This window comes from Hemiscyllium ocellatum, chromosome 11, assembly GCF_020745735.1.
Source record: "Hemiscyllium ocellatum isolate sHemOce1 chromosome 11, sHemOce1.pat.X.cur, whole genome shotgun sequence".
Classification (NCBI taxonomy): domain Eukaryota; kingdom Metazoa; phylum Chordata; class Chondrichthyes; order Orectolobiformes; family Hemiscylliidae; genus Hemiscyllium; species Hemiscyllium ocellatum.
Window position 1 is genome coordinate 39,925,969 of NC_083411.1, and position 288,358 is coordinate 40,214,326.

At 43.0% G+C, this 288,358-nt stretch overlaps 1 protein-coding gene across 2 annotated transcripts; it reads right to left on the minus strand.

Annotated features, from left to right (window-relative positions):
* Positions 1-104,220: 104,220 nt before the first annotated feature.
* LOC132820423 (nitric oxide synthase 1-like) lies at positions 104,221-212,883 on the minus strand. Of its 2 annotated transcripts, none has more exons than XM_060832542.1 (26): positions 212,619-212,883; positions 193,782-193,884; positions 171,505-171,653; positions 171,112-171,274; positions 169,083-169,174; positions 168,827-168,968; positions 167,679-167,818; positions 165,812-165,986; positions 162,829-162,930; positions 162,117-162,311; positions 160,325-160,410; positions 159,715-159,859; positions 157,349-157,453; positions 156,650-156,708; positions 155,475-155,585; positions 147,513-147,687; positions 135,269-135,398; positions 122,267-122,345; positions 118,695-118,888; positions 115,572-115,741; positions 115,115-115,325; positions 114,922-115,009; positions 114,453-114,574; positions 113,604-113,755; positions 111,516-111,710; positions 104,221-105,348 (listed from the first exon to the last, which is right to left on the minus strand). In XM_060832542.1, exons 1-26 carry the CDS (start codon positions 212,714-212,716, stop codon positions 105,241-105,243), a joined length of 3,489 nt encoding a protein of 1,162 aa, XP_060688525.1. In that variant the 5' UTR covers positions 212,717-212,883; the 3' UTR covers positions 104,221-105,240. The 2 variants fall into 2 exon arrangements, with proteins under 2 accessions (XP_060688525.1, XP_060688526.1); XM_060832543.1 differs by having other exon boundaries at positions 113,604-113,752; positions 212,619-212,882.
* Between the last annotated feature and the right edge of the window lie 75,475 nt (positions 212,884-288,358).

The following is a 288,358-nucleotide window of genomic DNA, read 5'->3' on the forward strand; positions in this document are numbered from 1 at the left end:
TAGACTAGTGAGCCTTATTTCTGTTGTAGGAATGCTTTTGGAAAGGATTATAAGAGATAAGATTTATTATCATCGCATGCAACAATTTGATTTCAGATAGTCAACATGGATTCGTCAAGGACAAGTCGTGTTTCACATACCTCACTGAGATTTTTGAAAAGGTGACCAAGCATGTGGATGAGTAGGACAGTTGACGTGGCATACGTGGACTTAGATAAGGCCTTTGATAAGGTTCCAAATGCTAAGCTGTTGGAGAAAATGCAGATGCATGGGATTGAGGGTGATTTAGCAGTTTGGATTAGAAACTGGCTTTCTGAAAGAAGGCAGCGAATGGTGGTTGATGGAAAATATTCAGCCTGGAGTCCGGTTACTAGTGGTGTGCCAAAAGGATCCACTTTGGAATTTTTATAAATGACTTAGACGCATGATAGGTGGATGGATTAGTAAATTTGCAGACAACACTAAAGTAGGTGGAGTAGTGGACAGTTTGGAAGAATGTTACAGGTTGCAGGGGACTTGGATAAACTGCAGAATTGGACTGAGAGGTGGCAAATGGAGGTCAATGCAGGGACGTATAACAGGAAGGCAAGAACAAGAAAAAGATTCTTGGTAGTGTGGATGTGCAGAGGAATTAGATTAGACTTAATGTGGGAAAAAAGGCCCTTTGGCCCAACAAGTCCACACCGACCCGCCAAAGCGCAACCCACCCATACCCCTACATTTACCCCTTACCTAACACTACGGGCAATTTAGCATGGCCAATTCACCTGACCCGCACATCTTTGGACTGTGGGAGGAAACCGGAGCACCCGGAGGAAACCCACGCAGACACGGGGAGAACGTGCAAGCTCCACACACTGTCGCCTGAGTCGGGAATTGAACCCGGGTCTCAGGTGCTCTGAGGCAGCAGTGCTAACCACTGTGCCACCGTGTCGCCCACAAATCTATGCACATGGATCTTGGAGTCCATGTGCATAGATCTCTGAAAATTGCCACCCAGGTTGATAGTGCTGTTAAGAAGGCATACGGTGTGTTAGGTTTCATTTGTAGAGGGATTGAGTTCTGGAACTGTAACTATACAAAACGCTAGTGCGGCCATACTTGGAATATTGTGTACAGTTCTGGTCGCCATATTTTGGAAAGGATGTGGAAGCATTGGAAAAGGTACAAAGGAGATTTACCAGGATGTTGCCTGGTCTGGAGCGAAGGTCTTATGAAGAAAAGCTGTGAGAGACTTGGGTCTGTTCTCATTGGAAAGAAGGCGGCTAAGAGGGGATTTGATAGAGACATACAAGATGATCAGAGGATTAGATAGGGTAGATGATGAAAGTCTTTTTCCGAGGATGATGACGTCAGATTGTACGAGAGGGCATAACTAAAAATTGAGGGGTGACAGATGTCAGAGGTAGGTTCTTTACTCAGAGAGTGGGAAAGGCGTGGAATGCCCTACCTGCTAATGTAGTGAACCTAGCCACATTAGGGAGATTTAAACAATCCTTAGATAAGCACATGGATGATGATGGGATAGTGTAGGGGGATGAGCTGAGAATAGTTCACAGGTTGACACAACATTGAGGGCCAAAGAGCAACATATATTGCTCTATGTTGTATGTTCTATGTAAATAATGAAGAGGATTGATGAAGGCTTTGACAAGCTCCCTCATGGTAGACTGGTTAGCAAGATTAGGTCACATGGAATACAGGGAGATCTTGCTATTTGGATACACAACTGGTTTGAAAGTTGAAAACTGATGGTGTTGGTGGTGGAGGTTTGCTTTTCAGGCTGAAGCCCTGTGACCAGTGGGGTACCACAGGATTGGTGCTGGGTTCACTGCTTTTTGTCATTTATATAAATTATATGGATGTGAAAATATGAGGTACAGTTAGTAAGTTTGCAGATGAAGCCAAAATTGGAGGTGTAGTGGACAGCGATGAAGGCTACCTCAGAGTTCAAGTTTGTGAGAAGATTTGTAGCTCGGGTGCTCGTTGTTGTGGTTCTGTTCGCCGAGCTGGGAATTTGGGTTGCAGATGTTTTGTCCCCTGTCTAGGTGACATCCTCAGTGCTTGGGAGCCTCCAGTGAAGTACTTCTGTGTTGTTTCCTCCAGCATTTATAAACCACTATAAATGCTGGAGGAAACAACACAGAAGTGTTTCACAGGAGGCTCCCAAGCACTGAGGATGTCACCTAGACAGGGGACAAAATGTCTGCAATACAAATTCCCAGCTCAGCGAACGTTACCTCAGGGTATAACGGGATCTTAATCAGATAGGCCAATGGGCTGAGGAGTGACAGATGAAGTTTAATTTTGGTGCTGCATTTTAGAAATGAAAATCAGGACTGGATTTATCCATTTAATGGTAAGGTCCTGGGGAGTGTCTAATGAGACCTTGGAGTGCGGGTTCATAGTTCCTTGAAAGTGGAGTTGCAGATAGATTGGATAGTGAAGTAAGCGTCTGGTATATTTTCCTTTCTCAGACAGAGCATTGAATATAGGAGTTGGAAATCATATTGCAGCTGTGCAGGACATTGGTTAAGCCTCTTTTGGATTATTGTGTGCAATCCTCTTCGAAGCATGCTGTGAAACTAGAAAGGGTTAGAAAATACACAGGAACTAATGTTCTCTGCATTATGCACAAAATCTGCTCTTCTCTGTAATACAGACAGGTACTGCTACTCTCTAATACACAGGAACATCTGTTCAGTTTCATATACTCAGAAATTACTGTTTAGCACAGCATACACAGGGACTGCTCTTCACTGCAATAGAGACATTAAATGCTATTCTGCATAATCTAATATTGCAGATCAGGCCATGACCCAATGGTGCTATTGTTGGACTGTTAATCTAGAGACCCAGGTAATGTGCTGGGGACTCAGATTCAAATCCTGCCATGGAAGATGGTGGATTTTGAATTTTAGCAAAATCTGCAAGTATGAGAGTAATCATGGCCATGAATTCATTGCTGATTGTTGGGGAAAAAAATCAACTTGTTCACAAATGACTTTTCGGGGAGGAATTGCCATCTTTACCTGCTCTGGTCTTCATGTTTCTCCAGAACTACAGCAATGTGGTGGAATCTTAACTGCTCTTTGCACCATTAGGGATGGGCAATAAACACTGGGCTAGACAACAACACCCTCATCCCACAAATGAATTAAAAAAGATAACATTTAACAAACTGGAACAGAAATGATGGGCCAAAACTGCCTCCTTCTGCACTGAAACATGGCATTGATTACTACCTGAGGTCCTGAGGGATGTAAATTGTGGAATTTATATGGAATAATTTTGTTCAAGAAGTGTGGTGTTGGAAAAGCACAGCCAGACAGGCAGCACCTGAGGAGGAGGAGAGTTGATGTTTCCATTATAAGCTCTTCCTCAAGGCCATCTGTGCTTTTCCAGCACAACACTTTTTACCCTGATCTCCACCATCTGCAGTCCTCACTTTCTCCCTGAATAATTTTGTTGTAGACCAAGAAACTGGTTGTTTTTTTTCTGTGTCTCTGAACTTAACAGTACTTCTGTAATAGTGGTGATTTCTTAAAAGGACAGGTTTCAAAGCTGGGTTGTAGAATGGATGGGTTTTGTGCATTAATGAATTCCTATTAAAGCTAAGCTGTTATGTTTCAAAGTCAAACAAATTTGAACTTTTGGAAAGAGATTCACTTAACTCACCAAATTTCTCACGTTTCTGTTTAAGCTGAATTTGTAAGGCAACAAAGGTGATCAAACTTATCCCAAACTGTAATCCCAGCATTTCAAGCAAACTGTCAGTAATGTTGCTTACATATAAGTGGAAACCTGTTTTGAAAACATTGTAAAAGGAGTTAAAACTTTTTATATGAAATGGGAAGCTGATGCTGATTGGCTAGCTCATTATTACCATGGAGATGCAGCAAAAACAGTTAGCTGTCAATCTTAATTCTCAGACCAGATAGGTAGACTCTGATTGGTCAGGGTGTCACCATGGGGATACAGCAGAGTTTGGTTCACTCCATGATGCCTTTCTTATCAAAGAAATACAATACCTGTAAAAATTCCTTTTGCCGACATGAACCAGGGTCCTGTGTAATTATATTTGTTGCTTCTAACTCATGCACAAATGCATTCAGCTGTTGATCTTAAATTGGTATTCAGTTTAACTCTGTGCATAGTTCAGATTATTTAATCAATGATTTCCAAAGCAGAATCACTTCTCATGAGGTTTACAAGCATGGGCTGATTGAGCACAGGCAGCTTGCTGCCAGCAGAGAATAGTCAAATGGACATGTTTTCTGACATGGTCCGCCAGTTGTCAGGATGTAGGGCCTACATATCTGGCATCCCAACAGCACCAAAGACACATGTAATGTTATTCATTTGTGAATCACCTGTTGGCCTTGTGTGTGAAGGCGGTAATCTGCCTAATGATGCATTTGATAGAATTTGTTCTTACGGCTCAGTGCATCCACCAAATATGGTTTATCCCAAACAGACAAAATTGCTGTCCTTTTTCCATCCTATCACATCTGTGACAGAGTCTACACAGCCTGAATTGGCTGGATGCTTTGTGAAACTATTGTAATCCTGTCTAAATGTGTTTTCCATATGCACAGTGAAGGATTCCTTCACATTCATGAAGACCATGCAAGAGCTACATTCTGATAATGAAAGCATGCCCATGTGCTCTTTGAACATTGCCAGCTTATTTATCACTATACATACAAATAAGCCATTGAAATCTAGACATTCCACTTGTGTCTGATTCAGCGTTCACCAAACATCATCTTTTTTTCCCTTTCTGGTGGCACAGTGGCTGAGTGGTTACCACTGCTGCCTCACAGCGCCAGGGACCTGGGTTTAATTTCAGCCTTGGGTCACTGTCTGTGTGAGTGTGTCTCCCCATGGCTGCATGGGTTTTCTCCTACAATCAAAAGATGTGCAGGTTGGGTAATTTGGCCATGTTAAATTGCCCGTAGAGTTTAGGGATGTGCAGGTTGCATCTGCGATAAATGTAGAATAATAGGAGAAATTGGTCTGGGTGGCTTCCTGTCTGGAGGGTTAGTGTGGAATTGTTGGGCTGAAGGGTCTGCTTCCACATTGTCAGGATTCTATGAAACACATGAATTTTGTACCTTGTGTAGTTGACTTCCGTTCCAATAGCAATGTGTATGACCAACTAAATGGTGTTACCATAGGATATTCTCAAGGGCAAACCCTTCTTAACATCTTTATTGGTAACCATGCAAAATACATCATTGATGGCATGAATCCTAACCTCTATCCACTTGCATATCTTCAACATGTTATATGTTTGCGATATTTCAATCTGCATTAAAGAGTTTCTTTATATAGCTCAATGATCGCCATCTGATGCTAAAACTTTACCACTGAAATGGAGTACCCTTTCCTTGATACATTCATTGAGAAATCCGCCAAATTGTTTTTAACGCCGATTACTGAAAGCCTACATTCACTAATCAGCATACATGTTAGGATTCCTACAGTCCTCCAAGAGCAACTTGTGGGGCCCTTCATGAATATGGTCCTCACCATCTTCTCACTGTGTGGACTTGATACTGAGATAGGGCCTATCAAAACTAGTTCTGGTGATCAGATTCCAGTATGAAATCATCACTCATTGTACATCATAAAAACTCATGAAAGGGCCTGTATCCACCACTTTACCCCTGTGCAGTACCTTACCTTGTTAATTATCTTGGAAGGGAAATGTCATAGAATCATAGAGTCATCGAGTCCTACAGCATAAAGACAGCACCTTCGGCCCATACTGGGCCAGGACAACTAGAAATAACCATCCACGCTAACCTAATTTCCTTTACTTGGCCCATATCCTTCTAAACCTTTGCTCTCTCTGTATTTGTCCAAATGCCTTTTAAATGTTGTTAATGTACCCACCTCAAACATTTCTACTGGTCACTTATTCCAAATACGTACCACCCTCTGTGTGAAAACACTTCCCGTCAGGTTCCCTTTTATTCTTTCCCCTCTAACTTTCAACTGATACCCTCTACTCCTCGATTCGCCATCCCTGGGAAAAAGACTTATTCATTCACCCGATTCATGCCTTTCATGTTGTTACGCACTTCTATAAGATCCCCCTCAGTCTCCTGCACTCTAAAGAAAACAGGCCTCGTTTGTCCAATGTCTCCCCATAATTCCGTCCCCTGAGTCCTGGCAACATCCTTGTAAATTTCTTCTGTACTCTTTCCAGTTTAATACCATCTTTCTATAGCAAGGTGATCAAGACTGAACACAATACTCCAAGTATAGCCTCATCAATGTCCGGTACAGGTGCAAAATAACTTTCCAACTTCTATACTCGATGTCCTGACTAATGAAGGCCAGTGTACCAAAAGCCTTCTTCATTGCCATCTCGAACTGTGTCTCTAATTTCAAAGAATCGTGCACCTGAACGCCCTGATCCTTCTGTTCCATTGCAATCCTTAATGCCCTACTATCAGCCAAGGCCCCGCAATTTCTTCTCTAGACTCTTGCAGGAAGGTGTCACAAACATTTGAGTAACAGGTGAATGTAGCCATCACACACCAACATCAATGAGTGGTTAAAAAGAATGCTGCCTACCCACCTCTGGCTACGACTAATGGGAGGTGTGAATAAGGTATTAATTGAGCATTAATCTTCCAAGGATCTCAATTTATGGTGGGCAGCAAGAGTGTCCACAGACCGCCCACATTGAAATTCATCTCATGGAGGTGGGAAGGTGTCAGGGACTTCACCTGTTAATCTCCTGAATGATGAATGCTTAGTATCCTACAGCCTCTATACCTCTGTCCACAAATCCAAACAAATCCAATGACAAATCAAAGGAATTATCTTTATTCAGAGAGTGGTCAGGATTTTACTTCATTGAGGGCACTGAGGTCACTGTGATAGGGGAGGTAAAGGGCAACCACTGGTTGCAAGAGAGGGGATGGAGATTGATACATATCTGATGTGATATGTCATTCTTACCTTTGTACATTGTTAATGTTGCTGTTTGAAACTAGTCACTGATATGACAGATTGTTTGCTGGGATGCACTTACTCCTTTGCCTGCTTTGTTCTCTCCTCTACTATTTGGCATCCTTTAAGTAATACGGAAATTCAGGAATGGTAAAAAGAAAAATTTATGTTGAACAAAAGTTTGGTCACCTAAAAATCGTAATGTTCTCAGTTATTTTACTGCAGTATTATCGAAACCTAAAAGTACAGAGGAGGACACTTAGCTTTTCATGCTTTGAAACAGCAGACATGCTGCATTCTACATCTCTAATTTAAACCTGTAAGTTTCTTATCCTCAATGAGCTCTCTGACGGTCTTCAATTTATTTCTGGAACCAGGTTCCATCACTGTTTCCAGTCAAATAATCATAGATCCTGACTACTCTCAGAATAAGAAAACAATCCTCATCTGTCCTCTTAGTGACATACCAATGACGTTGAATCTCTGGTTATCCACTTCTGAGATTCCTCACATTGAGAATAACTTCCATTGTGTAGAATGGCACTATCTCCGTGTTAAATAGAACAGACTTTGAACAGACGTAACAATTAAAGACTGGGCATCCACGAGGCTTTGTGGGGCCATCAACAGCAGCAGAATTGTACTCCAGCACAATCTGTAACCTCATGGTCAGGCATATCCCCCACTCAATCATTTCACTCATGAAGTTGCCAATAAGATAAATCTTGTGGGACTGTAGGAATCTTAACATGTACACTCACCAGTGAATAGGAGTTAAGAAATAATTTGGCCGATTTCTCAAAGATTATATCAAGGAGAGTGTACTTAATTTCAGTGGTACATTTCAGCATAAGATGGAGATCATAGAGCTATACAAAGAAATTCTTTAATGCAGATTCAAATATTGCAAACATATCAACAACATGTTGGAAATATGCAAGGGATAGAAGCTAATTATCATGTCATCAAAGATGTGTTATTCATGATTACCAACAAAGACTACAACCTAGTGATGTGTGATTTTTAACTTTGCACACCTCACACATCCAAATCATATTCGGAAGAGTTTGACCTCCAGATTATCGCATAGTAATACCATCTATTTGGGCATACATGTTGCCACTGGAACTGAACTCAACTACACAAAGTGCTCAGTTCATGATTTTGATGAACTTAGACACAGGTTTATTTGATTTGTATACTGATATAAATAAACTGACAATGTTGTAACAGCACATGGGTATGCTGTCGCTGTCATGTGGAAAACACATTTAGACTTGATTGCAACAGTTTCACAAAGCATTCAGCCAATTCAGGCTGTGCAGACTCTGTCACAGATATGATAGGATGGAAAAAAGACATCAATTTTGTGTGTCTAGGATAAACCAAAGTTGGTGGGTGCAGTGAACCATGAGAACAAATTCTATCATCTGCATCATTAGGCAGGCAACCACCTTTACACAAGTCTAACAAGTGATTCACAAATGAATAACATGACACGAGTTTTGGTGCTGGCAGTATGACCTGTAGGTCTTGACGACTGGCGGACCATGTCAGAAAACATGTCCATTTGACCATTCTCTGCTGGCAGCAAGCAGCCTGTGCTCAACCAGCCGTGCATGTAAGCGTCATGAGAAGTGATTCTGCTTTGGAAATCATTGATTAAGTAACCTGAGCTATGGTAAGAGTTAAACTGGAAACCAATTTAAGATCAACAGCTGAGATGACAGCGTGATGCATTTGTGCATGAGTTAGAAGCAACAAATCTAATTACGCAGGACCCTGGTTCATGTAGGCAAAAGGAATTTTTACAGACATTGCACTTCTTTGATAAGAAAGGCATCATGGAGTAAAAAGTGAGGTCTGCAGATGCTGGAAATCAGAGCTGAAAATGTGTTGCTGGTTAAAGCACAGCAGGTTAGGCAGCATCCAAGGAACAGGAAATTCGACGTTTCGGCTTCCTGATGAAGGGCTCTGGCCCGAAACATCGAATTTCCTGTTCCTTGGATGCTTCCTAACCTGCTGTGCTTTAACCAGCAACACATTTTCAGCATCATGGAGTAAACCAAACTCTGCTGCATCCCCATGGTGACACTCTGACCAATCAGTCCACCTGTCTGTCCTGAGAATTAAGATTGACAGCTAACTGTTTTTGCTGCATCTCCATGGTAATGATGAGCTAGCCAATCAGCATTAGCGGCCCATTCTGTGTAAAAAGCTTCAACTCCTTTTGCTATGTTTTCAACAATATGGAATGGCTTTTTACCTGTGTGTGAGCAATATTGCTGACACAGTTTTATGAAAATGCTGGGATTACAGTTTGGGAAATGGTTGATCTCCTTTGTGCATCAGAATTTCATCTTAAATAGAGGGGCTAGAAATTTGGTGAGTTGGGTGAATCTCTTTCTAATAATTTAAATTTGTTTGACTTTAAGACATAACAGTTCAGATTTAACAGACTTTCATTGGTGCACAAAGGCCATCTACTCTACAGCCCAGTTTTGGAAGCTGTCCTTTTAAGAAATCACCACAATTACAGAAATATTGTTAAGGTAGTTATTAAGTTCAAATACACAGAGAAAACAATCAGTTTCTTATTCAACAACAAAATTATTCCTTAAATTCCACAATTTACACTACACAGGACCTCAAGTAGTAATTATCGTAGTGTTACAATGCAGAAGGGGGCACTTTGGCCCACCGTTTCTGTTCCAGCTTGCTAAACTATACCTTTTCTTTATTCATTTGCGGGATGAAGGCATTGCTGGCTAGGCCAGTGTTTATTGCCCATCCCTAATGGCCCAAAGAGCAATTAAGTGTCCACCACATTGCTGTGGGTTTGGAGAAACATGGAGACCAGACCAAGTAAAGATGCCAGTTTCCTTCCCTGAAAGACATTAGCGAACAAGTTGTGTTTTTCCAACAATCGACAATGGCCATCATTTGCAAATTTTGCTGGAATTAAAATTCCACCGTCTGCTAACGCAGGATTTTAAATTGCGTCTAGAGTGTGGTGTTGAAAAAGTACAGCAGGTCAGGCAATATCCGAGGAGGAGGAGAATCAATGTTTCAGGCAAAAGCCCTTCATCAGGAATGAGCATGTGAGCCAAAAGGGTGGTGAGATAAAATTGGAATAAAACTGAGATAAAATTTGAAAATCAGTCTCCGACACATTACCTGGGTCTCTGGATTAACAATCCAGCAATAACACCACTTGGCGATTACCTGGCTTGCAATATTAGATTGTACAGAATAACATTTATTGTCTATATTGCAGTGGCAGCAGTCCCTATGCATGTTACAGAGAACAACAATGACTGTGTATGCTATTTTATGCAGCAATGAAACAAACTGAAACAAAACAGAAGCCCTTGCATGTGTCACAGAGAATAGCAGTCCTTGCCTGTTTTGTAGAGAATAACAGTTCTTGGCCATATTGCAAGCAACATTAATTTCCGTGTATTTCCAGAGAACAACTGTTCCTCTGTATAATTACAGAGTAAGCTGTCACTGTGTCTATTTCAGAGAGCAGCAGTAAATTTTCTACTGAACATCTGACTCTGCGTATATGAAACAGAATTGCAGTTCCTGTGTGTATTACAGGGAACTGCAGTTTCTGTGTTTCTTACAGAGAACAGCTGTCCTGGTGTAAACTGTAGAGAACAGCTGTCCTAGGAATGAGTAGAGAATAGTAATTCCTGACAATAAAACAGAGAACAGCAGTGTTTAACTGCTTCACTTAGATCTCAGTCCCTATCTATATGATAGAGAAGAGCAGTTCCTATCTATATTGTAGTGAATAGAAGTACCCGTGTATACCAAAGAGAATAGTAATCCCTGTGATTAGTATATTGAAGAGCAGTCTCTGCATATGTGAACCCTGTGTATATTACAAAGAATGGCAGTCCCAGTATATACTAAAAGGAACAGCCGTTCCCGTGTACATTGCAGACAACAGCAGTTCCTGTGTATATATTACAAGCAAAAGCAGCCCCCTGTGCACATTGAGGAGACCAGCAGTCCATGTGAATGTTACTGAATACAGAAGTCTCCTTTAAATGGGAGTGAACATCACCCTAAACCTATGAATTCTAGTTGTGGACTCCCCCACCCCAGGAAAAAGACCTTGTCTATTTATCCTGTCCATGACTTGGAGGTGCCAGTATTGGACTGGCGTGGACAAAGTTAAAAATCACACACCAGGTTTATTTGGAAGCACTAGCTTTTGAGGAGCTGCCTCAAATTTATAAGGTAGTCAACCTTATAAATCTCTGAAAGGTCACCCCTCAGCCTCAGACGTTCCGGAGAAAACAACCCCAACCTATTCAGTCTCTCTCTCTCGCTCAAATCCTCCAACCCTGGGAACATCCTTGTAAATCTTTTCTGAACCCTTTCAAGTTTCACAACATCCTACCAATAGGAAGGAGATCAGAATTGCACGCAATATTCCAAAAGTGGCCTAACCAATGAACTGTACAGCCGCAACATGACCTCCCAACTCCTATATTCAGTGCTCTGACCAATAAAGGAAAGTATGCTAAACACCTTCACTATCCTATCTACTTGCGATTCTACTTTCCAGGAGCTATGAACCCGCACTTCAAGGTCACTGTTCAGCAACACTCGCTAGGACCTTACCATTAAGTGTATAAGTCCTGATCTGATTTGCTTTTCCAAAATGCAGCACTTTGCATTTATCCAAATGAAAATCCATCTGCAACTCCTCAGCCCATCTCATCAAGACCAAATTGTACTCTGAGATAACTCCTTCACTGTCCAATGCACTTCCAATTTTGGTATCATCTGCAAACTTACTAACACTTCCTGTTGTGTTCACATCCAAATCATTTATATAAACGACAAATTTTTGCAAAGATCAAGAATTTGTCATTGGGTGGAACCCAGGAGATGGCTGAGATACTAAATTTATTTCAGTATATTTACTGTGGAGAAAGCAATGGAGTCCAGAGAATGCAAGAAATAAACTTGCATGTTTTAAAGATACTTCACATTGCAGAAGAAAAAGTTCAGGAGGTCATGGAGGATATACAGACTGATAAAGCTCCAGGACCTGATCTAATGCATCCCAGAATCTTGTGGGGTGTAAGGTAGGAAATTGAGGTCCCTTGCAGAAAGATTTGCATCATCTGTAACTATGGGTGAGGTGCCTGATGACTGGAGGGTGGTAATGTTGTACATTTCGAGTCATTGAGTCATAGAGATGTATAACACGGAAACAGACCCTTCGCTCCAACCTCTCCATACTGACCAGATAGCACAACCCAATCTAATCCCACCTGCCAGCATCCGGCCCATATCCCTTCAAACCCTTCCTATTCAGATACCCATCCAGATGCCTTTTAAACATGACAATTGGACTAGCCTCCAGCACATCATCTGGCAGCTCATTCCATTTATGTACCACCCTCTATGAAAAAGTTGCCCCTTCGGTCTCTTTTGTATATTTCTGCTCTCACCCTAAACCTATGCTCTCTAGTTCTGGACTCCCCCACTCCAGAGAAAAGACTTTGTCTATTTGTCCTACTCACGCCCCTCATAATTTTGTAAACATTTATAAAGTCACCCCTCAGCCTCTGATGCTCCATGGAAAACAGCTCCAGCCTGTTTAGCCTCTCCTTGTAGCTCAAATCCTCCAACCCTGGCAACATCCTGATAAATCTTTTCTGAACCCTTTAAAGTTGTACGACATCTTTTTGATAAGAAAGAGACCAGAATTACACGCAATATTCCAACAGTGGCCTAACCAATGTCCTGTGTAGCCACAACATAACCCCCAACTCCTGTACTAAATACTCTGACCAATAAAGGAAAGCATACCAAAAGCCGCCTTCACTATCCTATCTACCTGCGACTCCACTTTGAAGGAGCTATGAGCCTGCACTCCAAGCTCTTAGTTCAGCAACACTCTCAAGGACCTTACCATTAAGTGTATAAGTCCTGCTGAGATTTGCTTTCCCAAAATGCAGCACCTCACATTTATCTGAATTAAACTCCATCTGCCACTTCTTGGCCCATTAGCCCACCTAATCAAGATCCCGTTGTAATCTGAGCTAACCCTCTTCGCTGTCTACTACACTTCCAATTTTGGTGTCATCTGCAAACCTACCAACTATACCTCGTATGGTCACATCCAAATCATTTACATAAATGATGAAAAATAGTGGACCTATCACAAATCCTTGTGGCACTCCACGGGTTACAGGCCTCCACAATTCTTTAAAGTTTGCATCATATCCAGACAGGCTGGTCAAAAAAGGATGGTCAAAACTGCTCAATCCTTTGAGTATAGGAGTTGGGCTGTTATCTGGAGGTTGTACAGAACACTGATGAGGCATCTTCTGGAATACTGTATCCAGTTCTGAGGACCCAGTTATAAGAAGGATACTATCAAGCTGGAGGGAATTCAGAAGAGATTTTTGGGAATATTTCTGGGTATGGAAATTTTGAGTTATAAACAAAAGACTGGATCGGCTGAGACCCTTTTCACTGGAGTTTAGGAGTTTGAGAGATGATATGATAGAAGTTTATAAATAAGGAGAGATGTGGATAGAGTTAATGGTAATCTTCTCTTCCCCAAAATGGGGAACTTCAAGATGAGGGGGCACATTTTTCACGTTAGAGGATAAAGACTTAAAAAAAGACATAAGAGGTAACTTTTTTACACAGAAGGTGGTTCACATCTGGAAAGAATTTCCTGAGGAAGTGGTCGATGTGGGTATAATACAACACTTCAAAGACATTTGGACAGATGCATGAATAGGAAAGGTTTGAAGGGTTATGGGCCAGCAGCAGCCTGGTGGGAATACTTTAGTTTGGGATTATGTTTGGCATGGACTGGTTAGACTGAAGTGTCTGTTTCCATTAAATTGGGTTAGCCTGTTGGGTTTTCGAATAGATTAAGTTATTTTATATTCTGTTTTTTTTTTGTTTTTGTTTCATTCAGTAATTTATAAATAAATAAATTGTTTTGTTTAAAACTGTGGTTTGACCAACTGCATCTTTCCTGGAATATCTGCATTATTCCTGCTGAAAAAAAATGATCAAAGTTAGGGTCTGGACTACATTCCTGAAAAGTTTTGAGGGGGTGTGGCTTGGTCCATAACACATTTGGGATAAAATAATTAGTCTGGGTTCCATGCTTACACATTCCCAGCTTTCTCTCCCTCATTTCTCCTTCAATCCCCATCTCTCCCATTCCTCATGTCTTCCTCAAAATCCCTAAAGTGTGGAAACAGGCCCTTCAGCCCAACAAGTCCACACCGACCTTCCTAAGAATAACTCACCCAGACCTATTCCCCATTACTCTACATTTATCCTTGACTAATGCACCTCCCTGAACACTATGGGCCACTCAACATGGCCAATTCACCTGCCCTGAACATCTTTGGATTGTGGGAGGAAACCGGAGCACCTGGAGGAAACCCACGCAGACATTGGGAAAATGTGCAATCTCCACACAGACAGTAGCCTGAGGCTGGAATCGGATCCAGGTCCATGGTGCTGTGTGGCAGCAGTGCTAACCACTAAGCCACCTTGCTGCTCCTGTCCATATACCCCAGTAGGTTCCCTTCCTAGAACTGTCTGCATCCTCACTGTTTCTGATTATTCGTTCCAATCTCTCCCTTCCTTGCTTACCTCTCTCCACACCATTCCCTCCCTGCCCTGTGCAATCTCTCTCTCTCTCTCTCTCTCTGTCTGTCTCTCTCTCTCTGTCTGTCTCTCTCTCTCTCTCTCTCTCTCTCTCTCTCTCTCTCTCTCTCTCTCTCTCTCTCTCTCTCTCTCTCTCTCTCTGTCTGTCTCTCTCTCTCTCTCTCTCACACTGTCTCTCTCTCTCACTGTCTCTGTGTCTCTCTCTCTCTCTCTCACTGTCCCTCCCCTTCCTTCCAGCTCCTTCTCTGGCTGTCTGTTTCTCCTTGGGATTTCTCTCCACCTCTGTTTCTGTCAGTTGCCCTGGACTTGTTCTCTCTCTCCCATCCTGTGTATGTCCTTTACTCTGCCTCTCCCTGTGAGTTCTCTCTTCCCCAGTCTGTCCATCTGCCTGTGCACTCTCCCCAGATATTCCTATTCTGTCTGTCTTGTTCTCTTCCTGGTTTTTGTACACACTTTCTGTCCCGGTATTTTTTTACTCTTGTCTCTATCATTGATCTTGGTTTCTCCCCTGGTTTCTCTCTTTCTCTGTGTCTGTCTTTCTGTCTCTGCCTTTTCCTAGTTTTCTCCCTCAGTGGTTCTCTCACTAACTGTCTCTCACCTGTCCTTTCTCTCCCCCTTTGTTTTCTCTGTCTTACCCCTTCACTATGTGTCTTCCTGGGAGTTTCCTTCTGTCTCTGTCTGTCTGTCCTTCTTTCACTCTCTGGGATCTTTCTCAAACCTTTGTTGTCTCAGCCTGAGTGTTTCTGTCTCTCTCTCTCTCCCTGGTTTCACACCCTGCCTCATTGAGCAGTTTTCTCTCTCCATATCTCTGGCCTTCTGTTTCTCATCCTGGATTTTTCTGTGTCTTTGGCTCTCTCTCTTGTCCCCCACTCCCCCCTCCCCCACCCCAGGTTTCTCTCTCTTCCTCTGTCTCTGTGTTTGGGGCTGGGACTCAGCAAGCGAGGGCGCATTGTTCATGATGGAGACACAGAGGGATCTTATTTTATCCAATGACAGGGAGTCAAGGAAGAACAAAAGAAGGGAATGGTTTGGAGGGATGGGCACATTGGCCAGGATTTGGGGAGAGGTGCAAAATTTGGGAGTGGGAGCACATGAAATACAATAAATAACCACATTCAAAACATTGCTACAAGTAAAACTAGCCTGAGAGGCCCAAAGGAGTATAGTAACAAACTTTGGAATGCAAATGAACAGGATTCATTGACCGATCTCAAGGGCCTAGAGATTACAGTGTCTCTTAAACACCATGAAATCATGAGAACGTGAGGCTAGACACAGGAATGCTCATCATTGATTAGGTTTTTTTACTGGATTGGGTGTATGGATTAGGAAGGAAAAGCTGCAACCATATTGTATGTGATCATTATGATACAGCAGTACATAAAAAACTGCTTTTTACTGTACAAGTTAGAATGTGTCATTGAACTATCTTGTGATCTGAGCCAAAGTTGAAGTGAATAATTGAATTTGTATGTCGAGGCCAGATGATCCTTTGGCACTCTCCCTGCTTTAACCGGTTTCTGCATGAATAAACTTCCACCTGCCTGAGTTCTGCCAACCTCCTGGGCTATCATACCCTGTCAGGGAAAACGCTCCCAAAATACCTTGGGATTGATGTCATCTATAATATATACAGTGACTGCTGTTGTCTAAAGTATACACAGGGTTTGCTAATCTCTGTATTATACATAACGATTGCTGGGGAATCGAAATATTTGGGAAGAGGGGCAAAAATAGTCAGGGACAGTAGTGAAGGGAAAGTGAAATCAGAGAGGGACATAAGCTTGGGGACTGAAAAGCAGGGAGGGGGAGTTGCACGATTGATACAGCTGTAAAACCTGGGGAGGGATGAAAAATGAGAGCAACACAATGAGAGCAATTACGTTCCACCCCCACCTCCCAAATTCCCCAAAGCACTGGGCACCACAATTGAGTAGCAAATCTGCAGATGGGGCAAATTGTGATGGTGATACAATTTAGATGGGATGGGAAATTGAGTATTATATATTCTAGAGAACAGCAGCCCCTAAATATATTGTAGTGAACAGCAGTCCTTGTGTGTATCGTAACCACTAGCAATCCCTTTATGTATTCTAGGTGACAGTAGTCCTTTTGTATACTGGAGTGAACAGTGGTCCATGTGAATATGAAACACAGTAGCACTGCCATGGGAGCATTATAGAGAACAGCAGTTCCTGTCTATATTATAGGGAACAGCACTACCGGTCTATATTATAGAAAACAGCAGTCCTCATTAATGTTTCAGGGAACAGCAATTCATCTCTGTATTATAGAGATGAGCAGTCTCTGTGAATCTTCAATGGAACAGCCACACCTGTGTATTTTGTAGAGAATGGCAGATCCCGTGTATGTTATAGAGGCCAGCAATCGTTATGTATAATACAGAGATCAGCAAACCCTGTGTATACTTTAGACAACAGCAGTCACTGTATATATTATAGATGACATCAGTCCCAAGGTATTTTGGGAGCGTTTTCCCTGACAGGGTATGATAGCCCAGGAGGTTGGCAGAACTCAGGCAGGTGGAAGTTTATTCATGCAGAAACCGGTTAAAGCAGGGAGAGTGCCAAAGGATCATCTGGCCTCGACATACAAATTCAATTATTCACTTCAACTTTGGCTCAGATCACAAGATAGTTCAATGACACATTCTAACTTGTACAGTAAAAAGCAGTTTTTTATGTACTGCTGTATCATAATGATCACATACAATATGGTTGCAGCTTTTCCTTCCTAATCCATACACCCAATCCCGTAAAAAAACCTAATCAATGATGAGCATTCCTGTGTCTAGCCTCACGTTCTCATGATTTCATGGTGATTAAGAGACACTGTAATCTCTAGGCCTTGAGATCGGTCAATGAATCCTGTTCATTTGCATTCCAAAGTTTGTTACTATACTCCTTTGGGCCTCTCAGGCTAGTTTTACTTGTAGCAATGTTTTGAATGTGGTTATTTATTGTATTTCATGTGCTCCCACTCCCAAATTCAGTTATTCCTCTAATATTGCCCACTGTTCTAATTATCTGTGCAAAAATACAAACGACAGTTAGTTTCAAATAGTTGCTATAAGTTTTGTATATATTGATTTTTGTTAGACTGTTAGTTATAAAGTGTAAGTTTAAATATAAAGTTAAACATCACACAACACCAGGTTATATTCCAACAGGTTTAATTGGTAGCACAGTGGCTTTCGGAGCGACGCTCCTTCATCAGGTGGTTGAGGAGCGTCGCTCTGAAAGCTAGCGTGTTTCCAATTAAACCTGTTGGACTATAGCCTGATGTTGTATGATTTTTAACTTTGTACACCCCAGTCCAACACCGGCATCTCCAAATCTTAGTACGTTGTGATTAATAGGCTATAAGCAATCTATTTTGTTCAGGGCATATCATGGTATTTCCTGAAGCTAATTATGCTTTTTTCTTTAATACTTCTATTATGCATTGGTTACATGTGTATATTTCTATGCTAAAAAACTATCTTTATGATTCCCAAGGGAATTTCTGACTAGAATCTCTAGCAGATTAATTCATTTCAAAGAAACAACTACAAAATAACTTTAACTGTCGTTCTGGTAACGACTTAAGGAGGCAACTGGGCGTATCCCGTGCCTGGTATCCATTCATTGACTGGGGCAATTACTTTTCCATTAATGAGGGTTAAGATTAGTTGCTTGTCTATTTTAGAGACATGCCCTTATCAATTTTGTCTGGAATGGGGTACTCATGGCCTCAGTGTGACTTTGCTCAAAGATGTTGTCATTTCTTTATTTAATGGCTGGAACAGGTTGTTAGTCTTATTTATCTCCTGTCTTGTGTTTTAATTCTAAGGGAGGCTGCTTCTTTCTGTTTGTTAACCATTTTGTGTGAGCAGATTTGGGCCATTTGGTTATAAGCAATATACAGTGCATCCATACAGGTATATTATGGACTACAGCAGCTCCTGTGTATAATGCAATGGACAATAGACAATAGGTGCAGGAGTACGCCATTCTGCCCTTCGAGCCAGCACCACCATTTATTATGATCATGGCTGATCATCCTCAATCAGTATCCTGTTCCTGCCTTATCCCCTAACCCTTGATTCCACTATCCTTAAGAGCTCTATCCAACTCTTTCTTGAAAGTATCCAGAGACTTGACCTCCACAGCCTGCTGGGGCAGAGCATTCCATACACCCACCACTTTCTGGATGAAGAAGTTTCTCCTTAACTCTGTTCTAAGTGGCCTAACCCTTATTTTTAAACTCTGGTTTGGGATTCACCCATCAGCAGAGACATGCTTCCTACCTCCAGAGTGTCCAATCCTTTAATACTCTTATACATCTCAAGCAGATCCCCTCTCAGACTTCTAAACTCAAGCGTGTACAAACCCAGTCGCTCCAATCTTTCAGCGTAAGATAGTCCCGCCATTCCGGGAATTGACCTTGTGAACCTACGCTGCACTCCCTTAATAGTCAGAATGTCTTTCCTCAAATTTGGAGACCAAAACTGCACACAATATTCCAGGTGTGGTCTCACCAGGGCCCTGTGCAACTGCAGAAGGACCTCCTTTGCTTCTATCCTCAATTCCTCTTGTTATGAAGGCCAGCATGCTATTAGCTTTCTTTACTGCCTGCTGTACCTGCATGCTTGCTTTCATTGACTGATGTACAAGAACACCTAGATCTCGTTGTATTGCCCCTTTACCTAACTTGACTCCATTTAGGTAGTAATCTGCCTTCCAGTTCTTGCCACCAAAGTGGATAACCACACATTTATCCACATTACAGAGAACAACAGTCCCTGTCTAAGTAGTAGCGATCAGCAATCCAGGTGTATATTATAGAGAATAGCAGTCCTGGTACACAGAACATAGAACAGCACAAGGAACAAGTGCTTTTGGCCCACAATGTTGAGCCAAACATGAACGGAGAAAGTGAGGACTGCAGATGCTGGAGATCAGAGTTGAAAATGTGTTGCTGGAAAAGCGCAGCAGGTCAGGCAGCATCCAAGGAGCAGGAGAGTCGACGTTTCGGGCATGAGCCCTTCTTCAAACATGAACGCCTTCCCTTGGTCCATATCCGTCTATTCCTTGCATTTTCATATGCTCCGTTAAAAGTCTGTTGCATACCCTTATCATATCTTCTTCAACCATCATCCCTGGTAGTGCATTCCAGACTCCTACTAGACTTCCACCATTGGCTGTGTGAAAATTGTCCCTTCGCATCTCCTTTGAACTTTCCTGCTCTCACTTTGAATGCATGCCTTCTAGTATTAGACAGTTCAAACCTGTGAAAAAGACCTGACCGTAAACTCTTTCTATACATATAGTAGTTTTATTGATCCCTATCAAGTCTCCTGTCAACCTCGACTGCTCAAGACAAAACATGTAGAACTTTTCTAGTCTCTCCTTATAGCTTGTACACTCTAATCCAGACAGCATCCTGGTATACCTCTTCTACACCTAAAGTTATGTAACCTATGTTATAGAGAAAAGCAGTTCTTGTGTATATTGTAGAGTACAGCAGTCTCTGTGTATATGAGAGAGAACAGACATTTCTGCCCATATTGTAGAGAACAGTAGCTACAGTATATATTATAACGAACAGAAGCCCCTGTCTTTATTGTAGTGACCACTAGTCTCTGCCTTTATTGTAGAGAACTGCAGTGCCGGCGTATATTATAGAGCACAGAAGTCCCTGCATATATTATGCAGAGCTACAGTACCTTTGTGTATAATGGAGAATTGCAGTACCTGTATATATTATAGAGGACAGCAGTCCCTGTGTACATTATAGAGAATAGGAATCCTTGTGTTTGTTAAGTAGAATAGCACTCCTATGAGTAATGTCAGAAACAGCAGCCCCTTTCCATATGAAAGAGAATATGTATATCATAGAGAACAGCTGTCCATGTGCATATTGTAGAGAACAGCAGAACTCTGCATATCGTACAAAACAGCAATCCCTATGTAGGTTACATAGACCAGCAACCCCTGTGTACATCATAGAGAACAGCAATCATAGAGACTACTCGTCCCTGTACATTTTTTTAGAGAATAGATACCCCATGTATATTATAGGGAACAGAAGTACCTGTGTACATTGCAGAGACAGCAGTGCCTGGGTGTATTGTGGAGAATAGTCATCTAAGTACATTATAGAGAATAACAGTCCTGTTATTCGAGAAACCAGGAGGGTGCATGTGTGTCTTGTAGAGATCAGCGGTCCCTGTGTATATCAAAGGGAAAATCATTCCCTGCGTATATCACAGAGAACAGCCATCCCTGTGCACTTTATCGAGAATGGACATTCCTGTGTATATTGCAGTGACCAGCAGTCACAGTGTATGTTACAGAGAACAGCAGTCTTGGTGTATATTAGAGAGAACATTCTTTATTATAGATAACGGCATTCCCTGTTATTATTGTAGAGAACAGATGCCCCTGTCTTTATTATAGAGAAAAGCAGTCCCTGTGAAGATCTGGACTTCTGGGGGTTGGGAAGTGGGGGAGTGGCGTGGTGGGAAGGGTCTCTCTGTTCCGCGTTCAGTCAATAAACACGGGCAATTCAGTCTGGTTCTGTAAAATTTCACACTTTATTTATTACGGCTGGACACAGGTTGTCCAGCAACACAGAAGTTAAACACTGCTGTGTCCCCAGGAGAAACTGTGCACATGGTTATAGACAAACACATTTTTATACATTTTTTGAACAATTAATTAACAGAATGGTTTTATTGACAGCAACTCAATCCAATGATATTTCCTGGGAACCAACTTCGTTTTCCAAAACTTAAGCCATTCTTATCTCATGAACCGAGTTTTTGCACGTGCCTTTGAAGGTCAGTTAGGATGGCTAGTAATGTCTTATTTAGTCTAGTTATTTCTGTGCTGTAAAGAAAACATTGCTAATCTTTGTTAAGGCACACTATGGTTAGTTGAGGAATGCAGTTATTAGCAGTATTAAAATTTGCAGCCTAGAAGCCATTTTATCATGTTACTTGCATTAAGAAGCCATCTTATTGCTGCCTATGTGAGTAACAGTATGCATTAAATGGTTGTTCCTGACAAAAACTAGTTACTTCAGCCTGTATTCAGATTTCAGATCTTCATCTTCCCCCTTTGGTCATTCCATGCCACACCATAGAATGGGAGGGCATAGATTAGATTAGTCCAATCGAATGGACGCTAGAGAATGCCATACTTCCTCATCTGAGGAGGAAGAAGTGGGGTAGGCAATCACACCTCCTCATTTTCATTCAAATGGAGAAGCAGCATTTTCTGGGGGAACTGATACTGCCAACACAAGTTATTAGCTTAGCAATAGTACATTTAACAGTAGTAATGTCAGCAAAGAGACAAACTAAAATAATACCAATATGCCTGGCCAGATTTGTCAACCAGTTGTACCATGAGCCAAAACCCCAATCTCCCCATGCTGTGCCTTACATCATTTGACTGACAAAGGTGCGGATATTATCTACATGCCTGGTAAATATCCCCCCAGACATGGTCAACGATGCTTTCCACCGCATCTCCTCTGCCCTTGAGCCATGCCCTTCCAATCCCCATCTGGGCAGAACCCCACTGGTCCTCACCTACCACCCTACCAACCTCCATATACATCGTATCATCCGTCGTCATTTCCGCCACCTCCAAACGGACCCCATCACCAGGGACATATTTCCCTCCCCTCCCCTCCCCTCCCCTATCAGCTTTCCAAAAAGACCACTCCCTCCGTGACTCCCTCGTCAGGTCCACACACCCCACCAACCCAGCCTCCACTCCCGGCACCCTCCCCTGCAACCGCAAGAAATGCAAAACTTGCGCCCACACCTCCCCCCTTACTTTCCTCCAAGGCCTCAAGGGATCCTTCCATATCCACCACAAATTCACCTGCACCTCCACACACAGCAATTACTGCATCCACTGCACCTGATGTGGTCTCCTCTATATTGGGGAGACAGGCCGCGTACTTGCGGAAAGTTTCAGAGAACACCTCTGGGACACTTGGACCAACCAACCCAACCACCCAGTGGCTCAACACTTCAACTCCCCCTCTCACTCCACCAAGGACATGCAGGTCCTTGGACTCCTCCATCGCCAGACCATAGCAACAAAACAGCTGGAGGGAGAGTGCCTCATCTTCCGCCTAGGAACCCTCCAACCACAAGGGATGAACTCAGATTTCTCCAGTTTCCTCATTTCCCCTCCTCCCACCTTGTCTCAGTCCCAACCCTCGAACTCAGCACCACCTTCCTAACCTGCAATCTTCTTCCTTACCTCTCCAACCCCACCCCCACTCCGGCCTATCACCCTCACCTTATCACCCTCACCTTAACCTCCTTCCACCTAACGCATTTCCAACGCTCCTCTCCCAAGTCCCTCCTCCCTACCTTTTAAGCTTAGCCTGCTTGGCACACTTTCCTCATTCCTCAAGAAGGGCTCATGCCCGAAACATCGATTCTCCTGCTCCTTGGATGCTGCCTGACCTGCTGCCCTTTTCCAGCAACATAATTTCAGAAATATTCTTGATGAGGTCAATAACCCCATCATGCATTTGTCTTTAACTATGATACAAACCCCACCCTCTTTGCCGAGTAGGTAGTGGAGGGTGTACTGGTTTTGTTGTGAAAATAGGTATAATTCTGAGAGCATGTCCTTAACTCCTGCTGAGGCTGTGACCATCATGTTACCTAAGACAGTGAGACCACAAATGAGATAATTTGAGTTTTGATGTCTAATAATACTTGTAGACCATCCAAAGGAAAAAGTACTAAGAAACGCGTACCCCCCAGACTGAGCTTTAGTGGTTCCCAAAGCCTTAGCCTCCCTCCAATGTGCACAGAATTCGGGTGTGACTGAACATTTGACAGGGAACCCCCAATCCCAATCCCAGGTAGTTGGCCAGAGAACAATAGTCACAAAATGTGTCCTTACAACTATAATGCGGGGAGTACTTATTTCATTAAGGACAAGGAGGTTGGTTGCTTTGCCTTGGCTGAAAAAATCGTAGCCAGGTTTAGTATAGATAATGGAGGGGGCTTCCCAATAAGAAATCTTTGTGACTTCCCTGAACACATGGGTAGTCCATGGCTACAGAGTATGGTTGTCCTAAGGGTGAAAGCTGTTCAAGAGAAAGACGTGGGTCGTTTGGTAAGAGATAGGGTTATTCTCCCAGGTTGGTTCCTTCCATCCCACAATTGGGAAGATAGAGGTCTGTGAGGGGTCTCATAGTGCTGGTGGATGCCATTACGCATTCCACAAAGGGCCTGAATACCAGTAATAATAGAGACACTCTCCTCCTCTTGGCATACACATGAGATGTGAGGTCTTACTGGGGAGCATTGGTGATAGTCTTAGTCTTAGTCACATTCATGTAAGTACAACCCCCATTCCTTACCATTGTAACAATTTGGATAGGCTATCCCGGACTTATTAGAGGAAGTCCATAAACAACTAACAGGTGGGGATAGTCAAAAGAAACATTGTCCTGTAAATGCCTTAGAAACATTCCATACTCCTTCGTTGGGATTTGGGAGGGGGAACGGGCTCAAAGAGTCTTTTGCTGATGTGAGGATGTAACAGACCATTTCATCCTGGCTGAATATTTTGTGACTTTGACGAAACAAATTGTTAGTTAAAGATAACACTTCCCCCTTTTCTCTTTGGCAGTGTGCAGATTTAGACCCCTTTGAATAGGGACAAGGCTTACCAGGGCCGCCCGTAACACAACTGAAATCAAACAGGCACACAACACCTTGACAAGGTAAAGACCACGGAGACTTGCTCTGTAAATGAACTGTCTGATCTTCTTGATGCAATTGACCATTGCAACAGTAGCTCTTGGTAATGTTTCATGCATCAGAGGAATCAGTGTCTTGGCACATAAGGACACCATTTTGGCATAAATGGTACACAGTCTCTGATTTCTCAAGATCACATAGGTAAACAGTCCCTTCTTGAGCACCAATGCTGGCAATGACGAGCCCATATAGCAGCGTAAATTCGATCTTCATCATCATCCCCCTCGCAAGGGGCTCATCTGATGACTTTGCAATGATGGAGGTGCCAGGCAACCTTCTCAGCAGTAGGGGTGGTGAGGAGAACCTGGAAGGACCCTCACATCGAGATCGGAGGCTATGGCTTGTCCATTGTAATAGAGTATAAACCACCCCTTCCTTGCCCAAAATGCACATAATCAACTAAAATAGGCAGCAACAAAGAATGAACACAAACTTATCCAGCACTGGTCACCCACATTTTGGTTTGAGTATCTAGGGAGTACTCTATTTAAGATCATAGTTTGTGCTCTTCAGTAGGGGGCATCCGCTATGATTTCTGAACCTTACTCAGGTCTGGTATACCTACCCCCATATTGTCTCTATCCGGATTTGCTGGGACCAGATGTTTGGGGTGTAAGGCTGCCTGCTTGGCAGCTGCATCCACCTGCCCATTACTTTGGAAACTGTAGCAGTTGCCTCAGCATAAGCTGAACATCTTGATAACTGCCAGATTGATTGGACAAAACAGCATTACTATAACACCAACCCATGGGGAAAAAAAATCCTTTATGTTCCCACAAGGCTCCAAATTCATTGGCGCAACGAACAGTCAATGTATATTAACAGGATTTCCTTTTGCTAGGACACAGCATGTGAATTCCCCACGTTAGCTCCAAGCTAACATTAAAGCCACATCACTCCCCAATGGCCACATTTCCACAGTTAAAACAAGGGCCAGCCATTTATCCCTGGGGGATTTTGCTGTTTTGTTCCCAGTCTCAAAGGTGTAATACTGCGACCTTCCAGTCCCCATTTTCAGGGTGCCCTCGGGAAAAGGTTGCTCAGCCGTTGCTGGGTGGGCATCTGAGGTAGGTTACATCCCCAGTGGGTATCTTGGTGCCAATAAACCCTGTCAGGACTGCCATACTGCATTTGGGATCGCAAGGGCACTGGGTATAATCGGTTTTACCTGTAACTTCCCTCGTGGTTCAGTCCAGTTCTGGTCATCCCAATAGAAAACTACCGCTCACCGTATTTGTGACTGGAAATTCCTGAACTAGTTCATACTGTTTGTCTGGATAATGTCAGTGACACCAGGTGGACTGGTGATTGAGGTCCATCTGGTCCCAGCAAATCCGGATAGAGACAATATGCGGACAGGTATACCAGACCTGGGTAAGGTACAGAAATCATAGCGGATGCCCCCTGCTGAAGAACACAAAAGGTAATTGAGCTGCTTGATTATTTTTTAATTGTATACCACTTCCATCAGATGGAAGTTGCATATTTCAGTCATGTAACACAAGCAATTCGTACCCAGGCTACTCCCAGAATCTTGCTGCATTTACATTAGCATCACCCTGGGACATATTGAGCTAATTGGGCCAATTTGTTCTTGTGGTCAGGGGCATGCTTTCATTAACATTAGAACATAGAACATTACAGTGCAGTACAGGCCCTTCGGCCCTTGATGTTGCGCCGCCCTGTTATACTAATCTGAAGCCCATCGAACCTACACTATTCCATGTACGTCCATATGCCTGTCCAATGACAACTTAAATGCACTTAAACTTGGTGAATCTACTACCGTTGCAGGCAAAGCAACCCTTACCACTCTCTGAGTAAAGAAACTACCTCTGACATCTGTCTTATACCTATCTCCCCTCACCTTAAAGTTGTGTCCCCTCACCTTAAAGTATGTTTGCCGTCCCCATACTTGGAAAAAGGCTCTCCCTGTCCACCCTATCTAACCCTCTGATTATCTTGTATGTCTCTATTAAGTCACCTCTCAACTTTCTTCTGTCTAACGAGACCAGTCTCAAGGCCCTCAGCCTTTCCCTATAAGACATTCCTTCCACACCAAGCAACATCCTAGTAAATCTCCTCTGCACCCTTTCTAAAGCTTCTACATCCTTCTTATAATGCGGTGACCAGAACTGTATACAATACTCCAAGTGTGGCCTTACCAGAGCTTTGTACAGCTGCAGCACAACCTCCTGGTTCCGCAACTCGATCCCTCTATAAATAAAGGCCAAAACACTGTGTATGCCTTCTGAACAACCCTGTAAATCTGGGTGGCAACTTGCAGGGATCTGTGTACATGGACACAGAGATCTCTCTGCTCATCTGCACTCCCAAGAATCTTACCATTAGCCCAGGACTTTGCATTCCAATTACTCCGTCCAAAGTGTATCACCTCACACTTGTCCACATTAAACTCCATTTGCCACCTCTCAGTCCAGCTCTGCATCCTATCTATGTCTCTCTGCAACCTACTACATCCTTCGTCACTATCCACAACTCCACTGACCTCAGTGTTGTCCACAAATTTACTAACCCACCCTTCTAAGCCCTCATCCAAGTCATTTATAAAAATGACGAACAGCAGTGGACCCAACACCAACCCTTGCGGTATGCCACTAGTAACTGGATACCAAGATGAACATGTTATCCAAACTGCTATGTCTCCCACAATCCCATTCCTCTGCATTTTGTATAATAGCCTACTGTGGGGAACCTTATCGAACGCCTTATTGAAATCCATATACACCACATCAACCGGTTTATTCTCATCTACCTGTTTGGTCACTTTGTCAAAAAACTCAATAAGATTCGTTAGACATGACCTACCCTTCAGAAAACTGTGCTGACTGTCCCTGATCAGATTATTCTTTCCTAGATGGTTATAAATCCTCTCTCTTATAACCTTTTCCAACACTTTACCAACAAATGAATTATCAGGGTTGTCCCTACTACCCTTTTTGAACAAGGGAACCACATTGCTATCCTCCAGTCCTCAGGCACTATTCGTGTAGACAATGATGACTTGAGGATCAATGGCAAAGGCTCGGCAATCTCTTCCCCTGCTTCCCACAGGATCCTAGGATAGACCCCATCTGGCCCAGGGGGCTTGTCTATTTTCACACTCTGCAATATTTCTAATATCTCTTCCTTATGAACCTCAATCTCTTCTAGTCTAGATGCAAGTATCTCTGTATCTTCCTTGCCAACATTTTCATCTTCTATAGTGAACACTGTTGAAAAATATTTATTTAGTGCTTCCCCTATGTCCTCTGACTCCACAAACAACTTCCCACTATTAGCCTTGATCGGCCCTAATTTAACTCTCATCATTCTTTTATTCCTGACATACCTATGGAAAGCCTTAGGGTTAACTCTGATCCTATCCACCAACAACTTCTCATGTCTCCTCCTGGCTCTTCTGAGCTCTCTTTTTATGTCTTTCCTGACTTCCTTGTAACCCTCAAGCATCCTAACTGAGTTTTCACATTTTGTCCTAAATTACTCTAATTCCCAGGATGGGCCTTGGTTTAGGATGGCGCAGGCCTCTCACCCCATGATATCGGCTATGAAGACTGGATGTTTCATTTTCAAAAGTAGGAAAGGTTTGTAATGGGGAGGATGTTGCTGAGGACAACCACAAGATGTTAGGGGCACAGTGGGTATCCACAAATAAAATCCCCATCCTTCAATGGGGTAAGTATGCAAGATATAGACTCGGATTATGAATAAGTTCTTTTTTTACAGTGTTGTTGCGATAACCCTGTTTGTGTGTTCCTCAGTCTTAGTGACCTTACACTGCTTCTCATGTTCCTTTTATTTTTTTCCATATACCCATTCACAGTCAGCTCTGAACATCTCCCAGCTTTTGGGGGTTCCATCTGCTTTACACATCTCTATGCCCCAATCACATGCCTTCAACTGGCCAGTAAGGTATCTTTCCATTCTTTAGTTAGCAACAAATTACTGCAGCTCTGCTTCTAATTAACCATGAGGCAATAAGACAAGTCACTGACAATGTGTAAAGGAATAAAACCAAGCGATCTTGCCAATTAGTTCTGATTTTGTGATTCAGGGCTAATACAATTCATTATTAAAAATAATAAATAAAATGATCACTATCTGTAATTCAGAGATGGAAACTGAACAAGTGACTAAGACATTTTAAAACTCATCAATATAAACTGGAAATTCATTTGTTCAGTATTCAATATTTAAAATGTAAAATGTATACAGTTTCCAGCTCTGAAATTCATTATAATTACCTGGTTCTAGTCCCTTAATTTAAATCCAATATTTGGTTCCTTAAGTGTTCCTGACCAGTCATTGCTCATTTACCAGTTCTCGGCCTAAAAAGGTCTTGTCACATGATAATAAAAAACGTCCAATACACAAATAATGGCTGAATCCAAAGATACAGATATTAACCATAGGATATTAATTTTATTGCATGATTTATCACAATCTAATGTTGAACTGAAGCTTCAATTGTCAATAAGGGAGGGGAATTGGTATAAAATAAAGCTACAACTGGCACACCATAATCACCAATGAAACACAGCAGTCTTAAAATTAACTGTAAACAAACGAGTCTGAAACAAAAATTAAATCTGCTAGTATCATTTTCTGAAAACAATGTTGATGGTTTGGACTATTTCGAATGTATCTTTATACTTACAGTTTTACAAATTTTAACTAAATTAAATAAGGTTCGTTCAATTCCTGCACTCAATGAGCAAATGTTAAAGTCTGCGGTGATTTTCCTCAATGCTAGGCTTAGTTTACAACTAAAATTGAGCAGAGACCTGCTCTCATTCTGGAACAGAATGATTCTGCACCTAAGGCCCAGATTTAGTGCTACTGCTTTACTTCCCTTAGTCAATTCTTTCATTAGTACAACATATAGGGGTGAGAGGGGTGAAAATGATCTTTGGCAGCAGCATGAAATTGTGGGGAATTTGAGAGCAAGTTTATACTGATATCAAATGGTACAGAATCAAAGGAGAAGACTTTTTTTAATAAAGATTATAATGCTGTCTTCCTCCATATTAGAATGATTTGAAATTCCATAAGATTGGCTTTCATGTAAACATGAAAGTGATTAGTTAGAAACTGACAGTAGGGCAGTAAGATCTGTAAGATCTGTAAGAAGAACAGGGGTTAATATTTCATAATCATTGAAGGATCCTTAACCTTAAAAGAAATCATGTTAAATTCCCAAAATGCAAATCACATCCAAAACAGTCCTGGATCTCGAGCTCCAGGCAACAAAACACAACATTCAATCACGAACAAGCAAATCTGAATCCAAACTAAATCTGAAAAGGTTAAGTTTTCTGCAATCTGCAGGGAATCAGTGCTGTCTCTCTCTCTCTCTCTCTTTCTCTGTCTGTCTGTCTGTCTGTCTCTTTCTCTCTCTCTCTGTCTCTCTCTTGCACGCACAAGTTCCAGAAGTCAAACTTAGAGTTTTACCCTTATAAATCTTGGCTGTGACACATAGCTGCTTAACCAATTGTGTGAGAATGGTATCATTGACCAGCTTCCTTTTCTTTAACACGATAAAAGCAGCAACCACCCTCTATATTTCATAAAGAAAGAACAAACAACAAAACAAACAGAACAAAGCTATAGCAGACAAACAAGACAAAGCAGCAAAGCAAGTAAAGTCAAGCTGAACAGATATATCAGAGAAGATAACCTCGACCTAAAACTTTCACTAATCAAGAACCTGACAACAAACAACAAGACTAATGATTTCTGCAAAACATTCTAAACATTCTAAAATCCTGAAAGTTTCATTTTAATATTTTGCAATTCTTTGTTTCATCTTTCACAGAACAATTTAGGAATCAATTTAGATAGCGCTAATCTGACAGAATCAAAGTCCCTGATTCTGTTCCTAGGTCCCCAACTTTCTGGAGTCTCCGACTCCTTGAGGTCCCTGACCCATTCTTTTTTAAAGTGAAGTTTTATCAGGACCATTCCTTCTTGGGCTGGGCTGAGATGATAAGCAGCAAGGGGTCAAGTCAACCACACTTGAATGAGAGGAAAAGCAAACAGATATAAATACTCATGTCTGGCTGTCCAATTCCTCTAAACTCAATAGTGGAAGTCTCAAGACTTTTACACTGCTGCCCACAATCAACCTATGCCAAGTCTGGGGGCAGCACGGTGGATCAGTGGTTAGCACTGCTGCCTCACACCAGAGATCCGGGTTCAATTCCAGCCTCTGGTGACTGTGTGAAGTTTGCACATTCTCCCCATGTCTGAATGGGTTTTCTCCAGGTGTTCCAGTTTCCTCCCACAGTCCAAAGATGTGCAGGTCAGGTGAATTGCCCGTAGTACTGTCTTATTTAGTCTAGTTATTTCTATGCTGGAAAGGAAGCAATGTCTGCCAATCTTTGTTGAGGTACACTATGATTAGTTCAGGAATGTGGCTTTTAGCAGTGTTGAAAGCCATTTTATACAGCTTTTAAGCAGAATTGTCAATTTTCAGCCTAGAAACCATTTTGTCATGTTACTTGCATTCTGAAGCCGTCTTACTGCTGCCTATGTGAGTAACAGCATGCATTAATGGTTGTTCCTGACAAAAACTAATTACTTCAGCCTATATTCAGATTTCAGATCCTCACCTGTGCATATTGCAGAGAACAACAATTCCAGTGTGTATTATCTAGGACAGACATTCCTCTGTATACGAGGGAGAACAACAGTCCTTGTGTCTCTTAAAGAGGATAGCAGTCCCTGTACATATTATGGAGAATAACAATCCCTGTATGTCTTATTGAGTACAGCAGACCCTATGTATATTACAGAAAACTGCATTCCCTCTCTTTATGAGAGAGTGCAGCAGGTTCTGTCTCTATGGCTGAGAACAGCAGTCCCTTGCAGAAAACCACAGTCCTTGTATGTATTGAAGAGAACAGCATTCTCTGTGTATCCTGTAGAGAACAGCAATCTGTGTGTATAGTATAAAAGAAAAGCAGACCCTGTTATATTACAAAATACAACAGACCCTGTCTACATTATAGAGAGCAGAATTCCCTCTCTTTATTGGAGAGAGCGGAAGTCCCTGTCTTTATGGTAAAATAATAGCAGTCCTGTGTATCATGCAGATGACAGTAGTCCTCGTGAGCCTGGAGGACTCAATATTGAGTTCTTCAATTCCAAATAACCTCCCTTCCCATCACCCTACTCCCTCTCTGACCCCTTCCCCTCCCTTCCTCTCCTCTGTGCCATCAACTGGATTCATTCCTCTCATTGACCAACCAGGTCAAACCCACTACCTTTCTTCACCTATTTCCACATCACCATACTATCCCTGCCACCTCCTTTATTTCCAACTCCTCCGACACCACCCCTAGTCCTGAAGAAGGGTTAAACCCAAAACATTGACTTCTCCACCTCCTGATGCTGCCTAACATGCTTGTTCTTCTGTTCTTTTCGAGAACCGCAGTCTGTGTATATTATAGATGACAACAGTCTTCATGTACATTCTGGAAAACAGCAATCCCTGTATATTTTATTAAGTACAGCAGACACTGTATATATTATAGAGAACAGTGTTCCCTCTCTTTATTAGCAAGAACAGCAATCCCTGTCTTCATGTTAGAGAACAGCAGTTCCTGTGTATTATTGTGGACAACAGTCCTTATGTATGTTATGGAGAACAGCAATCCTTGCATTGAGCACAGAAGATGTTGTGTATATCGTAGGGGGCTGCATTCCCTCTTTTTATTAGAGAGAACAGCAGTCCCTGTGAATCTTGATTTGAGCCAAAGTCCTTGTGTGTATTAAAGGGAACAGTAATCTCAGTGTGTTTTGTAGAGGGCAGCAGTCTCTGTGTGTATTATAGAGAACAGTAGTTCCTGTGTATATTTTAAGAGAACAGCTGACCTTGTATATATTATTAAATACAGCAGACTCTGTCTACATAATGGAGAGCAGTGTTCCTTTTCTTTATTGGGGAGAACAGAAGTCTTTATGATAGAGAACAGCAGTCCCTGTGTATATTGTAAAGAACAACAGTCCCTATGTATATTGTAGAGAACAACAGTCCCTGTATATAATGTAGAGAACTGTAGTCGCTGTGTATATTGTAGAGAACTGTAGTCCCTGTACATATTGTGGAGAATATAAGTGCCTGTAGGTATTATAAAGAAAATCAGTCCGGGTGTACTTTATGGAGAATAGGAGTCCCTGTATATATTCTGTAGAATAGCATTCCTATGTATTATATCAAGAACAGCAGACTCTGTCAATATGAAAGAGAATGACAGCCCCTCTGTATATCATAGAGAATATCACAGTGTGGAAACAGGCCCTTCGGCCCAACAAGTCCCCACCGAAGCGCAACCCATCCGCACTCTCCTATATTTACCCCTTCATCTAACACTACGGACAATTTAGCCTGGCCAATTCACCTTACCTGCATATTTTTGGACTGTGGGAGGAAACCGGAGGAAACCCACGCAAACACGGGGAGAATGTGCAAACTCCACGCAGTCAGTCGCCTGAGGCGGATATTGAACCCGGGTCTCTGGCGCTGTGAGGCAGCAGTGCTAACCACTGTGCCACCGTGCCGCCATATATTAGAGAAAACAGCAGCTATGTGTATACTTCAGGAAATACCACACCTTGTATTGACAGATAACAGCAGCCCCTGTATATTATAGAGAACAAGCTTACCTCTATTTATTATAGGAAATAACATCCCCTGTTTATATTTTAGCGAACAGCATTCCCTGAATATATTATAGAGAATAGCACTCCTGCATATACCACAGAGAACAGCAGCCTCTGTCAAAGGAATGGAAATCCCTTTGAAAATTATGAGCATCCAGAACAGGTTTTTGGAGCATTACTAGAAATGGACATTTGGATGTGCCGAGCTGCTTCTCTCACTGAGATGCGCACTTGGTAGCATCTGCAACAAATTTTAAGAAGTTTCCTGGAAATGGAGATTTCGTATTGCCAAGTTGCTTCTCTCAATGATTTATGTATTTTAATAGCATTCAGAAAAGACTTTCAGAACTTTTCCAGAAGTTGAGATTTTGATCAGCCAAAGTGCTTATTTCACTAAGAAGCATTTTGGAAGCATTTACAAGGCATTTTAAAAACATGCCAGCATTTTGCAGAAGTTTGCTAGGAGTGATGTTTTTGGAATTTACACCACCTGATCTCACCCACATATACACTTTAGAGACATCTGCAACAGATTTCAAGATGTTTGTTGAAAATGGAAATTTTGGTGTTACAACTTGCTTATCTCACTGAGAATTAGCATCAGATATTAAAAATTTCGGTAGAAATGGAGATTTTGATCTTTGAAGCTGTTTTTCTCAATGAGATATATATTTTGTAGGATCATTTTAAGAACATGTTAGTATTTTGCAGATGTTTGCTTAAAATTATGATTTTGGTGGTTAAACACGCTGATCTCATCCACATATGTACTTTAGAGACTTTTGCAACAGATTTTAAGATATTTGCTGGAAATACAGATTTTGGTTTTCCAAGTTCCTTGTCTCAGTGTGTTATGCAGTTTAGTAACAGCTAGAAGAGATTTTTAAAGTCTGATAGAATTGGAGATTCCAAAGTGTAAAGTTGCTTATCTCAATGAGATATGCAATTTTGTAGCATCGATAACACATTTTAAGAACATGCCAACATTTTGCAGAAATGATGGTTTTGAGTTTGGACCTGCTGATCTCACCCAGATATTACTCTGGAGACATCTGCAGTGGACTCTAAAATGTTTTTTGGAAATGGGGATTTTGGCAAAATGCTCGTCTCAGTGAGTTATGCACTTTGGCAGCATTTACATCAGAATTTAATCCATTTGACGGAAATGCAGATATTAGTGTGCCAGGGTACTTGTCTCAGTCAGTTATGCAGTTTAGGCTAGGTGACATTTTAAGAAATTAGATGGATTTAGTCATTCTGTCGTACAAGGTTGTTGATCTCAATGAGATATGCACATTACCAACATCTACAACAAATTTTAAACAATTTATTACAAATGGAGATTTTGATTTTCCAAGTTAATTATCTCAATGAGATATACACTTTCGCAGCATTTCCAACCCATTTTAAAAACATGCTAGCATTTTGCAGAAGTTTGTTTGAAATAATGGTGTTTAAATCTATTAATCGCTCCCAGAGACATCTGTAAAAGATTTTAAGATTTATTTTACTAAAAATGGAGATTTAGGCATTGCAAGTTGCTTATCTCACTAGGATATGCACTTTAATTGCATCTACATCAGATTTTAAGATGTTTGATGGAACTGCAGATTTTAGTGTGTCAAGTTGATTGTCTCAGTGAGTTACGTAATTTAGTAGCATAGATAAGATTTGAAGTTTGATCGAATTGGAGATTCTGATGTTGTTTATCTCATTGAGATATGCACTTTACTCGCATCTACAGCACATTTTAAGAACATGCCAGCATTTTGCAGAGGCTTGTGGGAATTTTTTTTTGTGTTCAAACCTCCTGGCCGCACCTAGATATGTAATTTAGTGCCATCTGCAATAGATTTTCTGGAAACAGAGATGTTGGAGTTCCAAATTACTTATCTCAATGAGATATGCACATTAATAGCATCTACAACACATTCTAAGGACATTCCAGCATTTTGCGGAAGTTTGCTGGAAATTATGCTTACGGTGTTTAAACCTGCTGATTTCACCCAGATATGCTCATTAGAGAATCATAAAATCCTTGCAGTGTGGAAACAGGTCATTTGGCAAGTCCACACTGACCTTCTGAAACATAACCCACCCAGACCCATTCCCTACCCCATTACTCTATAGTTACCCCTGATTAATGCACCTAACCTACACATCACTGAACACTATCGGCAATTTAGTATGAGCAATTCACCTCACCTGCACATCTTTGAACAGTGGGAGGGAACTGGAGCATTCAGAGGAAACCCTCACAGACACAGGGAGAATGTGTAAACTTCACGTAGATAGTCGCCTGAAGCTGGAATCAAGCCCAGGTTCCTGGCGTTTTGAGGCAACAGTGCTAACCACTAAGCCACTGTGTCGCCAGATTTTAAGATGTTTGGTGGAACTGGAGATTTTGGTCTTTCAGGTTGCTTATCTCACTGAGATTTACACTTCAGTAACATCTACATCACAATTTTTAAAAAATAGCGACAAATGGAGATTTTTATTTTCCAAGTTGATTATCTCAATGAGATATGCACTTTAGTAACATCTTCAACAGATTTTAAGAACGTGCCAACATTTTACAAAAGTTTGTTTGAAATAATGATTTTGGTGTTTAAACCTATTGATCCTACCTAGATACGTACTCAGAGACATCTGCAACGGATTTTAAGATGTTTGCTCGAAATGATGAGTTTGGTGTTGCAAGCTGCTTGTCTCACTGAAATGGTGTCTTCAGACACCATTTCCCGCGTGTGACACATCTTCCTCATATGATACCATTTTCTTCCTTTGTCAAATAACCGAGAAAGTAACTAAATACTGGAGTGCTATATTATTTAATGAGTTTAGTTAATTGATGTATTTGAGTGAAGGGATAGCTAAGTGCATTCTTCATCTGCTGTCTGAACTTAGTCTGGGTTACAGCATAAATCCTAGTGTTGGTACAACAACTCAGCTGCTGAAGCATGAAGCCCAATTCCAGGATAAACGGATCCATCCATATAGATACATCCCCAGATCAAACATCCATCTCCATATAGAATAGCTCATTAACATTAACCATAGACAGATGAAATTTGCTGAGATAACAAACAGTAAAATGATGGATTTTCTGCGACTCTCCATCTCTTTATCTCTGGAGCTCTCCCCACTGCTATGAACCCAAAGTCTTCTGTGGGTTCTGCTAGCCACTAAAATGTGTCTAATTGTTAAAGCATTCAGCAGGAGAATCAGGACAAAAGGGATTCCTGGTGTTATAATGTAGTGGAGGAATTCAATTGTGATCCAGACTGGAGAGTACAGGACATCCATTGTGTACTCACACAGGGAGGTTAAGTATATCAACCGATATTGACCCCTTAACATAAAATACCAGGTAATATCCTTTAGACAACTTAGCATAGTCACCATTGTCAAAATTACAATTGCCATTTTCTCACTGCAATATTTCCTTTTCAGCTTCTGGCAACAAATTGCTACAAATCGATCAAGAGTAAAAGTGACAGTGAACCAGACAGAAAGGTCAATAGCCGCATAAAGCAAGATAGCATGAATATTACACAAACGGATCGAATATAGGAAGTAGAACTGTTCTTCATTTTCAATTGGTATGTGTCTCAATATCAGATGATGACTAGGAGATCAGCCATTGCCATGGCCACCAGGTAGCAAGTGACACTTTTGGAAAGACCACATCTTTCATGAATCAGGATGACAATTGTCATGATATTAACTGTGAAGCAGAGAAATAAATCATAAAAGTAAATATAAGGATGAAAGCAAACTTCTCAGTTTGTATAATGACTTGATTAGAGTTTCAAAGGCCTTATTTCACTCATTGATGTGTTTAAATGACTCCATTTGAAAGAACAAATTAGAAAGTCAGAATTGGCGTATAGACAATTACAGAAAACAAAAGATGAATTTTAAGAAATTACCAATTTATTTAAAAAACAGAAGAAAAGGATGGGGTGAACTTCGTTTCTTCAAGAAGGTGTCCATAAAGCTGTGTCACAGGGCAGAATGGTAGGTCAGCAGTTTGCACTGCTGCTTCACAGTGCCAGGGATGCAGGTTCAATCCCAACTTTGGATATGTGTGGGCTTTGCATGCTTTCCCTGTGACTGTATGGGTTTTCTCCAGGGGCTCCAGTTTCCTCCCCTAGTTAAGAGTTTCAGTCTAGGTGGATTTGCCATAGTAAATTACCTTGTAGTGTAAAGCCATGTGCAGTCTAGATGGGTAAATGCATAGTTATGGGGATAGGATCGGGGCTAGGTCTGTTGGGATGCTCTTTGGAGAGGTGATGCAAGGCTCAATGGGTTTCACTGATCTTATGATTCCTTCAACATGACTTGATCCTCAAACCATAATGAGGACAGTGCTGTCAGTGTTTACTAAGATCAAAGATTCATTGAATTTCGATGTTTCTAGAATTTTGCAGGGACAAGCATGTTCAGATCCATCTTCTCCTAATATGATCTTCACCAATTAAATCCATTAGATAGTTCATATTCTTCAACAGACACATACATCACAAACAGAAGATTTCCAACCTTTTTATCTGGAGGGAAATTAGATCCTAGATCTTTGATGTTGAATAAAAAGGAGCTACTCATCCCAATGAAATTGTCTATTGCAAAAGAATAGGACATTCTGTCCCTTGACTTTGTTATATTGGAACAAATAAACTCATTATGCCCAGTGAATCTGTCACAAAGATTATTCGACTGCTCGGGAATGTTGAAAAAGAACATTAGGAGGCCATTCAACTCCTCAAGATTTTTATTCGGAAGAATAAGAGGTTTTAAATGTCTTTGGAATGACATACAACAACTGGAGGAGGCCATGCATTTCCCAGCAGCTGTTACACCTGAGCAGGAGAATATCTTTTAGACTTTCAAGCCAGTTACTCAGTAAAATGAGAAAGGAATTCAGTTTCTCAAGAATTCCTATTGAGGTAGTGGATGGGCTTTCCACATGGCCCTTGTGAGACAGGAACTGGATGAGGCTGTTTAAGCACTCGATACATACATAGAAGCAAGAGACTATACATGTTCCTGATAAGCTGAAAGCCTTTGTGCTCCTCATATCCACTGCACTGGAACAGGAGAGAGCTTTAGTCTATAGAACCTGTACACAGTAACACATAGCACCTGAAGCTGCGAAACAGGAACAGGGTATGCCATTCAAACACAGGACAGGGTATACATGAAAAGGCGATATCAATTCCATCCACCTAGTCTATTTCCCTTACAGACTGTAACATGATTTCAGGAGTGTGTGGTTTACATTGTCTAACCTGTTAACACTGCAAAGAAGATAATATTCCATCCACTAAATTTCTCACAAATGAACAAGGGAAAGCCTCTCGTTGCACAGCTCGGGGGAATTAATTAGGCCGTCAAGTCTGTTGCACATGAATAAATGCAGGCAAATATTAAGATTGCACCTAAAGTATTGCAGACAGCATTGGTTCATTTACTTGAGGAGTGGCATAGCTGCATTGGAGGCAGTTCAGATGAGGTTCACTGGACTGGTTCCAGAAACGAGGATTTTGTCTTCTGAAGAGAGATTGAGCAAGTGAGGCCCATGATCTCTGGAATTTAGAAGAATGGGAGGAGATTTAATTGAAGTATGCAATATGTTAAAGAGGATTGATAAAGTAAACATAGAAAGGATATTTCCTTATGTGGGGCTATCTAGAGTGAGAGGTGTTTGTTTCAAAATATAGGAGAGGAGATTTAAAACAGAGATAAGGAGAAATTAATTCTCAATGTTGTGAATCTAAGGAGTTTACCATCTCAGATTGTGGTAGATGCCAGGACACTGAATATATTTAAGGAGGAGAAAGATATAGCAGGCAGGAAGGTGGAGTTGAGGCTGAGATAAGATCAGCCAAGATTGTATCAAATGACAACAGGCCCGAGGAGCTGAATGGCCCACTCCTGCCCCAAGTTCTCAAATTCTTGTTCAGTGCATCCAGCCTGTCATACTGGCAGAACAGAAGGACATTCAGGCCCTCATGATTTTGTATCAGGAAGATTTGGTTGCTAAAGCTCTCCATGCTGAGCAAGAGGAGAAAGAGATGATTGTTCAGCCCATTAAAGTTTTATCATAACTGGAGGAGATCATTCAGTTACTCCGATCATTTTTTCACAGGAATGAGTAGTGGTTTTACAGGCCTCCAGGCATTCGAACAAAAAGCTATGGAGTTTTGTAATAAACTATTCAGAAGATCATTGTGTTGTATTTTTAATTGTCTTTGAGCATGTGATGTTGATCAGGTGCCATCTTGAATCTTTTTAGTCCTTGGTCTTTTTGGGAACAGAGCTCCAAGATTGTGAGCATGTGACAGTGAAGGATAAGTGATGTAGTTTCATGTGAGGATCGTTAATGTTTTAAAGGGGGACTTGTAAGTAGACACATTCCCATCTGTCACCTTGCTTTTTATCAGTTATAACAATAACCCACTTATGAACTCCTCCTGACATATGCTACTCCATTTGTGATCATGTTGTAGATATACGTCCATTACAGTCCTCACATCTTGACCAGATTTGGGTCACCGGATCCTCTGGTCTGAGTGCCTGCAGGAAAAAAAAAGAAACACCCACTGCTCCTCCACTAACTTTCCAATGATGCAACATTCTGTCCCACATGAAACATGCACGACATACCAAGAAGTGAAAACAATGGGATTTGTGCCATTTTATTGTCTCTACTTCACAGAATCCAGCATAATGGTCAGGGAGAGATGCAGATGGAAATGCGTAATTTTAATGCAAATGGAATAAAATTCGAAGGCAAAACATTGAAATGAATTTGGGAAATGAATATTTTAATTGAGCTGATTGAAGGAGTGATGCAAATCAAATCGCAAGAATGAGGATACTAAAATTTAGTTTTTAACCGCTATAAGAGTTCATGTAGACCAGCAAACACAGGAAGGTGGGTGAACAAGTTTTGATATAGGTTCTTATGTAAACAGCAGAGTTTTCTTTGACCTATGGTTTTTGAAAGTTTCCAATTTTGAGGGTTACCAGAATAGTATTGCATTAGTTCTTGGTCAATGTAGCTGAGAAGATCATGAAGGACAGAATTACGATAAATCAGACACTTATAGCTTAGCCAGATATGATTACTGCTGTGCCATAGGGTTTAGTATTGGGATCTCAGTTATTACAATTTCTCTAAATGATGAGCACAAAGTGAACATAAGGATGTTGGTTAAATTTGCTGTTGACAAAATTCATACATAAGCAGTTTGTCAACACGATGTAAAGAGTTGAATTGGGTGTAAATTCAGTCAGCCAGCAAAATGTTGACAGATTGAAGATAGTTTTGAAAAATGTGATCTGCAATTTTGACAGGGAGATTGAAAACACAGTATTGGTTTTATTTTTGGAGAAACTAATAAGTTGGTGTTACAGAAGAATCTGGGTGCCTGGTGCATTGATTGTACAAAAGATAAATAGAAATGAGTGTTAGGTTCACTTAGATATTTTAGTTTGAGAAAAGTTAGGATGCAGGTGGAACAAGCAATTTGGGAAGAAAACGGAAGGTTGTGATTTATTGCAAGAACAATGGTTTGATAAAGTAGAAACTTTTATTTACAGTTGTAAAGAGAATTGGTGAGACCACTTTTGAAGTGCTGTGTACAGTTTAGATGGTTTAATGGAAGAACAGATACAACTGCATGAGAAGGTTCACTGGACTAATTGCTAGAAAGGAGGGTTTATGGGGAAATCTTGAGTATTTTGGACCAATGTCAATTGGAATTTTAAATAATGAAAAGTAAATTTATTGAAAAACACAGACTCCTGAATGAAATAACAGTGTTGATGCTGAATGGATGTATTACCTGAAACAAGAAAACTAGGGTAAATAATTTAGAATGCGCAGACTCCCTATTAAGACAGAGATGAGGAAACTTTCTTGCTCTGAGGGTCCCAGGTCTATTGACTTATCTTCCTCATGAGCAGTGGAGTCAAGTTAATTGATTATTTGTAAAACAATCTGGATAGTTTTATGATTAACAAAATAATCAAAGATTATAGTGATCACAATACAGTGATGTCAGCCATCATTTGATTTTTGCAAATGGTGGTGCAGATTCTGGGGAATGCCTACTAATGGAGGAATATTTTGTATTTTGATATGAAAGGCATATTTAGGGTTATTCAGCAGTTGGGCAGAGGCAGACATGGCCAGTGATAATGGATGTGGCATCTAATAAGATTAGGGGTGGAGGTGATATTTACTTGAAATTCAAGATTGGGTCAAAGGGAGTGATCAGGTTCTGAATTAGTCTGTTTCAGCCGTAGATGTTGGCAAGAGAAAGGTGTGGACTCAATGGATAAGGAAGGGATTTCATGACCAGAACTCCAGACAATGGCTTGTAGTTTCCCAAAATACCAGGATAGCATGGTCTACAGAATTGAAAACTGTGGAGAAACTTACCAGGGACTCCAACAATGGCTAGCATTGGGTAATAATCCGCTTGAATAATCCAAAGTAGGCACTGGATCCAATTAACGAATGACAGCCATTCATAATTTGTAGAAATCATGTAAAGGCCAGAAGATAAACTCCTGCCCATTGTTTTAATATTCCAATATATTTTCCAATTCAGATTCATTATTGGAACATTAAAATCTACTGCTTTCAGGTTCTAATCTCTCCTCTCCCTCTCTCTGGACCCACTGATCCTTGATAATGCCAGAGATGATGCCAGCGCTGATCCTATGGGATGGCACATTGAAGGGATGTCTGTTATTAACAGAAGAAGGAAATCTTTCAGTGACATAATTAGGATCCTCGAAGACTGACATTAATCACTGTCACTGAACAAACATGCTTAGTGGAAGTGGGTGGCACGGTGGTTAGCACTGCTGCCTCATAGCGCCAGAGACCTGGGTTCAATTCCCACCTCAGGCGGCTGACTGTGTGGAGTTTGCATATTCTCCCTGTGTCTGCGTGGGTGTGCTCCGGTTTCCTCCAACAGTCTAAAGATGTGCAGGTCAGGTGAATTGGCCATGCTAAATTGCTTGTAGTGCTAGGGGTATGGGTGGGTTGAGGGTCGGTGTGGACTTGTTGGGCCGAAGGGCTTGTTTCCACACTGTAGATAATCTAATCTTAACTTCTTTCAATCCAATGTGTTTTATACCATAATAAAATCGATCATTTACTTGATTTGGATTGGAGGCAATAGCAGTATAGGGAACAGAGGGAAGGAATAACGGAAATAGCAGAGAGCCTTAACAGAATTATTCAGTCTTCATTGGATGTGATAATGCTGCCAAATAACTGGATATTTGTAAATGTTCGTGGAAATAGTGGGTGAATGAGAGGCCTCAGCCTAATGGCCACAAATCCAGACACCCAGGTAATGTTCTGAGGACCTGGGATCGAAGCTGGCTGCAGCAGTTGGTGGAGCTTGAATTCAACAAATTTTTTGGGCGGCACGGTGGCTCAGCAGTTAGCACTGCTTCCTCACAGCACCAGGGTCCCAGGTTCAATTCCAGGCTCGGGCAACTGTCTGTGGGGAGTTTGCACATTCTCCCCATGTCTGCGATGGGTTTCCTCCGGATGCTCCAGTTTTCTCCCACAGTCCAAAGATGTGCAATTCAGGTGAACTGGTCATTCTAAATTGCCCGTAGTGTTAGGTGCATTAGTCAGAGGGAAATAGGTCTGGGTGGGTTACTCTTCGGAGGGTCTGTGTGGACTGGTTGGGCCGAAGGGCCTGTTTCCACACTGTAGGGAATCTAATCTAATCTAAATCTTAGAACTACAAAACTGCCCATAATTTCAGTGGAAAATTTGGAGGGTTTATAAGCAGTAACTGAGAAATGTAAATTAAAAGTCTAGTCTAACAGACTTTCTACACTAGTGTAGGGTGGGGTCAGGTGTCATGTAATGGACTTAAAACTGAAACCGTCACATTAACATTGCAGTGATATTGTGGGTTACCTTTACTTCAGCTGCTTATTAAAAAATCTCACAGTCAGTCAAGTCCTGAAGCAATAATTCAAACTTTATTGCATGTAGCAACTAAAATAAGACTCAAGTAAGCATGTTAAGCCTAACAATTCAACTTGGCTGTTACCTGATTAATGGTAGAACTTTGCCATGATTCTGCGGGCGGCACGGTGGCACAGTGGTTAGTACTGCTGCCTCACAGCGCCAGGGACCTGGGTTCAATTCCCACCTCAGGCGACTAACTGTGTGGAGTTTGCACGTTCTCCCCGTGTCTGCGTGGGTTTCCTTTGGGTGCTCCGGTTTCCTCCCACAGTCCAAAGATGTGCGGGTCAGGTGAATTGGCCATGCTAAATTGCACCTAGTGTTAGGTAAGGGGTATATGTAGGGGTATGGGTGGGTTGCGCTTCGGCGGGTCGGTGTGGACTTGTTGGGCCGAAGGTCCTGTTTCCACACTGTAAGTAATCTAATCTAAAGATTCCACCATCAGTGTCTGTCTCTGGGATTTGATTCATATGCAAAGTTTATATGTTATACTACATTATATTCTTTAATATTATTCTTATACAGATTTTCATCCTTCAGTTCTATGAGGGGATATTGATTTTTGGAGTCCTTTCAAACAAAATATTGATTATTCTCCTGGGGTCCTTGATACTGCAACTTGCTTCCCTATCAGAAGTAACTTCTTTGTTTCTTGTTACATTTGGCATTGGCTGTCCGTTTGAAGACACAGCTTTCTTGCAGTTAGCTCCTTAATTTTTTCAGAAGGTCAATCAGTTCTCCTTATGGCATAAAGCAGCCAGTTATCAAGCAGATAGCCAAAACAGTCTTGTTCATGTAGTTTCAACTTCTTCTTTTCCCAGATGTGGCTAATTGCTTTCAATTCCTGTAAAACTTTGTCCTTGTCCTTTAATTCCAGACATAGTTATTGCTGCTTCTTTTGAGTATAACAATTTATCTTTGTTGATTCTTTCAACATATGAGCAATTATTAAGGTTATGAAGTTTATAATATCACAGTGACATTGTGGTTGTGATTTTGGATAAAAGCAGGAAGTAAAAAGAAGTATTGAAAATAATTGATCAAATTGGAGGGTTCTTACTTCCAAATTGGTATTAGAAAATCAAGACATGTTAATGCATAATTAATTGAGAAAACTAATTAGGAGAGCCAATATAAACAAAAACTATAAACTAAAAGCAATTTGAAACAGGGTGCTGAAAAAGTGTGATGTTATATGCCTGTGCTTTATACTGGAAACACAAATATAAAATGCTGTTAAAATAATTTGTTTCAATAATTGGTATATGGATAGATTGTAAAACTATGAAAGTATAATAAAACATTTTAAATGATTGCTTGCATCTCAGCTGAGGTATTATGTTCCCATTTTTCAGAGATGCTTCTCTATGGAATCCTCTTCTCCATTCTTTCAGCACAATCACTGTTTTGTTTGTAATATTATTTCTAGTGTCTCAGTCTTATTTTTTAATTAATCATCTACTACTTGCAATTCCACAAATTAATTCCTTGAGTGGTCTTAGTTTACTGTCAGCATCTCGCCCTGGAGTTAAAATATCTGATATGACAGCCAACAGTAAAGCCCATTCTTTCAAAGATCAACAACTGCTCAAAGGATCCACAGAACACAGTTACTTTCAAACAGAGAATCAAATCTACTTTGGTCTATAAGTTACTTCTCTGTCATCTTTTTGTCAATCTCCATTTATGTCTCATCATGCTGTCTGATACGCCTGTTGGTCATTCATGCCAGTTAATACATCTTCCTTTCTTTCTTTTTATGTACTTTTCCAGATTCAAGCCATTGTTCAATTTCTCTCTCGTAATCTGTTTACTTGCTGCTTTGTTATTTTTTCTCTCAGTCCTTCTCTCTATGCGTCTGCTCCTCAAGGCATTTTTTCCTTCCCCTTGCTATCCTCTCAAAATTCATAAAACATGATTATTGCCCTTCCCTTGCCTCTCATTTTCTCTTTCTCTATCTGTCTTTTCTTCTATGTACTTTTATCTCTTCTTGCATGTATCTTCCCTCTCATCCCTTTCTACCATTTTCCCATTTCCATATAGTTATTATCCTTGTTTATTAGATTGCCTCTGCCCCCTTGGTCTCTCTCCTATTCCTTATTTTTCATATTTAGCTCTCTGTCCCATCATATAGTTCTATCTGTCATCTTAATCTTTTCATCTCTTGCTATACTTTAAATATTATTTGTACTGTCTCCATTTTCCCATGTGTATATTTGTGTGTATGTGGTGTGTTTGTGTTTTACAGTATGCATCTCACTCTTTGGGCTGGCTGAATACATGATTCATGCAGTCAAAGAACAAAGAAAATTGTTCTTGACAGAGGTTTATAAGATGATCAGGGGAATAGATAGAGCAGACAGTCAGAGACTTTTTCCCCGGGTACAACAGAGTGTTACAAGGGGACATAAATTTAAGGTGAAGGGTGGAAGGTATGGGGGGATGTCAGGGGTAGGTTCTTTACCCAGAGAGTGGTGGGGGCATGGAATGCGCTGCCTGTGGGAGTGGCAGAGTCAGAATCATTGGTGACTTTTAAGTGGCAATTGGATAGGTATATGGATCGGTGCTTAAGCTAGGACAAATGTTCGGCACAACATCGTGGGCTGAAGGGCCTATTCTGTGCTGTATTGTTCTATGTTCTATATTCTATGTAAAATTACATCACAGGTAGAGGCCTTTCGGCCCGCCATGCCCACGCTGATCCAGATCTTCCATCTAAACCTACGACCTATTTTCTGAGGGTCTGGATCTCTTTGCTCCCTGCTTATTCATGTCTCTGTCTATAGATGACTATATCGTTCCTGCTGAAAATGTGTTGCTGGAAAAGCGCAGCAGGTCAGGTAGCATCCAAGAAACAGGAAATTTGACGTTTCGGGCATATGCCCTTCTCCAGGAAGGCCCAAAACATCGAATTTCCTGTTCCTTGGATGCTGCCTTAACTGCTGTGCTTTTCCAGCAATACATTTTCAGCTCTGATCTCCAGCATCTGCAGTCCTCACTTTCTCCTCCTATATCGTTCCTGCCCCTACCACCTCTGCTGGCAACACATTCCAGGCACCCACCATCCTCTGCATAAAGAACATTCCACACATATCTCCCTTGAACTTCTTCCCTCTCACTTTCAACTCATCACCCCTAGTAATTGAGTCCTCCACTCTAGGGGAAAAAGCTTCTTGCTATCCACCTTGTCTACATCTTTCATGATTTTTTCGACTTCAATCAGGTCCCCCTCAACCTCTAATGAAGATAATCCTAATCTACTCAACCTCTCTTCTTAGCTAGTGCCCTCCATACTGGGCAACATCCTAGTGAACCTGTTCTGCACCCTCTTCAAAGCATCTACATCCTTTTGGTATTTTGGGAATATGGTGACCAGAACTGTACGCTGTCTTTCATATGTGGCCGAATCAAAGTCTTATACAACTGTATTCAATACCCTATCCAAAGAAAGGAAGCATGCCATATCAATTATGCAAGTGTCTTTTCCTGTTGCTTTCTCCAATGTTGTCACTTCTCATTTGTCTATCCCTCTGTCTGAATCACTCTCTTTCCATACCTCTTCTCATTCTTGTTCTCTTATCCTCCTGCTCCAATCCTTCTAACGTTCTCTTTCTTCTTTACTATCACTCTCTGTATGCATTCCTTTCTGTATTAACTAGGTAAAAAATCTTCGAGTAAAAAATGAGGTCTGCAGATGCTGGAGATCACAGCTGCAAATGTGTTGCTGGTCAAAGCACAGCAGGTTAGGCAGCATCTCAGGAATAGAGAATTCGACGTTTCGAGCATAAGCCCTTCATCAGGAATCTATAAATCTATTCCTGATGAAGGGCTTATGCTCGAAACGTCGAATTCTCTATTCCTGAGATGCTGCCTAACCTGCTGTGCTTTGACCAGCAACACATTTGCAGCTGTATTAACTAGGTAAAAATAAGGACTGCAGATGCTGGAAACCAGAGTCTAGATTAGAGTGGTGCTGAAAAAGCACAGCAGGTCAGGTAGCATCCGAGGAGCAGGAAAATGGACGTTTCGGTCAAAAGCCCTTCATCAGGAATAGATTTATAGATTCCTGATGAAGGGCTTTTGCCCAAAATGTCGATTTACCTGCTCCTTGGATGCTGCCTGACCTGCTGTGTTTTTCTGGCACCACTCTAATCTAGACTCTACCTTCCTGTATCGCGTTCACTGCTGCCTTACTCCCTGCACTTTCTTTCTTCCTTGGTATTTAAATGAAACATATATATAAATAATATTTTAAATTTGGATTCCAAAATCAACGTCAATCAGTTTTGAAAATTGTTTTTCAAGTTGACAGTCTGTGATTACAGATTTGAGTGCCTGCGAGAATCGCTGGCCTGTTAATAGATAAGTGTTTATAAAAGGCAATCAACATATTAACAGTAAATATAATTAGGCAATAATTTCAGTTTGACTTTACAATAGAGACTTCAGTATTTTAGGTGAGAAGAACCCAAAGTTCACTCCAGAAGATTCTCCCAGTGTCACCCAGCAGGAGAATCATATTGGTTTGGGGAATCAGCCATGCAAGTTGAAGTGCTTTAACTTGGAGCTTCCAGGCCAGGAGAAATTAGATAGCCTTCTTCAAAATATTCAAACTGCAAACAATTAGGTAATCAGAATTGTAAAATTGTTTTGTGTTACTAAAAGCTCGTAGAACTACCTGATAGCACCAAGTGTTCTGAACATGATACATGTGGTCATGTATAACATATGGTCCAGCTACTGGGTCGTCTAGGGTAGCTGGTTGCCTGGAGATAAAAAGCAGATTCAAATTAGGCCAATCAGTTTAAATTATATTCTCTCCAAAAAAAAACCAAACCTCAATCAAGCTTGAATTTATATTTAATATTGACAATATTAAAAGCCAATGACACAATCCAATGCTTTGGGGGTATAAAACCGGGGAAAATTGAAAAGTTGGAAGAGAACTGCCAATAGACCAATAGATGTAGGCTGCTAGTCTCTGGGAGGTGCATGTCTAGATAAAGGGTTTGCACAGAGAAAAACATCAACACCAACCTGGAGAGCAAATCTACTGAGGAGGATATAAAGAGAAGAATTCAACCACTGGCTGGTTGTGAAATTGCAATTTTTCAGTAACTCTTAATCGGACTAGTATTATGGTAGAGAAGGTAAAAGATAGGTTAGAGTAAGGAGTTGTAAATAGTTGTTAGTTAATTATTCTCTGTTATATTTTAAGAAATAAATGTTATTTTTTACTTTAAATAGTTCCACAGATTACTGCATGAGATAAGTCTTTGCTGTGTTTCTGGTTTAAATTAAGCAGTAAGGTTCATAGCTTGGGGGCTCATCCAGGATTTGAATGGTTTTGGGGGCTTTTGTCTGCAATTTGAACAGTCTGAGTCTTGGGTTTGGGTTTTAACTAGTTTAGAAAGATTTGAACAGATTTGAGGATACAAAAAAAATCCCAGCAGATTTAAACACTTGCAGGTTAGTGTCCTAGATATTTAAATAAAATGTAGGGTGGCAATGTGTTTAATTTTGGTGACTTGTAGTTGATTAAATTAAACGTAAAATTGGCTCTTAAAATTGCTAAAGAGGTTCTGGAATTTGAAGATGATTCTCAAATTTGTCAAGAAAGTTTAGAAGAAAAAAAAAGGCCATACTTTTAGAATTAGCAAATAATTTAGATTTGGGTTTTATCAAGGATAAAAGTAAACAGAAATTGTAAGAGAGTTACTCAAGCACTTAGGTGTATTAGAGAAGTAGACAAGTGCAGTCGAGGTAGAAAAATTTAAATTACAATTGAGGAAAATGGAGTTAGAAGATAAACAAAGAGAGAGAAAAGAGAGAGAGAAGGTTCTTGGCTGATCAAAGAGAGAGGAGAAAGAGCGAGAACATAGAACATATAGAAAAATACAGCGCAGTACAGGCCCTTCAGCCCTCAATGTTGCGCCGATCCAAGCCCACCTAACCTACACTAGCCCACTTTCTTCCATATGCCTATCCAATGCCCGTTTAAATGCTCATAAAGAGGGAGAGTCCACCACTATTACTGCCAGGGCATTCCATGAACTCACGACTCGCTGAGTAAAGAATCTACCCCTAACGTCTGTCCTATATCTACCACCCCTTAATTTAAAGCTATGCCCCCTCGTAATATCTGACTCCATACGTGGAAAAAGGTTCTCATGGCCAACCTATCTAAACCCCTAATCATCTTGTACACCTCTATCAAGTCACCCCTAAACCTTCTTTTCTCCAATGAAAACAGCCCCAAGTGCCTCAGCCTTTCCTCATACGATCTTCCTACCATACAAGGCAACATCCTGGTAAATCTCTTCTGCACCCGATCCAGTGCCTCCACATCCTTCCTATAGTATGGCGACCATACTCCAGATACAGCTGCACCAGAGTCTTATACAACTGCAACGTGACCTCAGGACTCCGGAACTCAATTCCTCTACCAATAACAGCCAGTACACCATATGCCTTCTTCACAGCACTATTTACCTGGGTGGCAACTTTCAGAGATCTGTGTACATGGACACCAAGATCCCTCTGCTCATCCACACTACCAAGTATCTGACCATTAGCCCAGTACTCCATCATCTTGTTACTCTTACCAAAGTGAATCACTTCACACTTAGCGACATTGAACTCCATTTGCCACCTTTCTGCCCAGCTCTGCAGCTAATCTATATCCCGCTGTAACCTGCCACATCCTTCCTCACTGTCAACAACTCCACCGACTTTTGTATCATCCGCAAACTTGCTCACCCAACCTTCTAGCCCCTCCTCCAGGTCATTTATAAAATTGACAAACAGCAATGGTTCCAAAAAAAAACCTTGCGGAACACCGCTGGTAACTGCACTTCAACCTTTACCATCAACCATTACCCTCTGTCTTCTTCCAGCCAGCCAATTCCTAATCCAAACCTCCAACTCCCCCTCAATGCCATACTTCCGTATTTTTTGCAGTACCCAACCATGGGGAACCTTATCAAACGCCTTACTAAAATCCATATACACCACATCAACCGCTTTACCCTCGTCCACCTCCTTAGTCACCTTCTCAAAGAATTCAGTAAGGTTTGTGAGGCACGACCGGCCCTTCTCAAAACCATGCTGACTATCCTTGATCACATTATTCCTATCCAGATGTTCATAAATCCTATCCCTTACAATTCTCTCTAAGACTTTGCCCACAACAGAGGTAAGACTCACCGGCCTATAGTTACTAGGGTTATCCCTACTCCCCTTCTTGAACAAGGGAACCAGATTTGCTATCCTTCAGTCTTCTGGCACTATTCCCGTAGACAACGAGGACATAAAAATCAAGGCCAATGGCTCTGCAATCTCCTCCCTTGCTTCCCAGAGAATCCTAGGATAAATGCCATCAGGCCCAGCGAACTTATCTACATTCACCCTTTCCAGAATTTCCAACACCTCTTCCCTACATATCTCAAAGCCATCCATTCTAATTAATTGTGACTCAATATTCACATCAGCAACAATGTCCTGTTCCTGAGTGAATACTGATGGAAAGTATTCATTCAGTGTCTCCCCAATTTCTTCAGCCTCCACACGCAACTTTCCACTACTATCCTTGACGGGACCTATTTCTACCCTAGACATACCTATAGAAAGCCTTTAAGGTTTTCCCTAATCCTACCAACCAAGGACTTTTCATGTCCCCTCCTTGCTGCTCTTAGCTCTCTCTTTAGATCCTTCCTGGCTACCTTATAACTCTCAATCACCCCAATTGAACCTTCACGCCTCATCTTTACATAGGCCGCCCTCTTCTCTTTAACAAGGGATTCCAATTCCTTATTAAACCACGACTCCTTCACACGACCCTTTCCTCCCTGCCTGACAGGTACATACTTATCAAGGACACTCAGTAGTTGTTCCTTGAACAAGCTCCACATATCGATTGCACCCTTCCCTACTTTTCCAAGCCACGCATCCTAAGTCATGCCTCACCGCATCGTAATTTCCCTGCTCCCAGCTATAACTCTTGCCCTGTAGTGCACACTTATCCCTCTCCATCAATAGAATAAAAGTCACCAAATTGTGGTCACTGTCACCAAAGTGCTCACCTACCTGCAATTCTAACACCTGGCCTGGTTCGTTACCCAGAACCAAATCCAGTATGGCCTCACCTCTTGTTGGCCTGTCTACATATTGTGTCAGGAAACCCTCCTGCACACATTGGACAAACACTGACCCATCTAACGTACTCGAGCTATAGCTTTCCCAGTCAATATCTGGAAAATTAAAGTCCCCCATAACAACCATCCTATTACTTTCACACTTCTGAATCATCCTCGCAATCCTTTCTTCTATGTCTCTAGGACTATTAGGAAGCCTGTAGAAAACTCCTATCAGGGTGACCTCACCTTTCCTATTTCTAAGCTCAGCCCAAACTACCTCAGATGGCGAGTCTTCATCCATCGTCCTTTCCATTGCTGTAATACTAAAGAGAAGAGAGAGAGAAAGAGAGAGAAGGTTCTTAGCTGAGCAAAAAGAGAGAGAATTTGAACTTAAGAAGTTGCAACTGAGTCATTAAATTCAAGTTAGCAAGATGGAGATTAAAAGAGAAGTTGTGAAATATACAAATATGTCAAAACTCTGCCACATTCTGATGAGAAGATGTTGAAGACTTCTTTATTTCATTTGAAAAATGGGCAGATGGGGTGGTCTGAGGATTTATGGGTAATGCTAGTTCAGACTAAACTGGTAGGCAGAGCAAGTGAGGTATTTGCCGTGCTGTCAGATGAGGTGTCAAGAGATTATGAAGAGGTTAAGCAGACTATTTTAAGAGCTTACGAATTGGTACCAGAAGCATGTCGACATTAGTTCAGAAACAAAGAAGGAGCCAGGTCAGACTTATGTTGAGTTCGAAAGAATTAAACATAGCCATTTTGATCGATGCTTTAAAAATGGATAGGACATTTGAGGCTCTGATCCTGTTGGAGGAGTTTAAAACCTCACTTCCAAAGATGGAAAGAATTCACATAGTGGAACAGAAAGTTCAGGGCGTGAGAAAGGCAGCAGAATCAGCAATTGAGTACATGTTGGTGCATCAGACAAACGTCTGGCCAGAATTTCATCCTGTGAGGGATAGCAGTTGGGAGAAGGGGAGATCCTACACTATTAAACCAAGGATAGAGAGCACTGGTAAAAGTTTACTATAAGTTACAGAAGCCCAAGAGAGTGGACAGGAGGTGAAAGGCCTCAGGGGTTTTCATTGTAATGGAGTGGGACACAGAAAATTACAGTGCCGGTGGTTTCAAAAAGGCAGTCGGAAAGGGTGTTTTCACTGCCAGAAGGTGGGACACGTAAAGGCACAGTGCTGGTCATTAAAGTAAGGCACTGTGAAAAAGATGTGGTAAAAAAAGCTAAGCCAGTGGCATTAGTGAAAGTAGTAAAGAAACCCCAAGAAGAGCTGGGGAGCTGCAGGAGAGTGCATAGCCTAGGCAGGGGCTGGGTATGGAGTTAGTACCTGATCTCTACAAAGAATTCACCTCTGTGGGTAAGGTTTACTCAGAAAGAAGAGGGGGAGAAGGACAAGAAGTTATAATTTTGAGAGATACAGGAACTAACCAGTCACTTACAGTAAGAGATGAGTGAAAATGTATTCCTTTTGATCTGTTACCTGAGGGAGTGGTAAGTTGTTGGATAGATCGAAAAAATGGAGCGTTACCCTAAGATCAGGTTGGAATGCCCACTTAAGACTAAGGAAGTTACAGTGGGAGTGATTGACAGAGTGTCAGTTCCACGAATTCATTTTGTTCTTGGGAACGATTTGGCATCCAAGGTGAGAATGACACCCCTTGTTCTGGAGAAGCCCAAGGAAGACCAAGAAACTGAGGAGTTAAAACAGAAATATCCTGGTATTTTCCCAGACTGTGTGGTAACCAGATACCTTGTTTGACATAATGCTGCTGGAAAAACCTGAACAGGCAGAGGGTCAGACAGAAGTGTTTAGCCCTGAAAGACTAAGAGACTTGCAACAGCAAGACAAGATGATAAAAGATTTAGATATGGCTGCGTACTCTGAAAAAGAGGTAGAGAATATTCCGGATGGTTATTAACTGAAAGATAAAATCCTCAGATGGAAATGGAGACCACGGCATGTTAGTGCAGAGGAGAAATGGGCTGAAGTACACCAGGCCGTGTTGCTGGTAGCATATAGACAAATGGTGTTACAGGTAGCACATGAATTGCCTGTAGGTTGTCACCTCGGGGTACGAAAGACTCAGGCTAAGGTACGAAAATATTTTCGTTGGCCAGGAATGCACAAGGACATGGTTAACGTTTGCTGACATGTCATATATGCCAAATGCTAGGCAAGCCACAGGCAGTAATAAAGCCAGCACCTCATGCCGGTTATAATTGATCAAGAACTAAAAGTGGGAATGTCAAGGCAAAAAAGGTGATAGAGGAGTTAATAACTTTCTTCAAACAGTATGTGCTACCCAAAGAGATTCAGTTGGACTGAGTGTCAAATTTTATGGCTAGGCTGTTTAAGGAAATGATAGATAGCTTCGGTATACAGCACTTTAAATCCAGTGTGTACCATCCTGAATCCCAAGCAGTTTCAGAGAGGTGGCATCAGACCTTGAAGACCATGTTGAGAGCATACTCTCAGGATTACCCGAATAATTATGATAAATGTATCGTATTCATATTATTTGCCATTAGAGATGCCCCAAAAGAATCTATCCAATTCACTCCCTTTGAGTTAATATTTAGTCATGAAGTGAGAGGCCCTTTGAAATTAATTTTTAAAAAATTGACAGGACCAAAGTCGGAGATCTCACACCTAGATTATGTAACAGAGGTGAGGGAGAGATTAAATAGATTAGGTGAGTTAGCTAAACAGCACCTAAAGAGGGCAGAGTACAGATGAAACATGTAACAGATAAAAGCTCTGAGACTTGAATGTTTTCCCAAGTACTGTCAGTACTGTTACCAGTGATAGGAAATCCCTTCAAACCCAGGTTTAGTGGTCCCTATCAAATTGAGAAAAAGTTGAGTCATGTGAACTATCTAATAAAAATGCCAGAGAGAAAAAAAAGGTATTGCGTATGTCACGTGAACATGTTGAAACAGCATTATACTGGAGAGGAAGAATTGGAGAAACAGGTGTTAGTTACTACCTCACGCAGTGAGGAATCAAATCCAGATGATGTGGATTTTGATGTGCCTCAAAATATATTAAAAAATGAAGAAGTCCTTGAGGAGTGGGATAGGTTAGTAAGCTATTTGTCTCAAGAGCATAGAATGCAATTGGAAGATTTGTCACTGCAGTACAAGGATATATGTAAGAATCAGATGGGAGGACTAATGTTATTGTACATGAAATGGATATAGGGAATATTGCTCCAATAAAACAACACCCCTATCAGCTTAATCCTTTCAAAGCCAGACAGGTCCAAAAGGAGATGGAGGCCAGGCATGATGAGGACATCATCGAACCCAAGAGTTCATTGATCATCTTAATTCCCAAACTGGATTGGACTCAATGATTCTGCATGGATTATCGGAAGGTCAACGTCATTACTAAATCAGACTCATATCCAATTCTTAGATCGAAGGAATATATTGAGAAAGTCAGGCAAGCCAGTTACATTACCAAGTTGGACTTAATGCTTGGTTACTGGCAGGTATCTTTATCAGAGTCAGTGAAAGACATTTCTGCATTTGTAACCTCAGATGGGCTATATCAGTTTAAAGTGATACTCTTTGGAATGAAGATTGCACCCGCCACATTCCAAAGACTCATGAATAGAGTTGTGGCTGGGTTAACAAACTGTTTGGATGATGTACTGATCTTTAGTACGTCCTGGAAAAGTCACGTGATACAGTTTGCAGAGCTCTTTGAGCGATTACGAGAAGCCAAACTGGTCATAAACTTAAAATGGAATTTGTGAAAGCAGAAGTGACATTCTTGGGACATAACATTGGTCATGGAAGGTTGACCCCATGGAATGCAAAGACAAAGGCCATCTAGGAATTTCCACGACCGACCTCCCAGGATAAAGTTACACAGGGATGTAATTGGCTTAGTGGCAGGATACAGAAGGTGGTGGGCAATGACGGTTTTGTGTAACTGAAGCCAGGTGTCCAATGGTGTACCTCCAAGATCAGTCATAAAATCATAGAATCTCTACAGTCTGTTTGTAACTGAGACCTCTCACTGTACCTTTTTGACCTCACTACTGCCACTCCTTAATCCCACATCAATTTGCCATTATTCTGTCTCTCCTGCCCCTCTCAGTGATGCTGACTGCTTGTCTTAACACTTATACCTCACTTGCTCCTCTCAGTGATGCTAACTGCCTGTCTCAATAGTTTCACCTCTTTGTTTTCAAGACAATGGATACATGATCACTGTTACATTAGCTTCTTAACTCCAGTCTTTTAAACTCAAGTTTCATATTTTTCATCACCATATTGAAACAAGTGTGCCCACAACATTAGCCTGAGACACTGACTTCACTTGCCACTCCTTGAAGATTGAAAACATTCTCAAGATTTGGTCAGTGTGAACAGTGACAATCGGCAGCTGCCAAAGATGAGCAACTGTTGTCTCAGTGGTTAACACTGCTGCCTCACAAATCCAGGGACCCAGGTTTGATTCCAGCCTCGGACAACTGTCTGTATGGAGTTTGCATATTCTCCCAGTGTCTGTGTGGGTCTCCTCTGGGGGCTCTGGTTTCCTCCCATAATCCAAAGATGTGCAGATTAGGTGAATTGGCCATGCTAAATTGCTCATAGTGTTCAAGAATGTGTACGTTAGGTTCATTAGTCAGGGGTAAATGTCAAACATAGCGTAGGGGAATGGGTCTGTGTGGGCTACTATTCATAAGGTCAGTGTGAACTTGGGCCAAATGGCCTGTTTCCACACTGTAAGTATTCTATGCTTCTAACTATTAGAATTACAAAAACCCATAATCCTGACAGGATTAAAAAAGATTCTGCACTGTTGGTTTTTGTTATTTAATGAACAACTTGGTATATCACGATCAATAACTCTGCAGGGTTAACAAGCAAACATCAAAAGCATTACATCACAATATCATGTCAATGTCACATCAAGGACACAGAGGTATACATGTATTTGTGCAATGGTGAGAGATCATAACTAGAGACAAAATAAACCCTGCAGATTCTAGAATCTGAGGTAGACAAACAGGAGGCTGGAAGAACATAGCAAGCCTGGCAGCATCAGGAGGTGGAGAAGTCTACTTTTCAGGTGTAACCTTTCTTTAGGACTCGGGGTGGGTGTAAGGGGAGCTGCATATAAAGGAGGGGATGGGGGGAGGGCTTGGGTGGGGAGAAGAGCTCGGTGGTGAGGTAGTGATAGGTGAAAGCTAAGTGTTGAGGTTAAGCATAACAACCGCATCCATTGAAAAAGAGTACCAACAGAACTTTGCGCAGAGAATGGAGAAGGTTACATCGTTATGACTGATCACTTTGATAAGTTTCTCTGGTAAACGTCTTCTCAACAGAGCATGTGCTACTATCGCTGACACACCAGGTACTAATTTATTGTGCATTCTGGGATGGATAATGTCTGACATTGGACCGCAATTCACTGGAAAACTGTTTCAATACATGTGAATGACATGGAGCATTATCCTCACCCAAATGTAGCATATAGTACATATTCTGGATCAGTGGTGCTGGAAGAGCACAGCAGTTCAGGCAGCATCCAAAGTGCAGCGAAATCGACGTTTCGGGCAAAAGCCCTTCATCAGGAATAAAAAAGCATCGACGTTTCGGGCAAAAGCCCTTCATCAGGAATTATGCTCTTCCAGCACCACTGATCCAGAATCTGGTTTCCAGCATCTGCAGACATTGTTTTTACCCTATAGTACAAATTGTCAAATCAACAATTTTTCAGTGTTCAATATCAAAACAGAATGCTCATAACATAAAAAAAATCTGTGGATGCTGGAAATATGTTATCAGGCAAGTCCACATTTGACATGTGGGAATTATTTAAAGATGTGCTCGGCAGGGTTTAGGACTGGCCTGCTCCAGTAAGGAGGAAGGACAGGAATGGCAAGCTAAGGAGCCCTTGGATAACAGGAGAGGTTGTGAATTTACTCAAAAGGGAAAAAGAAGGATTCATAAGGTTTAGGAAACTAAAGTGGGACAGGGTCATGAGGAATATAAAGTAAGTCAGAAAGAACTCAAGCAGGCAATTAGGAGAGCAAGAAGGAACATGAAATGACCTGAGCAAGTAGGGTTAAAGAGAATCGGAAGGCATTCTATAAATAGATTTAAAAAACAAGAGGATAAGTTGGGGGAAGGTAGGACCACTGAAGGACACAGGAGGGAACCTGTGCTTGGAGGCAGAGGATGTGGGGGAAATCGTAAATGAATACTTTGCATCAGTATTCATACCGGAGAAGGATATGGAGAATAGTGAAATTTGTGTGGAGCATGTGAATATGCTACAGCATTTTGAGATCAAGAAAGAAGTTGTGTAAGTTCTCTTGAATAGCATTAAGGTGGATAAGTCCCCAGGGCCTGATTGTCTCTATCCCAGGTTATTGGGGAGAGACATGATGGGAGATTGGTGGGGCCTTGACCATGATCTTTATATCATCATTAACTAATGGAGAAGTCCTGGAGGACTTGTGAGTTGCTATTGTGAAATAAGGATAATCCAGGAAAGTTTAGACCAGTGGTCTCACATAGGTGGTTGGGAAGCTATTGGAGAAAATTCTTAGCGAAAGGTTTTGTGCACATTTGGAAAAGCTAGACCTGAATAGGAACAATCAGCATGGCTTTGTGCAGATCATGTCTTACTAACTTGATTCAATTCTTTGAGGATGTGATGAAGGTGATTGCTGAGGGGAGAGCAGTGGTACTTATTTACATGGATTTTAGTAAGACTTTCGACAAGGTCCATCATGGTAGACTTATTCAGAAGATTGAGATGCATGGGATCCACGGTGACTTGGCTGCATGGATTGAGAATTAGCTTACCCCTCGAAGGCAAAAAGTAGTGGTGGAAGGGTGTTTTTCAGGCTGGAGGTCCTTGACTAGTGGTGTTCAGCAGCGATCCTTGCTGGGAACGCTGCTATTTGTGACATATATGAATGATTTGAATGAAAATGTAGCTGGGTGAGTTTGTAAGTTTGCAGATGATAAAAAGACTGGTGGAGTTGCAGAAGGTTGTCAAAGGATTTAGTGGGATATAGATCAGCTGCAGATATGGGATAAGAAATGGTAGATGGAGTTTCAGACAGATAAATGTGAGGTGATGCACTTTGGGTGATCAAGTATTAAGGCAAAGTATACAGTTAATGGTAGATTCTGAACTGCATTGATGCACAAAAGGATCTTCTTGTTCAAGTTCATAGTTCCCTGAAAATGGCCACACAAGTAGGTAGCATGGTAAAGAAGTGCTTGCCTTTATTGGTTGGGGAACTGAGTAAAAGAGTCAGGATATCATATTGCATGTTCATAAGACTTTGATTCAGCCACACTTGCAGCTTTATTCGCCACATTACAAGAAGGATTTGGAGACTGGAGAGGGTGCGGAAGAGGTTTGCATGGATGCCAACTGGGTTAGACGATATAAGCTATAAGGAAAGGCAAGAAAAACTTGAGTTTTTCTTCTCTGAAGTGGCAGAGACTGAAGACAAACTTGATAAAATGAGATATATAGATAATATTGACGATCAGCATCTTTTTCCCAAAGTTGAAATGCCTAATACCAGGAGGCATGCATTTAAGATTAGAGGGGGAAAGTTCAAAGGAGATGTGATGAGCATTCATTTTTACACAGAGGGTTGGAGAGGACTTGAACACACTGCCAAGGGTGGTGATGGAGACAGATACGATAGGGGTGTTTAAGAGACTTCTGGATAAGCACATGAATATTCAAGGAATGGAGGTGTTGTGGGAAAAAATCACCAGCCTCAGAGTCAGAGTCTGGTTCAATGACAGAGTTTACTGTACAAGGAAATACCGGAGCTCTGGGGGGAAAAAGACACCAACAGCACAGTGGTCAACTGCGAGTCTTCTCTCAACCTGGAGCACATGTCAAGACACTTTTATACATTTTGTGATATAATAGGTCAGTGATGAGGTTATTGTCTCTGTAATGTAGTTTGTTTGTTGTAAACATTGCAAATCATTAATAGTTTTGGTGCAACCGTTGTCAGTTCCAGTGTGGCCTTTGTTAATTTCAGCGTGGTTGTTGTCAGTTTCAATGTCTACGCGGAAGTCCATTCTTCCTGAGAAGAATGATTACTGCAGCCCTGGCTATTAGCACTTTGGATTGAGTCTATATCAAGCAGTTAGCATTTCAATCAAAGGTTTTGGCTGGACCCAGACAGTTTGGGGGGCAATGTACACTACCCCATCTCCTTAAGCTAATCAACAAGGTTATGAGTGCATTGTGCTGGCGACCTGGTGGCCCCAGGCAATATCTGTGTTTGCTCTGCTGTCTATCTTCATGTTGGGTCCGGCGACCATCTTGTGTTTCAAGTGGCTAACTTACGGCTCAGCAGCCATCTCGTGTGTCCGTGTGTCTGGTGTCACAGTGCCCTGTGCCATCTCCCACTTCAGAGGGGACACTGACCAGGGCAGCTAGATGGATTAGTTTAATTTGGCATTGTGTTTGGTTCCTGTGCTATGTTCCATGAAGCAAAAACAGAAATTATTGGAGAAACTCAGCGGCATGTGTGGGAGAAAACAGAGCCAATATTTTGGCTCCAGTGATCCAGTGGTCTGAGGAAACAGTAGACAGGCACTCAAGTTGTCAAATAAGCAACAAGTCAAACAATACTGAACAAAACATACATCTCCAGACATGTATGTGATCACCAGATCAGGATAAGTTATCAAAGTGTGACTTTGAACTTTGAAGCTTGAAAGCTAAGTCTTATAAACACTGACCTGTTTCCATTGTGGTTAAGCTAATAATTATCCAGGAAAAGCTAAACTGTTAAATACCTAGTCTAACTCCTGACTATCTATTAAACTGACCCTTTAACATGCGTCACACCCTGCCAATGACACCTGTCTCATACACCAAACACTCCCCTACCATGGAAATAATACCTTCACTCTCTTTATGGACCCCAAGACAATTACTCTTCACTTATAGGAATATAAGAACAGGAGTAGGCCATTCAGCCCTCAAACCTGTTCCGTCATTCAGTGAGATCATGGTTAATCTGTGACCTAAATCTGTATGCATCTCATTAGCCAATAACCCTTAATATCTATTTTTATGAAGTTAAAGGCGTGTACCGTAACTCTAAGAGAGTGAATGCACTGAGACCTGTCATATGACTAGCTAGCAGTCTCAAAGTGTACTGAAAAATTGAAAATATGTAACATTTGGCTGTGAAATAGATACCTGAGTTGGTTGCCACATTGATTATGTTCAAATTGTGGTCAATCAGTTGAAGTTATGCAAGAGTGTGGTGCTGGAAAAGCACAGGCGATCAGGTAGCATCCGAGAAGCAGGAGAATCGACATTCTGGGTGTAAGTCCTTCATCAGGACTATTGTAAAGGTCAGGAGTTTGTGATCATTATCCCCAAACCCCATTGGGAGTTCTGACACCTGGCCTGGTTCATTGCCAAGCACCAAATCCAATATGGCTTCCCCTCTAGTCGACCTATCTATATATTGAGTCAGGAATCCTTCTTGGATGCACCTGATAAAAACAGCTCCATTCAAGCTACTTGAACTAAGGAGGTTCTAATCAATATTAGGGAAGTTAAAGTCACTCATGACAACAACCCTGTTACTTCTGCACCTTTCCAAAATCTGCCTCCCAATCTGTTCCTCCATGTCTCTGTTGCTCTGAGAGGGTCTGTAGAAAACTCCCAATAAAGTGACTGCTCCTTTCCTGTTTCTGCCTTCCACCCATAGTGACTGTAGACAAACCCTCCTTGATGACCTCCCTTTCTGTAGCTGTGATATTATCCCTGATTAGCAATGCCATTCCCTACCTCTTTTACCTCTCCCTCTATTCCTTTTGAAACATCTAAGCCCTGGAACATTCAACAACCATTCCTGCCCCTGTGATATCCAAATCTCCATAATAGCCACAACATCATAGTTCCAAGTACTGATCCATACTCGAAGTTCATCACCCTTGTTCGTGATAATTCTTGGTTAAAATAGACACACCTCAACCCATCACACTGACTGTAACTTTGCCTTGTCACCTGTGAACCCCCCTCACCAACTCTCTGCATGCTGTATCTGGCTGTTCACTACTTACTCCATCATCTGATCCATAGCTCAGGTTCACAACTCCCTGCCAATCCTGTTATAACCCTCCCAAAAGGTTCTAGCAAACCTCCCACCCAGGATATTGGTGCTGCTCCAATTCAGGAGCAAACCGTCCTTCTTGTACAGGTCCCACCTTCCCCAGAAGGTATTCCAATGATCCACATATGTGAAGCCCTTCCTCCTCCTCCAGCCCTGCAGCTACGTGTTCAGCTGCACTTGAGGTAACATACCATCCAGAAGTCTCATTTGCGACAGCAGCATTTCTGGTCTGCACCTCTCACCATTGAATCTCCTATCACTTTTGCTCTCCTCTTCTTCCCCCTTTCCTTCTGAGCCACTTGGCCAAGTTGCTCTAACTTACTCCTTGCCCTAATCTTTCCACTATTTACCTGCTCCTCTTGCCACCTTGCACACTGGCACTCTATTTAACTTTCACCCTACCCGTGACACCTCACTTCCCAGCACCCTACCTCTATTCTCCTGGGACACTACTATCTCATCAACCTAACCTTGCAATGACCTATGTACTTAACACTTCATACCTCAATCAATGTATGAGATGATGGAGCTTTAAATTTCGGTGATGATGGAGCTTTAAATTTCAGAAAAAGGCAACTGATTACTTTGAAACGAGGTATTGTTTGTCTTCACCAGATTGTTCTATGTTATGAGACATCTGCCCAAATGAAAGTAGTCTGCATGTTACTGAAGGAGGCCAGATTGGAATCCCTTGTCAGGAGTGACTTGGCTGCAATAGACTGGGTGAATTTGTTAAGATGCCTGACGATGGATCGGACATTGGTTAATGTTTAAGGAATGAATGCATGATTGCAGCAGTAATGCATTCCCTTCAGACATAGATTCATAGAGGCCTAGAGCACAGAAAAAGGGCTTCAGCCCATTGGGTTTGTGCTGAACAAAAGCAAGCTCTTAATTACACTAATCTCATTTCGTCCATTGCCATGTGTGCCTTTGAAAAAATGCAACAGGAAATGGCACAGCGGGGCAGCACAGTAGCCCAGTGGCTAGTCAGGACCCGGGTTCAAATCCATGCTGTGTGGAGTTTGCACATTCTCTCTGTGTCTGCGTGGGTTTGCTCCGGTGGCTCTGGTTTCCTTCCATAGTCTGCAAAGATGTGCAGGATAGGTGAATTGGCCATGCTAAATTGGCTATAGTATCCAGGGATGTATAGGTTAGGTGCGTTAGTCTGGGGGTAAATGTAGAGTATTGGGTTTGGTGGGATACTCTTTGGAGGGTCAGTGTGGCCTTGTTGGGCTGAAGGCCTTGTTTCCACACTGTAGGGATTCTATTCCATAGAAACATCCACAGCTAACAAACTAAAACAAAGATGCTATTAGAGCCAAATCTAGAGTTGCAAGGCTAGGAGCAGTTTAGAATTCATCAAAGGAGGACAAAGCCCAAGGTAGCTCAATGATTAACCCTGCTGCTTCACAGTACCAGAGACCTGGGTTTGATTCCAGCCGCAGGTGACTGCCTGTGAGGAGTTTGTATGTTCTCCCTGTGTCTGCATGGGTTTCCTTTGGGTGCTCTGGTTTCCTCCCACAGTCCAAAGATGTGCAGGTTAGGTGGATTAGCCATGGGGTAATGGGTATAGGGGTGGGTCTTGGTGGGATGCTCTTCAGAGGGATGGTGCCAATGGGCTGAATACCTCTACTTGCATTGTTAGGATTCTATGGAGACACTGATCCAGCAAGAAAAAAAAGGAGCATAGAAGTGGCACTAAGAGTTTCTATACTCTGAAATAACTAATCTCAAATGGGACAATTGATGATGGAGAACAAGGAAATGGCTGAGCAACTAAGCAACGAATTTTGTGCTGTCTGCAGAATAACTTCCCAGAAGTGTGCAGAAAGCAAGCCTATTTGGTAAGGAAACTTTTAAGCAAAATCAGTAAAAAAAAAAATCGACTGGAGAAATTAAAACAGAAAGAACTGCTGAACTGTAAATCAGAAACAACAACAGGAATAGCTCAGCAGGTCTGGCAGCATCTGTGAAGAGAAATCAGAGTTAATAATTCAGATTGAATTCTGAGGAAGGGTCACCGGACCCAAAATGTTAACTCTAATTTCTCTTCACAGATGCTGCCAGAGCAATTTCTGTTTTTGCTGGAGAAATAAATCAGGCTAAAAGTTGATAAATCCCCAGGACTTGATAATCGTCATCCTAGAGTAAGAAAGGACCTGAACATGAAGATAGTAGGTGTGTTGGTTGTCACCTTCCAAAATTCTATACATTCTGGAACTCAGAAGTTCTTTGGTGACTGTAACCCCACAATTTAAACAAGGAGGGAAGGGTTAATCAGGAACTAGAGACCAGTTAACTTAGTATCAGTAGCAGGGAAATCACTGAAGTCTTATGAAAAGATATGATAACAGTAAACTAAGTCAATACGAATGGGATTATAAAGTCAGCATGCATTTATGAAATGGAAACCATTTTTGACAAAGTTATGAGTTTTGAGGGATAGATGTGAGAGAACAATGGATGTGGTGTATTAAGATTTTCAAAGAACATTTGATTGGGTCCCACAAAAGAGGTTATCAAGGCTGATAGGATTGAGAATTGGCTTGCATACAGAAAACAGAAAACTGTGTCATTTTTAGAGTGGAAGATGGTGACAAGTGCTTGGATTAGTGCTTGGCTCTTGCTATTTACAACATATATCAATAATATATTCTAGGGCGGCATAGTGGCTGAGTGGTTCGCACTGCTGCCTCACAGCACCTCCAGCCTTGGGTGACTGCCTGTGTGGAGTTTGCACATTCTCCCAGTGTCTGCGTGGGTTTGCTCCGGTTTCCTCCCACAATCCAAAATGAGCAGTTCAGGTGAATTGGCCATGCTAAATTGCCCATAGTGCATTAGTCAGAGTGAAATGGGTTTGGGTGAGTTACTTTTCTGAGGGTCGTTGTGGACTTGTTGGGCCGAAGGGCCTGTTTCCACACTGTAGGGAATCTAGTCTAATCTAACTTGGATGGGAAAACAAACATAATACATCCAACATTCTTGGGACATGCTGTCAATTTAAAAAGGTTATTTTGTCATTTTTTTTTAAGAGCGGCTGGTGATGGAAAATGACTTGAGTAAATAATTTACTAAGCCTTTAGGATTTTGTTTAAAAGTTATAAACAATGGGAGGAGAGTGGCCGACTCTCACAGAGCAGGCTTTCTAGATTTTTTTAGCTGTTGCAATCAGAAGCTGTTTGGGGTACCAGAATACCTGGAGCTTCAGCGATTGATTTTTAGCTGCTACTTTCTCTGAAATCTCCCTTGATGTTGTTTCCTCCTGAATTGAATAACTACAAGTACAAATCTGTGTCTGAATTTACCTTTTTGCCAAGGGATGTATTTTGGAACAATTAGTTTGTATGAGGTACTGTATCTATTATTTGGTTAAGTTTTCCAATAATTATGTTATTCGAAATTCCTCTTTGTTTTGTTTGTATTTTAACTATACTGTTTAAATAATTTATGTTCTGCTTAACATCTGGAATGTGCACCCTTACATTGATCTATAAAATAATAAAATGTTAGGTTACCTTCTTAAAATATTGGAAGTTCTGGTCCGGTCCATAACATCATTCATGACATAAAACTAAGCAGGAACAAGAATGGTGAGGAGGATGTAAAGAAATTCCAGAGTAATTTAGATAAATTAAGGAATTGGGAAAATACAGACTGGTATAACATGGATATCTGGAGTTATCCACTTTGGTAGGAAAAAGTGAATGGCAGAATGTTATTTAAAGAGTGAAAGACTAGCGAGTTTTGAGAAGATTTGTAGCTCAGGTTGAGCTTCTGGATGTAGGTTAGCTCGCTGAGCTGGAAGCTTCATTTCCAGATGTTTTGTCACCATACTAGGTAACATCTTCAGTGGACCTCCGGGCGAAACACTGTTGGTAATTCTACTAAGTATATTAGTCTTTGGTGTAGCTCCTTGGCCTTAGCAAGTTTTGAGAAGATTTATAGCTCAGGTTGAGGTTCTGGACGTAGGTTAGCTTGCTGAGCTGGAAGCCAGGAACCCCCCTCAGACCCGTAATCTCACAACCTGGAACACCAATTTACAGATTGACCAAAGAGCCACACCAAATACTAAAACACTGAGTAGAAGACTCGTGCCACTCCATCCACTCTGCCCAAGAATTCCTGAAGACCAAAGACACTAAGATAGAAAAGGGTGAAATAATCGTCTCCTTTGATGTAACAGCCCTGTTTACATCAATCAACATTAACCTGGCCAAGGAAACACTGACTACACTATTTTAGAAGACCCATATACCAAACACCACTAACTTCATCAGCAAGGACAGTATCATCAAGCTAGTGGACCTATGCTTTACCACACACTTCGCCTTCAACAACAAAATCTACAGACAAACCAATGGAACATCCTGTGATCTCCGATATCAAGGTTCTTAGCAGTGACACAGAGGCTCAAACAAACATGGGCGGCACGGTGGCACAGTGGTTAGCATTGCTGTCTCACAGCGCCTGAGACCCGGGTTCAATTCCCGACTCAGGCGACTGACTGTGTGGAGTTTGCACGTTCTCCCCGTGTTGTGTGGGTTCCCTCCGGGTGCTCCGGTTTCCTCCCACAGTCCAAAGATGTGCGGGTCAGGTGAATTGGCCATGCTAAATTGCCCGTAGTGTTAGGTAAAGGGGTAAAATGTTGCGCTTCGGCGGGTCGGTGTGGACTTGTTGGGTCGAAGGGCCTGTTTCCACACTGTAAGTGGTCTATCAATCTATCTAATCTATCTAAACAGCTCTGCCAACCATCAACCCAAACTTTGGGTCCACAACATGGATGACACCTTTTTCATCACTAAACGAAACAAATTAGAGGGAAACTTCAAGATGACCAATAATACTCTCACTGGCATAAAATTCACTAAAGAGGAGGAAAACAACAACAAACTGCCATTCCTAGATGTCACAGTAGAGCAAATAGCCAATGGGGAACTTCAAACCTGCGTCTACAGAAAAACAACACATACAGACCAAATATTGAACTACAGAAGCAATCATCCCAACACCCACAAACGAAGCTGCATCAGAACATTATTTCAATGAGCCAACACACACTGCAGCACAGAGGAACTATGCAGAGCCGATATAGTATATTCAAAAAGAATAGGTACCCAATTAACACAGTCTGCAGATTTCTCAGCAACAAATTCAAACAAGCAGACAAAACATGTCCAGAAACCTTAGCCACTCTCCCCTACATCAAAGACATCTTGGAAATGACTGCCAGACTACTCAGACTTCTTGGCATCATGGTAGCCCACAAACCCACCAACACACTTAAACAGCAGCTAATGAACGTGAAAGGCCCTATACGGACAACAAGTCAAAACTAATGTCATTTACAAAATACTGTGCAAGGACTGTAACAAACACTACATTGGACAAACAGGCAGAAAACTAGCCACCAGAATACATGAACATGAACATCTAGCTACAAAACGACATGACCCTCTCTCACTAGTATCCTTACCTACAGAGGAGGAAGGACACCACTTCAACTGGGACAACACATCCATCCTAGGGAAAGCCAAACAGAGACACACGTGAGAATTCCTAGAAGCATGACATTCCAACCGGAACTCTATCAACAAACACATCAAGTTAGACCCCATCTACCATTCCCTGAGAAAAAGAACAATAAATGACATCATCACTGGAAATGATGTCAGCACAAGCCCAAACATAAATAGAAAGCAGGAATTATCAACAGTGATTTGCCTGGAGGCCCACTGAAGATGTTACCTAGTAGGATGATGAAATGTCAGGAAATGAAGCTTCCAGCTCAGCGAGCAAACCTACATCCAGTGTTAATGTATAAAGGGAGCTGGGTGTCCTTGAATACCGGTCACTGAAAGCAAACACACTGCTGCAGCAGGCAGTTAGGAAGGTAAACAGTATGTTGGCCTTCATTACAAAAGGTTTTGAGGACAGGAGCAGGGAGATCTCATTGCAGCTGTACAGGGCATTGGTGAATCTACACAAGGCGAATTCGTAACAACTTGGTTTCCTTTCTTAAGATATATTTGCTTTCATAGAAAGTGTGGTGAAGATATACCAGATTGATTTCTTGGTTGGCAGGTTAGGCATATAAAGAAATAACGGATTGAATGGGCACATACTGACTGGAGTTTAGAAGAATGAGAAGGTACCTGGTTAAGATGTACAAAACTGGAAAGACGATACTTAGGAATGCCTTTGTGCCCAGTCAGGAGAGGATGAGGCTTGTCGCTTCAGAATATGCAGGAGCCACATCAGATTGAGATGAAAGAACTGCCTTCACTCTATGATGCTGAATGTCTGGAGTCTCAATCACAGAAGCCTATGGAGGCCATATTACTAAATCTATATAATAAAGGAATAGATTGTCTTCTGGAATTCAATGGTGTCAAGAGCTATGGAGAGAGAATATGATTAAGTCATTGAGATAAAGAACCAGATTGAATGGGTTCAATGGGCTGAATAGCCTACTCCTGCACCTGTTTCTTTTCTTTTTATAGATATTTTTATTGAAAATTTAACATTTTTACAAGTTTAAAAATAAAAAAACTCAAGTATAAACATTGATATACAATTAAATCTTAAATAATAATAACCAAAATTTATCAAACAGAAAAAAAAATACTGAGAGGAAAAAAAACAAAACTCAACCAACAATGTTGCTATGGAAAAGCACTACAACATTCATTGACAAGCAGAACTCAAGCTCATTTCATGCTGGCTCATTTCAGAGCCAGTCATGCTGGTGTTTTGCCCTGAGTTCCAAGCTTGTTTAATCACATCAAGCAAATATTGCTTGTGGCTTGTTTTAACCCTCACTCTATCAACTGCACTGAAGTGTTAATGCTCATAGGCTTCTTTGAAGCCCTCATAGCTTTCACTGGTATAAAGCCAGTGATCCTCCCAGTTTTTCAGCTTCCTAGGGATTTCTTCTAAGTCTTGATCCCAACACTTATCTGCCTATTAATTCAAAAATCTTCTCATGAGTTCTGGCGGACAGAACTGCTCCTGCACAGAATTTGTACGGTTCGTCTGCATTCCCCAGAGCACAGCTACCTGCAGCTCCAGTTGTAGTTATCAACAGACAATTGTTGAGGAAGTATAAGAGAGTGTTCTCATACAGAGATAGAGATTTGTGCCAAGAACTAGGAATAATTTCAGATCCTTTAGTAGTGAGCAGATGGTGGGAGAGGTCACTCTGAACAAGGTAGCTAATTTTAAATAAGTCCTTTTAATTACTTACCTGAAGAAATTACAGGAAACTGCTAAGTAATAGATTCACTTTACAAGCCGTGGGTGTAACATAAACATATATGGGAAAATCAATCAGCCTGAAAAACACTCCAATGTATCAATTGCTTGATCGATTATTTGGTCTATATTTGTATCCGCCATGTAGCCCCAAGAACGGTTGCAGCACGAAACACTTTCAAACAAATGCATTTATAACAGCCATGATTAGTGTCCAAGCGCTCTTCCGAAATTCAGTCTGAGCTGCACATTGGTCCCATGACCAATAGCACCCTCTCCTGTCAAAATTAATGAAGAGCAGTGGGTCAATCCATCACTTTCATTTGAAGAACTCTTCACACTCCAAGAACAATTAAGACACCGGCTAAAAGTGTCATCAGACAAGTCAGTTTGTATAGGATCCCAGTAAGGACAGAGAGACAAAGGTACTCTAACTTGACCTCCTGTGGAAAAAGATTTGTGAAAAATGCAATGAAAGAGATTTTGACATTCATGAAAGGATGATTTGCTGACTGAAAAGCAGGAGAAATACTCTGCGTGATGTCTTGCCCACAACAAGATCCAATACGGGATTTCACTGAAGGAATTTGGCCCCCACAAATGGTCGGAGATGGGGTTCCAATGTGATTGTGATTGGAGAGCAGTCACTTCTACTGTTTTAAATGGGGGCCTTTCATTGAAACCGGGTAAAAGTTGAAGGTGAACTACTGATCATGACACATTCTGAATGTCCTGTTGTGTGGAGACCTCAACTCTTTTGTCAAATATCCCAACTGGTCCCAAGTATGTTTCCACCCTAGATTTTTCCAAAGAATCTCGAGTATCATTGTTAGAAAAGAGAATCTGTATAAATTTGTTTTCACATTTGATTATCACTTGTATTGTTTGTCACAATGATTCTATAATTCCACTCCAATATTCCCCAAACAAATACCAGTTCCACTTGAAGAGACTTTGTTTACCTAAGCGCATTTTGCAATAGGTTGATGTCATTCTCTTCACACTGAAACTATACCTGAACACTTATTGGTATTGTATGAATTATTTTCCTAAGTCAAGCAGGTGTGTAGGTTGACCTATAAAAAGCTCAGTTGTACTAAAAACAGGTAAACTATCTCAGGTTGCCAATGCATTGAAAGGAACAAGCCCAGATTCTGAAGGTATCTCACAGTCCCTCGAATGAATACTGCAGCAAAGTATTCATTAATGACCTCCCGTACCTCCTCCGACTCCAGGCGCAAGTTTCCTCCACTATCCTTGATCAGTCCTACCCTCACTCTGGTCATCTTCTTGTTCCTCACATAAGTGTAGAATACCTTAGGGTCTTCCTTAACCCTACCCACTACAGTATTTTCATGCCCCCTTCTAGTTCTTCTAAGTCCTACCTTCAGTTCCTTCCTGGCTACATTGGAATGCCCTAAAGCCCTATCTAATCCTTGCCTCCTCAACCTTCAGTAAGCTTCCTTCTTACTCTTGACTAGAAGTTCCACATCTCTTGTCACCCAACCTTCCTTCACCCTACCATCCCTTCCTTGCCTCAGGAGACAAACCTATCCAGCACTATCAGCAAGTGCTCCCGCTCCAGATTTCTGTTGTGCATTTCCTTGAGAACATTTGATTCCAGTTTAGGCACCTTGGTTCCTTCCTAATAGCATTGTAATTCCCCATCCCCCAATTAAATACTTTCCCATACTGTCTGCTCCTATCCCTCTCCATGATGATTGTAAAGGTCAGGGAGTTGTGACAATCACCGAAGTGCTGACCCATGAGGAGATCTGACAGCTGACTTGGTTTGAACAAAGAACAAAAACTTTACAGTCCAGGAACAGGCCTTGTGAACCTCCAAGCCTGTGCCAATCCAAATCCACTGTCTAAACCTATCACCCAATTCGTAAGCATCTGTATCCCTCTGCTCTGCACCTACTCCTGCATCTGTCCAGACCCGATTTAAAGGAATATACTGTGCCTGCCTCTACTACCTCTGTTGGCAATGCGTTCCAGGCACTTACCACCCTCTGTGTAAAGTATTTGCCACATGTATCCCCTTTAAACTTTTTATTTCTCACCTTGAAAGCGTAACCTCTTGTTATTAAATTCTTCACCCTGGGAAAAAGCTTACCCTGTCCATACCCTTCATGATTTTGTAGACCTCAATCAGGTGCCCCCTCAATCTCCTTTTTTCTAATGAAAACAATCCTAAAGTACTCAACCTCTCTTCATAGCTAGCACCTTCCTTACCAGGCAACATCCTCGTAGGTCTTCTCTGCACCCTCTTCAAAGTGTCCACATCCTTTTGGTAACGTGGCGACCAGAACTGTACACAGTATTCTAAATGCGGCCGAACCAACGTCTTGTATAATTTTAACCCCGTCCAATGAAGGCAAGACCATATGCTTCTTGACCACTCTATCCACCTGTGCTGCAACCTTCAGGGTACAATGGGCCTGAACCCTCCATATCCTTTAGTGGACCAACCCTTTGTCTAGTTACCCTCTTGCTCCTTATATATGAATAAAAGGCCTTGGGATTCTCCTTAATTCTGCTCAATAAAGTTATTTCATGATCCTTTTAGCCTGCATGATTCCTCGTTTAAGATTGGTCCTACTCTCCTGATATTCCTCCAAGGCCTATTCTGTTCTTAGCTGCCTGGATCTTATGCACGCTTCCCTTTTCCTCTTGGCTAGTTGCACAATTTCTTCTGTCATCCATGGCTCACGAATTTTGCCTTTCCTATCTCTTGTTTTCAAAGGGACATGCCTATTCTGCACTATCTTCAAATTACCTTTGAAAGCCTCCCACATATCAAATGTGGATTTCCCTTCAAATAGCTCCCCCCAATCCACATTTCCCAGCTCTTGCAGAATTGTGATGTAATTAGCCTTGGTCCAGTTTAGTACTGTTCCCTGAGGACGACTCATCTTTGTACCCTAGCATTTTAAAACTTACAGAATTGTGGTCACTGTTCCCAAAGAAATTCCCCACTGCAACTTCTACCACCTGGCCTGGCTCATTCCCCAACACCAGGTCCAATATGGCCCCTTCAATAGTTGGACTATTCACATACTGCTCTGGAAAACTTTCCTGGATGCTCCTTACAAATTCTGGCCCATTCAGACCTCTGACATGTATTTGAGTCAGTGTTGTGAAAGTTAAAATCACCCTCTACAATTTTCCATAATCTCTTTACCTATTTGTTCTTCTACCTCACACCCTTATTTCTACCCATAATGCCTCACTGTTCAAGCACCCCCTCCCCACTTCATCGTGCCCTCCTTTAGCACAGACATGATATCGTCCCTGACCAGCAATGCAACTCCTTCCTCACTTTTACTTCCCTCCCTTTCCTGTCTGAAGCATCTATATCCTGGAACATTTAGTTGCCAATCACATCCTTCCTTCAACCGAGTCTCTGTGATTGCAATAATGTCATACTCCTAGGCACCAATCCAAACCCTAAGTTCATCTGCCTTTTCCATTAAATTCCTTACATTAAAGTATATGCACTTCAGGCCACTAGTTCTACTCTTCCCCATGGTAATGCTAACTTCATTAGTCTTCAGGTTCCCAGTCCCCTGCCACATTAAGTTAAACCCTCCCCATCAGTCGTAGCAAAAAATTCTCCAAGGACATTAGTTCCAGTCTGGTTCAGGTGGAGACCATCCAATTTGTAATAATCTCATCTTCCACAGAACCAGTCCCAATGTCCCACAAATCTGAACCTCTCCTTCCTACACCATCCCTCAAGCCACATGTTCATCCTGCCTATTTTTTCATTTCTACCCTGGCTAGCACGTGGCACTGGTAGCAATCCTGAGATCACTACCTTTGAGATCCTCCTCTTTAACTTCTCTCTTGCTCTGAATTCTGCTTTCAGGACCTCATCTCGTTTTTTACTTATATCATTGACGCGTATATGCACCATCAACAACTGGCTGTTCGCCCTTCCCCTTTCAGAATGCTCTGCAGCCTACTAATGACATCCCTGACCTGAGCACCTGGGAGGCAACATACCATCTTGTTTTCGGCCACAAAACCACCTATCTACTCCCCTTACAATAGAATACCCGTTGACTATGGCCCTACGAGTCTTTTTCCAGTCGTTCTGAACAGCAGAGCCAACCACTGTGCCATGATCCTGTAAAACCACTTCAAAAACTTTAAAAGTCCAGGGAGGAATAAAGATATTACTATCAATTGTGCATGTAATTCTGAACAATTTAGCTAACGCATAATCTGCATTTGAGTATTATTCACTGGCCACATTTTGGGCAGTGTATAATTTATGTACACTTCAGATTTTCAATGTTTCATTTTATATTCACTACAAACACCACTGAACTTTGTTAATAAAGATGAAAAATAATTTGTTTCATCACAGAGTCACAGGGCTTATCAGTGATAGGCAACATGGTTTTGTGCAGGGAAGATCGTGCCTTACCAACTTAATGGAGTTCTTTGAGAAAGTGACCAAATTGATAGATGAAAGAAGGGCTGTTGATCTCATATACAGGGACTTTAGTAAGACGTTTGAAAAGGTTCCCCATGATAGACTAACGGAGAAAGTGAAGTCAGGGTGTTCTAGCTAGGTGGACAAAGAACTGGCTGAGCAACAGGAGACAAAGTAGTAGTAGTTGAAGGGAGTTCCTCAAAATGGAAAAAGGTGACCAGTGGTGGATCCACTGTTGTTTGTGATATATAAAAATGATCTGGAAGAGGGCACTGATCAGCAAGTTTGTAGGTAACACGAAGATTGGTGGAGTAGTAGAAAGCATAGGAGACGGTCAAATAATAGAGGAGAATATAGATAGACTGGAGAGTTGGGTGGAGAAATGGTAGATGGAGTTTAATCCAAGCAAATGTGAGGTGATGCATTTTGGGAAGTATAATTCTAGAGCAAATTAAACAGTAAATAGAAGAGCCTTGGGAAAATTTGATGAGCAGAGAGATCAGGGAGTTCAGGCCCATTGTACCCTGAAGGTGGATGCACAGATGGATAGAGTGGTCAAGAAGGCAAATAGTATGCTTGCCTTCGTTGGACGGGGTATTGAGTATAAAAGCTAGCAGGTTCTGTTAAAATTGTACATGATATTGGTTTGGCCGTATTTGGAATACTGTGTACAATTCTGGTCACCGCATTACCAAAAGGATGTGGACACTTTGGAGAGGATGCAAAGAAGATTTATGAGAATGTTGCCTGGTATGGAAGATGCTAGCTATGAAGAGAGGTTGAGTAGGTTAAGTTTGTTTTCATTAGAAGAAAGGAGATTGAGGGGTCACCTGATTGAGGTCTACAAAATCATGAAGGCTACGGACAGGGTAGATCGAGGTAAGCTTTTTCCCAGGGTGAAGGATTCAGTAACGAGAGGCCACGCTTTCAAGGTGAGAGGTGAAAAGTTTAAAGGGGATACACACGGCAAGTACTTTACACAGAGGATGGTAGGTGCCTGGAATGCATTGCCAACAGAGGTATTAGAGGCAGGCACGGTAGATTCATTTAAGATGGATCTGGACAGATGCAGGAGTGGGTGGGGAGCAGAGGGATTCAGATGCTTAGGAATTGGGTGACCGGTTTTGACAATGGATTTGGATTGTCTCAGACTTGGAGGGCCGAAGGGCTGTTCCTGGGCTGTAAATTTTCTTTGTTCTTTGTTCTACTGGATCAAGTTGTCATTGGAGTTATTTTGCAACAATGTTCGCATTACAACAAAATGTTCAACCTTACTGACTCATTTATTGGCTTATCCCAGAACCCTGATAAGTTTTTTTTAATTCACAGAACAAACAACTTGGAACAGCACAGCACAGGAACAGACCCTTCAGCCCACGATGTTGTGCTGAGCCTGATGCCTAATTAAACCAGTCCCTTCTGCCTGTTTGTGTCTATCTCTCTATGCTTTGCATACTCATCTACTAATTTAAAAGCCCCTTAAATGCCCATATTTTATCTACCTCCACCACCACCCAGACAACTACTACTGTGTAAAAAAACTGGCCCCTCAATCTTCTTTGAACTTTGTCACCTCACCTTAAATGCATACTATCTTGTATTAAACATTTCAACTCTGAGAAAAAGATTCTGTCAACCCTATCTATACATCTCAATTCTATCATGTCTTTCCTCAGCCTCTGCTGCTCCAGAGAAAACAATCCTAGTTTTTTTTAGCCTCTCCTTGTAGTTCATACCCTCTAATCCAAGCAGCATCCTGGTAAACCTCTTCTGCATCCTTTCCAATGCCTCACATCCTTCCTGTAATGCAGAGACCAGAATTGAATGTAATGCTCTTAGGTTTGGCCCAAGTAAAGTCTTATGAAGCCACAACATAACATCCTGACTCTCAAACTGAAAATGGCTTGACCACTCAGATATGATTATATTATAGACTACCCCCCATTGGCCACTGAGACATTGAAGAATGAATATGTAAGCAGATTATGGACAGGTGCAATAAAAATAGAAGTGTCATAGTGGATGGCTTTAACTTAGCAAATATTGGCTTGAACTCTTTTAGAGCAATAGGGTTAGATGGGGCGGAATTTGTTAAGTGCATCCAAGAGAGTTTCTGGAAACAGTCTGTGGATAGTTCAACTAAAGGAGGACCTTGTGTTGGCTCATGAGCCCAGGCAGGTAACTGACCTTTCAGTGGAAGAGCATTTTAGAAAGAGTAATCGCAATTCCTTAAATTTTAAGATAGCTATGAACAAGGACCTTGTGGGAAGGTACTAAATTGGGGATGCCAAATTACATCAGCATTAGGCAGGAGTTAGGGAATGTTAATTGGGAGGAGCTGTTATTGGGCAATCCCACATTTGACTTATTGGAACTATTTTAAAGACCTGCTGGGGAGAGTTCAGAACCAGCATGTTCCAGTAAGGAGGTGGGATAAGGTTGGCAAGATATGGGACCCTTGGATAATGAGGGAGGTTGTGAGTTTACTCAAAAAGAGAAAAGAAGCATATGTAAGGTTTAGGAAGCTAAAATCAGACCCATGAGGAATACAAGGAAGGCAGTAAAGTACTCCAGGACAGAGTTAGGAGAGTAAGAAGTGGCCATGAAACAACCTTGAAAGCAGTTTTAAAGAGAATCACAAGGCATTCTATACATATATTAAAAACGTGGATAACTTGGGAGAAGGTTGGACCAGAGTTTAAAAATGTGTTGCTGGAAAAGTGCAGCAGGTCAGGCAGTATCAAAGGAACAGGAGAATCAGTTCCTGAAGAAGGGCTTATGCCCAAAACGTTAATTCTCCTGTTCCTTTGATAATGCCTGACCTGCTGCGCTTTTCCAGCAACACATTTTTAAGCTCTGATCTCCAGCATCTGCAGTCCTCACTTTCTCCTAGAAGGTAGGACCATTCAAGGATAAAGGCAGGAAATTGTACTTGGAGGCAGAGAATGGGGGTGAGATCTTAAATGAGTACTTTGCAGCAGCATTCATCCAAGAAAAGGATCTGGAGGACAGTGAGATTTGTGTGGAGCACGCTAGTATGCTAGGGAACTTTGAGATCAAGAAAAGTGGTATTGAATCTCCTGAAGAGCATTAAGGTAGATACGTATCCAGGGCCTACTGTTATGTACCCCAGGTTATTGAGAGGGGCAAGAGAGGAGATTGCTGGGGCATTGGCCAAGATCACTAGCCACTGGATACGTTGCAGAGGAGTGGTGCATAGCTACTGTTGTTCTGCAGTTCAAAAAGAGAAATAAGGATAATTCAGGAAACTGTAGACCAGTAGTTTCACATAGATGGTTAGGACATTATTGCAGAGAATTATTAGGGGTACGATTTATGCATATGTGGAAAAGCTAGTCCTGTCCAGTCAGCATGGTTTTTGCAGGGCAGGTAATATCTTACCAATTTGATTCAATTTTTTAAGGAGGTGACAAAGGTGATTGCTGAGGGGAGAGCAGTGGTAGTTATTTACATGGATTTTAGTAAGGCTTTTGACGAGGTCCCTCTGGAAGACTCATCCAGAAGATTAAAATGCAATGGATCCACAGTGACTTGGCCATGTAGGTTCATAATTGGCTTGCCCACAGAAGACAGAGGGTAGTAGTGGGAGGATGATTTTCAAGCTGGAGGTACTTGTTCTGCAGGGATCTGTACTGGGCCTTGTATTATTGTGATATGTATAAATGACTTAGATGAAAATGTGGATGGGTAACTTAGTAAGTTTACAGATGATATAAATATTGGAAAGTCAATGTTTCGGGCCAAATGCTCGATTAGATTAGATTCCCTACAGTGCAGAAACAGACCCTTAAGCCCAACAAGTCCACACCGACCTTCTGAATAGTAACCCACCCAGACCCACTTCCCTTTGATGAATGCACCGAACACTGTGAACAATTTAGATTAGATTAGATTACTTAAGATTACTTACAGTGTGGAAACAGGCCCTTCAGCCCAACAAGTCCACACCGACCCGCTGAAGCGCAACCCACCCATACCCCTACATTTACCCCTTACCTAACACTACGGACAAATTTAGCATGGCCAATTCACCTGACCGGCACATCTTTGGACTGTGGGAGGAAACCAGAGCACCCGGAGGAAACCCACGCAGAAAATGTGCAAACTCCATGCAGACAGTCACCCGAAGCTGTAATCAAACCCGGGTCCCTAGCACTGCGAGGCAACAGTGCTAACTACTGAGCCACCGTGCCACCCCACGGTTATAGATAGTGTAGAAGATTGTCAAAGGATACAGCAGGATATAGACCAGCTGCAAATACTGGGGGAAAAATGGCAGATGGGGTTTAGTTCGGGTAAGTGTGGGGTACTGCATTTTGGGAGATCAAATGCTAAGGAGAAGTATACCGTTAATGGCAGGATTCTGATCAGCATTGATGTACAGAAGGATATTGGCGGTCAAGTCTAGTTCCTTGAAAGTCACCACGCAAGTGGATATGGTGATAAAGGAGTCATATGACATGCTTGTTTTTATTGGTCGTGGAATTGAGTATAGTGTCAGGATGTCACGTTGCATGTTCATAAGGCTTTAATTACGCCACACTTGGAGTATCGCATTTAATTTTGATCACCACATTACAGAAAGGATGTGGAGGCTTCAGAGAGAGTGCAGAGCTACCAGGATTAGAAGTTATAACTATAACGAGAAAAACTCAAATAGATTAGATTACTTACAGTGTGGAAACAGGCCCTTCGGCCCAACAAGTCCACACCGACCCGCCGAAGTGCAACCCACCCATACCCCTAACCTAACATTACGGGCAATTTAGCATGGCCAATTCACCTGACCTGCACATCTTTGGACTGTGGGAGGAAACCGGAGCACCAGGAGGAAACCCACGCAGACACGGGGAGAACGTGCAAACTCCACACAGTCAGTCGCCACACAGTCACTCCACACAGTGAGGCAGGAATTGAACCCGGATCTCTGGTGCTGTGAGGCAGCAGTGCTAACCGCTGTGCCACCGTGCCATCCACAAATAGTTTTCTCTCGAGTGGTGGAGGCTCAGGGGAAAACTTAGAGGTCTGTAAAAATATGAAATATATTATTGATGGTCAGAATTATTTTCCCAGAGTTGAAATGTCTAATACTGGGGGACATGAACTTAAGGTGAGAGGGGGGAAAGTTCAAAGAAAATGTGAAGGGCAAGTTTTTTTTTGCACAGAATGGTAGGAGTCTGCAATGCACAGCCAGGGGTGATGGTGAAGGTGGATATGATAAGGGCATTTAAGGGACTTTTAGATAAGCACATGAACATGCAAGGAATGAAGGGATATGGACCAGGGCAGACAGAAGGGATTAGTTTAATCTGGTATCATGTTCAGCACAACATCATGGACTGAAGGGCCCATTTCTGTACAGTACAGTACAGTTCTATGTTCTTTGTTCTATGTTGTGAAGTGCTGGAGAAACTCAACAGTTCTGGTAGTGACTGTGGAAAGAGAAACAAAGTTAACATTTCAAGTAACACTTCAGTCTTTTTGATGTAACAATCCCTGTCCCCCAACTGTTACACCACTTCCACCTGCTCTACATGACCTACCTCATTCCTAAGAACCAGATCTGAAAATGCCTTCTTTCTCATTGACTGGGCATAGAAAATACAACCAAATGCAATCCAGATGACCCCAGTTGCCCCTTACAATAGCACTAATGCAATGCTCTCCTTGCTCAATATTACTACCCCTCTTTCTTTCCTTGTTTTTCAATCTTTGCTGAAAACCTTATATCCAGGAATATTTAACACTCAGTCCTTCCTTGAGCCAGGTAACTGTACCTGCATCTTCCACTTCCTCTGGCAGTTCATTCCACATACAGACCACAACAGCAGCAGTTGTTTGTGCATAAGACGCAGATAAGAACATTTCACACTGCATTTAATAAGTGAATCTCTCTTGAATGTTCTAATCAGTCTGTTACAATATTAATAGCAGGTTTTAGTTAATATCCTTCAAATAATCATAGATTAGATTACTTACAGTGTGGAAACAAGCCGTTCAGCCCAACATGTCCACACCGACCTGCCGAAGCGCAACCCACCCATACCCCTACATTTACCTCTTACCTAACACTACGGGCAATTTAGCATGGCCAATTCACCTGACCCACATATCTTTGGACTGTGGGAGGAAACCGGAGCACCCGGAGGAAACCCACACAGACACGGGGAGAACGTGCAAACTCCACACAGTCAGTCGCCTGAGGTGGGAATTGAACCGTGTCTCTGGCGCTGTGAGGCAGCGGTGCTAACCACTGTGCTGCCCATAATATACATTCTGTGGTAGTTATAGTTTCACCTATATACAAAAAAAAACTGAAAGCTTTGGGAGAAATATTCAAATAAAATTGAAAATAAACTGGTCTCATACTGTAAAAGCTGCCGCATATGATTCTAGGGGGAAATGAATCAAACAACTGCTAGCTCAGTTCTGTTACCTTGTGTCTACAGAGCTACTATTGTTCTTCTTGTGAAGACTACTTTAATCAAATATTTTCCCAAGCTGTCTATCAGCCATGTTCTGCTGCATTAGCCATGGCCAGTGGTCAGTCATTTTGTGCTGCTCAATCATGGGCAGCTGAACAATATGATATTCACAGGTAATTTACTACCTCTGTCACCTCATCAAATAACTGAAAGGTACAGAAACTAGCTGACATTGGAATGTGGATTGAATGAACGCATTGTAAGAACCCAATGATAAAGCTGGGTAAATATGCTAAGAAAGAAGCTGCTCACAACATGTTAGCTAAAGAATCTAACATTAGGTGAAACCACATATCTTTTTTGGAACTGATATTATAACAGTTTGTAAAAATCTTTTGCATTCCTGTATTGGGATTAATGAGGAATTTAAAAAGTCTTTAACTGATTGGCAAATATCCAATTAATTGGCAGTTTAACGTGGTGCATCGAGCAAATACATGGGAAGGAATGTATTTGAATACTGTGTCCATTGTGAAAAGACCCAAGAAGGGAGATAAGAGAATCTGGGAAACATTATGAGATCATGAAATACCAGGGGGTTGACCACAAATCTCTGCATCATTTGATTAGCTTAATGGGAAATGCATATTTTGTGTGTTTTTCTTTATTTGGTGAAGACCTGTTTGGAATTTGAGAGAGTTTCATCAGACTGGTGTAATTTGAACATATTCTTAATGCTGGAAGTGAACTCCTGGGTGTTTAGTGAATCATTTGGTCATTCCACCCCAAACATTTGGGGCTACAAGCAGGGTACAGGAAGCAGGACCATTGATGAATGAGGAGTCGAGTTACCTGAATAAATTGTAGTCGTTATGATCTCCTTGTTTGGCTTGCTCAACTGCCCATTCCCCAAACCTAAATTGGGTTTACTCAGTGTCAAAGATTGGGGAGACCAGGATAATAAGTGATGATCTGTCACAATAACCTGGAGTAGCAGCGGCTCAAGCCCTCCAGGGCAGTCTGTAGGTGGGGACCTCTGGATTAATTGTCGCAATAAGACTTGGGTGAAAAAGTCTGACCGGAACAAGATTAATCAAAGGGTGATTAACCTGATGTTGTTGTATTTTGACTCTGACATACAATTACTATCCAGAGTTCTGGCTGGCAAGTGACCTCTGGTATGGGCTGAGTAACTGATGAGCACCATGACCTCTGATTTGACTACTCATATGTTATGAAAAACTTGAGGACTGCAGATGCTGGACATTCAGAGTGGAAAACTGTGGTGCTGGAAAAAAACCACAGCAGGTCAGGCAGCATCTGAGGAGCAGGGAAATTGACGTTTCAGGCATAAGCCCTTCATCAGGAATGTGGAATGGGAAGTGGGCTGATGTGCGTAGGTACAGTGATTCGCCTGGTGATGTGTGTGTGATGGTTTGGTTTAGCACAACAGGCAAGGATCAGATCATGGGGTATAGTGTTTAGTGAGTTTTTTTTGAGTTGTGGATCCTGGAATCTTGCCCACTCGCTGCCCTGCTAACCCTGTAATAATGACCATGACAGCAGAGAAAGAATTAGACTGGAGCCTGAGGGATCTCTCACCCATTTTTTGACAGACAGAAATAAGAAGTTAATTGATCTAATCATGGAAGAAAATTGGAATCCCGCAGACATGCAAAGAGAGTAGTGGATAAAGAAAGAAAAGTATGGAAGAGAAGGCCTTAATATTAGCTCTCCGAACTCCGATCAAATGCAAGTGAAATTCTTCGGGCAGCAGGTATTTGTCACAGCTGAGATTTATGGAAGTAAACTCCTTGTTTAGTTTTGGAATGTGAAGCTGAAGTCTATTGACAAGTCTTAGAGAGGGATTGAGAGAGACAGACAGAGAGAGACCAGCTTTTCTGTTTAACCAAGGTAAAAACTTTTTCCTATCAGGATGCAAATGTGAGTGACTGTAGACCCTCAGCTAAGTGTTCACCCTTAGAGGTCTGGTTTGGATGCATCTTCTTTTGTTGGTTGTTAAGTGTTGTAATCTCTGTGCTTTGTTTCCCAGGCCTTGAGATTTGGGAACACTTTAAGTTTAGCTTGTATTTTGGGAATGTATGGAACATGCATGGGTAATGCAATGTCCTTTTAAGGAACACTTTGTGACTGTAAAGTGTTACGAAGTCAAAAGCATACATCCTTATTTTAAAATAGAAAGTGGTATTCTGAATTTTAAAGTAAAGTGCAGACTCAGCTGCCCGAATGAGACTTTTCTAAAATACATACAGAGAGCAACATGGTAGAGAAGCCAAAGGAAAACCATGGAACTGAGGAGTTAAAAGTTGCAGTCAGTCTGACGGATTGAAGTGTGTTTATTTTAATGCAAGAAGTGTCAGGAATAAGATTGATAAACGTGGAGCATGGATCAGTATTGGAACTATGATGCTGTGGCCATTGTAGAGACTTGGATATCACAGGGGCAGGAATGGTTGTTGGATGATCCAGAGTTTGGATGTTTCAAGAGGAATAGAGAAGAAAGTAAAAGAGGTGGGGGAGTGACTTTGCTAATCAGGAATAGTATAACAGCTGCAGAAAGGAAAGTCGTTGGGGTCGGTTTGTCTATAGAGTCAGTATGAGTGAAAGGCAGAAATAGAAAAGGAGCAGTCACTTTATTGGGAGTTTTCTATGGACCACCCCCAATAGCAATAAAGGAGGAGCAGATTGGAGGCAGATTTCAAAAAGATTCAGAGGTAACAGGGCTGTTGTCATGAGTGACTTCAACTTCTCTAATATTGATTGGAACTTCCTTACTGTAGTAAGTTGTATGGAGCAGACCTTGTCAGGTGTGTCCAGGAAGGATTCCTGACTAGAGGGGAATCCATATTGGATTTGGTGCTTGGCAACGAACCAGGTCAAGTGTCAGATCTCTGAGTGGGTGAACATTTAGGTGATAGTGATCAACAACTCCCTAACCTTTACTATAATCGTGTACAGGGATAAGAACAGATAGTATGGGAAAGTATTTAATTGGTGGAGAGGGAATTACAATGCAACTAGGCAGGAACTGTGGAGCATAAGTCGGGATCAGATACTCTCAGAGAAATACAAAACAGAAATGCAGAGGTTGTTTAGGGAGCACTTGCTGCAAATGCTAGATAGGTTTGTCCCATCTAGGAAGGAATGAAAGGGCGAAGGAACCTTGGATGACATGAGATGTGGAATATCTAGTCAAGAAGAAGAAGGAAGCTTACTTAAGGTTGAGGAAGCAAGGATCAGACAGGGCTCTAGAGGGTTACAAGGTAACCAGGAAGGAACTGAAGATTGGACTAAGAAGAGCTAGAAGGGGACATGGAAAACCTTTAGCAGATAGGATTAAGGAAAACACCAAGGTGTTCTACATTTCTGTTATGAGCAAGAGGATGGCCAGAGTGAGGGTAGGGCCAATCAGAGATAGTGGACAGAAGTTGTGCCCAGAGTCAGAGGAGGTAAGGGGGTTCTTAATGAATACTTTGTTTCAATATTCATTCATGAGAGGGACTTTATCGTTTGTGAGGACAGCATGAAACAGGCTGATATGCTTAAATAGTTTGATGTTTAGAAGATGGATGTGCTGGAAATTTTTAAAACCTTGAGGATTGGTAGGTCCCCTGAGACAGACTGGATATACCTGAGGTTACTACAGGAAGCAAGGGAAGAGATTGCTGCACCTTTGGCGATGATCTTTGCATCCTCACTGTCCACTGGAGTAGAACCAGGTGATTGGAGGGTGGAAAGTGTGATTCCCTTTTTCAAGAAAGGGAATGGGGATAACTCTGGGAATTATAGACCAGTCAGTCTTATGTTGGTGATGGACAAAGTATTGGAGAGGATTCTGAGAGATAGGATTTATGATTATTTGAAAAAGCGTAGCTTGATTTGAGATAGTCAGCATGGCTTGTGAGGGGCATGTCAAGCCTCAAAAGCCTTACAGAATTCTTTGAGAATGTAACAAACATATTGATTATGGTAGAGCAGTGGATGTGGTGTCCATGGATTTTAGCAAGGCATTTGATATGGTAGGCTCATTCAGGAATTAAAGAGGCATGAGATACAGGGATATTTGGCTGTATGGACTGACCCATAGAAAACAGAGGATGGTATTAGATGGAAAGTTCAGCCTGGAGCTCGGTGACCAGCGGTGTTCCACAGGGATCTGTTCTGGGACCTTAGATTAGACTTACAGTGTGGAAACAGGCCCTTCGGCCCAACAAGTCCACACCGACCCGCCGAAGCGAAACCCACCCATACCCCTACATTACCCCTTACCTAACACTACGGGCAATTTAGCATGGCCAATTCACCTGACCCGCACATCTTTGGACTGTGGGAGGAAACCGGAGCACCCGGAGGAAACCCACGCAGACACGGGGAGAACGTGCAAACTCCACACAGTCAGTCGCCTGAGTCGGGAATTGAACCCGGGTCTTCAGGCGCTGTGAGGCAGCAGTGCTAACCACTGTGCCACCGTGCCAACCTCTGCTTTGTGTGATTTTTATAAATGACTTTGATGAGGGATAGATGTGTGGATTAGTAGGTTTGCCGATGACACGAAGGTTGGTGGAATTGTGGATAGTGTGGAGGGCTGTGTAGGTTGCACTGGGGTATTGACAGGATGCAGAGCTGGGCAGATAAGTGGCAGATGGAGTTGAAACTGGAAAGGTGTGAAGTGATTTATTTTGGAAGGTTGAATTTGAATGCAGATTACAAGGCTAAAAGCAGGAGTCTTGGCAGTGTGGAGGAACCTTGCTTCCTGTAGTAACCTTGGGTATATCCTATCTGCCCAGGAGACTTACCAATTCCCATGTTTTACAAAATTTCCAGCACATCCTCCTTCTAAATATCAAATTGTTTGAGCATATCAGCCTGTTTCACGCTGTGTTCACAAATGACAAGGTCCCTCTCACTAGTGAATACTGAAACAAAGTATTCATTAAGAACCCCCTTTTCTACCTCTGACTCTAGGCACAATTCCACACCCATATATCCCTCAAAGTTGCCATCCAAGTTGATAGGGTTGTCAGGAAGGTGTATGGTGTTTTGGCTTTCATTATTAGGAGGATTGAGCCGCAAGGTTACATTGCTGCTGTGTAAAGCCCTGGTTCAACCACAGTTGGATTATTATGTTCAGTTCTGGTCCCCTCATTATAGGAAGGAAGCTCTAGAGAGGGTACAGAGGAGATTTACCAGGATGCTGCCTGGATTGGAGGTGTGTCTTGTAAAGAAAAGTGGATGGAGCTAACGCTTTTCTCATTGGAGCAATAGAGGTGTACAAGATGATGACAGGCATAAATCAAATGCATAGCCAGAGACTTTTCTTTTTCTTTATTCATTCATGGGATGATGGCATCACAGACTGGGCCAACATTAATTGCCCAACCCTACATGCCCAGAGTGTAGTTATGAGTCAACCACATTGCTGTGGGTCTGGAATCACATGTAGGCCAGAATAGGTAAAGATGATATTAGTGAATTAGATAGGCTTTTCACAACAATTGACAATGCATTCATGGTCATCATTAAACTCTTAATTCCAACTTTTGTTGAATTCAAATTCCACCATCTGCCATGGCAGGATTACAAACCCAGGTCCCCAGAACATGATCTGGGTCTCTGGATTAACAGTCCAGTGATAATGCCACTAAGCCAGCGCCTCCCCCTTCCCAGGGTGGAAATGGCTATCATGAGTGGGCACAATTGTAAGGTGATTGGAGGAAGGTTTAGGGGCGATGTCAGAGGTATGTTCTTTACACAGAGAGTAGTGGGTGCGTGAAATGCATTGGCCACCAAGTGATAATGGAGTCAGGTTCATCAGGGAAGTGGAAGTGACTTTTGGATAGGCACATGGATGATATTAAAGTGTAGAATATGTAGGTTAGTTTGATCTTAGAGTTGGATAAAAGGTTGACACAGCATCGAGGGCAAAGGAGGTTTTGCTGGGCTATGTTGTTCTGTGTTCTGTATTCAATGTTTCATGTTCTGTGTTCTAATGGAGACAGAGAACTGGAGAAACAGGTTGCTGCCCCAAAGTGTGAAGAAAGAGTTCCAGATAGTGTGGATTTTGAAATACCTCAAAATACATTAAATAATGAGGAAGTCCTTGAGGAATGGGTTAGGACAGCAAGCTACATGTCTCTGGAGTAAAGAACTGAGTTGAAAAGGTTATTGCTACAGTAGGAAGACATATGATAAGGAGAACTAATATTATTATTATGCATGAGGTGGAAATAGGGAATACTGTTCTGATAAAACAAAGACTTAATCCTTTCAAAGCCACACAGGTCTCGAAGGAAGTGGATGTGATGCTCAACAAAGACATAGTCAAACTGAGTCAGAGGGCGTGGAATTTGCCAGTCATGTTAGTTCCCAAACCTGACGGGATTCAACAGTTTTGTGTGAACTATCGGAAGGTCAATGCTGTAAATACAGGTAGCACAGTGGCTCAGTGGTTAGCACTGCTGCCTCACAGTCCAGTGGCCTGGGTTCAATTCCTTCCTTGGGTGACTGTCTACGTGGAGTTTGCACTTTCTCCCTGTGTCTGTGTGGGTTTCCTCCCACAATCCGAAGACTTGCAGATCGGGTGAATAGGTCATATTAAATTGCCCATAGTTTTAGGTGCATTAGTCAGGGGTAAATATCGGTTAGGGGAATGGGTCTGAGTGGGCTACTCTTCAGAAGGTCAATGTGGACTTGTTGGGTCAAAAGGCTTGATTCCATACTGTAACGAATCTAAGTGAACTCCTATCCAATACCAAGGTTTGAGGACTTATAGAGAAAGTTGGACAAGTCATTTCCGTCACGCAGTTGGACTTACTGCATGAAAGTTTGAGAGGAGAAAGCAGGAGACAACAACGTCACTTCACTTGGAGGTCGCCACTGATGATGTTACCTAGCCAGGTAATGAAACGTCTGGATATCAAACCTACAGCTCAGCGAGGAAACCGATACCCTAAACCTCAACCTGACCTACAAACCTTGCAAAAACCTATGGGTGCAATATGCGACAACTTGCCCGAAGATGGGACAGCTATGCCATCCAAGAGAGTTCCACCTGCGAACAACTGTACTTCCTGCATGAATGTTTGAGAATAGAAAGCAGGAGACAACAGCTTCGCTTCACTTGGAGGTCGCCACTGATGATGTTACCTAGCCAGGTAATGAAACGTCTGGATATCAAACCTACAGCTCAGCGAGCAAAACTACACCCTAAACCTCAACCGAGCTGCAAACCTTGCAAAAATTGGACTTACTGCGTTACTATCAGCAGGTACCTTTATCAGAGAAAGTGAAAGAGGTTTCTGCATTTTTAACCCCAAATGGGCTATATCAATTCAAAGTGATGCCCTTTGGAATGAAGAATGCACCAACTGCATTCCAAAGACACATGAACGGATTTGTGGCCAGATTAACAAATTGTGCAGTTTATTTGGATGATGTAGTGTCCTTTAGCGAGTTATGGGAAGATCACATGGTACAGTTGGCCAAGCTCTTTGAACAATTACAGAAGGAAAACTGGTAATAAACTTAAAGAGAACTGAATTTGCGAAGGCAGAGGTGATATTCTTGGGGCATAATATCACACATGGAAGAATGGACCCAAGGAACGTGAAGACAAACACCTTCAAGGAATTTCCTTGACCATCCTTGAAGAAAGGGGTGCTTTGATTTTTGGAACTAATCCGAATCTTCCGTAAGTTTGTTCCAAACTTCAACAGCATGGTGGCATCACTAACAAACTTAGTAGAAAAGAACACAAAATTTCGGTGGACAGAACAATGAAAGGATCCATTTGAGAATTTAAAAGCATATCAACCACCACACCAGTTTTATCTACACCAATTTTTTTTTTTGAAACTCTTCAAAGTTGCAATTGAGGTGAGCAATGTAGGAGTTGGAGCTGCATTGATGCAGGGAGATGATGATGGAATTGAATAGCCAATTGGCTACTTATTGAAAAAGCTCAATATCCACCAGAGAAAATAATCTACTATCGAAAAAGAGTAATTGACTTTGGTACTGGCCTTACAACATGTTAATGTTTATATGACGAACAATGTGGAGAAAGTGAGGACTGCAGATGCTCGAGATCAAGGCTGAAAAATGTGTTGCTGGAAAAGCGCAGCAGGTCAGGCAGCATCAAAGGAGCAGGAGAATCGACGTTTCGGGGAAAAGCCCTTCTTCATTCTCCTGCTCCTTTGATGCTGCCTGACCTGCTGCGCTTCTCCAGCAACACATTTTTCAGCGATGAACAATGTGTCAGAGACAGTTGTGTATACAGACCACAACTCTCTTACATTTTTGGAGCGATTTAAAGGCAAAACTATGATACTATTTCATTGGAGTCTTATGTAACAGGGTTTTAATTTAGAAAATGTATGTATTGCTAGTTGTAAGAATGTGATAGCAGATGCATATTGCAAATTTAAAAGAAACAAATTTAGGTAAGATTGGACCATATCGATTCCAATGTTATATATGTGTGCAGAATTAACATAAAAGGTATTACTTAGATTAATAACATACGTATTTCATAGTAATGCCATTAACCATTTTTAAAAATGAATCCATCTTTTCACAATGATGGTTCTTTTTTTTTAGGTGTTACGAAGTCAAAAGTACATATGTTCACTTTAAAATAGAAAATGTTTCCTGAATTTTGAAGTAAACTTAAAATACAGGCTCAGCTGCCCAAAAGGAAAGTCTGGGAGATGAGCTGTTCCAAATTAAATATATGGAGCAAATGGCTGTTAAATGGATACTTGAGTTTTGGTTGTTGTTTTGACAACAAGTCGAATTTAACCAATCAGTTTAAATTATGCCCAGAATACTAAAATCCAAGCAAGTTTGAATTTATTGTTTTGACACCCAGAAACCAATCATAGTCTATGAATTTAATGTATCATGGAGGTATAAAATGCGGGTAATTTGAAAATTGGTCAGAGAGCAACTGCAATTGATCAGCCAAACAATTCCTGTACAGCCAGAGAGCTAACTGCCCATCTAACATCTTACTGTCAAAGAAATTAGAACTTACTCTCGATAAAAGGTGCCTTTTCATGTAAAACATTTTTTTAGATTAGATTAGATTCCCTATATTGTGGATACAGGCCCTTCGGTCCAACAAGTCGTAACCCAGCCAGACTCATTTCCCTCTGACTAATGTATCTAACACTATGGGCAATTTAGCATGGCCTGCACATCTTTTGGACTGTGGGAGGAAACCAGAGCACCTGGAGGAAACCCACGCAGACTCGGAAGAATGTGAAAACTCCACACAGACATGCTTGCAGTTAAAAAAGAAAGAAGATAACCCAGGGAGATAAATAGCCAAAAGATTAAAGACAATGGAGAAGACAGAGACTGTATGGTTTTGAGATTAAGTTTGTGTAATGCTTAATAAGCATGCTATTGGAACAGTATAACTTTTATAGCGTTGGGGTCAGATTGTAAGTAGTTAAGAAAAGGGGGGTTTGGATTTATTAATAGTTGTTGTTTAGTGTTCACTATTAGAGTTAAGAAAATAAATTGTTATTTTTCTTTAAATATAGGAATTTAGGAGTTGCCTGTTACTTATTTTTAAGAGATTATGAGATGAGGCGGGTTTTTCTGGGTGTTTGGTTTAATTAACTGAGGGGTTCGACCTCCATGTTGTACAAAAAGAAAAAATCATCATGAAATTTTGATTTAAAAATTCATTCATAAAACTTGGTAAAAAGTTACCTCTTAGAATTGGCTACAGTTAATTAAAACTAATTGAAGAAAGAAAAATAAAGCTAACAGATATAACTTTTTTGCTCTTTCCACAAATTAATGAACCATTTGTGTTTGGATTGAAGAAAGAGGTCTGGGTAAATTTTAATTTTAGGAACTTTATGTTTAAATTATCAAGTTTAGAATTTCACTTTTTGGCCAGCGTGAACTACCAAATACGTTTTTAATACGTGAGTGAATTCTTAATTCCAGATGACAAGATTTGCTCATCGTAAGAGAAAGTGGAACTTTACAAATCCTCTTTAATAAAATTACCTGATGAAATGTTCTAAAACCTGAGAAAACTGGTATTGAACAATTTTACAAAAGAAGCCATGTTGACTATCCCTGATCAGTCCTTGCCTTTCCAAATACATGTATATCCTGTCCCTCAGGATTCCCTCCAACAACTTGCCCACTACTGATGTCAGGCTCACTGGCCTATCGTTCCCTGGCTTGTCCTTACCACACTTCTTAAACAGTGGCACCACGTTAGCCAACCACCAGTCTTCTGGCACCTCACCTGTGACCAATGGTACAAATATCTCAGCAAGAGGCCCAGCAATCACTTCTCTAGCTTCCCACAGAGTTCTAGGGTACAAAGAGGTAGGCTTTTCCTTAAATAATTATAACACATTTATTTCTGTACAAAAGGATGAGAGGCTGTTTACGTAATTATACCCAGGGGTTTTCACCCTTCCCATTTAAACCAGCAGTAAACCACTACTAATAAACACATTTTACTTGAAGTGGAATGCATGGATGCTGTTTTGTTTTTCAGAGAATTAAAAATACTGAAAGCTTTCACCAATACCTGTGAACTTCTGAACCCATCTGCAGACTTTCACCCTCACAACACAATGATGGATGAGGCATCCTCAACCCATCAAGCCATTCATTAACAACGCATCTTAGCATTAGAGAGCTGTTGTGAAAATATTAAATGTATTGGAGTATCCGGAATTTCAAAGCCATTAAGCCTGATTACACTTGAGCATATCATGATGAAATAATATATTAAGACCCACATGGTTGTCATTGAAAGAGAATAGTTGTCTGAAAATTTAAAATGATTCCAGAAAATAATAAAGTGCATGCCCACAGTCTTAGTGGTACCAATCCATTAAAAGATTGTTAGTGACTGGAAGAGAGTAAACGGAATGTTGAATTTGGATAAATTTATATAGAGATATACCAAATATCAAGAATGAGTTATCAAATGACTTTTTAAAAAAAAGGGTAATCTTAAAGAAAGAATGGACAAAATATGTTTTTGTTCCCTGACTCAAACAGAAGGATGACTTCTGTTTTAAGATAAATAAGAATATATTCAATGCACTACAAATCTCTCTAGAGCTCCAGAATTAGATATGATGGTAGTAGTTAAATTACTAAGGTGGATGGACAAAGTAATTAAGAATGGTGACTGGTGGCAGAAGACAAAAAAAATTAGAATAATGAGTTGAAATAGCATTTGAGGTTAAAATGCATTTTAGTCAAAAAGATGTTGAAAATTAGAGCATGAAATTGATAGCTTTCTCTTGGTGATGTTTGTGACCTTATTTTCTCTTTAAAGAGGACTGAACTTGATAATTGAGCCAGTACCTGAGGCATCAGGACCATATGTGGAGAGATAAATAAAATAGCATAGATCTTTTGATAAGGTCATCTGGAGTTCTTGTGACGTTCTTAGGATTGTTACCTCAGTGATAACAAACATGAAGGAATGCATAATAAATAAATTCACTGAAGAACGGGTCTCAGACATGTACACCTACTTTATGCAAGCATTAATGTGGCCTAGAAGAGCAGAAAAACAGAATTTTAAAACAATGAAATTGATAGAACATAGAAAAACAGCGCAGTACAGGCCCTTCAGCCCTCGATGTTCTGCCGAACGAAGCCTATCTAACCTACACTAGCCCAATAACCTCCATATGCTTATCCAATGTCCGCTTGAATGACCATAAAGAGGGAGAGTCCACCACTGATACTGGCAGGGCATTCCATGAACTCACAACCCGCTGAGTAAAGAATCTACCCCTAACATCTGTCCTATACCAACCCCCCCTTAATTTAAAGCTGTGTCCCCTAGTAACAGCTGACTCCATACGCGGAAAAAGGTTCTCACTGTCAACCCTATCTAAACCCCTAATCATCTTGTACACCTCTATCAAATCTCCCCTAAACCTTCTTTTCTCCAATGAGAACAGCCCCAAGTGCCTCAGCCTTTCCTCGTACGATCTTCCTACATGCCAGGCAACATCCTGGTAAACCTCCTCTGCACTCGTTCCAAAGCCTCCACATCCTTCCTATAGTATGGCGACCAAAACTGCACACAATACTCCAGATAAGGCCGCACCAGAGTCTTATACAACTGCAACATGACCTCAGGACTCCGGAACTCAATTCCTCTACCAATAAAGCCCAGTACGCCATATGCCTTCTTCACAGCACTATTTAACTGGGTGGCAACTTTCAGAGATCTGTGTACATGGACACCAAGATCCCTCTGCTCATCCACACTACCATTAGCCCAGTAATCCATCTTCTTGTTACTCCTACCAAAGTGAATGACTTCACACTTAGCTACATTGAACTCCATTTGCCACCTTTCTGCCCAGCTCTGCAGCTTATCTATATCCTGCTGTAACCTGCCACATCCTTCTTCGCTGTCCACCACTCCACCGACTTTCATATCATCCGCAAACTTGCTCACCCAGCCTTGAAGCCCCTCCTCCAGGTCAATTATAAAAATGACAAACAGCAATGGTCCCAAAACAGATCCTTGTGGAACACCGCTAGTAACTGCACTCCAAGATGAACCTTTACCATCAACTACTACCCTCTGTCTCCTTCCAGCCAGCCAATTCCTAATCCAAACCTCTAATGCACCCTCAATGCCATACCTCCGTAATTTTTGCAGTAGCCTACCATGGGGTACCTTATCGAACGCTTTGCTAAAATCCATATACACCACATCTACTGCTTTACCCTCGTCCACTTCCTTGGTCACCTTCTCAAAGAACTCAATAAGGTTTGTGAGGCATGACCTGCCCTTCACAAAACCATGCTGACTATCCTTGATCACATTATTCCTATCCAGATGTTCATAAATCCTATCTCTTACAATTCTATCTAAGACTTTGCCCACAACAGAAGTGAGACTCACTGGCCTATAGTTACAAGGGCTATCCCTATTCCCCTTCTTGAACAAGGGGACCACATTCGCTATCCTCCAGTCTTCTGGCACTATTCCTGTAGACAACGACGACATAAAAATCAAGGCAAATGGCTCCGTTATCTCCTCCCTAGCTTCCCAGAGGATCCTAGGATAAATGCCATCAGACCCAGGGGACTTATCTATTTTCATCCTTTCCAGTATTCCCCGGACCTCTTCCCTACATACCTCAAAGCCATCCATTCTAATCACTTGTGACTCAATATTCACATCAGCAACAATGTCCTGTTCCTGAGTGAATACTGACGAAAAGTATTGATTTAGTGTCTCTCCAATCTCCTCCGCCTCCACGCACAACTTCCCACTACTATCCTTGACTGGACAGATACCTACCCTAGTCATCCTTTTATTCCTGACATACCTATAGAAAGCCTTAGGGTTTTCCCTAATCCTACCAACCAAGGACTTCTCATGTCCCCTTCTCGCTACTCTTAGCTCTCTCTTTAGATCCTTCCTGGCTACCTTATAACTCTCAATCGCCCCAACTGAACCTTCACGCCTCATAGGCCGCCCTCTTCCCTTTTACAAGGGATTCCAATTCCTTATTAAACCACGGCTCCCTCACAAGACCCTTTCCTCCCTGCCTGACTGGTACATACTTATCAAGGACACCCAATAGCTGCTCCTTGAACAAGCTCCACATATCGATTGCACCCTTCCCTTGAAGCCTACTTTTCCAATCCACACATCCTAAGTCATGCCTCACCTCATCATAATTTCCCTGCCCCCAGCTATAACTCTTGCCCTGCAGTGCACACTTATCCCTCTCCATCACTAGAGTAAAAGTCACCGAGTTGTGGTCACTGTCCCCGAAGTGCTCACCTACCTCCAAGTCTAACACCTGGCCTGGTTCATTACCTAGAACCAAATCCAGTATGGTCTCACCTCTTGTTGGCCTGTCTACATATTGTGTCAGGAAACCCTCCTGCACACATTGGACAAACACCGACCCATCTAACGAACTCGAGCTATAGCTTTCCCGGTTAGGCAGCATCTCAGGAATAGAGAATTCGACGTTTCGAGCATAAGCCCTTCATCAGGAATATATGAAGGGCTTATGCTCGAAACGTCGAATTCTCTATTCCTGAGATGCTGCCTAACCTGCTGTGCTTTGACCAGCAACACATTTGCAGCTGTGATCTCCAGCATCTGCAGACCTCATTTTTTACTATAGCTTTCCCAGTCAATATCTGGGAAGTTAAAGTCTCCCATAACAACCACCCTACTACTTTCACTCTTCTCCTGAATCATCCTTGCAATACTTTCCTCTACGTCTCTCGGACTATTAGGAGGCCTGTAGAAAACTCCTAACAGGGTGACCTCACCTTTCCTATTTCTAACCTCAGCCCAAACTACCTCAGATGGCAAGTCTTCCTCCCTCGTCCTTTCCACCGCTGTAATACTATCCTTGACAAGCAATGCCACACCTCCCCCTCTTTTACCCCCACCTCTGACCCTACTAAAACTTTAAACCCTGGAACCTGCAATAGCCATTTCTGTCCCTGTTCTACCCACGTCTCTGTAATGGCCACAACATCGAACTCCCAGGTACCAACCCACGCTGCAAGTTCACCTACCTTATTTCTTATACTTCTGGCATTGAAGTATACACATTTCAAGCCACCTTCCTGTTTACCAGCACCCTCCTTTGAGATCAATGCCTTGCTCCTAACCTCCCTACACTCAAGGTCCTGTACCCTAAAGCTACAGTCCAGTTCCCATGCCCCTGCAGAGTTAGTTTAAACCCTCCCAAAGAGCACTAGCAAACCTCCCCCCAAGGATGCTGGTGCCCCTCAGGTTCAGGTGGAGACCATCCTGTTTATAGAGGTCCCACCTTCCCCAGAAAGAACCCCAGTTGTCCAGAAACCGGAATCCTTCCCTCCTGCACCATCCCTGTAGACACGCATTTAACTGCTCTCTCTCCCTATTCCTCGACTCTCTATCACGTGGCACGGGTAACAAACCAGAGACAACAACTCTGTTCGTTCTAGCTCTGAGCTTCCAACCTAGCTCCCTGAAAGCCTGCCTAACATCCTCACCCCTCTTCCTACCTATGTCGTTGGTGCCAACCTGGACCACGACCTGGGGCTGCTCCCCCTCCCCCTTAAGGACCCGGAAAACACGATCGGAGACATCACGCACCCTTGCACCTGGGAGGCAACATACCAAATGTGAGTCTCTGTCGCCCCCGCAAAACCGCCTTTCTGTGCCCCTCACTATTGAGTCCCCAATAACTGTCGCTCTACCTTTTTCCTCCCTTCCCTTCTGAGCAACGGGGACAGGCTCCGTGCCAGAGGCCTGAACCTCGTTGCTTACCCCTGGTAAGTCGTCCCCTCCACAAGTATCCAAAATGGTATACTTGTTATTGAGGGGAACGACCGCAGGGGGTCCCTGCACTGGCTGCTTCCTCCCAGTCCCCCTCACTGTCACCCATCTGTCTATAACTTTCGGAGTAACTACTTCCCTAAAGCTCTGATCTATGACCACCTCTGCCTCCCGAATGATCCGTAGTTCATCCAACTCCAGCTCCAGTTCCCTAACACGGTCTTGGAGGAGCTGGAGATGGGTGCACTTCCCGCAAGTGTAATCAGCAGGGCCGCTAATGGCTTCCCTCACCTCAAACATCTTGCAAGAGGAACATTGCACTGCCTTCGCTGCCATCCCTCTAAAAGGTAAACTTTAAAAAGAAAACTGGATCTAAAGAAACAAGCAAAATGCAGCACTTACCTGCTTACCACAATGGGTCTTATTATTAGGTTAGAGGAGGAGGGCGGGTGGGAGGCTCTACCCCTGCAGTGCCTCAGGTTCCTCGCCTGCGTGCTTTTAGATTAGATTAGATTACTTACAGTGTGGAAACAGGCCCTTCGGCCCAACAAGTCCACACCAACCTGCCAAAGCGCAACCCACCCATACCCCTACATTTACCCCTTACCTAACACTACGGGCAATTTAGCATGGCAAATTCACCTGACCCGCACATCTTTGGACTGTGGGAGGAAACCGGAGCACCCGGAGGAAACCCACGCAGACACGGGGAGAACGTGCAAACTCCACACAGTCAGTCGCCTGAGTCAGGAATTGAACCCGGGTCTCAGGCGCTGTGAGGCAGCAGTGCTAACCACTGTGCCACCGTGCAGCCCATATGTGCCACCTTGCCGCCCATAAGAGAAAAAAAACCTTCCCAGGTAAGCTAGCGCGACACCAGCTTCCGGGTCCGCTAGGCACTTTAAAAAAAACTTTAAATTTTAACCGTTAAAAAAAACAATAACTGGACTATACTGCGACTTTAAAAAAAACACCACCAGACAGCCGTTACCTGCTCCGCCGAGAGAGTGAGGATATTAGTGAAAGGCTTGTAAAAAGAATTACAATCAAAATAAAAAAGCATTTATGTCAAAATGTTACAGAAAGGAGGGAATGTGGACTCTGGGAGGAATGATAGTGAATTAGAGAGGAAGGGCCTAAAATTATGACACTTGGATACCTCAAAGAAGAAGGCGGGATTTGGGGGGGGGGGGGGAGGAGTTTTGCTGCAGGTAAAGCCTAATTGTAATTTGTTAGAGTTGCATTGTTTGAAACAACATAGTTTGCAGCTCTGAGGGGGTAATTGCATATGGAGGTGGTTACCACTCAATAATACAATCAATCATTCATTAAATTGGCAAATAAAGAACAATATTAGATTAGATTCCCTACAGTGTGGAAACAGGCCCTTCAGCCCAAAAGTCGTAACCCAGCCAGACTCATTTCCCTCTGACTAATGCACCTCACACTATAGGCAATTTAGCAAGGCCAATCCACCTGTCCTGCACATCTTTGGATGTGGGAGGAAACCCATGAAGACACGGGGAGAATGTGCGAAGCTCCACACAGTCGCCCAAGGCTAGAATCAAACCCGGGTCCCTGGCGCTGTGAGGCTGTAGTGCTAACCACTGAATCACCATGCCGCTTGAAGATGCATTTTCAAAACCAATACAAACCAAAAGGGCTGAGGAAATTTTGAGTCCATATGTGATGCTATTTTACTGTTATTGAATGAGGTGATCTGTGGATAGAGAACTGAAGGTTAAAACAAACAAAGTTCAGAGGTTACTGAATTTGAAAAATGTGAATTTTAGAATAAGTTATGCAAATGGATTAAACTGAAAAAAGCAAATATAGAAAATTTGAACAGCTCATTACACTCAAAGAATCAAGGGAAGAATGACAGAGGAAAAGAAATTATGAGACAAGGGTGAGAAAGAGATTATATCCCGTGGTGCCCGGATTTCACTGATGTGATGTGTCACAGGGGCAAACCCATCACCTTGATGGGATAGTTTGGAGACAAAAATTAAATTAAGATTAAGATGGCCACAGAACCTAATGGGCGGGGTGGGGTGCTACTCACGACCTATAAACATATGCAGGAAGTTAAAGTAGAACAACCGTCAGACCTGATGATGAGGGAACGGAATGAGCACGAGTGTGTGAGAGTGTGATGAGACTACTGAGGAACCATTTGAAGGAGACAGAGTGGCTTAGAGTCCATCTCCAGTGTTATTTATAAGGAATATTAGAGGGTAGCACATAAATTTCATGAGGGTGGTAGTTGTAGAGAGATACTTAATAGCAGGAGAGCAGATTCCTGGGAAACATTCAGCTCAAATAGCAGAATTATTGTGGTTCTGCTCGCCGAGCTGGAAGTTTTTGCTGCAAACGTTTCGTTCCCTGGCTAGGGAACATCATCAGTGCTGTTGGTGCCTCGTGTGAAGCGCTGCTTTGATGTTTCTTCCGGTATTTATATTGGTTTGTTCTTGCCGCTTCCGGGTGTCAGTTTCAGCTGCAGTGATTTGTATGTGGGGTCCAGGTCGATGTGTCTGTTGATGGAGTTTGGGGATGAATGCCATGCTTCTAGGAATTCTCTGTCTGGCTTGTCCTATGATAGTGGTGTTTTCCCAGTCAAATTCATGTTGCTGGTTGTCTGAGTGTATGGCTACTAGAGATAGCTGGTCGTGTCGTTTTGTGGCTAGCTGATGTTCATGGATGCGGATTGTTAGCCGTCTTCCTGTTTGTCCTATATAGTGTTTTGTGCAGTCCTTGCATGGTATTTTGTAAACTACATTAGTTTGGCTCATGCTGGGTATTGGGTCCTTTGTTCTAGTGAGTTGTTGTCTGAGCGTGGATGTTGGCTTGTGTGCTGTTATGAGTCCCAAGGGTCGCAGTAGTCTGGCTGTCAGTTCTGAGACGCTCCTGACGTATGGTAGAGTGGCTAGTCCTTTTGGTTGTGGCATGTCCTCGTTCCATCTCTTAGGCATCTGGTGATAAAGTTGCGTGGGTATCCGTTTTTGGAAACAGCAAGAACATCCATCAACAGACACATCGACCTGGACCCCACATACAAATCACTGCAGCTGAAACTGACACCCGGAAGCGGCAAGAACAAACCAATATAAATACCGGAAGAAACATCAAAGCAGCACTTCACACGAGGCTCCAACAGCACTGATGATGTTCCCTAGCCAGGGAACGAAACGTTTGCAGCAAAAACTTCCAGCTCGGCGAGCAGAACCACAACAACAGATACCCGAGCTACAAATCTTCAATCAGATTTTAGCAGAATTATGTAAAACCAAGCTGTCACTGATAAAGAAAGTATCTGATTAAATTGGAACTTCACTAACTGGGAACTTTTAAAAAGTAAATAGTGGATGTGGGTCAAAAAGGGGAAGGTAAAGACCTACAGGTGGATATTTGACAACTTGACCGAAGGGACAAATTAGGAAGTGGGAAGGCTCGCCAACAAGGTTTAGTGCCAGTATTACCATATGTTCTCTCCCTGCTTTGACCATACCACATGGTCTTCCTTCTCCTGCAACCAAAAGAGAATTAAAATGCCCAGTCATAAAAGAGGGAAGGGCTTATACCTGAAACACTGATTCTCCTGCTCCTCAGATGCTGCCTGACCTGCTGTACTCTTCCAGCACCACACTCTCAACTCTGATCTCCAGCATCTGCAGTCCCCACTTTCTCCTAATATGTGTTAAGATAATCAATCACTTGATTGACAGAGAGCAAAAGGATTACACATGCAGATTCTGAATGGTGGGCCAGGTAAGACATAACCTTGTCCAGATCCTAATCAGGAGAGGTACCTGATTAGATTGGTGGTACGTAGCAGGTGCAATTAATCCAATCTAAGAGGATACTAGACCACTGTGAGTTCTAACAAGCATTTATAAATGTGGATTTAATAGTATGAAAGAGCACATTTAGAAATCACCCATGCCCCACCTCTGACACATCACTCAATTAGGATAAAAAGGGAACAGTATTATGTGTGAACCATAGGGATATCATAAATTACATTGCCTCATTACAAACACTGGTTATCTGTCAAGCTCAAATGAGGCACCTCAAACAATGAGAACTGGAAATGCTACCCACTCTACAATGAACTCATAAATTATTAGGAAATAGAATCCCCTATTCCACATTTAAGTGAACAGCTCAGGGAAATTTGGCAGAGGATGGTCAAACTTCACCAGCAGTCATGAAAGAAACCAAATAATCATGAAGAGAATATAGACATTGGAGTGTCAGTGTCAATTACAAATTGAGACCAACCACTCACAAAATATGAAATTTGGAATCAAGGAATAGGTGGCAAGAAAATAGAAGTATATAAAAGTCAGATTCAACTATTAGAGACAGATGGAATTATGATTCCAACACATTTTTGGGTATGTAAAAATTCAGAGAACATGGTATTGGGTATAGATGTGCTTATTGAATAACAATAGACACTAAAGGGAAGTGAATAATATGGACAACTAATGGGGCAAAAGCAAAACTTAGGAAGCAATCATAGTCTAGTTAGGAATATTGCAGTGATAGGGAAAATTACCAACTATGAATGGCTAATTTCAGTCAATTTGTTCCACAATCAGAAAGATGTGAACTAAGGATAAACAGGATTGCAGGTTAATAGATACGAAACTCATCCATGTAGTGGGTCCATGTCACATACCACACAACAGTATCCCATCAAACCTGAAGTTGCAAAGGTCGTTAAGAAATCATAGCAGTGCTTGTGCTTCATGTGGTCTCAAGCACCACTGTACTCACCACTAATTTACCGAGCTGGCCAGTTAAGAACTGAAAATGTGTTGCTGGAAAAGTGCAGCAGGTCAGGCAGTATCCAAGGAGCAGGAGAAGGGCTCATGCTGGAAATGTCGATTCTCCTGCTCCTTGGATGCTGCCTGACCTGCTGCGCTTTTCCAGCAACACATTTTCAGCTCTGATCCCCAGCATCTGCAGTCCTCACTTTCTCCTGGCCAGTTAAGAAGTCAGATGGATCATCGCGGTTGGCAATTGATTATACTGAATTATACAAAGTAATCCCAAAGGAATATGGGACAATAAATGGGAATATGGGCGGCACGGTGGCACAATGGGCAGCACGGTGGCACAGTGGTTAGCACTGCTGCCTCACAACGCCAGAGACCCGGGTTCAATTCCCGACTCAGGCGACTGACTGTGTGGAGTTTGCACATTCTCCCCGTGTCTGCGTGGGTTTCCTCCGGTTTCCTCCCACAGTCCAAAGATGTGCAGGTCAGGTGAATTTGCCATGCTAAATTGCCCGTAGTGTCATGTAAAGGGGTGAATGTAGGGGAATGGGTGGGTTGCGCTTTGGCGGGTCGGTGTGGACTTGTTGGGCTGAAGGGCCTGTTTCCACACTGTAAGTAATCTAATCTAATCTAATCTAAACTGACAGCAGAGTTCAGTTTAAGAACCTTTTGTTGGCAGCCCTTACTGACAGGTGGGATTATTAGGGCTGCCCATGTTGAGCAGCACAAAATGGCCAAGGACTGCTCACAGATAATACAGAACATAGCTGATAGTAGTTAGAGACCTTGGGAAAATATTTGATAAGTGTAGTCTTCACAAGAAGAACATTAGTAGGTCTGTGGACCAAACGTAACATCCAAAGATATGCAGGTCAGGTGAATTGGCTATGCTAAGTTGCTCATAATGCTAATTGCATTAGTCGGGCGTAAATGTAGGGTAGGGGAATGAGTCTGGGTGGGCTACTCTTTGGAGGATCGATATGGATTTGTTGGGCCGAAGGGCCTGTTTCCATACTGTAGGAAATCTAATCTAATCTAATCTAAACAGAGACAGAATATGCAACTGCAGTTGTTTGTGCATAAGAATTGATAAGAAAATTTCACACTGCATTTAATTAGTGAATCTCTCTTGAAGCATTTAATCAACCTGTTACAATATTAATAGTAGATTTTAGTTAATATCCTTCTAATAATCATAGATATAGATTCTGAAACTATTATAGGTTCACTCATACACAAAGAAAAAATCACTAAAAGCATTAGGGAAAAAAGGTTCAAATAAAATTATGAAAGCAAACCATTGTCAGACAGTAAAAGCAGCTCCAATATCATTATAGACAGAAAAAGGTACAGAAACTAGCTGGTACTGGAACATGGGGTGAGTGAGCACATTATAAGACTCCAAGGAAAAAGGGGTGACTAGGAAATACAGTAAGAAAGAAACTACTCACAACCTATTAGCTAGATTTTTAAACTTAAGTATAACCACACAACACTGTTGGAACTGATATTATAACAATTAGTAAAAATCAATATTCTATTGCATTTCCTGTAATGAGACGAATGAGGAATTTAAACAGTCTTAAAGTGATAGGCAAGTATCCAATTAATTGACAGTTAACATGATGCAGCTGGTAAATGCTTGGGAAGAAATGTACTTGAATACAGTGTCCATTGTGAAAAGTCCAACAAAGGAGATAAGAGAGTCGTGGAAACATCATGAGATCAATGTGGATTGGGGGTTGACCACAAACCTGTGCATCTCTAGCCGTGCAGTCATATGATTAGCTTAATTGAAATTGTGCTTAATTAATTAACAATATGATTGGTTTGTAAATGTTAAAGGGGTGGGATGAAACAAATTAGGTTAGATTAGTAGGAAATCTAATCTAATTGTATAAAAATGTATGTTTCGCTAGTCTTGGTAAAGACCTCTCTGGATTTTCAGAGGGTTTCTTCCCACCGGTGTAATTTCAGTAAACTCTGATGCTGGAATTGAATTCCTGGGTGTCAGAGTGAATTATTGGTTCATTTCACCCCAACAATGTGTTTGAACTTTCAGAAAGCATTTGATACAGTGCCCACATAGTAGGTTGCTGAGCAAATTAGAAATGTTTAGGACTGATGATACCTTCACAGCATGGATTAAAAGTTGGCTAAAGGATAGGAAACAAAGGATAGTTATAGATGGACATTTTTCAGATTGTAGAGGAATTGGAAGTGATGTTCCACAGGGATTGATGTTGGGACCCTTGCTCTAAATTTGCAGAAGATGCAAAGCAAGGATTGCATTGAGGGTGATGCTGAGTGACTTCAGAAAGACTTTCACAATTTGACCAAATGAGCAGATACCTGGCAGACAAATTTCAAAGCACAAAAATGTGAGGTAATATGTCTTGGTAGAAGAAACACAGAGAAACAATGTGGCTCAATGCTATAACGTTGAGAGAGTTCAGCAGGACCTCAGTGGTCACATACATGATTCTCTGAAGGTGGCTAGGCTAGTTAGAATGGATTTCTAAATAGAGGCATAGAGTATAAAAGCAAGGGAGTGATGCTATACCTCTACAAATCATTGGTCAGACCACATTTGGAGCATTGTGTTCTGTTCTGGGTACCTTATCTCAGAAGGATGCGAAAGCCCTGGAAAAGTTCAAAGCAGATTTAATAAAATGATATCAAGAAGGATTTTTGATACAAGACATGATTAGAGAATTTGGGCTTATTTTACTTGGAATAAAGATTAAGAGGTTTCATTAGTGAGTTGTTCAAAATTATGAACAATTGACAGAAGCAAAAAGATACTTAGTTTTCACTAAGCGGTATATCAGCAACCAAGGGGGTCACAATTACAATGTCATCAGCAAGCTAAGGGGCAGCACAGTGGCTCAATGGTTAATACTGTTGCCTCACAGACCCAGGTTCGATTCCAGCCTTGGGCGACTGTCTATGTGGAGTTCTCTCCATGTCTGCGTGGGTTTCCTTCAGGTGCTCCGGTTTCCTCCCACAATCCAAGGATGAGCAGGTCAGGTGAATTGGCCATGCTAAATTGGCCCATAGTGTTAGGTGCATTAGTCAGTGGGAAATGGGTCTAGGTGGGTTACTCTTCGGAGGGTCAGTGTGGACTGGTTGGGCCAAAGGGCCTGTTTCCACACTGTAGGAAGTTTAATCATTACTAGATTGAGATGTGGAGAAACTACTATTCTCAAAAAATTGTTAGGATTTGGAATGCACTTCCTGGGAAAGTGATGGAGGTGGATTCCACAGGAGATTTCAAGAGATATGGATACATATTTGTAAATGTTGAGTTTAGACTGCTACAGAGATAGGCTGAAGAAAAGAACTGGCTGTATAGCTCTTTTGGGAACTGAGGGAGACATGATGGATCAAATGGCTTCCTTCTGTACTGTAAAATTCTATGATTTTGTAATTCTACATGAGTTGTTTGCTGTTATCAGTTGTGGCATAGATTATATGAGTAGAAGGGTCATGTTGGAGCTGTACAGAACTTTGAATTGGCCACATCTAGAGTACTGTGTACAGTCCTCTTCACCGTAAGATGGACATGATTGCATTGTAGGGGATGCAAAGTAGATTCATCAGGGTGTTGCCTGGGATGAAGCATTTCAGCTTTGAAGAGAAGCTGGATAAGCTTAGAGCAGAGAAAGCTGAGAGGGAACCTTAAAGAAGCATATAAGATGATGAGGGTGAAATGAAAGCAGCTGCTCTCATTGGTTGAAAGGTCAATACCAGGGGACGTAATGCTGAAGTGAAAGACCTTGTCCACACCCAGTCCTACACCAGCACCAGCACATTATGATTGAGGAGGTGATGTTTCAAGTTCAGATTCCAGACAATACAATAAGGACAAAATATCATCAGAATGGACAATGATAGAGGTAAAAATGAGGTGGCAATTAATAGGCAGGAAGATTAGGAAATGCTGGTAGATCACATTGCATTTCCTGAAGGAAAAGACAATAGGGCTGGAGATAGTAGAACGGCTAGCATAGATATAGGGGAGATGCCAGAGAATTAGAGAGTGGCAAGGACAGTGTGAATTGCTACAGGATGAACTGTTTTAAGATTTGAGGTGCATAAGGTTTTAGATATAATGCTCAGGGATAAAAGCACAGGCACTTGAGTGGCTTGAGTTAATTGTTTAATTAAGGAGAGGCAGCATGGATCTGTCAAAAGCTCATCATGGTTAACTAATTGAGTTGCATTTTTTAATGAGGTACCAGGGGAGGTTGATGAAGGGAATATGGTGGATGCTGTCTGAATCCATTTTCAAAAGTGATTGATGTAGAATTGCTTAAACAGCCAGTTAAGAACACTGATGCCAATTGAATAGACGTGAGTGTCAATTTGGATTAAAGACAAGCTGAAAGACAGAAAACTGAATTGTGGAGAGAGGCTGTTTCTCCCACTGGGGGATGGAAGGCAGTCTGGTTTCCTAGGTTTTGGTTATTTCTTCCATAGGCATAAATAGTCTGGATCTGGGGATATAAAGTAAGATCTCAAAACTTGCCAGTGATCTTGAGCTTCATTAATAAGAGATATTGACACAAAAGCAGGGAAGGGATACTGAACATTTACAGAGATTTTAGGCCAACATGGTGGCTCAGCACTGAACACCACTGTTTCACAGCTGCTGGGACCTGGGTCCAATTCCAACCTGGGATGACAGCCTGTGTGGAGTTTGCACGTTCTCCCCATGTGTGCAAGGGTTTCCACTGATGTTCCGAGTTCCTGCCGCAGTCCAAAGATGTGCAGGTTTGGTAAATTGGACATGCTAAATTGCCCATAGTGTTCAGGAATGTGTAGGATAGGTAGATTAGCCATGGGGAATGCAGGGTTATAGGCATAAGATTTGCGAGGGATGTTCTTCGGAGAGTTGGTGTGGATTTTTGGGGATGAATAGCCTGTTTCCAGACTGTAGGAATTCTATGATCAGGTTCAGCCACAACTTGAACATTGGGTCCAGTTCTGGTCTTCGAGTAAAAAGTGAGGTCTGCAGATGCTGGAGATCAGCTGGATGCTGCCTGACCTGCTGTGCTTTAACCAGCAACACATTTTCAGCTCCAGTTCTGGTCTTGACACCTTAGGAAGGATGTGACATTGAGGGGGTGCAGAGGAGATATCCCAGATTGTTGCCAGGATGAAGGATTTTAATGACCAGGCTTGTTTGGAAAAGCTGGGGTTGTTTTTTTGTGGAGTGAAGGAGATTGAGGGGAGATTTGATTGAGATAGAAAAGCTCAGGACAGGGAAAAGCTACTTGCATTAGCTCTTGGTACAAGAAATAGTCTTTTAATGTAAACGATCAAAGGTGAGCAGGAGGCAGCAGAGAGTTGGGAGAGGCTGAGAGGAAGAGTTGCCCATCAAAACTGCACTGATACACAATTTATGACATCACACATTCTTTGTATTACAGTCAGGAACTAACATTTCTCATGTACAACAAACATGAAGCAGGCCAACTATACATTCTGCCGATTTATTCCCATTCATCAGAGCCAAGCATTTACTTCGTTTCCTGCCAATAATTCAAAGATGTTGATCGGATTTTTGTAGCGACCTCTCGGGTTCTCAGTGTTAGACCAAATATATCCTCATGGTAACGATTCTCATCCTACAGGGAAGAAACAAATCAGCAGATCAGGAACACATTGTGTGGGGAGAGTGACAGAAAGAAGAATACAAATCAAGCATTCTTTGAATAAGTAGGAGAAAGAACAAACTGCAGTGTGAAACAGGAAGCATATAGACCGCACAATAAATTCAGCAGATCTTTCAAAACTTTAAGGTCACTGTCCCACAGCTGTATTAATGCTCTCCCCTTTCAGTGTCTCTACTCAACCATTTAACCCTGTTCACACCCCCATGGAAACTCTCCCTTATCACCGACAATACCCACTCATTTAATGCTCCTGTCCAGCCCCGCTCCAGATCTGCGTACATTCTCCCCTATCACTGACTCCATCACCCATTGCCTCTTGAGAAAAAGATCAATTTAAATACTGATGGATCACAAAACAAAATTCAGTAATGTAATGGAATATTTCTCACTCTCTGGTGGAGGAGAACAAGGACTTGACTGAATGTTGTCTCTGCTCCCTCTCACAGAGAATGTGAATCAGCCTCTGGGTAAACTGCAGTTAATTGTTGTTCAAAATACATCTTCCTCATCTTCCTGCAAAGCCGAAGTGAGTCCTCTTTCTATGCAATCATGAGAGCAGACCTTATTTGAACCATTCTCAGGGACAAATAAGTTTCATATCAAAATGCTAACATTAATCCCCCAAACAGTCAGAAAGTGTTTGATTGAAAGATACATAGGCAAATTTCAGAGAAGTGTAAATATAATTAGGCATTAGTAGTAGTGGATTTCAGCTTCACAATTACTAACTGTACAGAAAACTTGTGAAAGGCTTTGAAGGGGTGGAATTCTTACAATGTGTCCAGGAGATTAGACTAGACTTACAGTGTGGAAACAGGCCCTTCGGCCCAACAAGTCCACACCGACCCGCCGAAGCGAAACCCACCCATACCCCTACATTACCACTACGGGCAATTTAGCATGGCCAATTCACCTGACCCGCACATTTTTGGAGTGTGGGAGGAAACCGGAGCACCCGGAGGAAACCCACGCAGACACGGGGAGAACGTGCAAACTCCACACAGTCAGTCGCCTGAGTCGGGAATTGAACCCGGGTCTCAGGCGCTGTGAGGCAGCAGTGCTAACCACTGTGCCACCGTGCCGCCCGTATACAAGTAAGAGATCTTTTTAAGCCAGCACTTAAAATATTAAAAAAGAGATAAACTGATAACAACTTTTACAGAACAAAACTGGGCAAGTGGTAGATGTGTCAACGGGGGAGCATTTCAGTGATAGTGATGATTGTTACAACATGGGGTAAACCCTTCTGCAGATTTAAATCAGACACACAGAAAAGCTCACCTCGACTCATAATGTGTAAAAGTATAAGTGACAAAGAGTTACCAAATTCCACTATTTAAAGAAAAAAATTAACAACTTTTCAGGGCAGCATGGTGTCTCAGTGGTTAGCACTGCTGCCTCACAGCACCAGGGACCCAGGTTTGATTCCAGCCTCAGGTGACTGTGTGGAGTTTGCACATTCTCCCCATGTCTGTATGGGTTTTCTCTGGGTGCTCTGGTTTCTTCCCAAAATCTAAAAATGTGCAGGTCAGGTTAAATGACCATGCTGAATTGCCCATACAGTTAGATGTAATTGTCAAGGGTAAATACAGGTTGGGGAAAGGGTCTGGGTGAGTTACTCTTTGGAGGGCCGGTGTGTATTTGTTAGGCCAAAAAGCTTCCATACTGTAGGGAATCTAATCTTTAACTCCAAGTAGAAAAAAAATTAAACAACTACCTACACTGTAAACTTCCTTTGCCTGATCAATTTATCTACCACCCACTCTACAACAATATTTCAAAACCAGCCAGCTGTCGCTTTTCGCTTGGTATCTTCCTACATATTTTCCAGGGTCTTTTCTTCAGTCTTCTGCTTCACAGATTTCATACAAAAAGTACCTTTCAGAGAGCAATTCTGCAGGCACAGTCATTGGTGCTCTTTGCAGCTCTAGCTTACTGTTCAAAAAACCCATTTTTATACCCCAAAACATTGGATCATCTCATTGGTTTGATGGCATCAAAACAGAAACATTTAAAGTCGATTGGATTTTGTGATCTTGGGGTATAATTTAAACTGATTGGCTGAATTTGAATTTGTTGTGTAACATAGTAATGCAGCTCCAGCTATTTGTTTCACAAGCAAATGTTACATTTGTAAATCTTTCAGCACACTCTGTTCCCTTCTAGGTCTATGCCAGTTTCTACTCTTTCTTAAAGGTACAGTTCACACCTACAACTGCATAAAACTATAGTTCAATAAGATATAAAGTATCATGAAAAGAGGACAAGGATGGACCACAAGTAAATATTTTAAATTCAGGCTGATTTTAGCATGAGCAATCAGGATATGGTCAAAATAGACTGGGAGCAGCTAATTGTGGGAAATTCTCTGTCACATGGGCCATTCAAAAGAGTAGTAAGTGAGACAGCAGGACCATCATGGTCCTGTAAAGATAGAGGATTGAACCAACCAATCATGAGAACCCTGGATGCCAATGGATGCACATGATTGGAAAAGTAAACAAATGAAAGTATATGGTAGATGGCAAACACTCAAAAGAGCAGAGACTCTTCAGGTGTATAGGGTAGTATTTAAGAAAGTTTGTCATTTTTATAAATGACCTGGAGGAGGGGCTAGAAGGTTGGGTGAGCAAGTTTGCGGATGATATGAAAGTCGGTGGAGTTGTTGACAGTGAGGAAGGATGTGTCGGGTTACAGCGGGATATAGATAAGCTGCAGAGCTGGGCAGAAAGGTGGCAAATGGAGTTCAATGTTGCTAAGTGTGAAGTGATTCACTTTGGTAAGAGTAACAAGAAGATGGAGTACTGGGCTAATGGTCGGATACTTGGTAGTGTGGATGAGCAGAGGGATCTTGGTGTCCATGTACACAGATCTCTGAAAGTTGCCACCCAGGTAAATAGTGCTGTGAAGAAGGCATATGGCGTACTGGCTTTTATTGGTAGAGGAAATGAGTTCCGGAGTCCTGAGGTCACGTTGCAGTTGTATAAAGACTCTGGTGCGGCTGCATCTGGAGTATTGTGTGCAGTTTTGGTCGCCATACTATAGGAAGAATGTGGAGGCACTGGAACGGGTGCAGGGGAGGTTTACCAGGATGTTGCCTTGTATGGTAGGAAGATCATATGAGGAAAGGCTGAGGTACTTGGGGCTGTTTTCATTGGAGAAAAGAAGGTTTAGGGGTGACTTGATAGAGGTGTACAAGATGATTAGGGGTTTAGATAGGGTTGACCATGAGAACCTTTTTCCACGTATGGAGTCAGATATTACGAGGGGGCATAGCTATAAATTAAGGGGTGGTAGGTATAGGACTGATGTTAGGGGTAGATTCTTTACTCAGCGAGTCGTGAGTTCATGGAATGCCCTGCCAGTAACAGTGGTGGACTCTCCCTCTTTATGGGCATTTAAACGGGCATTGGATAGGCAAATGGAGGATAGTCGGCTAGTGTAGTTTAGGTGGGCTTGGATCGGCGCCACATCGAGGGCCGAAGGGCCTGTACTGCGCTGTATTTTTCTATGTTCTATGTTCTAAAGAAATCAGGACAGTGAAGACAGGACATGAAAAATCACCGTTGGGTAAACTAATGGGAAAACTAAAGGGGTGGCACGGTGGCCCGGTGGTTAGCACTGCTGTCTCACAGTGCCAGAGACCTGGGTTCAATTCCCATCGCAGGCAACTGTCTGTGTGGAGTTTGCACATTCTCCCCATGTCTGCGTGGGTTTCCTCTGTGTGCTCTGGTTTCCTCCCACAGTCCAAAGATATGCAGGTTAGGTGAATTGGCCATGCTAAATTGCCCCTCGTGTTAGGTGAAGGGGTCAATGTTGGGAAATGGGTCTGGGTGGGTTGCTCTTTGGAGGGTCGGTGTGGACTTGTTGGGCTGAAGGGCCTGTTTCCACACTGTAAGTAATCTAATGTTCAAATCTGGGGCAAAAGGATAACGAGGGAACGAATGGGGCCCATTCAGGATCTAGGCATCAAACTGTAAATTTGGAAGTCATAAGTAAGGTTTTAAAAGTCTATATTCACTACTGAGTATTAGAGAAGGGTTTAATATTGGATAAATGAGATGTATCCCAGGCTTTTGGGGGTTGCAGGGACAGATATCACAGGGGCTTGACATTAACTTTCAATCCTCTCTGGACACAGGAGAGGTGCCCAAAGGGTTGGAGGACTGTTAATGTGCTACCTTGGTTGACAGGAAGCAAAGTGTAACCCCAGAAAGATGTTGGTCTGGGAGGTAACTTGCAGTCATGTTTTGATTGGATCAGTGTGAAGTGCATCAGCCTTTGGGAATAAGGATGACTTGGTTGCAGGCAGCAACTTTTTAAAGATCACAGAGAAATTGAAAATTGGAGATATTGGTGAGAAAGTTCTGGGCCTTCGGCTGACAGGACGAGGAGCTGGCAGATGTAATTCAATGCAGAGAAATATGTGAAATTTGATTTGGGAAATCTAACCTGGAAAGGTAGAATCCTCTAAATGGAATGTGTTCGAACAGTGTCAATGAGCAGAACCACCCTGATGTCCATTGACACCAAACCTGAGAGATAGCAGAGTGAGCCGGGAAGATACTTCAATGGAATATGGGTCATTTTCTTTTACAAACAGGCTACAGAAACAGGGAGAACATGTTTGAACTTTATCAATGATGAGTGAGGTCTTGGCTGGCATATTTGCGGACAATTCTTGACATGACAATTCTCAAAAGACATCAAGGTGCTCAAAAGGATCCAGAGGAGTTTTCCCAGGAGGTTGAGGGATAGCAATTATTAATTTTTGAGGGAAGGCTATTAATTTAGGAAGCCCCTTTTGACACAGAAAAAGTTAAGAGGTCACTGACTGGAGATCATCAGAATAGTGAGACGTTTGATGGAGAGTGAGAGAGAGAAACACTTCCCAGTGGTGTGAGTGAGAAAGGTCATTAAATTCAAAGTCACCAATCATGAGGCAGTAGGAGGACTTTGATTTTTAACTTGGAAAACTCAGAATCAGTAGTAGACTCACCAACTTTAAGGCAGTTAAATGGTGATTGGATAAACATATGGATGATATTGGAGTAGTGAAGGTTAGATGGGCTTCAGATTGGTTTCACAGATCGGTGCAACATCGAGGGCCAAAGGGCCTGTGCTGTGCTGTAATGTCTATGTTCTGTGAAAACTGTCAGGATCTGGTACTCCCTCTGGGTCTGGCTGATTCTATTAATCATCTTAAAAAGAATCTGGAGGAAGTTAAAAGTCACACAACAGATATAGTCCAACAGGCTTATATGAAAGTGCACGCTTTTGGTGCGCTGCTCCTTCGTCAGGTAGCTAGTGGCGCAGGATCATAACCCTGATGAAGAAGGCTCACTCTAAAAGCTTGTACTTCCAAATAAAGCTGTTAGACTATAATCTGGTATTGTGTGACTTTTGTTCACCCCAGTCCAACAGTAGAACTTTCACATCATGGCTATCGTCAACACCATGAACTGCCGGCTCAAAATGGAGAGGATCTCCAAGAAGATCACTTATAAGTACACAGACATTAAGTTACTGCAGAAATATAAGAAAGCAGGAAAGATGCCAAATGGACTATGGATCACAAACAAATTCGGTGTCTTAGGATCCTCCCCCACTAGCTACCTGTTGAAGGAGCAGCGCTCCAAATGCTTATGCTTCCAAATGAGCCTGTTGGACAATAACCTGGTGTTGTGTGATTTTTAACTTTGTCTATTCCAGCCCAACGCCAGCACATTCACATCAGAATTTGGAAAGAAATTGAGGCATGAAAGATTTCATGGTATAATATTGGCAGCGATGTGGGATTTAACACACCTGCTGCTTAAATGGGCCAGCACAGACACGAGGGGTGCGATGACATCTTTCACTGCAGTATGTTACTATAATTCTCTGATTAATTTACTTTCTGAAAGAGATTCACAGATCTCCCTTTTTAAGGCATTAACTCAAAGGATCAAATTTGATTCTGATTCACACTCAATATTTGGTGATGCAAAATTTCCTCTGGAAAGTGCCAACTTGATACTGCTCATCTGTTTACAATCCAAGTCCAAGCCCAAGACTGTTTCTCGTCATTGTCTGGAGCATCCTAATATTGGCGCATGGTCATTGTAAAGCTCTCTTACCTTCAGCTTTGTAAGATAGCTTGCTGCATCATTCAGACTCATCATCCCCACTGTTGCTATTATTTCTTGGACAGTTTTTGAAACATCTTGAGCCATTGTAACATCACCACAAACGTACAGGTGTCCCTTCGAAGAGCTCAAAATTTGGAAGAGCTTGTTAGGCAGCTGATTTCGAATGATATCCTGTACATACTCCTAGAGGATGACAAATCAATAAGATATCATAAAACTATCTAAAAGCATGACAAATCAAAAATCAGAAATTCAATAGGATAGTTTGGACATCAAGGAAAAATTCAAAGGACATCAAACGGCATCAACACATTCACATTCTCCCAACACATACGTTACTCTCCCCACACACCCTCTCCGTACATAAACACCTTCCCCCAATATGTACACCCTCCATAGCCACGTACACTGTGATAATGCTGCTCCTTTAACAAGGTACTTTGTTTTTTTTCTCAGAGGGTTCGTAACCACAGACTCTGGAGGTCTAGGTCGGAAGGGTTAATTAAAAGGTTTGCAAATTAAAAACAAAACATTTTACAATGAAGATGGTGTGACCAGTTCTCCCAGTTCTGTTTTTCTCTCATCTGGTTTGGTTTTAGCATTTTGGCTGTTCACTGAAAGCAGTCAGCCAGTTTTGAAGCTGCTATGCCAGGAAACAGCTACATGGAAGAAGATGTTCCATGCTAAATCTCTTTGCCATCTTTCTCTCTCTCTCGTAAGACCCTGCGTTTGATTTTCCCTTTTCATTTTGTTCTGTAGGGCCTGTCGTTCCTTTTCCCTTTCTCCACTTTTAATCATAATTCAAACAGTTTCATTTTTTTTAACCCTCGTCTTGTATTTTGTCTCTAACTCAAGCTGCTTCATTTTCAATTGAACCTTAGCCATCTCTAATGATTCTAATGGCATTATTTCCTGACGGAAGGAGGCAGCTCCAACTCCACATTGTCTGCTAATTCCAGCAGCATTGCCTTAATTGCCTTTTGCAAAACCCACAGAGTCACTTCTTCCAGCCGCAGAAAGCTCTTGAAAAAGCCAAAGCTATCCCAAGCACTGTTTAAATCAATCGACAGCAAGACCCAAAACAAAAGACGCTAACACCTACCACTCGCAGCCTTTGAGTCCAACAACCCTAATCCCAATTTGGAACTATCGAACAAATCCGCAAGGAGTCCCCAATCTGTTCTGGACCATGCCAGACCCCTTCAAAACATTTCAAGAAAGTAGCTTTGCCATTTGTTTTAAGCAGGTATATAGTGGATAATCCAGGAGTGATGCAGCCAGCACAACCACTTAGTTGTCTTTATCACATTCTTGCTATCATACTGTCTCTCTATCAACAGGCACTCTCTCTTGCTCGCTCTCACTCTATCACAGTCACATATCCTCCAGTCAGCCACTTTCTCTCTCCATCACAGACACCCTTTCTACTATGCTCTCTCTATCACACTTTATCACAGAAACATTCTCTATCAGACGCATTTCCTCTCTATCATAGACAAACTCTCTCTGTTATAGACTTAGTCTCTATCTCAGACACTGTCTATCACAAACATACTATCACAGCCACTTCCCTATCATCCAGTATTTTTCTCGCTCTATCGCAGATTCTCTCTCTGACACTCTGGCACACTCTCTTTATCATGGACACAGTCTCACTCTACCACAGACAAACTCTATACAGGTGCACTCTCTCTGTCAGCGACATACACTCTCTATCCACTCTCTGTAATAGACACACTATTTCTCACTACATGCTTTCTCTAACACAGATACACTCTCTCTATTACAGACACTCTTTTTCTCTACCATACTCTTTCAAAGAGTCACATGCACTCTCTCCATCAGCCAGTTATCTTTTATCCAATCACTTTCTATCACAGACTCTCTATCAAATTCTCTCTATCAGACAGACTTTCCCTCTATCACAGCCACTCTCTCTTTATCACAGACTGTCTCTCGATTGCAGACAAAATCTCTCTCTCACAGACTTTCTATTAGCAGAGACACACAATCTCTAATTTCAGAGTCTCTCCATGTTTTGTAGAACACTGCCTCTCGATCTTGCTCTTTATTCACCTTTTTCCTGTCTGGATCCCGTGAATATGCAGTATAAATTTCTTTGAAAACTCCTTTGTTCTTCGCCTCCATCATTTCCTCTTTATAAAGATGATCCATTTGCGAGTAACGACACCCGAAGATCAGGCTCATCTCACATTGTTTCAAACCTGCTTCAGAGAGAGGATAGGTCAGAGTAACAGTGAGAGACGGCTGACAGGGGGCATGGCAGAGACAGTGTGTTCGAGTATCAGAGAGAAGGAAAGAATGTGGAGGAATCTGGGAGGGAGAGAGGAGAGAAAGGAAGAATGTGTGGGAGCAAGAGAAAAAGAGGTTATGGAAAGTACTTGATAGGTATGTATTTGTCAGGCAGGGAGGAAGTGGTTGAGCGAGGGAACTGTGGTTTCCTAAAGAGGAAGAAGGAGGCTTGTGTATAGGTGAGACGTGAAGACACAGGGTACTTGAGAGTTAAAAGTTAACCAGGAAAGACCTAACGAGAGACCTAAGAAGAGCAAGGAGAGGACATGAGAAGTCATTGGCAGATAGGATCAAGGTAAACCCTAAAGCTTTTTATAGATGTGTCAGGAATAAAAGAATTACTCGAGTAAGATTAGGGCCAGTCAAGGACAGTACTGGGAAGTTGTGCATGAGTCTGGGGAGATCGGAGAGGTTTCATAGGGCTGAGGGGTAATATTGTATGTGTGTGTGCGCGCGCGCACCCGTGTGTGTCCGTGTGTGTGTAAATGAGGAGAAAATGAAGGAATGTTCAGAGATTGAAGGATAGTCAAGAGATAGGCTGACAAGGAGGCGAGAAAGGGAGTCTGACAGGATCAAGACTTGAAATAGAATGTTGAGACCAGCAGCACCAACCTTGGTTTTCAATCTCATACAATCTCTGTTGCCAGAAGCTTCTGTAAGGGGCAATTCCAGTGCCAGGGCCAACAAGCAAACACGGGGTAGAGGGATCAGATGGGAGGTGGAATAGTGGAGCCCTGGAAACAAGATAAAGCTCAGTGTAACTGCAGCTGCTCCCAGTGACGTTCTCTCCCTCTCAGAATTGTAGGTTAGGGTTTGTGGAACACAATCTTAGTAATCTCACCCCGCCCGACAAGTAAACTAGGCAGACACTGATTATTTCAAGAAATGTGACAATTACTCTGTTCCGACTGCAAAGATTCAGAGATGAGAGTTACAGTTGCTCCCCGTCGCCCACTCACTGAAAACTGGACAGTGCACTGTCTGCTGCTTATTATCATATCCCCTCCAGGTTTCAGTGTCTGGGCAGAGAGACGGACAGAAGGATTCACTGCAAAGAATCTCACGTTGTTCAAACTCCTACCTTCTGATGAAACAGGGAACACTGTCACCAATTTCAATGCAATTTAACCATGAGGAACACACTCCATGTCGCTCTGGACCTTGGTATTCTGAAAAAGTTCCAACAAAGTACAAATCAATACACGGGGAGCTGTAAACCGGAAAAAGTCAGACCCCCGGGAGTGTAATTGGTTAAGTCAACAAAGATTATGTACTTTTAATGTGATACTTGACAACAGCGACAGTGAGATGGATTTGGGATGGATGGGTATCCGGTGATGAGCTGATGGAGTAATACCGAGGTTGCAGCAATGGGAGTTGGGTTAAAAGCAGAGATGCAGGAGCTTGGACAGAAGGGAACTCATCGAGGACATCAGCAATCGTTGGAACATTCTCCCATTTCCACTCTTCATATTTACGAGTCCCCTGGAACAGAAACAGATTAAAGACAGGCAGGAAGGAGTACCATAAAGTAACCAATTAATGTAATCCGTCCCAACTAGGAGTGACCTCCCCTCTCCTCACTAACTCCTCTGGACTGAGAGTAACTTCTCACTCACTCCCTTCTGAAAGAGAGTGTCCCCTCCCCTCAATTTCTACCGCCTCCGAGCGACCCCTCACTCACTTCCTCCTGACTGCAGGTTGCCCCTTCACACTTCCATGCCTTTTTACCTGACCCAAATCTTCGAGTTGCTCCTTCTCTCTTGGATCTGTTGCGAGTTGTGCGAGGTACTGTAACAGTTCAGGACTGGCTGGGCTAGTGATGTCCAGGAAGTATGTGAGAGCCTGGGCTACTGTGCAGTTTGGGAGACGCATATCTGACACCCATTTACGTTGGACTCCTATATACAAACAGAAGCTCTTTACTATACAGCACTGTGTGATGTGAATAGACCAACAACAACAAACTGCTGTTATGTCGCGACATTTACACAATGGGCCAACCCAAAGTGCTTCACTGAAGCTGAGAAACAATACTTGACAGAATCACAGATTTTTTCCATTGCAGGAGGCCACTTAGTGCCTGCACCGAGTCTCTGAGCTTGTTAACTTTGTGTCAACCTGCTACATTTTCCTCATAATCCCACATGTTGTTTCAATTTAAATAACCATTCAACAGCTTCTGAATACCTCAGTTGGACCTGACTCCCAAGCACTGTGTTCCAGATCCCAACTATCTGTTGTGTGAAAAAGGCTTACCATCCTTGCATTTGTTTTTTTTAAAATATAAAACTGTTCATATCTGTGCTGTGTGGTTCGCAAGTTGTTTACAAGTGGAAACTGTTTCACCCTTTTATATAATCCAGCACATGCATGAGTTTGAGTGTTTTGATCAGATAACCTCTCAGCTTTCTCCTTCCCAAGAAAAACAATCCCAGCAGCTCAATCCCCACATTCTCCCTGTGTCTGCGTGGGTTTCCTTCGGCTGCTCCGGTTTCCTCCCACAATCCAAAGGTGTGCAGGTCAGGTGAATTGCCCATAGTGTTAGTGCATTAAGTAGGGGAATAGGTCTGGGTCTTCAGAGTGTGGACTTGTTGGGCCGAAGGGCCTGTTGCCATACTGTAGGGAATCTAATCTAAGGAATCTCATCTAAAAACTGAATTGTCTCATTCCTGGAACCATTCTCTTTTGCAGCCTCTCCAATGCATTCACATCTTTCTATCATGTAATGCCCACAGCCATACACAAAACTTCAGCTGAGGATGATTTCCTATATAAATTCAGCATATCCTCACTGGTACTTTATGCTTCCATTAACAATGCCTAGAATGCTTTTTTCGTATGCTTTATTGAAAGCCCTTTCTACCTTTCCTGCCACATTTAGTGAGTTATGTGCATAAAAAGCCTTTGCTCCTAAAACACCATAAAACAGTATCCTTTAATTTATACTATCTTTCCACATTCTTTATACCAAAATGACCTTACACACCACTGCATTGAACTTTCCAGTCCAGTGTGGTCATGTAGCCAATAAACGAAATGGCTACAAGACTGAGCTCCAATCAAGCATGCTGAGAACTTTGGTTAAGCTAATTTAAATTCTGACCTAGGTTAAAACTGCAGCTAGGACATGTTGTGATCTGTCCTGACAGGTTTGTCCTGCAGTTTCCTAAGTTGACTAAACAAGTGAGGTGCAATGCTGGTCTGCTAGACATATTGGCACAATTATTACCTTATATGGAACATGGTATGTGACTGTTTAAACTTGGGAGTTGTTTGCCAGTCAACTCCATTGGCTGGGATCAAACATTGTGATCAGGTTTGGTCAATTCATTGGCTGAGTGCCAGAGAATTTCTGGAACGTATGCACACTTTGGGATATAAGTTATCAGCACAAAGGATATTGCAGGAGCCAAATCTCAAGTAACACCAAATCAGTGATCAACTAACCAGAGCTATGATCTCTGCTAGTGCCCATAGCCCAAATCAGGGGTCCACAATACAGTCAGGATGACTGTGAAGACGGTAGAGGAAGGATTGCTGATTGACCAGACATTCCTGAAGGTATTTGTGGAGAAAGGATGTGAAGGTCTCATCTTTGTCCTGTCTGAAGCACCATTGTTCATTCTCCCTGCACTGAGAAACTGGGTTGTCAGAATCCATATGTACAACTCACACGTCCTGCCAGCAGATGTCCTGACCTTCCTAGAAAGGTATGTACAGCTTGAAGGAGGCAGTACCAATGCAGTGGGCCCCTTCAGAATCTGGGCAAGTGGCAGGTCACAGTGACCCAGAAGCTGAATGCCAGTGGGAACATCCTCAACCACCCCCCCCCTCCCATCTTTGTGATTGGAGGGAGCCGAGGCTACCTGACATACGTGGGACAGCTGAGAATATGCTGAACTTGTAGGAGGTCAGGACACATGGCAACAAGCTGCAAAGTGACTCCCTGGAAGAATTGCAATCAAGAGGGGCACCTGACTAAGGACTGCATGGAAAGCAAGATCTTCAACCTCTGTGGGGAAGCAGTCCACCTATAAAAGACCAATCCAAGATTGGGGAGGACATGGACACATGCGCTCAGATGGCCGGATGTGAGCCACGAATCCTTAAAGGACAGTAATGTGTCACCTTCCTGCAAGAAAACGGAAAAAAGAGAGCATCCAGAAGGAGGGACAGGCTGGAGGAGAGGATGAAAAGGTAGCCAGCATGGAGGTACAATAACCAACTCGACCTCCACCTTAACAGGTGGAGTCAATGGAGGAGGAAGAGATGAAGGAGACAAGTAAGTGGGTACTGGTGAGAACCAGAACAGGAAAACACATTGGGCCCCACAGGCCAACACCAACATGGAAAAAGGCATGATGGACACACCAGCAGCATGATGGACACAAAGACAACGCATGGAAGGAAGGCCACCAACAAAATATAAGATCACACAACACTAGGTTATAGTTCAACGGATTTATTTGGAGACACTAGATTTCGAAGCGCTGCTTCTTCATCAGGTAGTTGTGAAGCAGGACCATAAGACACAGAATTTATAGGAAAAGGTTACAGTGTCATGCAGGTGAAATGATAAACCTAGTTTAAGTCTTTCGTCTTTTAGAATGGGTTTGCTTTTTTTGGTTCTTTAATATTTAAATCCCAGAACTTCTTTTAAATCACAGTCTCAAAATAACTCTAGGTAAATCCATGTAGTATTCTATAAATCCCACTTTAGAAACAGAACCAGTCTGACTCAAGATTGGGACAGAGACAGGCTTTAATCTCACACCTTTAATGCATTGTCTGAGCTGAGATGTCACCTTTTATTAGAAAACCTGAAACTGACACCAAGGTCTGTCCTCTCACCATTTTTCGTTCGTGTCTCAAGTAATTTCTCAACACTGATGGTGTCATTAAGCGCTGGCAATTCAACCAGATGAGCCATCACTCTCTGCACCAGCTCCTCCTGATTGGCTGGGTGAACACCCACATGATCGCCAGGAATGTACTTCAGCTTGTCTGAGTCCCCAGTATGAAGACAAACCAAGATGGTCGATCGGCTGTTGGGAAAATGCACACATTTCAAAACAATAAGGTGCATACAGAACTAAAGTATCTGACAGTAGAGAAGGAGGCCATTTAACCAATTGTGTAAGAACTTCAGGATCAGATGTCCCTCAGTCTGACTTCATGGGAAGTAGGATTCCCATTCAGTCATCATTGAAATGTCTGACCTGGGCACTTCATTAATCGAGAGATTATCACAGACATTTAGTAAGGCACTGATTAAAGACACACACACACCAACAGAAGGACTCCCAGGAGGACCAATTCCAACACCACACAGCCCAGATGGCGTCCTTCTTCAAGGACCGCAGATTCCCCCCAGATGTGATCGACGATGCCCTCCACCGCATCTCCTCCACTTCCCGCTCCTCCGCCCTTGAGCCCCGCTCCTCCAACCGCCACCAAGACAGAACCCCACTGGTTCTCACCTACCACCCCACCAACCTCCGTATACAACGTACCATCCGCCGTCATTCCTGCCAACTCCAAACGGACCCCACCACCAGGGATATATTTCCCTCCCATTCCCTATCAGCGTTCCGCAAAGACCACTCCCTTCGTGACTCCCTCGTCAGGTCCACACCCCCCACCAACCCAACCTCCACTCCCGGCACCTTCCCCTGCAACCGCAGGAAATGTAAAACTTGCACCCACACCTCCTCCCTCACTTCCCTCCAAGGCCCCAAGGGATCCTTCCATATCCGCCACAAGTTCACCTGTACCTCCACACACTTCATCTATTGCATCCGCTGCACCCGATGTGGCCTCCTCTATATTGGGGTGACGGGCCGCTTACTTGCGGAACGCTTCAGAGAACACCTCTGGGACGCCCGGACCAACCAACCCAACCACCCCGTGGCTCAACACTTTAACTCTCCCTCCCACTCCACCGAGGACATGCAGGTCCTTGGACTCCTCCACCGGCAGAACATAACTACACGACGGCTGGAGGAGGAGCGCCTCATCTTCCGCCTGGGAACCCTCCAACCACAAGGAATGAACTCAGATTTCTCCAGTTTCCTCATTTCCCCTCCCCCCACCTTGTCTCAGTCGGTTCCCTCAACTCAGCACCGCCCTCCTAACCTGCAATCCTCTTCCTGACCACTCCGCCCCCACCCCACTCCGGCCTATCACCCTCACCTTGACCTCCTTCCACCTATCACATCTCCATCGCCCCTTCCCCAAGTCCCTCCTCCCTACCTTTTATCTTAGCCTGCTTGGCACACTCTCCTCATTCCTGATGAAGGGCTTATGCCCGAAACGTCGAATTTCCTATTCCTTGGATGCTGCCTAACCTGCTGTGCTTTAACCAGCAACACATTTTCAGCTGCTCCAGCATCTGCAGACCTCATTTTTTACCAGAGGGATATTAAGCCATGAATAGACACTATAAAGGTAGGCAGATTATCTGAATGGTGGCAGTTCAGGAAAAGGTGAGGCACAACAAGACCTAGGTGTCATGGTGAAACAGTCACTGAAAGTTGGCATGCGGGTACAGTCGGCAGTGAAGAAAGCTAATAGCATGCTGGCTTTCATAAGGAGGCCTTTGAGTATAAGAGTAAGGATGTCTTGCTCTAGTTATACAGGGTCTTGGTGAGGCCACACCTTGAGCATTGTGAGCTTTGGTCTCCTGGTCTGAAGAAGGAGATTCATGCTATTGAGGGAGTCCAGAGAATGTTCACCAGACTTGTTCCTGGGATGGTAGGACTGACAAATCATGAAAGATTGGATTGACTGGGCTTGTACTTGCTTGAATTTAGAAGAACAAGGGGTGATCTCACAAAATTCTGATGGAACTGGACAGGCTAAATGCAGAAAGAATGTTTCTGATGTTGGGGAAGTCCAGAACTAGGATTCACAGTCTAAGAATAAGGAGTATGCCATTCAGGACTGAGATAAGGGAGAATTTCTTCAGCCAGAGTTGTAGACCTGTGGAATTCTCTTCCACAGAAAGTTGTTGGGGCCAGTTCATTCGATATATTCAAGACAGAATTGGATATGGCCCTTAGAGCTAAAGGGATCAAAGAGTATGGAGAGAAAGCGAGAATGAAATACTGAAATTGCATGATTAATCATTGTATTGACTAGTGGTGCAGAAGCAAAGGGCCAACTGACCAACTCCTGCATCTTCATCTTTTCTTAAGGACAGGGACACAGATAGGGGAAGTGGTGCACTGTTACAGTCAGCAATAAAAGCATGTTGCCCTCTCAGCGTGGCAATACTGCCGGTGTATTGCACTGTCAGAGGGACAGGACTGAGGGAGTGCTGCATTGTCAGAGGGCCAGTACTGAGGGTGTGACACACTATAGGAGGGTCAATACTGAGGAACTGCCAAGTCAAATCAATGGGATGGTATTTGAGAAGAATAAGCAGAAAGGAACTTGAAATGGCCATGTCTCCACCGTAGACTGTTCATTGGAGAATGAGTAATTAGTGTCGAGTTGGAGGTGGACTGGATGACAAGGGCTGCTGTTGTCTTTAAAAGGGAGAAGCCAATGAGTGGACTGGTGGCAGTTTGTAGGATTGTGGAGGATTTGCATTGGGTCAACATCTAGAGATTGTGTTTATTTCCAAATGAACATCTCACTCAGGAGCCCATTTAGCCCCTCGAGCCTATTCCACCAATCACTATGATAATGGCTGGTCTGATTATCAGTTCAAATCTACACTCTCACTTTTTACCCCTAATAGCTTTTCACCCCTTGCTTAACAAGAATCAGTCTGCCTCTGCCTTCAAATATTCACTTGCGTGAGAGAGAGCAGAGCCTGGTGAGGAAAATATTGGATACTCTCCAAAAAGCCCCCTCAGGAATTCAGGTGAAACCCCTTCCCCAGAGTGTTGACGAGAAGATGGTACTCATTCCCACAGTTAAAGTGGAAGCTGGAAAACCACAAGACAGACAGGAACATGAGGCTGTGTGGAAAGATGGGAGGAACTCAAATGGAAGATTAACAGCAATACGTGCAGAGTCACATTGAATCAACTGCCACCAGTCGACTCATTGGCTTCACCCTTTTAAAGAAAAGAGCAGCCCTTGTCATCCAGTCCACCTCCAACTCAACCTGAACCACCCTCAACTAAGGGATGCCCAGACTTGCCTCCCCAATCTCACTGGGCAGCTACCTGATTCTAAGTAATTCCAGGTCCCATCCCTTAAACAGTCCTCTTCCTTTTGAATAGGCTCTCGCTGTCCATGGTGTGTCCTTATAATTTTGCTGCTGCTCCATTCTGCTTGAATACAGTTGCACCAGCCTTAGGTCTGGTATCAAATATCAGGACAATGATCCCTAAAATTCCCAGAAGGTTTGATATCACTGCTTCTTAAATTGCTCACTACAGATATGAAAAATGTTCAAAGACACAACTCACCCGGAGTCCTTGTGTTGCAGATTCTGTCTGGACAAAACTCGACTCTGAACAACTTTCCGCCTATGCAAGTGAGACAGAGCTGTTCAAAACCAAAAACACAGAAACATCAGCAGATTCTACAGAACACAGTGAGTGAGGAGCATTTCAGGCAGTGAGAACAAGATGAGGAGAGAAAAACAGAACCAGTTTCTGAGAGAGAGCAAGAAAAAGAAACAAACAGCTCTGAGATACTGAGAGAGAGAGACAGAGAGACAGAGATAGAGAGAAAAGAGAGAGACCAAAAGAGAAAATAAAATGGACAATGTCAAAGAGAGATAAACAGAAAGAGTGAGTGAATAAAAGGAGAGTCAGGGAGAATAACAAAAAAGAGATAGAGACTGACAGAGGAAAAGTGAGAGACAGAAAAAGGAACAGAGAGAGAGGGAGAGAGAACAAAACAGACACAGACCTATGGAGAGAAATGCAGACAGACAGAGAGACACACAGAGACACCTTCAGTCCTGTTCTGTTATGAAATTCAAACTTTGAAAATTATAGGATATTTGGAAGGTACAGGAAGCTATGAAAAGTTGGAAGGATGACTGTTAATAATGACGTTAGTACAACAGAGAAGCTAAGAAACCATGACGTGGAAATGGTTTGGGTAGAGATGAGAAATGTAAAGTTTAAAAAATCACTTGAGGAAGTGGTGTACAGGTTCCCCTATTACAACAAATGGCAAAGTGGAGCATAAAGAAAGAAATAATGGGAGTTGTCAGAAGAACATTATGATAATCCTGGGATATGTTAAAAGTCAAATGTGTGAAGGTAGCCTTGAGTAGGAATTCTTGGTATATTTACAGGACAGTTTCTATGAAGAGCATGTTCCTGAGCTGACCAGAGAGCAGACCATATTGGACCTAGCATTGTGCAATGAGATAAGATTAATTTATGATCTCATAACGAAGGTGATCTTAGGTAGTAGTGACCATAATATAATTGAATTTTACGTTCCGTTTGAGGGAAAGAGGAATGTTCTGAGACTAATTTGTTTCCATTTAAATAAAGGCAATTATAAAGACAGAAAAGCAGACCTGGCTAAAACTAACTGGCAATTTACATTAAGGCATGTGTTGCTGTAGAGGTATAGTGGCAGATATTTAAGGGGATACTTCAGAATACACAAAATAGATACATTCCAAAGAGTATGAAGTACAACTCAATAGAACATCCCAACTCCTAGGTCTGATCAATGAAGGCAAAGTTGCAACATTCCTTCTTAACCACCTTGTCTATGTTGATACAAATTTACAAGAATTATGTACCTGAATCCCTAGGTCGCTCTGCTCTATGACCCTATCCAAGGCCCTACATTTACTTGTAAACGTCCTGCCCTTGTTTGTTTTACCAAAACATAATATCTCACAGTTATCCAAATTAAAGCCCATCTTCAGCCCATTGACCCAATTGATCAAAATCTCTTTATCATCTTCTATAATGTTAAAGAAAGTATTAAACCTAAATAAAAAAAAACACATAATTGCACAAAGACAAGTGGCTGGTCAAAACATTGGACAGAATATAATAACAGCAAAGATTGACTTAAAAATTAATAAAGATGGAAATGTTAGAAGTAAGAGAGAAAGCTAGCCAGAAATATAAAAACAGATATTAACAGGTGAAATAGCTTTACAAGGGCCAGGATCCATTCACCAAGTCACATTTTATTTGCACACGGAGAGTCCATGACATTGATCCAGCTTCCTCAGAGCCAAGTCTCAAAACAAACAGAACCTTTGACTCTCCTGTTTATAGCTGTGATCAAGGAGCCTTCACTGAACCAGAATAACAGCTCCAATCAGGGAACACGTATTCTATGAGGTCCATCTGGACCTCGTTACATTCACGACAAGAGAATCTCTAGATATTTAAGAAAAAGAGTTAAAAAGTAAACCTTATCCGGTTAGACTGGACAATAATGGAAAATAAAGAAATGGCAGATAAAGTGAACAGATATTTTGCATCAGTCTTCACTATAGAGGATACATGTCACATCCTAGATGTGGTGATAAAGTAAATACATATCACCAATGCTTAATAAAAATATTAAAGAAAAAGTAATTAGACCTAGATGTGAAAGTTAATTAACTTCAGGAAATACCATCATGTGTCCTGAACAAAATAAGACCATTGGACCATAAGAAATAGGAGTGAAAGTAAGGCTATTCAGCCCATCGAGTCCACTCCGCCATTCAATCATGACTGATGGGCATTTCAACACCATTTACCCGCACTCTCCCCGTATCCCTTAATTCCTTGCGAGATTAAGAATTTATCAATCTCTGCCTTGAAGACATTTAGCGTCCCGGCCTGCACTGTGCTCCGTGGCAGTGAATTCCACAGGCCCACCACTCTCTGGCTGAAGAAATGTCTCCTCATTTCCGTTCTAATTTGACCCCCTCTAATTCTAAGGCTGTGTCCACAGGTCCTAGTCTCCCTGCCTAATGGAAACAATTACCTTTTCTAAGCCATGTATTATCATGTAAGTTTCTATGAGATCTCCCATCAACTTTCTCAACTCTAATGAATACAATCTCAGGATCCTCATTCGTTCATCGTGTATTAGGCCTACCATTCCAGGAATCATCCATGTGAATCTCCACTGGAGATGCTCAGTGCCAGTAGGTCCTTCCTGAGGTCCAAAACTGGACACAGTATTCTATATGGAGCCTAACTAGAACTTTATTAAGTCTCAGTAGCATATCGCTGCTTTTATATTCCAACCATCTTGAGATACCCCACATCGAGCAACGTCACCACGTCTAACTCCGCCCCTACTTCGATCTCTGTCCCCGCCCCTGACCCCGCCCCCAGCCCCAGCTCCAGTCCCACACCAGGTCCTAGCTCCCAGCCTTGCCGGATTTTCACCATCCCTCCAGATCTCCCCCTCTCTGAGGATGAAAGATCAGTCCTCAGCAGGGGCCTCACCTTCATTCCCCTATGCCCTCGGATTAATGAGTTCAACACGCGCCGAGATATTGAACAATTCTTCCGCCGCCTTCGCCTCCGTGCCTACTTTCACAACCAAGACTCCCGCCCACCCTCTGACGACCCCTTCTCCCACCTCCAACACACCCCATCCACCTGGACACCCTGTGCTGGCCTCTTACCCGCCCTCGACCTCTTTATAGCCAACTGCCGCCGTGACATTAACCGACTCAACCTGTCCACCCCTCTCACCCACTCCAACCTCTCACCCTTAGAACGTGCAGTCCTCCACTCCCTCCGCTCCAATCCCAACCTCACCATCAAACCCGCAGACAAGGGAGGCGCGGTGGTAGTTTGGCGCACTGACCTTTATACCACTGAGGCCAAACGCCAGCTCGCGGACGCCTCCTCTTATCGCCCCCTTGACCACGACCCCACCTCCCACCACCAAACCATCATCTCCCAGACCATCCAGGACCTCATCACCTCAGGGGATCTCCCATCCACCGCCTCCAACCTCATAGTCCCACAACCCCGCACCGCCCGTTTCTACCTCCTGCCCAAAATCCACAAACCTGCCTGCCCCGGCCGACCCATTGTCTCAGCCTGCTCCTGCCCCACCGAACTCATCTCCCAATACCTCGACACGGTCCTGTCCCCTTTAGTCCAAGAACTCCCCACCTACGTTCGGGACACCACCCACGCCCTCCACCTCCTCCAGGATTTTCGCTTCCCCGGTCCCCAACGCCTTATTTTCACTATGGACATCCAGTCCCTGTACACCTCCATCCCCCATCACGAAGGACTCAAAGCCCTCCGCTTCTTCCTTTCCCGCCGCACCAACCAGTACCCTTCCACTGACCCCTCCTTCGACTGACTGAACTGGTCCTCACCCTGATAACTTCTCTTTTCAATCCTCCCACTTCCTCCAAACTAAAGGAGTTGCCATGGGCACCCGCATGGACCCCAGCTATGCCTGCCTCTTCGTAGGATATGTGGAACAGTCCATCTTCCGCAACTACACTGGCACCACCCCCCACCTTTTCCTCCGCTACATCGATGACTGTATCGGCGCTGCCTCGTGCTCCCACGAGGAAGTTGAACAGTTCATCAACTTTACCAACACCTTCCATCCCGACCTTAAATTCACCTGGACTGTCTCAGACTCCTCCCTCCCCTTCCTAGACCTTTCCATCTCTATCTCGGGCGACCGACTCAACACAGACATCTACTATAAACCGACTGACTCCCACAGCTACCTGGACTACACCTCCTCCCACCCTGCCCCCTGCAAAAACTCCATCCCATATTCCCAATTCCTTCGTCTCCGCTGCATCTGCTCCCAGGAGGACCAGTTCCAACACCGCACAGCCCAGATGGCCTCCTTCTTCAAGGACCGCAGATTCCCCCAGACGTGATCGACGATGCCCTCCACCGCATCTCCTCCACTTCCCGCTCCTCCACCCTTGAGCCCCGCTCCTCCAACCGCCACCAAGACAGAACCCCACTGGTTCTCACCTACCACCCCACCAACCTCCGCATACAACATTTCATCCGCCGTCATTTCCGCCACCTCCAAACGGACCCCACCACCATGGATATATTTCCCTCCCCTCCCCTATCAGCGTTCCGCAAGGACCACTCCCTTCGTGACTCCCTCGTCAGATCCACACCCCCCACCATCCCAACCTCCACCCCCGGCACTTTCCCCTGCGACCGCAGGAAATGTAAAACTTGCGCCCACACCTCCACACTCACTTCCCTCCAAGGCCCCAAGGGATCCTTCCATATCCGCCACAAGTTCACCTGTACCTCCACACACATCATCTATTGCATCCGCTGCACCCGATGTGGCCTCCTCTATATTGGGGAGACAGGCCGCTTACTTGCGGAACGCTTCAGAGAACACCTCTGGGCCGCCCGGACCAACCAACCCAACCACCCCGTGGCTCAACACTTTAACTCTCCCTCCCACTCCACCGAGGACATGCAGGTCCTTGGACTCCTCCACCGGCAGAACATAACAACACGACGGCTGGAGGAGGAGCGCCTCATCTTCCGCCTGGGAACCCTCCAACCACAAGGAATGAATTCAGATTTCTCCAGTTTCCTCATTTCCCCTCCCCCCAGCTTGTCTCAGTCGGTTCCCTCAACTCAGCACCGCCCTCCTAACCTGCAATCTCCTTCCTGACCTCTCTGCTCCCACCCCACTCCGGCCTATCACCCTCACCTTGACCTCCTTCCACCTATCCCACCTCCATCGCCCCTCCCCCAAGTCCCTCCTCCCTACCTTTTATCTTAGCCTGCTTGGCTACTCTCTCTCATTCCTGATGAAGGGCTTATGCTCGAAACGTCGAATTCCCTATTCCTGAGATGCTGCCTGGCCTGCTGTGCTTTGACCAGCAACACATTTTCATCTTGAGATAAATGCAACATTACATTTGCTTTCTTAACCACAGCTTCAACCTGCAAGTCAACCTTGATAGAATCCTGTACGAGCACTCCCAGTTCACTTTGTACTTTGGCTTTATGAATTTTCTCACCGTTTATAAAATCGTCCATGCCTGTGTTCTTTTCTCCAAAGTGCAAGACCTTGCATTTGCCCACATTGAATTTCATCCGCCATTTAAATAGATTGCTTACAACCCATTAATCACAAAGTACAAAGAGTAGGAAATATTGTATTTAACCTTACACCTTATAACTAACTTCCTAACAAGATTCAATATTACAAATCTTAAAGCAGCTCATTAAACCTAACTGTCTTTTGTATTTTTGAACACATAATTAGAACAGTGGGAAATACAAGGGGAATAATTGAATTGGATAAGGATAGCACATGAAATACAATAAATAATAGAATTCAAGCTTGCTCTACAGATAAAGCCAGCCTGAGAGGCCTGAAGGAATATAGCAATTAACGTTGGCATCCGAATGAACAGGATGCATAGAAGGATCCCAAGGATCGTGCTTGTTCAACACCATGAGATCATGAGAACTTACGACCGGACATAGAAATGCCCATCTTTAATTAGGTTTATTACTGGGTTGGACATATGGATTAGGAGGGAGGGGTTGTAACCACATTGCATGTGATAATTACAGAAATGTATAGAAATATTGCTTTTTTATTGTACATGTTAGAGGGTGTCCTTGATTTATTTTCTGATCTGAGCCAAAGCTTAAGCGAATAACTGAGTTTGTATGTTGAAGTCAGATTCAGGGATGCTCCCTTGATACTCTCCCTGCTTTAACCGGTTTCTGCATGAATAAACTTCCACCTGCCTGAGTGTTGCCTGCCTCCTGAGTTTTCATACCCTGTCAAGGGAAAACGCTGCTACAGGGCAAAAGAGAAACGAGGGAGAAAATATTCTTTCAGGAATCGCTAGAGTTGGGGAAGGTATCAGAGTACTGGAATATCACTAAATTGACACCCCTGTATAAAAATGGAGTAAGGCAAAAGATGGATAATTCCAGGCCGATTAGCTGAACCTCAATTGTGGGTAAGATTTTTGAGTCTATTGTAAAGGATGAGATTTCTGAATACTTGGAATATTATGGTAAAATAGGGCAAAGTCAGCATGGTTTCATCAAGGGGAGGTCACACCTGATAAATCTGCTTTTATTTTAAATTTTATTTCTTTGAGGAAATGATGAGCAGGTTAGACCAAGAGCCAATGAATGTTATCAAACTGAACTTGAAGAAGGCCTTTGACAATGTGCTGCACAGGAGGTTGTTGAGCAAGATATGAGCCCATGGTGTTAGAGGCAATGTGCTAGCATGGAATGAAGTTTGGCTGTCTGACAGAAAGCAGAGAGTGGGACAAAAGGATCTTTCTCAGTATGGCAACAGATGGCAAGTGATTTTCTGCAAGGCTCATTGCTGGGACCACAACTTTTCACGTTATACATTAATGATCTAGATGAAGAAACTGAGGGCATTCTGGGTAAGTTTGCAGACAATACAAAGATAAGTAGAGGGACAGGTAGCATTAAGGAGGTGAGGAGAAATCATAGAATCCCCAGAGTGTGAAAACAGGCCAATTGGCCCAACAAATTCACAATGACTCTCCGAAGAGCAACCCATCCAGACCCATTCCCCTACACTATTACCCTGACTATTGCATCTGACCTTGAGAGTGTGGTGCTGGAAACGCATAGCAGGTCAGGCAGCATCCGAGGGGCTGGAGAGTCGGGCATAAGTCCTTCATCAGGAATGAGGTTTGTGGGCTGGGGGCGGGGGGGAGGGAGGGGAAGTAGCTGGGAATGTCATAGGTAGATGAAGGTAGGGGGAGAAAGGTGATTGGTCAGAGAGGAGGTTGGAAAGGATAGGTGGGAAGGAAGATGGATAGGTCAAGAGGGCGGTGCCAAGTTGGAGGCTTGAGAGAATTCAGAGCGCATTCAGAGGAGATTCACAAGGATGGTCCCAGAAATGAAAAGTTTAACATATGAGGAACATTTGAGGACTCTAGGTTTAAAGCCAATGGAGTTTAGAAGGATATGGGAGAGATCTAATTGAAACTTATCGAATACTTTCATGGCCTGGACGGAGTGGATGTTGGGAAGATGTTTCCATTGATAAGAGAGACTCAGACCTGAGGGCACAGAGAACTGAGAAAAGGAGAAACTTCTTCAGTCAAAGAGTAGTGAATCTATGGAATTCACTGCCACAGTAGGCTATGGAAGACAGGTCATTAAGAATATTTAAGATAGGTTTTTGATTGTCAAGGGATCAAAGGTTACCAGGAGAATGGGGTTGAGAAACCTATCAGCCATGATTGAACAGCGGAGCAGACTCAGTAGGCTGATTGGCCTAATTTGTGGTCCTGTGTCTCTTGGTCTTAAAATAGGGCCCCATAAAGATCAACAAGACTGTCTACATGTGGAACCACAGGAGTTAGGTGAGATACTAAACAAATATTGCCCATTAGTATTTACTGTGGAGGACATGGAAACTGGAGAATTGGGGAAATAAATAGTGATGTCTTGGAAAGAGTCCATGTTACAGAAGAGGAGGTGCTGGATGTTTTAAAATTCATAAAGGACCGGATCAGGTGTATCCCAGAACAGAATGGGAATCTAGGGAAGAGATTGCCGGGCCACTTGCTGAGAGACTGTATCCCCGACAACCAAGAGTGAGGTGCTGGAAGACTGGAAGTTGGCAATTGCTGTGCCATTATTTAAGAAATGTTGTAAGGAAAAGCCATTAAACCATTTAAAGGCTAACTGACGTCAGTGGAGGGTAACTTGTTGGAGGGGATTCTGAGAGACAGGATTTACATGTTTTTGGTAAAGGAAGTACTGGAAGTATATTATAGGCCCCCAAAAAATCAGTGGGAAATAGACAAGCAAATGTGAAGACACAGAGGTGTATAAGAGTAATAATTGGGTCATTGTAGTAGGGGATTTCAATTTTCCCAACATAAATTGGGATAGTCTAGAAGGGTCAGATTTCTTGAAATATCTATGGGATTTTTTTTTTGGATCAAAGAGATGGCGCATTGCTGAATCTGGTTCTGGGGAAAAGATGCTGCATAAGTAGTCAAAGTGACAGTGGGGGAATATGTAGGTGATAATGACCACAACACAGTACGGTTCAAATTTCTTGTGGACAAGGAAAAAGATGGCCTGCAAAAGGTGGCTTTAGAGTGAAGGGAAGGTATATTTTATTCAAATAAAGTAGGATCTGGCCTCGGTAGACTGGGAACAGCTCCTTGTGTGTAAGTCCACAGCAGAGCAATGGGATAGCATTCAAAATGGAGCTGGGAAGGGTCCAGGTCCAACATGTACCCTTTATGGGGAAAAGTAGGAGCAATTAGTTGAAAGAACCTGAGATGTCCAGCACAATTCGGGATTGGATGAAGAAGGAGAGAAAGGCTTTTAGCAAATCCAAAGGGAACAATTCAGCTACGACCTTGAGGAATGCAGGAAGTGAATATAGAACATAGAATATTACAGCACACTCCTCGGTGTTGCACCAACCTGTGAAATTAATCTGATGCCCACCTAATCTACACTGTTCCAGTAATATCTATATGTATATCCAATGCCCATTTAAATGCCCTTAACGTCGGCAAATCTACTACTGTTGCAGGCAGGACGTTCCAAACCCCTACTATTCTGAGTAAAGAAATCACTCCTCATATCTGTCCTAAATCTATCAGCCCTCAATTTAAAGCGATGTCCCCTCATGTTAGCTTTCACCATCCAAAGAAAAAGGCTCTCACTGTCCACCCTATCTAACCATCTGATTATTTTATATGTCTCGATTAAGTCACCTCTCAACCTTCTTCTCTCTAACAAAAACAGCCTCAGTTTCCTCAGCCTTTCCTCATAAAACCTTCCTTCCATACCAGGAAACATCTTGGTAAATCTCCTATGAACCCTTTCCAAAGCTTCCACATCCTTCCCGTAATGCGGTGACCAGAACTGTACACAATACTCCGGATGCGGCCTACCAGTGTCTTGTAGAGTTGAAGCATGACATTGTGACACTGAAACTCGATCCCCCTACCAATAAACACCAAAATGCCATATGCCTTTTTAACAACTGTATCAACTTGGGTGATAAATTTCAGGGATTTATGTATCTGGACACCGAGGTCTCTCAATTCACCCACACTGCCAAGAATTTTACCATTAGCCCAGTACTCTACGTTCCTATTACTTCTTCTGAAGTGAACTATCTCACTTCTCAGCCCAGATCTGCATTTTATCTATGTCCCTCTGCAACCCCCAACATTCTTTGGCACTATCCACAATTGCTGATGAAGGACTTTTGCCCAAAATGTTGATTTTCCTGTTCCTCGGATGCTGCTGACCTGCTGTGCTTTTCCAGCACCACTCTAAACTTGACACTATCTACAACTCTGCCTACCTTAGTATCATCTACAAGTTTACTAACCCATCCTTCTATTCCCACCTCCAGAACATTTATAAAAATGACAAACAGCAGTGGCACCAAAACAGATCCTTGTGGTACACCACTAGTAACTGAGCTCCACGACGAACACTTCCCATTCCCACCACACTCTGTCTTCTTTCAGTTAGCCAATTTCTGATCCAAACCACTATATCACCTTCAGTCCCAAAACTCAGTATTTTGTGCAACAGCCTACTGTGGGGAACCTTATCAAATTCCTTTACTGAAGTCCAGATGCACCACATCAACTGCTTTATCTTCATCCACCTGTTTTGTCACCTTCTCGAGAAACATTTCACAAAACCGTGTTGACTATCCCTAATCAAATTATTCCTTTCCGGATGATTATAAATCTTATCTCTTCTTACCTTTTCCAACACTTTACCCAGAACCGAAATAAGGCTCACTTGTCTATAATTCAACAGGTTTAATTGGAAGCACACTAGCTTTCGGAGCGACGCTTCTTCAGATGAAGGAGTGTCGCTCTGAAAGCTAGTGTGCTTTCAATTAAACCTGTTGGACTATAACCTGGTGTTGTGTGATTTTTAACTTTGTACACCCCAGTCCAACACCGGCATCTCCAAATCATTGTCTATGATTACCAGGGCTGCCCCAATTCCCCTCCTTAAACAGGGGAACAACAGTTGCTATCCTCCAGTCTTTTGACTCTATTCCTGTTGACAATGACGACATAAAGATAAAAGCTCCCCCTTGGCTTCCCAGAGAATCCGAGGATAAATCCCATCTGGCCCTGGGGTCTTATCTATTTTCAGATCTTCCAAAATTGCTAAAACCTCCTCTTTGTCAACTGCAATCCCATCTCATCTAGTAGTTTGATCTCAGTATTCCCACTAACATTCCCTTTTTCGAATGTGAATACTGACATTAAGTATTCATTAGGTGCTTCCCTTATGTCCTCAGATTCCACGCACTACTTCCCACAAATGTCTTTGATTGGCCCTAATCTCACTCTCATCAATCTTTTATTCCTGAAAAACCTATAGAAGGCCTTAGGGTTTTCCTTGATCCTATCCACCAACAATTTCTCATGTCCCCTCTTGGCGCTTCTTAACCCTCTCTTTACATCTTTTCTAGCTAACTCTCAGGCCCCCTAGCTGAGCCTTCACACCTCATCCTCCCGGAAGTCTTCTTCTTTCTCTTGGCAAGAGCTTCAATTTTTTTTAGTAAACCATGGTTCCCTCTTTCAACAACTACCTTCTTGCCTGATAGGTACATAGTTATCAAGAATCCACAGTAGTTGTTCCTTGAATAAGATCCACATTTCAAGTCTGTCTATCCTCTGCAGTTTCCTATCCCATCCTCTGCATCCTAAATCTTGCCTAATCACATCATAATTGCCTTTTCCCCATTTATACCTTTTTCCCTGCAGTACATACCTATCCCTGTCCATTGCTATTGTAAGCATAACCGAATTATGGTCACTATCACCAAAGTGCTCACCTACCACCAAATCTAACACCTGGCGAGGTTCATTCACCTGTACCAAATCCAATATGGCATCTCTACATACTGTGGTCTGTCTACATACTGTGTCAGAAAACCCTCCTGCACACATTGAACAAAGCTGACCCATCTCAACTGCTTGAATTATGGCATTCCCAGTCAATATTGGGGAAGTTAAAGTCTCCCATAAGAACTACCCTGTTACTCTCGCTCCTATTGAGATTCATCTTTGCTATCCTTTCCCCTACATCCCTGGAACAATTCGGAGGCCTATCAAAAACTCCCTGTTTCTAATCTCAGCCTGAATTATCTCAGTGGATGAGTCATCACTTATTATCTCAGCTGTTGTAATAAAACCCTTAATTAACAATGCCACCCCCCACCCCTTTACCATCTTCCCTTTCTTACTGAAATATCTAAATCCCGGAATCTGCAATAACCATTCCTGTTCCTCCTCTAGCCATGTCTCTAATGCAAGAAGGAATTTAAGAAAGCAATTTGAAGAAAACCTTCCAAACCCACTACCACTTCCATCTTGAAGGACAAAGGCAACAGATACATGAGAATACCACCACTGCCAAGTTCCCCTCCAAGCCACTCAGCATCCAGACTTGGAAATATATCACCGTTCCTTCACTGTCACTCAGTCAAACTCCTAGAATTCACTCCTTAAAGGCATTGTGGGTCAACCCACAGCAAATGAACTGCAGCAGTTCAAGAAGGAATGACACCACCACCTTCTCACAAGCAACTATGAATGGGTAACAAATACTGGCCAGCCAGCAATACCCACATCCCACAAAATGAATAATTAAGAAAAAAACGGGCATGAGAAAGGACTTGCAAACAGGATTAGGGAAAATTTCAAGATATTTTAGAAAAACATTTCAGGTAAAAGGTTAACCAGGGAAAGAGTAGGGACCAAGGGGTCCAAGCTGCGTGTGAGGTTGCAGGACATTGGAAGAGTATTAAATAAATACCTCTCTCGACTCATCATTCTGGAAATGGGGAACATAGATACGGAATTTGGGAACAGGGATTGTGAGGGACATGCACAGTTTGACATAGGAAATGGAGAAATATAGGAAATGGAGAAATAGTGGAGGCTCTATTGGGCTTAAAAACGGACAAATTCCCAGGCCCACATGCAAATACACCTGCAGTGCAAGGTGACTCAGGAAACTGCAGGAACTCTGATACAAATTTTAAATGCCTCTCTGTCCACAGGGGTGCTGTCAGAGGACTGAAGGATGACTAATGTGGTTCCATTTTTCAAGAAGGATGGTAGAAAAGAACCAGGACTTTACAGACGACTGAATCTCATGTCAGTTTAAGGAAATTATTGAAGAAAATTCTGGAGGACAGAATTAACATCCATTTGGATAGGTTCGGATTAATTAGGAATAGTCAGCATGGCTTTGTCAGACCTAACTGATAAAAGAGCAGCGCTCTGAAAGCTAGTGCTTCCAAATAAACCTGTCGGACTATAACCCGGTGTTGTATGATTTTTAACTTTGTGCACTTGATGCTGGAATACACAGTCCCTTGTTAGACACACTGCCAGTGCTGGGTTTTGTATATATCATACATGTACACACATGCACACTCACAGTGACAGTCTGTTCTCCATTTTCAGCTCACAGTTTTACCTGGTTCCAGTTCTAACATCTCAGCCACGACGGACAGTCTATAATTGTTTGGTTTCCAGATGGAGTCATTGTGGGAATCATCATCGTCATTGCCAGTTTCATCATCAATACAGAAAACCTCACAAGCAGCCTGTGAAAATAGCAATACAATGTGAGGAACATGTGGTGAGAGTTAAATCATGAAACTGATTTAAACCAGTGAGCAATAGGAGATTAACTGGTGAGGAGAAGAGAGGTAGAAAACAGCAAGATAGGTTGAGAGATAGAGAGAGAGTGGAAGAAGACATTGAGATATAAAAATCGGGACATAGTGAGTAATTGGAAGTGAGAGATAGAGACTCTTGGAAACAGTATGGTAGAGAGATTGGGAGACAGGGAAGTGGAGAAAACGGGAGACAATGGGTTAGAGAGACTGGTACAGGATGATAGAGAACAGAGGAATATTGAAACAGGGGAGAGATATGGAAAAATAGGAAGATAGAGAGACTGGGAGAAAGAGGGATAGGTAGACTGGGAGATAGGGAGATATAGAAACAAGAACAGAAATTGCTGGGAAAACTCAGCAGGTCTGGCAAGATCCATGGAGAGAAATCAGAGTTAACATTCCAGATCCAGTGACCCTTCTTCAGTACTGATATAGCAACTGGGAGATAAAGAGATAGAGACTGTGAGAATGGTGGCACAGGGAACACTAAAATAGGCAGTTTCATGGAGCATGAGGAAGATTATCAGAAATGGCAGCAAGACCTTGATCAACTGGGGTAGTGAGCCAAGAAATGGCAAATGGAGTTGAATATAAGTAAGTGTATTATCTTGCATTTTGGGAAGTCAAATCAAGGTTCAAGGTTTGTACGAAGATTTGTAGCTCGGGTGCTCGTTGTTGTGGTTGTGTTCGCCGAGCTGGAAGTTTTTGTTGCAAACGTTTCGTCCCCTGGCTAGGCGACATCATCAGTGCTCTGGAGCCTCCTGCGAAGCGCTTCTTTGATGTTTCTTCCGGTATTTATAGTGGTCTGTCCTTGTCGCTTCCGGGTGTCAGTTTCAGCTGTCCGCTGTAGTGGTTGGTATATTAGGTCCAGGTCGATGTGTTTGTTGATGGAGTTTGTGGATGAATGCCATGCCTCTAGGAATTCCCTGGCTGTTCTCTGTCTGGCTTGCTCTATGATAGTAGTGTTTTCCCAGTCGAATTCATGTTGCTCGTTGTCTGCGTGTGTGGCTACTAGGGATAGCTGGTCGTGTCGTTTCGTGGCTAGTTGATGTTCATGTATGCGGATTGTTAGCTGTCTTCCTGTTTGTCCTATATAGTGTTTTGCGCAGTCCTTGCATGGTATTTTGTAAACTACATTAGTTTTGCTCATGTTGGGTATCGGGTCTTTTGTTCTAGTGAGTTGTTGTCTGAGCGTGGCTGTTGGTTTGTGTGCCGTTATGAGTCCTAAGGGTCGCAGTAGTCTGACTGTCAGTTCTGAAACGCTCCTGATGTATGGTAGTGTGGCTAGTCCTTTTGGTTGTGGCATGTCCTCGTTCCGTGGTCTGTCTCTTAGGCATCTGTTGATAAAGTTGCGCGGGTATCTGTTTTTGGCGAATACCTTGTATAGGTGTTCCTCTTCCTCTTTTTGCAGTTCTGATGTACTGCAGTGTGTTGTGGCTCTTTTGAATAGTGTCCTGATGCAGCTTCGTTTGTGTGTGTTGGGGTGGTTACTTTCATAGTTTAGGACTTGGTCTGTGTGTGTTGTTTTCCTGTGTACCTTTGTGGTGAATTCTCCGTTTGGTGTTCTCTGTACTATCACGTCTAGGAATGGGAGTTGGCTATCCTTTTCTTCTTCTCTCGTGAATCGGATTCCTGTGAGTGTGGCGTTGATGATCCAGTGTGTTTTTTCTATTTCCGTGTTTTTGATGATTACGAACGTGTCATCGACACATCTGACCCAGAGTTTGGGTTGAATTTGTGGTAGGGCTGTTTGTTCTAACCTTTGCATAACTGCCTCTGCTATGAGTCCCGAGATTGGTGATCCCATGGGTGTTCCGTTGATTTGTTCGTATATCTGATTGTTGAATGTAAAGTGTGTAGTGAGACCCAATATACCAACCACTACAGCGGACAGCTGAAACTGACACCCAGAAGCGGCAAGGACAGATCACTATAAATACCGGAAGAAACATCAAAGAAGTGCTTCGCAGGAGGCTCCAGACCACTGATGATGTCGCCTAGCCAGGGGATGAAACGTTTGCAACAAAAACTTCCAGCTCGGCGAACAGAACCACATCAAATCAAGGTGGAAGTTTCGTGGTTAGGGGTAGGGCTTTAAGGAATGTAGTGGAACAGAGGGACCTTGGAGTTCAGGTGCATGGTTCCCTGAAAATGAAGTGACAAGTTGACAGGGCAGTGAAGAAGGCTTTTGGCACATTGGCCTTTATCAATTAGGGCATTGAGTACAGAAGTTGGGAGGTTATGATGCAGTTGTACAGGACGTTGGTGAGGCTGCACATGGAATATTGTGATCAGTTTTAGTCTCCTTGCTATAGAAAGGATGCTATTAAACTGGAAAAGTGCAGAAGAAATCTACAAGAATGTTGCTAGGGCTCAATGATCTAAGTTATAGGGAGAGAGTGGACAAGCCATGACTTCTTTCTGTGGACCATAGGAAACTTATCAGGGGTCTTATTGAAGTACATAAGATCTTGAGAGGCATAGGTAGGGTGAATGCACACAGTCTTTTTTCCAGGGTTGGGGAATTGAAGACTAGTGTGCTTCAGGGAAGATTAAAAGGGAACCCAATGGGCAACTTTTTTTTACACAGAAGGTGGCATGCATATGGAATGAGCTGCTAGTGGAAGAGGTTGAGGCAGGTACATTAAAAATATTTAAAAGGCATTTGTACAAGTACTATGGATAGGAGAGGATTAAAGGGTATGGGTCAAATGCAGGGAAATGGGATTAGCGTGGATGGACAATTTGGTTGACATGGACCAGTTTGGACCGAAGGGCCTGTCTCTATACAATAAGACACAATGACTCTATATAATGAGGTGTAATTAGAGACAAAGACAACGCAAGGGGGTGGGGGGTGGGGCGTGAAGAGTTACAGGGAGACAAACATGGAAACTTTGAGGAAGACCAATATTCTTGAAGAAATTATATTTATTCGGTATCTTACTGTGAGTAGGAGGGAGGCAAGGATCAGCTGAATTTCAATGTTTCAAAGAAATTTGAAGATTGCTAGAATTAGGGTTCCGTGATTGAAGACGAGAGGCAAAAACTGTGCAGAGAGAAGGAACAAGGCAGAAACAAAGGTGGAGAGAGACAGAGAGAGAGAGAGAGAGAGAGAGAGAGAAACTGAAAACTAAGGTCTTAAACGAAGTGCTCATGAGGTCATTGATGCACTGGATTTGATTTTGTTTTTTTCCAAAACTACTTGGTGTTGGGTATGGTCCCATTAAATTGGAAAATAACAAAAGTAAATCCTTTAATCAAAAAGGGAGGGAGATGGAAAGGAACAAACTACAGGCCAGTTAACTGAGTATGTGACATGATAATGGTAGAAGTTATTATTAACAAAGTTATAACAAGATTCAAAGCAGTTAGGCACAGTCAATATATTTTGTGAAATAAAAATCATGTTGAATTACGTTCTTTGAGGATAAAGGGGAACTAGTAAATAGATTTTCAGAAGGCATTTGTTAAGATGCTACATGCTGAAAAAGATTCATTGAATAGATAATATGCTGAATAGAAGATTGGCTGGCTAACAGGAAGAAGAGTGTAGATATAAATGAGTCTTTTTTCAGGTTAGCAAAGATGGATGAGTGGTAGTCCACGTGGGATTAGTGCTGAGCTCTCTAATAGTTATAATATGTATAAATAACTTGGAAGAAGCGGTTCCACTGGAGTTTAGAAGAATAAGAGGTGACTTGATTGAAACAGGGTGGATGTGAAGAAGATACAATTGTAATAAAATTGCATTGTATTGTGCCCATCCATACTCAAAACGGTTTTAAAAATTAGTAAGGCATACAGAATAAATGACAATGAGTGTGATATATCAAAGGACACTGTCACAATCTATTGTACATCTGTCCTTAGCAAGAGGTCTCAACATATATATACACTTAAAGGTATGGTATATAAAAGACAAATACCTTCATTTTAAGTTTTGTAGATGTGATAACATGATTCTGTCAACAATAAAATGTAGTAAAGATAAGAGAAAAGTTGTGGAGAAGGTCACAGAAAAGGACCAGGTTTGGACAACTACGGGGGACATGTTAACACAATGGTGAGCACTGCTCACAGTGCCAGAGACTAAAGTTTGATTCCAGCCTTGGGTGACTGTGTAGAGTTTGTACTGTGTAGTCGCATGGGTTTCCATTGGGTGCTCTGGGGAGTCCTACAGTTCCAAAATGTGCAGGTTATGTGGATTTGCCACGCTAAATTATCCATAGTGTCTCAGGATATGCAGGCTAGGTTGATTAGCTATGGTAATTTGTGGGGTTACGGAATTAGGATGGGGGCTGAGTTGGCATGGGAAGCTCTTCAGAAGGTTGTTGTAGACTTGATGGGTTGAATGGCTTCTGCATTGTATGGATTTCATTAACTAAAAGCATTATGTAGGAGCTGTTGTACACCAAGTTAATCAACATTGAACATATCTGCAGCAAGTATTTACAGCTTGAGCAGCTTTGGATCTGACTTGAGGGGATTTAAAATATGGTCTCTGATAACGGACAGCAAGGTGTGACTGAAGGTGAAACAGGTATGGTTACACAAGGACAGTTCTCAAGAAGCTTTTGTCCTTGCAATTGTCCAAGAAATACACAGTTTTTACATACTGTACAGATGAGAATGGAGACCGAAGAGACGAGAAACAAACTGACCATGACATTTTGACAGAAGGACCCATTCAGAAGGAGGGAGGAAATAAGAATTTAGGTATAATTTAAGGGCAAGATACTGTACTCTGCAGCCACAAGTCCTTAAGGCTATATTCTTGATTAGAGTGGTGCTGGTAAAGCACCACTCTAATCCAGAATCTGGTTTCCAGCATCTGCAGTCCTTGTTTTTACCTGAAGGCTATGTTGCCTAACTGGTTCCAGGGTTAAGAACATCTCCTCGGTGCTGGAGAAGAAATTGGTGATACTAATGATATTAATGAGACTGGAAAGGAGGTTCTGCTGAAGAAGAGTTGGGAGCTAAATTGTAAAGAAGAATCTACAAGGTAATAACCTGTAAGCTGAGCTACAGGCAAACTGGAATCGGTAAATAAGGTCAAGGAGTTAAGTGTGTGGCTTAAAGATTGGTGTGGGAGTAATGGCCATTGATACCATTCTGGAGTATTTGGAGATGCCGGTGTTAGACTGGGGTGTACAAAGTTTAAAATCACACAACACCAGGTTATAGTCCAACAGGTTTAATTGGCAGCTAGCTTTCTGAGCGCTGCTCCTTCATCAGCACACCAAAAGCTAGTGCTTCCAATTAAACCTATTGGATTATAACCTGGTGTGTGATTTTTAATGCTGGAGTATAGATAGCTGATCTCATTAGATTGGCTTCACTTGAACTGCACTGGGCCCAGTATCCTAGTGAACTGAATAACTAGGGCTGTACAGATGACTGAATTAATGGTGCTGTGTGGGATTGAATATGCACATAATAATTATGAAGACAGCAACAGAAAGCCCTTGTAACAATGGGGCATGTGAAATGAACCACAGTCCATAAAACTTTGAGAACAACCAAACTGTCAATTATCATTTATGTTGGTGTTTGGGCTGTAGAATGTTAAGAATTCATTGCTGATGGTTAGAGGATATAGTCCATATCAGTTAGTTTTTGGTAGGAATCTAAATGTTCCATCAGTAAGAAGTGATCAGCCTCTAATTTGGAAAGGGGTTGCAATTAGTTTTGCTTCGTTGAAACATTTGAAGGCACAGCATGCAGATAGAAAAATAAATCATTAAAGCCAAAGTCTCAGAAAGAATTTGTTGAGCCTTTAAATATAAGGTAAGGCCATGTGGACACCAGTTTTAATCTGGCAAATATTGTTTAGTGTAAGACATAGGCTTTAGAGAATAGAGAGACCTGGGGGCTATTGGCAAAGATCAAACAATAATAATTTTACGTCATGGGAAGCAGACTGTTTCCAGATTTAGATTCTGAAGGAGTTTTACAAAATAATAGAGAAGCTAGGTGCGTCTCATAAGCAAATGTTGCACAGCTAGAAGGATCAAACTAGTTGATAGTTTATCTAGTAATGGATAGATAAATTCTGATGCTCAATATGAATCCATTGATTCCAAAGGACATATACTAAAAGGAGGCATAAAGTCAAATATATATATGAAAGGAGCTGGTCAATGGAGAGGTGCAACTTTTATAAGCTGAAGGGATGGGGAAGCTTTAGTAGCCATAAACAAACCAGCAGACAACTTAATAAAAATACTAAATAACAAGAACTACAAAGCTGGAGAGAATGTGGAAAATGCACAAGTGATAACCAGCTCTATCACATAGGTGGATGTGCATGAAAGCTTTTATCTCATCAGGTTCTTTTGAAAACCTCAAATGGACATTCCTTCACCACACTCGCAGATAGTTTATTCCAGACCCTAAACATTTGCTTTGTGTTTCTCCTTGTCCCTCCATTTATTCTTTCCGAAATTCCTTTACATCTGTGCCCACAGGTTCTTGAACTCCCGCTAATAGGAACAGTTTATCTCTATCTACTCCGTCCAGACCCCACATGATTTTCAATATCTTGATCAAATCTGTCTCAACCTTTGCTTCTCCACTGAAAACAGTCCCAGCTTTTTTAATCAATTGACATAACAGAAGTTCTTCATAAGCGAATGGTTTTCATGAATCTTTTTCGCACCCTCTCTGAAGCCTTTGTGTCCTTCTGTGGTATTGTGGGGAACATTTAGCATTGCATGATGGGAAGAAAATTGGCCAACTCTTGATCACTTAGTTATAAAGGACTGTGGCAAAAGGTTAGAGACAGTAAACATGACACAGGCTGAAAGCATACAAAATCTCTAGCCTTGTAACGTCTCCTTTTATATTTCGAAATGCCTAAACAAAACGTCCGGACTCAGAAACAAAGTTATAGAATTACATGAATGCTTTGGAAAACCAATAAGGAAAAGTTCAGTGCTATGGATCATTAACATTCCAAGATAATCTGTCACTTCTCAGCATATTCTAAAGTATTTAAATGTTATCCTTTCCTTTGTAAAGCATGAAAAATCACTTACCTGCCCTCTCTCCATAATCCTTAATTCCTTTACTGTTCAAAACATTATCCAGCTTAGCTTTAAAAACATTTACTGAGGAAGTCTTAACCATTTCATTTGGCAGGGAACTCCACAGATTCACAACCCTCTGGGCGAAGAAGTTCCTTCTAATTCAGTCCGAAATCTGGTCCCCCCAATTTTGAGGCTATGCCCTCTTATCCTAGTTTGACCCGCTGGTGCAAATATCTTCTCTACTTCTTTCTTTTGTTCCCTATCTATTCTCTTCATCATTTTATATGTTTCTATAAGATTCCCACCCCCTCACTCCCAATCTTCTAAATTACAATGAATATAATCCTCATAAGCCAACCCCGTCAACTTGGGAATCAAACTAGTCAACCTCCTCTGCACCCCTCTTCGTGCAAGTACAAACTTTCCCAAGTAAGAAGACCAAAACTGCAAGCAGGACCCTATAAAGCTGTAACATAACTTCTCTGCTTTTAACCTCAGTCCTTTTAGTATTGAAGAACAAAATTCGATTTGCCTTCTTAATTATCTATTACGCTTGCAGGGCCAACCTTTTGTGAATTATGCACAAGGACACTCCTAGATCCCTCTGTGTAGCAGCATGCTGCAATTTCTTACTATTCAAATTGTAATCCTTTTTACTGTTATTCCTACCAAAATGGATGAGTTCACATTTAATAACATTGTACTCCATCTGTCGGACCCTTGTACACTCACTCAAACTATGTCCCTTTACAAAGTTTTACCGCCCTCTGTACACTTTTGGTATAAAAGGTACAATTTCAACATTTAAAAGGCATCTGGACGGGCACATGAATAGGACCATAATTATTCACAACTTGGAGCTGGAGACCATGTGTAGTGTGTCAAGGTTTGCAGATGACACTAAGTTGAGTGTAGAGCAAAGTGTACAGAGATCTATAAAACTTTGTAGCCTCCTGGCAAACTCACTATTTGGTCCTGATATAGCAAATATCATTGACAATTTTAGGTTCATGACAGTAGATGGTCCAAACCCTAGAATTAAACATTGAGTCTTAGAATTGTACATCACAGAAACAGACCCTTTGGTCCATGCTGAATAGATATCCTAAATTAATCTAGTCCCATATGCCAGCATTTAGCCTGTATCCCTCTAAACGTTTCCTATTCATATACCCATCCAGAAGTCTTTTAAATATTGGTGTTGGGCAGATTATGGAAAATTGTCAGTGCAACAAGGTGGTGGTGATGGAAGATTTAGATTTTCCCAACAGTGACTGGGATTCACTTAGAGGTTTAGATGGAGCAAAATTTATAAGGAGCATCCAGGAGAGTTTTATACAGCAGTATGTAAATAGTCCAACTCAGCAAGGGGCCATACTGGACCTGGAGTTGGGGAATGAGCCCAGCTAGGTGGTTGAAGTTTCAATAGGGGATTACTTTAGAAATAGTGATCACAATTTTGTAAGTTTTAGAATACTCATGGGCAAAGATGAGAATAGTCCTAAAAGAAGAGTGCTAAATTGGTGGAACTATAGCAAAATTCGGCAAGAGCTGGGGAATGTTTGAGGGATAGAAATGGCAAGATAAGGGAATCATAGATGATATGTGAAAGTGTGAGACTAGCTAAGAGGAAAAAGGAAGCATACATAAGGAAAACAGACAAAGCTTTGAAAGAATGTCAGGAAAGTAGAACCAATCTGAAAAGAAGAATTAATAGGATGAAAAGGGGTCATAAAATTTTTTTCAGCAAACAGGATTAAGGAAAATCCCAAAGCCCTTTATTTGTATATAAGGAGCAAGAGGGCAATGAGAGAAAGGGTTGGCCCACTCAAGGTCAAAGACAGAAAGTCATATGTGGAGTCAGAGAAAATGGGTGAGATTCTTAATGAATATTTTGCATCAGTATTCACTGAGGAGAGGAACATGACAGATGTTGAGATTAGTGATAGATGTTTGATTACTCTCAGTCAAGTTGGCATAAGGGGAGAAGGTAGGTATTCTAAAAGACATTAAGGTGGACAAGTCCCTCGTCCTGTTAGGATCTATTCCAGGTTACTGAGCGAAGCGAGAGAGATATCTTTGCAACATCTTTGAACAGGTGAGGTTCCCAGAGGACTAGAGAATTGCTAATGTTGTCCCGTGTTTAAGAAGGGTAGCAAGGATAATCCAAGTAATTATAGACTGGCGAGCCTAATGTCAATGGTACAGAAGTTGCTGGAGAAGATACTGAGGGATAGGATGTATTCCCATTTGGAAGGAAATAGGCCTACCAGCGATAAGCAACATGGTTTTGAGCAGGGAATAGAATTTTTTCAGAAAGTGACAAATTTGATTGGTGAGGGAATGGCTGAAGATGGCATATACATGGACTTCAGTAGGCATTTGATAAGGTTCTCCATGATAGACTGATGGTGAAAGTGAAGTTGCATGGGGTCCAGGGTGTACTAGCTAGATGGATAGAGAACTGGCTGAGCAACATGAGACAGGGAGTAGACGTGTAAGGGAGTTTCTCAAAATGGAGAACTGTGACCAGTGGTGTTCCACAGGGATCCGTGCTGGGACTACTGTTGCTTGTGATATACATAAATGGTCTGAAGGAAGGTGTAGGTGGACTGATTACCAAGTCAGCAGATGACACTAAGATTGATTTGGAGATGCCGGTGTTGGACTGGGGTGTACAAAGTTAAAAATCACAAGAAGGAGCGTCACTCCGAAAGCTTCCAATTAAACCTGTTGGAGTATAACCTGGTTTTGTGTGATTTTTAACTTTGGACACTAAGATTGGCGGAGTAGCAGATAGTAAAGGACACTGTCAAAGAATGCAGCAGAATATAGATAGATCGGAAAGTTGGTTGGAGAAATGGAAGATGGAGTTCAATTCAGGCAAATGTGGGGTAATGTAATTTGGAAGATCCAATTCAAGAATGAACTATGTAGTAAATGGAAAAGCCCTGGGAAAAATTGATGTACAGAGAGATCTGGGTGTTCAGGTCCATTGTCCCCTGAAGATGGCAATGTAAGTCAACAGAGTGGTCAAGAAAGCATTCAGCATGCATTCCTTCATCAGACGGGGTATTGAGTATAAGAGTTGGCAGGTCATGATACAGCTGTATCGGACATGGTTTGGCCACATTTGAAATATTGCATAAAGTTCAGGTTGCCACATTACCAGAAGAATGTTGACGCTTTGGAGAGAGTACAAAGGAGGTTCACCAGGTGTTGCCTGGTACAGAGGGCACTAGCTATGAAGAGAGTTTGAGTAGGTTAGGATTATTTTCATTAGAAATATGGAGGTTGAGGGGGGACTTGATTGAGGTCTACAAAATCATGAAAAGGGATAGACAGGGTGGATAGCAAGAAGCTTTTTCCCCAAAGTGGGGGACTCAATTACGAGGAGTCATGAGTTCATGATGAGAGGGGAAAGGTTTAAGGGAGATATGCATGGAAAGGTCTTTTTGTGGATGCCTGGAACATGTTGCCAGCGGAGGTGGTAGAGGCGGGCACAATAGCATCATTTAAGATGCATCTAGACAGATACATGAATAGACAGGAAGCAGAGGGATACAGATCATTAGAAAATAGGCAACAGGTATAGACAGAGGATCTGGTTTGCCATAGGCTCGGTGGGCCGAAGGGCCTGTTCCTGTGCCGTAATTTTATTTGTTCTTTGTTCTAATCAATCTCATCTTCCAGGATCTTTCCTTCCGGTAGACTTGTCAATGAAATTCAACCTCCCCACAACTCCCCACCCTGATCCTAATCCCACCAAACTGCTGATCATCAATTTCTGTTCGTGTCCTCTGTATTAACTTTTTTTTATTCATTTGAGGGATGTGGGCATTACTGACATTTATTGCCCATCCCTAGTTGCCCTTGAGAGGGTGGTGGTGAGCTGCCTTTTGAACTGCTGCAGTCCATCTGGAAGATGGAGTTGTTTGGAAGATAATTCTATGATTTTGTACGAACAACAGTGAAGATTGGTGATAACTTTCCAAGTCAGGATGGTCATGGTGCTCCCACGTACCTGCTGCCCCTCTAGCTGGAAATAGTCACGGGTTCGCAAGGTGTTATCTGAGGATCTTTCATGCATTTGGTGAAGTGGAAACTGCTGTTACTGAATGTTAATGGTGGAGTGAGCGGGTACTTGTGGATATGGCGCCAATCAAGCAGGCCACTTTGTCCTGGATGATGTCAAGCTTCTTGAGTGTTGTTGAAGCTGTGCTCATCCAGGCAACTGGAGAATTCCCTATCACATTACTGACTTGTGCTTTGTGGACAAGATAATGGACAAGCTTTGGGGAATTAGGTGATGTGTTTCTTACAGTCATATTCCAAGACTCTAACCTGCTAGGGAATCCAATTGAGTTTCTGGTCAATGGTAACTCTAAGGATGTGGATAATCCCAAGAATAAGTACATACAATAAACAGCTGTCTCCTTTTAAGTGTCGACCCTCTCTCCTTTAGGTAAAAAATGAGGTCTGCAGATGCTGGAGATCACAGCTGAGAATGTGTTGCTGGTTAAAGCACAGCAGGTTAGGCAGCATCCAAGGAATAGGAAATTCGACGTTTCGGGCATAAGCCCTTCATCAGGAATTCCTGATGAAGGGCTTATGCCCGAAACGTCGAATTTCCTATTCCTTGGATGCTGCCTAACCTGCTGTGCTTTAACCAGCAACACATTCTCAGCTATCCACCTTTTCATTCTGACAATTACTGACCCATTTCCGAACACTCTGTCCTCTCCAATGTGAAGACATGGTAATTGTCCAAATACCTTCCCACTTTTCCAAAAATTCCATGTTAGTTCTTCCCCAAACCATTCTGACAATGGTGGGAAGTTGTTTCCCCTCTCCATGGCACTTGCCAGTCTGCTACATTTCAGCCAATGGATAGTGAAATATCAGGGAACCATGTTTCAAGATAGGTAGAAAAGAAATGTGACCAACAGACAGGATAGATTGCCCGAGAGATGGGAATGAGAGAGGCTGTCAGTTCATTCTATAAAACCTTAAAAACATTCTTGGACCAGAGCCGGAATAGATCGTCCTGTCCACACAGCTCATCTCCTTCCGCCATGGTCAAGATTCTTTGGGCTCCCAGCTCCTCCAGTTTGGTGTCGATGGCACGCGCAAAAGCACAGAAATGTGGGTACACTCGTGAACCCAGGCCAAAAACTGCAAACCTACAGGAATAAAACAAATCAGATTATAACTCTCTGTCCTGGCTGTCGCTGTATCTGCAGCTTAAGCATCGAGAGAGAGAAGGGCAGAGGAGAGGGGTTGAAGGAATAGGAAAGCAAAAGGGAGGAGAGGATGAGGAGCAGGAGAAGATGAGGGAGGAGGGGAGGATCAACCTCAGGGCTTTGTGACCTTTGGGTTAAAACACCAGCAGTCATGTCTCTCTGATGAGAGAGCAGCAGTGGGGATTGCAAAATATTCAACACCATTTGTGACTTCTCAGATACTGATGCAATCTATATCCAAAATTAGCAGATCTGGTCAACATTCTCCAGGGCAAAAAGGGATCGGTGATAATTGTCAACTTAGAAAAATGCGCACACTCCACGAATGAATAAAATAAACTTCCAGGCTTGCTTGATAAATGGCAAGTAATATAAAGTCATGCTGGCCATTCCTTTACTGTAGCTGAGTAAAAATCATGGAACCCCCTGTCCAGTATTGTGGTGGATGTTCCTATACCACTGCAGCAATTCAAAAAGGCAGTTCACCACATCTCTTTTAATGGCAACCAGGCAATAAATGCTCACCTGGTCAGTGATATACATGTCCCATAAATAAATATGTTTTTTAAAAATCATACAAAGATGGATGAATTGAGAGCAGAAATAGAAATCAATGGTTTTAATAGGGTATCCTTTACAGAATCATGGCTGCAATGTAACTGTGATGATACTGTCACATTACAAAGGTTATTTTGTCCTTGGGTTTTTTGAAGAGAAATTGTAAAGGCAGAGGTGTTGAAGAATCTAGTTTAACCATGGCTAGTTGTGGCTAGTCCTCCCAGTTTAGGTTTTTTTTCTAGTTTGTTTTTAGCTGTACCAGTCACAAGATGTAAGAGTCCAGGAGAGTTGCAAGTTTCAGTGAAAAATTTCTCTGACTTTCTCTGAAATCTCCCTCTGGATGTTGTTCCCTCCTGCCTATAAGAATTTGTGTTTGAATTTATTTTTTTTTGCCAAGGGGTGTGTTTATGGGATGTTACTGTATTCGAACAGTTAATTAGTACTAGATACTGTATCAGGTCAGTTAAGTTTTTAATAAAGTTATTCCAAATTTCACTTTCTTTTGTTCATGTTTTAACTGTTTTCTTTAAATGAATTGTGTGTTGCTTCAAGATGAGTGGTTTGGCCAGTTGTATCACACCTGGAACACCCACTTCAAATCTGCCTATAAAATAAGGAAAAGTTAGGGTCTAGGCTACCTGCTTAGAACATTTTGAGGGGATCTGGCCTGGTACATAACAGTAACCAAGGTTGGACACGAGATAGTCAAGGACGGTTGACATTTTGGAAGGATGAAGGTAACCATGGAGGTAGAATAGCTCTGCTAATAAAGGATGAGATCAGCACAGTGCTGAGAAATCATCTTTGTTCAGAAGGTCAAGATGTAGAATCAGTTTTGTGGAGATCAGATGTAGCAATGAAAGCAGTGACTGATTGGGAGTACTGTGTAGGTCTCCTCACAGCGTGACAGAACATAATTTTAAAAATTACGAAAAAAGAACAAAGAAAATTACAGCACAGGAACAGCCAGCCAAGGCTGGGCCAATCCAAACCTCTAGCTAAACCTATTGCTTATCTTCTAAGGGTCTGTATCCATTTGCTCCCTGCCCATTCATGTATCTGTCTAGATACATCTTAAATGACGCTATCGTGCCCGCCTCTACCATCTCCGCTGACAACGCATTCCAGGCATGCACCACCGTTTGCATAAAGAATTTTCCATGTGCATCTTCCCGAAACTTTTCCCCTCTCACTTTGAACTCACGACCCCAAGGAGTTGAGTCCTCCACTCAAAAGCTTCTTGCTATCCACCCTGTCTATACCTCTCATGATTTTGTAGATCACAGTCAGATACCCCCTCAACCTCTCTCTTTCTAATGAAAATAATCCAAATCTACTCAAACTGTCTTCATAGCTAGCATCCTCCATACCAGGAAACATCCTGGTGAACCCTCTCCAAAACATCAACATTCTTTTGGTAATGTGGCAAACAGAATTGTACAATGTATAACAAATGTGGCCTAACAAACTGTAACACGACCTGTCAACTCTTGTACTCAATTCGCCTTCTGATGAAAGAATGCTTGCCGTATGCCTTTTTAACAACTCTATTGACTTGTGTTGCCACCTTCAGGGGACAATGGACCTGAACACCCAGATCTCTCTGTAAATCAATTTCCCCCAGAACTTTTCCATTTACTGCAGAGTTTGCTCTTGAATTGGATCTTTCACAATGCGTCACCTCACATTTGCCAAGATTGAACTCCATCTGCCATTTCTACACCCAACTCCCCAATCTATCTATATTCTGCTGCATTCTCTGACAGTCCCTTCACTATCTACTACTCCACCAATCTTAGTGTCATCTGCTAACTTGCTAATCAGACCATCTATACTTTCCTCAAGATCATTTATGTATATCACAAACAACATTGGTCCTAGCACGGACCCCTGTGGAAAGCCAGTGATCACAGTTCTCCATTTTGAGAAACTCCTTTCCACAACAAATCTCTGTCTCCTGTTGCCCAGCTGGTTCTTTATCCATTCAGTTAGTACATCCAGGACCCCATGCAACCACCACCTTACCATGGGAAACCTTAACAAATGCCTTACTGAAGTTCATGAATGTGACATCTACAGCCCTTCCCTCATCAATCAACTTTGTCACTTCCTCAAAGAATTCTATTAAGTTGATAAGACATGACCTTCCCTGCGCAAAACCATGATGCCTATCACTGTAAGCCCATTTTCTTCCAAATGGGAAAAGATCCTATCCCTCAGTATCTTCTCCAGCAGCCTCCCTACCACTGTCATCAGGCTTACTGGTCTATAATTACCTGGATTATTTCTGCTACCCTTCTTAAGCAAAGGGGCCACATTAGCAATTCTCCAATGCTCCAGGACTTCACCCATGTTCAACGATGCTGTACAGATATCTGTTAAGGCCCCAGCTATTTCCTCTCTCACTTCCCTCAGTATTCTAGGATAGATCCCATCCAGACCTGGGGACTTGTCTATCTTAAGTCTTGTTCAAATACCCAACACTTCCTCCCTTCTTATGCTGACTTGACCTAGAGTAATCAAACCTCTATCCCTATAGGCATTTGGAATAAAGAAAAAAAACACAAAATAATGTGTGATTTTAATCTTCACATAGATTTGACAAGCCAAATTGGCAGTGTAGCCTGCAGGATAAGCTGATGGAGTATTTTGGGAAAAATGTATTGGAATAGTATATTCTGGAAGCAATCAAGGAACAGGTTATTTCAACCTCGTAATGTGTAGAAAGACATGATTAAGTAATGATCTCATATTAAAGGATCCTTAAGACAAGAGCAATTATAACGTGAAAGAGTTCAGTTTGAGAATGAGAAACATGAGCCTGAAATGATTGTCTTAAATTTAAATTAAGGTAGATATAAGAGTATGAAGAAATGATTGGGTGAAGGGAAAAGGGAAAAAATAGGTTATAAAGTTAAGATAATAGAGAAGCACTGACAGACATTTATAGGAATAGCATAACTCAGAGATATATTTAATGATGAGGAATGTCATGAAACTGAAGGAGTGTACTGTACCTTTAAGAGACAGTGAATAATGTTTTGCACTGAAAGCTTCCAAGCACCTATCATATGACTAATTAGCAGTCTCAGACTGTACTGGAAAATTGAAAATATCTAACATTTGGTTGTGAATAGATGTCTGAGTAGGTTGCTGTTTTGACAACTGTTTGAATTTAACCAACCAGACTAAATTATGCCTCAGGATACTAAAACCCAATCGAGTTTGAATTTATTGTTCTGCCAACCTCGAAAGAATGAGATGACCTGATGTTTGTTGTATAAAAAAGGCAGGTATTTTGAAAGCCATTGAGAGGGGCAGAGAGAGAGAGAGAGAAAGAGAGAGAGAGAGAGAGAGAGACAGACTGACAGACAGGGAAAGAGAGAGAGATTAAGATTAAGACACTCTCTCTCAAAGGTACCTTTTCGTATGAAACATCATTACAGTAAAAAGAAAGAAGATGACCCAGGGAGATTTTCAACTGAAGGAAGAAAGACACTGATGACGACAGCCGCTGTATGGTTTTGAAATTGATTTGATGTACTTTTAATAAGTGTTCTATTGGAACAGTACATTATTATAGAATTGGAGGCAGGTAATAAGCATTTAAGAGAAAGAGGGTTTAGAGTTGTAAATAGTTTGTTGTTTAATATTCACATTTAGAGGTGAAGAATAAATTGATATTATTTTCTTTAAATAGTGGAATCTGGGCGTTCTCTGTCACTCATACTTTAACAGATTACGAGGTGAGGTGAGCTTTTCTGAGGAGGAGAAAGTGAGGACTGCAGATGCTGGAGATCAGGATCGAGAATGTGGTGCTGTAAAAGTACAGCAGGTCAGGCAGCATCTGAGGAGCAGGAGAATCGACGTTTTGGGAACACTGATAGGGGAGGGGGGGAAATATATCCTTGGTGGTGGGGTCTGTTTGGAGGTGGCGGAAATGACGAAGGATGATACAATGTATCTGGAGGTTGGTGGGGTGGTAGGTGAGAACCAGTGGGGTTCTGTCCTGGTGGCAATTGGAGAGGCTGGGTTCAAGGGCGGAGGACCAGGAAGTGGAGGAGATGTGGTGGAAAGCATCGTCAACCATGTCTGAAGGGAAATTGCGGTCTTTAAAAGAAGGAGGCCATCTGGGTTGTTCGGTATTGGAATTGGTCCTCCTGGGAGCAGATACGGCTGAGGTGAAGGAATTGGGAATATGGGATGGTGTTTTTACAGGGGGCAGGGTGGGAGGAGGTGTAATCTAGGTAATCTAAAGTGGATGAACTGTTCAACCTCGTCGTGGGAACACAAGGTAGCACTGAGACAGTCATCGATGTAGTGGAGGAAAAGGTGGGGGTGGTGCCACTGAAGCTGCGGAAGATGTTCTGTTCCACATATCTGATGAAGAGGCAGGCATAGCTGGGACCCATGCGGGTGACCATGGCTACTTCTTTGGTTTGGAGGAAGTGGGAGGATTGGAAAGAGAAGTTGTTCAGAGTGAGGACTAGTTCAATCAGTCAAAGGGGGGTGTCAGTGGAAAGGTACTAGTTGGGTTGGCGGGAAAGGAAGAAGCAGAGGGCTTTGAGGTCTTCGTGATGGGGTATGGAGGTGTATAGGGACTGGATGTCCATGGTGAAGATAAGGCGTTGGGGGCTAAGGAAGCTAAAATCATGGAGGAGGTGGAGGGTGTGGGTGGTGTCCCGAACATAGATGGAGAGTTCTTGGACTAAGGGGGACAGGACTGTGTCGAGGTATGCAGAGATGAGTTCGGTGGGGCAGGAGCAGGCTGAGACAATTGGTCGGTCGGGGCAGTCAGGTTTGTGGATTTTGGGCAGGAGGTAGAAACGGGCGGTGCAGGGTTGTGGGACTATGAAGTTGGAGGCGGTGGATGGGAGATCCCCTGAGGTGATGAGGTTATGGATGGTCTGGGAGATGATGGTTTGGTGATGGGAGGTGGGGTCATGGTAAAGGGGGCAGTAGAAGGAGGTGCCCGCGAGCTGGCGTTTAGTCTCAGCAATGTAAAGATTGGTGCACCAAACTACCACCACGCCTCAAAGCCACATTTGAGATAAGAGCATGAGTTTGTTGATACTTCATTTGGTGCCTTAAGCCTACACTGCTATACTAAAATCATGACTGAGTATTGGGTGTCCACTCCTTGTGCTTTGTAAGTCAACAACAATGCTTGGCCACATGTCCTGCATCTAACAATCCTGGAACCTTATATGAGCTCAAGATGGGATGTCCACTGCCATTTAACAGGACGTCCGGCCTCTGAGGCTACTGGGCAATCAAAGGATCACTGATCACTTGTTCAGTCAGTTCCTATGGGAGCTGTGGCCATTCCTGGATTTGCAAGCATCCAACCACCCACCCAAAACCATGTAAATTCATCATAAACCCTAACCTCACTCAAACCTACATCTTTTCTACCCAAATGCCAAAACCAGCCCTGTACTATAACCAAATAACCATTCCAACTTTTCTCCATACAAATCCTCTGCCTCCTCATTCACCTCAATCTACACCCCCACTCAATTCCCCAAACCAAACCAAACCAAATTACTCACACATCCTAAACCCAACCAAAATCTCCACTGTCTTCAACCAAACTCATCTCTATCTTCCCCTCTTCTCCAGTGTCATGCTGAGACATTCCCACCTCCTGGACAAGTGTCTATTGTCTCAGCTTCCTTGGAGTTTAAAGGTCACGGGTTCAATTGGTGATGTAGACATAGGTTAAAATCTTACTCAAATTATAAGGGGCATAGATAGGGTAAACAGGAATAAACCTTTACCCCCGATGGAGGGAGCAATGACAAGGGGGCATGGATTTAAGCTAAGATGCAAAAGGTCCATGGAAATGTAAGGAAAAATCTTTTCTCTCAGAAGTAGTGGGAATCTGGAGCTCTGCTGTAAATGTAGAAGAGTCAGAAATCCTCATAGCTTAACAAGTATATAGATGTGCAATTGTAATGACAAGGCTATAGGCCAATTGCTGAAACATAGGATTAGACTAGTTCGCTGTTTTTGATTGGCAAGGCCTTTGTCTGTGTTCTGTGACTCAATGCAACAATGTCAGAGAAGTTTGTGCTCTCCAAACACTGATATCTGGTGGGATATCTGGTTAGGCGGTCTCTATCTTTGTTGGTTATTGGAAGAACAGGAAATTCTCTTTGAGTGGTTCTCTAATCCAACGTTATAATCATATTCAAATATTCAAAAAAGAATGCATTTACTGTACATAATCTGGCTTCAATCCTGCCAACTGTACATTTAAATTTAATTAGGAACCTCTGGAAAATGCAATGTATCCCCAGCAGCTAAAATAATTTGGGTTCTTTTCTCTGGGTGTCTTAGATTCCTTTTGTGTGACTGTCAGCCACACAATTTCACAAAGGAAGACATTCCCTCATGCTTTGAGGAAGACTAAATGTCTCAAAGTGACTTACAGCCAATTTGGGACATTTTCAGGTGTAGTCACTACTGTATTTATAGAATCCCAAGAGTGTGGAAACAGGCAATTTGGCCCAACACACCAATAGCATCCCACTCAAACCCATCTCCCTGCATTTCCTCTGGCTAACCCTTCTAGCCTGCACATTCCTGAACACTGTGGACAATTTAGCATGGCCAATCCACCCAACCTGCACATCTTTGGACTGTGGGAGGAAACTGAAGCACCAGCACCCAATGGAAACCCACACAAACATGGGGAGAGTGTGCAAACTCCACACAGGCAGAGTAGAATTAAATCTGGATCCCTGGCACTGTGAGGCAGCAGTACTAACCACTGGGCCACTGGCAATCATTATGCACACAGCAACATTTCACGAATAGCAATGAGATAATGATCTATTTCTTGGGATATCGATGGAGAGATGACCACTGACCTGGAAATAGGGTGGTTAGTGATGACTATCACCCCTCTGATATTTGAAAAGATGGTCCTGGCTGTTTTTACAACAATCCAAGAAGGCAGACTGGACCTATGTTTACATCTTATCCAAGAGATGGCACCTCCAACACTACAGTACGCTCTCAACACTTCACTGGGGCATCAACCTCAATGTATGTCTTTGAGCCTCAGAGTTGGACTTGAACTGAGAAGCTTGTGACTTTGAAATGAGTTACAACAGGCTAAGCCACAGCTAAATTACATCAGATAGGATTTATAAACTCCTTACCGTACACTGGCTAATGGTCCTGTGCTCTCCAAACTGTTGTCTTCAGTAACTGCCCCAATGTATGCTTCAAAATCATCTTCAGATAAACTGTTAAACCGAGCTTTGTAACTCCTGAAAGAGAGAAAATAAATACTCAAAAACAGGTGGAAGAATGGCATTACACAGCAAATATGATACAGGCACATTTAGATACAGGCACACATACAGACACACTCCATCTCTCTCTCTCTCATACACACTCTACACACCTCCCATACGCATAGTCTCCACCTCTGTCTCTCAGATACATTCTCCATCTCTCTCAGACAAACATATTCTCAAACATACAAACAGAAATGCAGATATACAATTTCTCTATTATAGAAAATTCCTATCCTTTCTTTCAAACCCATCCTAGTTTTGCTCTGCCTCATTTTGTAATTTTATGTCGCCACTGATTCTATAGAACATGGAGGCTCCCATTGCCCTGGTCCCTGGGACCGAGCTGCAGAATTTCCTCTCAGATGCACATTCCCTCATGGAGACACTGTTTCACCCTTATCAATTTGCTGCAATTCAAACAGCTCATGCTGCTCCTATTAACAGCTGCCTCAGCAAAAATAAGGAGAAGCAAGAACTTGGAACACATTCCCAATATCATAAAGTAAGAGGTTTCCTAGTGTCTGAGAGAGAGGGGTTTCCCAATGTCTGAGAATAACAGCGTTCCCTGTATTGGGAGAGAGGGAGTTCCCAGTGTCCGGGATTTCCAGTGAAGATTTCTCAGTATTCAGAAGTGTAGGGGTTCCCACGAAGGGTCCAGACAAGGACAACTGAACATGTCAGTGCAGATTCCCATTTGGTCAGGAAATGAAATCTCAGGATCTTTTATGCAGAATTAGTCTCCCAGCCTCTGGGCCATAAGGTCCTACCTGCCCTGGAGTGGTGAAGCATGTGAATTAAAACTAATTCGGAAGATGCATGGACCACGTAGTTGGACATAAACCACAGACAATCTCTACACTGGAGTAGGTGGGATGTAGAAAGGCCCTCATTCTATTTCTCAGTCTCAGCTGGCCAGCACTGCTTGGGAGGCCAGTCTGTTGACATTTGATGTTTCTATGATCCAATGTTGTGTGTATTCTGGAACAATGCAGTCAGATCATCAGCACAGCTCCATGTGAAATCCAGTTACTCACCTTGCCTGCTCCAAACTGGAATTTGGATTTACCATCTCCATTAAATGGTCAGCAAAATGCTGCAAATGTGAGAGGACAGTTAGTGCACAGACAGACAGGGGAGAAGCATTAGAAATATTGCCTGACATCTGTCCCACATCTGGAATGTGGGAGACAGGACCAGTTCCAGCAGGTGACTGCTCCATGCCCAGGTTATCAAATTAAACTGTCCCATGATGTGCTCGATCCTAGACCATCAGTGACACTGTCCCAGTGGCATGCTCCATGTTGAACTATCAGTGACACTGTCCCAGTGTGTGGTTGATCCTGGACAATACTGATACTGTCTCAGTGTACGGTTAATCCTGGAATATAACTGATACTGTACCAGTGTGTGTTTAATCCTGGACTATTACTGACACTGTCTCAGTGTGTGCTTGATCCCAGACTATCACTGACACTGTCCAGTGTGTACTTCATGTTGGACCATCATTGACACTGTCCTAGTATGTTTTCCATGTTGGATTGTCAATGGCACTGTCCCAGTGTATGTTCCATATTGGACTATCAGTGATTTGTCCCAGTGTGTGCTCCATTCCAGACTATCAGTAACACAGTTCCAGTGTGTGCTCGATCTGGATTATCAGAGACTGTGTCCAAATGTGTGTTCCATCTTGGACTGTGAATGACAGTGTGCCAGCGGTGACTGATGGGTTGTACCTGGCCATTCTCAGGCGGGTCTCCATTTCCAAAAGTGCTGGTAACAGTGAGAACTAAGGTTTCGTGTTGAAGATTAATGATGTCATACTCGTCCATACACATAATCTGGCGGAGAAGACATGAAATGGAGAGAGAAAGAAGTAGAGTGAGAGGGAGATTAATCGAGAGAGAGCTACTGATGGAGATGGTGGTATGCAATTACAACCCCTCCATGTGCTATTTACACAACCATCCCGTAGTCAGCCAGCTCTTCGTCCTTTCATTCAATCTTCAATCCCTTTATTCCAGAACTGTGCCCATCCATCTGTAAATCTCTTAATTTTAACCTCTTCCATTCTAGCTCTCTATTCCTCCCTCTTTATTCTTCTTATCAACATTAATCCCTTCTTTGTTTGATCCTGCGACCATCTACTTCTAGCTTTCTGTCTTTCCAATTAATCTATTGCTTGTTGTTTGATCTGTACATTCAGCCCTCACTCTGCTTATTTATCCATATTCTTTCTGTTCCTGAATGTTTCCACCATTTCCATTTCTTCTTCCTTCTTTCTAGAATTTAATTCTTCCATTCAAGAACATAAAAATTTGGAGTGGAACCATTTGGCCCTTCAAAACTGTTCTACCACTCACCAAGGCTGTGACTAATCTATCTATGCTCAAAATTACACTTGCAAGGCATGTCCTAATACTCCTCGATTCCCCTCCCTAAAAAGAACCTTTTTACCCCCACCTTAAAAATATTTACTGATTCCCACCTTTTAAGTTAAAATTCCAAAGTTGCACAATATTTTGAGAGAAAAAATTCTCAACTCTGCTGAAAGGGTGACCCTTAATTTTTAATAGTGCCTCCTAATTCTGACTCACTCCTCAAAATTAAGTATTGTGGATGTCTCTACACAAAATGAAGTCCAGCAGTTCAAGACAAGGCTGATCACCAATAATTTCCAGGGCAGTTAAGGTTGAGCGATAAATCTTGACCGAGCCAGTGAAGTCCACAGGCTTTGAATGAATAAAAACAGACATTTCAATCTCCATCTTCTCAAGATCAATTAGGATTTGGTAAATTTCAATCAAATTATTCATCATTCTTCCTGTTCCAGTGGAAACAAGCCCGTTTGTCCAATCTCCTCCTTTAATAATTGAGATATTCACAGCTGGACTCATTCCAGGCATCAATCTAGTAAACCTCCTCTGAACCATCTACCTTGTTCTTTAGTAAGGAATTCAAAACTACAGTAGTCTCATGAAAGCTCTGTAAAACTGAGGCACAATATCCTCAGTTTCCCCTTGAATGAAGGGTAGCATTCCACTGGCCCACCTCACCATTTGCTACACCTGTACACTATCTTTTTCGAGCTATGCACTGGAACACCTAGACCCTCTGCATCCAAGAACTATGCAATCAATCTCCAACTAAGTAATATTGTACTTTCTTAAAACTTCCTGCAAAAGTGAACACTTTCACTTTTCCCATATTATAATCCATCTTCCAGTTTTTACCCACTGTCTTAACCCATCCATTTCCATATGCAACTTACCTTAACAACTTAACTTCCTACCTTTCTTTGGGTTATCTGACAATTTAGCCACCACGCTTTCATTCCCCTCATCTAGGCCAATGATTGTAAAAGGTTGAGGCCCAGTTCACTCATGTTATCTGCCAGCCAGGCAATTTTCTGCCTATGTTAATCTGTTACATCTATACCATGAGCTCCTACGTTGTGCCGTAATCTTTCCTGTTGAACCTTGTCCAATGCTTTCTAGAAATCCATGTATCATGCATTTGTAGAAATTTTTCTAAATGTAGAACGGTACATTTCTTAAATGATAGATTGCAACAGCTTCCACATCAAAGATGTCAAGTTAACTCACCCATAGTTTCCCGTTTTCTGACTCACCCTCGTGGTAAGAGGGCTCTGTTTGCTATTTATTCATTAACAAGTGTACCGTTCTACATTTAGAAAAACCCAAAGTAATTGAGAAGAGTCAACAGGATTATGTGAAAGGCAACGCCTTTCACCAATGTATTGGAGCTTGTTGAAAACATGTGCTGTAGGTAAAGGATTTCCAGAAGGTTCAATAGAAAAGATTATTGCGCAAAGTAGGAGCTCGTTGTGAAGGTGTAACAGATTAACATGGGCAGAAAATTGCCTGCTTGGCAGATAATATATGCATGAATTGGCATTTATCTGATTGGGAGGATCTGTATTGAGGCCTCAACCTTTTACAATCAATGGCCTAGATGAGGGGAATGAAAGCATGGTGGCTATGTACTCAATGTATGCAATGAACACTTATGGTAATCTTCATTAAGATAACTGATGCCATTAAAACCTTAGGCCCCTGTGTAATTAATCATAGACACTCACCTTTGGGTCAAAGGCTTTCTTAAAGATTTCACACAACTTCCTGGCGAAAGTCTCTGATTTGCCGGTTTCTGTGGCATAGAGAATTGTCACTTTTATCCGTTTGGCCATGACTTGGGACATCAACTTGGTGGAAAATGTCACCGCCCTGTCAGACAGCATAGGAGAGTGCTAATCACAACAACCCACCAGAGAGCATCCTTCAAAATCATACCCCCGTTCCCCCACCCCCACCCCACATACAGCACACACCATCCAGTAATAAATGTTTGATGTAGGTCCTTGCACTCATGATATGACTGAGCATGGATTTTATCTATTGGTCAAACCAGAAGAGTTATTGAGTAAACAATCTGATGTTTAATGCATTCACCAATTATATACTCCCTGAATCTGAGATGGACATTGCTACATAGACTGTTTGGAGCAGGCTAGCCCCAGAAATCCTACAAACTCTTTCTTTATCCTGACAAAGTCCTTGTTACTTTATTACAGTGGGTGCTGGTTACTGCATTTGATTGTTAATCCTTTCCACTTCTTTATTCCATTTCAGACTCATATATACAGCAGCCACATCCCTCTGGCAAGCCTCACTGTTATCCTTGCATCTTACGTTGCAAGTTCCTTGAATCCAATCGGGCGTTTTTTCAAAAGGAATCCATCACTTTCTTTCCATACATAGGTTTTCCAGGGATCTGTCTGCAAGATTAAAAATAAATGTCAGCTTTGTTTTCTTTTCCCACAAGGAGAATTTTTACAATTACTGGAAAATGATATTTGACGTTGCCAGAGCAATTATCATTGATGATACCTGTGACAGTGCCAGGCTGAATGCCAACAGCCAATGAGGGTGCATGAGGAAAGACACAGGAAAGGACTGTGCCAGTGTCGAGGCAGGTCCTCAGTTCAGGGTCCCTGTGGATTCATTGCTGAGGCCAGTATAGGTAGTATGGTTAATACCGAAGTCAGTGCTGTTGTTGGTGCCAAATTCAGAAGTAAATTCTGCACATTAGTCCTATTCTGACCAACCAGTGCTGTGACCTGTGTCCCCCAACCCTCAGTCTGGGCCCCCCGATTCTCAATTGATACCCTAAACCTTGACTTGTGTTCCCTGTTCCTTGATACATTCCATGTAATCCTTGATTCCTGCTTCTGGACCCTCGATATGTGGCCCCTTACTCACAATATGTGTCCTTTGATCCTTGTACCATTTACACACTCCCCATCCAATATTCAGCCAGACACTTGATCTTTGCTCCCTGACCCTTGTATGCTCCCTGACCTTTGATTTGTTGTCCTGAACCTCAACATGTGCCCACTGACCCTCAAACAATGAACTCTGACCCTTGATTTGTCATACCTGATCTGAGCTTCAACACTTAACACCTAACCCTCATTCCAATTGTGATCCTTGATCCTTAATCTGTGACTCTTGAGTCTCATATCTGCAACTCACTCTCGATCTGTGACTGCAGACCTTTGTTATATAAACTCAACCCTTGATTCATGGCCTCACTCTTTTGATCTTTGCCACCCACCCAATTTCCAACCTATGGTGCCAATCTGCCTCATCTGCGCACCCTGACCCTCAACTCCATTAATAAATGCATAGGACAGGTGCTTTCCAAACAGGGTATTCCAGAGACCAAATTTTGTCTGAAGGTCTTCCTGAGAGTGTTCTGGGGAAGTTCTGGGTCATTTGAAGTTAGCACCAAAATTCCCAATTTTTCAAGCTTTATTACTCAAATGTTTTTGACAAACCATCAATCAATCATGGCTCACTGTGAATCCCTTTCTATTTAATTATATATTGTTTTGGAGGGGAAGAGGGAGTGGGATTCCAAATTAGTTGCAAAATGTTACAGAATTCCTTAACCATGAGTGTGGGTGATTTTGGGAAGACGCAATACGCTTTCCGAATGGGTGTTGAGGAGATGGGAAAAGGTGAATCTGTGGATTTGGGGAAGAAGGGAGAGGGTTCAGTAAGTATGATGGGACAATGTGGATCAAGTGGGAGATATGATGGGGAGTGCAAGATATGGGGTGAAGGAAGGGCAGACATGGAAAATGATGGCATACAATCCACAAAGGTGGACATTGGAAATCTAGAAGTGAGCAGAAGTTGGCTAAACTGGACTGAGAAATGTAAACAAGAGCATAAGTAAATAGAATTGGGGCCATGAGGAAGCTAAAGATTTGATCAGAACATTTGCAGATGGCAAGAGAGTTGGAAACGTGAGGAGGATATGAGGATTGGGATCTGGGATATGATGAGTGAATGGGGCTAGAGGGGGTGATGGGAATGAAGATGGGTAATTAAGTTTGAAGGGTAGCTGGAAGAGTGACTTGGAAGAGTTGGGAATTGAGAGAAAGGTGAGAAGTGAAACAGTGTCAGCAGACATTACCTGATAGCGGAATGCTGGAGAGAGATTGTAATTAAGGAATTCCTGGTGAAAGGCTGGAGTTAGACTTCCAGATATTGGAGGAACAATCCAAACCCAGTCTGTGGGGCAGCCACCACGAAGCCGATGTTCATTCTCCAGATGCTTCATGAAGGACTCAGTGATGGTATGATGATCGACTATTGTCACTTTCATTAGCTGCAAAAACAACAGACTCCAATGGGAGCTAGGAAGTTGAGGCCTAAATGTTAAACCCCCTCTTAGGAGCAGTTGCCCACTGGCAGTAGGCACAGTGCATTGACCATTCAGCCAACACAAGCCTGGGCCACCCAGAGTTATAGTGTTGGTGAATGGGAGGGCAAGGATACACCACACAAGAAGCGAGTAAATGTGAAAAGGGACTCTAGGACAGTGGGGGAGTCACTAGAAGCAGTTACAAACAGGACACCAGAGGTAGGGGAGGGTGCAGAAGGTTCATCTGCTGAAATCCTTTTCTGTAGTCTGACATTTCCTGACTCCCATCCTGTCTCTATGAGGGATGTTGTCTCGCTACAACAGGGCCTCTGAGCAGTGAAAGATCAGTGGCTGATCCACTGACCCACCTTGATTAGAATAAGGAAGACATCATGTTCTCTACTGCCCCTGGTAGGCAGAGCAAGGGTGGAACAGGGTATGGTTGAAAGTCACTCTTGTCGCCACCTATTCCTGTCTCTACCTGAAAACTATGGAGAACAGCAACAGTCAGCTCCACAGCAGTTTTGTCCTTCCACAGGGATGTAATCTTCGAACTCTCCAATCCCATCCTCTCAGCAACTTCCTGGAAAAAGAGATATATGTGACAGATCAAGATGGGATTGAACAAAAGACATCTTCCTATCTACATAGTGAGGTCCAGTAAAGACTGTTGCTGTTCTTTCCCATCATTACATCATCTCCCTTTGTAATGTAGACCCCAATTTTTTAGTCTGTGGAATTCAGGTTATCATTCTACCATGAGGTACTCTTTGAAGCTCCCGTAGGATCTTATATGTGTGAATAATGTTGTTTCTCATTCTTCTAGACTCCAATGTGTACAAGCCCAACATATTCAACCTTTTCTCGTAAGATAACATCATCATCCCAGAAATCAGCCTCATAAACCATTTCAGACCTACCTGCAATCTAAGCATGTCCCTTCGTAAGCAAATAGATCAAAACTATGCACAGCATTCCAGATAAAGTCCCATCACACCCTGCACAGTTATAACAGGACATCTGTACTTTTATACCCAAAGTCTCTTGCAATAAAGGTCAACATTTTTTTTGCAGAAGGGACAGGGAAAGACAATGGAATCTGAATGCTGAATTTGAAAGAGTGACTAAGGGAGGTACCATGCTTCAATCATTGAAAAAGCAGTACACATTGAGGAAGTGATTAGTTAACCCAATGGCATTCTTGAGCTTCATTCATAGAGATACAAAAGCAGGGAAGTTATTCTGAACCATTACAAAACTTTGCTTCAGTCACAACTCAAGCATTGTATTCAGTTTTGATCCCAACATTTTAAAAAAGATGCGGGGGACTTTGACAGGGGGCAGAGGAGATTTACCAGGGAAGAGGGATTTTAAAGACAAGTCTCGTTGGAGAAGCTGATGTTGTTCTCTGTGGAGCAAAGAAGATTGAGGGCAGATTTGATTGAGGTGGATAAGATAAAGACAAGTTTGCAGATGACAGACAAGGAAAGATTGTTTCTGTTGTCTGATTGTACAATGACGACGGGCGTTAATTTAATAAATATCAATCTCCGAACAGGAGCAGTAGCACCCAGTTTGTCTTCCAAACTGGTTAAGAACATAGAACATTGATCTGTCAGCACAGGAACTGCTGTGCCAAACATGGCACCAAATCCCTTTTACCTGTCCTTGGTCCATATCCCTCCATGCCATGCATATTCATGTGCTTATCCAAAAATCCCTTAAATACCCCTATCATATCTGCCTCCACCACCATCCCCAACAACATATTCCATACTCCTACCACTCTCTGTATAAAATACTTGGTCCTCACATCTCCTTTGAACTTTTCTCATCTTCACTTAAATGCACGCCCCCAGTATGAGACATTTCAACTCTGGGAAAAAAGATTTTTACCGTCAATCTTATCTATGCATCTCATAATTTTAAAAACTTCAACCAAGTCTCCCCTCAGTCTCTGCCACCGCAGAGAAAACAATCTGAGTTTTTCTAGCCTCTCCATACATCTTCTGCCCTGTAATCTATGCAGCATCCTGGTAAACCTCTTCTGCACCCTTTCCAAAGCCTCCACATCCTTCCTGTTATGTGGTGACCAGAATTAAACACCATACTCTAAGTGTGGCCTAATCTAAGTCTTATAATACCTTGTTCAGTGTAAGTGTAGGCTACTTTTCCCTTCCACAGAACAGCCACTTCCAGGTGGGGACTGGTTCTTTGAGTCAAATGAAGTAATTTTTAAAATCAACTTCTTCAGCCACTTTCCCACGGCCGTGACTCAGACAAAAGCTCCCTACAACAATGCCACAAGAGCCTAAACTTGTTTGGATGATTATGCCCTAACCTTAGACTGATTCACATTTTATTCACAACCACAGCATGCACATAAATATATGATTTACTAGTTTAGCACAGGGGTGACCAATTTAAGGCTCTGAGCAAGGAGAATGTGAAGGGTGACTTATTTTAGACAAATATTTGCTATCTGCTGCCTTTGAGGAACTGGAGACAGTGATTCTAAAAAGTAACTGCATAGATAGTTGAAAACTCACTGAGGCTGTCAACAACAACAAGGGGGTGAGACTGACTGGATCACTCCAGGGGGAGACAGTGTGACCTCTTTCTGTGCCACAATTGACTCCTTTGATTGGATGTACAAGGACACCCATATCCCTCTGTCCTGGAGGATTTTAAACTCTCTCACCCTTTCAATCCCAATCTGTTTTCCTATTCTTCCTGCCAAAGTTACATTCCGACATTTTTCTACATTGTACCCCAGCCTCCAAAGCCATTAGCAACATACCTTTGTAGACTTTATTTCAGCAGCAGGTTTATCGCCAATAAATTCACTGTCATCACCAGTGCTTTCATGTTGTGTTTGTTTGGGTGACAACAGATTTTTCGTGAGTTCAGTTGCAGTGTGAGAGTGAGAGGACCACAGAATGATGCACTTTTCTCAGTTACTTGTATCACTGTGCAAACAAACAGCCGAATTCACTCACTCCAAACATGATTTAGGGAGCAGTGGTGTTGCCCTTGTATAAGACAAATTTTCACAGTGAGTAGTTAGGATGTGGAACGTACTCGCTCGAAATGTGGTGGAAGCAAGTTCAAGGGCACTTTTTTGGATGATAATAGTGTGCTTAGATATGGGGAAAAGGCAGGAGGTAGGCCCTGGATAATAGAGCCAGTCATTGCTTGAGGGACTGAATGGCCTCCTTCTGTACCTTAATAATTCTATGATTGCATGTTCCAATGAGTATGTGATTGGGCAATGGGTGATTGGGCAATGGGGGATTGGGAAAGTAGGTGATCAGATGGATGATAGTTTTTAATTCTCACAAACTTAAAGTTTTCTACTGGCTATGAAGCACTTTAACTAAATCTTGGGCTGAAATTATAGTTGAGCTTAGAAGATTATAATGCCTGACCTCTGCCTCCCTGATACAGAAAGGTAGAACCTTTACCTGGAGTAGATTGTATCGTGTTGAATCACAGTAATTCCTCACGCCAATCTCACTGCCTGTGTACCAACCATTAAAGGGTGCGGCTGGGAACTCCAGGCCTCCAATCTCAAGCAGCATGTTAGCAACAGCCGGGAGAGCGTACCATTTCAGATTTAGCTCCGAAAACCATTCATAACTGCAGGCAGGAGAGACAAAGCCAAGTATTGAATCAACAGTCAACAGAACCCAAATACAATTACTCTGGACATATTTGAAGCCTTGATACGTAGGACTGTATCAGACTTACAGATCAATCAGACTAACGTGAAGTTCACCAAGACTATGCCTGACCTATTCCTAACTGAGGTTTGTACAGGCATAGCTGCCAGGTGTAAAATGCATGTGTATTTACCTGTATATCGTTCAGGCATCACGTTCACCTCCACTGGGTTTCTGATCTGAGTTACATCTGAGTTACAACCTACATCTTATCTACTGCAGGTCTCATAGCTACCCTTGGCTTAAAATTCAATGCCAGTGTTAGGCTGAGGGCTCCATCAGCTTTCAAGTCTGAAACAGATCTTCATTCAGCCCCAAACAACACAGCATTGTTCATATCAATGTGGGTTACTCAGGCCCATCTAGGACTCACTTAGAGTCATAGAGATGTACAGCATGGAAACAGACCCTTCGCCCAACTCGTCCATGCCGACATGATATCCTAACCTAATCTAGCCCCATTTGCCAGCACTTTGTCCATATCCTCTAAACTCTTTATATTCATATACCCACCCAGATGCATTTTAAATGCCGTAAATGTACAAACTTTACTCTGGCAGCTGATTCCATATATGCACCACCCTCTCACCCTTAAACCTATGCCCTCTGGGTCTGGACTCCTTTACCTGCTTCACAATTTTATAAACCTCGATAAAGTCACCCTTCAGCCTCCGATGCTCCAGGGAAAGCAGCCACAGTGTATTCAGCCTCTCCCTACAGCTCAGATCCTCCAGCCCTGGCAACATCCTTGTAAATCTTTTCCAAACCCTTTCAAGTTTCACAACATCCTTCCTTTAGGAGGGAGACCAGAATTGCATGCAATATTCCAACAGTGGCCTAACTAATGTCCTGTACAGATGCAACCTGACCTCCCAACTCCTACACTCAATGCTCTCGCCAATAAAGGAAAGCCTTCTTCACTGTCCTATCTACCTGTGCCTCCACTTTCAAGGAGCTATGAACCTGCACTCCAAGGTGTCTTTGCTCAGCAATACTAGCTAGGACCTTACCATTAAGTGTATAAGTCCTGCTAAGATTTGCTTTCCCAAAATGCAGCATCTCGCATTTATCTAAATTAAACTCTATCTGCCAGTCCTCAGCTCATTGGCCCATCTGATCAAGATACTGTTGTAATTTGAGGTAACCTTCTTCGCTGTCCACTACACCTCCAATTTTGGTGTCAGTGCAAACTTACAATGTTCACAACCAAATCATTCATGTAAATGATGAAAAATAGTGCACCTAGCACTGATCCTTGTGGCACTCCACTGGTCACAGATCTCCAGTCTGGAAAGCAACCTCTATCTTCTACCTTCGAGCCAGTTCTGTATCCAAGTGGCTAATTCTTGCTGTAGTCCATGAGCTCTAGAATCTTGCTAACCAGTCTCCCATGGGGAACCTTGTTGAATACCTTACTGAAGTCCAGATAGATCACATTCATGCCCTTCCCTCATCAATCCTCTTACTTACTTCTTCAAAAAACTCAATAAAGTCCCCTGCTCCCGATGCTCTGCTCCAAACAGCATTTGGACAGGTACTCAGGGAGGGCCCTACAGTTAGTCTTTTGAGTGGGCAGAGTAAAGGCAAACGGACTGCAGTCTTAACTTACTGTGGGTGTTGTATGGGAACTTCCAGGATCAGTTCTGGAGGGATTTCGAAGAGCTGAGGAGTTTCACCATTTGCCTGTAAGACTAAGGGCAGCACTGTGAACCGGCTCCTCTTAGGCTTCCAGCCGAGCTGCAGACAAAGCTGGAGATAGAATGGACAAGACAGCAAAATGAGACAAAGAGCAGAGATAATGACACATGGTCAGGAGAAACAGCAAAGCTGTAGCTGCTTTCTCTCAGAGATCAGCAAACCCCCAAATCTTTCTGACCATCACGCCTTAGCCTCAGTTCCCAAGCACTGCTACAACCATGAGCTCATTTCACCCAATTCCCATTCTGTTCAAACTGTCACAGCCCAGTCATAATTCGCAAATGAAACAGTTACAACATTTAAAAGATGTTTGGACAGGCAAACTGAGCAAAATGCAGCTCAGTCAAATTAGTTTAGTTTGAGAAACGTGGTCGGCATGGATAGGTTGGAACAAAGGGTCTGTTTCCATGCCGTATGACTCTGTGTACTCATTGGTGCAAAACTTAATCAAAGACAGTTTACATAGTTTTGGTTGAATATAGGTAATGACCCAAAGGTGAATTTAACTCAGGACCAACTGGAGGTGTATTTCCCATTGTATTTTGAACTGCTCTGCAGCTTGGAAACCAGACTAGGAATGCAGCAGAGAATGATTGGAAAAACAGTGGCTTTTATGGTTAGAGGAACAGATAGGCATTTGCGTGGCCACTGATATGAATCCAAGATGACAGCCTCCTAGATGTTAGGGTAAAGAGTGTTACTGAATAGCTTCAAAGGGATTTGAGGTCAGGAGGGTGTATCAAGACTTTGTCAAGGGAATTGAACAAACACCCAAACAGACAATATTTGCAAGTTGCAGAGTAAAGCTGAGGGGATAAGGCAAAGTGACTTGTTATACACAGCACCAGTACGAAGAAGATGGGTTAAATGGCCTGCATTGATGCTGCAACCATTCTGTGACACTGTGCCCCAGGTCTACACCCAGCTTCTCAGCAGATGTTCTGGACTCTGAATTCAAACAGGAGACAAGAAAAGCCCACCATTTCGAATTTGTTGGAAAGCGTGTGTTTGATTTTTGGGAAGAGGCACCACAAGAAGTGACATATTGTACATCATTACCTCAGTGAACTCAACACTGGCACCATCTCCCATGATTGTACCATCTTCCTGAGTGAACCCTGCATACCGAATGTATTGACTGTTCCATATTCGAAAGTCCCTGTTTCCATCTGAACGCTGAGGGAAGATTGTGATGGCAGATCTACAACAGAGAGTTCAATATAGCAGGTTCAACTAACAGCAATTGGAGAATAGAAGATGTTATGTTTTCTACTTCATTTTGGCTCTGGATATGAAGTGGAGAAGGTCACATTACCTGATATTTCCTTTATTAGTGGAATATTTGATGTGATTGCAGATGTAGGTGAACATCTCTTCCACTGTATTGCAATCCCGAGCATCAAACAACTGTCAGCAAAGAATAAAAACTGAAATCAGCATGAAAGTGAACAATAGATTGCAATAAGCAGCAGGGGGAGGGGGAGTCAGATAGAATGTGAAGGAGACATAGAGAAAGACAGAGAGGCAGAGATAAGCTATAGATCATTGAAAAGAAAAGATGAGTCAGATCTATGCATAGCTCCCTGTATCACAGAGATACAGATATTTTGCAAAGTCATGCCTGACCATGATTGAAGCCCAGGATGGATAATGGAGACTGCCATGCTGGTGTCCCCTGACTGACAGGTGCCCTATGGGCTTCACCAATCCAATTAGATATTCAAACAAGATACAGGTTGCTTGGTATGAATGCTGCTGCCACGTGATACAAGTGGTAGGTTGACAAAACACAGTGATGTCTAAGTGGTATATGCCCTTGACTGAGTATTGTCATACAACTGCATTTCCTGACTATGCAAATTGTCACTGCAGGGCAAGGGATGCATGTTGTTGCCAATTTGGTAGGTGAATACCTACTGGGAGCACAATGGATCAGCCCTGGAATGGAGCTTAGTGGACTCTGTGACTGGGTACTTGTCCCTTTGCAGTAACTACATTGTTGGTTGCCAATGAATCCAGTTAGAGAAGTCTCGGTCTATAGGGTACACTGCCAGTGCAATGATGAGATGGTGGCAATGGCACCCAAAATTCAGGGTGCTCATATCCATATTGTAATGACATGTATGGCTTCTGCTTGTGGATAATAACCTGCTGTGCATATTGAACATGGGAGAGATGGTGGATATTCGGAGCAAACATTAAGATGACTCATCGAGCACTTACTCTGGTTTCTCTGTCAGTTTTTCCTGAAGACAAGTTGGTTCAGTGAGTTTGGTAAAATCATAGGCAGAGTTCATGAGGTGAGTGGGGCCATTAACTCATCTCAGACCTAAATGGTCTACCCCATATCCTTAGATAGTGACCTCTGGTTCTGAACTACCAGCCATCGGAAACATCCCTGTCTAGTCCTGTTAGATTTTCATAGGTTTCTATGACATCTTATTCATTCTTCTAAACTCCGGTGAATATAGTCCGAGCTGACCCAATCTTTCCTTAGGCATCAATCCTGCCATCTTAAGTCTGGTAAACCTTTGCTGCAGTTGGTCCACAGTCAGAATATCCTTTCTCAAATAAGAAGAGCAAAACTGTACACAATACTCCAGGTGTGGTCTCTCCAAGCCCTAAACAATACAGTAAGACATCCCTGGTACTGCATGCCAAGCCTCCTATTATGAACTTACTTTGAATGGCCTCACTGGACTACTCATTCTTACACACCTTTCATTGTAGCCCCTCATGTCACTCAGATCCAGATAAGCTGCCACCCCTTGTCTCCACCAACAGATTGACTGCCATCTTTAAAATGGATAGAGCCAATATAAAAATAACATAAACTTCTTGTATACATCAAAGGAGAAAAAATATATGATTGGAAGAAAGAGCCGGGGATTGTGACTGATTGAATAGATCTCTTAAAGACCATGGACTTGATGGGCTCAATGCCTTCATTGGTGTGGTATCATTTTCATTGCAGTAGCAGAATAAACCTGTCCCATTGAGACAAAACCAATTGCGACAGAGCATGGCCAACAATGAGACAGTCAGGGAGAGTGTGGAGGCAGAGAGAGAGTGAGAGAATGACAGTGTCTGAAAGAGGCAAATATGAACCAGAGAAGGAAAAGAGAAAACGAAAGAGAGACAGTTGGAAATCGAAGAGAATCCAGGATTGAGAGCAAAATGAAGAAGGAGAGGGGGTGTATGCAAGACAAAGGTAAGTATCATTGAGAGAAAAATAAACATGTTAAAAAAAATGATACAGCGAGATAAAGACAGTGTAAGAGAAAGGGAAAGAGACAGAGGCTGGGGGAGAGGGAGTAGCTGGTGTGTGGTCTCTGCACTCTCACCTGTAAGCGACTCCATTGTATTCGGCCCACACACCGCGCTGCATTCCTCCAGGCCAGCTTTGCCCCGAAGATCAACTCATTTGGGGTGAGTTGATAAGTACCAGTCATATCTATCTCCCTCTGTAGCTCCATTAAGCGTTGACTGTGTGCTGGCGTTCCTGCTCTGTGACAGAGAATGGCAGAGCCCAGCTCACTTTTTGAACATTAAGCAGGGAGCTGAAATATCTCCTACACACTCTCCTCAGTCAAAATACCCTTCAATCCCACCCACTTTCTGCCTGAGTATAGCCAACCCGCACTCAAGCACAAAACTGTCTCTGCTGAGACCCATCTTCACCCAACCCTCCCTCTGAGCTCGGGCTCTGACGCACACTCCACTATTATTTAGTGTACCTTTTCATGGTTGTGTAGTATTGTTCGAGGAAATGTGTCGCTCGGTGTAGCAGTTGTTCCTTGGACTGGGTTGGAGCTTCAGGCTTGTGCACAAGCTCTTTGGGGAACATGACAGAGCCCAGGCACCGTGTCTCTGAACATGGGGTTGGCTGGAGTAAAGCAGACAACAATAAATGGTCACAAGCCAAACACATTCACCATTAACACTACCTGACTGAGAGAACTTGGAAGTTGGAGCATCCTCAGGGTGAGGAAAGGCTGGACAGACAATTGGCATTGAGATCGTTGTTGAAAAGTGCAGCTGAGAAGAGGTTTGGTCAGGTGGATAGAAAGGACACTGGGGGGTGAGAGAGGAGTGTCCAGAGGCTGGAGTCTGGCATTATTGTACTGCAAAAGAAAATTTACTGTAGTAAGGAAAATATTAATAGTATTTAAGAAATCTCTTACTATGCCTTCATCTTGCCACAAGGGAGAAAAGGGAGAGCAAGATCATATGATGTTACATCACTTCCTACAAAGAGGTTTACCGTGACTTCACATATCGAAGTGAGGAATTACTCATTATACTACATCTTGCCTCAACTCCTGTCCCCATTATACTACAAATTCTGCCAAAGCTGATCTGTATGGACTTCAGTAAGGTGTTCAATAAGTTCCTTGTGATAGACTGGTTAGCAAAGTTAAATCACATGGAATGCAGAGGGAATTAGCCATTTGGATACAGAACTGGCTTAAAGGTAAAGGTGGTAGTGCAGGGTTGCTTTTCAGACTGGAAACCTGAGGCCAACAGTGTGCCGTAAGGATTGGTTTTGGGTCCACTGCTTTTCGCCATTGAAATAAATGATTTGGACATGATCATAGGAGGAATGGTTAGGAAGTTTGCAGATTACCCCAAAATTGGAGGCTTGGTGGACAGCAAAAAAGGTTACCTCAGTGTACATCAGGACCTTGATAAGGTGAGCTGAGGAGTGGCAGATGGAATTTAATTTAGATAACTGTGAGCTGCTGCATTTTGGAAAGGCAAATCAGGGCAGGACTTATGCACTTAATGGTAAGGTTCTAAGGACTATTTCTGAATAAAAATCTTGGAGTGTGGGTTCATAGTTCTTTGAATTTGAACTACCAGGTACATAGGATAGTGAAGAAGGCTTTCAGTAAGCTTACCTTCATGTGTCAGTGCACTGAGTATAGGAGTTGGGAGGTCATGTTGTGGCTGTAGAGGACATGAGTTAGATCATTTTTGGAATGGTGCATTCAAATCTGGTCCTTTTATAGGAAAGTTCTTGTAAAGCTTGACAGGGTTCAGAAAAAAATTGCAGGGATGTTGCCTTGGTTGGAGGTTTGATCTATAGGGAGAGGCTGAATAGGCTGGGACTATTTTCCCTGGAGTGTCAGAGGCTAAGGGTTTACCTTATACAGGTTTATAACATCATAAGGGGAATGGATTGGATGAATAGCCAAGGTTTTTTTCCCCAGGGTGGGGCGGTCCAGAACTAGACAGCATAGTTTTAAGGTGAGAGGGGAAAGATTCAAAAGGGGCAACGTTTTACACAAAGGGTGGTGCACGTATGGGATGAGCTGTCAGAGGAAGTGGTGGAAGCTGGTACAATTACAACATTTAAAAGGCATCTGGATGGGTACTTGAATAGGAAGAGTTTAGAGGGTAATGGGCCAAGTGCTGGCAAATGGGAGGAGAATAATTTAGGATCTGGTCAGCATGGATGAGTTGGACCGAAGGTTCTGTTTCCATGCTGTACACCTCTATGACTCGATGTAAACTACATCAGCTGAACTTTCCTCATTCACACACGCATCATATTTTGAAGATTTAAAATTTGTGTCAGAGCCTCAGTAATTCCCTGCCTCGCCTCACACTGCAGCCTGAGCCAAGGAATTTGCCTGTTTTTAACTCTGAAAGATCCTCTAATACCTCCCCATTCCCTCAGTCAAACTGTGCAAGTTCCTCACAGTCTATGTTCTCTTTTTCCCAGAATGACTACCAAAGCAAAGTATTCATTCAACCCCTTCCAATATCCTGCAGTTGAATAAACAGTTGTCTCACTGGCCCCTAACAGCCCCTACGTTTCCCTGGGTTAACCTCTTCCTTTTAATATTTATAAAATAACATAGGATTCTTTGTCCTTTTTCATGCCCCTTTTTGTTTAATTTTCCAACTGCTTCCTTAAATTCCCTCCTTCACTTTCTGTATTCCTTGAGGGCCACAACTGAATTGTTCCCTTTGGTCTTGTTAAAGGCCCTATTCTTCTGCCATATCCAATCCTGAATTGTCCCAGACGTCAAGAGTTCTCTGGAGTTATTGCTCCTACATTTCCCTCTTAAGAGTACATGTTGGACCTGCACTCTCCTCAGCTCGTTTTCGAATGCTTCCCACATTGCTCCTCAGGAGACTTACAATGCAACAGGCAGTTCCCAGTCTACTGAGGGCAGATCCTACCTTATTTTAATAAAATCTGCCTTCACACAAACCAAAGCTGTCTTTGGCAGGCCATCATTTTCCTTGCTGCAAAAAATGCTCCCCCACTGCCATGCTGAACACTTGTCCAGTTTCTTTCCCCAGAATCAGATCCAGCACTGTGCCGTTCCTACTTGCACTTTGTACATATTGACGCAAAAACTCCCCTGGATACATTTCAAGAAATCTGCTCCGTCTTAACTGTTAACATGATAACTATCCCAATTCATGTTGGGAAAATTGAAATCCCCTTGTATAATTATTACTCTTACACACCGAGAACATAGAATATAGAACTGCAGAGCACAAGAACGGGCCCTTCAGCCCACGATTTTGTGCCAAATGTTGCATCAGAATAAAAGGATTCCGAGAGTTCGGATTTATGACTATTTGGAAAACATAGCTTGGTTAAAGATAGTCAACATGGCTTTGTGAAGAGGAGGTCATGCCTCACAAGCCTTATACAGTTCTTTGAGGTTGTGACGAGACAAGTTGACAAGTTGTTTTGGTGTAGGTGGGTTTCAGTAGGGCATTTGATGAGGATTCAGAAAGTTAGGAGGTACGGGATACAGGGAAATTTGGCTGTCTAGATACAGAATTGGCTGACAAAAAGAAGACAGCAAGTGGCAGTGGATGAAAAGTATTCCGCCTGGAGGTCAGTGACCAATGGTGTCCCGCAGGGATCTGTTTGTGGACCTCTGTGCTTTGTAGGTTATATGAATGACTTTGATGAAGAAGTGGAAGGATGGGTTAGTAAGTTTTCCGATGACATAAAGTCTGTAGATAGTCTCGAGGGCTGTCGCAGGCTACAACAAGACACTGACAGGATGCAGTGCTGGGCTAAGTGGCAGATGGAGTTCAACTTGTTTAAATGTGAAGTGTTTCATTTTGGAAGTCAAATGCTGAATACAGGGTTAAAGTTAAGATTCTTGGCAGGGTGGAATAACAGTGGGATTTTAGGATCCATGTACATAGATCCCTCAAAGTTGCCACTCAAATTGATAGGGTTGTTTTGGCTTTTATTAACGGGGAATTGAGTTTAAGAGCCACGAGGTTTTGCTGCAACTCTATAAAAACCTGGTTAGACCGCACTTGAAATATTGTATCCAGTTCTTATCACCTCATTATGGGAAGGATGTAGATACTTTGGAGAGGGTGCAGAGGAGATTTACCAAGATGCTGCCTGGATTGGAGGGCTTGTCTTATGAAGAGACGTTGAGTGAGCTGGGGCTTTTCACACTGGAGAGAAGAAGGAACAGAGGTGACTTGATCGAGGTGTACAAGATAATGAGAGGCACAGATAGTATAGATAGCCAGAGATTTTTCCCCAGGGCAGAAATGGCTGTCACGGGGGTGGGGGGAGGGGGTCATAAATTTAAGGTGATTGGAGGAAGGTTCGGGGAGATGACAGAGGTACGTTCTTTACACAGAGAGTGGTGGATCCGTGGAATGCACCGGCAGCAGTGGTAGTAGAGTCAGAGACATTGGGGACATTTAAGCGACTGCTGGAAAAGCGCATGAACAGCAGTAAATTGAGGGGTGTGTAGGTTAGGCTGATCTTAAGATTAAGATAAATGGTCAGCGCAACATCATGGGCTGAAGGGCCTGTACTGTGCTGTATTGATCTACGTTCTATGTTCTAAACTAATCCTTTGTGCCTGGCCTTGATCCATATCCCTTCAGTCCTTTCATATTCATGTGCTTATCTAAGTCTTTTAAATGCCCCTATCGTATCTACCTCCACTAGTGGCATTCCAGACTCCTGCCACTCTGTGTAAAATACTTGTCCTTCACATCTCCTGTGAACTTTCACCATCTCACCTTAGTGTTAGAAATTTTAACTCTGGACAAAAGATTCCAACCTTTAACCCTATCTATGCATCTCATAATTTTATCGACTTCTCGCAAGTTTCCCGGCAGCCTCTGCCATTGCTGAGAAAATAACCCCAGTTTTTCTAACCTCTCCTTATAGCTCATTACCTCTAATCCAGGTAGCATTTTGGTAAACATCTTCTGCACCCTCTCCAAAGCCTCCATATCCTTCTTATGATGACCAGAATTGAACACAGTACTCTAGGTGTGGCCTAACCAAAATCTTACAAAGCTGCAACACCTTGCACTCAAATCCTCGACCAACAAAAACAAGCTTGCTATGCACCTTCTTTGCCACCCTATCTACTTGCATGGCCACTTCCAGGGAGCTATGGATTTGCACCTCAAGATATCTCTGTACATCAATGTTGTTCAGGGTCCTGCCATTAAATGTATACTTTCCTTAATATTTGATCTCCCAAAATGCAGCACCTCATACTTACCTGGATTAAACTCCATCTGCCATGTCTCTGCCCATATCTGCAATTGATTTATATCCTGTAGTATTTTTTAACAAGCTTCTACACCATCCACAATTCCATCAATCTTTGTACCGTCTGCTAACTTACTAACCTACCCATCTACATTTTCATCCTAATCATTTGTGTATATCATAAAAAGGAGGTCCTCATATGGATTCCTGCAAAACACCGCTAGTCACAAAACTCCAGCGAGAAAAATACCTTTACACCAATATCCTCTGCCTTCTATGGGCAAACCAATTCTGAATCCACGTGGCCAAGTCACCCTGGATCCTAAGTATCTTAATCTTCTGGATGAGCCTACCATGAGGGACCTTACCAAAAGCCCTGCTAAAATCCATGTAGACAACATTCACTGTTCTACCATCATCAATCATCTTCATCACCACCTGGAAAAATTCAATCAACTTATTAAGACATGACCTACACTGCAGAAAGCCCACACTGACTGTCCCTAATCAGGCCATACTTTTCCAAATGCACGTAAATCCTATCCTTAAGAATTCTCTCTAACAGCTTCCCAAACACTGATGTGAGACTTTCCAGTCTATACTCTCCTGGATTATTCCTATTTCCCTTCTTGAACAGAGGAACAAGTTCCCTCCTGTGTCCTTGAGTGATCCTACCTTCTCCCTAGTTGTTTTTTTGTTTTTAATGTATCCGTAGGATGCCTTTGGATTCTCTTTAACCCTACTGGCTGAGGTAATTTCATGGCCCATTCTTGCTCTATTAACTCCCTGCTTGAGTTCTTTCCTATTTTCTTTATATTTGTAACGTGGCCTGTCGATTTTAGCTACTAGATTTTATACGTGCTTCTTTTAAGTTTTGACTAAATTCACAACCTCCCTCATTATTCAAGACGTCTTTTATTTTGCCACCCTATTCCTTCCTCCTGAATGCTGATCAGTAGGTCTTTAAACAACTCCCACGCTTCAATTGTGAACTTGCCTAATAACAACTGCTCCAAAGCAATACTCCCTAGCTCTTGTCTATTACTGATGCAATTTGCCCTCCCCCAATTTGGTACCCTCCCACACTTATCCTTATTCATAGCTATCTGAATACTTGTGGAATTGTGATCACTGTTTCTAAAATGCTCTCCCACAGAAAGGTCAGTCATCTGGCCAGGCTCATTAGCCAGTACAAGGTCCAGTATGGCCTTTAGTTGAAACATCCATGTACTGTTTCAAGAAACCTGCTTGGATGCACTTAACAAATTTAGCCCCATCTGAGCCTCTTACTCGAAGGGAGTTCCAGTAATTATTCAGGAAGTTAAAGACTCACTATAATGACTCTGTTTTTATTGCATCTTTCCATAACCTGCATAGATATTTGTTCCTGAATGTCTTGAAGGTTGTTGGCAAGCCTATAGTGATTACACCAATCTTGGTTTTGAGCTCTACCCATATTAGCTCTGTGGATGAGCCTTCCAGTATGTCCTCTCTGGATACAGATGTGACATTGTCCCTGATTAGTAATGCACCTCTTCCACCTCTTTTATCTTAATCTCTATCTCATCTAAAACAACAAAACACTTGAATGTTGAGCAGCCAGTCATGAACCTCTCTCCACCAAGGCTCTATAGTGGCCACCTCATCATTTTCTCATTTGGTCAAGGCTCGAAGCTCATCTGCCTTACCTACAACACTCCTTGTGGTAAAATAAATGCACTTCAGCCCATTAGTACTATTGTGTTCATTTACCTGTTTCTGCTTTCTTGATTTACTGGTCCTAACATATACCTTCCCCCTCAATCCTTCTACTTGCTGACCTGCTGCTGTTGTTCCCAGTCCTCTACCACTCTCGTAGCACTAATGAACATCCCTGCGAGGATATTGGTTTCCCTCCAGCTTAGGTGCAAACCATCCTTCTTGAACAGGTCACCCCTGCCCCAGAAGAAGTCCCAATGTTCCAAGAACCTGAAACCCTGTCCCTGTATCAGCTCTTTAGCAATGCATTCATTATCTTTCTGTCCCTTCTCTCACTAGCACGTGGGGCTGGCAGTAACCAGAGATTACTGCCCTTGAGGTCCTTTTCAGTCTCATTCCTAACTCCCTGTACTCATTCCGCAGGACCTCATCGCCCTTTCTATCTACAGTGTGGGTACCAATGTTCACAACGACCTTTGGCTGTTCACCCTCTCGCTTAAGAATTTATGCAACCACTCAGAGATATCCTTCACTCTGGCACCAGGGAGACAAGACACCATCCTGGAGTCTCCAATGCAGTACCAGAAATGTCTAGCCAGTGAGTCTCCGACTACAATCGCTAATTTGGATTTTGCTTGACCCTGCTTGACTGTGAGGCAAGTTGTGGTGCCACAGGCCTGGCTGCTGCTGTTATACTCTCCTGAAAGGCTATCCCCCACAACTTTATTCAAAACTGTATGCCTGTTAGAAAGGGATGCCTGATAGCCATCGGAGACTCCTGCAGTACCTGCCTGTCCCTCCTGGTGGTCACCCTTTGTGAACTATCTACATATTTGCTCCTCTATTTCCTGCTGAGTTTTTGAGGGCCTTTAAGACATTCCAGAAAAGTAGTTCCCCCCTTAACATTCCTATGTTCTACCCCCAAAACCTCATTTTAGGGCCCTTCCAAGATATTTCGCTCCTTCTTGTAATAATTGACTCCTTAATTAATAGTAGTAGACAAGCACCCTTTTTGCACCCTCCTCTGTTTCGCCTAAAGATCCTGCCAGTGCAGCCCTTCCCTCAAACATGTTTCTGTGACGGCAACAATATCATGCACCCATGTGTCGATCCACACTATTAACTTCTAGTATTAAAGTGAAGACCTTCCAGCCTTACCGTACTCTCTTGACACGTGACTCATTCTGACTTCCTTCCTTTGCTGCAGCGTGCTGTGTTTCAGCTTGATTAATATTCTATGTCCCTTATTCTAGCCTAGACTAAGTTAAACTCTTCCCAACAGCATTAATAAACCAATTTGTGAGAAACTTAGTCCCAATGTGGTGCAGGTGCAGACCATCCCATTAGTACATGTTCCACCTTGCCCAAAAAAACAGTCCCAGTAATCCAGGAATCTAAAACTCTTCCTTTTGCACCAACTCTTCAGCCATGTATTCATCTGTCCTATTTTTCTATTTCTAAACTTGCTAGCATGTGACACCGGGAGTAACCATTGAGGTTCTGCTTTTTAATCTACTGCCTAACTCCCTGAATTCTTGATGCAAGATGTCTTTCTTCACTTTTCCTACATCATTAGAGACAACACAACCTCTAACTCATCACCATTCAGGATGTCCTGCAGCCATACAGTGGCATCCCTGACCCTGGCATCATCCTGGAATCGCATCTTCGGCTGCAGAAATGCTTGTCTGCTCCCCTGTCTAAAGACTCCCATATCACTATTGCCCTTCTTTTCTTCTTGCTAGTTATCCTTTAACACAGCACTCTCTCACTTGAGCACATTATTCAGCAGACTCTGGGAATAACACAAATGTTACAGTTTAAGTGTAGCTAAAAATGACACTTTTAGTTAAAGCATTTCATCTTGCACTCAGGGTGAGAACAAAGGACTATACAGCACAAAACAGGCCCTTCCACTGTTACTCTCTGTCTTCTATGACTAACTCTGTTCTGTATCCATCTTACCAGCTGACCATGGATTTCATGTGACTTCACCTTTTGTATCAGCCTGCAATGATGGAAGGCCTTGCTGGGGTTTATATACTGCCTTGCCTTCATCAGTTATCTTTGTCACTTCCTCAAAAAACTCAATCAATTTTGTGAGACATGACCTTCCCCACACAAAGCAATGCCGCCTAGTCTAACAAGTCCATAGTTTTCCAAACATGTGTAAATCCTAACTCTAGGAATCTTCTCCAATAATTTTCCTACTGCAAACATAAGGCTTGCTGGCCTATAAATTTCTGGATTGTCCCTGTTGCCTTTCTTAAATAAAGAAACAACATTCGCTGTTCTCCAGTCCTCTCTGACCTATATAAAGCAGATACAAAATTTTATACAAGGCCCCAGACACCGTCTGCCTTCCTCAGCATTCTGGGATAGATCCCATCAGGTCCTGAGGACTTATCTATCTTAATGCTATTTAAATCACCACACCTCCTTCTCTTATACATTGATGTGCCCAAGAATATTAACGTATCTCTCCCAAGACTCACCATCCACCATGTCCAGTCTCCTTCATGAATATCAATGCAAATAATTCATTCAGGGCTGCATCCACTTCTTCTGGATCCACATATTAAATTCCCTCCTTTGACCTTGAATCGACCTTTTTTTTAACTACTTGCTTGCTCCCTTTTGTATGTGTAAAATGGCTTGGAATTTCCCACAGTAGACAAACAGGAAGCTGCATGAACACAGCAAGCCAAGCAGCATCAGGAGGTAGAGAAGTCACAGTTTTGGGTATAACACTTCTCCAGATTTCTGATGTTGCCTGGCTTGTTGTGTTCTTCCTGTTTGTCTACTTTGGATTCCAGCATCTGCACTTTTGTTGTCTCTAATCTGGGATTTTCCATAATCCTATTTGCCATAGCCCCTTTAAGCCCTTCAAATTCCTTGTTTGATTTCTTTCCTGCTACCTTTGTATTTTTTGAGGGCTCTGGTCTGTCTTCAGTTCCTTAAACCTTATGTATGCTTCCTGTTTATTTTTGATTAAGATCTTAATTTCTTTTCATCAAAGTTTCCTGAATCTTGCCATTGTTATCTTCCATTTTCACAGGAATATGCTAAAGAATTAGCCTATAAAAGATCCCTACATGGCAGATGTGAATTTACCCTCATACAGCTACCCCAAGTCTACATTTCCCAGTTTCCTTCTCATTTTATTGTAGCTAGCTATCCGCCAACTTCCACCCAAGGACTACTCTTATCCTTTTCCATAAGTAACTTAAAATTCGCAGAATTATATTCACTGTTTCTCCCCCACTGAAATTTCGAGCACATGGCTGGACTCATTCCCCAATTCTAGGTCTAGCATGGCCCCCTCCCTTGTTGGACTACTTACATTTTGTTTCAAAAAAACTGTCCTGGACACACCTAACAAATTGTCCCTCATCCAAGGTCATGCACTAAACAAGATTTAGTCAGTGTAGGGACTGACTACACTCTCCAAAGTATAGACCACCACATCAACACTGTTGTTTTTACATTTTCCCATAATCTGTCCACATATCTGTTCTCTATCACCTGCCAGTTGTTGGGAGGCTTGCAGTACAATCCCGTCAAAATGATTGTACACTTCCTGTTCCCGAGCTTATACAGAACTAGAGGGCATAGGTTTAGGGTGAGAGGAGAAAGATGTAAAAGAGACCCAAGGGGCAACATTTTCAGGCAGAGGGTGGTACATGTACGGAGCTGCCAGAGGAAGTGGTGGAGACTGGTACAATTGCAACATTTAAGAGCCATTTGGATGGGTATATGAATAGGAAGGGTTTCGAAGGATATGGGCCGGGTGCTGGCAAGTGGGACTAGATTGGATTGAGATATCTGGTCAGCATGGACAGGTTGGACCAAAGGGTCTGTTTCTATGCTGTACATCTCTATTGCCCTATAAGTAAACAAATAAATATATGAGTTTGACTCTATCCCAGCAAACCAAAATGTGGAGATACCAGTGTTGGACGGGGCTGGACAAAGGTAGAAGTCACACAACATCTGGTTATAGTTCATCAGGTTTGTTTACAATCATGAGCTTTCAGAGCAAGGCGAACCAAAGGCATTTCTTGTCCATACAAGATTATATTTATACATTGAGGCACAACAAGGTCCAATGACTGAACAGACTCAATTTAACTTCAGTAGAAAGACGTCAGACAATGGTCTTTCCGCACTGCACCTTGGCTATAGCTGCCCCAAGTTTTAGTACGTCATTCAGCAAATAGTCCTGGACCTTGGAATGTGCCAGTCTACAACACTCGGTTGAGGTCAACTCCTTGGTCTGGAAGATCAACAGGTTTCAGGCATACCAAAGAGCATCTTTCACCAAGTTGGATGATCCTCCAGATGCAGCTGGTGTTAGTCTTGTAATGCATGCTAGGGAACAGTTTGTAGAGCACAGAGCTGCTCGGGACAAACCTTGACAAAAACCATTACACCTTTCTTCAGACTTCCTTTGCAATATATGACAGTCTCAACTCTCCCACAGCTACTTCAAGGGCTGTGTGCAGTGGCACAGACTAAACAGGCTTACGTGAAGGATCTTACAGGTCACCAAATGCTCACCACCAGCCAAACAATGTCTTGGTACTTTTTAGAAAGTTCTGGTGAAGAGACATTCTGCCTAATGACTTTGACAGTCTGCTCAGGGAACCATGTAGTAAGATCCACTCTCCCCTTTTACTTCAGAGTCTCAAGGACACTACATTCTGACCACTTCCTGATGGACTTGTGATCAAAGGTGTTTTTCTTCCCAAATTTCTCTACAAAGGATGGGTGATATGGAATGGTCCAGCTACTTAGAGCAATTCCATGGCAACAAGGTCAGTTCCGTCCTTTCCAACACTGGGGACAGGTAGAACTTCAGTATGTATTGACACTTCGTTTTTGCATACTGAGGTCTACCTACAGCTTGATGCAGTCACACACAGGTAGTCAACAAGGTAAGTGCATACTTCACCTTGCCCCCTCCATATCGAGCATTCTGTGTATGGAGTCCAATCACCATCCATTTTAGAGCTCCAGATAAATTGGAAAATGGCTTGGGTGACTGAAACAACACAGTTTGAGGGACGGGCCAGACCTGCACCACATACAACAGAGAGAGTACGTCACACCCAATGACCAGGGTTTTACCCGCAATGGAGAGGGAATAGTGCTGTCAAAAGACCAGATTTTGCATCACTTTAGCAATGTGATCCTCCCAAGGTTTTGCATACCTCTCCGAACCACATTCCCAACAGGTAATCTGTCCTGACAGTGAAAGGGATGAAGGATCGGTTGGTCAGTTCCTAAAGAACATGGTCTCGCTCTTGCCTCAATTTACCTGGCTCCCAAGGGCCAGTTTGAACTGTCTGTGTATGGACAGCAGATCTGAGCAGAAAACGGCAACATCATCCAGACATAGATGGTAGTTTGACATGTAGGTCTCCATTGCCTTGAATAGTAACCCCTCTCAGGCCCGCATCTTTCCTGATAGATTCAGCAAAGGGCTCTGTACAACACACAAACAAGGTAGGAGAGAGTGAGCAGCCCTGCCTGACTCCAGATCTGATCAGTAATCTTTCTGATTCCCATCTATTAAGTCAGGCTGCATGAATGATGTACAGATTCCCTCACCAAAGACCACTTTGGACAGTGTGGGCGGCACGGTGGCACAGTGGTTAGCACTGCTGCCTTACAGCGCCAGAGACCCGGGTTCAATTCCCACCTCTATGGACTGCGATTGACTGTGTGGAGTTTGCAAATTCTGCGTGGGTTTCCCCCGGGTGCTCCATGCTAAATCGTGTTAGGTAAGGGGTAAATGTAGGAGTATGAGTGGGTAGCGCTTCGGCGGGTCGGTGTGGACTTGTTGGGCCGAATGGCCTGTTTCCACACTGTAAGTCATCTAAACCAACCATGTACATGTGGGATTGCCTGTCAAAGGCCTTCTCCTGGTCCAGGCTGATAAGGCAGTGCTGCATGAAGGTGATCATATCTTTGAGGAGTGGAGGCTCTCACAGCTCGTCCTGCCTGGTACAGCATAGATTTGGTTGGGGTGAACACTGGAGATGACCTTAGATCGGATTTAGTAGTCTGCAGTCATCAATGAGATTGGTTACCAGTTTCTAATTTCTCTCTCTCCCCTTCCGCTTGGAGATAAGCGTGGTGATACTTTTCCTAATGAATCAGCACAAGGTACCTGAAAGAAGCATTCTTTCATACACCTCCAGTAGGTCCTGGCCAATCATGACCCACAGAGTCAAATACAACTTGGCTGGTAAGCTGCTCCTTCCAGGAGTTTTATTCTTTTCTAAAGACTCGAAGGCCTTCATCAACCTCATCAGAAACTGGTCCAGCCTCTCCCAAACGTAGGATCTCCATGAGGGAGGACAGGGATGACTGGGAGGCCGCGCTGTCTGGGGGCTTCATGCCATATAGACTAGCATCAAAGAATTTGCTGATCCTCAGTACTTCAGGCTGAGACAATATTACTGAGCTATCTTCTTCCTCCAGACTGCTGAGCTCTCCCTGTGTACTTTCTCGAAGATGAAATGTGAGGACGCCTCAATTGGCTCGATGGTTCAGACCCAGCACCAGAAGATTATCTTGGAAGCCTCTGAGGCAAAGAGCGAGGCTTGCTGGCTCTTCACCTCCTGAAAATTCTCTGTGGCATTGACCCAATTCTCCTGCAGCATGAGTAGGAAAAATGACACGATTTTCTGGCGTTTGGACAATTTTCCCCACCACTTTCTCATCTTCTGAACACTGCTGAAGATAAAGAACCTCTTGATGTTCCCTTGATTGCATCTCACGAGTCTGCTGGACACTGAAAGAGGGGATTCACAGTTCTCCAACCTGTATAATCCTTTTTGAGCTCCTGAATGTTTTCTGCAGTGAACAGTTTCACGTTCAGCTTCCACATTCCCTTGCCAAGTTGTCCTGTGGGCGTTAGTCAGCCAACAGGAAGCAGTGGTCAGAGAAGGATGCTGATTTGAATGTGTATTACGCAAACAGGAAACCTATCCTTGACTGGGTACGCCCGTCTGGCCCCGGCCAGGTGTATCTATACTGCGCTAATCTGCAGAGGTGCTGAAGGCGACGTACAGCTTGGCAATTTTAACTGTTTCCATCAGGAATCAAGATGTGCTCCAGCCCCTCCAGCTCATTCGTTCTTATTGATGATGCAGTTGAACTCTCTGGCCAGAATAACCCGCCTGGACGTAGCCAACAGCTCCCCCTGCTGCTGGTTACATCCAGGCAGGTTATTCTGACCAAAGACTTCAACTGTATCATCGATGCGAATGGATGGTCTGGAGGGTCTGACAGGATGGGGAGCTGCTGCAGAAAAACTAGCCGCTCACTCCTTGCCAGGGTGTACCCATTAAATAGTCTCAGAGAGCATTTCTGTACGTATTGTCTGATATCGAGAGTGCAGTGCTAGAAAAGCACAGCTGGTCAGGAAGCATCCAAAGAGCAGGAGGTTCAACGCTTCATCAGCAAGGGGGCTTGTGGGTCGATGGCTGAGAGATAAATGGGAGGGAGGTGGGGCTGAGGGAAGATAGCTGAGGGTGCAATAGGTAGATGAAGGCAGGGGAGAATATGATGGGTCAGAGAGGGGAGTGGAGCAGATAGATGGGAAAGACAATAGATAGGTCAAGAGGGTTGTGCCAAGTTGGAAGCTTGGGATAGGGATAAGATGTGGGGAGGGGAAATGATGAAACCGGCGAAATCCACATTAATCCTGTGTGGTTACAGGGCCCCAAGGAGGAAGATGAGGCAGTCTTCCTCCAGGTGTCGGGAGGTTAAGGTTTGGCGATGGAAGAGGTCCAGGATCTGCATTTCCATGGTGGAGTGGGAGGGGGAGTTGAAGTGTCCAGCCAGAGGGCGGTGGGATTGGTTGGTGAGGGTGTCCCAGAGATGTTCTTTGAAACGATCCGCACATTGGCGTCCTGTCTCCCCGATGTAGAGGAGACCACATTGTGTGCACGGATACAGTAGATGACATTGGTGGAAGTACAGGTAAATTTCTGTTGGATGTGGAAGGATCCTTTGGGGCCTTGGTCGAAAGTGAAGGGGGGAGGTGTGGGCACACGACATCTGACAGAGAAGTGCAAAACCTTTTTCCCTTTTCTGGCCCGTCCCTCATCTGGTGCACCTTGTTTCAGTTTTCTTGCTAGGGGGTGGAACCTTACTGACCTTTGGGGCTCCATGGCTTGCGTTGCCACTTCTGGTCATCTGGGCTTATATGCCCCCTCCCCCTTCTTCAGGAGCCTTGGACTTCTTGCAGTCCTTACTGAGATTCCCCTCCTGTTTGCAGTTCCTGCAGAGGGTCACTATGCAGTCCACTGCCATATGCCCTGACCTCATGCAGGTTTGGCACACTCTCGGCTGCCCCATGGATGTCAGGGAGCCTCGTCTCCCACTGATTGTGAAGCCTGGGGGGAGGGGGGGGGGAGCTGGGGGGAGCATGTTCCCATGAGCATCCATTTTCAGGGTCACCTTGATCGGCAGATTCTGAAGGGTTCACCATGTCAGTGTTTCCTCCTTCTAGTTGTACATAAATTCCTAGGAAGGTCAGGACATCTGCTGCTGGGATGTGGGGATTGTACATATGCATTGCATCAAGCCAGCTCCTCTGTGCAGGGAGAATGAGCAATTGGTGCCACAGACGGGATGGAGAGGGGGCCCTCACTTCCTTTCTCCTCAAATACTTTCAGGAGACACTCACATTGCTTCACGTTCGTGAAGATCACAAGGAAGCAGCTTACACTGGGGAAGTCCTTCGGCAGAAAATATCTGCTGCTTGGAACCTGCAGCAATCCAGGAGGACTCTCCCTCAGAAAGAAGGTCCAGTCGATCTGCGATCCTTCCTCCACCTTCTTCATAGTCACCCTGTCTGTACTGCGGGCCCCCTGGTCTGGAGTGCAGGCACTAACAGAGGCCATGGTCACTGAATTGGTGTTAGGCTAAAGCCAGCATAAAGATCTGGTACATACAAATGAGCTCAACCAACGATCTTCTAGGTTCGGTTCACAATCCAGCGACAAACTCAGGATCTTCCAGTGATAGCAGTTCTTAGTTCAGACCCTACATCAAGGAGTCTCCCCTGCCAGGTACGTATTGAGAATATCCTGTGCCCACTCAGATACAGCCTTAAGTCTGGCACCAGGGAGGCAACACACTATCCTGGAGTCTCGCCTGTGACCATATACATACCCATCTGTTCCCCTAACTATATATTATTCACAAGAATACCAATTAACAAGGAAAAACTAACCTTTATACCATATGAACCAACTTGATTGGTTGGTAAGTGAGATCTGATTGTTAAAGACATCACCACAGAGAGTGGACTGATAGCTTCTTGAAATGTAAACCTGGCAGGTTAATTCTGACTGTTTCAGGCATTGTTCTTGAAAATGAGCCTGCAAATGACTGTGTCACTTATTAAAGTCATAGAGATGTACAGCACAGAAACAGACACTTTGGTCCAACTCTTCTATGCCCACCAGATTTCCTAAATTTATTCGAGTCCCATTTGTCAGCACTTGGCCCATATCCCTCTAAATCCTTCCTATTCATAAACCCATCCAGATGTCTTTTAAATTTTGTAATAGTATCAGCCTCCACCACTTCCTCTGGCAGCTTATTCCATACATACATCACCCTTTGTATGAAAAGGTTGCCAGTTAGGTCCATTTTAAATCTTTCCATTCTCACCCTAAATCTATGCCCTCTAATTCTGGACTCCCCCACCCCAGGGAAAATACCTTGTCTATTTACGCTATCCATGCCCCTCTCAATTTTATAAATCTCTCTAAGGTCTCCCCTCGATCTCTGATGCTACAGGGAAAAGATCCTATTCAGCCTCTCCCTATAGCTCAAACCTTCCAACCCTAACAACATCCTTGTAAATCTTTTCTGAACCCTTTCAAGTTTCACAACTTCCTTCCTTCAGGAAGGAGACCAGAATGCAAATAATATTCCAAAAGTGGCCTAACCAATGTCCTGTCTAGCTGCATCATGACCTCCCAACTCCTATACTCAGTGCTCTGACCAATAGTTTTGCATTAAACACCATCATTCCTCAGCACCTGATTGGAAAGCTGAATCTGCTGGGCCTAAATACCTCCTTGTGTAACTGGATCCTGGACTTCCCGACTGGGAGACCTCAGTTAGTCTGGATTGGGAACAGCATTTCCAACACCATCACAGATGCTGCCTGCGATGGAAAGCCTCAGTTGTGAGGAGAAATTGGATTGGCTGTGTTTCCTTGGAACAGAGGAGGGTGAATGGGGATCTGATTTCAGCATACAAAATTATGTCAGGCATAGACAGAGTACCTTGGGAGAATCTCTTCCAGGTGTCTCTCAGACCAGAGGGAATAAGTTTAAGGTGAGTAGTAAGTGGTTTACAGGAGATTGAGAAAACTTTTTTCACCCCAAGTATGTAGATATATAGAAGAAGGGTGGCGGAGGGAAGTACTCTCACAACACTTAAGAAGCGTCTGGATGAGTCCGTAAAATGCCAGGGCATAGTAAGCAATGGAACGCTTCAATGGGGTTAATGTAGTTTGGTGTTTGTTAGTGGGCTGTAGGGCCTGTTTCAATGCTGTATGACTCTATAACTGTTCAGATGAAAGGAAAGGTTGCCCAAACCTGACCCACAGAGAGTTGGTCATGGGCTTCTCTCTCTAAGAAAATTACCTTTCAATGTCGAGTGACTAGGAGTGGACTCTCTAGTCACTGTCGGCTGACCCCACCTGAGCTTGTGTGTAATTCTCTGTAGTTACAGAGTTAAACAGAGCTGAAAGCAAAGCAGCAGGCAACAAACAAGGATTTCATGGGCTTTATTGCAGGGCGTGGAGGAAAATCACAGTTGGCATTCAGATTTTTGATGAAATTCCTGGGTGGCACAGTGGTTAGCACTACTGCCTCACAGTGCCAGAGGCCCGGATTCAACCACGGTGGCACAGTGGTTAGCACTGCTGCCTCACAGCGCCAGAGACCTGGGTTCAGTTCCCACCTCAGGTAACTGTCTGTGTGGAGTTTGCACATTCTCCCCATGTCTGCGTGGGTTTCCTCCGGGTGCTCCGGTTTCCTCCCACAGTCCAAAGATGTGCAGGTTAGGTGAATTGGCCATGTTAAATTGCCCATAGTGTTAGGTAAGAGGCAAATGTAGGGGTATGGGTGGGTTGCGCTTCGGCGGGTCGGTGTGGACTTGTTGGGCTGAAGGGCCTGTTTCCACACGTAAGTAATCTAAGAATATCCTCCCCACAAAACAATAACCTAATGCTTTTTGGTGATCTAATAACTTATTTGTTTATAGTTGCAAATCTGGGCAATTCCCAAATAAGATTTGTCAGAGGCATAAGAGCATTCAACTTCCTGGTTTGAACCACATTTTGCAGTCAGCATGAACAAAGGCTCATTGTCTCAGTTTTAGAACCTGTATGCTACACGAGTCTCAGGAATAACTCCTGTGTAGTTCACTTGTGTCTCAGCTTCAGCTGCTGTCTGGTGCATGCACACGTGTTTCAATGTTAGTTCCTGTACAGCCCATGTGTGTCTCAGTATCAATTCCCATACAGTCCAAATTTGTTTCCTCAGCCTCTGCTCTTGTATGCCTAAGGTTGTGCCCATGTCACCAGCAGTACAGCCCATATGTATGTCTCAGTGTGAGCTTCTGTAGAGTATCAACTGTCTCAGAGTAAGTTCCTGCGCAAACTGTGAGTTTATCATTGCGAGCTGCTGAACTGTCCATGTGTGTATTGTGTCAGTTTATGTTCAGTCAAAATTTGCCTCTCAGCTTCTGCTTTTGTGTGGCTCAAATTATGTTCAGTGAAAGCAACTGTACAGCCCATGTTTGTGTCTCAGTTTCGCCTCCTGCATACTCTGCAAGTGTCTCAATGTCAGCTCTTATACAGTTAATGGGTGTGCCTCGTTGTCAGTTCTTGGCAGCCTGAAGGTATCTTTATCAGTTTTTAAATGTCCATTTGCGTGTCTTGCTCTGAGCTCCTGAGCAGCCTGTGTGTGTCTCAATACCAGTTCCTGTAATCTGATAGTTCAACTGTGCCCCATAAATACAACTCTTGGGTTGTGAAACTCTGTAAAACTTTGAAACTAATATGTGAAACTCTCTTTCACAATACTGGAAATATTCAGAATATTAGGGCAGCTTTCCTGGTTTATATCAAACCTTGTACTTTATGGCATCAATGGTGTATTGTCTCACAATTCCTGCACATTCATTCTGTGTGACTCAGTTTAACAGAATCACAATATTGTTACAATGTGATCATTTGGCCAAACCTGTCTGTTCTGGTCTCTGAATGAGTCACAGAGTCATAGTTAGCTACAGCAAAGAAACAGGCTTTTCGGTCCATTATGTCTGTGCCAGTCAAAAACAGCAAACTAGTCTAGTTTTATTTTCCAGCATTTGGCCCAGAGTCTGGTATCCCAGATGCAGGAGAGTTGAAGTTTTTGGCATAAGCTCTTCATCAGGAATGTGGTGTGGGGGGTGGGGGTTGGCGGGAGAGGGTTGGTGGTGGAAGGCAGCTAAGAGATAAATAGGAGGGTCGGGTTAGGCTGGGGAAGGTAGCTGGGAAATAGGTGGATACAGGTGGGGGTAATTGTGATAAGTCAGTGGAGAATGTGGAAGGGGGCGGGGTGGGGGGAATGAACAGGTAAAGGGGGAGGACAGTGTCAAGTTAGAAAGTTAGCTCTGGGATAAGGTGGGGGAGGGGAGATTCCAAAACTAATGTGTTCGATGCTGATGCCATGTAGTTTAAGTTCATCTTCCACAGTTATGCCAGCACCATCTCCCACCTTTTCTTCTGCAACATTGATGACTGTATCGGCACCACCTTGTGCTCCCATGAGAATGTTGAATGGTCCATCAACTTCACTAACATCTTCCACCCTGACCTTAAGTTCACCTGGGCCATCTCGGACACTTCCCTCCCCTTCCTGGACCTCTCCATTAGATTAGATTAGATTAGATTCCCTAAAGTATGGAAACAGGCTATTTGGCCCAACAAGTTCACACCGACCTTGCAATGAGTAACTCACCTAGACCCATTTCCCCTATGCTATATTTACCTCTGACTCATGTCCATCTCCGGTGACCAACTCATCATGGACATCTACTTCAAACCCACTGACTCCCACAGCTACCTGGACTAGAGTTCCTCCCACTCCCACCACTCCCTCTCCCACTGCCTGTGAAAATGTGATCTCTTGCTCCCAATTCCTCTGTCACTGCTATATCTACTCCGAGGAGGCACAACTCCACTCCAGGACATTCCAGGTGCCCTCCTATTTAAAGGAACACAAATTCCCCTACCACGTGATCAACAATGTCCTCCACTTCCCGCACCTCCACCCTTGAACCCCACCCATCCAACTACAACAAGGATAGAATGCCCCAGTCCTTACCTTCTACCCAACTAATCTCTGGATACAGCACATTATCTTCCGCCATTTCAACCACCTACAGTCAGAGATATATTTCCCTCCCCACCCTGATTGCATTCCACAGACACCATTCCCTCCGCAACTCCCTCGTTAGGTCCATGTCCGCACCAAACCACCTTCCACACCCGGCACCTTCCGTTACCACCACGAGGTGTAAAACCTGTGCCCACCTTCCCCCTCATCTCCTTCCAAGACCCCAAAGGATCTTTTCATTCTGACAGAGGTTTCTTGCACATCCACCCATTTTATCTATTGTGTCTGTTACGCTCAATGTGGTCTCCTCTATATCGGGGAGACAGAATGGCAACTTGTAGAGCATTTCAGGGAATATCTCCAGGACACACACACCTTACAACCCCACCGCCCTGTGGCCAACTACTTCAACTCCCCCTCCCAATCCCCCAAGGACGTGCAAGTCCTGAGTCTCCTCCACCGCCAAATCCATACCACCCGATGATTGGAAGAAGAACGCCTCATCTTCTGCCTCAACCACATGGCATCAATGTCAACCTCACTGGTTTCCAAATCTCCCCTCCCAACACCACATTGGAGATCGAACCTTCCAACTCAGCACTGCTCTCTTGACCTGCCCCCACCTGTCAATCTTCCTGCCCACCTATCTGCTCCACCCTTTCCATTGACCTATCACAATCTCACCCCACCTGCATCCACCTATTGCCTTTCCAGCTACCTTTGCCCCACCGCCACCTCCACCCTCCTATTTATTTCTCAGCCCCTTCTGCACCCCTCATGTTCCTGAAATATTGACTCTCCTGCTCCTCGGATGCTGCCTGACCTGCTGTGCTTTTCCAGTGCCACACTCTTTGACTCTGACCCTCTAGCATCTGCAGTCCTCACTTTCTACATGGCATTGTATGCCTTACCACAGTCATTGCACATCTAAATCTTTATTAAGTTATGAGTACTCCCACCTCTCTCCCACCTTTACAGGCAAACAGTTCCAGATTCCCACCACACTTTGAAAAGGTTTCTCTTCAAAACTCATCTAAATCTTTTCCCCCTTAGCTTACCCTATGCCCTACTGTCATTCATCCTTCCATCAGGGAAAAGATTTATTCCTGTCTACTCTTATAGTTGAGCAAAATGTGAATCCAGGCCAACGTCATCAATAGAACCCACAACCTTCAAGTTCTGAGGAAAGAGTCAATAGACATTTGTCCAGTAGGCGGGCAGGTCTCTGCATGACACTGGAGAAGAGGGGAAGATGGAGATGAGTTTGGTTGAGGACAGTGGGGATTTTTGGTTGAGTTTAGTATATTTAATTAATTTTGGATTGGGTTTTGTTGGGGAATTGGATAAGGGCAGAGGCACGGAGAAGAGATTTAAGTGGATGAGCAGGCATAGGTTTAGGGTACAGGATTGTGGGTGGGGGAAAGTTGGAATATTTATTGGGTGGTACAGGGCTAGTTTGGGCACCTGGGTAGACATGGTGTAGGCTTGATTGGGGTTAGGGTTTGCATGGTTTTGGGTGGGTGGTTGGATGCTTGCAAATCCAGGAATGGCCACAGCTCCCAGAGGAACTGTCTGGACAAATGATCAATAGTCTTTTGATTGCCCAGTAGCCTCAGAGGCCAGGTGTCCTGTTTAATGGTGGTGGACATCCCATCTTGAGCAGGATTATGCAGTACGTATGGCCAAGCATTGTTGCTGACTTTCAAAGCACAAGGAACATGACCGGCTGGTCAGCGTTTCTTGCCTGCCCCTAGTCGCCCTTTAAAAAGTGGTTGTGAGCTGCCTTCTTGAACTTCTACGGTCTACTTGCTTTAGGTATACCGACCAATTTTTGCATTGTATGTGAACTTGTGGATCTAATTTTATACGAATACATTGATGCTTATACTTGCTTTCATTTTCACCCAGAGGATGGTAGGGCTCTGGAAGTTAATGTTTGAAAGTATGGAAGAGGCAGAAAAGGTGTGACTCATCAATGAGGGTCTGGATGTGCAGCTGAGGCCTGAAACTTGCTCTCACATGGACCAATATCAGGGCAGTGGGTGATGCTGGATAGCCTGTTTGTCAGATAACTTAGCCACACTGGGGAGAATTGCCTCTGTCTGTGCAGTGGATTTTCTCTGGCTCAGTGGCTTCTGGGAGCTGTTTGTAATGATGAACTGACAAACCCAGCATCCAGAGATCATTCAGGTCCTCTATAGATTCCAGCTGATCATCATTCGGAAAATACACTAATTACACTGAGCTCTTTCTTTGATGAGGTATCATAAAACACTGCCTACCTCACTGACCAATGTTGTTGACCTCTTTTGTCCCTTCACTGGGGCAATACATCACACTGATTCCTTCCCCTGAAGCAATACAAACTATATCAAACCTTGTGTGCCTGCTGGTAGAGAGTGTCGTAGAAGACGTTCCCACTCTGCCAATTCTTCAATCGCACGTATTTAGGTTTCTGGAAAATGATGCCGTGGGACACACTGTGAGCAAACAGAAAGGGATCAAATCAAAAGGAGGCAAAAGCTGCAGCAGCAGAGGATCAAGAAACACATCATTTTACTTTACTCTGCATCGAACCCCATGTTGTACCTGTCCTGGGAGTGTTTGATGGGACAGTGTTGCTTTTTTTTTGCTGTTCATTTCTCTCTCTCTCTCTCTCTTTAATATCACTGATTTTGCCTTGTGGAGTCTCTCCACAAACTGAAACGATATCACCAGAGTTACTGAGCAGAGGAGATAAGCAGGTATGCTTGTCAGAGCAAACTGATGGACAATGACAAGAGAAAGGCTCAGATTGAACAGGTCTTCCCTGAAGCATTTTTTAAAGAATTTTGCTGTGTGTAGGTTAACTGCAACATTTGAGAGAAAGTGAAGACTGTAGATGCTGGAAAGTCAGAGTTGAAAAGTATCATTATATAATCATTCAATCTATACAGTGTGGAAACAGGCCCTTCAGCCCCAACAAGTCCACACTGACCTTCCAAAGAGTAACCCACCCAACCCATTTCCCTATATTTACCCCTGACTAATGCACCTAACCCACACATCCCTGAACACAATGGGCAATTTAGCATGGCCAATTCACCTGACCTGCACATCTTTGGTCCGTGGGCAGAAACCAGAGCTCCTGGAGGAAACCCACGCAGACAGTCGCCCAAGGCAGGAATCACATCTGGGCCCCTGGTGTTGTGAGGTAGCAATGCTAACCACTGAGCCACCATGCCACCCCTAAGTGTGGTGCTGGAAAAGGACAGCAGGTCAGGCAGCATCTGAGGAGCAGGACAGTCAACGTTTCAGGCCAGGGACTGAGAAATAAATAGGAGGGTGGAGGTGGAAGGAAGCTGGCTGGAGGTAGGTGGGGGTGATTGTGATAGGTCAGTGGGAAAGGTGAATTTGTTAGGTGGGAAGGAAGATGGACATGTTGGGCAGGTCAAAAGGGTGGTGTTAAGTTGGAGGGTTGGATCTGGAATGAGATGAGGGGGAGGGGGGAGATTTGGAAACTAGTGTGTGGAAACAGGCAATTTGGCCCAACAGGTTCTCACTGACTCTCCGAAGAGTAACCCACCCAGACCCATTTCTTTTACCCTATTACTCCATAATTACTCCTGACTAATGCACCTAACCTACACATCCCTGAACACTATGGGCAATTTTGCTTGGCCTATTCACCTAACCTGCACATCTTTAGACTGTGGGAGGAAAACGGAACCACCGGTGGAAACCTGCACAGTCACCTGAGTCTGGGATCAAACCAGGGTGCTTGGAGCTGTGAGGCAACAATTGCTCATCACTGAGCCATCGTGCCACACGAAGTTGACATTGATACTGTATGGTTGAAAGGTCACAAGCTGTAAAATGAGGCGTTCTTACTCCAGATGTCAGGCGGCTTGGATTTGGCAGTAGAGGATGTCCAGGACTTGCATGTCCTTAGGGGAGTGGGAGGGGGAGTTGAAGTTGTTGGCCACAGGGTGTGGGGTTGTAGGGTGTGTATGTACCAGAGATGTTCCCTGAAACATTCCTCAAGTTGGCATTCTGTCTCTCCGCTGTAGAGGAGACCACATTGAGATCAATGGACACCGTAGATGAGGTGGGTGGATGTGCATGATGTGAAAACATCCTCTGGGGCCTTGGACGGAATTGAGGGGGGAGGTGTGAGTGCAGGTTCTACACTTCTTGTGGCTGCAAGGAAGGTGCCGGGTGTGGAGGGTGGGTTCTTCTGGGGGCCTGGATGTAACGAGGGAGTCACAGAGGGAGTGGTCTCTGCTGAATGCAAATTGGGGTGGGGAGACTGGTCCTGGAGTCTGTTTGTAGGTGGCAGAAATAGTGGAGGATAATACATGTATCTGGACATTAGTGGGGTAGAAGGTGAGGACCAGAGTGGTTCTTTCCTTGTTGTGGTTGGAGGGGTGGGTTCAAGGGCAGAGGTGTAAGAAGTGGCGGAGTTGCGCTGGAGGGCATTGTTGATAACATCTTGGAAAAAGGACGCCATCTGCAATGTCCTGGAATGGCATTGCTCCTCCTAGGAGCAGATATGGCAGACATTGAGAGTAAGGGATTGCATTTTTACAGGAGATGGATGTGAGGAAGTGTAGTCCAGGTAGTTGTGGGAGTCAGTGATTTTGAAATAGAAATCTGTATTGAGTCAGTTGCCAGAGATGGAGGCAGAGAGGTCCAGGAATGGGAGGGAGGTATCCAAGATGGTCCAGGTAAACTTAAGGTTCACCGAGCTATTACCTGTGCCTACTCCTGCCCCACCAAATGTATCTCCTCCTATCCTGACACTGTCCTGTCCCCTTTGGTCCAGGGACTTCCCACATACATTCAGGACTCGACTCACACCCTCCACCTCCTCCATGACTTTTGTTTCTCCAGTCCCCAACATGGATACCCAGTCCCCATACACATCAGGTAAAAAATGAGGTCTGCAGATGCTGGAAATCACAGTTGAAAATGTGTTGCTGGTTAAAGCACAGCAGGTCAGGCAGCATCCAAGGAATAGGAAATTCGACGAAGGGCTTATGCCCGAAACGTCGAATTTCCTATTCCTTGGATGCTGCCTGACCTGCTGTGCTTTAACCAGCAACACATTTTCAACTGTGATCTCCAGCATCTGCAGATCTCATTTTTTACCCGAAGATTTTAACCTACTGCGAATCCTCTTGCAAGGATGCCTTCCTTGAAGAAGCTCTCTTCCTCCCTCTACAAGGATTTCACTCAGTCTCTCTCTCACTGCACCCCCCAGGTCATCTCCTCTGCACAGAAACTCTTCAGTCACGTTCTCAAACAGACTCGCTACCACAGCCACATCTCCTTCCTCAGCACCTGCCTACGGAACCGACTGATCCCACACGGACTCCGAACTACATTCCAACCAACAAAATTTGGACCCAACCCGGACAACCTGTACCTACAACAAATCCGAAGCCTCCAGCAACAGACCTCCCTCCGGATCCTCCGCTCCACCCTTGCAACCATGCGTCGCTACCTACATTCCCTGCAGTCAGCCCTACCCCAGCTCAGGACAACACTCTCACAGGCCTGCAAAGGACCCCTGCTGTTCTTCATCTACAGAAGAATCCACCTTCCTGATGAAGGGCTTATGCCCCAAACGTCGAATTTCCTATTCCTTGGATGCTGCCTGACCTGCTGTGCTTTAACCAGCAACACATTTTCAACCCCATACACATCAAACAACCATGGTGAAGACCTCCAAACCCTCTGTTTTTCCGTCTCTCACCAACACAACCAGTACCTCCACCGACACACTCTTTCAATTGGCAAATGTAGTCCTCACCCTCAACAATTTCTCCTTTGAATCTTCCAACTTCCTTCAGTCCAAAGGGGTAACTATGGGCACCCTGCATGGGCCCCAGCTTTACCTGTCTCTTTGGAGGATATGTGGAACAGTCTATCGTCCGCAGTTACACTGGCAACATCCCCCACCGATTCCTCCATTGCATTCATGCCTGTATTGCTGCCACCTCATGCTCCCACAAGGATGGGGAACAGTTCATAAACTTGACTAATACCTTCCACCCTAACCTTAAGCATACCTGGACCATGTCGGACACTTCTCTCCCCTTCCTCAACCTCTCCATCTCCATCTCCAGCAACCGATTCAACACGGACATCTATGTCAAATCTACTGATTCCTACAGTACTTAGACTACCCTTCTCCCCAGTGCCCTCCTCTAAAAATGTGATCCCTTACTCCCAATTCCTCTGCCTTCACCGTATCTGCTCACAGGAGGAATAATCCCATTCCAGCACATCACAGACGGCCGTCTATTTCCAGGACCACAAATTTCTCCCTGACGTGATCAACAATGTCCTCCAGCGTACCTCCTCCACTTCTTGCACCTCCATCCTTGAACCTCACCCTTCCAGCCATAAAAAGCATAAAACCACACTGGTCCTCACCTTTCCCCCACTAATATTCAGATATAGCACATTATGCTCTGCCATTTTTGCCATCTACAATCAGACCCCAGCACCAGAGATATATTTCCCTCCCCACTCCTATTTGCATTCCACAGAGACCTTTCCTTCTGTGACTCCCTGGTTAGGTCCATGTTTCCCACCAAGCCAGCCTCCATACTCACCCCCTTCTGTTGTTACCGCCAGAGGTGTGAAACCTATGCCACAACTCTCCCATCACCTCTGTCAAAGGCTCCAAGGGATCTTTTCATATCGAGCAGAGATTTTTCTGCACATCCACCCACCTCATCTGCAGTGTCCGTAGCTCTCAATGTGGTCTTCTCTACATCGGGGAGACAGAATGCTAACTCACAGATCTTTTCAGCAATCATCTCTGGGACACATGCACCCTACAACCCCACCTCCCTGTGGTCGACTACTTCAACTACCTTCCTGACATGCAAGTCCTGGGCCTCCTCCACCACCAAATCCAAGCCAGCTGACAGCTGGAGGAAGAACACCTCATCATCTACCTTGGGACCCTTCAACCACACGAAATCAATGTCAGCTTCACTAGTTTCCAAATCTCCCCTTCCCTCACATCACCCCAGATCCAACTCTCAAATTTGGCACTGAAGTCTTGAGCTGCCCCACCTTCTTTCCAACCTAACTGCTCCACTCTCCCCACTGACCAATCACAATCACCCCCCACCTGCATCAACCTATCACCTTCGCAGCTAACGTCCCTCCACCTCCACCCTCCTATTTATTTCTCAGGCCACTTCCACTTTCTCCTACACCCCCCCCTCCCCCTACCCCCCCCCCCCCACACCTCCCAACATAGTGCGCGGGAAATCATGTCTCACAAACTAGATTGAGCTTTTTGAGGAAGTAACAAAGATGATTAATGAGGGCAGAGTGGTAGATGTGATCTATACAGACTACAGTAAGGCGTTCAACAAGATTCCTCATGGGAGACTGACTAGCAAGGTTAGGCGCCACAGAGAGAATACAGGGAGAACTAGCCATTTGGATACAGAACTGGCTCAAAAGGTATCTATCTCGGGCGACCGACTCAACATTCTATCTCGGGCGACCGATTCAACATTCTATCTCGGGCGACCGACTTAACACAGACATCTACTATAAACCGACTGACTCCCACAGCTACCTGGACTACACCTCCTCCCACCCTGCCCCCTGTAAAAACTCCATCCCATATTCCCAATTCCTTCGTCTCCACCGCATCTGCTCCCAGGAGGACCAGTTCCAATACCGTACAGCCCAGATGGCCTCCTTCTTCAAGGACCGCAGATTCCCCCCGGACGTGATCGACAATGCCCTCCACCGCATCTCCTCCACTTCCCGCTCCTCCGCCCTTGAGCCCCGCCCCTCCAACCTTCACCAAGACAGAACCCCACTGGTTCTCACCTACCACCCTACCAACCTCTGCATACAGCGTATCATCTGCCGTCATTTCCGCCACCTCCAAACGGACCCCACCACCAGGGATATATTTCCCTCCCCTCCCCTATCAGCGTTCCGCAAAGACCACTCCCTTCGTGACTCCCTCGTCAGGTCCACACCCCCCACCAACCCAACCTCCACTCCCGGCACCTTCCCCTGCAACCACAGGAAATGTAAAACTTGCGCCCACACCTCCTCCCTCACTTCCCTCCAAGGCCCCAAGGGATACTTCCACATCCGCCACAAGTTCACCTGCACCTCCACACACATCATCTATTGCATCCGCTGCACCCGATGTGGCCTCCTCTACATTGGGGAGACGGGCCACCTACTTGCGGAACGCTTCAGAGAACACCTCTGGGACGCCCGGACCAACCAACCCAACCACCCCGTGGCTCAACACTTTAACTCTCCCTCCCACTCCACCAAGGACATGCAGGTCCTTGGACTCCTCCATCGGCAGAACATAACAACACGACGGCTGGAGGAGGAGCGCCTCATCTTCCGCCTGGGAACCCTCCAACCACAAGGAATGAACTCAGATTTCTCCAGTTTCCTCATTTCCCCTCCCCCAACCTTGTCTCAGTCGGTTCCCTCAACTCAGCACTGCCCTCCTAACCTGCAATCTTCTTCCTGACCTTTCCGCCCCCATCCCACTCCAACCTATCACCCTCACCTTGACCTCCTTCCACCTATCACATCTCCATCGCCCCTCCCCCAAGTCCCTCCTCCCTACCTTTTATCTTAGCCTGCTTGGCACATTCTCCTCATTCCTGATGAAGGGCTCTGGCCCGAAATGTCGAATTTCCTGTTCCTTTGATGCTGCCTAACCTGCTGTGCTTTAACCAGCAACACATTTTCAGCTCAAAGGTAGAAGGGCAGAGGATGGTGGTGGAGGGTTATTTTTCAGACTGGAGATCTGTGACCAGTGGAGTGCAACAAGGATCGGTGCTGGGTCCTCTACTTTTTGTCATTTATGATTTGGATGCGAGCATAAGAGGTACAGTTAGTAAGCTTGCAGATGACACCAAAAATGGAGGTGGAGTGGACAGTGAAGAGGGTTACCTCAGATTACAACAGGATCTTGATCAGATGGGCCAATGGCTAAGAAGTGGCAGATGGAGTTTAATTCTGATAAATGCAAGATGCTGCATTTTGAGAAAGCAAATCTTAGCAGGACTTATACACTTAATGGTAAGGTCCTAGGGAGTGTTGCTGAACAAAGAGACCTTGGAGTGCAGGTTCATAGCTCCTTGAAAGTGGAGTCGCAGGTAGATAGGATAATGAAGAAGGCGTTTGGTATGCTTTCCTTTATTGGTCAGAATATTGAGTACAGGTGTTGGGAGCTGAAAATGTGTTGCTGGAAAAGCACAGCAGGTCAGGCAGCATCCAAGGAACAGGAGAATCGATGTTTCGGGCATAAGCCCTTCTTCAGGGCCCGAAACGTCGATTCTCCTGCTCCTTGGATGCTGCCTGACGTGCTGCGCTTTTCCAGCAACACATTTTTAGCTCTGATCTCCAGCATCTGCAGTCCTCACTTTCTACAGGAGTTGGGAGGTCATGTTGTGGCAGTACAGGGCATTGGTTAGGCCACTGTTGGAATATTGCGTGCAATTCTGGTATGCTTCCTATCGGAAAGATGTTGTGAAACTTGAAAGAGTTCAGAAAAGATTTACAAGGATGTTGCCAGGGTTGGAGGATATGAGCAATAGGGAGAGGCTGAACAGGCTGGGGCTGTTTTCCCTGGAGCGTCGGAGGCTGAGGGGTGACCTTATAGAAGTTTACAAAATTATATGGGGCCTGGATAGGATAAATTGGCAAAGTCTTTTCCCTGGTGTCGGGGAGTCCAGAACTAGAGGGCATGGGCTTAGAGTGAGAGGGAAAAGATATAAAAGAGACCTATGGGGCAACTTTTTCAAACAGAGGGTGGTACATGTATGGAATGAACTGCCAGACGAAGTGGTGGAGGGTGGTACAATTGCAACATTTAAGAGGCATTTGGATGGGTATATGAATAGGAAGGGTTTGGAGGGATATGGGTCGGGTGCTGGCAGGTGGGACTAGATTGGGTTGGGATATCTGGTCAGCATAGACGAGTTTGACCAAAGGGTCTGTGTCTGTGCTGCACATCTCTATGACTCTATTCCTAATGAAGGGCTTGTGCCTGAAATGTCGACTGTCCTGCTCCTCGGATGCTGTGTGACCTGCTGTCTTTTTCCATTGCTACACGTTTTGCCTCTAACTGTGACAATCCCAAAGGGCACCATCTTGTGCCCGAAATGTCGAATTTCCTGTTCCTTGGATGCTGCCTGACCTGCTGCGCTTTAACCAGCAACACATTTTCAGCTCTGATCTCCAGCATCTGCAGACCTTACTTTTTACTCTGATTGTGCATCGCACTTTCTGTACTGAATCTCTGACAGTGTGGCACTCCACCCATACTGACAGTGCAATACTCCCTCAGTTCTAACCTCTGACAGTTTTGTTTTATTCATTACAGGATGTGGACATCTCTGGCTCAGTCAGCATTTATTGTTCATCTTTAATTGCCCAGAGGGCAAGTCAACCACATTGCTGTGGGGCTGGAGTCTCATAGGTAAAGATGACAGATTTCCTTCCCTAAAGGGCATTAGTAAATCAGGTGGGCGGCACGGTGGCACAGTGGTTAGCACTGCTGCCTCACAGTGCCTGAGACCTGGGTTCAATTCCCGACTCAGGCGACAGACTGTGTGGAGTTTGCACGTTCTCCCCGTGTCTGCGTGCGTTTCCTCCGGGGGCTCTGGTTTCCTCCCACAGTCCAAAGATGTGCGGGTCAGGTGAATTGGCCATGCTAAATTGCCCGTAGTGTTAGGTAAGGGGTAAATGTAGGGGTATGGGTGGGTTGCGCTTCGGCGGGTCGGTGTGGACTTGTTGGGCCGAAGGGCCTGTTTCCACACTGTAAGTCTAATCTAATCTAAAGGTGGGTTTTTCCAACAGTTGATAATGGTTTCAAAGCCATTGTTAGACCTTTAATTCAAGATTATTTATTGAATTCAAACTCTCCCATCTGCAGTGGGATTTGAACCTGGGTCCCATAACATTAGCTGAGTTCCTGGATTTATTGTCTAGCGATAATCCCACTAGGACACTGCCTCCCTGACTGCAATAATTTCAAATTTCTGTCCCTCTGACAGCATGGTGCTCCATCACAAATAATCTGTACACAGTGTGGCATTGCCTTGGTACTTGACTCTTCCCCAGTATTGACCTCTGACAGTACAATACTCACTCAGTACTAATTCTCTAACAGAGCAGCACTCCTTCGGTATTATGCCACTGGGACAATCTACACTTGAACCATGCTGATGCCATTCTTCCAAATCACATAACTAGGGAAATACAAAGGTTTTTAAACTAAATAATGGAGACAAGGTATCAAATGTGAAACCGTGTGGTACATAAAAGACTGGAAACAAGATAAAAGAGCAATGTATGCAGCAGGGGAATGGGAACCTAAATTGTAGTTCCAGTGTATAGGGAGGTTAAGGGTAGTGAGGTCAGGGATAGGTTTACAAGTTTGCGAGAGGGTACTGGCAATCAGGAGGTTGGTTTGAAATGTGTGTACTTCAATGCCAGGAGCATCCAGAATAAGGTGGGCAAACTTGCAGTACAGGTTGCTACCTTCGATTTCAATGTTGTGGCCATTTCAGAGACATGGCTAGAGGAGGGACAGGAATAGTTGTTGCAGATTCCAGGATTTAGATGTTTCAGCAAGAACAGAGATGATGGTAAATGAGGGGAGGGTGTGGCATTGTTAATCAAGGATAGTATTACAGCAGCTGAGGTAATATGTAACGATTCATCCACTGAGGTAGTTTGGGCTGAGGTTAGAAACAGGAAAGGAGAGGTCACCTTTTTGGGAGTTTTCTATGGGCCCCCGAATTGTTCCTGGAATGTAGAGGAAAGGATCACAAAGATGATTCTTGATAGGAGCAAGAGTAACAGGGTAGTTGTTATGGGGAACTTTAACTTCCCCAGCATTGACTGGGAATACTATAGTTCAAGTAGTTTAGATGGGTCAGTTTTTGTTCAATTTGTGCTGGAGGGCTTTTCAATTCCTATGGAGACAGACCAACAAGGGGTGATGCCATATTGAATTTGGTACAGGGGAATGAACCCGGCCAGGTGTTAGATTTGGAGGTCGTTGAGCACTTTGGCGATAGTGACCATAATTCGGTTATGTTTGCAATAGCAATGGTCGGGATAGGTATATACCACAGGGAAAGAGGGAACAATGGGGAAAAGGCAACTATGCAGTGATTAGGCAAGATTTAGGATGCATAAGATGGGGAAGGAAACTGCAGGAAATGGGCACACTTGAAATGTGGAGCTTATTCAAGGAACTGTGGGTCCTTGATAACTATGTATCTATCAGACAGGGAGGTAGTTGTTGAAAGAGGGAACCATGGTTTACTAAAGAAATTAAAGCTCATGTCAAGAGAAAGACGAAGGTTTCTGTGAGGATGAAGTTTGAAGGCTCAGTTAGGGGGCCTGAGAGTTATAAGTTAGCCAGAAAAGATCTAAAGAGAGGGCTAAGAAGAGCCAGAGGAGACATGAGAAATTGTTGGTGGATAGGATCAAGGAAAACCGCTATAGGTATTTCAGGAATAAAAGAATGATGAGAGTGAGATTAGGGCCAATCAAAGACATTCGTGGGAAGTAGTGCGTGGAATCTGAGGACATAAGGGAAGCACTTAATGAATACTTAACGTCAGTATTCCCATTAGAAAAAGGGGAATGTTAGTGAGAATAGTGAGATCAAGCTACTAGATGAGATGGGTTTGCGGTTGATAAAAAGGAGGTTTTAGTAATTTTGGAAGACTTGAAAATAGATAAGCTCACAGGCAAGATGGGATTTATCCTCAGATTCTCAAAGCCAAGGAGGATATTGCAGAGCTTGATCTTTATGTCATCATTGTCGACAGGAGTAGTGCCAGAAGATTGGGGATAGTAAATGTTGTTCCCTTGTTTAAGAAGGGGAGTTGGGACATCCCTGGTAATTATGCGCCAGTGAGCCTTACTTCAGTTGTGGGTAAGGTGCTGGAAAAGGTTATAAGAGATAGGATTTGTAATTATCCAGAAAGGAATAAGTTGATTCGGAACAGTCAACATGGTTTTATGAAGAGTAGTTCGTACCTCACTAACCTTACTGAGTTCTTCAAGAAGGTGAAAAAGCAGGTGGATGAAGGTAAAATGGTTGGTGTGGTGTATATGGACTTCGGTAAGGTGTTTGGTAAAGTTCCCACACGGTAGGCTATTGCACAAAATACAGAGTTTTAGGATTGAAGATGATTTAGCGGTTTGGATCAGAAATTGGCTAGCTGAAAGAAGACAGACGGTGGTGTTAATGGGAAATGTTCATCCTGGAGCTCAGTTACCAGTGGTATGCTGCAAGGATCTGTTTTAGGGCCATCGCTGTTTGTTGTTTTTATAAATGATCTGGATGTGGATGTAGAAGGATGGGTTGGTAAATTTGTGAATGATACTAAGATAGGCAGAGTTGTGGATAATGCTGAAGGATGTTTTGGGTTACAGAGGGACATAGATAAGATGAAGAGTTGGGCTGAGAAGTGGCAAACAGAGTTAAATGCAGTAAAGTGTAAGATAATTCACTTTGGAAGAAATAACAGGAATGCAGAGTAGTGGGCTAATGTTAAAATTTTTGGCAGTCTGAATGAACAGAGAGATCTTGGTGTCCAGGTGCATAAATCCCTGAAATTTGCTACCCAGGTTGATAGGGTTTTTAAGAAGGCATGTGGCGTGTTGGTGTTTATTGGTAGGAGGATTGAGTTTCAGAGCCACGAGGTTATGCTTGACCTGTACAAGACTCTGGTATGGCCGCTGCAAATGTGTTGCTGGTCAAAGCACAGCAGGCCAGGCAGCATCTCAGGAATAGAGAATTCGACGTTTCGAGCATAAGCCCTTCATCAGGAATAAGAGAGAGTAGCCAAGCAGGCTAAGATAAAAGGTAGGGAGGAGGGACTAGGGGGAGGGGCGATGGAGGTGGGATAGGTGGAAGGAGGTCAAGGTGAGGGTGATAGGCCGGAGTGGGGTGGGGGCGGAGAGGTCAGGAAGAGGATTGCAGGTTAGGAGGGCGGTGCTGAGTTGAGGGAACCGACTGAGACAAGGTGTCCAGACGCATCTTAAATGAATCTACAGTGCCTGCCTCTCCCACCTCTGCTGGCAATGCGTTCCAAACGTCCACCACCCTCTGTGTGAAGTACTTGCCGCGTGTATCCCCCTTAAACTTTCCACCTCTCACTTTGAAAGCATGACCTCTCGTTATTGAATCCATCACACTGGGAAAAAGCTTGTCTCTATCCACCCTGTCTATACCCTTCATGATTTTGTAAACCGCAATCAGGTCCCCCCTCAATTTCCTTTTTCCTAGTGAAAATAAACCTAACTTATTCAACCTCTCTCCATAGCTAGCACCTTCCATACCAGGCAACATCCTTGTAAACCTTCTCTGCACCCTCTCCAAAGCGCCCACATCCTTTTGGTAATGTGGCACCCAGAACTGTACACAGTATTCTAAATGTGGTCAAGCCAATGTCTTGGGCAATTTTAACATGTCTTGCCAGCTCTTATACTCAATACCCCGTCCAATGAATATGCCTTCTTGACCACTTGAACCACCTGTGCAGCAACCTTCAGGGTACAATGGACCTACACTGCCCATCAACTTTTCCCAAGGCTCTTTCATTCATTGCCTAGTATGGAAGGAAGGTCTTATGAGAAACGGCTGAAGGAACTGAGGCTGTTTTCATTGGAAGAAGGTTGAGAGGTGACTCAATCTAAAAGACATATAAGAAATTCAGAGAGTTAGTTAGGTGGTCAGTGAGAGACTTTTTTCCTTGGATGGTGAAGGCTAACATGACAGGAGATAGCTTTAAATTGAGGGGTGACAGATTTAGGACAGATATCAGAGGTAGTTTCTTTATTCAGTGCATAGTAGGGGCATAGAATGGCCTGCCTGCAACAGTGGTAGACTCTCCAATGTTAAGGGCATTTAAATGGTCATTGGATAGGCATAAAAATGAGGATGGAATAGTGTAGGTTAGATGGGCTTCGGATTGTTTTCACAGGTCAGCATAACATAGAGGGCCGAAGAGCCTGTACTGCACTGTAATGTTCTGTGTTCTATATTCTATAAAAATACTAGATATCAGGGTCAGAGAATGGTAGAAATGAACAGAAAATAATTCTATATGTGATACTCTGACAATTTAGGGTGTTGTAACAATAACAATACAAAAGGCTGTGTATGTGAAAATGCATAGCGCTCATTAAACAATAAACAAATCGATAATTTACATTGAAGTAAATTAATTGTGGTCTAATAGTTATTATAGAGACATAGCTGTACGATGACTCGGATTAATCTGAATATTGAGGGTTTGATGGCATTCAAGAAGATTAGGAAGCATAATAAAGATGGAAGGGTCGTACAGTTGATGAAAAATGACATTTGTTAGAGGTGGCATTAGTTCACAGAGATGAGGGGAAAAAAGTCACGAGTGGGAGTAGACTGATAGCCCCCTTACAGTCATGGCAATTTTAAGACAAAGTGTGCAAAAGGAAATGTCAGCTGCTTGTGATAAACGGATAGAAATCATTTTCGGTGTCTTTAATCTCTATAGAAACTGGAAAAAATCAGATTGACAGAAATAGCCTGAATGAGAAGTTTATTGAATGCTCTTGAGATAGTTTTTTAGATCGGCATCTTTTGTAATCAATCAGAGGTCAGGTTATATTCGACTTACCATTGTACAATGGGATGGGTTTAAATTAGGACTACAAAGTGAAGGCTCCTCTAGGCAGCAGCAACCACAACTGGAATTAATTTTACATCCAGTGGGACTTAAACAAACATTTTAGACCCAAACAAGGACAACTATGAGTGCATAAAAGCTGAATTAACTGCATTAACTCAGATACTAAACTAGGAAGAAGATCAGTACAGATGCAGTGGCACACCTTTCAGGGTGCAATTCAGAATAATCAGAATATGTACCGTGTATACTCGAATAATAGTCAATATTTTTTACCACTTTTTAAGGTTAAATTTATCGGGTCGACTAATACATGCATACTACTTTTGAGGAGCTGAAATTCAAACCTGTCAAAATTCATACCGTGTCATTCGCAAAAGGCCAAGTCAACTCTAAACGAATAAAGAAAGAATTATGGTAATTCTGAAAACCCAGAGCGGATCATAACAACCAGCGGACTGGAAGGCTGGGAGCAGAGCAGAACAACCAGCAGACTGGAAAGCTGAAGCATGATGTGACAGCCAGCACACTGACTTATAAACGTTGATCTATTTTTTTTGAAGAACTAGGGTAGACCTTTACAAGAGAAATTTGGAAAGTTCCAGGTTATTTGGCCAAAAATAGGGGATCGACTTTTACATGAGGTGACCCATCATTCGAGTATATACGTACTGTAGGACAAAAATCTAGTGGGAGGTTGGACCTACTTTCTATGATTAAGAAAAGATGTTGAAGAAAGCATCAAACTTAAGGTACCATCGCATAACTATGCAAAGATGAATGGTAGGTCTGATGATCGGTCAGAATATAAAGGATGGCAGAGAATGTTTAAAAGTCTTTCAGGAGAAGGAAATTACAGCATGAGATGAAGTGAGCTAAAAATGTAAAAATAGATAGCAAGAGTTCCTATAGATATTTAAAAGGAAAAGACTAAATTGTGTTGTTCCTCCACAGATTGAGAATGGAGAATCAATGGATAAGAAGGAACTGGTAGACAATAATGAGTAAATAATTTGTTTCTTTCTTCAGTACCACTGACATAAAACATCACAGAAATAGTTGTAAATCAGAAAGTAGAAGGAAAAGGGGAACTTAGCAAAATTATAATTAACGGTACTGAGCAAATTACTGGAACTGTAGGCTGACAAGTCTTTGAACTTTAGACCAGAGTCTAAAAAGAGGTTGCTAATTGATGCTAATTTTGATGTAGATGCACTGATGTTAAGTTTCAAATTCTCTGGATTGAGGAAAGGTTCCATCGAACCAGAAAGTCAAAAAATAAAACCTCTCTATTCAAGGAAGAAAGGAGGCAGTAAATGGGAAACTACAGGCCCATTACCCTGATGTCTGTCTGGGGGAATTGTTATAATAATCATTAAGGAGGTTACAAATGAGCATTTAGAAAAAAATCTCAAGGTAATTAGGAAAAGTCTGCATGATTTGTAGGAGGGGAATTACTTATAAACAATCTATTAATGTTTTTATGTGAGTTTACTTTGTAGTAGAAAAAGGGGATCATTTAAAATTGCTGTACTTGGATTCCAGAAGGCATTTGATAAGATGACATATTAAAGATTTCTGCAGAAAATAACATCTTTGGGAGTTGGGGCAACATATTAGCATTGATAGATGATTGGTTGGCTGGCAGAAAACAGAGAATATGCAGAAATGGATTTTTGTCCAATTGGCAGGATGTGATATGGAGTCCGACGGTCATTTCTGCTAGGGCCTCAACTTTTTAAAATTTAAATCAATGATCAAAATGAGGAAAGTGAGGGCCTGGTACCTAAATTAATTGATAGCATCAAGATATGTAGGAAAGCTCATTGTGAAAAGTTTGCAGATCAGTAGAGATGGGCTGAAACAGTGGGGGAAAATTAGACAGATGGAGTACACAGTGGAAAAATGCAAACTTGTTCTCTCTTTGCTCAAAAGAATGAAGAAGCAGAGTATTCTTTTAATGGAGAATGATGACAGGGTTCCAAAGTGCAAAGGTGTTCTTGTGAATTAATTTAAAAAGTTCATTCTTTTATGTCAGCCAGATCTCCCTGATTAAACCAAATTAAGATCTTGATCTAGAAATTCATGCTCTATAAGATTCAGTTGGCTGATCTCATTGCAATTAGTGCAACTATCACCTGCAAGTTCCCCTCCAAGCCACCCACCATCCTGACTTGGAAATATATCACCCGGAACTCCCTCCCTAATAGTATTGTTAGTCTCCCTGCTGCACATCAATTGCAGTAGCACATAAGGCACTCCAAGTAAGGGAAGCAATCTAGTTAGGGTTAGGAACCTAGAGTCATAGGTTAATCTGTTGGTGACATAGGTTCAAATTCCATCATGACAGATGCCAACATTTGAATTCCATTAACATCTGGAACTAAAACAAAAATGGTCCAATGGTGACCATGTAACCAATGACAGACAAAGAAGGACACCACTTTGACTGGAACAACACACAAATCCTAGGTCGGGCGAAACAAAGACATGTACGAGAATTCTTAGAGGCATGGCATTCTAACCAGAACTCCGTCAATAAACACATCAACATAGATTCCATCTACCTTCCTTTGCAAAAAAAAACCAGAAATGACATCGCCCACCTTAAGAAACCAAGACCTATAAATAGAGAGTTGGGGCATACCATCAGCGCTTCACTGGAGACGCTCACTGATGATGTTACCTAGTCATGGTGGTGAAACATTAGGAATCAAACCTTCCAAAATTGCTAATGTTGACTGTTCCAAAACTTCATCTGATTCACTAGTGTCCTTGAGAAAAGATGTGTGCCGTCCTGGTCTAGCTGACATGTGACTCTAAACCCTCAGCAATGTGGTTGATTCCTAACTGCCACAAAGCAATTAAGAATGGAAAATAAATGTGGGCAGTGTCAATAATACACACATCCCATGAATGAATAAAAATATCTAAAAATATCTAAGGTATGCTGACAATGCCAACAACACCCAGATCCTATAAATTAATATGTCAAAAAATGTTTGTTCCTTTAGAAGAAATGTGAGGAGAAACATTTAATCTCAGAGAGTTTCATCACACTCTACCTCAGAAGGAGAAAGGTTCCTGTTAGGCAGGGGAATCAAAGGTTATCAGGGAAGATGCATTTAACTGAAATATTGAAGCAGACTCAAAGTGCTCAAATGGCCAACTTCTGCTTTTTTTTTATGTTGATATCTTCATATTCCCCTCCAACTTTACAGCCATCCCTCAGCACCAACCATCCAAAAGTGCAGTTTTCCTGCAATACTGATGTTCAATAGTGAGTACTGGCCCTCCAAGAGCATAGCGTTTCCTCAGTACTGATCCTCTGATAGTGCAGCATTCCTTTAGTACACATCCTCCAGCTATGCAGCACTTCCTCAGTACTGATCCTCCAAGAGTGCAGTATTCCCTCACTACTGACCCTCTGACAGTGTAGCATTTCCTCAGTTCTGATTCTTTGACAGTGAAGCACTGATTTTCCAACTGCACAGCATTCCATCAGTATTGGCCAACGGACAGTGCAGCATCTCTCGGAACTAAATCCCTGACAGTGCAGCACTCCTTCAGTACTATTCCTCCATCTGTGCAGCACTCTCTAAGCAGTGACCCTCCGACAGTGTGGAACACCCTCAGGACTAAACATCCAAAAGTGTAGCACGCCCTCAGCAATGACTGTCCGACTCCCTCAGAACTGACCTTACGGCCTTTGTCAGTACAAAAATACAACACTCCCTTAGTACTGATACTCAGTGCAGCACTTCTGCAGTACTGATTCTCTGACAGTGCAGCACTGCCTCAGTACTAATCCTCTAAGAGTGTAGCAATTGTTTGAAACCAACTCTCCAGGAATACAGTGATTCTTCATTACTGATCTTCTAACGGTACATCACTCTCTCAGCACTGACCCTCTGCCAATACAACACTACCTCATTACTTACCTCAGGACTACACCTCCTCCCACCCTGCCCCCTGCAAAAACTCCATCCCATATTCCCAATTCCTTCGTCTCCGCCGCATCTGCTCCCAGGAGGACCAGTTCCAACACCGCACAGCCCAGATGGCCTCCTTCTTCAAGGACCGCAGATTCCCCCCAGACGTGATCGACGATGCCCTCCACCGCATCTCCTCCACTTCCCGCTCCTCCACCCTTGAGCCCCGTTCCTCCAACCGCCACCAAGACAGAACCCCACTGGTTCTCACCTACCACCCCACCAACCTCCGCATACAACGTATCATCCGCCGTCATTTCCGCCACCTCCAAACGGACCCCACCACCAAGGATATATTTCCCTCCCCTCCCCTATCAGCGTTCCGCAAGGACCACTCCCTTCGTGACTCCCTCGTCAGATCCACAACCCCCACCAACCCAACCTCCCCTGCAACCGCAGGAAATGTAAAACTTGCGCCCACACCTCCACACTCACTTCCCTCCAAGGCCCCAAGGGATCCTTCCATATCCGCCACAAGTTCACCTGTACCTCCACACACATCATCTATTGCATCCGCTGCACCCGATGTGGCCTCCTCTATATTGGGGAGACAGGCCGCTTACTTGCGGAACGCTTCAGAGAACACCTCTGGGCCGCCCGGACCAACCAACCCAACCACCCCGTGGCTCAACACTTTAACTCTCCCTCCCACTCCACCGAGGACATGCAGGTCCTTGGACTCCTCCACCGGCAGAACATAACAACACGACGGCTGGAGGAGGAGCGCCTCATCTTCCGCCTGGGAACCCTCCAACCACAAGGTATGAATTCAGATTTCTCCAGTTTCCTCATTTCCCCTCCCCCCACCTTGTCTCAGTCGGTTCCCTCAACTCAGCACCGCCCTCCTAACCTGCAATTTCAATACTGAACCTATGACCATGCAGAACTACTTCAGTACTTTCCTTTCTCAGTATTGGCCCTCTGACAGTTCACTCTGTGACTGTGCAAGGTTTTTCCAGAAATGACCATTCAACCATGCAGCATTCTCTCAGTACTGACTCTTCAACAGTGCAGCACCTCCTTCATATTGACCCTCCGACAGTGCAGCACTCCATCAGTACTAGCCCTCTGAAAGTGCAGCATTCTCTCAATTCATTCTGCAATTGTGCAGAGATCCTTCAGAACTGACCATGCAACAGTTCAGTACTCTTTTAATACTAACAGTTTGGCAATGCAGCACTCCCTTAGCACCAATACTCCGACAGTGTTGTCTTAGTACTGACCATCTGTCAGTACAGCAGTCCATTCGTATTGACCCTCTGACAGCGCAACACTCCCTCAGTATTAACCCTCAACATTGCAGTGCTCCTTGAATACTGACCCTCCAGCAGTCCTAATTTAGTACTGATCAGCCAGTACATGACTCTCTCAACACCTATCCCCTACAGTACTGCCTGAGAACTGACCCTCTGATAGTACAGCTCTCCCTCAGTACTGACCTTACAACAATGAGGCTCTGCTTTGGAAGTCTTGGCATTGAGAATGCTTCTGGAAACACAGAGAAAGTTGATATAAATTTCTCACCCCTGCTCAGAGCTCTTGCAATTCTGAGGAGCTGTAGTTTCTTTCCCCAACTTCTGATCCGATTCCAAACTTTCTCCCAGGTTCTTGTCTTCCATCATTTCCCAATTCGCTGCTTATCTTTGAGACAATCTAAAGTGGACCAAACTGTTATTCAGCTTCCCCAGACTGTCAGTGGTTCCTGTTGAACAGGTTGATTTTGGTCTGAGTGAGGCAGGTTTATCTCACGTCACTAACTGCTGCAATGTGAGAGTTTGAAACTTATTCCAGGAAGTGGGCTGATTCCACAATCTATTGCAAATCAATCAATCTCAAAACTAAGTTAGGACATTTCCTCCTAGTTCTGACAAATCCAGTAACTAGTGGAATAACTCAGGCTGTGAGGTACTCAACAAGGAAATACTTCATTTCTCAATAACGACTTTCTCCTCACTCAGAAATATAAGATTGGCAGATTAGAGAAAAAGAGGGAGAGAGAGAGAGAGAGAGACAGCAGGACAAAGAGAGCAAGAGATAGGTAGCTACACAATGAGAGTCTGTGATAAAAGAGAGAAATAAAACAGGCTAAAACTAAGCAACAAAGTCAGAATTGCAGGTATAACTAGTTAGAGGAGGTAAGTCCAGACAGGCAGTGATAATTACTGAGAGAGATACAAAGATAGGGAGGTGCAGAGAGAGAGAGACAGAGTGAGAGGTCCTGTAAGACTGATACACAGAGAATGAGGGAGATACAGATAAAAAAGGAACAGAGTGAAAAAGAGAAAAAGCAGTTAGAGAGAGACAGACAGATAGAAAAGAGGAAATGACACAAAAAAAGAAAGTTAGTTTCAGAGATACGTGGTACAGACTAAAGCAGATTTGAAGTGTAGCAAGAGAGAGAGAAACAAGGTGAGAGATTGCGAAAGTGAATGAGAGCGAGAACAGACAGAGGGACATTGTACAAAATTAGAAAGGGAGAATCATGGCATAATGCACGTAGACACCGTGGAGGAAGTCTGTCAGCAAATCAATACTGTATCAAATGAAAAGCAGGCATTTGCCTTTGTCCAATATTCAGGATTTGGGTATAATCTTTCCTTCAAAAGGAATAGATAAAGAGTAACACACAGACTGCAAAAAGCTAGTGAAATAACAAAACAACAGTTCTCTACAGAGAACTAAAAATGGCTCAGTAAAAACTGTCTGTAGCCCCAGCCAGCACACAAATCAGATCTCCAACAGTAACACACTGGCTGTATCGCAGCCAGTACAGAAATCAGATCTCCGACAGTAACACACTGGCTGTAGCCCCAGACAGCACACAAATCAGATCTCCAACAGTAACACACTGGCTGTAGCCCCAGACAGCACACAAATCAGATCTCCAACACTAACACACTAGCTGTAGCCCCAGACAGCACACAAATCAGATCTCCAACAGTAACACACTGGCTGTATCGCAGCCAGTACAGAAATCAGATCTCCGACAGTAACACACTGGCTGTAGCCCCAGACAGCACACAAATCAGATCTCCAACACTAACACACTGGCTGTAGCCCCAGACAGCACACAAATCAGATCTCCAACACTAACACACTGGCTGTAGCCCCAGACAGCACACAAATCAGATCTCCAACAGTAGCACACTGGCTGTATCCCCAGCCTGCACGGAAATCAGATCTCCAACAGTAACACACTGGCTGTAGCCCCAGCCAGCACAGAAATCAGATCTCCAACAGTGGCTGTGGCCTACCAGCTCAGAACCATTCGCCTGAACTGAAGAGATTCCAGGTCACGTGATTATATCGGTTTTTTTCTCAGCTGTGGACATTCTGATCTCCTGCATTTTTTCTTTTTTTGAGAAGATTCTAAATATCCATGTTACATATTTTCTTTTGTTTTCTCTAAGGGGATTCTCAGTCTCCTGGTTATATATTGTATGTATATATTTTTGAGGGGATTCTAAATATCCTATTTAATTAAATTTTATCATACTCCTTGGTGGTCCTCGGCCCATCTCTACATGCTTTCCAGTTCTGGATCCGCCCGACACACCTGGGGAGATTCAACTCAACTGAGAAAATTCTAATCATCTTTTTATTTCTTTTTTGATGGGATTCTAAATAACCTGGTTTTCTTTCTTTTCTCAAAGGAGATTCTAAGTAACCTGGTTATATATTATATATTTTGAGAGGATTCTAAATATCCTGAGAATTTCTTTTTATTTTATCAAAACTACATAATAAAAACAAACAGTCAATAGTGAACAATAAGCTGCAGTTTGCAAGAAACTGCAATTTACAGGGGAAAGGGGCGGCAAGGCCAAACCTTGAGCCTCACCATATAACCACTTAATAGGGAAATGCAAATAAACCCCAAAATCCCATTTTATCTTACCAAAAAGGAAACAGTAGACACAAACACATATGATACAGTGTGATCAACTGAACAATAAAACACTGCATATAAAACAGACACCCCTGGCGACCCAGCAAATGATCCATCCCTCCCCACCTCGGCCACAAGCTTGCCTGCCCCTCTGCCCTTTTCGGCTCTCGGTCTGTCCTGACACACCCTCCGGCCACCTCAAGGACAGCCTGTCCTGTTCATTCCCCCTGACCCCGCTGGGACGTCGGCAATCAGGTCAGCCTATCGACCTTCTGGCTTCCCAGACTGCTGCTTCATGCCTCTGGCCACCTGTAGGACAGCCTGGAACAACAGCACTGAGGACGGCCTACCCGCCTTCCTGTTCTTGATGCGCCCCAATGAACCATCTGACTCATGGACCGCCCTGACGCACCTTTCGGCCATCCCTAAGACAGCATGTCCCAATACCATCCTGGGACAATGGTACTCTGAATAGCCCACAGAGCTTCTGGCCCTCAGCCCACTCCTATGCTTGGTCTGCCCCAATGCACCTTCCAGCCACCTTTAGGACTGCTCGTCCCTCTCCTTCCACGAGATGACAGAATGGTCTACCCACCTTCTGGCTCTCGGAATGGCCTACTCACCTTCTGGTTCATGGGTGGAGCCTACCCACCCTCCAGCTTTCGGGATGACAGCTTTCTGGCTGACCTATGAACCTTCTGGCTCACAGTACGGCCTGCCAGACCCAGGGACACACAAGACACCATGCAAGCAATAAAGCTAATCACAAAAAAAAGCCAAGTCCATTACCCGAAACACAGTCCACTCCAGAATGCAGAGTCCATTACCAGAAACAAAGTGCACATCAATAGGCAGAGTCCATACACCCATACACAGAATCCACAAGCGTTGACTGAATCCACTCCCAAAGCCAGAATCCACTCCCGAAGGCAGGGTCCACTCCAGTATGCGCTGAATATACACCTCACAATGTACACACAGGTGTTCAATTTCTACAGAAGCCTGGTCCACTCACAAAGGCCCAGGTCCACTCACAGAGATAGAGTTCATTTGTAAAGGTGCAGTTGACTCACAGAGCTCAGTTCCAACATCAAAAAGTGAAAACGCGTGCAAAAAAGGAAGTGCAGACACTAAAAACCATAGAGCAAGGGCTAAGCCCTGCCACAAAATCAGCATGGTCCTTGCTCAAAAGAAAACATAAAGAGTAGCACGCAAGGCTGCAACCAGCCAGTGAAGCAACAGTTCTCTGGTGAGAACCAAACTTCAACAGTAACACACTAACTGTGAAGATCAGCCAGCTCAGAAATCAGTTTTCAAGAAGAAATAACATCAACAATCACGATGTGTAGATTGGCTAGTTCAGGAATCATTCCTCAACTGAGCAGGTTATAACTCTGGGCAGTATGGTGGCCCAGTGGTTAGCACTGCTGCCTCACAGCACCAGGGTCGCAGCCTTGGGTGATTGTGTGGAGTTTGCACATTCTCCCCGTGTCTGCGTGGGTTTGCTCTGGTTTCCTCCCACAGTCCAAAGATGTGTAAGTCAGCTGAATTGGCCATGCTATATTGCTCATTGTGTTAAGAGCATGAGTGAGAGGAAAATGGGACTGGGAGGGTTACTCTTTGGAGGGCTTGTTGGGCGAAAGGGCCTGTTTCCACACTGTAGGGACTCTAATCTCCTGTTTTTTTTTCTTTTTTAAGGGGATTTGAAATATCCTGGTCATATTTTTTTCTCTCTAAGGAAATTCTAAAACTCCTAGTTTTTTGATGGGATTCAAAATATCCTAGTTATATATTTTTTAATTCAAAGTTTTACAAATTAACAAACACATAACACACTAACAGTTAACAGTAAACAAAATACAAAGAAACAGGGACCCCAAAATAAATGCTTCAAGACCCCCTATAACCAACAACAGGAAAAGCAATACACAGAACCAATAAAGTAAACCACATTGCAATCCTCCAAATAAAAACACACAGTGAACAGCTGATAAAGTGCATAAAAGGAAACCTGCACTGCAGGTCCTCCTCCCTTCAGTAGGGTACACACATTGCACACCAAGGCCCGGCATGAGGTCTGGTCCACTCACACTGTTACAATCCGCTCCTAGAGGCCTAGCCCCTAGAGTTTACAGTGAATCAGCTTCCTCAATGAGGTCGGGCCTATCATGGAGGTTCAGTCCATGCACAGGAAACAAGGTCAGGCAGGTAAGAAATTCAGTCCAAACAGCTGACCGTGGAACAAAGAATAAGTCCCAGTGGGATACACACTGTACACAAATACGTGGTTAATCATCACAAAGACATACACACTTTATACAGATAAACTGTTTCCTCCTCATAGAGATATACACATCATACTCAGGTAGACAGTTAATTTTCACAGAGAGGTGCACACCATAGACAGATGCACAGTAAATGCACATTGAAAGACATACACATTTGACACAGATGTGCGTTTAGTCCGCAATGAGAGATGCACACTGTAAGAAGGATGTTATTAAACTGAAAAGAGTGCAGAAGAAATTTTTAAGTATTCAGGACTCAACGGTCTGAGTTATAGGGAGAGGTTGGACAAGAACATTGAACATAGAATAGTACAGCACAGTACAGGCCCTTTGGCCCTTGATATTGTGCTGACATTTTATCCAACTGTAGGATCAACTAATATACATATCTTCATTTTACTATTATCCAGGTGCCTATCCAAGAGTCACTTACATGCCCTTAATGTATCAGAATCTATCACCACTGCTGGCAATGTATTCCACACACCTACCACTCTCTGTGTAAAGAACCTACCTCTAACATCTTTCTTAAACCTTCCTCCAATCACCTATTGTGATAGCCATTTCCTCCCTGGGAAAATATCTCTGACTATTCACTCTATCTATGCTGCTCATCATCTTGTACACCTCTATCAAGTCACTTTTCCCCATTCATCGCTCCAAAGAGAAAGGCCTCAGCTCCCTCAATCTTTCTTCAATAAGACATACCCTCCAGTCCAGGCAGCATCCTGGTAAATCCCCTCTGCGCCCTCTCGAAAGTTTCCACATCTTTCCTATAATGCGGCAACCAGAACGTAACATAATATGCCAAGTGTGGTCTAATCAATACTCTATAGAGCTACAGCATAACTTCACTGCAGCATAAACTCAATCCCTGGTACAGTGGCTCAGTGGTTACCACTGCTGCCTCACAGCGCCAGGGACCCAGGTTTGATTCCAGCCTTGGGTGACTGTCTGTGTGGAGTTTGTAATTCTCCCTGTGTCTGCATGGGTTTCCTTCAGGTGCTCCGGTTTCCTCCCAGAGTCCAAAGATGTGCAGGTTAGGTGAATTGGCCATGCTAAATTGTCCATTGTGTTCAGGGATGTGTCGGTTAGGTGCGTCATTTAGGGGAAATGTAGAGTAATAGGGTAGGAATGGTCTGGGTGGTTACTCTTCAGAGGGTCAATGTGGACTTGTTGGCCAAGTGGCTTGTTTATACACTGTAGGGATTCTATGAAAACACAATATGCCTTCTTAGCAACCCTATCAATTTGGGTGGCAACTTCGAGGGATACGGACCCCAAGACCCCTTTGTTCCTTCACACTGCCAAGAATCCTGTATCTAATCCCATATTCTGCATTCAAATTTGCCCCTCCAAAAGAAATCACTTCACACTTTTCCAGGTTGAACTCCATCTGTCATTTATCAGCCCAATTCTGTATCCTGTCAATGTCCCGTTGCAACCTACAACAAGCTAGGACATTTTTCTTTCGGGCTTAGGGGACTGAGGGAGGATCTTATAGAAGTGTATAAGATCATAAGAGGCATGGATACGGTGAATGCACCCAGTCTTTTCCCAGTGTTGGGGATTTGAGGGCTAGAGGCATCTCTTGAGAGGGGAAAGAATAAAAGGGAACATGAGGGACAGAGGATGATACGCATATGGAATGAGCTGCGAACAGAAATGGTTGAGGCAGGTACATTAACAACATTTAAAGGTCGTTTGGACAAAAACATGGATAGGAAAAGTTTACAAGGATATAGGCCAAAAGCAGGGAAATGGGGTTTGTGTGGATCGACATTTAGGCAGGCATGGACCAGTTAGTGCCAAAAGTCCTGTTTACATGCTTTACGACTCTATGATTCAATGACTCTAATACATAATTAATTCTCATTGGCAGAGGCACATATTCCTACTCTATCACGCATACACATTTAAATGCTTACACACACAGACACCCTGTGAACCCATTGATCCCTCCAGTGTGGAAACCGACCCTTCAGCCCCACAGTCTACACTGACCCTCTTAAGAGTAACCCACTCAGACCAATTCCGCTTACCCTATATTTACCCCTGAATCACGCATCCCTGAACACTATGGAAAATTTTGCACTGCTAATTCACCTAACTTACACATTTTTTAGAAAGAGAGACAGAAACATATGCATTGTGCACCCATACACATTTAAATCCTTACTGTGAGAGGTACACATGGACACCAATGCACACTGTACACCCATACATAGTTAATCCTCACTGGGAGAGACAAACGTGTAGACCCATATACACTTAAGTCCTCACTGGGACACACACACAGACTCCAGACACAGTTAATCCTCATGAAAGAGACTCAACCCATTCACAGACACAGAATTCAAATTTTGAGAGAGATATATTTATCAGAGATATTTTATTCACTGGAACACACAAATTGCACACAGATATCTGGTTAATCCAAAATGAGAGAGATCTGCACTGTTCACTGTTTTCTGGTTAACCCTCTTTGATACACACACTGTCCAGAGATACATGGTTAATCCTCAGTAGGAAACACATTGGATACAGCTACACCATGAGCGACACAGTCTGGACACAGATATATTGTTAATCTTTACTAACTGACACACACACAGATAGATGGCTAATCACTATTGGGAGATATTTGCTTTTTCTTTTATGGTGGGTGAACCCATTATTTACCATTCTCTCTGACTCTAGAGCTTTGGCAAATCTTACTCTCCAGTTCAAAAAATATCTTTAAAACAGTAATCTTGGCCGTTAGTAAGCTCAACTTAGTTCTCTTATCTTAAAAAGAATCACCAAAATTACTTGCTAGATTATGCTTGACTTTTCCATCTTTTAAAATTATCCAAAATTCAAATATGACAACATTCTTGAGTATTTTTGTGTATAGCCCAGTAGCACGGTTGGGTCGACCGTGGTAGTCAAATGATTTCTTTCCAATGTTCCCATGTTTTGTGGAAATTAAAACCAGCTAGGCTATTTCCATTGGCTTTTGTTTTCAATTAAAATTTAAAACGTGCTTGTCTCCTTAAACTTATTGTAAATTTCCCATTGAGTACTTGAAATAGCAACTTATATCAAATTATTTTATCAATATTATCTTCAGAAGTAATTGTATCAAGACTTGGTGGTTGGAAACAGTATTTTTGTATCAGAGACACTGGTGATCATGTCAGTTTAGACTTTTCCCATTCTCCAACACTTTCTCTCAGAAGATAACAAATGGTCTAAAGGGTCAAAGCCAAGTCTCCAAAATACAAAGCCTTTCAGCCAAATTTGATGTAAATTGTTGAATCTGCATGACTCCCAGAGCACTGGTTGTGGTATCAGTTATCAGGTGGTTCTTGAATTCCATCGAAAAGCACCACACCAATTTTCAATTGGCTTTGGTTAGAAGGCCAATGGGTTAACAATGTAAAATCATATCTGTAAATTCAGAAATATGAAAGTTAGCAAAGTCCAAAACCACACATCCACAATATGGAAGGTGGACAGTTGTTTTTCTTTAAGCTGTTAGTGAAACCTGTTAACGTTTCATGATGTGAGAAGGGGCAGGAAGCTAGTCACCAATTGGCTTCATGTTGTAATTTAATGTACTTTGTCTTTAGAAACTCCCATTATTTTAAATGGCCATTTTTTCATTTCAACTGTCTTTGCTTTGTCAATGTTCAAAAATTCCAACTGTCTAAAAATCTATTTAGTATTTTTTGTAACACCAAAATTTTTAAAAGTACTAGATTACGGTACAGAATATTTCTTCTATCTCCTTAAAACAATTTTCAAATCTGTGTTCAAATTGGATGCCTGCCAAACTTCAGCTTATCTGTGTGTTTGTGTGGGAACAAATCATGCTTCTCACAGTATAAACATACTTATAAATTGAAATTGAAAAGTCATGTGCTCACCATTTTCAAACTTTTGTCCAAACATTTTAACTTATTTCTGAAACTAATTTTCAGTTTTTGATGTTTGCAAATAACACTCTATTTTTAGCAAAGACCTTATCTACACTGTTGATAGTGGAGTCCTTCAACAATTAATGCCAGCCAGCTCCCTCACAACTATATTGAGAACGTCTGCTGAAACCCTCCAAAAGGTATACCACAAGTTCTGGCAGGATTCAATCCAGGGATGTCTTCCCATTGAGTTCGGTGCAGATGGGATCGCTAGTAAAATATGCTCTCTTTGTAACAATCATGGAATCTCTTTGTGAGTGCACTCCATTTAGCCTCAAAAAAAGGAGAGATTTGTGCTGGGCTGTGATCTCATCTCTAACTGCACTGGAGGGTTGTTCACATGTCTTTTCTACCTCATTCTTACCTCTGACCAGGGTGACACTGAACATTGGATTGCTTCACTACATTGGAAAGGTGAAACAGAAGACTGAATATGATCAACCACCACACCAGTTGCAATCATGGGTGGGACACGTTTTCTCCCATGGTTTCCCAGGCAGGTTCAGGACTGTCTGACTCTTTTGCAAGTTAGCTGTGTCAACTTTCTGCTGTTTGCAGATTTTGCAGTTTGTTCCTATCAATCCCATCTGCACTGAACTCAATGGGAAGGCACCCCTGCATTGAATCCTGCCAGAATTTCTGGTACACCTTTCAGAGGGTTTCAGCAGAATTTCTCAATATAGTTGTGGGAATGCTGGCTGGCATTAATTGTTGAAGGACTCCACTATCAACAGTGCAGACTACTGGTCTTTGAAAAACCATCATGTGGGACACTATTGCTCTCTGGGACACAGGGAGGAGTCATATTGGAGTCTGGTTTCTTAGCTTAGGGTTTTGGAATGCTGCTGCAGTGACCGACTGAGCCCCTACCTGTTCTTCATGGTCTCTGTTACTGCCTGTAGTCTCTCAAGATTGTGTTGATATGGGTCAGGGATCCTGTAGGAGTAGGGAGAAGATGGGAAGCAGAACTTGTTCTCCCTATCCGGTTCTTCTATCCTGTTTACTACTGCAATCTTGCACATGGGGAGCTAACATAGTGGACCAATTGCAGTGGAAACAACAAATTTGGATACTCCTTCTTTGAACTGGATTTTTAGATGGCCCAGACTTCTAGTCAGGAAGGGGACCACAACAGCTGCTTCCGTGGAATTTTCCAAGCTCCTGCAGAGGTTAGTATGGACCTGTCCCCAGGTTTTATCAGCATCATAGATCAACTCATCTCAGTCCATGCTTTACTATTGTCCATACCCATTGTGTTTTGGGCCAATGACTATCAGAATGATGCCCAAAAACTTGGGGAGTCATAGTAGTAACCCGCATCTGGGCTCTCTCCCTCCTCTGATGGTCTTTTTCAGCAGTAGCCAAGAAGCCTGTCTGCAAATAGACTTGGATTTCAGTGGGTGACTATTTGATTAGATTACTTACAGTGTGGAAACAGGCCCTTCGGCCCAACAAGTCCACACCGACCTGCCGAAGCGCAACCCACCCATATCCCTACATTTACCCCTTACCTAACACTACAGGCAATTTAGCATGGCCAATTCACCTGACCCGCACATCTTTGTGACTGTGGGAGGAAACCGGAGCACCCGGAGGAAACCCACGCAGACACGGGGAGAACGTGCAAACTCCACACAGTCTGTCGCCTGAGTCAGGAATTGAACCCGGGTCTCAGGCGCTGTGAGGCAGCAGTGCTAACCACTGTGCCACCGTGCCGCCCACCAAATATTAATATTTGATATTAATATAGAACGTCGAAGGAGAATATAGAAACATACAGCACAGGACAGGCCCTTTGGCCCACAATGTTGTGCCAAGGATTAATCCTAATCTAAAATAAAATAACCTAACCTACGCTCCCCTCAATTCACTGCTATCTATGTGCATGTCCAGCAGTCACTTAAATGCCCCTAATAACACAGCTTCCACCACTACCATTGGCAACGCATTCCATGCATTCACAACTCTCTGCGTAAAAAAAAACCTGACCTCACAAAGCCATGCTGACTGTCGTTAATCATGCTATGCTTTTCCAAATAGTCATAAATCCTATCCCTCAGAATTCTTTCCAAATCCTTGCTGACCACAGTGTAGAACTGACTGGTCTGTAATTGTCAGGGATTTCCCTATTCCCCTTCTTGAAAAAAGGAGCAACATTCGCCTCCCTCCAATCCTCCATTCCAACTCCCTTGGAGACCGATGAAGCAAAGGTCTTCACCAATAGCTTAGCAGTCTCTTTTCTCACTTCCCGGAGCAGTCTAGGACAAATCTGGTCTGGGCCTGGGGACTTATCAATCTTAATGTTTGCCAAAATTTCGAGCACATCAACTTCCTCAATCTCGATCTGTTCAAGCCTGTATCCCAGCTCCTCAAAGTTCTCATTCACAACAAGGTCCCTTTCCTTAGTGAAAACTGAAGCAAAAAAACTCATTTGGGACTTCCCCTATCTGCTCAGACTCCACACACAAGTTCCCTACACTATCCCTGATTGGCCTTACCTTCTCACTGATCATTCTCTTATTCCTCACATATGAATAAAATGCCTTTGGGTTCTCCCTAATCCTTCCTGCCAAGCCTTTTTCGTGTCCCCCCCCCCAACCCTCCGGCTCTCCTCAGTGCATGTTTGAACTCCTTTCTAGAAAGCCTGTAATCCTCTAAAACTTTGCTAGATCCTTGCTTCCTCCACCTTACGTAAGTTACCTTCTTTCTTTTGACAAAAAGCTGCTCCGTTTTCATCAACCAAGGCTCTTTAATCTTACCCTTCTTGCCTGCTTAAATGGTCTCCACATGCCTCTTGTGTCTGTGGAACAATTGCTCCCAATCTGTACTTGGTGGAAATTTGTATCTGCTTCCCCCAGTGCCATTTTTATGCCCTAAGCAGACCTTCTGCCATTAATTCTGGCTTAGTTCTCTTTTTAGCCTAGGGAGCATACAGCGAGGAGGATCTTTTTAAAATGATCAGACTCAAATTCCAGGCATGAGAGTCTAAACTTTTACCTATGTCAGATGAAGATAAGGATATTGGAATTTATTTTTGTTGTAATACACAGTTCTTCCTTCAAGACCCTCACCTCAGCTGGTGCCTCTATCAATTTGTGAATTCCTCTTTAATCATAGCAAGGGATCCCTCCTCATCTCCCTCTTGTTCAGCTTTTATCATGGTTGTGACTACACATAAGGAAGGGGAAAAATTGTTTTCAGCTACACTGTTCCAATTATGTCTGAAATCAGCATGGAAAGCACTCCTGCATTTGTCTGCACTGCAAGTATCAACCTCACTTATTCTACTGGGATAGAATGCAGCCATTGGTGCTTATTGTCAGCTAGTTTGTGTCTGGAGGTGTTTAATTCTGCCTATGCATGGGATGTGGTCAGCTTTGGTGGAGGCAATGTTTTTTCTGGTTGAGTAAAGTGTCTCAGAGTACTCATTGATTTCATCAGTTCTCTACTCAATCTCATATTTTCTGCTCTTCAGTGTTTTGTTTCAATATTTTCTCTACTTGTTTCTTTTTATAGCATGCCTTGTCACATGTTTGTATCTTTTCTCTTAATTGAATGTGCAACTTATTATTTTCTCTTTGTAACGTATTCCTTAAAACTTCTTTAAAACTCAATTGTAAGGCGCATACTGGGGTGTTGTAAACCCGTTTATTCTGGAATTTTTATTAACTTAATCTTATCCTTTTGAACATTCTTAGGGAGTCTTTGAAAAGCAGACTCATAATCCTTGACCAATCCTAATGTACTTTTTGCTCCAGTTACCTCAGCTTTCGCAATCAAATTCTGTCAACCAAAACCTGAAAAATGCTAATGCCATTGTGCAAAAGTATTCTTGTTTCACATAAGAATTATTTGACTTGTGTTAAACAATAATCAAAGACTGCAACTTCCTAACCTGAAAGCTAACTAAACCTGTTCTTCTGCAATATCTCACTTTGAGAATTCTTATTCAATGTTAGAATTAAAGAATCCCAACAATTTGGAAAAAAGGTCATTGGATCCATCATGTCCGCATCAATTCTGCAAAGAACATCCCACCTCATCCCTGTAACCCTGTTTTTGCAATGGCTAATCCACCTAACCTGCACATCTTTGGACTGTGGGAGGAAACGAAAGAAACCGATGCAGACATGGGGACAACGTGCAAACTTCACACAATCACCTCAGGGTAAAATTAAACTTGCATCCCTGGTGCTGTGAAGTAGCAGTGCCCTACTTTCATATGCCATCCTTTATTTGTTCATTCATGGAATTTTAGCAACACTGACTGAGCCATAATTTATTACCTTAACCTGTCTGTCATTGAGAAGGTTTTAGTGAGTTATCACTCGTGCATTTGGGTCGGCACGGTGGCTCAGTGGTTAGCACTGCTGCCTCACAGTGCCAGGAGCTCCAGTTCCATTCCAGCCTCAGGCAACTGTCTGTGTGCAACAAAGAACAAATACAATTACAGCACAGTAACAAACCTTTCAGCCCTCCAAGCCTGTGCCAGTTCAAGTCCTCGATCTAAATCTGTCACCTATTTTCTAAGGACCTGTATCCTCTGGTCCCTGCCCATTCATGTATCTGTCTAGATACATCTTAAATGACACTATCTATCTGCCTCTACCACTTCTGCTGGCAATGTGTTCCAGGCACCCAGCACCCTATGTGCAAAGAACTTTCTATGCATAACTCCCCTAAAAGTTTCTCCTCTCACTTTGAGCTTGTGAACCTTAGTAATTGAGTCCCCCACGCTGGGAAAAAGCTTCTGTACCTCTCATGATTTTGTAGACTTCAGTCAGGTTCCCCCCCTCAGCCTTTGTCATTCTAATGCAAATAATCCTAACCTACTCAACCTCTTTGCATAGCTAGCGCCCTCCATACCAGGCAACATCCTGGTGAACCTCCTCTGCACCCACTCCAAAGCATCTACATCCTTTTGGTAATGTGGCGACCAGAACTGTCCGCAGTTTTTCAAATGTGGCCGAAATCAAGTCTTAAACAACTATAACTCAATACCCTGTCCGATGAAGGAAAGCATGCCGTATGCCTTCTTGACCACTCTATTGACCTGCATTGCCACCTTCAGGGAACAATGGACCTGAACACCAAGATCTCTCTGTACATCAATTTTCCCCAGGGCCTTTCTATTTATTATTATTGCCCACTCTTAAACTGGATCTTCCAAAATACATCATTTCGCATTTGCCTGGATTGAACTCCATCTGCCATTTCTCCACCCAACTCTCCAATCTATCTATATTCTGCTGTATTCTCTGACAGTCCCCTTCACTATCTGCTACTCCACCAATCTTAATGTCATCTGCAAAGTTGCTAATCAGACCACCTATACCTTCCTCCAGATCATTTATGTATATCACACACAACATTGGTCCCAGCAGTGGTCACAGGTCTCCACTTTAAGAAACTCCTTTCCACAACTACTCTCTGTCTCCTGTTGCCCAGCCAGTTCTTTATCCATCTTGTTAGTACATCGTGGACCCATTTTCTCCATCAGCCTACCATGGGGAATCTTATCAAATACCTTACTGAAATCCATGTATATGACATCTACATCTACATCTCATCAATCAACTTTGTCACTTCCTCAAATAATTATCTTCAGTTGGTAAGACATGAACTTCCCTGCACAAAGCCATGCTGCCTATCACTGATAAGCCTAGTTTCTTCCAAATGGAAACAGATCCTATCTTCTCTAGCAGCTTCCTTAACTGATGTCAGACTCATCAGTCTGTAAATACTTGGATTATCCCTGCTACCTTTTTTAAACAAGGGTACAGCATTAGCAATTCTCCAGTCCTCTGCAAAGATATCTGTTAAGGTCCCAACTATTTCCTCTCTTGCTTCCCTCAGTAACCTGGAATATATCCCATTGGACCTGGCGAATTGTCTACATTAATGCCATTTAAAGTACCCACCACTTCCTCCCTCTTTATGTTGGCTTGACCTAGAGTAATCAAACATCTATCCCTAACCTCAACATACGTCATGTCCCTCTCTTCGGTGAATATTGATGCAAAGTACTCATTAAGAATCTCATCCATTTTCTCTGACTCCACGCATAACTTTCTCCTTTGTCCTTGAGTGGGCCAACCATTTCTCTAGTTACCATCTTGCTCCTTATATATGAATAAAAGGCTTTGGGATTTTCCTTAATCCTGTTTGCTAAACATATCTCATGACCCTTTTAACCCTCTTAATTCCTCATTTCAGATTGGTCCTACATTCCGATATTCTTTCAAAGCTGCATCTGTCTTCAGTCACCTAGACCTTACGTATGCTTCCTTTTTCCTCTTAGCTACTCTCACAATTTCACTTGTCATCCATGTTTCCCTAATCTTGTCATTTCTATTCCTCATTTTCACAAGAACATGTCTCTCCTGCACTGTAATAAATCTCTCTTTAAAAACCTCCCACATTTTAAGTGTGGATTTATCCTCAACAGCTGCTCCCAATCTACATTCTTCAGGTTCTCCTGAATTTTGATATAGTTGGTCTTCCCCCAGTTTAGCACTTTTCTTTAGGACCACTCTCGTCTTTGTCCATGAATATTCTAAAACTTATGGAATTATGATCACTATTCCCAACGTAATCACCTACTGAAACTTCAGCCATGTGGCTGGGCTCATTCCCAGTGCCAGATCCAGTATGGCGCCTTCCCAAGTTGGACTGTTTACATACTACTTGAGAAAACCATCCTAGATGCTCCTCACAAATTCTGCTCCATCAAGACTTCTAACACTACGTGAGTCCCAGTCAGTGCTGAGAAAATTAAAATCTCTTATCACCACCATCCTGTTGCTTCTACACTTTCCATAATCTGTTTATGCTCGCTGTTGGAAAGCCTGTAGTATAGCCCCAAGATTATTACTGCACCCTTCCTATCTCTGAGCTCTGCCCTTATTGCCTCACTGCTCGAATCCTCCATACTGCCCTCCTTCAGCACAGCTATGATATCCTCTCTGATCAGTAATGTAACTCCTCCACCCTTTTTACCTCCCTATCGATCCTGCCTGAAGCATCGATATCCTGGGATATTTAGTTGCCAATAATGCTCTGCCCTCAGCCAAGTCTCATAATAGCAATAACATCATACTTCCAGGTACTAATCCAACCCCTAAGTTCATCTGCATTACCTACTGTGCTTCTTGCATTAAAACAAAAGCACCTGAGACCACCAGTACCTTTGTGCTCATCATCTGCTCCCTGCCTACTCTTCCCCTTAGTCATGCCGACTTCATTATCTAGTTCCTTACAGGCTTTAGTCACTATCTCTTTATTGTTCACTAACCTCCCCATTTAGTTCCCATCTCCCTGTTACATTAGTTTAAACCCTCCCCAACCGCGTTCACAAAAGCACCCCGAAGGACATTGGTTCAAGTCCGGACAAGACGTAGACTATCCAATTTGTAATTGACCACCTCCCCCTGAACCAGTCTCAATGTCCCAAAAATCTGAACTCCTGTCTCCTGTCTCAAGCCAAGAATTCATCCTGCCCATTCTTCCACTTCTACTTTGACTAGCGCGTTGCACTGGTAGCAATTCTGAGAATACTACCTCTGAGGCTCTACTTTTTATCTTGGCTCCTAACTTCCTAAATTCTGCTTGCAGGATCTCATCCCATTTTTTACCTGTACCATTGGTGCCTATATGCACCATGACAACTGGCTGTTCATCCACCCCCTTCAGAATGTTCTGCAGCTGATCTGAGACATCCCTGACCCCTGCACCTGAAGTTTGCATATTCTCCCTGTGACTGTGTGGGTTTTCTCCCAGTGCTCAAGTTTCTTCTCACAGTCTAAAGATGTTCAGGTTAGGTGAATTAGACCATGCTAAATTTCCCACAGTGTTCAGGCATGTGTAGGTTAGGTGCATTAGTCCGAGGTAAACGTAGAGCAATAAGGTAGGGGAATGGGTCTGGATCCTCTTCAGAGGATCAGTGTGGACTACAACACAGAACACAGAGCATTACACAGCACAGTACAGGCCCTTTGGTCCTCGATGTGGCACTGACCTGTGAAACCAACTTGAAGCCCACCTAACATACACTATTCCACTCTCATCCACATACCGATCCAATAACCATTTAAATGCCCTTAAAGTTGGCGAGTCTACTACTGTTGCAGGCAATGCATTCCATGGTCCAACTACTCTTTGAGTAAAGAAACTACCTCTGACATCTGTCCTATATCTATCACCCCTCAATTTGAAGTTATGTCCCCTTGTGCTAGACATCACAATCTGAGGAAAAATATTCTCACTGTCCATCCTATCTAACCCTCTAATTATCTTACATGTCTCAATTAAGTCACCTGTCAACCTTCTTCTCTCAAATGAAAACAGCATCAAGTCCCTCAGCCTTTCCTCGTAAGACCTTCCTGCTATACCTAGCAACATCCTAGTAAATCTCCTCTGAACCCCTTCCAATGCTTCCACATCCTTCCTATAATGTGGTGATCAGAACTGTACATAAACTCCAAGTGCGGCTGTACCAGAGTCTTGTATTGCTGCAGCATGACCTCATGGTTCTGAAACTCAATCCCTCTACCAATAAAAGCTAACACACTGTATGCCTTCTTAATAACCTTATCAAGCTGTGTGACAACTTTCAGGGATCTATGTACATGGACACCGAGATCTCTCTGCTCATCTACACTGTCAAAAATCTTACCATTAGCCCAGTGCGCTTTATTCCTGCTGTTTCCAAAGTGAACCACTTCACATTTATCCGCATTAAACTCCATTTGTCATCTCTCAGCCCAGCTCTGCAGCTTTTCTGTGTCCATCTGTAACCTGCAACATCCTTCAGCACTATCCATAACTCTACCAACCTTAGTGTCATCCACTAATTTACTAACCCATCCTTCTATGCCCTTATCTAGGTCATTTATAAAAATGACAAACAGCGGTGGACCCAAAACTGACCCTTGCGGTACACTACTAGTAACTGAACTCCAAGATGAACATTCCCCATCAACCACTACCCTCTGTCCTTTTTGCAAGGTTTGTGAAAGTTTGTAGCTCAGGTTGAGGTTTAGGGTGTAGGTTCGCTCGCTGAGCTATAGGATTGATATCCAGATGTTTCATTACCTGGCTAGGGAACATCATCAGTGGCGACCTCCAAATGAATTGAAGCTGTTGACTCCTTCTTTCTATTTATATGTTTGTCCTGGATGGGGTTACTGGGGTTTGTGGTGATGTCATTTCCTGTTCATTTTCTGAGGGGTTGATAGATGATTTCTAGATCTATGTGTTTGTTTATGGCGTTGTGGCCTCTAGAGACCTGGCACTCCAACCACAACGCCATAAACAAACACATAGATCTAGATACCATCTATCAACCCCACAGAAAACAAACAGGAAATGACATCACCACAAACCCCAGGAACCCCATCAAGGAGAAAGATATAATTAGAAAGCAGGAGACAACAGCTTCGCTTCACTTGGAGGTCGCCACTGATGATGTTACCTAGCCAGGTAATAAAACGTCTGGATATCAAACCTGCAGCTCAGCGAGCAAACCTACACCCTAACCCTCTGTCTTCTTTCAGCAAGCCAATTTCTGACCCAAGCTGCTAAATCACCCTTAATCTCATGCCTCTGTATTTTGTGTAATTGGCTCCTGTGTGGAACCTTGTCAAACACCTTACTGAAATCTATATACACTACATCAACCTCTTTATCCTCATCCACCTGTTCGGTCACCTTCTCAAATAAATCAATAAGGTTTGTGAGGCACAACCTACCCTTCACAAAACCACATTGACTACCTCTTATCAATTTATTCTTTTCTGGACGATTATAAATCCTATCTCTTAGAACCTTTTCCAACACTTTACACACAACTAAAGTAAGGCTCGTTGGCCTATAATTTCTAGGGTTGTCTTTACTTCCCTTTTTGAACAAGGGAATAACATTTACTATCCTCTAGTCATCTGGCACTATTCCTGTAGACAATGATGACATAAAGATCAAAGCCAAAGGCTTGTCAATCCCCTCCCTGGCTTCCTGGGTGTTGCTGAGTCTGGAAGGTTTGAGTTATACAGAAAGTCTGGATAGGCTGGGGCATTTTTCACTGGAACACAGAAGGTTGAGAGGTGACCTGATGGAAGTTTATAAAATAATGAGAGGTACAGATAAAGTCGATCATTGTTGCCTTTTCCCTAAGATGAGTGATTTCAGGACCAGGGGACACATTTTTAAGGCGAACGTGTGGACTGCAAATGCTGGAGATCAGAGTCAAGACTAGTGTGATGCTAGAAAAGCGCAACAGGCCAGGCAGCATCTGAGGAGCAGGAAAATCGCCATTTCGGCAGGAGCCTTCATCAGTTTCCTGTCCCCTTGCCTGTTAGAAGTCAGCTTTCATTCTTTCTAAGACCTAAGCTTTTTCTTCTCCCCTACACTACATATAGTGTGGACTGATAAATCTTTGACAGTTCAATAGGATATCATGACTTCAGTTAGTTTTGTGTACAAGATGATACAGGGTGTACAGAATGGATAGGAACACTCTTCATCCATTAATAAAAGAGTCGTCAACCAGGGGGCATTGATTTAAGATAAAATGAAGAAGGATAAAAGGAAAGTGGAGAAGTTAGTTTGCACTCTGAGAGTAGTAGGGTTCTGGAACTTAATCTATCGATCGTAGAACTCCTGCAGTGTGGAATCAGGCCATTTGGCCTGCCAAGTTCACACTGACCGTCCAAAGAGCATCCCACTCAGACCCATACCCTTATCCTATATTTCCCAAGGCTAACCCACCTAGCTTGCACATCCCTGGACACTATGGGCAATATAGCATAGTCAATCCACCTAAACTGCACATCTTTGGACTGTGGGAGGAAACTCAAATGAAACCCACACAGACACAGGGAGAATGCACAAAATTCCACACAGATAGTTGCCCAAGCAGGGAATTAAACCCAGTTCCCTGGCACTGTGAGGCAGCAATGCTAACCACTGAGCCACTATGCAACCCTAAGGGCAGTTGAGTCAGTAACTCACATAACATTTAAGCAGTATTTAGATGGTCACTGGCATTGTCATTGTCTCTAGGGCCTTGGGCCAAGAGTTTGAAAATGGGATGAATGTTGTCAGATCTTTAGTGACCAGCACAGACACAATGGGCTGAATGGTTATTTTCTGTGCTTTCTTTCAGAGTCTTTGACAGACATAATTCTAAAACCCAAAGACAACAAGAAAGCTGTGTTGATTAATCTCAGTGTCACTGTACACATAATTTTATTTTGAAAGCTCATGGTAATTATCAGAATTATAATTCCAGGTTTCTTTTTTGAAATAAAAACTCCCCCACCAGTTATGGGGAATTTGAAACTGAGCCACCAAAACATTATCTGGGATACTGGTCCAGTGACAGTAAATCAACTCCATCGCATGATGATGCATCACTATTAATTGCACAATAAGGATCAGTCTGCAGTTCATTGGTGGCTTGGTAGAAACCAGGATCTTTCTTGCTGTCACTTGGTTTTAGAATTATGTCTGCCAAAGACTCTGAATTTGTCTTTACTGTAAGTTTCCAGAGAAATTTGGATAGAGAAAATTTATTTAAAAAGGGAAGAGAGATAGTTTGGTGCAGCTAACCTATGGAGGTCTCTTTGCTTCTCTCTGCTTCTTTCAGTCTGCTCATAAAGTCTGTGTTAAACTGCAATCTAATAATCAGAGACTTGTCGCTACACTGAGCTCTCCTGAACCCATAACTATTGCCTAGGCTCAAAGTCTGCAGAAGTTAGCATTGCTTCAGTTTCCTTCACTTGTTTTTACAATTTGTAGCAACACCATGTTTACATATTGAAATGAGTCTTGCGAGGAGGATACAAAGAGGATTTAGACAAGACTAAGTGAATGGGAAACATGTGGCATGTACTGTGGAAAAATATGAGTTGACCGTAGAATCCCTACAGTATGGAAACAGGCCCTTCAGCCCAACAAGTCCGCACTGACCCTCTGAACAGTATACCACCAAAACCTATTCCCCTATGTTTACCCCTGACTAATGCACCTAATCTACATATCCCTAAACACTATGGGCAACTTAGCATGACCAATTCACCTAACCTGCACATCTTTGGATTGTGGGAGGAAACCAGAGGAAACACAGGCACACACAGGGAGAACATGTATTCTTCACACAGACAGTTGCCCAATGCTGGAATCAAACCCAGGCCCCTGGTGCTGTGAGCCACCATGCTGCCCACTTTGGTAAGCACAGCAGATTTGCAGGGTACTTCTGAAATGGTGAGAGATTCAGCAGGGTTAGTGTTCACAGTGCTAGGTGTTCGTGTTTATGAGTGACTAAAGTCTAACATGTAGGTACAGCAAGCAACTGAGGAGATAAATTGTCCATGAACCTGTATTGTAAAGGTGCTTGTGTGCATGAGTAAAGAGTTCTTGTTTACAAGGTGAGAGTTTACCTGGAGTATGGTTCAGAGCTTTGATTTCCTAGTCTAAGTGTTATATAAAGTATTGGATCCCTTATTTAAGGAGGGTATATCTTGCTTTGGAATGTAAAGTAGATTAGACATGTGCTCAGTTGAGTTTAGAAGAATAAGATTGCTCCTATTAATACACATGAGATTTTGAGGTGGCTTGACAAGACAGATTCAGAGAATATACTTCCCCTTCAGAGCCTTGATAGAAGTCAGTGGCTGATTAAACATTACTGCTATCTTACTTAAGATGGAGATGAGGATGAATGATTTCTTTCAGAGGTTTATTAGTCTTTAGCATTCTCTTCCATAGAGACCAGTGAAGTTTGTGCTATGGCAGATATTCAAAACTAGGTTCTCCCTGTTCATGCTTGGTATCGTATGGACAGGTGAAATATTCACCTTCACTCGTCATCAGTTGAAGTCAATAATGTACTGAAGTGTTGTAAAAAACAATTACTCAATGACTCTGTTTGTTCATTGACTGGAACTAATATCAGTGATTGGGCTCTCGGGGATTTCTCTCAAAGCTAAATAAGCAATTCCATCCACTGTGTCACCTTATACAATAAGTGGGTTGCCTCTAGCACAAGGAGCATTGGTATCATTCAAAGAATGGTTTCGAGCACTGACCTTCAAACATTCTTTGAAAATATTCGGATAAGAAGATTGTTTAAATTGATACAGCAGATTTACTATCCCATTCTTGCTGCTGTTAGTGTCCCTGGTAAGTTTCCATTCCTGTGATTAATTCTGTAAGTTATATTTCACTGCTATATTCTCTCCACTAACCTTGGCCATTAGTGAGGTTTTACATTTCACCTTGAGTCTGTGCGGATATATTGTTTTGTAAAAATACATGCACACTCTTGGCCCTGTTAGTATTCCTGATAACTCTCTATTTAAAGTCAAAAATTCTCTAAATTGTATTTAAGTTATCTTTCTTATTCATTCATGGGATATGGGAATCACTGGCTAAGTATCATTTATGGATTCTCTTGAATTTCCCTGAAGGAAGTTAAGAGTCAACCACAATGGGTCTGGATTCACTGTAGGTAAGACCAGATAAGGAGGGCATTCCATCCAATTCGCATAAATGTTGGGCCATTAATTCTGTGTGTGGTAAGTTGCTGCTTACTTTCAGGCTTTATGTCAAAATCAAGCCACAATATTGGGTATTTTTTTAAATCAATCTGTTCAGAGATGCTACGACAAAACTCTGGGATAGAGGTGGGACTTGAACCTAGGACAATATCATTGCACCACAAGAACCCCATGCTACTGGGTGAGTCTGTTCATTTAATGAATTTCTCTCTGCTATCACAGCTGAATAACTGGAACAGGTTGATCCATTTTCCCACATTCTAACAGATCTGAGATCTTCTCCGCAAAGTTACTTACATAAAAACGTAGATCAAATAATGAACCTCCCTTTACCCCTTCAAAAAATAGGGAAAAAGAAGGGCAAGAAATGAGAGCCTGGTGAGCTTAACATTTGTCAAAGGGAAAACTTAGGAATCTATCATTTAGCAAATTGTTGTCGGGCAATTATAAAGTAACAAGGTAATCAGGCAGAGTTAACAGTTTTGTGAAAGAGAACTCTTGTTTTGCTATCTTTTTAGAGTTCTTTTTGTGCAAGTAACAAGCAATGTGAATAGAGAGGAACCAAATGGACATGCTCTATTTTAAATTAGAGAAGACATTTGACAGGGTGCTGTTCCTAAATTTAGTGCAAATTAATTAAGAGTTCACATTGTGGATGGTAACATAGTGGTATAGATACAGGAATGATCTCAAACAGGCAGCAAAGGGTGGACATTAGGCTTTTGTGTTGGCAGGCTGTGACAGGTGATATGTCACAGAGATCAGTACTAGGGCCTAGGGCCTCAATTATTTACAATTTGTATCAATGATATGAATAACATGTTGAAGTTGATGTACAGTTGAAGCACCAGAATGGAAACATGGAAAATTGCAGCAGGTCGTTTGGCCCTTTGAGCCTGCTCTACCATTCAACATTCCCGACTCAGCGACAGACTGTGTGGAGTTTGCATGTTCTCCCCGTGTCTGCGTGGGTTTCCTCCGGGTGCTCCGGTTTCCTCCCACAGTCCAAAGATGTGCGGGTCAGGTGAATTGGCCATGCTAAATTGCCCATAGTGTTAGGTAAGGGGTAAATGTAGGGGTATGGGTGGGTTGCGCTTCGGCGGGTCGGTGTGGACTTGTTGAGCCGAAGGGCCTGTTTCCACACTGTAAGTAATCTAATCTAATCTAATCTAACCATGATCATGGCTGATCATCCAACTCAGTATCATGACCCTGTTATCTCCCCATGCTCTTTGACCCTTTTAGTCCTGCAAGCAATATCTAACTCCATCTTGAAAATTCAATAGTTTGGCCTTTCCCACTATCTGTGACAGAGAATTCCTCAGGTGCACTCTCCGAGTGACTAAATTTCTCCTGTCTTTAGTTCTAAATGGCTGATTCAGAATCCATAGAAAAGTGAAGGGAATGCTGCCGCTCATTGCAAGATAATTGGAATTGAAATGTCAGGATGTTTTACTGTAGCTGTGTAGAACCCTGATGTGACTATATCTGGAGTACTGTGTAAGGTGTTGTAGTCTCCTTTATTTGAAACAAAATGTATTATTATGTTGGAGGTGGATCAGAGAAAACTTATTTCTGGGATGAGTTATGTGTAAAGACATTGTTTGTTTTCCTTTGTTTTGGGTGCGGATCAATTAATTATGAGTTGTGTTTACACTGTTGTTTTGTTGAAGCACTGGGGAATGAGATTGAAAACATAACTTGGCAATGGGGAAGCGGGGTATTTAGTGTGAGATTTTCCCAATGACAAGTTGGTGATTTTTTGGTTTTGGTTACTAGAAGTCAACGTGGTGAAGATAATTTTCTGATTTGCTTCTGGGGTGAACAGCTTATGTATTTACAATTCATGAGGAGAAACTTCCAGACAGCAGGAACAATGAAGTCTCTCCATCTCCCTGTCATGACATAGCCAAATTCTGGATGACAACCAGTCATTTTTTGCTCTTTCCATTGGCATAAGCTGAGACCTCCTTGGTGCAACCACTGATGTTTAGAAGAATTAGAGGCGTTTTTCCTTGAGGAGATTGGGTATGGTCTTGTAGGGGAGATTAAGACTCAAAGATACAATTCACGAAAAAAGTGAAGATGGATGAAGCCAATTACTTGCTCTCAGAGGGGCATCGAAAGTGGAATTCTCCTTTATAAATGAAGCTGGGTCATTAAAGTTATTTATCTGAGTTAGATATGCTTTTGAAAGGTGAGGGTGATGAGAGTTATGATAGTCAGACAGGGAAATGGAGCTGAGACTGTAATGAGATCAGCATGATCTAATTGAATAGGAGAGCTGTCTTGAAAGGCCAAATGGGCTGCTCCTGTTCCTATATTCATCTGTACAGGAAAGATTGGTAGGTTCTCAATTTGCTGAGAATACAACGATCGAGGAAAGTAAAGTGTGAAGCAATCATAAGAAGTTTGCAGCAAGATCTAAATCGTTTAAGTGAATCGTCAAAGATCCTACAGTTGAAATATAATGCAGAAAATGTGAACTTTTCCACTTTTTGTCAGGAAAAATAGAAAAGTTGCATATAATTTAAATGGAGAGAGATTGAAGAAGATTTGTGGTTAGCACTGCTGCCTCACAGCGCTAGAGACCCGGGCTCAATTCTCGCCTCAGGCAATTGTCTGTGTGGAGTTTACACATTCTCCCCGTGTTTGCGTGGGTTTCCTTCGGGTGCTCCGGTTTCCTAGCACAGTCCAAAAATGTGCAGGTTAGGTGTATTGGCCATGCTAAATTGTCCGTAGTGTTAGGGAAATGTAGGAGAATAGGTCTGGGTGGGTTGTTCTTCAGAGGGTCGGTGTGGACTTGTTGGGCCGAAGGGTCTGTTTCCACACTGTAAATAATCTAATCTAATCTAACTCTGAGATACACAGGAATCAGTATTTCCTGATAGATGAATCACAAAAGGTTCGTAGGCAGTGACAATGAGTAAGTAATATTGTTTTTGAAAAGGGAATGGAATACAAAAATACTGATGTTTCACACTGTCTGAATTGTCGAGACCACATCTGTTTATTGCCATTCTTGAGAAAGGATATAACTGAAATGGAGGTAGTTCTAAGAAGGTTCATTTACTGATAGCTGGGATGAGGATACAATTACTGAAAAGATATGACCTTTGTCCATTACAGTCTAGAAGAACATGTCTTATCCTGAAGGTCATGATATGGTAGATACTGAGAAGAGGTTTCCCTTTGTGGCAGAGATTAGAATTCAGAAGAATAGTTTTGAAAATCATGATCATGTATTTAAAATAAAGCTGAAGAGGTTTCTCTCAAAAAGCTTTTGGAATTCTCCTCCCAAAGAGTAATGCAGGCAGGGCATTGAATGTTGACAGAGGGGACCAAAGAGTGTTGGGAGTTGACAAGAACATGAAGATGAGGCCACAATCAGACCAGTCATGATCTTGATTAATGATGGAGGAGACTCAAAGGACCTGAATAGTCTATGTCTGCTTCTAATTTGTATATTTGTAATATCCAGACAATCACACGGATACTACTGAACATTTGTAAGATTCATCAATCATTCTGTTTATCATCTCCCGGTCTTTGCTTCTGATAGTTATACTTTTAAAAAATACACCATTTCACAAACAATCATTCTGTTAGATTCTGAATATGGAGAGACCGCCTTGTAAGGAAAAGATAGATATTTGCAGGAAAGTCTAGTATCAGTGGACACTGTCACAAAATAATGAATTGCTCTTTTAAGACAGATGAGGAGGATGTTTTTTTTTCAGAGGATAGTAAATTTGTGGATTTTCTTCAGTAAAAAGGGCTGTGGAGATTAAATTGTTAAGTATATTCAAGATTGATATAAACCAGTTAATAAGGGATCAAAGGTTATGGGGAAATTATTGGAATGGAGTTAAGGATTATCAGTCTGGCCACAATCTCATTGAATGGCAGAATAGACATAATGACCTGAATAGAAGATAGTGAGGACTGCGGATGCTGGAGATCAGAGCAGAAGAATCAATGATTCTAGCATAAGCCCTTCATCATTCCTGATGAAAGGCTTATGCTCAAAACATCAATGCTCCTGTTCCTCGGATGTTGCCAGACCAGCACCACAGTTTTCGACTATAATGTCCTGAATACCCTACTTCAGCTCTTATGTCTTCTGATTCTAATTTGGATGTTTGTATATAAGTTTAATTTCAGTTATGCGTTGTCAATTTCATCCCCAAATTAATGAAGCTGCTACTTTTAAGCTAATCTATTCTCTTTATTTCCCCTTCACACAGTGAACATAATGACAATTGTGATCTTGTCTCGAGGAAAATGTGGTCTCTCTAAATGTGTTACATGCTACCTTGTGGCCATGGCAGCAGCAGATCTACTGGTTGTTATTCTCGATCTGATATTAAGACATATCCCAATTGTTTTTTGGGAGGAGTTTACTTTTGTGGTGTATATTCACATGTGCAATATTCACGCCATCCTCCTTTATGCAGTCACAGACTGTTCTGTTTGGTATACTGTCGCTTTCACTTTTGATAGATTTTTAGCTATTCATTGCCAGAAGTTAAAAAGTAAATATTGTACTGAGAAAACAGCATTTGTGGTTCTGGGAACAATAACTATTCTGAGCTGTTTAAAGAACATTTTTTGGTATTTTATGTTTACAAGTAAATATGAACTTGATAATAATCCATGGTTTTGCACTGTCACACTTCAAATGAGCTATTCACTTTTGTGGGCAGTAATCGAGCTACTTCATTATATTTTAACACCATGTATCCCATTCATTTTGATTTTTCTGCTCAATGTTTTAACTATTAAGCAAATTATAGTGGCCAATAGAGCCCGAAGGAGACTCCAAGTTCACAACAGTGGACAGAGTTCCAGAGACCCAGCGATGATGAGTCGAAGAAGATCCATCATTTTACTTTTTGTTATCTCAGGAAATTTTATTTTCATGTGGTCAATGTTTATGGTGTATTCCATTGTGAAACGGTTGTGGTATTTTCTTCGTGACATTGGATCTATTAATGGATCTGTACAGGAAACTGGTTATATGCTCCAACTTCTGAGCTGCTGCACAAACAGTTGTATTTATGCTGTGACCCAGGCTATGTTTCGAGAGCAGTTGAAGAATATGGTGAGGTACCCCTTTATTCTCATGTGTAAAATCTATAAATAAACAAAGTAGAGAGTAACATTTCTCAAAAAGAACTCAATTTTAGCTAGAACAGGGGCCATTAATTCCCAATTTGATTTTCAGTGGCTAAACATACATGAAATTCTTGTCCATAGAAATTCTGATGTTAACTCCATCACTGATGGCTCTCATTGCGTAAAATCTCACGACAGTGTACCTGAAGATGCTCAATTAACAGTCAGTGAGCATCAGAGCACTTAGCTAGGGCCAATTCTTTGTCTTACCTCATTTATGGTAAGGGCAGCATGATGGTTTACTGGTTAGGGACCAGCTGTGTGGAGTTTACATGTTCTTCTCCATGTCTGTATGGGTTTCTTTTGCCCCAGTTTCCTCCCACAGCTTAAGGGTGTGCAGGTTAGGTGGATTGGTCATGCTAAATGGATGGGCATATGATAGGGGTCTGGGACTGGGTGGAAAGTTCTTCAGAGGGTTGGTGCAGACTCAATGAGCCAAATAATCTTTTTCCACACTGACAGGTTCTATAATTCTTATAGAGGTTCGAGGATACCTTCACCTTGCTTCAAATATTACAGCCACAAGAGAATGTGACATAGTTTGTGAGGTTGAATCAGTACTGTTTCAGAAATTCCTGAAACTCTCAGTGAATGGTTGAGGTGGAGGGAATGGGAGGTGAGTAAACAGAGAAAATTAAGTTCTGTTAAACGCAATATTATTCAGACAGTTTTTTTTTAAAGTATGTACACTTGCACCTTCATACAAGTCCCGTTTCTATACTTTCAAAGCAATGGAAATGCAATGACCACAACATGCTTAATGTAAACAAATTAACAAAATTTTTATTCTCAGATTTTTTTTTACCAACTCCCTGCCTGTGACCAAGCTGTTGATTTTCACTGCCTCCATGCGTGCATCCCTTGGGTGAATACATCCTGCTTGATTGCACCCTGACCTGACACATATTTAACTACCCAGACTGGTAGAGCACAGACATTGCAAAATTTTTGGCGCTCGGCAACTGCTTTTTAATAGTTTCCTTCATGTCATAAGACTTGAAAACCCCAAAATGAGAAGAGTTACTATTTGTACAAAGCTTGTGAAATCCCTTGAACAATTTGTTCAAATTCCAAACAAGTTACCAGTACCACACCGGAAAGGTCGAGGCAGCTGAGATATCTGAGTAAAATCCAATTAGCCTTTGTAAGAGGCAACTCATAAACGTTCCAGTCATGAACGCCATTCATCCGATTAGCTCAGGTATCATGAAAGTATTTAAATGTTGCGACATGCAGGTGTGTCAGTGCTTGAAGGATTTGCTTGTAATCTTAATCAACTTTAATATCCCAGATGTACTTCTCTTTTTTCAGTACTTCCCTTTTAGCTTCTGAATCGTTCTTTTTTTTTAATCGTGATATCTTTGCACTTGGTTCATGTGATTATGTAGCCTGTACACAAATATTTCAATGTAACTCAGACTGCAATGTAGTCTTTGGGTTATGGTTGTGATTTTGAATAAGACATTGTAATTTAAAAGATCAAACTCTGGAGAAACTCAGCAAGTCTGGCATGACCTATAAAGCAGAGTTTTGAGTCTTAACTTTTATTCTTAGCTGCTTACACACAATACATTAACTGGGTGCATCTAACAGTAATTGAGCACATATTCTTAGGAGAAAGTGAGTCACAATGCAAACTAAGAGAATGCATGAGATATTTGTTTCCAACGTGAAGGATGTACGGATGAGTTGCTGCAGAATGGAATGGGTTTACATTTCCCAACATTATCCAATGGACACTTCAGTTTCTGAAAGAACACCTTAGTTATCTCAATTCCTACATCATTGGGTATGGACTGGGGAAAGAACGCTGTGGCCCAGATGTAGAGTATCACTGTTTGCCACTGATGACCTTTTATAACTTGCTTATTCTTGCACAATTAGTTGGAGGGTAGGAGATGGTGTCACCCCTGTCAAGCTTCCCCATGGTGCACTGCTCTTGAAATCATAATCAAAGATCTATAAAACTTCAGATTGCTATCTTTCTGTCATTGCCCCCGTGATTATCTTTAAAATTTTGAAGTAATGGTAACAGGACAGTGTTCATAGAAATTTCATTCTGGTTCTAACCGTATGACTGTCTTTGGAGGAAATCACTCAATCGTGCAAAATCTTTAACCTTTCTTTAGTCCTAGTCTCTATTTCTCAAGAGATAATCATATCTCCTGTCTCACTATCCTATAGCTAACCAGTTTCAAGTTAATAGAACCTGTTAACTCTATAACACATAATACCCTATTTCTGTTAAATATGTATGAGCCTCTCTAATGATGACACATTGAGGTTTTTCTTTATTGTTTAATCTCAGGAACCCTAGTATTAAATTTGTATTCCTCGAGGGATTGAAGTTAGTTTATTTAACAGAAAACTGGCATCATTCCAACAGACTACTCTTGATCATCAGTAAAGTGATGGAAGGGTTCATCAGCAGTGCTATCAAGCAGCACTTTTGTTTTTATTCATTCGTGGGAGGTGGGTGTTATTGGCTTTTCTTTCTCCCTGGCTTAACATTTTCCATCCCTTTGTCTGCCCACCTCCACCTATCGTTTACTGCATTGCCCTGCACTCCCTGCCTTCATACACATAAACTATCTTCTTCATAGCTACTAAACAGTTCTGAAGATAGATCACTAGATCAAAGCATTAACTCAGTTTTCTCTCTATGTTTGTTGCTGAGTTTCTCTAGAAATTTCTGTTTTATTTCAGATTTCCAGTTTCCACAGTACTTTGTTTTAGTTTAGTTCCCTTGAACAGTTGCCCACTAACTAAGAAGGTTCAGAAATTGATTGACACAGCCTAGACTGCCAGTCTGCAAAATAAGGGCTATCAACAGGGGAAGTAGGGAGAGACTAGATTAGAATAGATTACTTACAGTGTGGAAACAGGCCCTTCGGCCCAACAAGTCCACACCAACCCACTACCCACTCATACATTTACCCCTTATCTAACACTACGGGCAATTTAGCATGGCCAATTCACCTGACCTGCATATCTTTGGACTGTGGGAGGAAATTGGAGTACCCGGAGGAAACCCACGCAGACACGGGGAGAATGTGCAAACTCCAGTCAGTCGCCTGAGTCAGGAATTGAACCCGGGTCTCTGGCGCTGTGAGGCAGCAGTGCTAACCACTGTGCCACTGTGCCGCCCAAAGATGATCCAAGGGGACAAGCCACCAGCAGGTACCTTCCACTCTCAGTTGCAGAGAACTATCTGTCAGCAACTGTTCTGTTCCTGATTACAATGAAACATCTTTTGATTCCCCAAGATGAATGCTTTCTTGCACCATGGTCATGTTTATTCTTCCTCCCTGCAGTCCATACAAGCTGCAATAAGGTCAAACCTGCTGAACAATTGCAAGGGCCAAAACTTCCCTCTTGCTACCTTTAGAGCATTCATACATGGAGATTGTGAGAACTGCAGCTGCTGGAGAGTCAGAGTAGATAAAGAATGGAACTGGAAAAAGCACAGCAAGTCAAGCAGTATCAGAGGAGGAGGGCAGTCAATTTTTCAGGTCAGAACCTTTCATCAGGACTGGGGAGGGAAAGGGGACTGCAAAATAAATAGGGGGTGGGGCTGGGGAAAGGTGGGTGGGATGGCAATAGGTGGATGCAGGTAGGAGGTGATTGGTCAGTGGGAAGGATGGAGTGGATAGGTGGGAAGGAAGATGGACAGGTAGGGACAAATTAAGGGGGCGGAGGGGAGAGGGAAGGCTAGGCCTAGGATGAGATGGGCATTAGGAATATTCGGAAGCTGGTGTATTCTATGTTGGGGCTATGTCACTTAGCTCATTCTCAGTCACATGTCCTGACTATGGACCAAATCCTTGAGGAACAAAGAGTCCAGGTAGCCTTCCTCCTTCCTGATATATTGCAGAATTCTAGACTCAAACCTTGAACTCAATCAAATCTGAGCCAAAGCTCCTTACAAAGTAGATAATTACTGTAGATGTGGTTGCTGTGAATTATACTAGTCTCCACATGCTTCAGCTGCCATACCTCAGCTGCATTGACAGGTTTATTGCATTTTATTTAACTAATTACATTCCGAGGTATTTCTTCAATGAACATCTGCGATTACATCAAATGTTTTAAAGCAAAGAACATGAAGATAGAGCCAGCACATGAAGCATTTCTAAGTAAAAACCTCTTGCCTTTACACAGTCTGTATCCCTCTATTCCTTACCTATTCCAATATCTATCAAGATGCTTCTGAAACATTGCAGTTATATCTGCCTCCATCACCTCTTCCAAGAGCACATTCCCCTATCCCTTTTATCTTTGACCAATGTACTCCAGTATTGGATATTTCAAGGAAAAAAAATCTGCAACTATCCATGCCTTGCCCAATTTAGTAAACTTTCACAGCTCATCCCTCAACCTTCGATGTTCAAGTGAAAACAAACCAAAACACTAACAAAAAACCCAAATGAACTGCAGATGTTGTATATCAGAAACACGAAAAAGAAATTGCTGGAAAAGCTCAGTAGGTCTGGTAGCATCTCTGAAGAGAAATCAGAGTTAACATTTTGGGCCCAGTGACTCTTTCTCAGAACACCTCTGATTTCTCTCCACAGATGCTACCAGACCGTCTGAGTTTTTCCAGCAATTTCTATTTTTGTTTCTGAAAACAAATCCATTTTCTCCAATCTCTCCTTATCACAAATAGTCTTAAACCAGGCAACATCCTAGTAAATCATTTCTGTACCATCACCAGAGTTTTCACATCCTTCTGGTAGCATGGCCTAAGGGACCTCGAGTGTGCCAATTGATCAAATAATCCAGATAATCAAGAGGTCCACATAATCGATGTAAAAACACACACAGATTAATAAAGCTGTATTACAGGAGCCATACACACCACTTATACTTTATTTGCTACATAAGTCACTTAAATGATATTGCAGCTTTGCCTTAAATAAAACCTAGCAACTGTGTATTCGAACATTGCAGTAAATTGTGTTAATTGAGGAGAAATTGACTCAAACTTCAATCAACTGTTGATATATTGTGTGGGCATTTGATTGAATAAGTATATTTACATTGAGGGAAATAAATTTTAAAAACTATAATAATTGCACAACAATAAACTCGGTGGTATTTGAGGTAAATAATTTTTGCCAGTTTATCAAGAGTGCCTGTTCATAAAGTGCCAGTTAAACAAAGTTTGCTGTAAATCCTATCCTACAAATCTTCTCCAATAATTTTCCAACCAGGGACGTAAGGCTCACTGACCTGGAATTTTCCAGATGATCTCCATTGTCTTCTTAAACAAATCAATTATTCTCCAGATCTTCAGGTCCTCGCCTGTGACCAAAGAGGATACAAAACATTCATACAAGGCCTCAGCAGTTTTGTTGTCTGCTCCTCTCAGCCTTCAGGCATAGGTCCCTCACGTCCCAGGGCTTGTCTAATTTAATCCTTTTCAAAACACTCAACACTACCTCCTTCTTATACTGACAATATCCTAGAATATCAACATACTCATCCCGAGATTCATTACTATATCCTCCTTTGTGAATACCGACGCAAAGTATTCGTTAGAATCTCACCCTGGCTCCATGCATAAATTCCCTCTGTCTTTGAGTACCCTTTCCCCAGCTAACCTCTTGCTCTTCATATATATTTAAAAAGCCTTGGGATTTTCCACAATCCCCGTAGCCACCAACATTTCATGGCTACCCTAAGTCCTTATTTAAGTTCTATCCCACTATCTTTGTGTTCTTTGATGGCTCTGTTTTCAGTTTCTCAAACCTTACACATGCCTCCTTTTTGTTTTGATTAAGCTCTCAATTCTTCTTGTCATCCAAGATTCCTGGATCTTACCGTTCTTATCCTTCTTTATGACAGGAATATGCTGGTGCTGAACTCCGGTCAACTCGCCTTTAAAAGATTCCCACATGTCAGATTTACCCTTAAACAGTTGCCCCTAGTCTACACTTCCCAGTTCCTGCCTAATATTGTGGCAGTTAGCCTTCCCCCAGTTTAGTACTTTCATCCAAGGACTAAACCATAAGTCACTTAAAACTTACAGTTTATGGTCACTGTTCCTGAAATGTTCCCACACTGAAACTTTGATCACCTGGTAAAGATTATTCCCCAATACCAGGTCTATTCTCTCAAAGGATGATTTACATGTTGTTTATTGAAGCTATCCTGGACATACCTAACAAATTCCCCACCATCGAAACCCCTGGCACTGAATAAGGCCTAGTCAATATAGAGGAAGTTAAAATCACCGAGCAGAAGAATTCTGTTGTTTTTGTAACTTTCCATAAACTGCCCAGATCTGTCCTCTATCACCTACTGGCTCAGCTACAGTTACAAAAACGCTTTTCTTTGCCCCAACTATAGAGTTCCCTATCACTATAATTCGCTTATACTTCAACCCTCACTGATGTACAACAGAATCAGTCATGGTGCCACTTAGGAGATTCAAATTCAGGTCTAAGCTGCTTCAGAAGTGTGTAAAAACATTTCTGAGATGATCGATCAAAAGGTAGTGAGAACTGGCATTGACCAGCAGGCAGACTAATGTCTAGGCCAGCATTTCTCCACCATGTAAGAAGTCATTTTAAATTGCATCTCCTTGTCATTAACCTTATTAACCATTGTCCCATCACTAACCCTGAGATGAGTTCCTTGAAAGTGGCATCGTATGTAAACAGGGTGGTGCAGGGAGTGTTTGACATGCTTGTCTTCATTGGTCAGAGCATTGAGTATAGATTTGAGACTAAGCTGCAAATGTGTTGCTGGTCAAAGCACAGCAGGCCAGGCAGCATCTCAGGAATAGAGAATTCGACGTTTCGAGCATAAGCCCTTCATCAGGAATAAGAGAGAGAGAGCCAAGCAGGCTAAGATAAAAGGTAGGGAGGAGGGACTAGGGGGAGGGGCGATGGAGGTGGGATAGGTGGAAGGAGGTCAAGGTGAGGGTGATAGGCCGGAGTGGGGTGGGGGCGGAGAGGTCAGGAAGAGGATTGCAGGTTAGGAGGGCGGTGCTGAGTTGAGGGAACCGACTGAGACAAGCTGGGGGGAGGGGAAATGAGGAAACTGGAGAAATCTGAATTCATACCTTGTGGTTGGAGGGTTCCCAGGCGGAAGATGAGGCGCTCCTCCTCCAGCCGTCGTGTAGTTGTGTTCTGCCGGTGGAGGAGTCCAAGGACCTGCATGTCCTCGGTGGAGTGGGAGGGAGAGTTAAAGTGTTGAGCCACGGGGTGATTGGGTTGGTTGGTTCGGGCGGCCCGGTGGTGTTCTCTGAAGCGTTCCGCAAGTAAGTGGCCTGTCTCACCAATATAGAGGAGGCCACATCGGGTGCAGCGGATGCAATAGATGATGTGTGTGGAGGTACAGGTGAACTTGTGGCGGATATGGAAGGATCCCTTGGGGCCTTGGAGGGAAGTGAGTGTGGAGGTGTGGGCGCAAGTTAGATTTGAGACGTCATGTTGCAGCTTTACAAGAGAATTGTGATGTCACGATTGAAATACTGTGTACAATTCTAGTCGCTCTACAATGGGAAGGATTTTTATAAACTGGAAAAAAATGCATAAAATTTCCGGTAAGGTGGAAGTGGAGTAGGGTTGTGAGCCCAGGGCTCATTCACTCGATCTGCTTTTATTTTTGCTTCTTTTATTTTCCTTCTCTTTTTTTTGATTTTATTTTTACTTACCTCTTGGTGAAGAGCTTGGTCACAGTGACAGCATCAGCAACGGTGAGTGAGCCAAGCAGCGCGAACTTGTGGCAGTGGTGTTGGAGGCAAGTTTGGGTTCCCAATGATTCATGCATTGACGGTGCAGTGCTAGGGCTGGCTCATGGCTGCTTCTGCTGAGGTGAATTTGGGTTCCTGGCAGTTCTAGCACAGATTCATGGTGGAGGAGGAGGCGAGTTTGGGCCCAGTATGAGACCCAATGGCATCAGCAGTGGCTGCATCAGCAAGTTTTGGCCCAAAGTGGACTCATAGCGGGGCGACGATGGAGGCAAGGTGACACCCATGGGTGGCAAATTTCGATTTAGTGGCACAGTAAGGGGAATTATGGTAGGCCACTGGGCTCTGATTCATGATGGAACACTTAACAAGGGGACTGTAAAGTTGGACACTCACTTCATTTCTTAATTTTTCTGCATTTATATTCTATCTTTTGGTTTATTTTTCTGTGTTTTAAGATGGCGCTGGAGGCTGGCAACACTCTGCAATACTTCCACTGTATTTTGTAACAAGATACATGTGACAGTAAATAAATCAAATCAAATTTTTAAAATTACAAGAATGTTCCCAGGACTGGACGGTTTGGGGTAGAAGGAGTGACTGGATAGACTGGGACTTTTTCTCCTGGAGCATCGGAGTCCGATAGGTGACCCTGAAGAGGTTTATAAAATCATCAAGGGCACAGATAAAGTGAACAGCCAAGGTCGTGTTTACCTGGGTAGGAGTGTCCAAAACTAGAGGGCATAGATTTAAGGTGAGAGGGGAAAGATTTAGATAGTCCTGAGGGGCGGCATTTTGATGATATGGAAATGCCATTGGTGGACAGGGGGGTGGATGAAATCAAAAGTCACATGGCACCAAGTCATATCTAACAGGTTTATTTGAAATCACAAGCTTCCGGAGCACTGACTTTACCTGATGAAGGAGCCAAGCTCCAATAGCTTATGATTTCAAATAAACCTGTTGGAGTAGAACCTGGTGCAATATTTTTACACAGCGGTTGTCAGCTGCTAGATGAAGTAGTAGAGGTGGATACGTTTAAGATTTAGAAAAGATTTAGAGGGATATGGACTAAATACATGCAGATGTGACTGGTTCAGTTTAGGATACGTGGTGAGCATGGATGAGTTGGATTTATGGGTCCATTTCCATGCTATATGACACTGACCTGGCTGTTGCTACTTTCCCCTGAAAGGCCATTAACCCTCTCCTCCAGCAGTGTACCTCTGGAAAGGGAATTGTCAAAGGGGACTCCTGCATTGCCTGCCTGTACTTATTCGTCTTCCTGGTGGTCACCCAACCTTTTCTCTCTGTGTAGCCTTACATAGTGGCATGAACAGCTCACTAAATGTGCTATCCGCAACATTCCCAGCTTCATGGATGCTTTGATCATGGCCCATCCTCAGTAAGTTAACTCTCTGTTCTTTTGAAACTAGGTGGATTAAAAGTTCACAGTCATTATGAGATTATCAACCCCTTTATTAAGAAAAGAATGAACAAAGGCATTCATTGATGGGATTTGAATAAAGGACATTTCCCGAATTGCTTAATTTTTTATTTAAGTACTCTAGGTCTTTTTCAGTTACTTTCTCAAATTTCTCTTTTGAGAAGACAATATTTTAGATTAGCATCTGATGTTTGCAAATCATTAAAGTAATACTTGGAAACCAAATCTGGCAAGGATTCAAATTTGACAAATCAGAATTAATTATCTTGAACAGAGACTTTTTATCAATAAAGCCTGAAACACGATAAGCCAGGTTTTTAAAGGGGATTGAGGAAATAAATTTGCTGGAATGTTTCTTTCCTCAGTTTCATTTCAAGCCACCATAATGAAAAAACTGAAGGGAAAATTCATTCTCATGAATAAACCTTCAACATTATTGCTCCAAAGAATGTTGAACTTGCAGTGGAGCTGGAAAAAAACACAGCAGGTCAAGTAGCATGAGAACAGCAGGCAAATTGACAATTTGGGCAAGATTAGATTAGATTATTTACAGTGTGGAAACAGGCCTTTTGGCCCAACAAGTCCACACTGACCCTCCGAACAGCAACCCATCTAGACCCATACCCCTACCTTTACCCCTTCACCTAACACTACGGGCAATTTAGCATTGCCAATTCACCTAACCTGCACTGGACTGTGGGAGGAAACCGCAGCACCTGGAGGAAACCCAGGCAGACACGAGGAGAATATGCAAATTCCACACAGACAGTTGCCTGAGATGGGAATTGAACCCGGGTCCCTGGCACTGTGAGACAGCAGTGCTAACCACTGTGCCACCGTGCCACCTATTGGGGAGAAATAAATGGGAGGATGGGATGGGTGGGGCTGGGGAAAAAGTAGACGGATGCAGGTTGGAGGTGAATGAGATTGGCCATTGGGAGGCGTGAAGCGGTCAGGTGAGAAAGAAGATGGGCAGGTTAGGTCAGATCAAGGAGGTGGGATGGAGAGGGAGGGCTGAACCTGGGATGAAGGAGAGATTTGGAAACTGTGAAACCTGTGTTGAGGCCATAGGTTGCAAGCTCCTGAGGTGGAAGATGAGGTGATCTTCCTCTACTTTGTGTGTGGCCTTATTTTGATGGTGGTGGAGGCCCAGAATGGAAGTGCTATTGGGACAGTGGGTGAGTTGAAATGGCTAGCAACCAGGAGGTGGAGTTAATTGGAAACTGTGGACTATGGATGTTGCCTGAGTAGACCACATTAGGAAAAAATATTGCAGAGGCGGGAGCATTGGGAGCATGGAATTGTATTTTTGTAGGGGGCAATGGGAGGAGGTGGAGTCAAAGTAACTGTGGGAATCAGTGAGCTTGAAATAGATGTCATTCTCTGGAGTGGTCATGTGTGTGGAAACAATCATGTGATCGGTAGTGACATCAGCGAAAGTGATATCATTGATTGCATGGCAGAGGTGATGTTGTTGATGTAGGCAGAAGTGACGCTGTTGTCATAGGTGGCTGTGTTGGTGAAGGCAGCAGTGATGTTGTCCGCGTAGATGAAAGTGATGTCCTTGGAAGTGGCCTGATTGGCAGTGGTAGTCCCACAACCGACATCTATTTCAAACCCACCGACTCCCACAGCTACGTGACACCACCTCCCAGTATCCCCTCCTGCAAAAATGCGATTCCATACTCCCAATTCCTCTGACTCCATCGTATCTGCTCCCAGGATGAGCGATTCCACTCCAGGACATCTTAGATGTCTTCCTACTTCCAGGAATGGAATTTCTCCTCCCCCGTGATCAACAATGCCTTCAAATGTATCTCTTCCATCTCCCACACCTCTGCCCTCAAACCCCCATGACCGCCCCAACCACATCAAGGACGGAGTACCTCTGGTTCTCAAGTTCCACCCCACTAATCTCCAAGTCCAATGTATCATCCTCTGTCATTTTCGTCACCTGCAGTCTGACCCCATCGCCAAAAAGATATTTCTTTCCCCACCTAGTTCCCTAGGTTGCTTACCTGGGGACCATTCTCTCCATTCTCGTTAGGTCTACCTTCCCCACCAACTTCTCCTTCACATCTGGCACCTTTCTCTGTGGCTGCAGGAGAGGTAACATCTGCTGCCACACTTCCCCTCTTACATCCATTCAAGGCCTCAAAGAGTCATTCCAAGTCTGGCAAGAATTACCTGCCTCAGGAGCTTACAACCTTATGGCCTCAACATAGAATTCACTAGTTTCCAAATCTCTCACCCTACCCCTCCAATTCATTCCAGGTCCGGTCCTCCTTGTCCACTCCACCCCCTTGATATGACCTAACCTGTCCATCTTCGTTTTCACCTATCCAAATGAGCAATTTCATTCACCTCTGACCTGTTTCCACCTATCGCCAGCTCACCTATTTTTCCCCAGCCCCACCCTCCTCCCTCTATTTATTTCTCAGCTACCTTCCCCCTCCCCAGCGCTGATGCAGGATCCTGCCTGAAATATAGAGTCTTCTGCTTTTCTGATGCTGCTTTGACCCAATGTGTTTTCTCCACTTCCACATTTTATCGATTCTGGGGTCAACAAGTCACTCTACTTGGCTATCATTGTCAGGACCAACTTGCCGTGTGGCATAAGTGAGGGGCAAAAAGTGAAGTTGGGAGAAGACAATTCTGTCACAAAATTTGAAGAGTTGGGTTCACAAAACAATCTTTTGTTTCTTCAATGATGCTTAAAAATGAACTGCACAGCAAAATCAGTTCACTGGTTACTAAGTTGACGAAAGCATGTTTTTTATTGTCTTTGTGTTTTAGAATTTATTCTTTCATGTTTTCCAAAGATGTTTTTTCTGCTTATTAAATGTAAAACCTCAGGGCAAGGAATCCCTTAAGTTAACAACAGTAGCAAAGTGAAGAGAAAATAATAGAGAAGAAAAGACTACTCACCAGTCACTCACTTACAGGCTGCCTTTGACTTCACAGTTAAACTTGCTTCTATTTCTCCTTTACCCCTGTGTTTTCAGCAGCTGCAGTTGTTTGTTCCTCCTCAAACTGCCTTACCTCTCTCATCCTTACATTCTTCCACATCTTTTCTATAATGAGGTGACCAGAACTGAACACAATATTGCATCTCTTAAAATCAATCCCCCTGCTAATGAAAGCCAATGCACCATTTGCCTTCTTAACAACCCTGATGAAGGGCTTATGCCCGAAACGTCAAATTTCCTGTTCCTTGGATGCTGCCTAACCTGCTGTGCTTTAACCAGCGACACATTTTCAGCTTCTCAACAACCCTGTCAATCTGGGTGGCAACTTTGAGGGATCTATGGACATGGACCCCAAGATCCCTCTGTTCCTCCACACTGTCAAGAATCCTGCCGTTAACCCTGTATTTTGCATTCAAATTTGAACTTCCAAAGTGAACGACTTTACATTTTTCCAGGTTGAACTCCATCTGCCACTTATCAGCCCAGTTCTGCATCCTGTCAATGTCACATTGCAACTCACAACAGCCCTCCACGCTATCCACAACTCCACCAACCATCGTGTCATTAGCAAACTTACTATCCCACCCTTCAACTTCCTCATTAAAGTCATTTATAAAACTCACAAAGAGCAGAGGTCCTAGAACAGATTACTGCAGAACACAATTGGTCACTGAGCTCCAGGCTAAATACTTGCCATCTACTATCGCCCTCTGTCTTGTATGAGCCAACCAATTCTGTATGCAGACAACCAGATTCCCTGTACCAGACAGCCATATTCCCTATATCCCATTCCTACTTACGTTTTGAATGAGCCTACCATGAGGAACCTTATCAAATACCTTTTTAAAATCCATATACACCACATCCAATGTTCGACCTTCATCAATGTGTTTTGTCACATCCTCAAAGAATTCAATCAGGTTTGTGAGACATGACCTGCCCCTCACAAAGTCATGCTGACTATTTCTAATCAAACTATGGTTTTCCAAGTAATCATAAATCCTGTCTCTCAGAATCCTCTCCAATACTTTGCTCACCACTGACATAAGACTGAGTGCTCTGTAATTCCCAGGGTTATCCCTATTCCCTTTCTTGAACAAGGGAATAACATTTACTATCCTTCAATCATCTGGCACTACTCAGTGGACAGTGAGAATGCAAAGTTAATCACCAAAAGAATAACAATCTCTTCCCTTGGTTCCTATTGCAACCTAAGGTATATCTCACCTGATCCAGGAGATTTATCGATATTTATATTTTCCAAAATTTTCAGCACATCCTCCTCCTTAACATCAACCTGTTCTCGCACGGTCACTCTGTTTCATGCTGTCCTTAGAAACGTCAAGGTCTCTCTCCGTAGTGAATTCTGAAGCAAAATGTTTATTATGGACCTCCCTACCACCTTTGACTCCAGGCACAAGTTTACTGCACTATCTCTGATTGGTCTTATCCTCACGCTGGCTATCTTCTTGTTCCTTACATAAGTGCAGAATGCCTTAGGGTTACCTCAAACCTACCCACTAAAATGCACCCTTCTAGTTCTCTTAAGTTCATTTATCAGTTCCTTCCTGGCTATCTTGTAACCATCTAAAGCCCTGCCTCTTTAACCTGAAGTCAGCTTCCTTCTTCTCCTTAACTAGATGTTCCACATCCCTCACCACCCAAGGTTCTTTCAAACTACCATCCCTTCCTTGCCTCAGTGGGACAAACCTGCCCAGCACTATCATCAGATACTTCCTAATTAACCTCCACATTTCTGTCGTGCATTTCCCTGAGAAAATCTAATCCCAATTTAGGCATCCCTGTTCCTGCCTAATAGGACTTACTGTTCCTTGCCACCAACTGGATTCATTCCTCCCATTGACCAACCAAGTTGATTAGATTAGATTACTTAAAATGTGGATACAGGCCCTTTGGCCCAACAAGTCCACACTGACCTGCCGAAGCGCAACTCACCCAGACCCATTCCCCTTCACCTAACACTACGGGCAATTTAGCATTGCCAATTCACCTAAGCTGCACATTTTTGGACTGTGGGAGGAAACCAGAGCACCTGGAGACACGGGGAGCATGTGCAAACTCTACACAGTCAGTCGCCTGAGGCGGGAATTGAACCTGGGTCTCTGGCACTGTGAGGCAGCAGTGCTAACCACTGTGCCACCGTACCCTCTACTTGTCTTCACCAATTCCCACTTCACCACCCTGCCCCAGGCATCTCCTTTATCTGCAGCTCCACCCACACCAACAAATGTGCCATGTTTTCACATTGGTTTGATGAATTTACTCATGAAGAATTGCTTGAGTGCCCTTGGAAAGAGGCTTATTATTTGCTTTAAATTAACTCAGACATCTGAGCTGCGCTCACTGTTCACTACTTTTATAATCACTGTGGCTCAGTGGCACTAGTGCTGCCTCACAGTACCAGGGACCCAAGTTTGATTCCAGCCTCAGGCAACTATTTGTGTGGAGTTTGCACTATCTCCCTGTACCTCCCTGTGTGGGCTTCCTCCAGACGCTCCGGTTTCATCCCTCAGTGCAAACATGTGGCAGGTTAGGTAGATTAGCCATGCTACATTGCCCATAGTTAAAAATGTGATGCTGGAAGAGCACAGCAGGTCAGGCAGCATCCAAGGAATAGGATGCTGCCTGACCTGCTGCGCTCTTCCAGCATCACATTTTCAGCTCTGATCTCCAGCATCTGCAGACCTCACTTTCTCCTCCTACATTGCCCATAGTATCAGGATGAGAAGGTTAAGTGGATTAGCCATGGGGAATGCAAGGCTGTAGGGACAGGGTTGGTCTGGATGGAATGTGGAATGCTCTTCGGAGTGTCAGTGTGGCCTCGATGGGTTGAATGGCCTGCTTCCACACTGCAGGGATTCTGCGATTCAATCTTCTGCATGGTATTTTAACAATACAATTGCATGACAGTTTCAAATTTAGTTGATAATCACTCCTGGTTCGCCATTTCTGTTTTAAACAAAACTTTGGCTTTTCTGTATTGTAACAGTTCAGCCCATTTCTCCAAGTTATCATGTTTAATGTAAACGAACACGTGTTCCTTCAGTAAAACACGAACACTTTAAGCCAGTGACATTATAAGCTCTAGGTTAGTACTAGGTTTCATATTTCCTCCTTCTTATTTCATTCAACTTAATTTAATTAATCTTAATTTCTGTTAACCCAGCAATTTTAGGTTAATATCTCTAAATTACATTTCACTGTGGTATTACCCCCACTCACCTTCAACAGAAATGAGGTTTTAAGTTTCACCTTCTGTTTGTGTGAACATGTTGTTTTGTACACTCTGTCTTGTTAATATTCGTGATAAGTCTCTATTTACTACCAGAGACCCCCTGAAGCCCCAGATACCTTCCCCTGCAACCAGAAAAGATGCAAAATCTGCCAATACACCACCCTGCTCACCTCCATCCAGGGCCACAAACAGTCCTTCCTGGTGAGACAGAGGTTCACCTGCCTCTCTTCCAGCCTAGTTTACTGCATCAGGTGCTCCTGATGTCATCTGCTCTATGTCAGGGAGACTAAATGTAAACTTAGGGAATGGTATACTGAGCATCGCAGCCAGGCCTGCAGGGGCTGACTGGACCTCTTAGTCACCACCCATTTGAATTACCCTAACCACTCCCTTTCCAACATGACCATCCTTGGCCTCCTCCATTGCCACAATGAACCACACTACACATTTGAGAAACAACACCTCATCTTCCGTTGGCAGACTACAGCCTCCAGGGCTCAATACTCATTTCTCCAATTTCAAATAACCTCCCTTCCCATCTCCCAACTCCCTTCGTAGCCCCTCCCCCTCCTATCCACTGCTCCCTGCCACCAACTGGATTCATTCCTCCCATCGACTAGGTCATACCTTCTACCTCTCTTCAGCTATCCTCACTTCACCACCCTGTCCCCTGCCACCCTCTTTATCTGCAGCTCCCCCCATACCCACCTCCCATCCTGAAGATGGGTTACACTCGAAACGTCGACTTCTCCACCTCCTGATGCTGCCTGGCTTGCTGTGTTCTTCCAGATTAAGATTAGATTCTCTACAGTGTGAAAACAGGCCCCTCGGCCCAACAAGTCCACACCAACCTTCTGAAGAGCAACCCACCCAGACCTATTCCCCTACATTTACCCCTGACTAATGTACCTAACACTATGGGTAATTTAGCATGGCCAATTCATCTAATCAGCCTCCTGCTTGTGTATTTTAGAAATTCTGTAAATCAAGACAGAGAAATCCCCTCCCCCGATAATCAGGGAATTTAATTGAAATAGCCGACCTGCATCTTATTTATGCGATGACTACATTTGATCACCCAGGCCTATACACATCTCACATTACTCTGACATTAGAAGTTGCGGCTGTACAGGACATTGGTTAGGCCACTGTTGGAATATCGCATGCAATTCTGGTCTTCTTCCTATCGGAAAGATGTTTTTTTTAGATTAGATTAGATTAGACTTACAGTGTGGAAACAGGCCCTTCGGCCCAACAAGTCCACACCGACCCGCCGAAGCGCAACCCACCCATACCCCTACATTTACCCCTTACCTAACACTACGGGCAATTTAGCTTGGCCAATTCACCTGACCCGCACATCTTTGTGACTGTGGGAGGAAACCGGAGCACCCGGAGGAAACCCACGCAGACACGGGGAGAACGTGCAAACTCCACACAGTCAGTCGCCTGAGTCGGGAATTGAACCCGGGTCTACAGGCGCTGTGAGGCAGCAGTGCTAACCACTGTGCCACCGTGCCGCCCATGTTGTGAAACTTGAAAGGATTCAGGAAAGATTTACAAGGATGTTGCCTGGGTTGGAGGATTTGAACTATAGGGAGAGGTTGAATAAGCTAGGGCTGTTTTCCCTGGAGTGTCAGAGGCTGAGGGGTCCCCTTATAGAGGTTTATAAAATCATGAGGGGAATGGATGGGATAAATAGACAAAGTCTTTTCCCTGGGGTAAGGGAGTCCAGAACTGGACGGCATAGGTTTAGGGTGAGAGGGGAAAGAAGGGTTAGAAGGAGTGAAAGTAGACAAGTCCCCTGGGCTAGATGGGATTTATCCGAGGATTCTCTGGGAAGCTAGGGAGAAGATAGCAGAGCATTTGGCTTTGATATTTGAGTCATCATTGTCTACAGGTTTAGTACCTGAGGACTGGAGGATTGCAAATGTTGTGCCCTTGTTCAAGAAGGGCAGCAGAGATGACTCGGGTACTTCTGTTGCAGGAAAGGTTTTGGAAAGGATCATAAGAGGTAAGATTTATAATCGTCTAGCAAGCAACAATTTGATTTCAGATAGTCAACATGGTTTCGTCAAGGGCAGGTCGTATCTCACAAACCAAGGTGACCAAGCAGGTAGGGCAGTTGATGTGGTATAGATGGACTTCAGTAAAGCCAAGGTTCCACATGATAGGCTGATGGAGAAAATGCAGAGGCATGGAACAGAGGGTGACTTAGTAGTTTAGATTAGAAATTGGCTTTCTGAAAGAAGGCAGCAAGTGCTGGTTGATGGAAAATATTCAGTCTGGAGTCCAGTTACTAGTGGTGTTCCACAAGGATCTGTTTTGGGAACCACTACTGTTTGTCATTTTTATAAATGACTTAGATGCAGGATAGGTGGATGGTTTAATAAATTTGCAGACGACACTAAATCGATGGAGTAGTGGACAATTTGGAAGAATGTTACAGGTTGCAGACGAACTTGGATAAACTGCAGAATTGGGCTGAGAGGTGGCAAATGGAGTTCAATGCAGCTAAATGTGAGGTGATGCGCTTTGGGAAGAATAACAGGAAGGTAGAGTACTGGGTCAATGGAAAGATTTTTGGTAGTGTGGATGTGCAGAGGGGTCTTGGAGTCCATGTGCAAAGATCCCTGGCAGTTGCCACTCAGGTGGATAGTGCTGTTAAGAAGGCATACGGTGTGTTAGATTTCATTTGTAGAAGGATTGAGTTCCAGAACCGTAATATCATGCTGCAACTATACAAAACGTTGGTGCGGCCACACTTGGAATATTGTGTACAATTCTGGTCGCCCCATTACAGGAAGGATGTGGAAGCATTGGAAAAGGTGCAGAGGAGATTTACCAAGATGTTGCCTGGTCTGGAGGGAAGGTCTTATGAGGAAAGGCTGAGAGACTTGGGTCTGTTCTCATTGGAAAGAAAAAGACTTAGGGGGATTTGATAGAGACATACAAGATGATCAGAGGATTCGATAGGGTAGACAGCGAAAGACTTTTTCCTAGGATGATGAGTCATTTTGTACAAAAGGGCATAACTACAAATTGAGGGGTTATAGATTTAATAGATTCAATCAGATTTTATAGATTTAAGACAGATGTCAGAGGCAGGTTCTTTATGCAGAGAGTGGTAAGGGCGTGGAATGTCCTACCTGCTAATGTAGTCAACTCAGCCACTTTAGGGAAATTTAAACAATCCTTAGATAAGCACATGGATGATGATGGATATTGTAGGGGGACGAGCTGAGAATAGTTCACAGGTTAGTGCAATATTGAGGGCCGAAGGGCCTGTTCTGCGCTGTATTGTTCTATGTTCTATATAAAAGAGACCTATGGGGCAACTTTTTCACTCAGAGGGTGGTACGTCTGTGGAATGAGCTGCCAGAGGAAGTGGTGGAGGCTGGTACAATGGCAACATTTAAAAGGCATCTGGATGGGTATATGAATAGGAAGGGTTTAGAGTGATATGGGCCAGGTGCTGGCAGGTGGGACTAGATTGGGTTGGGATATCTGGTCGGCATGGGCAAGTTGGACCGAAGGGTCTGTTTCAGTGCTGTACATCTCTATGACTCTATGTTCTTTCTTATTCATTCATACAATATGGACATTACTGGCTGAACCATCGTGCACTGATTCCCTCAAAGTTCCCAGAAGGTAATTAAAAGCCAGCCACATTGTCTCTGGAGTCACTGGAATGTCACTTGAAGGTGGCCAAACAGGTGGATGAGGATAGACGGTTTATGTAGTGTACATGACATTCAGTAAGGCAGTTAATAAGGTTCTCCATAGTAGACTATTGCACAAAGTATGGAGGCATGGGATTGAGGGTGATTTGGCAGTTTGGATCAGAAATTGGCTAGCTAAAAGAAGACAGAGGGCAGTGGTTGATGGGAAATGTTCATCCTGGAGTTCAGTTACTAGTGATGTACCACAATTATCTGTTTTGGGGCCACTGCTGTTTGTCATTTTTGTAAATGACTTGAATGAGGGCATAGAAGAACGGGTTAGTAAATTTGTGGATGACACTATGGTTGATAGAGCTGTGGATAGTGCTGAAGGATGTTGTAGGTTACAGAGGGACACAGAAAAGCTGCAGAGCTGGGCTGAAAGATGACAAATGGAGTTTAATGCGGATAAATGTGAAGTGGTTCACTTTGGAAACAACAGAAATAATGCATACTGGGTTTATAGTAAAATTCTTGATAGTGTAGATGAGCAGAGAGATCTCGGTGTCCATGTACATAGATCCCTGAAAGTTGCCATACAGCTTGATAGGGTTATTAAGAAGGCATACAGTGTGTTGGCTTTTATTGGTAGAGGGATTGAGTTTTAGAGTCATAAAGTCATATTGCCGCTGTGCAAAATTCTGGTGCGGCTGCACTTGAAATATTGCATACAGTTCTGGTCATCCCATTACAGGAAGGATGTGGAAGCATTGGAAAGGGTGCAGAGGAGATTTATCAGGATGTGCTTGATATGGAGGGAAGGCTGAGGGACCTGAGGCTGTTTTCATTAGAGAGAAGAAGGTTGAGAGGTGACTTAATAGAGACATAAAAAAATGATCAGAGAATTAGATAAGGTGGACCATGAGAGACTTTTTCCTAGGATGGTGATGGCTAGCATGAGAGGACATAGCTTTAAATTGAGAAGTGATTGATATAGGACAGATGTCAGAGGTAGTTTCTTTACTCAGACAGTAGTAAGGGCATGGAATGCCCTGCCTGCAACAGTCATAGATTCACCAACTTTAAAGGCATTTAAATGGTAATTGGATAGACATATGGATGAGAACGGAATAGTGTAGGTTAGATGGGCTTCCGATTGGTTTCACAGGTCAGCGCAACATCAAAGGCTGAAGAGCCTGTACTGCACTGTAATGTTCTATGTTCTTGGTAAGACCAGGTAAGGAAGGCAGATTTCCCTTCCTTAAAGGACATGAATGAACCATACAGAAGTCTATTGTTCCGTATGTGATAAATTGCTGCTGACATTCAGGTTTCAAGTCTGAATCAGTCCATGCTATTGGCTGAATCTCTTAATTAAATTCATCTCACTCAATTAATCTCAACTCAATTATTGGAGCAGATTGATTCAGTTCCCCATTGTGCAATTTTGAAGAGGATGCAAGGAACCTTCAAGAGGACTTGGGCAGTCAAAATTAAACATGGTAGATGCAAAATCATATGAGAAGTGTGAAGATGCTCACTTCAAAAGAAAAACAAAGGATAGAATAGCTCTTAAATGTTGAGTATGAGAAGTATAGGCGTTTTGATCTAATCTGTGGGATATATAGGTTTACAGAGGAACCTCGATTATCCGTCATTCAATTATCCAAATTTCAGATTATTCGTCAGGATCGCAAGGTCCCGACCGCAAGGCTAAACTGTGTTATCCGGCTTTCAATTATCTGGAATTCAAATAACCGACCAAAATGCTCCCTGCTCATGTTCTTCGGATAATCGAGTTCCTCTGTAATTTTTAATATGACTTGTCATGAATTTGGGTTTCTGATTCTTGAGAGAGTAACTCGTGATTTTCGCATGTGTCTGAAATTAATGAGAGCTGATCATTCAACTCAGAACTCTGTTCCTGCTTTCTTCCCTTTAGCTCTAAGAACTTCCTTCTTGGAAGCATTCAAAGTTTTCTGTGGCAGAGAATTCCACATGCTCCCCACTCTCTAGGTGAAGACATTTCTCATTTCAGTCCAAAGTGGCTTATTCTGTATCCTTAAACTGGAACCCCTAGTTCTGGATTCCCCAGTAACAAAGATCAAGTTATAGTCATAGACTCATAGAAATTGGCAGTACAAAGAAAGACCCTTCAGTCTTTCACATCTACATTTGTCAAAAAACCAGCTCCTAACTCTTCTAATCCCACTTCTCAGCATGGTCAATAGAAACATTTTTCCAGCATTTATCCTGTCTATTGCCATTAGCGTCTTATAGATTTCTACGCGATCCCCCACCCCTTCTTTCTTTTAAATGACAATGGATATAGTCCTGATTGATCCAGGCTCTCTTCATACATTGGTCCTGTAATCATCATAGTCAACATTTGTTGCATTTACTTCATAGGCAGAGCATCCTTCCTTAGATAAGGAGATCAAAACTGTGCACAACATCTAGGAATGGTCCCACCAAGGCCCTGTACAAGCAACACATCCTTGCTCCTACACACAAATCCTCTCACTATGAAGCCCAATATACTATTTGCCTTGTTCACGCCCTGCTGTTGCTTCACACCTATTTTCAATGACTGGTGTACAAGGACAACCGGTCTTATATACTTCCCCCTTTCCAATTCCTTGCCATTCAGTTTATAATCTGCCTTCCTATTTTTGCTACCAAAGTGGTTAACCTTATTTTTATTCACATTATATGTCATCTAAGGTGCATTAGCCCATTTTGGGTGGCATGGATACTCAGTGGTTAGCACTGCTAACTTACAGCGTCGAGACCTGGGTTTGGTTCCACCCTCAGGCGACTGTCTGTCTGGAGTTTGTACATTTTCCTGAGTCTGTGTGGATTTCCTCCGGGTGCTCCAGGTTCCTTCCACAGTCCTGTTTGGTCTTCTCTTGGAACAGGAGAGGTAGTTGTGTACCACACTGTTGACGTTGACCTGATTGAAGTCACCAGCTATGATGACTAAGGCCTCAGGGTATTCCATTTTAAGGCTATTTGTAGCAATGTATATTTCATCATGTCCACTCTTCGCTTCTGCATGTGCTGTCAGGATATCAGAAGTGAAGTCCCACAGCAGGTAGTAGTGACAGTACTTTACTATTAGCTATTCTAGGTCCAGGGAGTAGCACCTTGCTAGGGTCATCACATCTGAGCACCAAGAAGTGTTCACTAGCAGGCATACCCAACCGTTCCTTGCCTTGCCCAGCAGGACAGTCCAGCCAGTGAAATAAGAAGCCCTCAGGTTAAAAGACAAAGTCAGGTGAAGCAGAATTAAGACAGGTCTCTGTAAAACAGAGCAGATAGCAGCTTTTCAAATCTGTTTTGATAGGTGTGTCTAACTTTAAATTTATAGAATCATAGAATCCCCAGTGTAGGAACAGGCTATTCACCCCAACAAGTCCACAGCTTCCCATTGAACAACATCCCACCAAGATCCATCCCCCTACACTAACCCTGTAACCCTGCATTTCCTGTGGCTAATGCACCTAATCCACACATCCCTGAACATTATGGGCAATTTAGCATGGTCAACTCACCTAACTTGCATATCTTTGGACTGTAGGAGGAAACTGGAGCACCATGAAGAAACTCACACTCACACAGAGATAATGCGCAGGCAGTCACGCAAAATTAGAATTGAACCCAGGCCCCTGGTGCTGTGAGGTAGCAGTGCAAACTGCTGAGTCACCGGGTCACTCTTTTTTATTCTTTTGTTCTTTCTTCATTCAGCTTGTTTTCAATAGCTTGTACATTTATCAGGCATACGCTGAAGAAGGGGAACTTGAAACCATGATGTTTCAATCTCATCTGCAAGCTTTTGGTCAAGTCTAAAAGTCAGTGTGGGTAGTGTGCCGTTCCAAAAGATGTGGCCTGCAAGGTCCTGGTACATAAATCCCACCTGTAAATGGTTAATGTTCAGCTTTATTGTGATATGAAGTGTTATATGAACAAGGGTTAATTGAACCTCGTTATTCAGAGACTGTGATTAATGTCAGTCTCCAAGGATTTCCCTCTTCTATTAAAAATGGGCTACTTTCAATATATTAACCCACAATATCAACAGGACTAACACCTCTGACACTAACACAGCTTAGAGGCTCCAGAGAGGAGAGGAGTGATTGGAATCTGAGAACAGAAGATTAAAACATTATATTAATGAGTCAAAATCAGACAGCAACACATTAGAATGCTATAACAATGAAATTGTTAAACTGGAATCACTCAGCAATTGACAGGAGCTTTTCCTGGGAACTGGACTATCTCTCCAGATACAACACTTCAACTCACCCTCCCACTCCACCAAGGACATGCAGGTTCTTGGACTCCTCCATCGCCAGACCATAGCAACACGACGGCTGGAGGAAAAGCACCTCATCTTCCGCCTAGGAACCCTTCAACCACAAGGGATGAACTCAGATTTCTTCAGTTTCCTCATTTCCCTTCCCCCCACTTTGTCTCAGTCCCAACCCTCGAACTCAGCACCACCTTCCTAACCTGTAATCTTCTTCCTGACCTCTCCGCCCCCACCCCCACTCTGGCCTATCACCCTCACCTTAACCTCCTTCCACCTATCGCCTTTCCAACACCCCTCCCCCAAGTCCCTCCTCCCTTCCTTTTATCTTAGCCTGCTTGGCACACTTTCCTCATTCCTGAAGAAGGACTCATTCCCGAAACGTCGATTCTCCTGCTCCTTGGATGCTGCCTTACCTGCTGCGCTTTTCCAGCAACACATTTTCAACTATGATGTTCTACCATTGGATAGAATCATAGCATCACTAAGGGCGGAAACAGTCCATTTGGCCCATCGAGTCCACACTAACCCTCCACAGAGCATCCACCAACCCGATCCCTGTAATCCTGCATTTCCCACGGCTAATCCATCTAGCCTGCACATCCCTGAACACTATGAGCAATTTAGCATGGCCAATCCACTAACCTGCACATCTTTGGACTGTGGGAGGAAACCGGAGCACCTGGAGGAAACCCAGGCAGACATGGGAAGAATGGAGATAGAGTGTGGTGCTGGAAAAAAGCACAGCAGGTCAAGCAGTGACCGAGGAGAAGGGAAGTTGATGTTTTCACTGATGTTGCCAAGCACACTGTGCCTGTGACTGCTGGTGAGCATACTGCCTACCACGACACCCCCGCCAGCTACACCATTCCCATGATCGCAGCTGGCCACATTGCTTCTGCTGACGCCATCGAGCACACTGCTTCCATTGATACCACTGATGCTGTGGCCGCTGACATCACTGCCAATCACATGACCCACTCCAGAGACAATCTCCACCCCAACTCCCGAATCCAGCTCAACAATAGGCCCCAGACCCAAGCCCTACTGGTATCTACCATTTCCCCAGATCTCCCATGCACTGAGGACGAATGGTCAGTCCTCAGCCAAGGAATCACCTTCAATCCACTGTGCCCACGTCAACAGATTTTGTGCATGCCAAGATGTCAAACTCTTTTTTTCCACTGCCTCTGCCTCCACGCCTACTTCTTCAAACTTGAATCCTGCCCACCCTCTGAAGACTCCTTCTCCCGCCTTCAACAAACTCCATGAGTCCTGATGAAAGATTCTGACCTAAAATGTCGACTCTCCTGCTCCTTTGATGCTGCTTGACCTGCTGCGCTTTTTCCAGCTCCTCGTTTTATCAGCCCAGCTTATGCCTATTTCTGTAACTGAAATGGTCCAGAAGCATCCCTGCCTCAACTCATCTACTACTGAAGCACTCATTCATGGCTTTGTTAAATCCAGAAATTTTAGAAAACTATTCTACCCAGTCACACAGCCTCAGTATATTCCCCTTCATTTTGTTTTCCTTCAAGTATGCCCACTATGAAAGCAACAAGAAAGAGACAGGGCTCTTGTTGAGACCAAGATCTTGACTTTCATTAAAACCACTAACTAATTTTATGTTGATTGGTAGGTTTAGGGGAGATGTCAGAGGAAGGTTCTTTACACAAAGAGTGGTGGGTGCATGCAATGCACTGGCAATAGTGGTGGTAGAATGAGATACATTAGGGACATTTAAGCAACTCTTGGATAGGCATATGGATGGTATTAAAATGAAGGGAATGTAGGTTAGTTTGATCTTAGAGTAGGATAAAATGTCAGTACAACATCGGGGGCCAATGGGCCTGAATTGTCTTAACTGTTCTATGTTCAAATGGATATTATTTTGATATCTCAAACTTACATATGTAGTCTGGGTTCAATGTTAACTTTATAACTATTTCAGTATATGCGTAATGCTTTAACTGGCTAACCAAACTGTACTGCCTAGACTAACTAACACATCAATTCATTGACTCTATAGAGACCTTTTATACCAGAGTGTCGCACATTGTGATGTTACCTAGCTGTCTTAAAGGCATAGGTGCCTTTCTAATAAAACACAACAAAAATTATTTAATCTTTTTCTATCATTCCAATAGAATAGTGCATTTCAAATTTTGACCATTCTTTGAAATGTATGTTCTCCAGCTGATGAATCTGGGGATTTGAACTGTTTCATTTACAGCCATCATTTCACTATAGAAGAAGCTATTTGGCCAATTGAGTCATTGTAGGTTCTCTGCAGAACAATTCCGATTCGTCCCATTCATCTGATATGAAATATTTATATCAAATTTCACTCCAGTCTCCTAACATAACCAATAATACCTTATCCCTAATATTACAGTAAATGTCTACTGTATGCCATCTTTAGCATCTTTATAAGTTCACACATTCTTGTGTGAACTAAACAAGTATGCACATCAAACATAGCAGGAGAAATTGAGAACTGCTGACTCCTGATGAAGGGCTTATGCCCGAAACGTCGATTCACCTGGTCCTCAGATGCTGCCTGACCCGCTATGCTTTTCCAGCACTACACTCTCAACATTAAGCATAGCACCCTGACATTCATTCTTTATTATGAAATCACACTCTGTTGCCTGTTTTCTAGCTCATTTTATCAATCCATGTTAAAAAGCATTGGTCTGAGCACTTAATTCTGAGAAACATCACTGTATACCACTCACCATCCCAAAAACAGCCAATCATCAATTATTGACAAAGACCCCTGAAGTCTCTTAATATCTTTCTTAATGTTGACTGGAGAGCTGATTTATTATAAACCTGCTATTCCTCAAATGTCATTTAATGCAATTATTATACATAATTCACAATGCATGGCACTTCTCACCTCTGACCTGCTCTTAAATGGATGGTCTAGTACCGTGTCTGGTCAATGGAAACCCCGAGGATGTTGATAGGGGGAGATTCAACGAGAGTGAGGATCTAAAATTTGAATTTGGGCAACAAGTATATGTAGATTTTTATTAACCACAAAATGGTTTTTCAATTTAAAGGAATACTATAAAATGGCTGAGAATAGTGATTGATACCTGTGAACCTGTACTGCTGATTTGTAGAATTAAGCTGAAATTCAAAGACTAGACGACAATAGAGTTTTCATAAAATGAATACTGACACATTAATTGACCATTTGAACTAACCTTGAACTGATACATGGCATGACAATTTACATAAATAAGGTTTCTTTTCCAAGGAATACCATTGGATTAGCCTGTTGACAATCATGCACCATACTACAGTTGATTGGATTTTTCTTGCAATTAAGAACCCTTTCGCAGGAAATATCATTGGAGTAATTTGCTGTAAATCATGTCACCTTATTATATGCAATAGGTCTGTCTTGTAATTAAGGCTGTACTATCTCTTAATGTGTAATTTTCAAATGTAATTGCACAACTTCACCAGACAACACAGAAGCTTTAACCTCTGCGTTGCTGGGTAGAATTGTGTCAAGGTACCTTAATTCAATAAACTAATGACCCTTGCTTTTTGAACAGACCGTATTCGTTGATTCTTTTGACCAATCTCGAACCAAGAGACCCCTCTGAGGGGTTGGAGATCTTCAAGAGCAATGCCATTGAAAGTCAAAGGATGATTCTACATGCTCTGCTGTTGGAAAGAAATATCACGGTGGCTCAGAGGTTAGCACTACATAGCGTCATAGCATCAGGGGCCTGGGCTCGATTCCAGCCTCGGGCAACTGTGTGGAGTTTGCACATTCTCCCCGAGTCTGTATGGGTTTTCTTCAGATGTTCCAGCGTCCTCCCACAATCCAACGATGTGCAAGTTAGCTAAATTGCCCATAGTGTTCAAGAGTGTGTAGATTAGGTGCATTAATAATAATGTAAAATAATAGCAAATTGGGTCTGGATTGGTTATTCTTTGGAGGGTCTGTGTGGACTTGTTGGGCCAAATGGCCTGTTTCCACACTATAGGGATTCTATCTGATACTTGCGTGTCATGACTCAAGGACAAGATTAGCAGAAACATAGGAATACCACCACCTGGACATTTCCCTCCAAGCCACCACCATCCTAATGCCTGTTCCTTCAGGGTCACTAGTTCAAAATCCTGTCTTCAGTTGTGGAAAGAATATTTCTTTTTTGCAAATTTTGATTAGTATGAAGTTTATTTTAAACTTCACAAAGCAAACTCTATTTGATTTAATAAGTACTATTTATTCACATGGTCAATTCTGTACAGACTGACGCATTTTCATGTACACACTCTCATGTGTACAGAAAAACACTAACTCACACCCACACAGATACACACACACACCCACACAAATGCTCACACTCACTCACCCAACTATACTATCTCAGATGCAAATGTACTTACTCACACCATCACACAAACACACACATGCACCCAGTCTCACATGGACACATTTGCATATGGAAACACATTCAACCCACATACACTCACACTCTTATTCAGATTTACAAACTATCTCACGTGTATAATGCAGATGCACATACACACATTCTTTACACATTCCCAAATACTCACTCATTCTCACATGCACTTGCAGGATGCAGGTTCTGAAGCTGCAACATCCAGTAAATGTAGCTATTAACCTGGCCAGTGGAATCAGATTAAATTAACAATTCACAGCACATGATTGAAAGAGTTTCAGTCACGTGATGCTGGTCATCCATAGATCATGGGTGGCCGTTAAAAGCGTTATTCAGGTTATTGCAAAAGTTTCCAATCCATTGAATGCACCAAAATTCTGGTGTGTGTCGTTTAGTATCTCTGCACAGTGTTCGGAGAATATTCACGGTGTTCTTTGTACTGGACACAGGCTCAGAGACTACTTAATTTTAATACTGTACTTACAATATTGCCACATTAAAACAGCCGATCAATTCAGCAAGTCTAGTCATGTTCCTTTGCAGTTCAGTGCTAGAAGCATTCAGCACATTGGAAAACTTGCAAGTCATGTGATCTGTGACGGTCATTGTAAAGTTCAGCAAAGTTTTTTTGGCTGCAGCATTTGCCGCCAACTTCACTACGCGGAGAATCATACAGGGTGTCGCATTTAGCCCCATCCAGCAGAAATGTGCCAAGCATTCCAACTAAATGTAGGAACTGTCACCAGGGCTGAAGAAATTAAACTGAGCTTGGGAGGAGCTCTTGGAAATCCATGTACTGCATGTATTAGAGTTTCGCATTGTTTTTCCCCTAAGGGTTTTAATAGATCCTTTGAACTTTACTGCAATTTGCCTAAATCTGATGTTCCGTCAGGGAATGTCCTTTTTATCCAAAATATATCCAATTACAGAACATTAATTTTAATTTTCTAACTAAGCACTATTTAAAGTCCAATAGCTTTTCAGAGATATATGAGAAAGAACAACAAAAATAGCTTATGGTTAACAATTGCTTAACACGAATCAATATTTTGAAAGTGTATCTAAAACTATGCAGTCATTCCAATGTTTTACCAGTTATGTAAAATGGAGATGTATCACAGCAGCCATTTCTAGTGGCAGCACCCTTCCGCTGAAGTGTTTATAACAAGTTATGTGGTGGCCATGGCAACAGCAGATCAATTGATTGTTGTTCTTGATTCGATTTTGAGGCATATCACAATTCACTATCTGAAGAAATTTATTTTCCTGTTCATGTTCCCAGTGTGTAAAATGCATTCGTTGATAATTTATGTAGGCGCGTTTATCTTTGATCAATTTGTGGCCATTTGTTGCCAGAAGTTGAAAGCTAACTACTGCACTGAGAAAACAGCAGCTATGGGTCTGGGAACAGTGATTGTATTGAGCTGTTTAAAGGCTATCACCTGGTATTTGATGTTAACGCATGAATATCAGTTTACGAATCAGCCCTAGTTTTGTGACATGTCAGAAGATATCGCTACTACAGTTCTAGGCAGCAATTGCATCCCTTCATTATAGTCTAATTCCAGCAGTCCCTTTTTGCATTAATTCTTCTGTTCAATGTTTTTAATTGCGAGGCGCCAGCAGAAGTCCGTAGCAGGTTCCAGGTTCAAAATATTGGGAGAATCTGAGAGACACAGATAATCAAAAGAATGTTACTGTTTGTTGTTTCAGCAAATGTAATTTTGTTATGGTCAATACATCTGCTGGATTCTCGATGGAGTTGAGTTTCAGCTTTGCTATATTATTTTGTTGGTAATCAGGTCTTTTTACCTAGTTACATGCAAGAATTTGGATTTGTGCTACAGCTCTTGCATTTTGGACAAATACTGCCATTTATGCTGTAAAACACACTAATTTCAGAAAGCAGTTGAAGAAAATTATGAAATATCCCTGTGTGGGATATAGGTAAAGTAGTGTTACTTCTGCAATTTTAATACTTATGCAAGGTAAATGCACACACACCAGTGTATAATTATTTCAACCAAGAGCTGAGTCAACAAGAATGAAAACTATGTGGAGGAAATATATAATTGTTTTTGTATTAGCTAAAATGTGAATGCAGGAATGAAGGGTGCCTGTTAACAGTGGTAGACAAATAGATAAGATGCTGTAAGGGTGTAGGTTAAGCCAGATATGCTTGTGCAAGCAGTAGTTATAAGCATCTGTTTCCCACTTTCGCAAACATACAAAAACAAACCCCAATTAAAAGGTCATAAGGATCAATATGATTGGGGCAAAGGAGGAAATGGCACAGGTGGAGGAAGTAGATAATCATGAAGAAGGACATACCTAACAATGGGCCACAGCAGGATGTGGTGAATTGGCTGAGTAAAACTTGTACTTTGTTATGCACAAGGCCGGATAAGGCAAGAGATAAACAATAGTAATGGGCACCAGGTTTGGAGTAGTGAATAAGATATGTACTTGCTCTGTGTGCCAATTCCAGGCACCATGCTTGCAAGCATATAATAAACATACTGATTGCTTCAGATCTTGTCTCAGACTGAAATTATTGAAGTGAGTGAGCTTTGTTTCTCACACCTGTATTGGCATTGTAACGTTCATTAAGTAATGAGAAGAACTGAAGATTTCACAACATCAGAAACTACTCCTGCTTCACATTTATTTAATCAAATATTCCCAGGTAGCACGTGACATTGATCTCCTGTTATGCAGTCGGACTCTGTAGCATATACTGTGTTCCTGATTATATTGTGCAGCACTCAGCATAGTCAAATTCTGGAACATGTCTCTCTATAATGTATGTGATCTGATCACTGTCATGTAGATTTCTGTAACAAGTGTTCAGTTGAAAGCGGAGTGTCCAGGTGCATAATGGCCTGGTATAGCAACTCCTCTGCCCAAGACCATAAGCCACCCTTCCATCCATGGACTCCATTTACACAGCTTGCTGAAGCGGAAAGGCCAAAATCAAGACCCATTCCACCCCAGTAATGATCTCCTACAACTTTCTTCTGTCAGGGAGAAGATACAGAAGCCTGAACATATGGACTATCAGGTTCATGAACAGCTTCTTCCTGGGCATCATTGTTAGACTGATAAATCGACTTTCTCGCCTCAAATAATGCTGATCTCACTTCGCACATGCCCTGTGCAATGTAAACTGTGCAGCTCTAACTCTTGATGTGTACATCCTTGCATACTATGATTTGCCTGTACTGCTTATAAACAAAGATTTTCACTGAACTTCAGTACACATGACAATAAATCAACAAGTCATGGTTGATGTCGTCTACATGGACTTCAGTAAAACCTTTGACAAGGCCCTTCATGGCAGACTAGGCAGAAAAAGGTGAAGTCACGTGGTATCAGGAATGATGAAGGGCTTATGCCCGAAACGTCGAATTTCCTATTCCTTGGATGCTGCCTAACCTGCTGTGCTTTAACCAGCAACACATTTTCAACTGGTATCAGGAATGAGCTAGCATAGAGTCATAGCACGGAACAGACTATTTGATCTCACTTGTCCATGCTGACCAGACAGCCTAAATGAATCTGGTCCCATTTGCCAGCGTTTGGCCCATATCCCTCTAAACCCTTCCTAGTCATTGATCCGTCCATACTTTTTAATACAACACTTTTTAAATATTGTAATCATACCAGGCTCCATCACTTCATGTCGCAGCTCATTCCATATATGCACCATCCTCTCAGTAAGAAAGTTGCCACTGAGATCCCTTTTATACATTTACCCTTTCACCTTACCCCGGGGAAAAGACCTTTCCTATTTACCCTAACCATACCCCTCATGATTTTATGAACCTCTGTAAGGTCGCCCCCTCAGCCTCTGACACTTCAGCAAAAATAGCCCCAGCCTATTCAGCCAACCCTATAGCTCAAATCCTCCAATCCTGACAATATCCTTGAAAATATTTTCTGAACTCCTCCTTGTTTCCCAACATCCTTCCAGTAGAAAGGAGACGAGGATTGCATGCACAAAAGTGGCTAAACCAATGTGCTGCACAGCCATAACATGATCTCCCAACTCTTTTACTCAATGCATTGACCAATAAAGGCAAGCACACCAAACACCTTCTTCATTATCCTATCTACTTGCAGCTCCACTTTCAACGAACTATGAATCTGCACTCCAAGGTCTCTTTGTTCAGCAACACTCTCCAGGTCCTTAATATTAAGTGTATATATCCTGCCCTGATCTGCGTTTCCAAAATGCAGCACCTCGCATTTATCAAAGTTGGACTTCACCTTCCACTCCCTGGCCCATTGGCCCATTGGCCCATCTGATCAAGATCTCATTGTACTCTCATTTAACCTTCTTTGCCATCAACTACAGCACCAATTTCAGTATCATCAGCAAACTTACTAACCATATCTCCTATGTTTACATCCAAATCATATATATAAAAGATGAAAAGCAGTGGACCCAACATTGATCCTTGTGCCACATTACTGGTCACAGGATTCCAATCTGAAAAGCAACTGTCTGTCTTCGATCTTTGGCCAGTTCTGTATCCAAACAGATAGCCCTCCCTGTATTACATGTAATCTCATCTCGCTAACCAGTTTATTATGAGGAACATTGTTAAAAGCATTAATGAAGTCCATATAGATTATGTTCAATGCTCTGCCCTCATCAATTCTCTTCATTACTTCTTCAAAGAACTCAGTCACATTAGTGACCATGTTGGACATGGAATTGGTTAGACATAGGAGAAAGAAGGTAGCAGTAGAAGGATACCTTTTGAAACTCATGATTTTCCACAGGGATCAGTGCTGTTTGTGATCCACATAAATAATTTTGAGGAAAGTGTGGTTGGTCTAATTAGTACGTTTGCAGATGATACAAAGACAGATGGAGTTGTGGATAGTGAGGAGGATTACCCGAGGATACCGCAGGATACAGATCAGTTGGATGCATGGGCAGAAAGATGGCAGATGGAGTTTAATCTAGGCAAATGTGAGGTGATGCATTTCAGAAGATCAAGTACAAGTGGAAATTATACAGTGACTGGCAGAACCTTTAACAGTATTGATACAAAGAGGGATCTGGGTGTGCAGGTCCACAGATGACTGAAGGTGGCAGCACAGGTAGATAAGGTAGCAAAAAAGGCCAATGGGATGCTTGCCTTCATTGGAAAGGGCATTGAGTATAAGCATAGCTAAGTTGTGCTGCAGATTTATAGATCTTTAGTTAGGCCACACTTAGAATATTGTTTAAAGTCTGGTTGAAGATTTGTAGCTCGGGTGTCCGTTGTTGTGGTTCTGTTCGCCGAGCTGGAAGTTTTTGCTGCAAACGTTTCGTTCCCTGGCTAGGGAACATCATCAGTGCTATTGGAGCCTCCTGTGAAGCGCTGCTTTGATGTTTCTTCCGGTATTTATAGTGGTTTGTTCTTGCCGCTTCCGGGTGTCAGTAACTGATACCCGGAAGCGGCAAGAACAAACCTCTATAAATACCGGAAGAAACATCAAAGCAGCGCTTCACAGGAGGCTCCAATAGCACTGATGATGTTCCCTAGCCAGGGAACGAAACGCTTGCAGCAAAAACTTCCAGCTCGGCGAACAGAACCATTAGAATATTGTGTATAGTTCTGGTCACCACACAACAGGAGGGTACGGATAGTTTGGAGAGGATACAGAAAATGTTGACCAGGATTTTGCATGGTATATGGGATTTTAGCTATGATGAAATTTTGGATAGACTGTTTTCACTGAAATGCTGGAGGTTGAGCAGCGACCTGTTAAAAGTTGACAAGGTTGTGAATGGCATAGATAGAGTGGAAAAATTAGGCCTTTTCCCAGGATGGAGGAGTCAGTTACTAGGGGGCACAGGTTCAAGGTATGGGGATTGAGGGTGCTGGGGACAGGGAGTAGATTAAAAGAGACGTGCAAGGCAAGTTTTTCACACAAAAGATGGTGAGTGCCTGGAATGCACTGCCAGATGAAGTGGTGGAAACAGGCACAATAGCAGCAATCAAGGAATACCTGGATGAATGCATGAATGGGAAGGGAATAGAAGGATATGGATCCTGCAAGTGAAGACAGTAAGTGAAGGGCAAAGTGTGTCAGTGCAGCTTGGAGGGCCAAAGGGCCTGTTCCAGTGCTGCACAGCTCTTTGTTCTTTGTTTGCCTACAAAGTGTTTGCCTCATTTGATGTGTCAAGAAAATTACTTAGTCTGAGACTTTGAGTCTTGTTTCAAGAAACTTTATTTTTCATGAATTCATAGCGAGGCTGCCACCGTCTCCATTGTCCCACAGCACTCTCCCGAGCTGAACAGTTGGCCAGTATTAATACAATGATACAAACAACTTTGCTTACATTCCGCACTCATGTGGCTCACTGATTCATGGTGGCTTACTGGTTAGTACTGCTGCCTCACAGCACCAGGGTCCCAGATTCAATTCCAGCCCCGGGTGACTATCTGTGTGAAGTTTGCACATTCTCGCTGTGTCTGCGTGGGTTTCTTCCAGGTGTTCTGGTTTCCTCCCACAGTCCAAACTTGTGCAGGTTAGGTGAATTGGCCATACTAAAATAATTGCCCATAGTGTTAGATGCATTAGTCAGAGGTAAATGGATCTGGGTGGGTTACTCTTCGGAGGATTGGTGTGCACTAGTTGGACCGAAGGGCCTGTTTCCCCACTGTAGGGGATCTAATCTAATGATGTTGAGTACAATGATTCAAGATAAAGATAAGCACAGTGCATACCCTCTTAGTTCTTTGATGTTATTCAAGGTCAGAGAAAATAACAAGGTCAAGATACTCTCTCTATATTTCACCAAATTATGATTACACAACCTCAGTCTTTATCTCCAGCAATATTTTCTACTAAAGTGACCCATCATGCAGCAGTATGCCAAATTCTTACTACTTCTACAGTTTCCTCCTTGGTGATCTTCTAGATCAATACCTCGGTTTAGGATACTGGCTCATCCAAAAAGGGAGCACATATTCTTCTGGAAAAAGGCACATTCTCGTACATGCTTGTTCATCGTCGGGGTCATTACGGAGTATGGTCACCAGTTTTGGAGCAGAAAATGGGTCAGGACAAAACTGTACACAACAACAGCCTGTAGTTCCACAAAGTATCTGGGTTATTATAGAAAAGGTGACAAACCCAATGACTAAGGAGGATCCCCACTTATCCAGCCGGGTGACATCAAAGGACCACCCAGAATCAAAAGGGGAGCTCAATTTCTTAACTTCCGTGTGAATGTGGGTCACCAAATTGGAGACATTTTTAGAGTCATCTGGTATTAAGGTACAGCATGCCTACCCAAATAACTACACAAGTGTCACCCTCCTTGAATAATAGAAAATCCAAGACCAAGCTGCTCTGAAGAGCCACTTTCTAACTGAGACTAGCTCAGCATTAATCTCAGTCAGGGCCTCAGCAGTATCATCGGTGACAGCTTCCAATACTAATTTTAATTTGCTCAATTCTTGGAAATCCAGATAACTTCAGTAGAAGGAGAAGACATCCAAACCCAGGTGAGGAATCATTTGAAGGATCTTTTGGGCTTCAGGGGTGAAGGTAACCCATCCAAATCTCAAATGTGATGTACGACATATTCCATGTCTCCGGCCTGAGGGAAGCCAAGGATAGGCCTTAAGATCGCAAAGAAAATAGGGACCATTGTAGGAGATTAATTTGGAATCTCTGCCCCTCCATAATTTGGGAGCGAGGTCTTTCCACAGGGATACTGATGTTCTATTAAGGAAACTAGACCAATTAAACAAAAAGTGGCCTTGGCTTGTCGAATTTTGGATAGGTTCAATCCAGGGGATATTAAAAGAACATTGTCTAGATCCCATAAGTGCCAGTAGAGACGTCCCCATGTCGTGTGAAACAAATGGTGTTGCTAATGGTGTTATTAAGGACAACAAGAAAAGGGGACATATGGGATCTGTTACAGTCAGTTTGGGACCAATCTGGGAATCGGGCCAGATTTATACCCTGCTGACGTCCACTCCTGTATGTCTTCAGAGTTATTGGGTTCAACTGAAAAGTTTTGGCATCGTAGCCATTTGGCAAAGGATACAGTCCACAAAGTGATACCCCCCATGAATGGATTGGTATATGGGCACATACCCAATAGTCAGTTTCTTTTCCTGCCATATGGGTGCTTTGATAGGCCAAATACAAAAAAATTGTGATGTCTGTCTCATCTTAGTCACTTTATTCTCGTATCAGAGGGAAAACCATTTTTCTGAGCCATATTCTCTGGCACTTGAGGCTTCTTTAAAAGCCGAGCCCGAGACTTCAGGCACCAGTGCAAGGAGTTCTGCCAGGGTACTACACATGGTAAATACACTCTGCCTCCGTGACCCCGTATTGACAAACCCAGTGTGTCACATGAGAATTGTTTGTGACCTCGACATGGGATCAGGAGCAATTCAAATTGCATCTCTGTCTGGCACATGCCTGCGGACTGCCTCCTCCTTTCACACACTTGCTAGAAACCCTTTTAGTTTCCATTTCTTCTCCTGCGGCAGATTCCTTGCGAGTCGTGGTCTCCCCTCATGTCCCTGAGAAGCGCAATAACGGAACCCTGGAAAATGCATCAGACAGCGGAGGCTTAACTTAGAACCAACATTGCAAAGTCTCTGATACACTTTTGGAGCCCTCATTGCAGTGGAGGAAAGATGGTTAACTGTCCTCAAACCCTGACCCTTGCATCCTTGCATTTCTGACTAAAAATAGCATTACAGAGCGATACACATTGTATTATGTCATCAATACATAACAGGTGAGTACTTTTGGCACACCCACCACAAGGCCATGCGTATCTAGTTTCAGTTGTTTGCAAGCTGAGGAGGACCAGGAATTGCATCCACAGGGTTCTCATCATTCACTTTAACAGTTGCCGAGTTGGTTGGGTTATGTTAATAGTTGGTCGTGTGCGCCCACTCCTTATGTTCTTCCAATTTTACTACAGCTCAGGTGGTCAGTAACACTTAATACAGTCCCTTCCATCTTGGAGAGAGAGAGAGCCTTTAAGAGACTTGACATGCACTCAGTTGTGAGGTCTAAAATGGTGTGTATTAGATTCATGGGGTGTTGGCATGGCCTCTAATACCTTTGAATGATTGGCCCAGGCCCGGTTTTCTCTTCTGCCCCATATCAGGGCTATTTTGGATGTAGACAGGGTTTAGGTGCCAGTAGTCATGGATCTTCCCAGAAGAGTTTTAAACAGAGTTTGACCAGTGGTTCTATTAACCTAGTTTTGGAGGGCGAACAGGGTGATAGGCAAGGCTTCAGGCCACTTTGTTCAGTTTCCTGGCAAAACTTTGCAAGGATAATTTTTAGCACTCTGTTAGTTCATTCCATTATTCCCGAGGACTGGGGTTGAGAGATGACATGAACCTTCCACACAAATCCCAAAACTGCACACAGTGCTGTTATTATTTTCGCAGTAAAGTGGGTACCCCTGCCACTATCCATTTGACTCAGTATTCCAAAATGGGGAATTATATCTCTTGTAAGGCATTTTACTACTATTTGGGCACCATCCCTTCTGGTGGGAAATGCCTCTATCCATCTAGAGAATATATCTACTATGGACAATGTGCAGTCATATGGACAAAATCAATCTGCAAGTTCCCAAATGGCTCTTCAGGGATAGGTAGACGATCAAAATATGCAAGTGTTCTTCCTCTATTGTACTGTTGGCAAATAATGCGTATTGAATAGGTTTACTGGATGAGAGTGTACTGAAGTCATGGACACCCCAAAAGCATAATGGGAATCAATATAAATGTTAACGGATTTCCCATGGTAAGGATCCATTCACGAGTAAGAGCACAATGTTCAGCAACCTGGACTGAAGTCCTGGACTGGAGAGCACATGTCTCTATTGTTTCAAAGGAAGTAACAACTGCATAAACGGCAAGGGAACAATTGTTGGAGGAATGTTTGGACGAGCCATCAGTGAAAAGCACAAGGTCAGAATTGGCAAGGGGTGTGGAGGATAAATCAGGGCGATGAGAGGTAGGATTCCAAGTCAGAAGAAGTAGGAAGGAGGATTAACTGAAGAGGCACAGCAGAATGATAGATTTAGCTTGGACAACAGCATGACCTCATGCACAGTCCTGTGGGCTGCTGTGAAATGCTGAGTAACAGCCAAATCAAGAAGCAGCAAAACAGCCTGAAGGGCCATAACAGAACAATGGTGATCTAGAACATTGGGTTTGCCTTTTCCAGCATGATAGCTGTGGCAGTGACGATGCAGAGGCAGGCTGGTAGGCCAGGAACCACCGGAAGTAACTGAGAGGAGTAATAGGCCACTAGGCACTTCAGACCACCATGGTTTTGGATGAGGACTGCGCTTGTGAAACCCTCTCGTATGTTAACATACAGGATGAAAGACTTACGATAATTGGGTAAGCCAGGCTTGTGTCAGAATAGTACAAAGTTCCTCAAATGCTCGCAGTTGCTTAGGGGTCCAATCAAATGAACGAGGCTGACTGTTAAGGATAATCTGATGCAAAATTGTGTCCATGCACTGATATTCAGGCACCCATTGGTGGCAATAGTTACCGTGCCGAGAAAAGGCAGCATCTTCTGTTGTGTGGAGGGTCGCAGGGCAATGAGAATAGCAGCAACACGATTAGGACTCAGGTGATGGGTATGCATCCTCGATATTGTACATAATCGTACAATCGATATCTGACATAATTGTAGCTTGGCAGGAGAAAGGCTGTGGGGCCCACAGGAGGCTGAGTGGATCAACAAGGTCACAGAGTTCCACTGACAGTCAGTGTAGGACTGTGAGGCGACGAGGATGTCGTCAGCATATTGCAACACAGTGCTGCCACAGGCAGACAGAACTGAGACTGATCCCTTTGCACTGCCGCAAAGTCGGGCTTTCTGTGTCACCCTGTGGAAGACGAATCCAGGTGGAGAACAATCAGTGGAGATAAACAGTGAGCGGAGTTCTATGACAGTGTAACAAGTTGAATTTGGTATCAGGGGTGACCAGTGCCAGGGGGATAACAATCTGATTTACAACATGCAAATCCTAAACAACCGCAACTAAACAAACTGCCTCACAGTGCCAGAGACCCGGGTTCAAATCCCGCCTCAGGCAACTATCTGTGTGGAGTTTGCACATTCTCCCTGTGTCTGCGTGGGTTTCCTCTGGGTGCTCCGGTTTCCTCCCACAGTCCAAACATGTGCAGGTTAGGTGAATTGGCCATGGGAAATTGCCCGTAGTGTTAGGGGCAGGGGTAAATGTAGGGGAATGGGTCTGGGTGGGTTGTGCTTCGGCGGGTCGGTGTGGACTTGTTGGGCCGAAGGGCCTCTTTTCACATTGTAAGTAATCTAATCTAATCATTGTTCCTGCCCGGTTTAGGAATAGGTAAAATTAGAGTATCACACGGGCTGCGAGTAAGACGCAACACCTCCTGAGAGAGCACAGCATCAATAACAGGCTGAAGGCCTATTTCAGCATCAGGAGATACTCTGTATTAACGGACACAACGAGGACCAACAGTAACATGGTGCAGCAGAGCAGAAAGCACCAACCCCACATGATTTTATGGAATGCCCGCAGGGAAGAAGGGAGGGATGCCAGGAGCAGTGGGGACATTTAGTCATAGGGCAAGGGTGACTGATACTGGAGAAAAATTACCAGCCAATTGGCAGATGGGAGCAAGACACAACCGGCCTTGGGCCTTTGAGGAGAGAAGAAATAGCTGGATCAAGGGACACGTGATGAAGAAAGCTTAAGCAGTGATTGGTATTTCTTTCTAGGTCCACTATCAGGGGCGCAAGAGAGGTTCAATAGGGTTGTTCTGTAGTTGCCAGCAGTACAATAGATCTGTGTCGCAGGGTCAGAGTACTGCATCAGCAAACAGAGTGATCAGGGAGCTCCAAGAACAGGCCCTGATCAGAGGAGTGGTTTGAAGCACCATGTTTACACAGGGGTTGGCCACCCAACAGGCAAACAGTGAATTCTTGGCAATGACAAATGACTGCTCTACCTGGAGCTAACCTATCTGAAGGGAAACAGTTTGGGAGAGTGATTCCACCCTGGAAATTCTGACTATACTGATGGTGGAGACAGTTTCACGGAAGTTGCACGGAGGGATGTAAAGATCAAATAGTCGCACCGGAGTCAACTAAAACCTTAAGATGCTTCCGTTGAATATCACGTTCTGTCATTGAGTCTTCGAGGAGAGAAGAAAATAGCGGGATCAAGGAAGCCTGTACCAATAACGCCTCGTGGAACCCCTATTATGTCGTCTAAGGGGTCTGTGAATGTAACATTTGGGGCATGCACACAGAGCTGAACTCCTGCAGTTGCAGGAGGAGCTACAGCCAACTGCACTCGACAAACTCTAGCCCAATGATCCAACCAACCACACCGACGGCAAATGTCACTATCCTTGGACCAAAGTGGCCACTACCACCATCTAACTGAGATGGATAATATCTTAGGGGCCTTTTGTTGTAAGATTGGTGATATTGGACAAATTGGCCCTTGAACCCTCAGACCGCTTATTGAATAGACCTTGTTGGTCCATTTTAGTGAGGACCCCAGTTCTGCTGTTGCCAGGTGAGATTGGTAAGCTTGAAAGTCTGAGTTCTCTGGGGGTCAACACAATTTAACAGTGTCTGTACCACCAAAGGGTCATTTCCTTTCAGAGGTACTCCCATGGATGGATTCCCATGTGTCCTAAAAATGGGTGACAAAATCAACAAGGGGTTTCCCCTTTTTTCTGAAGACATCGAGTGACCCCTCGCCAAAGTCTTTATGCTGAGTTGAAGAATGTGGTGCTGGAAAGCACAGCTGGTCAAGTAACCTCTGAGGAGCAAGAGAGTCGACAGAAATGGGGGTGGGGTGGGGGTGAGGGGGAGATGTGCAAGAGGTTTGAGAGATAAGTGGTGGGGGTGGGGTTGGGGGGAAGGTAGCTGGAAATGCGATTGGTGGATGGAGGTGAGGGATGATGGTGGTAGATTGGAAAGGAGGGTGGAGTGGAGAGGTGCGAAGGAAGATGGACAGGTGGGACAGTTTGAAAGGTTAGGTGCCAGGTTAGAAGGTTAGAGCTGGGATAAATGGGGGGAGGGGAAATGAGGAAACTGGTGAAATCTATATTGATCCTGTGTGGTTGGAGGATCCCAAGGCGGAAGATAAGGTATACTTCCTCCAGGCATCAGGTGGCTAGATTTTGGCGGTGGAGGATGCCCAGGACTTGCATGTCCTTTGTGGAGTGAGAGGGATTGTTAAAGTGTTCAGCCACAGGGCGGTGGGGTTGTTTAGTGCGTGTGTCCCAGAGATGTTATCTGAAACATTCTGCAAGTTAGCATCCTGTCTCCCCAATGTAGTGGATAACACACCTAGAGCAGTGGACACAATAGATGACATGTGTGGACGTGCAGGCAAATCTCTGTCAGATGTGAAAGGATCCTTTGGGGTCTTAGACGGTGGTGGGGTTGGATATGTGGGTGCAGGCTTTGCACTTCTTGCGGGGGAAGGTGCCAGGAGTGGGTTGGTGGATTGGTGGAGGGATTGGACCTAACAAAGGAGTCAAGGAGGGAATGGTCTCTGTGGAACGCAGATAGGGACGGGGAGGGAAATATATCTCTGGTGGTGGGATCTGTTTGTAGGTGGTGGAAATGACAGAGGATGATATGTTGTACCCGGAACTTGGCGGAGTGGAAGGGGAGGGCAGTGGGGCTCTGTCCTTGTTGTGATTGGAGGGGTGGGGTTTAAGGGCCGAAGTGTGGTAAGTGAAGGAGATGCGCTGGAATGTTCAAGGGCAGAGGTGCGAAAGTGGAGAAGATGCGCTGAAGGGTCAGCCCCCATGGGCCAGCCCGTCATTCCTGATAAAGAGCTCATGCTCGAAACATCGACTCTCCAACTCCTGGGATGCTGCCTGACCAGCTGTGTTTTTCCAGCACCACACATTTCGACTCTGATGTTCAGCATCTGCAGTTGTCACTTTCTCAGAGTGGCTATGCTATCTGGCCCCATTTGAAATGGCCTGCAGAGCTCGGTTCTGGAGCCACTTATCCCAGGGGATATTTCCCTGACCCTGCAGCTCCTCTTTAGGTTCCTCTAACCAATCCCCAATTTTCCCTGATTGCGAGTGAAAAAGAATCCTTAAAAGCCATCTAGAAGGTGCCATATACAACTTTATGTAGGAGAAGAACATCCCCGGATAAGAGGTTATAAATTTGGCAGGTTTGGACCAGTCAGTTATAGAAGAAGATTGTGTTAGGGGCCTCATTGATCATGCTGCTAGCCTCAGAGAGGGACCAAGGCTTTGGGATAGCTATATCGCCGACCATCAGTCGGGGCAGTTGGGTGAAGAGAGCAGTGGTACTAGAAGGTTTATTTGCATCAGAGGTGGTGGAGAGTGTCCCATATCCAGGTGACACATTTTAATGTGACTGTGAGTCCGCATCATAGTGGGTGGGTAGAATTAGGAGGGGCTGTAGGTATGCCCGTAATTTGGACTAGATCCTGGTAATGTGGAGATGGAAGAGGCCGGAGATACTCTTCTCACACAGCCGCTGCCAGGATGATAATGTCCGTAACTGTATCCTTCTTGAGATTCAAGCTGGGGATATAGTTGCAACGAGGCACTGGAGGATGCAACAGCATCTTTCTTAGGTTTAGATTTGGGAGGTTGATGACACTTAGCAACCTCTAACCATTTAACAAAACAATACATCATATAACATTTGACCCAAGTGGGATCCCCACCTCCATCCTCAGTAATTTCTTGCCATTTCTTAATTATACTTAAGACAAAAGAACTTCCATAGGGCCAATGGCCCTAGGACCATTTGTAAAGATCACTTCAAAAAGGAATGACGTACCCAGAATCTATGTTTCAGAGAGCACCGTATCCGCTGGTGACCCCAGTCGCCTATATGTTGTCATGATCTTATCCTTATAATGTCTTTGTTTTGTTCACTTTTCCACTTTAGGACTGTCTTCTGGAATCCTCACATCCGCTTTCGTGGAGTGCCACTGACAGCTGGCTCCATTTCCCATTTCCATAATCTACGAAGAGACGTCAACTGCCAAGAAAGGAAAAGGAGAGAAAAAAAATTATGATTCATGCCTGCATGCATTAATCTACTATAAGTGCTCACTGGTGTTTCTCTTCCGTCTACAAGTCTCAAAGTCTTAAACTTATTTCAATTGGGTAGCTACCATTTCTTAGTCTCTCTCACCACACTGGTAAGTTTAGTTTTCTCTGTGATCTTTTGGTAGTCTTGGCTCAGCTGAAGTCACTGGCCAGACACCAGACAGTCTCTACACTTGCCCACGCCTGTGAAGGGAGCACTAGACCACTTTCAGTGGGGACTGTCCCGCCCACTATTTTCACTATTTCCTCCTTTACTTTTTTCGGATCCTGTATTAATTGGGATCCTGCCTGACTATGCCTAATTCTGTCAAGGAAATTACTTAGTCTGGGACTTTGAGCCTTGTTTTCAGATGCCTTTTCTTCGTGAATTCATGGTGAGGCTGCCACAGTGTCCATTGTCCCGCAGCACACTCCCGAGCTGAACAGTTGCCCTATATTTTGACAATGATACAAACAACCTTGCTTACACTCCACACTCAAGTAATATTGAATGCAATAATTCAAGATAAGGATAAGCACAGCGCCTACTCCCTTTGTAATTTGATGTTGCTCAAAGGCAGAGAAAATAGGAGCTCAAGATTTACTCCCCATACTTCATCAAATTATAGTTACACAACCTCAGTCTTTATCTCAAGCAATATTTTTCCACTAAAGCGAGGGGCTGAGAGCCAAAATACCTTATATCTTGGTCAAGTATCCCATCATGCAGCAATATGCCAAGTTCTTACTACTTCCACATGATGTGACGTCAGATTCTTGAATGATATTATAAGACCTTCCTATGGAGGTCTTGAATTCCATTGGAAGTATCGCTGCATACAATGTGCTTCTAGGAGAAAGTGAGGACTGCAGATGCTGGAGATCAGAGCTGAAAATGTGTTGCTGGAAAAGCGCAGCAGGTCAGGCAGCATCCAAGGAGCAGGAGAATCGACGTTTCGGGCATGAGCCCTTCTTCATGAATGGGCTCATTATTCCTGAAGAAGGGCTCATGCCCGAAATGCCGATTCTCCTGCTCCTTAGATGCTGCCTGACATGCTGCGCTTTTCCAGCAACACATTTTCAGCTACAATGTGCTTCTGTCCAGCTGTTCAGTCAGATATTGTGGACAACTGTACGTAATAACGTGCAACTAAGAAAGGGATGACTCACAATATACAGAAAATACTCTTGGGTACAATCTGTCTCATTGACGGGACAGATTTTGCAGCAACATCCCTGAATGTAATTTATGCTATCTTTGTCATAAAGTCAAAATCTGGATCAAGCGTTCCAGTTATCTTAGTTTGAGCTCTGCAATAGCTATATTTGTGCATTGTTTGTGTCTCTCTCAGTGAAAAGTCAGACTCTGTAACAATGGCCCCCATATGCCAATGCATGTGCAGATTACTGAGGAATTTCACTCTCCAATTAATTTTCACAAATACATTGGGAGGTCTGTTGATGTACAGTTGACTTAAGATAAAGTGTCTCTCAACTTTTGTGCAATGGATGTATTGAAAAACAATCCTTCTTTTGAACTTTTCATGGAGAGGAAAACTGGTAGGACCAGTATGAGACCAGTATTTGGTCATGGCATTATACTAGTTTTAGTAATTCTGCGGCAGAAAAGTTTTATAATCTCCAATGCTATATTGCAGTTGCTGCCCTGAGCAATTCTCCATGTTTAGCTGGGCTTTTAAGATTATTAGAGGGAGGCAAAATGTTTTCATTCATGAGTAATGGGGATCTGGAATGCACTGCCTGGAAAGGTAGTAGAGGTAGAAAACTTCACAACCTTTTAAAAACTACTTGGATGAGCACTAGAAATGTCAGAACATTCAAAGCTCTCAGTCTAATGTTGGAAAGTGATTTTAGAGTTAGTATTTTTGGTGGTGCAGACTCGATGGGTTGAAGAGCCTCCCTGTACTGTATAACTCAATGATCATCAAAGGAAAGTGCACATAACAAATTATTGCAATAAATAAGGAAAGCAACTACTCCCACCTCCTGCACCCCACCACCAAACATGGCTTGTCCACTCGAATTCCCTTGACTGGATCTGTTCAGGTCCATTATTTTTATTAAAATATGTCAAACCCTGGACTCGTTTCTTACTGACCCCTTCATCAGACATCCCCCTAGAGTGTAGATGATAGGCAAAGCAGCCATGGGGAGTAAAGAGGAAGAAATAATTAGTGTATGTGTGCACAACAAAGTCATAAGGTGGGTGGAACATTCAGAGCTAAGATATTAATCGAAGATTTTGTAAAAAGAATCTAGGGCTGGTTAATGCATCATTGACTGTGATTAACTCATCTTCAAGAGCCCTCAGGTCAACTGGAGAAACTGCTGGTCCTAATGCCTTCGCACCTTGATGGTTCTGCTCTGCAGGCAGTGGGCATCTTCTTCAGCCTCACCAGAGCTGTCCCAGATAGGCTGCTTTCTCAGTCTTCCACAAAGCCCTTTAAGTTATAGTTTCAAAGATGGTCTTAGGAGATGGAAATTACACAACAATTGGACATGTTCTAGAAACAGCACAGACTAAAAAGCTTTGCGCGGACAAGCTCACCTCCATGTCTGTGAGCACAGTTTGCCTTTACTGCCACTTAGTGGAGGGGGTACTGTATTTCATTCATGCCCTATCCCTGCAAAAACTAAGGGGAGAGAATTTTTGTTGCATCAGCAAACTGGGAATCCCACCATGAACTAATAGTAAAAGTAATTTGTTGTTCCATGTATTTATGAAAATTTAGGAAAATGTGTATAAGTGGCTATAATTAATCCAGTGTCATTTTAATTGCATAAATTATTTTTTTAAAATGCATACCAAGTTAAGACGAATTTCATTTTTTTGATCCAATCACGGCTTCTTGATTTCATAAGTGACTACAGGACAGCCCTTATCCCACAGCCGCCAAAACTGTCCCTAAAGCTGCAACACCAAGGAGGAAATGCACTGATACAGCCCCCTCCGCTGCTGACCAGATCCCGAATGTCACCTCTGCCAAAAGCAGTCCCTGAGGCCACAGCATCGAGGAAAAAGTACACTGAGGCAGCCCCTGCTCCCACTGACTGGACGTAAAATGGGGCTTCTGCCATAGCTACCTCATCACTGCCAATAATCCAACCACCACCAGTGCTCAGAGATTGTCCCAACCTTCGAGGACCAAGGCCCATTCTTAACATTTGCAGACCAATGGGTCATCCAAATTAACTCCCAAAGGATTGAGAGATCATTCGCTTTGCTGCCATTGAAACACCAAAGGAAAAGAAATTATCACAATCCATTGAAACTGGAACAATTGCTCAGCATTGAACAGCATGACCACAAGGAATGGACCAGGTCTGCCACTCATCAGCTCTCTGCAACCTCTCTCCACCATCACAGCTGCAGAAAGAAGAAAAGGAAAGGATGCGGTCCGTCATGCAGCAGGGAGTGAACGTGACAGGAGCCCAAACATCTACTATCCTGCCGCCTCTGTCATCTTGAACAAAAGCTGTCCATCACGCTCTGCAACTGTTTTCTTCAGATGCTGTCTGCTTGTTTCATCTTGTCCTTCTATCAACAGAGAAAATTTTGTGGTTAGGTACTGAGATGAGTATACAGTACCAGAGACTATTGCTATTTGTACAGATTTAGAGTCATAGAGTCATAGAGATGTACAGCATGGAAACAGACCCTTCAGTCCAACCTGTCCATGCCGACCAGATATCCCAACCCAATCTAGTCCCACCTGCCAGCACCCCGCCCATATCCCTCCAAACCTTCCTATTCATATACCCATCCAAATGCCTCTTAAATGTTACAGTTGTACCAGCCTCCACCACATCCTCTGGCAGCTCATTCCATACACATACCACCCTCTGCGTGAAAAGGTTGCCCTTAGGTCTCTTTTATATCTTTCCCCTCTCACTTTAAACCTATGCCCTCTAGCTCTAGACTCCCCGACCCCAGAGAAAATACTTTGACCATTTATCCTATCCATGCCCCTCATAATTTTGTAAACCTCTATAAGGTCACCCCTCAGCCTCTGACGCTCCAGGGAAAACAGCCCCTGCCTGTTCAGCCTCTCGCTGTAGCTCAGATCCTCCAACCCTGGTAACATCCTTGTAAATCTTTTCTGAACTCTTTCAAGTTTCACCACATCTTTCTGATAGGAAGGAAACCAGAATTGCATGCAATATTCCAACAGTGGCCTAACCAATGTCCTGTACAGCTGCAACATGACCTCCTTACTCCTGTACTCAATACTCTGACCAATAAAGGAAAGCATACCAAATGCCTTCTTCACTATCCTATCTACCTGCGACTCCACTTTCAAGGAGCTGTGAACCTGCACTCCAAAGCCTCTTTGTTCAGCAACATTCCCTAGGACCTTACCATTAAGTGTATAAGTCCTGCTAAGATTTGCTGTCCCAAAATGCAGCATCTCGCATTTATCTGAATTAAACTCCATCTGCCACTTCTCAGCCCATTTGCCCATCTAGTCAAGGTCCTGTTGTAATCTCTTTGCTGTCCACCACATCTCCAATTTTGGTGTCATCTGCAAACTTACTAACTGTACCTCTTATGCTCACATCTAAATCATTTATGTAAATAACAAAAAGTAGTCTGCAATTGTCTGTAGTTTTGCAATATTGTATCTCAAATTTGTTAATACCTTCAAAAAATCAAACACCAGTGTTGAGCACCTTCCTTGTTTGCTCTCACAGCCTCTCATGTGCCCTTAAGCTGCAAAATCCTGCTCAGGCCAGGGGCATCATCAGTTCCTTGACTCTACACAGCTAACCCAGATGAAACACTTCACAGCAACCTGTCCTTAGCCTTTTCTGACTTTCTCTTTTATGGGGACTTAATCTGGAAATGTGACGCACAAGATTCCAACAATGGTCTCATGATTGACTCACGCTCGTATGTTGAATCCTCTTTACCTGCAAGCAACATGATGTTTGAGGATTACTGGACTGTAAAGGATTTTTTTGTCTCTCACCCTACTTTCACATCAGCACCCTTTTCAATGAAGAACACCCTACTGGTACAGGAAAAATCATAGTGTTAGGTGCAGTGTGCAATTCTGGTCACCAAATTTGAGGGAAGACATTCTGGCTATTGAGGGAGTGCAGCGTAGGTTCACGAGGTCAATTCCTGGAATGGAGGGATTACCTTACACTGAAAGACTGAAGCGACTGGGCTTGTATACCCTTGAGTTTAGAAGACTGAGAGGGGATCTGATTGAGACATACAAGATTATGAAAGGATTAGACACTCTGGCAGCAGGAAACACGTTCCCGCTGATGGGTGAGTGCCGAACCAGAGGACACAGCTTAAACATACAGGGTAGACCATTTAGGACAGAGATGAGGAGAAACTTCTTTACCCAGAGAGTGGTGGCTGTGTGGAATGCTCTGCCCCAGAAGGCAGTGGAGGCCCAGTCTCTGGATTCATTTAAGAAAGAGTTGGATAGAGCTCTCAAAGATAGTGGAAACAAGAGTTATGGAGATAAGGCAGGAA

Excerpts from the sequence above, each read along its gene's own strand:
- LOC132820423 (XM_060832542.1), bottom strand. The coding sequence starts at position 212,716 with ATGATGGAAGACAAGAACCTGGGAGAAAGTTTGGAATCGGATCAGAAG. Across the intron at positions 171,275-171,504 it reads TACTACACAACCATGAAAAG|AGCAGGAACGCCAGCACACA; the intron begins GTACACTAAATA and ends TCTCTGTCACAG. Across the intron at positions 165,987-167,678 it reads GTTCCCATACAACACCCACA|TTATGAATGGTTTTCGGAGC; the intron begins GTAAGTTAAGAC and ends TCCTGCCTGCAG.